The following is a 241,964-nucleotide window of genomic DNA, read 5'->3' as shown; positions in this document are numbered from 1 at the left end:
TTCCCATTGCACCTGTAGTGTGCTTGCAATGCTGGGGGGATAGGGAGGGGGAAATGTACTGACAGGCCCTGCTTTTATCTCCACCAACAGCTCAACAGCTGGAAACGTGATGCTACAATCTGCTTCTCCATTAGGAAGAAGGAATGAGGAGTTTTTAGTATTTGTGTTAGACTGGATTCATTGGATAGACTCTACAGCAGGGGTCGGCAACCTTTCAGAAGCAGCGTGCCTAATCTTCATTTATTCACTCTAATTTAAGGTTTCGCGTGCCAGTCATACATTTTAACATTTTTAGAAGGTCTCTCTCTCTAAGTCTATAGTATGTAACTAAACTATTGTCCCATGTAAAGTAAACAAGGTTTTAAAAATGTTTAAGAAGCGTCATTTAAAATTAAATTAAAATTAAGATCAGTTTAGCGCAGTGGTTCTTAACCTGGGGTGCAAGACGCCCTTTTGGGGGTGCGAGACATGAGACTTTTTTTAGAAGGTAAATCATCAAAAACACAATTTAATCACAGGCACATAAGTACAACTACTTTGTTTCATCAAAACCTATGTCTTTATTAGACATTTTTTAACAATTACTGTAATATACAAAGTTTTTAAGTTTTCAAGTTTCTAAGCTAATTGTAGTGTAATTTTTGATAAGGGGTGAGAGAACATATTTTGAGAACTCCAGACTGTCAGCGGGCTGAGCGGGGACAGGTGTAGTGTATTAAATTGCTCCCCCCATAGGGATGCGCTACTTATGGTGTACTACTTACGGGGCTGCCAGTCCAGGTGCTCGGAGTGGCATGGTAAGGGGACGGGGAACAGGGATGGTTGGATAGGCGTGGGAGTGCCGGGGGGCCGCTCAGGGGCGTGGGTAGGGGTCGGGGCAGTCACGGGCAGCCAGGAGACAAGGAGCGGGGGGTTGGATGGGTGGAGGATTCCGAGGCAGGCAGTCAGGGGCAGGGGGTCCCGGGAGGGGGTGGTCAGGGGACAAGCAGTGGCGGGGGGTTGGATGGGGGCAGGCTGTTTGGGGAGGCACAGCCTTCCCTTCCCTAGTGTACCGTATTAAATTCCTCCCCGTAGGAATGCGTCACTTACAGTGTACTACTTACGGCTGCCAGTCCTGGTGTTCTGCAAGTAGCAGGTTCCTACGGGAAGACATTTCACACACTGCACCGGCGGACGCAACCCCCGCCGGCGAGCTGAGCGGCTCAGCCCACCGCCGGCCTGGGGTTCCGCCCGCCAGCTCCGGCCAGCCGGGGCCCTGGCCGCCGGCCTGCGGTTCCATTCACCCAGGCCAGCAGCAGGCTGAGCAGGGGCAGCGGCCGGGACCCCGGCTGGCAGAAGCGTGCCAGTAAAATCAGCACAAGTGCAGCAGGTTGCCGACCCCTGCTCTAGAGCATGGTGACAGGCAGAAATGGTGACTCTCTTTTAAAAGTCATTGTAAGTTTGATCTTTAATTCCTCATCGCAGTGTTAGGCTTTTGGGGTCAGTTTAACAGAGGAGATTCAGGAAACATGCAAACAGTCATGTACATGTCAAAAGAAGACTTAGAAGGACTCCCCAGTTCTACTGTAGGGCCTCTCTGAGCTGTTTGGGAAGCTGAAAATAGCTGCAGTTGGACTGTTGTTTCTGCTTGCAAACTGAGGCAGATTGTAAAATACATTATAAACGGTATTAATACATTTCTAAATCCCCATTTCAAGTGCATTTGAATAAGCATTTCCTCCCAACCCTGCTACTGGACCCTCAGTGAAATGACAGGGTACTACTCTGCTCTGATTCACATTTGTGGGGTTGCAGAGGAGGAAAGTAATGACATTACAAAGCGGCTCTTGCTGGGGGAACAACTCATGAACATCCCATAGTCAGCATGATTGCTGTATGCAGGAGGGGAGGCTGCACAGAAAACCACAGGGACGAACTGTGTCCTCAGGCAGCTGTACAGGTGTTCACAGGGCACTGGATCCTTCGCGGGACTAGCATCATTTCAGAGGCCCCAGATTAGATCATGCTGTGCTGGAAAGTGGCAGGCTTTTCCAGGGTTATAATTCAATCTACCCCCTACCCTCCCAAAAAAGCCAGGATCCATAAACACACAGAAAGTCAGATCAGTTAGAATTCAACCAATTCAACCTTCGTAGATTGTAGTATAGTCCTTCCCCTACTTTAACCCCTCACTCCCCCTCCACAGAAGAAAACCCAAACAGGATTTTTCTAGCTTGGCTCATCCCATCAAACATGTCTGTACAGGGAGTAAGCAACACACTCTGAAGTGTTCGCGTGTGTAGATCAGTCAACAAATCTTCTGGAATGTGAGCAATGATGCTAGTTGGTAATGAAGGCTCTCCCTTAGAGGATCAAAGAGAAAGCAGTTTCTGAAAGACCCAGAAAATTTGGGCACAGGAGGTGAGATAGAACTCGGGGTTACAGATACTCAAAGTGACTGCCCTGCATTCCTGGGCACACACCTTAACAGACTGGTAAATCTACACAGCAACACACAGCTATTCACCCAATGATTTCAGCAATGAGAGGGAAGCGTCAGGGGAGAGGAACAAAGACCAGACACTGAGACACGTTAGATATTTCACAGATAAAGGTTTAAATTAACTCAGCTACAGGGATTTGAGCCATCCAGCAAGGGAGCAGCCCCTTGGCCATTCTGCCCCAGCCCTATTAAATAGAACCAGGCTGACACATTGGGGCGCAGTTACCTACACTGGACTTTCGGAGACACTGTGTTTGATTGCTGTAGCTGATCTCCAGCTAGGAGTAGGGCTGAGGTGCAGTGCCTTGAGGGAGCGGACAGGGAGGGACCTGCATTGGTCTGCCCTATTAAAGGCTCTGCCAAGAGTCTCATTCTGTCCTCGTCAATGTGACTATATGCACAGCTGAGAGCAGAGGGGTGTAAACAGAAGAGTGGGGGGAGTGGGAGAATGAGGTGACACTGCAGAGCTTCAGCTGACTCAACGGTGGGCTGGAGGAAGCAGCAGAGAAAAAAAACAAAACCTAGGCTAAGCGGAGAGCCCTGGCTGCTAGGGACATCACAGAATTGCTCCAGTGTAACAAGATGGAGCATGGATGGTGATGTAAGTTACACGCCCAGGACTACGAAGTGGAGGGCAGCGGGGAAAGAGGGTATAAGAAGGGGGATGTAGTGCTCCCCAGTCACATTAATTCACTCCTTTCTCTGGCCTCCTATGGTGAAAGCCCATCCCCATGAAAGCTCCTGGCAAGCCTCCCATTGTCTTCAGCAGGGACAGGATTTTACCCCTATTATGTAAATTATATTCATTTGCAAAAAGAAAAGGAGTACTTGTGGCACCTTAGAGACTAACCAATAAATTGGTTAGTCTCTAAGGTGCCACAAGTACTCCTTTTCTTTTTGCGAATACAGACTAATACGGCTGTTACTCTGAAACCTATATTCATTTGGACTCTCTTGACTCTACTTAGCACCATCACCTCCGACCAGCCCAACAACCAATTTGGAGGCTTCAGACATCCAGCTGTGTACTAGATGCCTAGAAATCAGCAATTCTGTGTCTCCAAGCTCTGGGGAATGGTGGTGGAATCATAGAATATCAGGGTTGGAAGAGACCTCAGGACGTCATCTAGTCCAACCCCCTGCTCAAAGCAGGACCAATCCCCAACCAAATCATCCCAGCCAGGCCTTTGTCAAGCCTGACCTTAAAAACTTCTAAGGAAGGAGATTCCACCACCTCCCTAGGTAACGCATTCCAGTGTTTCACCACCCTCCTAGTGAAAAAGTTTTTCCTAATATCCAACCTAAACCTCCCCCACTGCAACTTGAGACCATTACTCCTTGTTCTGTCATCTGCTACCGCTGAGAACAGTCTAGAGCCATCCTCTTTGGAACCCCCTTTCAGGTAGTCGAAAGCAGCTATCAAATCCCCCCTCATTCTTCTCTTCCGCAGACTAAACAATCCCAGTTCCCTCAGCCTCTCCTCATACGTCATGTGTTCCAGTCCCCTAATCATTTTTGTTGCCCTCCGCAGGACTCTTTTCAATTTTTCCACATCTTTCTTGTAGTGTGGGGCCCAAAACTGGACACAGTACTCCAGATGAGGCCTCGCCAATGTTGAATAGAGGGGAATGATCACGTCCCTCAATCTGCTGGCAATGCCCCTACATATACATCCCAAAATGCCATTGGCCTTCTTGGCAACAAGGGCACACTGTTGACTCATATCCAGCTTCTCGTCCACTGTAACCCCTAGGTCCTTTTCTGCAGAACTGCTGCCGAGCCATTCGGTCCCTAGTCTGTAACGGTGCATGGGGTTCTTCCGTCCTAAGTATAGGACTCTGCACTTGTCCTTGTTGAACCTCATCAGATTTCTTTTGGCCCAACCCTCTAATTTGTCTAGGGCCCTCTGTATCCTATCCCTACCCTCTAGCGTATCTACCTCTCCTCCCAGTTTAGTGTCATCTGCAAACTTGCTGAGGGTGCAATCCACACCATCCTCCAGATCATTCATGAAGATACTGAACAAAGCCAGCCCGAGGACCGACCCTTGAGGCACTCCACTTGATACTGGCTGCCAACTAGACATGGAGCCACTGATCGCTACCCGTTGAGCCTGACAATCTAGCCAACTTTCTATCCACCTTATAGTCCATTCATCCAGCCCATACTACTTTAACTTGCTGGCAAAAATACTGTGGGAGACTGTGTCAAAAGCTTTGCTAAAGTCAAGGAACAACACGTCCACCGCCTTCCCCTTATCCACAGAGCCAGTTATCTCGTCATAGAAGGCAATTAGATTAGTCAGGCATGACTTGCCCTTGGTGAATCAGGATTTTATTATGAGCAGAGAGATGCTGAAGAAAGAGAGGCAGAGAGACAGAGAGCACAGTTTGTTTCTGGTGTGATCCAGTGAAGAGAGAGCATCTGCTGGGGGTCTTTACACAGGCACTTGCTATCTCTGCCTTGGTGAACCCTAGGCGCATCCAGCGCAGTCATACATGAAAGAGGTACAGAGGCTCATGTAATAGGAGGGATATGCCAGCAAGTGACTCACATGAGCAGAGTCTGAGAAGTCCACAGCTCTCACCGCAACATTGTGCTGCCGCCGGGCCTCGATCATGTGCTCTATGTCACTGGCCAGGATGATTCTATCACCCTTGGAGTAGAGGTAGAGCTCGGGCCACCTCGAAGGCCCCTTCAGCAGGGCGTCATAATGGATCTCATGGAAGAAGCGAGTCACTGGATACATCAGGATCCGCAGCACCACCACCAGGATGGCGAAGACAAGCAGGAGGCAATACTTGAGCAGCACGTTAGTTGATTCCAAGACAACTGCCAAGGCACGCAGAGTCCCCGTCAAGTTTCTTCTGCCCGGGGAGCTATCAAAAATGGTGCCCACCACCTTAAGGTTGCTGAATTGCCCCTGTGTGTGGATAAGCTCTAGGATGTAGCGGTAAAGCATGACCCCGCCATTGCTGAACACGTGAAACAGCAGGGGTTTCTTTTCAATTTTATAGTCAAAGAGCAGCTCCAGGAGCTTTCTGGCTTGGGTCTGGAGGGACCTGATGCCAAAGCTGTCTGCGAAAAACACCATCTTCCATGGAGCTGTGTAGCGGATAACTGTGCACCCCTGGGAGGAACAGAGAGACACCCATCAAGGGCTGTATGTTACATAGAAAGGCAAGCTCCTTCAGGATCCTAATCTGCCACTGTGTTCATAGCACTTGCCCTATAGGAAAGAGCAATGGTCCCCTCTTCCTGAATCAGGAATTGGCCAGGGCTGGCTCACCATTAGTGTATCTTTAGTATAACATCATCCACAACATTGGTGAAGGAGAAGGAATTTCCTCCCGTCCCTGGCTGGAGATCATTTGGGCCCAGTAGCATCAGGACCCGGTAACACTTATCCCAGCCAAGATTCTCTGTAGAAGCCATTTTTATGGGTGGCCTTTTTTGAAGCTTGCTAACCTATAACTATTTGATCAGATGGGGTGGGGGTGCCACAGTAGATTCCACTTAATAGCCACCTTGATATTGACAACTTCTGGTTAATAGCAACATTTGGCCAGGAACCAATCGCGTTCCATTGACCTTAATGTTAATGGGATTTGGATATTGGTAATACCATGCTGATTATTAACAACATGTTTTAGAAGAAAGACCCCAACTGGAGGCAGGTTTGCAAGGTTGCAGCCAGGGAAGGAAGTGCTGGGACATACCTTCCCTCACTGCAGCCCTGCAAACCTGCCTCCAGCCAGCACTCACCCTGTCCTTGTGCTTCCTTCTAGGGCAGTGCCCTGAAAACCTACCTGTGTCCAGGGACAGCACAGGAGGTAAGGGGCTGTGGGCAGGGAAGGAGTGGGGGATGCAGCCCAGACACCAGAGCTGAACAGTACCTCTCCCTGCACCCAGGGAAGGAGGCACTAGGACATGCTGAACCCCAACCCACAGGGAACTCAAGGAGAGAGACCCTCCGTGCCCCATTCCCTGTAGAAAGCCCCCGCATCTGTGCTGCAGCCCCCTCTCTGCTGCTGCCCTGCCCACATGCAGGGAAGATCTGTCCCAGTGTTTCATTCCCTGGCTGCAACCCTGCAAAGTTGCTTTCCACTTATTACCAACTGACGGATAACGGCAGCTTTTGCTGGTAACTGAGGAACTGTTAATAAGCGGAACCATGTACCAAAGAGCTTAGGGCGCTTGGCTCCATAGCGAAGCCCCCACATTTAGATATATGCACCGTGTTACTCCGAGTATTCTCTTTACTAATGGCAGGTTTAATGGCGTCAGGCACCCGGGTGCTGAAGCAATGGGCCCCCGCAGAAGTTTCTATAGAAATGCTAGTTGTAGTAGCGCTCCATCTTTTACCTTAGCTCAGCAAAGGCATTTATTGGCATTTCTGCTTGAGAAATGCAGAGAAAAGGCATTAAAACAGCTATGTTCAGAGGAGACTGGGGAGAAGGGAGGAAGAAATCTTCACCTATTCTAATAGATTTAAAATCATCTGGGTTTTGCATTCATACTTCCTAGAGGAAGGAAGGTCCACCCACATCCCTATTAGAACCCTACACATCCCTTCACTTCCCCTGGATTTCCTACCCTCAAGGCTCTGCATCCTGCCCATCCTCCTTCTGGCCAAGGAGGACTTGCCAAGTGTCCCATGGCAGCATGTCAACAATCCTCAGTAGACCAGCAGGGGTGCCTGATGGCCGCTGGGCAATAAAAAGTACTGCATTATCCATCTTCTCCCACTGGCTGAGCATGCTGCCTCCACTGGGCTTCCCACCCACACAAAGCATGAGGCTGGCAGGGGAGCTGGGGTCTCCCACTTGGCATCGCAGAACACAAAGCCATGATAATTTATCAGGTGTACCCTCCCCCTTCAGTTTCTGAGTCCATAACCACCCTATGGCTTCAGCTTCATTTGTAAAGATTCAAAAAGTTCATTTAAGAGATCTTGGAATTAGGGAAATAAAAACCAATAATAATAAAAAAGCCAAGGTAACATAAATCACTCAAGTAATTGCAGCTAAGCACACCAGAAAACAAACCCTCCCAAAAGTCTCCCGCATCTCGTCAACCCTCCAACACCTTATGATTTGAAACTTTTACTCATTGTCTGAATAAATATAGCTGGGATAGTGGTTTCACTGAAACTATCTATCTGGAAAGCAGCATGCGGCAGGTGCAGTCTAGCTGGGGAGGTCAGCCCACAGAGGAAAATAAGTACATGACATAAAAACTACAACCCTCATATGGCACCACATGCAAATCAAATGTTCTGGTTTTGGGTGTTTGATGTAATAAAAAAATCCACAGAGAGCAAAAAATTAGTCAAAAACCCAATTTTCCATTAAAATGGCAATGGAAATTTTTCTCCCAGACACAGTTGTGTGGCTTAATCCTTGTAAAGTGCTAAATATTAATCATATAAGGGTCAGAAGGGCGTTCATTCTCCATGGCTCATTCCATCCTTAGAGTCTCTGTTAGGATTGCTTAAAAGGGAACTAGGTAGGACTAAATGAAACTGTGTATTTTAGAATGCAGACACCTACCTTTCTGGCAACGGGATTGAGACACCAAATGCATTTCATATAGGATACTGAGCAGTTGCGGAATGCTGTGGCCAGTTGCAACTGAGCAGTGAAATGCTGTTACCAATCCTGAGACATCCAGTCACAAGTCATTCTGTACTAGAACACACTTTAATATATGATCTCACGTCAGGTTAAACATTAACAGTTCAGAGGAGGGCACGTGAGGCAGTCATGCTGGGTAGTATTCCAAGTAGAACTTTGGCATCTATCTTTGCAACAAATTTGGAACCAAACCAAAGTCCATTCTCACATATTGCGAAAGAGATGAGAAATAATGGGCCTAGATTCCATTAGGTCCAAAAGCCATGCACTTGCCATCATTCCATAGACCAGCAAAGCAAGATATTTTAAAAGGGGACTGAAAATGAGACAGACGCTGTCAGAAACTTCCATTTCTAGGTCACTATACCAAATCCTGTCCAGGTTGGTAATGACTGAACATTGTTACCATCTGATGGCTGTTCCATAAATTGTGTGAAATGAGTTTAGGGGCATTAAATCAATCCCCGGTAGCCAGGCAACCTGATCACAAAAGCCATCAATAACCAGCACACTTGTTAGTCTCAGAAGAAAGGCCAGAGGCTGAATAAGCCATGGTTGAACTTGCCTTTGACCCTTAAAGTTGGCCCTGCCAGGTCTGTACAGATGTATGCAGCTTGTACTCACTGCCCATGTTATACATGTTCTGTGGATAAACGGAGGACAAAGATTTATACCGGTTTTCAAATCTTTAAGACTTCAGAAACTTTGAAAAAAGGCAAAAAATAATTCCTTTTAGGAAGCACTTCCTGCCTCTTCGTTGTACACATAACCAGGGTCTTAAAGACAGTGTGCAGAGAATGTCAACATGCTACTTGAACATGCAAGGGGCTTTCACACAAAAATAAGCCCAACACTTTCTTCTAGGGCTTCTCTGGAGTCGTAAGAAGGGGTAAGGTCTTTTCACCAGAGTGCAGGGGAGAAAATTCCTCAGGTAGCCTTGCTACAGCTTTATATTGGCATAGAAAGATGAATGATGCACTCACCTTCTGATGGTAGATGGTGCTGTATTTCGCCAGGTGTCTATCACGGCAGCCAGTCCACCCCAGCAGAATTACCACAGGCAGGTTATTTGTGTTTCCCCTCTCTGGACTAGTGTCTGAAATAAACCAGAAGATTTTTAAAAATGAAACTGCCCTTCAGTCCACTAGAGTCAGAGTGAAATTGCAACCAAACTAGTTAATAAGGATAGCGGGTTTAACCCACCCCCGAGCCTGTAGTGCAGCTATTGTGCTGATAGGCTACGGAAGGAATCCAGTTATCATTCAGCTATTATTGCCATATTATTTGTGGTACAATACAATCAAGACTGGGGCCCTATTGTACTGGGCACAGTACAAAAAATAAATGACAAATCTTGCCCCGAACAACTTCTAGTGTAAAGAAAGACAAAAGGCTACTGGGCCAAGGTAGGACACAAATAAGGGGGTAAAGATGCTAAAAACTAGAAGCTCACATTATAAATGTTTCTAAAATTCAGGGTTCAAAAAAATCCATTTACCAGTGGCAAATGGCAGGTTTTTCCATTACCGTATGTGGAGGGAAACAGGCTCACTGATTTTTGGACAAGTTTACATTTGCATTAAAAAAAGAAGTTTCCATCTCAGTTGGTTACTTAAGGCTTGTCTACACATGGAGTTAGCTTGATCCTTTGAAAGTGTGTTAAACTAAACAGGAACAGGAACAAGGAACAAAATAAGAGTGTTTACATGAGGAGTTAATCAGGAATAACTCTATGTGCACACAAGCCCCAAAGATATTAGTTTTGTCTTGTTTTTAAGCCACCCCAATAGAGCTCTCGGTCCTTTAAAGAGACATAAAAAGAGGTGGTCGTTGCTGCAAAGATTTTCCAACCTAGTATCAGATGCAGTGGAATGAGAGCGACAGACACCAGCTGGAGAAGGACCTGGGCTATGGCAATAAGCTTACAGGGTGACAGTCTGGCCCTGCTCAGTGTTGTTTCCATACACAGACCATTCTGCCACAAATAACTGTTTCTGATTAACACTCCCAGGCACAATGGAGGAAGAGATTTAAAGGAGTCGGGAGCCCTGTGTAAACCCAGCTCTCCCTGAAGCCACCAGGGAGCACAGCCCAGTATCCAAACAGGATTATTTTGCTAATAGGAATGTAAGATAGAAGGGTTAAGGGCAAATCCTGCAACAGCAACACCCCTGACGCTAAGCCCCCCGGGCTACTAGGGACAACACTGCACAGCCCCTAGGGACATCAAACACTCACACCCCTCCTCCCGGGGCATCAGACACCTGCCTCCCCTCACCTCTTCCTCCTGGGGCATCAGACCCCCCGCCCCTCACCTCACCCTGTCCCCCTCTCACCTCTTCCCCCCGGGGCATCAGACCCCCTCCACTTTGCCCTGTCCCCCCCACCTCTTCCCTCCAGGGCATCAGACACCCACCCCCCTCACCTCATCCTGTCCCCCCCCACCTCTTCCCTCCGGAGCATCAGACCCCCACCCCTCACCTCTTCCCCCCGCGGCATCAGAACCCCCCCACCTCACCCTGTCCCCTCCCCACCTCTTCCCTCCGGGGCATCAGACACCCCCTCCCTCCTCCCCCCGGGGCATCAGACACCCACCCCCCCGACCTCGCCCTGTCCCCCCCACCTCTTCCTCCTGGGGCATCAGACACCTGCCTCCCCTCACCTCTTCCCCCTGGGGCATCAGACACCTGCCCCCCCTCACCTCACCCTGTCCCCTCCCCACCTTTTCCCCCTGGGGCATCAGACACCTGCCCCCCCTCACCTCACCCTGTCCCCTCCCCACCTCTTACCTCCGGGGCATCAGACACCCCCTCCCTCCTCCCCCCAGGGCATCAGACACCCACCCCTCCGACCTCGCCCTGTCCCCCCCACCTCTTCCTCCTGGGGCATCAGACCCCCCCGCCCCTCACCTCACCCTGTCCCCCCCTCACCTCTTCCCCCCAGGGCATCAGACCCCCTCCACTTTGCCCTGTCCCCCCCACCTCTTCCCTCCAGGGCATCAGACACCCACCCCCCTCACCTCACCCTGTCCCCCCCCCACCTCTTCCCTCCAGGGCATCAGACACCCACCCCCCTCACCTCACCCTGTCCCCCCCCACCTCTTCCCCCCAGGGTATCAGACACCCCCCCCCACCTCACCCTGTCTCCCCCCACCTCTTCCCTCCAGGGCATCAGACACCCACCCCCCTCACCTCACCCTGTCCCCCCCCCACCTCTTCCCTCCAGGGCATCAGACACCCACCCCCCTCACCTCACCCTGTTCCCCCCCCACCTCTTCCCCCCAGGGTATCAGACACCCACCCCCCTCACCTCACCCTGTTCCCCCCCCACCTCTTCCCCCCAGGGTATCAGACACCCACCCCCCCCACCTCACCCTGTCCCCCCCCACCTCTTCCCTCCGGGGCATCAGACCCCCACCCCTCACCTCTTCCCCCCGCGGCATCAGAACCCCCCCACCTCACCCTGTCCCCTCCCCACCTCTTCCCTCCGGGGCATCAGACACCCACCCCCCCGACCTCACCCTGTCCCCCCCACCTCTTCCTCCCGGGGCATCAGACCCCCCCCACCTCTTCCTCCTGGGGCATCAGACACCTGCCCCCCCTCACCTCACCCTGTCCCCTCCCCACCTCTTCCCCCTGGGGCATCAGACACCCCCCCACACCTCGTCCTGTCCCCCCCACCTCTTCCCCCCGGGGCATCAGCACCCCCTCCCTTCTCCCCCCGGGGCATCAGACACCCACCCCCCCGACCTCGCCCTGTCCCCCCCACCTCTTCCTCCCGGGGCATCAGACACCCCCCCACCTCTTCCTCCTGGGGCATCAGACACCTGCCTCCCCTCACCTCACCCTGTCCCCTCCCCACCTCTTCCCCCCGGGGCATCAGCACCCCCTCCCTCCGGGGCATCAGACACCCACCCCCCCGACCTCGCCCTGTCCCCCCCACCTCTTCCTCCCGGGGCATCAGACACCCCCCCACCTCTTCCCCCTGGGGCATCAGACACCTGCCTCCCCTCACCTCACCCTGTCCCCTCCCCACCTCTTCCCTCCGGGACATCAGACACCCCCCCACACCTCGTCCTGTCCCCCCCACCTCTTCCCCCCGGGGCATCAGACACCCCCTCCCTCCTCCCCCCGGGGCATCAGACACCCACCCCCCCGACCTCGCCCTGTCCCCCCCACCTCTTCCTCCCGGGGCATCAGACACCTGCCTCCCCTCACCTCACCCTGTCCCCTCCCCACCTCTTCCCTCCGGGGCATCAGACACCCCCCCCCACCTCGCCCTGTCCCCCCCCCCACCTCACTCCTCCCCGCAGGGCCTCGGACACGCGCCGCCCCCCGCCTGCCGGACCCGCCGCGCCCGCGAGGACCCTGGGGACCCCGCCCCACGGCCAGCCCCGTACCCGGCCAGCCCCCCGGCGGCAGCTCGATGGTATAGTCCAGCTCCCTGGCCCCCATGCTCGGACGCGCTGAGGAGATCGCAGCCCCAAGCTCGGACCGAAGCGCCCGCCCCCCCATACCGGAAGTGACGGCCCTCTCCTGCGACGCCAGCCAATAGGAGCGCTCAAGGTCCACACCCTGCGACCTCACATCCTAGCAACGCGCCTCTCACGGGCATAGAGAACCCGCGCCCCTAGCAACCGCTCTCTCTCCAGCGCCCCGCCCACCGGATCGGAATGAGGCTCTCCATTGGTCGAAGGCTGGGTGAGGACGGCCTGTGGTTTGTTCGTCGGGGATGTCAATCAATCTGAAGAACTGGCAGGGAGGTGAGAGGGAGTCGCGTCCAATCGACACCCCCTCTATAGGGGGCACCAGAGGTGGGCGGCCAGGGGGCAGGCTGGGGGGGTGGTAGGCAGGAGGGAAGGGCTGGGGGTGGTAGGCGGGGGGTGCAGGCAGGGAGGGAAGGGCTGGGGGGGGATGCAGGCAGGGGGGAAGGGCGGGGGTGGAAGGTGGGGGGGTGCAGGGAGGGAAGGGCTGGGGGGTGGTGGGGTGCAGGCAGGAGGGAAGTGCTGGGGGGTGGTAGGCAGGGGGGGTGCAGGCGGGGGGAGAAGGGCTGGGGGTTGGTAGGCAGGGGGAAAGGGAGGGGTGGAAGGTGGGGGGTGCAGGGGTGCAGGCAGGGAGGGCAGGGCTGGGGGTGGTAGGCGGGGGAGAAGGGCTGGGGGTTGGTAGGCGGCGGGGTGCAGGCAGGGAGGGAAGGGCTGGGGGGTGGTAGGCAGGAGAGAAGGGCAGGGGTGCAGGCAGGGAGGGAAGGGCTGGGGTGGAAGGTGGGGGGGTGCAGGGAGGGAAGGGCTGGGGGGTAGTGGTGTGCAGGGAGGGCAGGGCTGGGGGTGGTAGGCGGGGGGGGAAGGGCTGGGGGTTGGTAGGTGGGGGGTACAGGCAGGGAGGGAAGGGCTGGGGGATGGTAGGCAGAGGGGAAGGGTGGGGGTGGGAGGGTGCAGGGAGGGAAGGGCTGGGGGGTGGTAGGCGGGGTGGGTCGGTGCAGGCAGATGCAGGGGCTGAGGGTTGGTAGGTAGGGGTGGGAGTGGCAGGATGGAATGGATGCAGGCCATGGGGGAGGGCAGCGGGGGTTGGTTGATACATAAGAATATAATATAAGAACGGCCATACTGGGTCAGACCCAGTGATCCATCTAGCCCAGTATCCTGTCTCCTTACGGTGGCCAATGCCCAATGCTTCAGAGGGAATGAACAGAACAGAGCAGTTATCAGGTGATCCATCCCCTGTCATCCACTGCCAGCTTCTGGCAGTCAGAGGCTTTGGGACACCCCGGGCATAGGGTTGCATCCCTGACTATCTTGGCTCATTACCATTGATGGACCTGTCCTCCATGAATTTATCTAATTCTTGTTTCAATCCAGTTACAGTTTTGGTCATCACAACATCCCCTGCAACGAGTTCCACAAGTTGACTGCGTTGTGTGAAGAAGTAATTCCTTTTGTGTGTTTTAGACCTGCTGCCTATTAATTTCATTGAGTGACCCCTGATTCTTGTGTTATGTTAAAGGGTACGTAACACGTCCTTATTCACTTTCCCAACACAAATCATGATTTTGTAGACCTCTATTGTAACTTCCCTTTGTTGTCTCTTTGCCAAGCTGAACAGTCCCTGTCTTTTTAATGTGTCCTGTATGGAGAATGCTCCATGCCCTTAATCATTTTGTTGCTCTTCTCTGCACCTTTTCCCTTTCTAATATATCTTTTTTTGAGATGAGGCAACTAGCACTGCACACAGTTTTCAAGGTGTGGGGGGGTACTGTGGCTGTATATAGTGTCATTATGATATTTACCGTCTTATGATCTATCCCTCTCCTAATGGTTTCTAGCATTCTGTTAGCTTTTTTGACTGCTGGTGCACATTGAGCAGATGTTTTCAGAGAACTATCCACAATGATTTCTTTCTTGAGTGATAACAGCTAATTTAGACCCCATCATTTTATAGGTATAGTTGGGATTATGTTTTCCAATGTGCATTACTTTGCTTTTATCAACATTGAATTTCATCTGCCTTTTTTGTTGTCCAGTCACTCAGTTTTGTGAAATCCCTCTATACCTCCTCGCAGTCTGCTTTGTATTTAACTTTCCTGAGTAATTTTATATTGTCTGCAAATTTTGCCAACTCACTGTTTACCCCTTTTTCCAGATCATTTATGAATATGTTGAACAGTACTGGTCCCATTACAGACCCCTGGGGGGCACCGCTGTTTACATCTCTCCATTCTGAAAACCGACCATTTATTCTTACCCATTGTTTCCTGTCTTTTAACCAGTTACAGACCCACAAGAGAACCTCCCCTTTTATCAAATAGCTGCTTAGTTTGCTTGCAAGCCTTTGGTGAGGGAGCTTGTCAAAGGCTTTCTGAAAGTCCAAGTACACTATATCCAGTGGATCACCCTTGTCCACATGTTTGTTGACCCTCTCAAATAATTCTAATAGATTGTTAAGGCATGATTTCCCTTCACAAAAGCAGTGTTGACTCTTCCGCAACAAATTGTGTTCATCTAAGTTTCTGATAATTCTATTCTTTACTATAGTTTCAATCAATCAGTTTGCCTGGTACTGAAGTTAGGCTTACTGGCCTGTAATTGCCAGGATCGCCTCTGAAGCCTTTTAAAACTCAGCATTACATTACCTACCTTTCAGTTATCTAGTACAGAGGCTGATTTAAATGATACGTTACAAAACACAGTTAATAGTTCTGCAATTTCATATTTGAGTTCCTTCAGAACTCTTGGGTGAATACCATCTGGTCCTGGTGACTTATCACTGTTAAATTTATCAATTTGTTCCAGAACCTCCTCTATTGACACCTCAATCTAGGACGGTTCCTCAGATTTGTCACCTAAAAAGAATGGGTCAGGTTTGGGAATCTCCCTGACATCCTCTGCAGTGAAAGCTGATGCAAATAATTCATTTAGCTTCTCTCCAATTACCTTGTTTTCCTTGAAAGCTCCTTTAGCACCTTGATTGTCCAATGATCCCCAGATTGGCAGTCTTCCTGCTTCTGATGTACTTAAAAATTGTTTGCTGTTAGTTTGCGAGCCTTTTGCTAGTTGCTCTTCAAATTCTTTTTTGGCCTGCCTAATTATACTTTGACACTTGACTTGCCAGAGTTAACGCTCCTTTTTATTTTCCTCAGTAGGATCTGACTTCTGATTTTTAAAGGATGCCCTTTTGCCTCTGCCTCTTTTACTCTGTTTAGCCATGCTGGTATATTTTTGATACTCTCACTACTTTTTTTTAATGTAGGTTATACATTTAATTTGAGCCTCTATTATGGTGGGGTGGGGTTTTTTTAAGTTTCGATGCAGCTTGCAAGCATTTTACTCTTGTGACTGTTGCTTTTCATTTCCATTTAACTAGCTTCCTCATTTTTATGTAGTACACTTTTCTGAAGTTGAATGCTACTGTGGTGGGCTTCTTTGGTATTTTCCCCCCACAAGGATGTTAAATTTAATTACATTATGGTCGCTATTACCAAGCAGTTCAGCTGTATTCATCTCCCAGATCCTGTGCTCCACTTAAGACTAACTCAGGAATTTCCTCTCCCCTTGTGGGTCCCAGAACTAGCTGCTCCAGAAGCAGTCATGAATGGTCTCTAGAAACTTCAACTGTGCATCCCACCCTGAGGTGACATGTACCCAGTCAATATGGGGATAGTTGAAATCCCCCATTATTAGTGAATTTTCTATTTTTATACCCTATCTAATCTCCCTGAGCATTTCACAATCACCATCACCATCCTGGTCAGTAATACATCCCTACTGCTATACTCTTATTATTCAAACATGGAATTTCTATTCATAGATAGGGGTGGGTAGGGGAAGGATGGAGTGGGGGAGGTGAGGATGGGTTGGGTAGGTGGGTGCAGGCAGATGCGGGGAGGACTGAGTCAATAGGAGTGGGTGGTAGGTGGGCAGGGTGGGGTTAGGTGAGGACGGGGTGGATGGATGGAGCTAGGGCTCGCTGGGTGGCAGCAAGGGAGGGTGGGATGAGGGCTGGGTTCATGGCAGACAGGGTGACAGAAGTCTGGCAACTCTGTCCATGCTTGGACTCCCAGGGCAGGGACATCCTCCCCACTGGGAAAGGAAGTGCTGCCAAACCATTCCAATAAGCTGGAGACCTGCTGGCTTAGTTTGCTATTGGCCTGGCTGTGTAGGAGTAAGGCAGAGAGATTCTTTTAGGACTGGAGGAGACACAGTGCTTCATGGAATAATGAGCATGGTGCAAGAGCCAGCCAATCACCCCCAGAAGACAACCACGGGTAAAGGAAATGACCAGGATCTCACACAGCCCCTTCCTCAAAGAGCTATTGGGAGCCATGGGGGAACTGAAGAGGGTGTAGGGGCATCACAGCTGGGGTGGGGTGAGCACTGGAGGAAATGGAGTTTCACAGAGCTGGCAAGGGGACTAGTATTAGATGGATTTGGGCATAGGCGCCAACTTTTCCAGGTGCCGGTGGGTGCTCGCCCCACCCCAACTCCACCCCTGCCCTGCCCCCATTCCAACCCCTTCCCCAAATTCCTGCCCCACCCCGCCTCTTCCCAGAGCATGCTGCGTTCCCCCTCCTCCCCCCTTCCTCCCAGCACTTGATGGCACTGCAAAACAGCTGTTTCGTGGCAAGCACTGGGAGCTAGGGGGAGAAGCGGGGACGCGGTGCGCTCAGGGGAGGAGGCGGAGCAGAGGTGAGCTGGGGTGGGGGGGCAGGGCGGGGAGCTCTGCACCCACCAATTTTTCCCCATGGGTGCTCCAGCCCCGGAGCACCCACGAAGTCAGCGGCTATGGATTTGGGCGCCAGCTGGGTTAGAGGGAGAATAGGTACCAGGTTTGGGGGCAAAAGGGTGCTGGGGGTGTCAGTGGGACCAAGGAGAGAGAATAGTAGGTGTCTGGAGGGAGCTGCTGGAGCAGGAGCAACGGTCAGAGCTTTAGGGAGGGGCCTGCTGGATCAGTGAGGATTGTGGGTTTGGTGGGGGGGCAGCAGAGTCTTCCCAAAAAGTGGAGGGGCAAAGGCCCCCCCCCAGCCCCACCCCATCTCTTCCCCCAAAAGCCCCACCCACAGCTAAGCCAGAGCAGAGCCAGGGACCCTCTACCTACCCAGGGTCAGGGGGTCCCAAGAGCAGACCCTGGCCTGTGTCCCCACCTCCTTGGCCTGCCGCCCAGGGCAGGTGGTGGGTCTGCGGCTCCCCATAGCTGCCTGCGTGGCTCTTGCTCCGACCCAGCTCCAGCCTGAGGGCAGGGCCTTGGAGCTGCGCCATGGTAAGAGCCGCCCAGACAGCTGTGGGGAGCCGCGGACCCTCCACCTGCCCTGGGCGGAGGGCCTGGGGAGTGGGGCCACGGGCCAGGGGCCACTCTTGGGCAGGCCCCGCTACCCCGGGCAGCTGGAGGATCCATGGCTCTCCACAGCTGCCTGGGCTACTGGGGCCAGGCTCCAGCTGCCGGCCTGGCCGGGGGGCAGAACCTCGGGGGGAAGAGATACGAGCAGGGGTGGGGACCATGACGAAAAGTGGATGGGCCAAGCAGGCTCTAACTTGTGCCAGGGGCTGGGCAAGGCTTGGAATCTGGTGGGTGCAAAGATATCTTAAAACCACCTTTTTCTTCCCATCTTCCAACTCGTCCAGGGCTGCACCTCCTAAACTTAAGGTGCCACTCACAGCTACCTAGTGAATAGCCAACAACAGTTCCTAAATCACCTGGGTTTTCCTTAGAGTCCTCCCAACAAAAGTACTGACTTGGTGTCCAATCCTCTAAGCTTATCTGATCTAGTGAGATGAGTGAGGCAGCTCATTGAGTAGCTGGACCAGACAATTTGGAGTGAGGAGACTTGGTTCTGTTCTGACTCTGCCACTAAGTTACTGTGTGAGCTTGGGGCAGGTCTTTCCCCCTCTCTGTGAATTTGTTTCTGTATCTGTAAAATGAGGATAATAAGAATACTTACCCCTATTTATAGGACATTTGGAGATCTTTGGATGAAGAGCACCATATAGGTGCATAATATTATTATAACAGTCAGTCTGGTACCATTATATCCTCAGTTAGTTGTATTGTGTGATCATTTTCAGACCAACTCTTCTCCCCAGCTGGATAATAGGAAAGCACCCTTTATTCCTCAAATCCTCCTGTCCAGAGGCTGGTGATGGTGTTTCTGAACAGTGAAGATTATTGCTGCTTCCTAATAAAAGCAGGATAAGAGCACACCATCAGCATCTCAAACATAAATATGGAAATGTTAATTTAGAATCAATTTTGGGATGCTTCAGACTGTTAAGTTCTTTTAACTAGATTTCTGTAGAGGACATAGGAGCTCTTTATGGGCCTGTAAATTTGATGCAAACGGTCTCTGTGAAATACTCATTCCCTCAACACACTAGTTCTTCTCTCAGTATCAGTCTTGAGCCTTGCACATAATGTTTCACAAATATTCTGTAAATCACTGGAAAAAGCTCATGAGACTGTGAAATATGACTTTCGACAAAGGGCTCCTAACAGGCCAGTCTCCCATCAGCACTAACATTTGTTATGGCTAATAACACTTCCAATCACAACTATTTTGGGAAAACTGATTTATTTTAAACCTTGTCCTCCCTCAAAGGAGATCCTGAATACACTCTGCCAAGGACACAGACTCCTACAAACCACAGACTGTTAATTCCCTAATGAAATCCCAACTCCTCTTAACCCAGCAGAATTGTTTCTTTATCCAACTTTCTAGGGTGATTGTTTTTTTTTGGTTTTTAATTTTTTTAATACACTTAACTACAGAGCATTTCACCTTTAGGTCATTGGTTTCAATCCAGTGCCTTTTGTGCAGTCAAGTTCCTAGTAGACAAGTGCTAGGCACTTTACTGATAGGAAATAGGCGTGGACCCAAACAGACCTAATAGATTTAAACTAAACTGAGAGAAGCCCTGAAATAAGTGTCCAGACAGGGGTTTGCATTGGTTTAACTAAATTGCTTTTAAATTACACCTTAAATTAAACCATTGCAGCTTTCTCACATAGACAAGGCCTCAATCTCAGCAGAGGGGCTAAGAACTGAAAGAGGCAAGGGCTGAACTCTCTGTCATCCACACAGATGAAGCGTGTTGACAGGGCTGTGTGGAGAGAAGCTTGCAGTATTTCTGCCTGTCTTATACCTCCTTTGGCTCCGATTCTACAAACACCCATGCACTTGCTTAACTTTAAGCCCCACATTGGGACTACTCACAAGTTTAAAGTTAAGCATGTGTGTTTACAAGATTGGGACCGATGTGATTAAACCATCTTTATCTTCCAGAGCTGTCAATCTGCACTTTTTACCAGAACTAATTACACCAGAAAATTTGTAAATTTTGGGGGGAAGGGGGAGACAGAGTGCCCAAATATGCCAAAGAAATTCGGCAAAATGGGGATCACTGTATTGAAGGTCAAAGTCAGTTGGGATTTTCTGTAGCTGCCCTATTCCTTGGATTATTATTTCATTTCTCCCCCCGAGTTTATTTAAAAATGTGCCGTTGAAAGCTCTCGGCACTTGAAGAAAAATTAAATAATACGACATGACCTAGGACAAAAAGGTTCAAAATGCAAAAGCTTCCCAAATCCACCCTTTCATCGTCAAGGTCCTGTGCATCTCTGCTCTTATTTCATCCTACTTACCTTCTGGCAGGGCCTGTCATGTGATCAAATATTCAAGCTAGCAAGAATCTGAGATTAAGAAAATTTGTAACGTTAAAGTGCTTTATTCATATCTGGGAGGGAGACGCTCTTGTGGCTCAATCAGGAGATCTGGATTCTAATCCCAGCTCTGCCCCAGATTTACTGTGTGGCCTTGGGTAAATCAGTTAATTTCTTTATGCCTCAGTTTCTCCAGATGTCAAATGAAGATAACAGGAATAAAGGAAGATAAGATTACATTAATCAATGTTTGTCAAGTGCTTTATGATCTTTAGCTGGAAAGCATTAGACAAGGAGAAAGTATAATTAGGGCTGGTGTTACTCATTTGTACAGCCTACATTTATCTTTAAGGGTTTCTATAACCTCTCTCTCTCCCCTGTAGGACAGTATTGATCATGACTTCCACAAAGGAGCAGGCAGCCATCAGCAGACTGATGGGGTTCTTGCAGGAATGGGACAATGCTAGCAAAGCTGCTCGTAGCCACATTCTGGGCAATTTCATTAAGGCAAATCAAGGAAAGACAGGACCAGAGTTGGAACTGGAATTCTCACAGGGAGCCAGCTTGTTTCTGACCCGCCTAACAGCATGGCTGAGGCTCACGTATCTACTTCTTCGGGATGCCAGAAGAGGTGGTGGGGCAATCGAGGGGAAGATTCTCTTCCAAATGTTCTCCCCCCCCCCCATATGATTTAAGGTAGCCCCTCTCTGTGGAAATACCTGAGTCCAGTTGTTCAGGAAGAAGAGCTTGGCCCATAAAAGCTGGAATCTGAGGGAAGTTCCAAACCAAGGGTATTATTGGGTTGTTCTGCAGGATTCCTCTTGTTTTCTCCTTCCCCTCTCACAGGTCCTATATCAGGACATCCCATCCTTCTAGTTGAGGACAAAATGTAAGCTCCCTGCCAAGCCCATCAATGCTGCAGGCAGGGAATCACTTCACACCCACTCTGGGGATGAGCATGCTGCCTCCTTAGTGGTTTGCAACCCAGCTAGCCTGGAAAATAAAGGCCTGTGCCATTTCTAGGCTGACCAGATAGCAAGTGTCAAAAATCGGGACAGGAGGTGGGGGGTAATAGGTGCTTGTGTGTGAAAAAGACCCAAAAATCGGGACATCTGGTCACCCTAGCCCTTTCCCAAAGACAGGTTCCCCAGGTGCAATGCCACACATTGCCACCAAGCTACCAGCCACACCAGATGCAGTGACCAGGTTTAATGTGAAAAATTGTCTCAGTATTTGCTCCTTAACATTGTCAAACAGCTACATGTATGGAATATACCTAGATCAGCAGCTAAAGTCCATTGGCATCTTTTTGTCAGCTGCAAGTAGGTGAGTATTTCTATGTCACTTCAACAAGAATTGTTTGGGCGGCTTTAGCATCCCAGAGTTGTGCCAGCCTAGGGTGAGGGGCCAGTCTTAATATTTTACTACAAGGATGGTCTGGGAAAGGTCAACAGTCCATGATCTGTGCTTTTAAGCACCCTGCTGTCAGCATGTACCCATAACTGGCCAAGCCTCTCCTACCTCCTCTGCAGGTCTCTGGATCCCCACAGTCAGTGAGCCTCCTTCATGCCTGGAGACTCCCACACACATTCTTAGTAGGCTGTGCAGTTGGACCTGTTTTGAATTGTGTCTCCTGGGCAGCAGAGCCCAGTTTCGGGAGATCAGATACCATGGTGATGAGCGCTCTGTAGAAATGGATAAATCAGTCAGGGGCAGGTGGGAGGTGCTGCATATGTTACTTCACACAAGGCTGGGCAAAGCCAGGACTCTTTGTGCTTCCCAAGAATACTGTAAATATTTTATGATGTTGCCTATGCTATGCAATTGCTCAGTGAGTCCCTCGTTTCCCAGGGGTGGTCTGATTGCTAACACACTAGTTAGGGATCCAGTGAGCACCCTGTGTATGGAGACCCAAGTTCTCTGTGCATGTAGGTCAGTATCCAAATGTGGACAATCAGAGGTAAATATCTCACCTGGTAGCCTATTGGGAGCACATCATACTGCCATGTGGGGCCTTCACATTTGGGTTCCAAGTCAAGCTTCTGGTAGCTGTCGTCTCCATCCGGGAGCTTAGACACAAACTGGAGGCAAGGAAGTAGGAAGAAGGTTCCCAGTAATATGGAGATCCGAGGAAGGAAGATTTTGTTCCAAGTGCTATATTTTTTGCTTTGTTCCCCTCATCTCTGTAGCCACAAGTATCTTATTGAATTTCTGGAGGTTGGAGGTGTGCTGACTCTCCTGGAACTACTAGGGCTGAACCAACTGAAGGAAGAGGACAAAAGGGAGTCAATAAAGCTACTCCAACTCGTAGCAAATGCTGGTAGGAAGTATAAGGAGCTCATTTGTGAAAGTTATGGTAAGTGCCATGCCATCCGCATTCTTTATCAAAGGAATGGGGTTACATCCATTTAGGCGAGTCTGTACTCTGACCTCTAAACATCAAGCGCTCCTTACAGAACTGAACCTGTTCCTTTCACTCTGAGAGTCCTAGTGATGGAATATTATTTTATTTTTTCTCTTGTTGAAAGGAGTTCAGAGTCTCAGCCGTTGCTGAGTGGTTACATTTCATCCCCCTTCTCATTTTTAAATGAGCATACTTTTTGTACAGTATTTTTCCTTTGATGTATTACAGCAGTCGTGCTGGTGGCAACTGCTGTGGCTACGGTTGCAAAAGAGTTTTCATTATAACCTGCTGTGTTCACCCACTGCTACCTCTCCAAACTTTCCCTCTTGGGGCTAAAATTTTCTATGATTGATATCTATTGAGAAATCAGGAATTTTTCTGAAAAGGAAAAGCAAGATCTCTTCAGATGTTTTTTAAGACTGGAAAAAAATAAATGCTTTTCCCATTGTAAAAGGGAACCCACCACTAAAATCAGTGACAGATGCTCAAGGTTTGGACAACTTCCTCAGCAGTGAGAGGAGTGGGATGGAATCAGTAAAGCGATACTCTCTATGCACCATTTACCTCAGGGGGCCAGATTCTTTATTGGTGTAAATGTATGTCATTCAATTGACTTCAGCAGCATTTTGCCCTTCTATACCAGCTGAGAATTTGGCCTATTATATTTTAAAATCCATGTAATAGCTACTGATACTCACAAAAATGAAGATTACTCCCCATCTCTACCTCTCCAGCAGCAGTGATTAAAATGGGACAGTGTTTTTGATTCTGGCTGGATTTCAATAAAATTTCCAAGTTTGTCTAACCTCAGATGTGTAACCACTTGGGCTTTCCAACTATGCAACTCAGTAAATCTTCTTATACACAGGTGTGCGATCAATAGCTGAGTTTTTGGCCAATTCCAAGTCTGAAGAGACTCAAGAACAAGTGCAAATTCTGTTGGACTCTTTAGGCCATGGCAATCCAAAGTATCAGAACCAGGTATACAAAGGCCTGATTGCTTTGCTGCCATGCACATCCCCCAAAGCCCAACAGCTCTCTCTGCAGACACTCAGGACTGTGCAGGTGAGCAGAACAGGATGTAATCAAACTTTAGCCCATTCTTTCGTTTTATCAGAACACTGTTTCATAATGAATCTATGATAAAGTTGGAGGCTAAAGGTGAGTGGAAATCCTGCTACAGTTCTTGCCTTATTAAGGAGCCCAGAGAAGAGCTTATTGCATCTACAAGCACACCCAGTATATACCTCAGCTGATGTGTCCTAGCATGTCTAAGGCTGCATACCCTGTGTGGATAAGCCAATCTGAAAGTTCCTTGTTGAGGTAGTACTAGATAAGAGAATTCTGAAGCAAGGATCCTTTTGCGCCCAGTTGCACGTCATCAGCACAGTGTGTGCTCTTCAAGTTCCCCAGCAGTTCCTGAGTCTGAGAACACACTGAAAAGGAATGAGGTGCACAGAGCTGTTTTCTGTCTGATTTGGATAATGAAATCATGAACAATTCTCCCCTTAGACTTTTCCCTCTCAGTAACACAGATGCTAAACTCCAAGGCTGTGTGTGAGCAAGTGCTGAGTGTATAAAGGCTGCTACTGTTTACATAGTCCCTGCTCCATCAGGATCTAATATGCTGCTTTTAAATAAATTGAGTATGAAAGATTTTATAATTCCCCTTCTCCTCCAGTCCGTTACTTATTGTGAAAGCCTTGTATGAAATATGACCTCAGCTGTAGGAGAGGATATGCCTCTAAAGACATGTCCTGCCCTTACTCTGGGGAACTTCAAAGGGAATCGTATACAGAATTAACTATAGGTTTCAGAGTAGCAGCCGTGTTAGTCTGTATTCGCAAAAAGAAAAGGCGTACTAGTGGCACCTTAGAGACTAACCAATTTGAGCATAAGCTTTTGTGAGCTACATCGTGCATCCAATGAAGTGAGCTGCAGCTCACGCTCAAATAAATTGGTTAGTCTCTAAAGGTGCCACTAGTACGCCTTTTTGTTTTAGAATGAACTATATGGCCTTTAGTGCTACTGTTTTCAATCCTGCACTTTGGGTGTGCTTTTGCTTTTTTTTTTTTTAATTGAGGGAATGGGGTTCTGGTCTTCTGACCCTTCTTAAATTCTCCCTGGCCTGGAAATATGCACTTACATAAAATGTTTTAGCTATATGTTAATTACCCAGATTAAGATAGAGCTAAGCTGTGAGGTAGGTAGCAGCTCTGATGCAGTCTGCTGCTCTTGAATTTAATTCTGACAGTCTCCCATTTGAAATTCAGTCCCTTGTCATCAAGGGGGGGGGGTTGCCACCACCCCCTCCCCACCCAAATCTGCAGGACCACAGATCCTTGACCTTTGAACATAAAATGTCTCTCTCACTCTCTCCTGTTACATACCACATATATATGTGAGACAGACCCTGTCAAAATCTCAAAGCTATTCTAATGCCTCAGTTAGCTGGAGATCAGTGAACCTCATGCTCAGGTTTGAGGAGTCCTGAGAGGAGGAAAGGATTTTATGGGGATTTTTAAAGAGTTTGTCTCCTTTTTCCCCCCCACACTTTGTATAACACTTGTCTTCTTTCACTGTAAGCTCTTGGGGCAGGGGACTTTTCTACCTCTTTGTCTAGCCCCAGAGCAGTGGGGCCCTGATCCTGATTGTGTCTCTGGGTACTGCCATATTACAAATATTAAATAATGGTAATTAATAGTTTGCTGCCCCAATAACTGCAGTCCTTAGTCTGAGAACCATAGGGCTAGACTGGGCAACCACCAGTACACTGGTGAGCACTTACATGAGGAGTCCTATTCAAGAATAAGTGCTCACTAACCTGAGTAATGGTTACAGAATCAGCCCCAAGAGGCCATTTCCTTGAGTCTCTCAGAGCACAGTGCTGTGTGCAGTTCTCTGTATCCTGAGGAACACATACATGTGAATATTTCAGTGGGCTGCAGAGGGGAGAGCTGTGAGGAATAACACCCTGCTTGTTCCTTTCCTTGTCAGGTGATCGTGGGAGCAGCCCATCCCAGCATTGTGGATGCTGTGTTGAGCGTGCTGAGCTCTATGCACTTGGAAGTTCAGTATGAAGGTAGGAACCACATCCCTTATGCTGTCTGCTGAGGAGGAAAGCAGACGTTTGAGTCATTTCTGGGAGGTGCTCAGTGAGCCTGTCAAGAGTCATTTCAAGGCAGCAGCCGCAGTGTCCCCAGAGCTCAGCTCAAGCTGAGTGTGAGAGCACTGGGCTGGGTGGATTTGCCTTTCGGCTGCTCACTGAGCTCTAAGGAATTTAACAGACCTGGCAACAGGTCCCGCCTTTGGAAAGGAAGACGGGCAAGTCACAAGGGCTGGAGGCAGGGTGCCTGTTACTGCACAGGCCAAGCAGCTGGGTGCAATACCGGGTCGCACCCCAGGCTACCCTCTGATGAGGGGTGGGTGGTTTGTAACCCAGCTGTGTGTTGTCAGCACGCCACCCCCCAGCTCCAGCCTCCTTGCCGGGCCCGGCGGGGGTGGGGTGGGGGTGTGTGTTGCTCATGCAAAGGCTGTGCGTGTCTCTGGCTTTTCCCATCCTACCAAGGAGGGCCGATGGCTCCCGTCACTGGTTTGCAGGAGCAGGGCTGGGGACGTGGGTCTCCACAGGCAGGTTAACGAGCTGTGTGGTGGCTGCAGGCTAGCAAAGCCAAGCCCTGGCGGCAAAGCTGGGGATGGCAAGGGCTGGGGACGGCAAGGGCTGGGGACAAAACCACCTGCTCTCTGCTACCCCTGGGCGGGCTGTACTGACCACAGGGGGTGGGGCAGGATCCCCTGCAGGCTCCAGGCAAAGGCCGATCTGGCCCCCGCAGCTCACCCAGGGCAGCTCAGCAGCCCTTTCACGGGCCCTTTCCTGCAGGCAAACAGGAGCGACCAGCAGCCTGAGCCCACCTGCTCCGCCCGAGGTTCAGAGTCCAGCACCTGCAGGGTCCCAGCCCGGGGGCATCTCCTGTGTGGCCCCGGGTAACGAGTATGTGGAGCTGTGCCCAGAGCAGCTATGGAGACCCCGGGAGCCACCACCCCTCCCAGAGCCGCATTCCAGGGGCTGCGGCGGCCGGGGCTCCCCTGTGCTCTCAGACCTACTTGGGATGCTCATTTGCATGCCCATAATGCATTGCGCACTGTGACCTGCATCCCGACTCCCTGGTCCATGGGCTGGGTTTCCTCCCAGAGACCCTAGTTCCGAGGAGCAACCTCGCAGTTTAATTGGGCCAGAGCAATAGGCTGTAGAAACAGGGATTTGATAGGTTCGGTCAGAGAGACTCCCTTGGGACTGTCACCTGATGTGCTGAAATTACCTCCAAGTCTGTTTTCCCTGCCAGCTTGGGACTCCAGAACCCTGCATTGTTAAGCCAGACATGCATACCTGCTGCAACACAGACCCCGGGTCTGGACCACGCCCCCAAAGCTGCAGACTCAGTGAAAACTGCTCAGCAGGTTACCTATCTCCAGCACCCAGTTTCCAATGGGATCCAAACCCCAAATAAATCAGTTTTACTCTGTATAAAGTTTATACAGGTTAAACTCATGAATTGTCCACCCTCTATGACACTGATAGAGATGCACAGCTGTTTGCTTCCCCCAGGTATTAAATCACTTACTCTGGGTTTACTAATAAACAAAAGCAATTTTATTAAATATAAAAAGTAGGATTTAAGTTGTTTCAAGTAATAACAGACAAAGTACATCACCAAGCAAAATAAAGCAAACACACACAAGTCTAAGCCGATTAAAAAACTGATTACAGGTAATCACTCACCCTCAGAGATGTTCCAATAAGCTTCTTTCACAGACAAGACTCCTTGTCTGTGCCCCATCCTTTCCCCTGCTACAGTCTTTGTTAGTTCCAGCCGACATCTTAGGTGATAAGCAGGGGCTCTCATGACTGGCCCCTGGCGTCCTGTTCCACCCCCTTTTATAGCTTTGGCACCAGGCGGGAATCTTCCTGGGTCCCCAACCCTCCTCCTAAATGGAAAAAGACCAGATTTAAGATGGATTCCAGTACCATGTGACAGGGTCACAAGTCCTGAGAGACCCAAGCCTCCATCCTTCCTGGGCTGGCCCACCATACACAGGCAGGTTTGCAAGTAAACAGAGCCATTGACAGGTCACCAATTCTGAAGCACCCTTAATGGCTTCCACTTAATATGTTTACATCAGTGATACATGTTCATATCTTACTCTCCTAACTCCAGACATAGAAATAATCTGTGCTGTGACGATGCTGCCTGTGGGAGCCTGCTGAGGTCACTCAGTCAGGGTGCACTGCAAACAGAACAGGGCAGACAAACCCCAGACACTAGTGGATATTCCAATACTTAGCTTTACCCAGCCAGCCCAAAACAGCTTCTACAGCACCTCCCTGGGTACTCAGACTTCCAAACACAGTTCCCTTAAAGTACCCAGCCTCAGGCCTCCATCCAGACACCATGTCAAACATATGGTGATAAATTCTGAAAATATCTTATTTCATCATATAAAAGAAAAGGTTCTCCTGACCCCAAAGGACCAAGTCCCAGATCCAGGTCAAATAACTTAGATCTTACCCCAAATACAGGCTTATAGTCTATTCTTATTAACTAAACTAAAACATATTAAAAAAAGAAAAGAGTGTTGGTTAAAAGATCAATATACATAGAGACTTGAATTCAATTCTTGAGGTTCAAATACCTAGCAGAGATGAGCTTGTAGTTGCCAAAGTCCTTTTGGCAGTAGTCCATAGGTTATAGCCCAATGTCCATATTCAGGGTGACTCTAGTCAGTGACTGGGGATCTCAATCCTTGTGGCTTAGGGTTTCCCCTTCTTGAAACCAAAAGCAGATCTGAGATGAAGAAGGATCCTATCCCAAGGTCTTTATACATTTCCAGCAGCCTTTTGGCCTGAAAACAATCAGCTTCACTTTCCTTCTCCCAAACATCATGGCAATTAGCACAAGGTAATTTATCCATTGAACAGTTCAGATACTGGTTACCCCAACCTTCAAAGAGACAACAATACTATTTTAGTCAAGTGTCTATGGCTATAGCTTTGATTCAAAGATCAAAAAAGGAATATTAACATTTAGGAAGACAAGACTTGTTTGCTGACATCACAAGACCTGAACAAACATCTTCCCTTCTCTCTCTAACAATGCAGACTTGCATTTCAAAGCGCTGTTCATTTACATCTCTTCCTAACCAGTCTCTAAAGTTCGGTCATGGGTCAGGTCAGTCTGTGAGTTAATTAACTCTTTCTGGCCCTGTCACCTTTCAATGAGATTATATTACACTAATAACATCACACATACAAACAAATAGTATGAACACACTCAGTAGAGTACAAGCTTTCTAATATCACCATACAAGGAGTATTTAGTGTAAAGCATATTCTAGTTATGTCATATTCATAAGCATATTTCTATAAAGCATATGGAGTGCAACATCACAAGGGGGTTTAGCCATCCATCAGTATAGTCACAGTGATGTAATAAAGTGATGGTCTTGCCCTGGCAGCACTTCTGCAGAGCGGAAGGTATGCTTTGGTTTCTCTTCAGATTGTATAAGTCTTTCACCTTTTACTAAAGATTTTATGGAAAGGAATATTTATGAGTTTTTACCCAATTTTTTGAGGCTTCAATTCAATGAAGCTACTTGATGTTGTGAAAAAAGCAGGAAAGGAATTAATTGTTTGTGTTACTGTGATGGGGTTAGGACTCACCACCACTGGCGCCTCCCGCTGGTTGCTCCGGGAATTAGCTCTGTCCAGTCATGGAGCACCTTTTTCACGTGGTGCCTTCCTTTTCCCTTGGCTGCTCTGGGGACCCTCATTGCTCCCTGCTCGGCAGCATCCTCTTCAGGACACTGCCTTTCAGCAGTGCCCACTGCTCCAGTCTCACCCCCTTCCAGGGGTTTGGTGTTATCAGCAGTCTACAATCTGCACCTGTTGTAGGGGCCAGCTGCAGCCTCTAAGTCTAGCCCCTTATCAGGCCACGCTCCTCTTCAGCCCAGTGTAGCACAAGGGGAAGGGGGGGGGCCCACCCACTACTCTGGGTCCTGACCCAGGGACCCTCTAGCAGCAGCCTCTCTCCCCTTGCCCTGCTATTGTCCCTGGGCTACTTCCCCTTCCGCCCTATGGGCCTGCCTAGCCCAGGCCAACAGCCTGCGGTTTTCCTTGGCTGGAGCTCCCCAGCACTGCTCTGTCCAAGGTGCTACCTTCCAGCAGAGGAGCCTATCCTCCTCCTTTGACCACCAGGGAGAGACTCCTTGCTCCCTTCCTGGGCAGCCTTTATATATGGCTGAGTCTGGCTCTGATTGGCTGTCTCTAATGCAGCCTCTGATTGGCCCCCACCTGCACCACCTCCCTGGCCTGCTGAAGCCCTATCTAGGATAGGAGTGGGGCAGCCACCCCACTACAGTTACATACAAAGAAATTTATGTTTTTATTTTAAAAATGTTCTTTATGAGCTTTTTTTTTTTTTGGAGAGGAAAATGTTACTTGCTTTTTATATTGAACAGATTCAACTGTGTAAAATACATTTAAAGTTCAGTATATTATTGAGGTTCTTTTTAAGCAACAGCTCATCTACTTGCCTAGTGGAGCAACTCTGTGAAGGCCCAGAGTTACTCCATTTCTCTTTTACTCCTGGGGGAATTCTGCACTACTGCGTGCATGCATAATTAATGAGCCCCACATGTTTTTAAACTTTTTGCTCAGAAAAAGCTTCTGCCAAAATGTTGCTGCAGTTCTGCCTTTTGCCCACCAGAGGGTGCTGTGGTGATCGAACAAAGCAGCAGCTCCCAGCCAGCTAAGAGAAAGCCAGACTTCTTCACAGCACCTGTCAGGCCAGGTCAGGAGACAGGGGCTATGGGGAGACAGACAGCATCTGTCTGGGGTGCTCGGGGAGTCAGATGGGCTTACAAGGGCTAGTGGGGGAAGACAGACTGGGACAGGGGCTGAATGGGAGTGGAGGCACAGGGTCACAGAGGGGAGGGAGGTGCAGGGCCACATGGTGATGGGGAGGGGGTGCAGAGCTACATAGGGACGGGGGTGGCTGGGTGGGGGCACAGACACATGGGGCAGGGGGAGGAGGCTCAGGGACACAGGAACAGAGGACTGGCCGGGTGGAGGCACAGACACACATGAAGACAGGGGGAGGGGAGACAGGGATACATAGCGAAAGGGGAGTGGCTGGGTGGGGGCACAGAGACACAGGGGGATAGGGGAAGGGGGTACAGAGCCACAAAGGGACAGGAGGAGAGGGGGCAGGGCCACATGGGGATGAGGGGAGTGGGTGTCTGAATGGGGGTGGAAGGACACATGTGGACAGGGGGTGCAAGGACACAGGATGGGGATATATGCAACTTCTAAAGAATTAGGTTTTTTCTTCCCCCATAGAAAAAACAATTGCACTTAAACTTTCAATGGCTTATGAAAACAAAGCATTTGACTCATAGCTTTTATGAATTATTTTATAGACATAAAATAAAAATGGTATCTACTTTTTCCACAAAAATTAGACTTATTCACAGAACAATTTAAAAAATTGCATGTAAACTCAGAAAAGCTTATTGCCACAGAAATTTTTAGTAAAATGCAAAAGATTTATTCCCTCTGAGGAGAAAAAAATCCTGAATATAAAAGTAGGATGACTTTTGGAGGGGAACTATGGGTTTTCACAAATCTTTTCATTTTTGAGCTCTGTGTTCTGTGCAGGCCAATCCTCATAAAGGAAGTTGAACAGAAATTGGCACGTCTTTCCACAGTCACTGAAATGCTCAAAGAAAGGCTTTTCAATGTGCAATGCATCATGGGTATGCAAATGATCTGGTGCTCCCAGAGCCCTGCTCCCAGACCAGCCCTGCTCCCAGACCAGACCTTCTGCTATGAGCTGAGCTGAGAAGTGCTGGTGGGGAGCTGCTTCTGGCCTCTCGGCAGCTGCCCTGGGGATGGTTGGCTCTGCTGCCCGGCTGTTGGAGGCATCAGAGCAGGTGGCTGCAAGCTGAGGGGGGCATTGAGTGTGGTGCCTGATCTTTACTACATTACTGGGTAAAGGTTTCATGGTTGCACTAATCCTGGAGCTTGATGACTCTCTGAGGTGCTCCGGAGTCCTGATTCTGCCCCCTGCAGATGGAGGGTCTGGGAGTTCCCAGCAGGAGCCATTGCATCCGCATGCCAGCACTTTCCAAATTTCCAACATTCCCAGACTGAAACTCCTGAAAGGTGTGTGGGGAAGCTGCTCCAGCAAAGGGGCTGCTCCTGCCCCTTCCACCTGGAGCCTGCAGTGGGCCAGCGCTGCTCGCAATGGTGCACATGTGTAAAGTTAATGTAACCCTCACATGTCCAGTGCCTCAGCACCCTCCCACTATGTCCCAGAGAGTTCCATGCAATACAGAGGTCCATGTCTTAATAGAAAGCCAGCCATGTTTTGGCTGGACTCTTTGCCATCCACATACATTTGCTGGCCAGCCCATGGGGTAATAATGTCACCTGGGATCTACGAGCCCTGGAGAACATGGTTCTGCTCTCAGATGCGCAGAGCATATCTTGGCCTCCTGTTCTGTTTCTGAGCAACTTCCAGAAGGGAACAGCGCAGAATCCAACCCTAGTCAAGGAAGTTTACTTTAAACAGGCAGAAGGAAAATGCAGCTCTTTCAGGAGCCAGCGTTCAAACCATTGTCTCTGATGTTTCACCTGCTGCTGGGATTGCTGTGCAGCCTTGTTAGAGCACCAAGGTGGCACTTTGGCCTCTTTCCTTGTCTCTAGCCATTCAGCTGATAAAGGATCTCATGGCCTATGACGTCCGGCCAGTGCTGCTGAAGGGTCTGGTTGAATTACTTATATCACCGGGGAAAGAGACTGCTAAAGTGAAAGGCAAAGCCCTGCAAGGTAAGCGGTCACAACAGGTTCCCTTCATGTCTGCTTGGAGGCTGCAGAATGCTGCAAAGTGGGTTGCTCTTTCTCTGCTTGCTCAGGTGATTCACCAGCCACTGATGGGCAACTTTGGTACTTTAGTCTCCTTGGGTGTGACCCAGGGGTTCACAAACTGGGGTCACGAGGTTATTACCTGGGGGGTCACAAGCTGTCAGCCTCCACCCCAAACCCCGGTTCACCTCCAGCATTTTTAACAGTGTTAAATATAAAAAAAGTGTTTTTAATTTATAAGCGGGGTGGCACTCAGCGGCTTGCTGTGTGAAAGGGGTCACCAGGACAAAAGTTTGAGAGCCCCTGGTGTAACCGGCCCTCGCTAATCCATCCCTGCGCTACCTTGGCAGAGGTCAGAGGCTGCAGCCAACCGCCTGGCTGATCTGAGATGGTGTTGGCTATTCAGAAGAGGAGATGCAGAAGTCTCTTCCTAGTGGGCATGGTACCCACTGCAGTGAGCCCTGAGTGCTCCTCTTGCAGCCTGGACCCCCTCTTCAGAGAGCAGTGCAATGGAAGGCGACGGCTGGGGGCGGGGGAACAACTGGCTGGTGCTGGGTCCTGCTGGGAGGCTGATGCCCACCGCCACAGGAAACATAGCAAGGGGCTAAGCGCCCACATCCCCTTCCTAGCAGGACCTAGAAACCATGTGTCCCTTAAGCTCTGCCTTGCAAGAGGCCAAAGTAGAAGGGAATCTCCCTCCTTTCTTCTCCCCACTTCATCAGGGCAGCTGAGCTCCATGGGTAGGTTGGTGCAGTCTCAAGAAGTGGGGTGTCCTTCCTGGGATTGCGGCCGCCCTCTCTTTTCCCTTCCCCTTTCCTGCAACAAGGTGAGAGGAGATGGCAGGCAGGGCCCCATGGCAGTGGAGGCTGGCACTGCACTCTCCATGCCTTCAGACCCCCTGCTCCCGTCCCCATTGCAGCTGTACAGCCGTACCTCCACACGGGCTGTCACTGTCAGAGCTTCCTTTGATGCAGGCTCCTGAGTCCTGTTTTCCAGTGACCCTCTGGCGAGTTGCAGAGTTCAGCTTTGTCTGTTTTGGGTAATGGGAACTGTCAGGCAACAGCAAACATCCAGCTTGTTGGAGCCCTCAGAGCAGGAATGGGAATATTGATGCTATTTGTGAACTGTGTGGATTTGTTCAGTTAATGCAGCCAAATTAATGGAGAGCAGGGGATGCGGCGCTGTCTTTCAGAGGAGATCTTAAACTCAGTTCCCTTCTGCATGTGGCCAGAGGAAATTAAAGATCCCAGGACACCTTTTCAAGACTCAGGGAAACCTTGGTTTCTGACCCACATCCTGTCTTGATGAAACAGACTGTAATGTCCCAGAATGTTTGAGTCACTGCATTAGCCTGGCACGGTCGCTGAGCAGTGAGAGCTCATTGTGAAGCCCTGAGCTACAGTACATCTGGAGGTAGATTCCCTGAGGGATGTTGCTCTAATCTCACAAATCCTCTTTTCTTCAGGTGCTACTGGTCTAATTCCCCAGGTTATTACTAAAGCTTTATGGCAGAAGTATGGCTCTAGCCGTAGTTTTCATCCTGTCTAATGTTCCCCCATTCAGACCCAGCCACACTCCATCTTCCTGAGCCCTTGTCGGTGTATATACAGCAAGCCGCTGCAGCAAAAGCCATCGGGTAAGAAAATTCAGAGCAAAATACAAAGGGAGATTTATACAGGATTTAGAGAAGCTGCTTCCTTTATGGAGAAAAGGCCAGTCGTTATTCTTCATAGGGAATCTTTAGCCCTCTGCTATTGCTCTCTGAGTATATCCCTGTGGCTCTGTAACTCCTCCATATAGACTTCGGGGGCTTTCATCCATTCACAAAAGTGCTCAGGAGCTTAGAGAGAAGCACTTCTGCTTGGGTGCCAAAATCCAGATCCTCCCCTGTTACTAACACCACCTGAAATTATTCAAAGCTTTTATTATAGGTGAAGAAATATAATATCAACCTTTACTCTGGCCATTAATACAGAGTCAGAATGTTCCCTCCGTTTCCAGGCCAGCATAGAGAGGGACAGTGTTAGCACCTTGCCACATAGCTGGACCAAACCATGCTACATAACAGTACAGAGCCTGTTGTATTCTCAAGGAAGCAGAGAGTCTCTTGTAGTGAAATGCGTCTACTTAACAATTTTACATCAACAGCAGAGTGCATGAAATCAAATTCAGTGTCTGACCCAGTGAATCCCTAAACTCTGGCTGTCTCCATGCTTCTCTATAGCTCACTTCCTGTTCGATATCTGCAAAGTCCACAAGATGGTCCTATGCCAAATTTCTCCCTTGAAGAGCAGAAGACGATGCAAAACACTGGCCATGTTGCTTTCTCCAGTGATGTGCTCAATAATAAAATAATATAATTTACTCTTCCACCCTGGATTCTATAGGGTAACGTGGTGGATTTGCTAGGATTTAATATGTAAATCAGGTGTTTTTATTGTCAATCGTTAAAAGAAATGTAGATCTCCTAACATAGATATCAAATTGTTCACATGTAACCATGGGCTTCCTCTTCAGTTTAAGAATAGCATGCATCCTTGTTCATTGGTGTTAGTCATTTGCGAGTGAACGTGGAAAGATGGAGGCATCACTTTGCACTTGGATCAGCACCACACCTAAGGCAACAGGACTAGAATCTGTCCCTCCAAATTGCTAGCTATGGCTCTTTCATTTCATTCCCAGAAAGCTCCTGTTGTTGTGGGATTCTTCTCTCATGCGAAAGAGCCTTGGAGCCTGACTGTGCTGATTTCCTTGCAGCATTCTAGCCAAGGACTCGACCAAACTGGCCGAAGAGATGATCCAGCTGAGAGTGGTGCATGGCCTTATGTGTGCTATGGGGAATGAGAATCATACCACCTGCCAGAGACAGGCCAGCATCGCTCTAGAGGTGAGTGTCTCTGTGTGGGGCAATGTGTATTTTAATGTGGATTCCTCCCCCTAAGCTCCTGAGCAGTGGGAGTTATTCAGATAAAGGGGGATCATTCACACTGGGGCAAAGCTGGAAAAAAAGGGCATTGATGATACAGCAACGTACCCACAGTTTCTGTGTCCCCTCTGCTGTTAGTGCTTGAGGACGAGCTTATCCCTTCCCAACCCCACTTCTCCTTCTGCTTAACAATCATGATTCCCAGACAAAAAACCTTCACTGAGGTGGAGTTAAGGGCAGTAAATAAATGAGAAGAAACTGTCATGGAATGGGTTGCAGTTTTGAATAATACAAAATCAGGAAATTCAACATAAAGGCCATGCTTCAAACCCAACCCAAAGCCTGCAACCTAGAGAAATCCAGCGTTAGGGTCCTCCATTCCAGCCCACAGGGTATGTCAGCTCTAAAAAGTGGTGCGATGGTTAACTATACCCCTGCTGATCACAGTAGCTGAAATACCCAGCTGCTCTAGCAATATGGTTGGGCTTGGGTGGAGTACCAACCCTTTCCCCATCTATTTAACCGTGGCCTCCAGCAGCGTTGGCGCTCAAGGCGAACAGCAGAATGGGGGCAATGGAAGGATAAATCCCAGGTGGGAAGGAGCACTGAACTGGAGCACTTTAACATCCTGTGAGGGTGCTGCTTTTCAATGGAGCCAGACACCATCCCCCATCCCTCCTTTTGCACTTATTGGGAGTGTTTTGTTGCAGTATTTTGTCCGGACGTTTCCCATTGTGGAGGAACATGTGAGGAAGGCAACAGGAGAGAGACTGTTCCAGCTTTTTATGGTAAATGGGCTTCTCTAACTGCCAGGGCTTGTTACTGGTATGGAACCTGGGTCCATTTTACAGGTATAATGGGGACTGGGTTTCATTCCTCTAAAACCGCAGTGCAGCTCCAGTTCCTGATCAGACTCCGGAAACCACTGGGGTCAGATCACAATGTCCTCAGTTAAATGAATTTATTTGGTTTAGGCCCAACACCCCCAAAGACTTCACTCCATGCAGTGAATATCAGTGTACACTTGCACTATCCACCTGTACGAATGAGGTAGAACAATTGGTGCAAATCAGAGCAGGGCCTGAGTTCTGAAGTCTGGGGCGAGCGGATGGTTCTTTTCCGACTTGGGGCCCGTCTTTAGTGTAAATGGAGTAACACTGAGGGACATGTCTGGACTCACATTTGCGTGGTGATGTTGGAAAAGTGGTGAGACATGCAGGGCTAGCAGTGTCCCAGAATGAGGAGATAGGCATGAGCCTCTGTCTGAATCTGAGCTCTCCTGCCTGGAGGTACTTCAGGACTGAACACCATGTAAAACAATGGAAGCCCCATCACATGGACCCTTTAAACCTGAGCAGGACAAAGCCATAGGAAATGTCCTGCAGCAACATTCCTGGGCCATGCTGGACTCAATGGGGCCTAATAAGACTTTCCCAGTTCCCTTTTAGGGGAAGCGTTAGATGGCAAACTCAGCTGGCATAAGGAGAGACAGCTGGTTCCGTTTACTTCAATAGGGCCGTGCCGACTTACCCCAGCTGGGTGTCTGGCTCTGTAAGTTTGATTGCACAGTGCTCAAAGCCCAGGCCCATCCTCAGGAGGGTATGGAGGGAAGAGAGTCTAGGACTGCTATGTACCTCTCATGCATGGCTGTTGAGCTTTGTCTTCCTTTGCTTGACCGAGTGCCAGGGGAGAGCGCGAACGCAGTCCCCCACTACCACAAATTATGCAGTCGAGTTTCCCGCATTTGGGGAAATCGCAGGGGTCAGCACACCCGCAGTGCAATGGATGAGCCTCGCCCTGGGAAAACCACCTTCGTGATCATGGTGTCTCCCCTACAGCACAGGTTACATCCTGATTAGTGGGCCTGCCCTGACACCCAACCACTCACCAGGGAATTAGCCCTTAAGCTGTTGTAATGTGGACAGCCTCTGCCTTGCAGCAGTGGAGAGCTAAGTTCCCTCTAAGCTGTGGCCACACAGAGGCATAGTGGGGAGAGGCGCCCCGGCCACAGAGCTGTCGTGGTTGGGGAGAGACACCGCTCCCCCAGGCCTGGGCTGCTGCAGCAAGAGGGCTAGGGGGAGTCCTCTCTCCCCACTGCAGCCCCGTGGCATCCCACACCCCAAACCCCTCATGCCTGGCCCCACCCCAGAGCTCGCACCCCCAGCCAGAGCCCTCACCCCCCTACAACTCCACCCTCTGCCCCAGCCCTGAGCCCCCTCCCACACTCCGAACCCCTCAGCCCCACCCCGACCACACATCACCTCCATATTGGTGCACATAACAAAATTCATTCCTCACATGGATGTAAAAATTAGAGGGAACACTGAGAGCAGGAGTCATTTACCAGGGAGTGCTAAGACTATCCAACACACGCTCCCAGTCCTTTCGCTAAGAACATTTTAAAGCTTGGTTTCTCTGCTCAGGAATCAGTCACAGCAACCAGCCTCCAGGCTATGCTCAGTGCAATGACGGGTGGAGACCGGCAAAAGAAAACTGTGCCAGGACTCCCACTGACTTGTCATTTCCAGGACTGTCCAGTTGAGGGGGCTTGTCAGGAACCTTCCTCCTTCTCTAGCTGGCCCTTCTCATGCCCTTGATGACTCCAAGTCCCTGTAAGCTGCTAACCTCCTTCCTTTTTTGCTGGTTCTCCTAGAGAGATGCCAAGACCTTGTACATGAACATGGATGCAGTACAGGTTGATATTCTGGCATCGAATAAAGTGAACATCCCAGGAAGTTTATCAAGCCCAGAAAGGATGCCGCACATGGAAGGTGTGTAGGGGTCATGAAAAGGCTGACTCAGAGACTCTGAGATACCAGGGCCCAATTCTTCTCTCGCGTACACAAGTGTAAATCAAGAGTCAGCCCTTCTAAGTCAGTGGGGATACCCTAGTGTAAGGGAGAGGAGAACAGAGCTTCAGATGGGTGTGGGGCAGCCCAGGGAGCAAGAGGCCAGAGCAGGGGATGAATCCCAGGTCTCCTGCAAGGAGCTGAGGTGCTGTTGTCCCACGTAAGCGTCTGGATGCTGGAGGGTTCCCCACACAAACCTGCCTAGCATTAACACCACGGCAGCCAGTGCTCCTTGGTACCACTGCCCCTCTGCGATTCATGGTTCTCCTTTGTTCTTTCAGGGGAAGGAAGCACAGAATGAAAACATCAAACAACAGAATGAGGTCAGCTCCTCTGCCCCGCCTCTGTTCCCTCTTCCATGCCCTCTGCCTCCCTCCCCCCACTGCTTCCTCCTGGGCCGTGCCCCTCTCTAGAGCCCTGCAAATCTGCAGGTATCTGCTTTACATCCGCAGACCATTTTTGCGGATAGCAGTGCGGATGCAGACACAAATTTTGTATCCACGCAGGGCTCTGATGGTAAGAGCTGGGCAGGCAGCTGTGAGGAACCGCACCACAGATCCTCCACCTGCCCTGGGCAGGGTAACTGGGGGACAGGGACACTAGGCCAGGGGCTGCTTGGGCCCCCCACCCAGAGCAGGTGGAGGGTCCGCCGCAGCTCCCAGCATGGCTCTCCCCAACCCGGCGGGGGCGGCTTGGAGATACAGCCTGAGCACAGTAAGAGCTGGGTGGGCAGCTGTGGGGAGCCGTGGAGGACCCTCCACCTGCCCTGGGCGTGGAGCCAAGCAGCCCCCTGCATGGAGCCAAGCAGCTCCCTGCCCAGTGTCCCTACCCCCCAGGACACCTGCCCAGGATCAGTGTCAAATTGTTTTCCAGTTTCTTTTGAAATGTATATCTTTTTTGCTGAGTTTAAGACAGTTGCCAGTTTTGAGAGATCCTTTTGTAGCTATTTGCAGTCTGCCTGGGACTTAACTATCTTGAGTAGTTTTGTATCATCTGCAAGTTTCGCCATCTCACTGTTTACCCCTTTTTCCAGATCATTTATGAATATGTTGAATGGGACTGGGCCCCTGGGGGACACCACTATTTATCTCTCTCCATTCTGAAAATGGACCATTTATTTCTACCCTTTGTTTCCAATCTTTTAGCCAGTTATCAATCCAGGAGAGAATCTTCCTTCTTATCCCGTGACAGCTTACTTTGCTTAAGAGCCTTTGGTGAGGGACTTTATCAAAGGCTTTCTGAAAATCTAAGTGCATTTCATCCACTGGATCCCCTTGTCCACATGCTTGTTGACCCCCTCAAAGAATTCTAGTAGATTGTTGAGGCATGATTTCCCTTTACAAAAACCATGTTGACTCTTCCCCAACAAATTATGTGCATCCATCTGTCTGACAATTTTGTCTTTTACTGTAGTTTCAAACAGTTTGCCCGGTACTGAAGTCAGGCTTACCAGCCTGTAATTGCCAGGATCACCTCTGAAGCCCTTTTTAAAAATTGGTGTCACATTAGCTATCCTCCTGTCATTGGGTACTGAAGCAGACTTAAATGATAGGTTACATTAGTAGTTCTGCAATTTCATATTTGAGTTCCTTCAGAACTCTTGGGTGAATACCATCTGGTCCTGGTGACTTATTACTGTTTAGTGTATCAATTTGTTCCAAAACCTCCTCTAAGGACACCTCAATCTGCGACAGTTCTTCAGATCTGTCACCTAAAAAGAATGGCTCAAGTTTGGAAATTTCCATCACATCCTCTGCCATGAAGACCCATGCAAAGAATTAATTTAGTTTCTCCGCAATGGCCTTATTGTCCTTGAGTGCTGCTTTAGCATCTCGATCAGCCAGTGGCCCCTTTGGTTGTTTAGCAGTGCCTGCTTCTGATGTACTTAAAGTTTTTGCTATAAAGTGGATTTGAGGCACTCTAGGCTGTTGCCACCTATTGCTTAGGAGATTCACTAGTCTGAAGACTTTTCCCCTGTTCCCCTTCCAAAAACCAAGAGACAAGATACTTTAATTGATTTTTTACTTAAATACAAACATTACAAACTTCAAAAGATTTTAATGACCAACCAGTCCCAAAAGCCAGTCTCTGCCATAAAGGCCAGTCTGCTCTGGGGGGGAAGGTCTTCAGAGAATTTCTTAAAGAACTGACAGTTGACAAGAAATTTTCTACAAGTCAGAAGTTAATAAATCCAGGAATATTTATCTACCAGCCAAAGTCTTAAAAAAATACTGACTTTATTTTATTCTTTTTACAATTAAGTTTAGTCCATTTCCTTTGTAAAGCAGCTAGAGTTGCAGGTTTTCACCATTTCACAATATATCTAGAAGCAAAAAAGTTTATGTACACTAGAATACACAAGTTTATCTAGTTACATCAGAGCAGATAATTCTGTCAGTAAATGAGGGGAAGAGGCATCTAATGACAGGAAGAACTACAAGTTTCCCCTCCGTCACTGCCAAGAGGGCATTTCTAGAACAATTACTGCCAAGTCCCAACATGGGGCCTGCATGGTCAAAGTCTGCTATTCTGACCTCTTGTCTTCAGGTAGGACTGACTTAAGTATACTTTATTGTATCACATTTAAAATAGGCAGAGTTAACATAGAAACCACTGACTTGATAGACACATACAGAGAAGAGAAAAAATGGTGTTTGTGAATCAGGTTTTGGTATATTTACTGAGGCCGCCTCTTACTCATCTGCTTGCTGGCCTGCTCCTCCAGCTGCATGGCAAGAGCCAGGGACTCCACGACATCTGCAATGAAGTTTGGGAGTTAGGTGGCAGATTGACTTGGACACATGGCGACTTCAGCATTTGAGATAGTTTCAATTTCACATTTGTTCACAAAACCCAGATACCAGTCTCTGGGCCCGGCGGTTGAAGGGGGGCAGGAAGAGCAAGGAGCTGAGCAGGTAGGAGGTGGGGAAGTAAGAATACAGCAGGAACTTGGGTGGTGGATGAGAGCCTTGAGTCCCTCACTCCTGTCCTATCCCTGCCTTCAAGGAAACGCACCCCTGTATTCACCCTCCCTCCCACACATACACACGCGATTGTAAATATGCCTTGTGTGGTATCGTTTGAAAACTAATAACTCACTGGTCAATGATATCGTGATGAAATGTACATCCCAACACTATGTGTAATGTTACGGGCACATGTTCAAACTCTCAGGCTCAATTAGGTAGAACTGGTCAAACAGGCCTGTCAAACAAAGGGGTGTATGTTTACCTCAGTTTGCATATAAGCAATAAACAGAGTCCTCAGACATTATGGGGGGGAGAGGGGGATATAAAGAAAAATCTGCATTTCAACATACACAGGTGAAAAGAAACAGCAGGAAGCCTCCTTCCTCCACCAGACTCCATGTCTCCTTGCTCTCAGCTGGCAAGAAATTTAAATAGGGGTCTCTCAGGAAAGTGTTGTTCAAAGGGTGACTGAACTATTAAAATAAGGGCAAAAATACTCTGCCTCTCTCTTTCACTTAAGATGACAAAAGAAACAGCTTATGGACTTCGGGAGCAGACCCTGGTCTGAGAGTTTGGTCAGCAAAGCACTGAAAACGTAGTAAGAACTTCACCTTGAACCAGGTTTAGAAAGCATTCTGTTTATTTTTCTTGTTACCGTTTCTAACTTTTGTCTTGTTACTTGTACTCGGTCTTTTTGCAGTTAAATAAACTTGTTTTGTTCTTTAATCAAAATTAATCTAGTGTAGTGACTCATTGAGGTAACGCCATTTAAGGTGGCAAGCTGTTGTGAATTGATCCCCGCAGAGGGCAATGGACCTAGTATATCTGCACTGTTAAGGAGAGGACTGTACAGTGCAAGACATTTCTGGCAGGAAATCTGGGACTAGGAGTGTGTTGGGATCACCCTGCAAATAGTAACCAAGGCTGGAGGAAGCCAGAGTGTGGCTGGTGTTTGTGACAGGCTGCTGGATCGGGGTGTGGCTTCACAGAGACACTCAGGGTGTGACCTGCAGGAGCCCAGGTGGGAGCTACAGCAGCAAGGCATTGTGAGGCACCCCAAGTTGCAGGGCAAGTGGTGACACAGCCCCTCACTGATCTGGATTGCACTGTGAAATGTCATACTCCCTCAGCTCCTGCTCTGGCTCCCTGCCTGGCCCGAGAAAGCTCCCTCACTCTGCTCCTGATCCCAGTCCATCAGCAGCTTCATCTCCCAGCTGCAATTGACATTACTTCCTCTACCTGTGCCACACAAAGCAGCCCCCAGAACGCCATGCCTCACTGGCCTCGCCAGGGTCTGGAGGAGGCTAGACTAAGGGCAGTTACTATCAGCTGCTGTAGGTCATCCTCTTCCAAATCATCAGCTCCACTTGCCGACTCACAGGATCCTGCCCTACATCACAGGGCTGCAGCTAGGATGTGGAGCCACTGAGGGGAGAATATTTATGTACAGAAACCACCTTGCTCCCCAAACATTTCTCTTCAAAGTCCCTCATGTTTTTAGCAGCTAGTATTCCCATGTGCTCCTGGACAGATTAATGCTTCCTGTCCTTTGGAAGAGTGCGGCCGCCCTGCAGAAGGCATTCAGGGTTTGGTGTAGCCCCAGTACTTCCAAATAGGGACCATTAAAGCCAACTTGATATCAAAGTGGGGGAAAAAGACAAGAGTATTCCAAATACTGTTTAGCCAGTCTGACATTCATCTGACCTGGGTATAAACACAGCTGAAATGTAAATAGTTCCTCAACATCATAGCGTGTCAACCAGCCAACCGTGAACATTCACATTATGCTGCCTGTGTCACTGTTGCTACTAGTGCATTCTGGGAAAAATCAAGGTAGCTGAGATGGCACCTAGCGAACACGTACAGAACAGTATCAGAAACATACAAGGCAATTCATTCTGCACAGGTCTGGGAAGAAGGGCCAGCAAGCTGGGTTATACATGCATAGTAGGGGGGAAGGGAGTCCCTACAGCAAGTGTTATGGCCTGGATTTTAAAAAAGGGAAAAAAAGGTGTGCACACCAGACCTGGGTGCTGGCAAGACATGATTCGCTGCAATGGCTACAAATATTGCCTTGTGGTAGATAGCCACAAGCCATGTTTACAACCTGCATGTCAGCAACTGTTACAACTTAGACTTAAGACCCAGTCTAAACTGATGTTCCTTCTCCTGGGAGTGACCAAAATAATTGGTATACATCAATGGAAGGCAGAGATCCCAAGCTTTCCAGGAGTATACAGCAAACATTCCTAAACCTTGAAACAGTCACTGGTCCCTCAGACAAGGGAAAACATATGATCATGTACTAGACAAGCTAGGATACTGTCAGCATCCTTGGCTAGGCTTTGCTGGGTACTGTAGCTCACTGAATTACGCTGTACCCTTGGAAAGGATTTTTCTGTACTAACTGGCTAGTGAGTGGAGGACGCCAGCCAGAATATTGCTTAGGAAAGAATAGGCAATAGGACATATCATTTGCTTAGACAAATCACCTCAGCTCTGTCCCCACCACAAGAGGCAATCGAAGAGGATGAGTTGCATCCAGAATGATCCCAGAATATTTTACAAGGGGCAGTGGCCTTTTCAGCCCGCACAGGAATTCCCACTAACAGGGCTTCGAAGGTATGCATTGACAGCAAGCTCTGAAGTAGTCCCAGCTTACCTCCCATGCTGATGAAATTTCTTGATCCTTCCTTTATGAAGCATCTGGCTCTGTTCACAAATGTCTCCAGATCATAGTCTGGTTGCTCTGTCATTTCCAACAGGTCATTGAGTTCAGTCATCTTCTAGATTTAGAAAAGTGACATTGATTAGGAACTGGCTTTGTGCAAGTTTGGAATGTTTTCATGGCACATACTATGCTTCTGTTAAGCAGATTGGATCGTCTGAAGACAGTCCATTGTCAATGCCAGCACCAACCATCTGAAGGATGTAACTGGTAGTGGCTAGGCATTACCACAAGCCAGTTTACCTTGAGAGGCTGGAAAAGAAAGAGCTAGAATAAGTCACTAATGAGCAAAAGGTGAACATTCTTTAACAGTTAATACCATGTGCATTCCAATCACAATTCCGAGAACACCCAATTAGTTTACTCAAATATGGCAAGTTGAGATCAATATGCAGAAGACAACTTGGGCTCACCTGAATCTTCAAACATACCTGTCTCATTTCTTTAAGTTCTTCTACAGCCTTCTCCTCCAGCTCACTAATCTGAGTCATGGCTTCACGGAAACTGGACATATGGGGAGACAACTCCTCTTCCTCCTCCTTGGAAAGCTAGTGTTCATGGGAAGAAACAAATCCCCGATAAGTACAGAGAAATTGTTCTTTGAGCCTCTCACAAAACTAAGTGATTGGGCAACATAATAGCAAATGAAATTTAATGTGGATAAATGTAAAGTAATGCACATTGGAAAAAGTAACCCCAACTAAACATACAATATGATGGGGGCTAATTTAGCTACAACTAGTCAGGAAAAAGATCTTGGCATCATCCGGTGATAGGTCTCTGAAGACGTCCACGCAGTGCGCAGCGGCACTCAAAAAAGCAAACAGGATGTTAGGAATCATTAAAAAAGGGATAGAGAATAAGACAGAGAATATCTTACTGCCCTTATATAATCCATGGTACGCCCACATCTTGAATACTGCATACAGATGTGGTCTCCTCATCTCAAAAAAGATATACTGGCATTAGAAAAGGTTCTGAGAAGAGCAACTAAAATGATTAGTGGTTAGGAACGGGTCTCATAAGGAGAGATTAAAGAGGCTAGGACTTTTCAGCTTGAAAAAGAGGAGACAAGGGGGGGGGATATGATCGAGGTCTATAAAATCATGAGTGGTGTGGAGAAAGTGAATAAGGAAAAGTTACTTACTTGTTCCCATAATATAAGAACTAGAGGCCACCAAATGAAATTAATGAGTAGCAGGTTTAAAACAAATAAGAGGAAGTTCTTCACACAGTACACAGTCAACCTGTGGAACTCCTTGCCTGAGGGGATTGTGAAGGCTAGGGCTATAACAGGGTTTAAAAGAGAACTAGATAAATCCATGGAGGTTAAGTCCATTAATGGATATTAGCCAGGAGGGTAAGGAATGGTGTCCCTAGCCTCTGTCAGTCAGAGGGTGGAGATGGATGGCAGGAGAGAGATCACTTGATCATTGTCGGTTAGGTTCACTCCCTCTGGGGCACCAGGCATTGGCCACTGTCAGTAGACAGGATACTGGGCTGGATGGACTTTGGTCTGACCCTGTATGGCCATTCTTATGTTCTCCAAATTCTGTTCCGAAAGCAGGTTACTCCTAGCTGCTTGGCTATGTTCACTGTCTGATGCTTAAAATAGTGGTGGTGAGGGATTATTATTATTACCCCTGCTTTAAATAGATATTGCAAATATAAATAATTCTGAAATGTAACCAATAATTTTAGACTTTGAAGTTTAGTATGAAAGATACTAGACTGCAAAATAGATTTTTGCCCATCCATTGAATTTTCTGCACATTGTTAATATAATAGCATCTTATCAGGAAAGTATACAGTAATGATAGATTTGCTTTTACACAATAACCAAGTTTAGCCATATATTAATGGAAAGGAGTACTTGCGACACCTTAGAGACTAAAAAAAGAAAGCTTATGCTCAAATAAATTTGTTAGTCTCTAAGGTGCCACAAGTCCTCCTGTTCTTTTTCCAGATACAGACTAACAAGGCTGCTACTCTGAAACCTGTCATATTAATGGGAAATTTAAAACCACAGGTGTATATTAAGCAAAATCAGTTTAGTAACTGTTAGACCTGGCTTGGCTAGTAGTCTTTAGAACATCTCTATAGTTGAAGTTCCCTATATGGGCAACTAGCATGCAGCTGATGAGTTTGTAATTTATAAAAACACTTTTTTCCTTTAGATGCCCAAGGATTTTTTTTTAATCTGTGCACTGATATTTTCTGGTGTTTTTGTTTGTGCGATGCCCGCATGATAAAGTTTGTTTTTAGTAACCTAGATGTATACACAGATGAACTTAATTTATTTATAGTGTAAGAGAGACCATTTCATTTACTACAATCTATGGTTTGTTTTTATATTTCCAATTTTTTAGCACAAATATACCCATTTAGATGCTTTTTCAATTTTGCATCAAGACAATAGTTTTTGCTTTAAAATGTGCATTACTAGCTTTTTGTAGCATAGTATGTACCTAGCATTGGTTATTTGGTCTCTGAAGTATATTTCATAACAAACCAAAGTGTGGGGAAACCATTAACTCTACAGTTTATCAACATACGTCATGCTGAAGACTTGACTCTTCTTCACTGGTGTCCAGTTCCTCATTCTCCGTTTCCATACAATTCTGCATCTCACCACTCCCGCCATTGTAAGGACTGAGCTCTTTCACTCTGGACAGGAGGAAGACTACATTATGACAAAGTCTGTTTTGCCCCAAACAGTTACTTGGTAAGGGTCACCTTGAATAGCTACTGCTACTTCCAGACTTCTCCAAGTCACTATTCAGTTCTGAGAGAGGTGCCATGTTGACAGCCCTGAATGTTATCTCACCACACAGCAGACACACAGGCAGCAAAAACCCTCCTAGGGTTGTTGGGAGGTTAAATTCCTTAACAACTGGGAGGTGCTTCTCCCAAGGTGCCTCATCAGTGTAGGTCTACCTGGCTTCTAGGACTTCTGTCTCATCAAGCCACTGTTTCTATCAGAGACAAACTGCCAAGTTGGTCGGCAACACTGAAAACTGTCAGTTGAGCTTTACCTGGAGACTAACTTCTCACAGGTCACCAAACTGACCTGTCATCACCACCTGGGACTTTAAGCAGTCATTGAGGTTAACTGACCTAAATGCTAAACATGTCCTTTATGAGCTGCTTCTAGACAGAGGCTGTGACTTGAATACTCAAGTACTAAATTAGCTGTAATCTACCTGGAACAGGGGATGGTCACTAAATCAACCCACCGGTTCTTTTTCCCAGAACGATGAATAATCTGAGCAAGGGACACCTGTGATCATTGGAACCATTTATTCCAATGTTATCGATCCGAGGCGGAAGTCTGAAAGGCATCATAACTCTGCTTCTCTCAGCTCCATGCAGTCAGTATCCAGATCTAGGTATTTCCTTGAAGAGCTTTAAAGCCACCTACGGCAGTTAAAACTGCCATGGTATATTTCATATACTGCACTCCCCTCCTCACCCCCGTATGCAATTGGGCACACAACGGGCACTAGATGGTTTATAGCGCAGTGACCTTTCTCCAGTGTTACACTTAGAAGTTGTTTGAATGGCGTTGGCATAAGGAAACTGTACTAAGGGCATGTCTACACTACAAACTTAAGTTGACATATAGCCACTGCAGTAATTACTGCAGTTTTTCAGGTCCACACTCCCCTCCTTCTGTCGGTGGTGTGCGTCCTCACTAGGCGTGCTTGCATTGACTTAAGAATGGGGGCGGGGGAGCGCGCGTGGGCAGGCACGGAGGGCTGAGAGCCCAGGCGGCAGCCGGGCTACAGCTGGAGCCCCCCACCCACTTCAGGGTGACAGCCTGAGCTATGAGCCCAGCATAGGGTTCACAGTAGGGAGCCTACCAGCCGTTCTTATCAATTTCATGGCTGCCTCAAGCTCAGAGCAGTCAGGGGGCTCACAGCTGAAGCTGTGAAATTGACAAGAAAGGCTGGTAGGCTCTCTGCTGTGAAATTGAGCCCAGCACCCGACTTACAGCTGAGGCGGTCACCTCAAGGTGGGGGAGTGGATACTCCAGCTGGGAGCCCAGCTGACAGCTGGCGGGGAGTGCAGCTGAGAGCTCAGTGCAGGGCTCAGTTTCATAGTAGGGAGCCTACCAGCCTTTCTTGTCAATTTTGTGGCTCCAGCTGTGAGCTCCTGCAGGAGAGCAGAGCAGAGCTGTGGAATTGACATGGGCTGTTGTAACCCAGTGTCTACACAGACACTGCATCTCCCTAACTACACTGATATAAGCACTACGCCTCTCGTGGAGGTAGAGTTATGATGTCAGTGTAGTTGGGCACTTCCATTGGCAGGAGCAAGGCTGTAGTGTTGACACCGATGTAATTAGGTCAATGTAAGGCAGCTTACAGTGACCTAACTCTGTAGTGTAGACCAGGCTCAAGTAAGGTCAGTATGAAAGAGTATTCCATCTCAGAGCAGCCATAGCGGTTATCCTCACCTCCCATCAGCAATATACGAAACATAGGAATTTAGAGACTGGGAAACGCAAGTATTATGATCAATGACCAGAAAGTGGATCATCAGATTTGGAAGCATGTAGGAACACGTATCCGGATTAGCAATAGTCACAATCTACCCAAAGAGATTATCCAAGACAAAAGAAAATTCTATTTAACACCTCAGTAGAAAATGATTGCAGCAGATCTACAGCTATGAACTAGAGACAGCTCCCTTCATTAGGGTTTGATAATTAATGGCCTTTCATGGGATACTAGGGAAAGCTGCAGAAAGGAAGACTGCAGAGGAATAGAAACCTGTGGAGAGTAGGTGCCTCAGCTTTAACATCAGGTATCAACCAAAAGTGACAAGTTCTGCGTCAGTAGGATTTCTCCCCCACCCCCAGATTCCAAGGCCTGAAGAGACCATTCTGATCTAGTCTGACCTCCTGTATAACACAAGCCAGAGAACTTCCCCCCAAATAATTCCTAGAGCAGTTTTGTTTTTGTTTTTTTAAAAAAGATCCAATTTTGATTTAAAATTAGTCAGTGATGGAGAAATCCACCACGACCCTTGGTAAACTGTTCCAATGGTTAATTAATTACTCTCACCAATAAAAAAAATGTAACCTTATTTTCAGTCTGAATGTGTCTAGCTTCAGCTTCCAGCCACTGGATCACGTTAGACCTTTCCATGAAAAATTGGAGAGCCCATTTTCCCCCATAGATATTTACAGTCAGTAATCAAGTAACCTTTTAACCTTCCTTTTGTTAAACTAAATAGGTTAAAATGATAGACTAAGGCATTTTTTTCTAATCCTTTGAGCTCCTTGAATCATTCTGAAGGCTCTTCTCTGAACTTCAGTTTATTGACATCCTTCTTAAATTGTGGGCATCAGAAACTGGACACAATATTCCAGCAGTGGTTGCACTAGTGCCAGATACAGAAGTAAAATAACCTCTGTTCTTATTTGAGATTCCTGTTTATGCTTCCCAACATCCCCTTAGCAATTTTGGCAGGTGTCACCTTGGGAGGTCAGGTTCAGCTGATTATCCATCATTACCTCCAAATCTTTTTCAGGATCACTGCTTCCCAGTAGAGAGTCACCCACATCCTGTAAATATGGCCTACATTCTTTGTTCCTAGATTTATGCATTAACATTTAGCCATATTAAAAATGCATATTGTTTGCTTGTGCCCAGTTAACTAAGCGATTCTAATCGTTCTGAATTAGTCAACTGTTCTCTTCATTATTTACCACTTCAATCCAATTTTTGGGTCATCTGCAAACTTTCAGCGATTTTTTTTCTTCTTCCAGGTCATTGATAAAAAATGTTAAATGGCATAGGGCCAAGAACAGGTGCCTGTTGGACCCTGCTGGAAACACACCTTAAAGACCATTCCCCATTTACAGATTACATTGGGATCCATCAGTTAGCCAGTTTTTAATCCATTTAATGTGTACCATGCTAATGTGTACTGTTCTGGTTTTTTAATCTTACTTGATACTGCATGACATTTAAACAGCCTTAGGGAAATCTAAGTATATTAGATCAACACTATTACCTTTATAATTAAATTTGTAATCTCAAAAAAATTAAGTGAGTTTGACAGGATCTATTTTCCATAAACCCATGTTGATTTGCATTAGTTATATTACTTGCCTTTAATTCTTTAAAAATAGGAGTCCCCTATTAGCCACCTCATTATCAGTCTGACAGGTCTATCGTTACCCAGGTCAACCCATTTATGCTTTTAAAAACTTGGCACAATATTAGCGTTCTTCCCGTTTTCTGGGACCGCCCCAAGACTTATTGAAAAAAGTCAGACCAGCAAGCTCCGGGGGAAAACAAAACACCCCCCCCCCCCCAAAAAAAAAAAAAAAAAACACACACACCAAGAACTTGTTGCAGGTTATTTGGACCCACTAATTTAAAAATGTCCAACTTTAGTAGCTTCTGTTTAACATAAGACTGGCCAAACTGGGTCAGATCAATGATCCATCTAGCCCACTATCCTGTCTTCTGACAGCAGCCAGTGCCAGATGCTTCAGAGGGAATCAACAGAACAGATCAGTTATCAAGTGATCCATCCCATCATCCAGTCCCAGCATCTGGCATTCAGAGGCTTAGGGACACCCAGAGCATGAGGTTGCATCCCTGACCATTTTGGCTAATAGCCACTGATGGACTTATCCTCCATGAACGTATCTAGTTTTTTTGGAACCCATACTTTTGGCTTTCACAACCTGCTATTAATTTTGTTGGGTGACCCTTGACGCTTGGCTTCCCCCCCCCCCCCTTTCACATAACACATTTTCCTATTCACTTTCTCCACACCATTTATGATTTCATAGTCCTCTATCACATCCTCCCCCTCAGTTGTCATCTCTTTTCTAAGCTAACCAGTCCCTTCATATGGAAGCTGTCCTAAACCCCTAATCATTTGTATTGCCCTTCTCTGTACCTTCTCCAATTCTAACATCTTTTTGAGATGGGATGCCCAGAACTGCATGCAATACTTGAGGCGTGGGCATACTATGGATTTATGTAGTGGTATTATGATATTTTTTCTCTCATTATTTATTCCTTTCCTAGTGGCTCCTAATAGGGCTGTCAATTAACCACAGTTAAGCGATTAACACAAAAATTAGATTTTAAAAGTCGTGATTATCGCAGTTTTAATCGCACTGTTAAATAGAATACCAATTTAAATTATAAATATGTTCTGATGTTTTTCTACATTTTCAAATATATTGATTTCAATTACAATACAGAATACAAAGTGTACAGTGCTCACTTTATGAGATTGAATGCAGCACTGTTACATTTCTCAGACTAGAGAGAAATAAGAATTCAACAAGTCACTGAAGAGGAAAGATAGTCCAGTGGCTAGGATTAGATTGTGACTACAAAGACCTGGGTTTAATTCTCTGCTCTGCAACAGACTTTCTGTGTGATCACAGACAAGTCAGTCTCTGTGCCTCATTCCTCCTGTCTGAAGTGGGAATACGACTACCTCAATGGGGCATTGTAAGGACAACCATGTTAAAGATTGTGAGGCACTCAGATACTATGGTAACGGGGGCCGTAAATATTTAAGTTAGTGTCAATCCTGCAGCATGAACAAATCTGTGGGATAGTATCTACTGTTTAAGAGTCAGTAGCATTCAGGACCTAAAAAGTACTTTGATCAGATGTGCCGTCAATCACCAGCTACTGATCTTCTACCAACTACATCTCCCAACCAAATTATACACTGCCTAATGCCTTAGCTAACAATTACAACTTAAAAAAAACCTCTGAACAGCCTGGCAAGTTAACACAGATTTATGGGCTACATGTCCCTTTAGCCAGCTTTGTAGGGAAAAGGGACCATATAGGAGATTTGGCATTATTTGCCAGAGTACCCCAACACAACTTGGCTGGTACATAAATTTAATGTAACTTGAAATTAGATATTCACTCTGCAGTTTGCCTTTGATGACTTGCAACAAGGAAACAGAGTTTGTGCCCTTTTGTTTCTTTACGACAAAGTATAAAGGGCCTGAAAGATTTGGGTTTTCCAAAAGAGTTTGCTTATTTTCTTACCAGGGAAATTCAGGTCTTGTCCAAACGGTTTTTCTCTTGAAAATAGCCTGAAGTGCTAGTTGGTACAACACTGGATACAAAGTGAAGCAATTTGTATCCAGGCAGCTTAAAATTAACACTCATTTTACTAATACCTGACAAACAGCTGGAAGAAAAACTATAGCCAAGCATGGCCTGGGCATTTCTGAGTTCTTCAAGGCTGACAGCAGGCCAGGGAAGGCAAGACTTCACGTTTCTGATTCTTTTAAGGTAAAAGCAGGCAGATTTTTTAAACCCCTCCACTCTCCCCTTTTGGCTTTTATACAACTACAAGAAGCAGAAGAGGGAACAAATCCTGTTTTCACTTCTCAGGTCATTTTTAAAGTGCAATCCTAACCTGAAAGGTAGGAAACCTATTAACCAAGGTTTCAATGCATTCTCCTTATTGGTAATTATGCCCTAGCCAGGAAGGCTCCAAGTTGGCTTTTAGAACCCATTTTAATTGAGCAGATTTGACCTGGAGTCAGAACAAACAGAAAACCAAGATGCTCTAAAGAGTGACCTAAGGCAGGCAACAAAAACATTTGCTCAGGAGTTAGCGAGTCATGATCCCCATTGCAATTGGAGAAATTCACAAGTGAGAAAGGCCATTACCTGTCAGCATATCTCAGGGTGTTTAAGGTGTACTCACACGAACTCATGCCTGGGGAAATCATTGCAATCTGAAAACAAATGGATGATAATAAGCATGAGTCAAGCTTTTGCTTACTGCTAAATGCTTTGCCTGACATCTCATCCAAACTGTTGAAAAGATGGATTAAGGCAAAGGCTCTCTAGAAAGTAAAAATATTCCGAGAATATTGCACAAAGTTTTGACAGCTACAGAAAGTCTTACAACTGGGAACTTGGTTTCTATTCCCAGCGCTGCCACTGGCTCACTTGGGCCATTGAAAGGGCACCGATACGTTCTAGAAGAGTAAAATGCTGTATCAGTCAGCGTTCAGTAGTAAATGCAAGTCTACTCAGCAATTTACTCTGGCCCTGATCTTAACAAAAAGAACAGGAGTACTTGTGGCACCTTAGAGACTAACAAATTTATTTGAGCATTGTTAGTCTCTAAGGTGCCACAAGTACTCCTGTTCTTTTTGCGAATACAGACTAACATGGCTGCTACTCTGAAACCTGATCTTAACAGTTATTCAGAATCATCACGGATTTGACTCAAGGAAGTTCATTGTAAAGCTATGGGATGGGGAGCAGATTTCACTGACTTTCTGGTTCATGTATTTATAAAGCAATATCTAAACCCTGAATGCACAGCCTTCCTGGCCCATCACCAGCCAAGAACCAGCTTTCTGATGCAAGGAAGGAAGGAAAACATCTTTTCACTCGTGAAATGATCCAATTTGACCTGGAATCACCAAGACAAATATGAAACCACACAGTCACCTAGGAAGTCACTTGTCAGAGTTAGCCTGCACTTTAAGTATTATGAACCTCAAAGCTGATAAATTGATAGAGAATTAGAACATGCATTTTAAGGTGCCCATAAAGCATTTACACTTACCATACAAGTCCTGGAGTTTGCCCCTATGAATGAGTCTCTCAGCACCTGGGTCAGCTTGCTTTCCCTGAAAGGTGTATGAGATTTGTTCTGACCTAGTGCTCGGATACATTCCTGGAGGGGCAAAATAGATCCCATTAATGTAATGTCTGCCATCTTGGTTGACAAGTCTCCACAGAATAGTTCCAGGAAAAAACAAACGGTTATCTACCTTTTGTAACTGTTGTTCTTAGAGATGCGTTGCTCATGTCATTTCCATTCTAGGTGCGCGTGTGCCCACGTGTGTGGCCATCAGAGATTTCTGCCTTAGCAGTCTCCATGGGGTTGGCTGTAGCGCCCTCGAGTGCCACGTTCATGCGTCTGTATATTAGGTACCGCCAGCCCTACACCCCCTCCATTCCTTCTTGCTGGCAACTCCAACAGAGGGGTAAGGAGGGCAGGTAATGGAAGGGACATGAACACCACATCTCGAAAAACAACAGTTACAAAAGGTAGGTAACCAGCTTTTCTCCGAGTGCTTGTTCATGTCAATTTCATTCTAGGTGACTCAAACAGTATCCCTGGAGGCGGGCTCAGTTCACGGTCGTGCAGTTTGCAACACTGCTCTGCCAAAGCCACCATCGTCTCAGGCTTGCTGGGTAAGCGCATAATGAGACGTGAACGTGTAGACAGACGACCAGGAAGCAGCCCTGCAGATATCCTGAATCGGCACCTGGGCTAGGAAGGCCGCCGCTGAAGCCTGCGTCCCAGTCGAGTGGGCAGTCACCATCACCGGTGGAGACACTTTTGCCAGCTCGTAGCAGTAGCGGATGCAGGCCATGATCCAGGATGTAATCCTCTGAGCAGACACTGGGCAACCTTTCATCCTGTCCACCACCACAACGAACACCTGTGTTGACTTGCGAAACTGCTTAGTCCTGTCGATGTAGAAGACAAGCGCCTCCTGACATCCAGGACAGGCAATTTGCACTCCTGTTCCGATTTATGAGGCTTTGGGAAGAAGACAGGTAAGTTGGCCAGTATGAAACTGTGACACTACCTTGGGCAGGAACACTGGGTGCAGCCGCAGCCGGACCTTGTCCTTGTAAAACACCATATAGGGCGGCTCCAAAGTAAGCGCCCTAATCTCAGAGACCCTACAGGCGGATGTTATCATGCCCAAGAAAGAAACTTTCCAGGAGAGGAGGAAAAGGGAGGACCCATGAGCCGTGACAGCACGAGGTTCAGGTCCCAGGGAGGGACGGGATCCCTGACATGCAGGTGGAGGCCTCCAGACCTTTAAAAAAAAAAACCAGGGGATTTGTAGGGAGAGGTTAAAGAGATTCCCTAGCTTGTGTTTTTTTTTTTTATATGTTAGATCACAATTCCAACAGAGGACAGCTTGTTTACTTACCAGATCAGTAGTCGGGGGGTCACCAGTGTCGGGGGGGGGGGGGGAAGAAGAGGGTCATCTCTATGCAGACAGCTGGCACAGCAGACCTCAAGTGAACTGCCCAATGACCACAAGTTCCACTAAGGGACAAAGGCACCCAGCCAGGTTTATTGTCGACAAAGCACAGTACTAGTATCCTGCAGACTCTACCAGACCAGTAATACATGTATGCCAATAACAATGGACCAGCTCAGTGAACGGCGGGACTTTCCGCTCCTCCTTAAAGCCAGACAAAGACAATCCTTCTGAGATACATCTTTACACCCCAATACAAACAAGTTAGTACGGCCCCTTTGACATAGTTACTGCTCCCCGACATTGCTAGTTATCACCTATCATCTTGTACATGTTGGTTCGATCAAAACATCTCCCTTACGGACTGTCATCCTGACCTTATCTTTTAGGAGGGGTCAGTGTGTTCTGGTTATCCTTGAGGAATGTTTTTGTACCATCCTTGATATTGGGATGTTCTGGTACCACTTAATGTCGGGATGTGTTTGCGTGAGTACTCTGACTAGCACTTCTTAGGAATGTGTATTTCTGCAATACCAGCCCTGTTTTTGCCAGATTGTGAGCACGTCCTGCCTTGTACCAGGCCTCTAATACAAGGGGTTACGTCTCAGGCTCTCTTCCTACTACACCAGGGAGGGGATGATGGAGGCCAGGGAGACCATGCGAAACTTCAACTTCCTGAGAGACTTGAGGCATCGCAGGTCCAGAATGGGTCTGAGGCCCCACTTTTGCTTTTGGGATTAGGAAGTAGCAGGAGTAGAATTCCTGTCCCTTCATGTCCCAAGGGACCTCCTCCACCACCCCCATATGCAGGAGGTTCTCATGAGCAACTATTTGTTCAAGAGGTCGAGAAGGGTCCCTGAAGGACGGCCAAGAATTGCAGGATATAGTCCTGAGATACTATCTCTACCTCCCAGTGGTCCAAGGTGACCTGGCTGAATGGTAGGGACGAAGATGGTTAAGAAAAGAACAAGGTGGATCCGGGGAGTTGACTGGGGCGTCGCTCTCAAGCGCACCTTCAAAATGAGTGCTTCTGGCCCCTGGGATGCTTTGGTGGGCTGGGCTGTGTGAGCGAGCAGGAAGAGGAAGGGCGGCAATGACTAAAGCTTGTGTCTCTATCCCTTCTCCTTGCAGACCCCTGTCAAGGCTGCCAAGGCCTTGGTGGCAGTGGCCGGAACTGCTTCCTCGACAATTGCAGCATATGCAGACCCAAGGAGTGAAGGTGGTCCAAGTGTCCTGTAGGCCATGCAACCATGAGTCAGTCTGTTCCACAAAGAGGCCATTCCCATCAAATGGGAGATCTTGAATTGAGGCCTGCATTTCTTGGGACAGGCCAGCGGTCTGAAGCCAGGAGCTGCGCCTCATCACCACCGCCAGTGCGGCCACCCTAGCCACCGAGTCAGCCGTGTCCCATGCCATTTGAAGGGAGCACCTTCCTGCCGCCATACCCTCTCCCCCCCTAGGGTGCCAAACTCCTGGGCCAAGACCTGGGGCAGGGACTCCTTGAACTTACAAAGGGAGTCCCATGAGTTAAAACTGTATCTGCCCAAAAGAGCCTGGTGGTTCACCACCTGGAACTGAAGACTAGCTGTTGAATCAATTTTCCTCGCAAAAAAGGAAGGAAGGACGGACTGCACACCGAGACCAAGGTACTAGAGGTAGAGTCCGGCCGGGAAGGCTCGGAAGCCGGGCAAAGAGCAGCCTCCATGAGGAGGGCCCTCAGATGGATGTCGTGCTCTTTCTTGGTCCTGGGCCTAAAGTTTTTGCAAATGCGACTTCCCCAAGCACTTCAGGCAGCTGCTCTGGGGGTCACTAACAGCCACAGACCTGCTGTAGTCCAAGCAGAAATCCCCGCTGGGACTCTAACTACACTTAACTACTTAACACAAACTACTATAAAAAAAAATTATTTGCAAGGCCCTAAGGCTCGAAGTCAAAAAAGACAAAAAACTGCTAGCCAAGGACAAGGTTCTGACTAACCACCACGAGCGATAAGAAGGAACTGAAGGGGTGTAGGGCCAACAGCGCCTAATATACCAATGCATGAGCGCAGCACTCAAGAGGGCACCACAGTCGACCCTATCGATACCTCTAAGGCAAAAATCTCTGACAGCCATGTACATAGGCGTGCGCACACCTAGAATGGAATCGGCATGAGCAAGCACTCGAAGAGCTAGTTAATAATGAGCTATTGTAGCAGCACCTAGAGGACTCAAGCAGGGTCAAGGCCTCATTCTGCTAAGTGCTATACAGACACAAAGGAAGATATGGCCCCTGCCTCAGAACTTTTAGTTATTTGACTCTTCAGGAACACCTTATGATTGTCTAACTGCTTAGACTTTTAAATAGACTTCTTGGGTAGAGCTTCAGAGAATTGTTATAGCAGTCTCTGGGCTGACAAGGTTTAAGCGATTGGACTCCTGACAAAAGGATTCTGAATGGAAATACATGCAGCATAACTTTCAATGTACAGAGTTGGGCTCCTCTGAGGATGGTCCATTTTTAAAAAATATAGACTAAAAAAAGCATCCTGTAAGGAACAGCCCTGCATTGCAAGAAGATGGATCAGATAATCCAACAGGTCATTTCCATCCAAACTTTGCTGATTAACATTGACGTTGCTCTGAGTTACTCTACCTTCAAAGCCAGAAGGCTCTTGTTTATTTCTGCCCCTTCCATGCGTGTCTGCCGATCAGCACTAGAAGTATCCGCACCTCTCTCATTTCCAGCTAAGTCTACCAAGGAAAATTTGCCATGTAGTTTCCCTCTTCTGCGTAGTATGATTTGGAAGCAGGCATGTGATCGTGAGGAGCTAGAGTTCGCAAAGGTCTGTCCAGATGTCCTGTAGCAGAGACATGGATGAAGTTTATTACAATTTTAGATGTCAAAGCATATTTCATGCCTAGCTCCCCCAGCACTATGCAAGAACATTCATAAGCTATTCACAAATGAAGTCACTAAAAAAGTCTAGGTTATCTGCTCGGTTTTATTAACAAAAACAAAAACCCACTGTTAGACATTAATCCAATTGAATTAAAAAAAATAATTCCATTATTTCCACAGCTTGATTTAATCAAGCCCTAATCCTTCTCTGCTATACTCCTTTGCAGACACTCCCATTATCTCTTCAAGAGACTCTGAAGCTGTAGATGGAGGCTGTCACTAGTACTAAGGAATATTTTTCCAGACTGCATGGAGAGAAATGCTTCAGAAAGCAGTTTTACCACCAACCCCAGCTAGCAACAGGAAATACATCAACCCCTGTACCTCAGAAGTCTGACCTTGAGGTTTTGTAGTTTGAGGGTTCACTGTCAGCAATTAGAGATGTCTCAGGGTACAGAATCAGCTTTCCTAGCTAGAATGCCTCTGACCGACTACTCAGATTCCTTACAGGTATTTAATGCCTAGAATGATACCTGCCCTCTCTTGAAGCCTTATAGCCCACATTCAGTTTCCCTACCATTTTTATCCTGGAATAGACCACACCTCATGCCATGTCATGTTTCCACTGTAAGATGAAACAGGTTCCTTATTTTGGTACAGTTTACCCATTGTTTAGTACCATTTACACTTGGGTACCAGACCCCTGCCACCTATCCAGTCAAGTCAGTCCAGCAATTAACTTCTCCCAAACTGCTGCCTGATGCACTGTAGATGCTCTGAAATCCTTAAAAGGATTAAGTATATGTTAATTATTAACCCCTGGAGGATTGACAGGTCCAGATTTGGTTTGCTACAGGGCAGCGATACATGTTTTCAGCAAGTATATGATGTGATCCTAAGAATCCCTCAATGCCAGCTGGCAAAGGGCTCTCTGTTCTGTCAGCAACTCCTATCAGGCCTGACAAACCCACTACACTTAACACACTGCTTTCATAGCATTTATCCAAGAAGTGTCTTGTGCAGTATCAGATGAAAGCCGATGACACACTGGTTGTCACTATTGTTGTGAAATGTATGCACTCACTCTATATGATAAATTGTGTGAGCCTACTGATACTATGCCATAAAGTCTGTAACTAAACAAAGGGAGAAACAAATTCTCTTCCAGACAGAAGGGAAGAAAAGTCTCTGTACAATGTAAATTAAGCATGGTAAAGCTGACATAAAGGAAGCCCCATTTGCGTGTAGAGTCAACAGGAAAAACAGGCTAATGGGGAGGGGATATGAACTCAACATAGCACTAGCATACCAGAGAACAAGCAACTGGGAAGAAGTCTTCTTTTGAAATGCACCCCCCAAATGACACATTTCAAAGATTTACTGGACTACTGAAGAAGGGAAAAGAACCCCTTTGTAGGACAAAGGAGGATTCATGAAAATCTGGACCCTGGTTATGACTGAAAACCCAGCAACTCTGTCAGACTGAATTCTGGAGAGGACTCTAGTTGATTAACGGTTACCTTTCCTATTCAATCAGTGTAGGCTTAGGATTGCATTTGATATTTTATTTGTAACCTGATCTTAATATTCTTACTCAACTACTCATTTGAATCTCTGTTCTTTATTAAATAAACTGATTCTTTTTTGTATTATAACTACATCTCAGCATTGTAGTATTAAGCAAAGTGTGAATCCTATATTAGATCAAACAACTGTTCCCTTTGGGAGACAGCAGACTTGGTAACTACTGTGTGTGGCCAGTGACAGGAGCCAGACACTACAGGCAGATGCTTCTGAGGTGCACCTAATAGCCTGCAAAGCAAAACAGGACTGGTAGAGTCCTGAGGAGAGCATGAATGGCTGAAAGGCTGGTTGTGTTCAAGAGCTGACACCCAGCTACCACAAGATAAACTCCCTCATGCCAGAGGTCGGAGGTAAAAAGGTGACATACAATCCTGGGCATGCCGAGGAAGTGTCACATATGGGTGTGGATGTTTAGTATGACGGCAGATGAGCTACCTTCATAACCCCACCCTCCCCTGATCTCCATTACCATCTACTGCCTGAAAAGTTCCCCTCCCACCTTTAGGGAGACAAAAACTCTTCATAACATATTACTGTAGGAAGTATTAGAGTTTGGAAAGGTTTAAAAAAAAAATAGTCAACATAAGTTGAATGTGCTTAGGGAGTTCTAGACTAAGAAAGGGTTAGGGTAGATCAATGCAGACATTCAGTGTGATACACAAGGCCTTCCCTAAACTAAATTTTGTATTGCACTTCCAGCCTCTTCAGAGTCATGACAAGACTGCTTGCTACTGAACACTTATAAGCTGGAGGAAAAACTTCTCTAGAAACTCAACTAGTTACGAGAGGGGAGCTTCACAGAGAAGCCATCACATGGTGTGGAATCAGCAGTGCGCAACCATGCTGCCACCACTGTTTTTCAACCGTGATATGGGAAGAGCCTTCAAGAGTTCGGATGTGTTACATGACCAGCAAATAGCATCAGACAGTCCTTGCCTCCCACTCAGAACCCTTTAGTGCACAGGTGCTGCACCACAGACATCCCGTGGTTCTGTTAACCAGACAGTTACCTTGATAGGTTTTGAATATTATGCATGAGCTAGCCATGTTTAAAACCTATTGCAAGACACCCATGTCCATGCTTTCCCATCTCTGGGATTTGGTCTACTGGCTGATTTTCTTTCTTTTCCTTAGAGTCAAGATGCTAAGGCATGTGCTTGTTATTGGGGGACAAAGTTCATTGCCCCTTATTTTAAGCCTGGTTATAGATACCCTATAGAGACTTGTAATAGGAAATAAAAGGCTGGAAAGCTTAAAAAAAACACATCACACACATTAAGGAAGCAGAAGCCCAGGGAGACAAACCTGCAGGCACTGCCCATTTCGATCATTCTGATCACATCATCTGCACAGCTGACTTGTCTTTCTTGGAGGCCAACTACTTGGACCTGCTGCTTTCCATCCTCAAGCACTCGGAGTTTTGCCTTCTTATTCAAGAGATCAAACACCTGTATTTGAGCAAGGAGATGGAGATGCACAAGTAAAGAACCACCCCCTACACCAGGGGTTCTCAAACTGGTGGTTGGGACCGCTCAGGGGGTCTTGAGGTTATTACATGGGGGGTCGTGAGCTGTCAACCTGCACCCCAAATCCCACTTTGCCTCCAGCATTTATAATGGTGTTAAATATATTTTAAAAAGTGTTTCTAATTTATAAGGGGGGGGGGGGAGAAGAGAAGAGTCCACACTCAGAGGCTTGCTATGTGAAAGGGGTCACCAGTAAAAAAGTTTGAGAGCCACTGCCCTACACCTATTTCACAGTTTCCTCATTTAAAGGAGAGGTACATAGCATGAATTATGCATATCCCAGACTTTCCAATTCAATACCAGAGGCACAAAGGGCCCATGTTCCAGCAAGGACATGCAGATAGCTAAATAAAATCGTACCATGTATCAAATGCATGGTCAAAAAACTCAGACTAAAATCAAGACACAAGATCTCACCTTTCCATTATATATTTCAAAGAATGTCACATAGACCTCCAGGTCTTGATTCCTGTACCTGGGTTGGCTTTGAAGGAGGAAGACATCTCGTGCTGATGGGGAAAAGAAAAAAAAAACTTGACCTAACCAGATTTTAGAACAACAATTTCAGCTGCCTCTGGGACTCTGCCCCTTCCAAAATTCTTCACAGCAAGGCAGTTATAGTATCTAGTAGCTGGAATGACAATTGCCCCAGCCAGATAGTAGTGGAGTTATCTGTACAAGAAGACTCCTTCAAATGAATCTGATTTCAGCTGTGTCCTCATTAGGACTGAAAAAAAGAAAGGGATTATGTGAGCTTCTACTTCTCAAGTTATCAGTGAGCAATGATTTTATTTTCTGGCTTGGTTAATACAGTCAAGTTTTAACTTTGCAGAACACTGCAATCCTCTGTAGCTTTGAATCACTTGTTAAACAAAAAAGCGTTAGTTGGGATTCCTAGACAAGGAAACTTTCAGGTACAGTTCAGCAAATAGAGGAAGATTCTAGTTTTGAAAGGGAGAGTTCAAAAGTAAATCCAACTCCTTCCACCACTCTCCCCCCGTCCTCCCCCCCCAAAAAAACTTTCCTTTAGGGCCAAGCTCTTATTACTAATTTGTTAGGAACCAGCAATACCCTACGCAACCAACCAACCAACCACTCTGCCTCAGAGAGTGTGTTTTGATCTTGATTAAATTATTTTTGCTCTAATAAAAATTACTGTTAATACCATTATATACAGAAGCTATATATTGGGTAATATCTATAGCTGGTGATTTACATAACTATTGCAACTAAATTTATCACTGCTTATTCGGAACATGATAATCAGGGTTTATAGGAATTCTTTAAATATTTATTCATAAAGAACTTTAAAATAAAGGCCTTATGGACTTCAATAACTTCTCATACATCTATATAGTAAAGTCTTTTACGAAGGAAAAATACTATATACAACTTGGATTAGAAAACTTGAAGAGTCAACTTACATGCAAAAGCATATATCCCCTTTGAGACATTCTGAGTTTTCCCAGAGAAGTCTCCTCCCATAGTCTACAAAAAAAAAGCCATTATAGAGGTTCAGTCCAAGCAAGTCAGGTTATCACTCAACTGTAGTTCTAACAATATTCTAGGAAAAAAGAGTCCACATGAACAGCCTGTGATCTCAATGGACTAACTAGACATGGTGCTATGCCATGTAATTCAGGATAAAAAGCTTGATGTAATTGTGTTAACTCATTCTGAATGTTTGGAACGAGTCAGTGTGACAACCACGTTTTTTCCAGCACCTAGGACAGTAGTTACCAAACTGTGGGTTGCGACTCCAAATTAGGGTTATCTTTCAAGTTCCCAAAAAAAGGACACTGTACAGGGGATGCCTGTGGCCTCACTCTCGAGGTGAGAGGCAATGTCGCTCCCTGTCATGGTGTCTGGAGCAAGCCTGGGATGCAGTGACAGCTGTCTGTCAGCACCTCCCTGCATCTCCCCCTTCCCAGGGCTGGAAGCCAGAGCCAGAGCGGGTAGGATCCAGCAGCTGTGGATGCAGCGGGAAAGATCATTCGGGACGCGGAGCCAGCTCTTTCTGAGCTGCAATGTCTACTGTGAAAAGATCCTGGATGTTTCTCCTTTTATTTGAAAAATCGGCCTGGACAAAAGATAGAGGATCAAAAAAGAGGAAATGTTGGGAAAACCCAGACATGGTAACCCCACTCCAAGTGCAGTCATGCCATCAGCACATGGGGTCATACCAATCCCTGATGTGTGGAGGACACTATTTGCTCTGCACCAAGTGACTTCACAAAATGTACAGTGTGTGTGAGGTCACACTGTGCAGAGGACACCATTTTGTAGAGCATGTATGTAGCGCACATATACGATGCGTGAGAGGTCACGCTGTGTGGAGGGCACCATTTTGCTCTACAAAATTGTGTCCTCCATGCTGTCTGGGGTCCCAGAAAGAAATAATTCATTAAAATGGGGTCATACCAGCAAGAAGTTTGGAAACCCCTGACCAGGGAGAAAGGGACCCTCTAGGTGCTATGAAATGTAAGGGGAAATCACATGAGTTCCAGCCAACTATTTATCTACAAGCGAGAATTTGGGATCTTAGCAAAGTAACCTGGCTTCCTCTGTTCAGAGAGCAAAAAAATTGCACTCCAAGATAGCAAAATTTTCCATGTGGCATTGAAAAGGCAGAATTCACTGTGTTTCCAAACCTGGCAGAATCTTATGTTAGTGTCACTGTGACTACTATCTTGCTCATCCGTCCACGATGCTTTCAGTTCCAACAAAACTAAGGTAGCTGCTAATGTTAATTGCTGTAACAGTTATCAACACTACATCCTCTGAAGCCTGGAACTGCAGTTATTTAATATAAACCATTAGCCTAACAAAATCCAGTATCTTAGTCTGCAAGGGCTCAACGTATAGTACAAGTCCTTCCACAAGCAGCCATTTTTTCTAGCACTAGTTCTGATCCTGGATCAGTGATCAAAAATGGAAAAAATGTAGTTTTCCTACCTATAATTTGTATCTAGGTCTCCTAGTAGAATCTACTTAGCTGAACATCACTACTGAGACAGACCTGCCCATTCCATGCTAATGGAAGTGGCCTAAGCGTTTTGCCTGTGAAATCAGACAGTGCTGCTGGACCGTAGCAGCAGCAAACTGATGACCAGGAAGTTTTTAGATGAAGCTAAATAAACCTGATATTTTATAGGTGTAAACATTTATGAGCCCATAGGATTCAATCAGTAAGGTATATAGGGAGTGGCCACAACCAGGGATCACCTCCATTATAGGAATAAAAAAAGTTGCAAAGAAAACAACTCCTTTTGCATGCCTGGGTAATACCAATGGGAAGTAACAAGCCACAAGACAATTCCTAGGCTACTTTTTGGACCTTTATCTCCCTTAGCATCAATCTTTTACATCAGGATTAGTCATTTGTCTAATCAACTGGCACTAACCAATCAGAGGTTTGAGTTAAAACACTTTGCTACATGACCTGGGGAAAATCATTACCAAAAACACACACAAGGCGGTGTTTTAGGCTACTCTGACAGGTGACCTGAAGGGAGAGAAATTCAGACTTAGTTCCAGTGATTGGAAAGCTACAGGGGAAGAAAACAGGTTCCAGTTACGGAAAGTCTAGTATTGAGTATCCTCTAGGCAAAAAAATGTCCACACTTGTAAGGTCTCCCCAGCCTAAAAGCTGGTGTGGTGGAGGCAGTGAACCAGGACCAGAGTGTGATACCACAGAACATCTGCAGAAAGTCTGAAGTGAAAGAGAAAAGCTTAAGATACCTAACTCACAGCAATGAAGATCTGCCCATTCCACAAGTAATATCCAGATCAGGGGGTATCCATGTGTCGCGTTATTGACTTGAACCGGGACTATATAGAACATGGTTGCAACCAAGGTCCTGTAGTGGCACCAAATCTTGTAATAAGGGGGTCAAATAAGGTGTCTAAGACAAGGTTATGGTTTGCTGGTTATGATTATGCTATCTGTATGCATGTATCATTTTTGTATTGAAAGTATTGGCTCTATATTGTCTGTATTTCAAACTTGTGCTATGCTTCTGGGTGACACCCCCAGACAAGTTGGTGTCAGCTCTAACTAGCCTGCTTGACGGCCCATTAAGGGCCCTCAGATATACGATTGGCCCATTGAGAGAAGGCAGACATGCCTTGTGACTCAGCAAGGTATGCAGGGACATGTCTATGGACAGAACTCTGAGGTTTTTCCAGGCCATGGGATGGACAGCTTGTCTTTGGAACAAAGACAGACCACATGGCATGAGACTATAAAAAGCTGCTGCAGCTCCTCCATCTTGTCTTCAATCCTGCTTCGTACCTATGGAGGGTCTTTGCTACACTGAAGCTTTGAACCAAGAACTGAAAGACCCCTCCCAGCTGGGGATGTTCTCCAGAGACTTGGTTTGAACCTGCCGTTTATTCCATCACTGCTACAAGCCTGAACCAAGAACTTGGCCATCACTGTATGTCATTGATTCCATTTAACCAACTCTCGTCTATCTTTTTCCTTTTATGAATAAACCTTTAGATTTTCGATTCTAAAGGATTGGCAACAGCGTGATTTGTGGGTAAGATCTGATTTGTATATTGACCTGAGTCTGGGGCTTGCTCCTCTGGGATCGAGAAAACCTCTCTTCTTATTAGGGTATTGGTTTTCATAACCATTTGTCCCCATAACGAGTGGCATTGGTGGTGATACTGGGAAACTGGAGTGTCTATGGGAATTGCTTGTGTGACTTGTGGTTAGCCAGTGGGGTAAAACCAAAGTCTTCCCTGTTTGGCTGGTTTGGTTTGCCTTGCCTTGGTGGGCCTAGAAACCCCAGCCTTGGGTTGTAACTGCCCTGCTTTAAGCAATTGGTCCTGAATTGGCACTCTCAGTTGGGTCCAGCCAGAACCAGCATCATTACACCATGTATGAGAAGAGGCTTATTTTTGTAAGTGTATTAAGTATTTCTGGAAGAGTTCAGAGAGCCTTTAAAGTGTACATCTTCAAAATATGATACAAACAATCCTTACACCTCTTGAGTGGGCTAGTACCCTATTTCACAAGCTGGGGAATGGAGGCAGAGAGATTGAGACTTGCCTGAGGTTAGTGACAGAGTCAGGATTACAAGTCAGCAGTGCCTGGTCCTGGTCTTCAACCACTAAACAACATTGCCAGAGTCAGCCTCATTACTTTCTCAGCAATATGAAAGGAAGCAGCTATTCGCTTGCTGAAGTTTTAATGGTTACTAACTCACCTCTTGGTAAGGTAAGTAAGTGAACTCTCTCCATTATCATTTCAAAGGACGATCAAAAACCAAGATCCAATTGCTGGATGAAAGGCTATTTACCTTAAATATCCAAAAGTGCTTTAATCAGTTTATCTAAACTGAGATATTGGAGGCCTTGAGAAGACAGCCAGCCACTTACATGTGTTTTGCCGCTGCCTGTTTGGCCGTATGCAAAACATGTAGCCTTTCCACCCTCAAAGATGGTCTGTACAAGAGGCCTTGCAGTGAACCTAGGAATTTAGAAGTATAAAAAGAATAAGGCACAAAGAAAGGAGGCACTCTCCTGACTAGCCCATACTTGGCTTCAGCCATCACTATACTTCTAGAATCTTCAAATAATTCCCAGGAATCCAACAAATGGAAGTGGATTCAGTAGTAAACATTAAGATCAGACAGAAACTAAGCTAAGGGCTCCTGTTAGATGTTTCACAGTCCACTGGTCTCTACCAAAACCAAATATGGTTAGCTGGATTGTAAAATATCAATCCCTTTAAACTAAGAATCTGAGGTAGTAACCCTTTATGTTTTCATTCCCACCATGTTAATCCTGTGCTGCTCAGGCCCACTATGTAAGATGATGCATTACCTATAAACCACTTCATTGGAAGCAGTTTCATCAAATGAAAAATCAAATCTAAATGCCTGGGTCTCGAGATATTTTGTTAGGTCCACTTTCAACTTTGGCTCATGCACCAGCAGGACACACTTGCTGGGAACTGTAATCACATCACATTCCTTCTTGTGAAGTTCTGTTGATGGAAAAAAAATATTTGTAACATGAATGAGTAAACGTCAAACTGGCATCGGAGTCCAGGCTAAATTTTGCCAATACATACATACATACACTTACCTTGCTTATTTAAAGGGCGCTTCCTTACACAAACACAGATCCTGCGCTCTTCTATCTTTAAGAGAAGGAGAGGTTACAGTGAGACTGAATACAGAGTATCACCATTCCCCCCAACCACACCTGTGGTGAATCAGTGTTGCAGGGGAGGCTGTAAGGGTACAAGGACCTGGTCTACACTACAGCATTGTCAGCGTACACAACACAGCCCTTCTCCTGCCAGCGTAAGTGCCCTACACCACCAACATAACTCCATCTCCACAAGGGGCGTAGGGCTTCTGTCAGCGTAGTTCAGGTGACGCAGCGTCCCTGTAAAAACTGCGTTACTTGCATTTATTGGCTGTCATTCTTGTCAATTTCATGGCTCCATACTCTGCAGCCAGGCTCCTGCCTGGTCTCTGCTCCAAGCTAGGCTGCCACCCAGGCTCCCCACAGGGAGCCCTCCTGCCACAGCTGGCTTCCTGGCTCCATTCCCTGCTGGGAATGGAGTAACCAACTGGACACTGGGTGCAGATCTCCCTGCTGGAAGCCCGGCTGCCCCCCACGGCTCCCTAACAGAAACAGGGTAGCCACAGCAGGCTCCAGGCATGGATCTCCCCGCCTGGAGCCTGGCTGCCCTCCTGAGGTTTCGGCCCCTGCTCCCTACCAGGAGCACAGCTGTGCCCAGCAGGGAGCTCCACATCCAGAGTCCTATTAGGTACCATGCCCCTGGCGGGGAGCCAAGAGGCCCGGTGTGGCTACCCCATTCCTTGCGTGGAGCCGTGGGGGGGAAAAGAGGAAAGGGGCAGCCTGGCAGGGAGCTGAGAGCCCTGAGAGCCATTGTCCCCTTAAGTCAGTGGAAGTGCTCCTAGTGAAGACGTACACCACTGACAGGAGGAGGATAGTGTGGATGTGAACCACCACAGTAATTACTGCCATGGCTGTATGTCGACCTAATGTAGGTCGACTTAAGTCTATAGGGTAGAAATGGCCAAGGTCACTAATGTCTCCTCCCCATCACTATTCTGTGAATACCACCAGAGTTTACTCTAATACTACTGATCAGAGCAGAGCCATTGCTGGCAGGTTATCTAAGACCATATCCTATTATTGCAGAAAGCTCACCCTGCTGCAAAGATCTATACATAGTGTGTTGGGCTAATGAGAGCCTGGTCCAAAACATATTAAAAATCCAAACAGACATGATAATTTGCAATGTTTGTAATCTGTGTGCCAAATTCAGCCCTCCAGTAGCTCCCCTGATTTGAGTGGGACACACTAAGGTTGTATTTGAATGTATACGAGGGATGCAGCACCACCATTCGCTTGGTTGAAGGGGAGACCGCCGAGATCCCGATCCGGAGCGGAGTTAAGCAGGGCTGTCCCCTCAGCCCCATCATCTTTAACATCGCCATGGAGCCATTGCTGCGAGCGATCTCCAATGGCACAGATGGCTTCAACCTCCACAGTGAGAGGGTGAGCATCCTGACTTACGTGGATGACCTGGTCCTGACCACGAACGACCCAGAGAACCTCCAACGTATGCTAGATGCCACCAGTCGAGCTGCCGATTGGATGGGGCTTCGCTTCAATGCAAAGAAGTGCACAACTCTCCACATCGACGGCAGCAAAAGGGACTCGGTGCAGACAACAGGGTTCCAGATCCAGGGCGAGCCCATCATCCCCCTTACAGAGGGGCAGGAGTACCAGCATCTTGGCACGCGGACAGGTTTCCGTGTCTGGCAGACACCTGAGGACACCATTCAGGAGATCTTGCAGGATGCCGCCAAGATTGACACCTCCCTGCTAGCACCGTGGCAGAAAATAAACGCCCTGAACACCTTCCTGATCCCCCGCATCTTGTTCGTCCTAAGGGGATCCGCCATGGCGAAGGTACCCCTCAACAAGGCAGACAAGATCGTCCGGCAGCTGGTGAAGAAGTGGTTGTTCCTTCCCCAGAGAGCCAGCAACGAGCTGGTCTATATCGCCTACAGGCATGGCAGTGCAAATGTCCCCCACATGGGTGACCTGTGTGACATCGCGGTGATCACCCACGCCTTCCGCCTCCTGACACGTCCCGACGCCATGGTAAGGAACATTGCCGCAAACGCCCTCCAGGACGTGACAAAGAAGCAGATCGGCAGAGCCCCCTCCAACCAAGACACCGCCAGCTTCCTGAGCGGTTCCCTGGATGGCGAATTCGGACGGGACGGGCACGACATTGCTTCACTGTGGTCCCGCGCTCGCAATGCCACGCATTGCCTGGGGAAGTGCATCGGCTGCCGCTGGGAGCAGTGCGAGGAGCACCAGGAGCTGGGAGTCCTGGTGCTGCAGATCAGATCCGACGACAACACCATCGTCACCCCGAGCGCCAGGGGCATGCTGGAGAGGACCCTGAAGGCAGCCATCCACTCACTGTACATGGAAACCCTGAAGCATAAGCCGGACCAGGGTAAAGCCTTCGAACTGACCAGCAAGTGGGACTCCAGCAACCACTTCCCCGCTGGGGGCGGCTTCACCCGTTTCACGACTGGCAGTTCATCCACCGTACCCGGCTCAACTGCGTCCCGCTCAATGGAGCCATCCACCACGGGAACCGAGATGAGCGTTGCAGGAAGTGCGGCTACTCCAAGGAGACCCTGTCCCACGTCCTGTGCAGCTGCAAGCCCCACTCCAGAGCCTGGCAGCTGCGTCACAACGCCATCCAGAACTGCCTGGTGAAAGCCATCGCACCACGCCTGGGGGAGGTCGCCGTGAACTGCGCCATCCCCGGTACTGACAGCCAGTTGTGACCCGACAAGGACCAGAAAAAGATCATCCTCGTCGACATCACGGTCTCCTTTGAGAACAGGACCCCTTCCGCAAAGCCCTAGCTCATAAGCTGGAAAAATATGCTCCCCCCCCCCAGCCAACACCCTGAGAGCGAAGGGCTATGAGGTGCAGATCGTCGGAGCCCTGGGCGCTTGGGACCCCTGCAACGAGCGCGTGCTGCGGACCTGTGGGATCGGTCGATGCTACGCATGGCTCATGCGGCGCCTCCGTCTCGGACACCATCTGATGGTCCAGGGACATCTACATCGAACACATCACCGGCCACCGACAGTACCAGGAGGTGTGAGCCGGTACGACATCATGCATCCACTATGGGAAAGGGACAGACTTTTTCCTTTGGACCATACGAACTGGAACCATAAACTCACTGAACATTAAATCTCACCAAATGAGGGTAAATCCATCCTCATCATCGTATCCACTCATACTCCACACCTGAACATAGCAATTATATGAACAACATACCCCTATATCTCAATGTCTGTACTTTGACCCATTAACCTTTAATCCCCAATCGGGGAGATTGCAGATTATGTATTTCTTACACCACCTGTTCCTAAACCAAATTTCGCACCCCTTGATAATCTGTACCTTATTCCCTGATAACCAGAAACTTCTATGCTTAAACCCTGTACCGTTTTCTTTTTACTTCAACATCATAATAAAATTATTAAGTCTGTAATCACCAGATTTGCATATTGCGAAGTTAACTTCACAGTGACCTCACTATATCTGAGCTCTTCACATTGCAGTCAATTTAGGCATCGCTGCAGTCCAGCTACAGGATCATTTTGTTGGGGAAAGACCACATTCTGCATATGTCACTGGCTGAGCTGAACCAGAAGAGGTATTTAAAGAATTTGTGGACTGGGCAAATCTCTATTCTGCAGCTTGGTGGCATTTACAAACATCATCGCTTAGTTTCAGCCTCCTCATGTTAGAGGCACTTGACCAACATGTCAAGAGTTTGGAACAGGGGTCAACAGCTAGCAAGTTGCATTTTACTTCTCTGGATTCAAGTTTTGTCATTGACAGATCAGAGTAATATTTTTCTGAGGCTAGGATGATACTTCAGTTATTCTGGCATTCAATGCCGTCTTAACTCCAGAAGCGGCAGTTTCCACCACCACCTTCACAGCTTGTTCTGCTGATCTGCTTTGAAGTTACTCCTAATATTTAACTTACAGTTTCCATGTTGCAGTGTGAGCTCAATACTAAGCCATGTCGTCGCACTGTTCCTGCTTATCCATGGTACACCAAGTTAAACTAGGCAAGTTCAAGTATTTCTGGTTAAGTCTTCGATAATGACTATCGAAGCACGAGTGTTCAATGAGCGGAAAAAAAAATCACAGGTGATATTGGTACGTTGCAGTCAATGATTCCAAATATTTACTTACTGGGTCATTCATAGATATTGGTTGGCAGTCTAAAGTAGCTCTGAATTCCTTGATCATCCGTGCAAACTCCCAGTTTGGACAGCTGCTATCGAATTCCTGCAGGGCAGTGACAGACGTTAGCTTTAGCAAACAGCCAAAAAAGGTGCTGCCTAGGAGTACAAAGGGCACTAGTCTGTGTGCAGCTAAAGAACTCAGTATATTGTTACTCTGTCCTCATGCTGCAAAGACATGTGAAAGACTCTGGAACTAGAAATAACCTGACTGAATGATTAGGATTTCTAATCTCATTTTGCTTGGAAGGGGGAATCTTCCTATGCAGCAGAAGGGACAGAGCTGAAGGAGTTTTCAGTACTCATTTTAACTGCTGATAAGCACACCTCCTCTCTACCCATCCATTGCCTTCTCCCACAAAAAAACACCCTGTATTTCTCCATTTGTACCCCAGTTTTCCTCTACATAGTACCAAATCTGTGTGCTGTGTCTGCGTTGTAGCACCTCAAACAAACTGGGAAGTTTACACTGACTGCCATACCGATGAATTTTAAGACTGTTGACAATGCAGAACAGTAAGAAGAGCATTAAGTTTTATGCATGGTAAATTCCTCCCCATGCATAGTGAGAAGAGAAGAATACTGCATTATGTCTGCACTCCCTGAGGCAGATTCACATGACGGGGAAGAGAAGAGAACATTCAATACCCTGCCATTTGTCAATGAGTTTCAGTATTCCAATTGTCACCACTTTGCTTTTCCATTGCTAGTGGCCAATCATTTTGTTCAATTATCCAAAAAGTGATGAAATCTGTTTCAGTAAAATACTGCAATACTTTCAAGAACATTGTGTTCAGTTCTGGGCTTCAGGAAAGATGTGGACAAATTGGAGAAAGTTCAGAGGAAAACAACAAAAATGATTAAAGGTCTAGAAAATATGACCTACGAGGAAAGACTAAACAAACCCAGTTTTGTCAGTGTGGAGAAAAGATGACTGAGGGGGAACAGGAGAAGTCTTCAACTACATAAAAGGTTGTTATAGAGGAGGAGGAATTGTTCTTCATGTCCACTGAGGAGAGGACAAGTAGTAATGGGCTTCAGCTGAAGCAAGGGAGTTAGACATTAGGGAAAGCTTCCTAACTGTAAGGGTAGTTAAGCAGTACAACAAAGTTACCAAGGGAGGTTGTGGAATCTCCCTCATTGGAGGTTTTTAAGAGCAGGTTAGACAAACACCTGTCAGAGATGGTCTAGATCAGTAGTTCTCAAACTTTAGCAACCCGAGGACCCCCATTTTTATTTAAACATTTTCAGGGACCTCCAAGCCCTGCCACTCAGCCTCAGGCCCCACCCCACCCCTTCCCCCAAGGCCCCACTCTCCACTCACCCCCTCCCTCCATCGCTCACTCTCCCGCACCCTCACTCACTTTCACCAGGCTGGGGCAGGGAGTTGGGGTGCAGGAAGGGGTGAGGGCTCCGTACAGGTGGCACTTACTGCAGGTGGCTCCCAAAAGTAACCAGCACACCTCTCTGGCAGTGGCTCCTAGGCAGGGGGGCCAGGGGATCTCTGTGTGCTGCCCTTGGCCGCAGGCACTGTCCCCGCAGCTCCCATTGGCCTCAGTTCCCAGCCAATGGGAGCTATGGAATCGGAGCTTGGGGCAAGGGCAGCATGCAAAGACCCCCTGGCCCCCTCATCCTCCCAGGGGCCGCAGGGATCTGCCGGCCACTTCCGGGAGCAACACGGAGGCAGGACGCATGCCTTAGCCCCGCTGGACTTTTAGCGCCTAAAATCTCCCAGTTTGCCTTCAGTAGCCCCCCCGGAGATAGAGCCTGATTCCAGGAGACTCCTGGCAAGACTGGGAGGATTGGCAACCCTAGTTGATCAGCGGGGCTGGCGGCCCTGGACATGATTCTGCTCCCTCCCCTGAGTGCATCCCATCCCCGCTCCTCCCCCCATCCTCCCAGTGCCTCCTGCACGCCAGGGAATAGCTGTTCCCCAGTGTGTAGGAGGCGCTGGGAGGGAGGGGGAGGACTTGATCAGCGGGGCCAGTGGACCCCCTGGAGTACTCTCTGGGACCCCCAGGGGTCCACAGACCCCCGTTTGAAAAACGCTGGTCTAGATAATACTTGGTCCTGTCTCAGTGCAGGGAGCTGGACTAGATGACCTATTAAGATCCCCCTCCAGTTCTACATTTCTATGATTCAGAAATGCCACCTGCAACTGAAAGAGCAAGTCTGGGGTTTAAAAGCCTTCAACTGCAGAAACAGCTACCCGGGAGACCCCTAAACAAATTCAGTCTGGAGAGAGCAGACAGGTTTTGTTTACATCCTTATGCATGACACTTTAAAACAAAATCCACAGTGAGTGTAAACTGAAACCAAACACTGGGCACGTTAGTCCAAAATGTGTTTTAGTTTGACCATTATAAACACACTATCCTATAGAATTTTTCTTATCCCAGTTTATTCTGCAGAACCAAGGGTTACTCCCTGATCAAATACTGCACCTGTGCCCGTTTTGTTCTGATCTCACTTATCTGGGCTCTCTTCTCTTCCCTCTTGCTTTTCATTTTCTCCATCTCTTTCACAATATTAGATTTCCTCCGAACTGGAAAAAGACAGACATTTATATCACTTTTATGTGAAGTTGTTACCACAAACAAGTTTCTTTTAGGCAGAATAATTTCTTTATCTACACCCTCCCCCTGCCCATACACATACAAAACCCTCTTCTGTACAAACTGGGATATCATGACCTAGAGTCTTGTCCTGGAGAGGGTGTTCCTTATTAGTTGTGTCCAGTGGTTGTGACAATCCAGGTACAAACACCACAAGGGTCTGAATCCCAAGGAGTTAGCAACTGAATCAACTGGTTTTGTATGCAAGGTTGTTAATAAATATATCAAGTAAGGTCTTATGAAACCTTGTAGTGTTCTGAACTTGATGGTCATTAGGAGATGTTTATACAGACTGTGGTTATGAATCTATGTACATAGAGTATTGCGCTCATACACTGTACTACAATTTCAAATACACTTCACAGCAGGCAGGGGCTCCTATTGAGCCAGGTGTTCACACAGAACCAAAACACAAGTGATGATCCATAATACAGCCCAGGAAGAGAGAAACAGAACCATTACAGTTAATGGGAAGAGACTGAGATGCCCCAGCTATCAAGCAGAAAGGGAATTCCCCACACTTTGAATAACCATAATCTGAGAGAAAGAAAAAGGCTGCAAACCCTGTTAAAAAGGGAAGGGGGTTGAGGACAAAGGCTTCAGAAACTGAGGGGCAGCCTCTACGCAGGAATCAGTCCATGAAACACTGGATCCCCTCTGCGACAGGGAGTATGGTGGGAAACTGTTCCGAGGCAATGGGTAACTATTAGCAAAGGGAATTTATCCGATATAGAAGTGTAAAGCCTGAAGTTGTATATATGTGTATTTTGTGTAACTCGTGTTTGCCTTTCCTTACTAGTTCATCTGTGATTTTTCTATTAAATGAACTTTATTTTTACCTCAAGGATGTCTCTGCTGTGCAATCTGCGTGGAGTGTGCATGCCAAAGTGAACTGATAACTGGGGGCTGTTCATACCTTTGGGGGGTGACAAGCAGAGAGGAAGTCAGGGTGCCTGGCAGTTACAGAACTTAGTAGACTTGGGACTGGACGGGCTGTTGGGAGTAACGAGGCTGGTGGAAGCCAGCGGAGAACTTTATGCTTGTGGGCTGGCTACTAGTGTCAGGGCTCCAAGCCATAGCAGCACAGCATTAAGGCACCTAAAGTTAAAAGGTAGGAGGTCACCTTATTGGTGTGGGCGATTCCCGCGCCCCCAACCACAAAAAAAAAAAAAAAAAATCACAGTGACCAGTGGTGTCTTCACAAAATATAGCTACCAGCTACTGAAGCTAGTTAGAAAGCCATTGTATTGCTATTCTGGGGTGGAGCCAGTCCTTCCAGGCAGATCTATTTGTATATCAGAACTGTACCATATTTCAATCTGAAGTCATCAGGATGTTTCCTTTTGCTGCTAAGCCACTTTCCAGGAAGTCATATTAAACCTATGAGCATATGGGGAAACAATCTTAACTGACGCTGCTTAGAGATGCAATGCTGGTCAATGAGCCAGCCAGCCCTCAGACAATAGTTCTTATTTACCTGGATTTGCTGAAGAGCTGCTTCTGATAGATGGATGTTCTTCTATAACTTCATGTACATTTGTCAGTGAGGATTCTGTAGCACAATGTGGCCTGGTAGTTCGGGCTCGGCCAGCTGTTGAAAGGAAGCAGGTCAATGGAACGGTATCTGTTAGACCTCAGAAATGAGGGAGAACAGCCTTCCGATTTATAGTGCCCCAAGACAAGAGTAGAGGGTGCGGAGGGAGAGGAGTCAGGCCATGAGCTGCCCTGCTCTCCAATTCTATGGCAGGTGAGGGAGATAGGGCTAATCCAGGAGATACAGCACTTGTATGGGATGCAGGCACCCAGTGGCCATTTCATAGTAATTTAGTATAAAAAACTGCCAATCCAATAAGAGTTCACAATCTGTAAGTGTTTCCTTTAATAGGCCAACATATAACAATGTATTAGGATAGTGCAGAATTCTGCACTAAGGTTGTACTATACACACCTTTAGCTTTATTCTCATTTGTGTGCACTATGGTACTGCCAATTATATGATCACATCTTTGCATGTATGTCATCAAGATAAAGTTACTTAAATACTTGACTATGGAACTGAAGATTACTGTAGTGAAGATATCTATGCACCGTACCTTAGCTTCTACATTTCCCATCTTTATTACTTACCTGTACAGCCTTAACATTGTATTCATACAGATTTTTGCACTGGATTTCTTAAAATCAAGGTTTGCCCAGTGTCCAAATTGCAGGTCAAGTATGTATTTCCACATAAGGTAGGTTATTTAAATGCATGAAGTGTGCAGGTTCTCTTGTTTTGTTTTTAAAGTGAGGCACAAGTGCTTCTCACCCCATACCAATCTCTCCTCTACCAGCAAGAGTTTTTAGAGATTTTGGCAGCATAACTCATGTAAAGGCTTAAATATGAGACACAAGATGGGTGAGGTAATATCTTTTAATGGACCAACTTCTGTTGGCAAAAGAGAGATTGCCTCACCCACCATCTCCTTTAAGCCTTAAAGTAATTTATGATGCTTGAGTAGCCTTAGAACCCGATCTTGCTCCCACTGAAGTAGATGGAGACTTTGCCATTTATTTCGATGAGAATAGGGTAGGACTTTTAGATTTTTTTCTTAAAAAGATTTTGGGAAGCTACAAAAAAGTGCTGGCTAGGGGAAAAAGTGCCTATCAAGCTTGACTCCTATTAGAAGTCTGAGATTTAAATGAAATCAAGTTTCAAGATCTATGCAGTGCCTTCAGCCTTGGCTACGTTTTTCAGTTTATGGATCTCATTGATAAAAGTCTGAAGATTAGGGCATTTGCCTACTTTAAGCAGTGTAACTTTAAAGCAAACTAGTTGAGAACTGTGCTTAAGAAAATGTTTTGCATCTGCATAACGATGCATGTCTAGCCTTAAAATTAGTTGTACATGCTGTTTCAGAGCCACAGATCCGTGCTATGCCCCAGCTTTTACATGGTCCCTTGGAGGAACCCCTTCAATGTACCAGGCCAGCAAGGGGTCCAACTCTTCCACAACTGAGCCTCTGGGCTCCAGCACTCGTTTCACACCATGAGCTCTGCCCAGCGAGTCTAACTGGGGAAGACTCCTGTTCAGAGACACTTTGCTCTTCAGGGATCAGTGCACCTCAGCATGTATTTGCAGTGACACCAGGCAGCCTTTTCAAAGCGGAGCAGGGTTTATTAGTCAACTGGAACACAGCGTTGCAAAGTCCTTCGGTTGCCATAGAGAAGCAAAGTGGAGACAGTCCATAGTGGCCAAGCCAGAGCTCCCATACTGGTTTCCTCTCTCTGGCTATGCCTACAGCACAAGCGCTGCAGTGGCACAGCTGCAGCTACACTGCTGTAGTGCAGGCACTTACTATGGTGCCTGGTGGGTTTTTTCCTGTGCTGCAGTAAATCCACCCCCCCGAAGAAGCAGTAACTAGGTTGACCAAAGAATTTTTCTGTTGACCTAGCTGCGTCTACAGTGGTCGTTAGGTTGACCAATACAGAGCACGGGGTGCAAAATTTCACAGCCCTGAGCAACGTAGTTAGTTTTAGATGTAGATCAGGCCTGTCTGTCCATCCCAGGTGAGCTCCTGGCCTTTCGAGAGATACAACTCTTACCCTAGCCTCCTGTCACCCCAGGACACTGCCTTCTTCCTACAGACTCATGCTGAGTTCACATGTTCTGCCTGCCAGAGTTTCCTGTGGCTAGTTATCAATTGTTCAGTTGTTGGGGTTCTCATTGTCCTTCTGGATCCTCCACTGATAGGGTTGTTTCAGCCAGACCTTTAACCACCCATTCATTTCACCCCAGACTGTTATGTGATACAATGCACCTCATGTTTCCTGCTCTACCCCAAGTGCTGATTTAACCTTTCAGTGTCTGTACATAGCAATGCAAAGCACACAGGGAAACTGAGGCACATATAGGACTCCAATTACTAGTTCCCACATTTGTCACACATGTGCAACAGGCAATTTAAAAAAAAAAAAAATCAACTTTGTTACACTTAAGACTACTTTTTCAAAGCCATAGCCCAAAGTCTGCATGGAACAGACTGAGTTTTAACAAACAACCTCTCTAAAGTTCAGGGCCCGTCATGAAAGCCAATATGCAACATGCAGCACACATGCTTTTGCTGTGTGAAGTGGCAAAATGAACAGTAGTAGCTACCAATAAAGCATTAAGTCTGCATTTCCAAAAGAACAAAGCAGGGCTCAAATACTTTCCTTACCCAATAGGTGTAAATACATACGACTGTACCAGTAATCAATACTGCTGCAGAATTTGAAGTACTTTAGCTACACTCAAGTACATCCATATCCCCAATTAATGGAATCTGTCAACGCAGTACAGCTCAGAGGCAATCCAGCTTTTTTTGTCCCCAAATATTGTCCCTATCTTAAGTTATCCTTGCTAAGTCTTTCAGATGAGATATAAAATGCACAATTAATAGCTTTTAGCAAGAGTAGGGCCATTACCCCTGCCATTCAAACCAAATTGCCATGTGGGTACAAATACACTTTGCACTTCCAAGAGAGCAGATACTTCACTTCCCATCCTAGCATTATGTATGCTATTGTGCACTGTTAAACAGATGTCAGATTCATCCTAAGACATGCATGTGGTGGATTAAGTGATTTATTTTTTCAACATCAGGAGAATTTCTGAAGTTATTTGAAATCCCTCTTAATTAGAAGCCCTATGTAAAATGCATGATCATGGACCTATTGTGGTCTCTTCTCTGTTTAAAAGGGGAAGAGATTTTGGTCAGTTCTTTCTGCTTTTACAGTTTGCACACCCATGAGATAAGCATATTGAAACACATAAGACATTCAGTTCAGTTTAATCACATTTTACTGAGCTTGTCTCCACTCACCAGGCACTGTTGAATGGTTTCTTGTTTGTGTAGAAGTGGAGGGATCCACCTCCATCTCATTATCTTGGAGGCTGCCCCGGGATTCTGTGATAACAGACATCCTGGTAGAACGGCTACGTAATACTTAGGAAATAAAGAATTCAAGGTCAGTATTGAGCACTGACAACAGCAGGCCAGTTTCTTCAAAAAAGATCAGTATGCTCATGAAAGTAAAGAACAATAAGGAAAGCAGCCTGGTTAAAGAGATACCATTCACAGCAGGCTCTCTGACCCTTTCGAGAAGTTTAGGGTGAGGCAGGGTGCTAGAAAGTCACCCGTTTGGTGAAGAGAGTGTTCTTAAAAAAATGCCACTAGTGGAAGATAAATAATTAACTCCAGATTTGCAGTTCCAATGGGTTCCTTTTCCTATTCCACTTTAATTAAAAAGAAAATTAGGATTCATTAATTTATGCTGAGGTTCCTGAACTACCATTCTTGAAAGGGACCAGAAGGCTCATCTTCATACTCCTGGTCACTGGATCAATCAATCTTGATGAAGGTGTTATAAATCCAGTGACTATTTGACAGGAATTTATCTGTCTCAGTCCACACATCACAAAATTAGCACCTCGGTTAAAGTCTCTGTGGAGACTTCCAAAGACAGCATACACATGGAGACAGCTTCTTTGTCATCACGGTCTCTCCATGTGAGGGTTGAGGAGGTATCATGCATCACCATGGCACCTAAGTACAGTTAGAGCTAGTGTGGAAACTTCCACCAATGCTAAATTCACTTAAAAGCTATGATTACAGCATCTGACTAATAAAAGCTGCACTATTTCAAGATTTACCATGCAAGCTGCAAGGGAATTAATGTCTTAGCAATCACACATTTAAATCTCTATTACTTTAAAATAGTTCTAGCTTCTTACCTGGAAATTCTTTTAGAGCTTTTATGCCAAGGCTATATCACCCATTCAAATAGTTTAAAATAGGCCTTTTTTGTGAAGAAAGCAAATCTTACGTGAAAAATTTAGAGTGCAATATAAAAATTGGATCTATTATCCCCTTTAACAATTGTAGGAATTTATCCAGAATAGAGCAATGAGTATTCTCATGTGAAGACAAGATTTCTATTGCACACCAAATGTTTATTAGAATAGTGGATAAACCCTGTGCACAGGAATTGTAATTGTGCCCATGAAGCTCAGTGCAGATCACACCAGAATTCTTTACCTGGTTGCTGCTGCTCGGGCGCAGAGACATTAGGGGTCACCGTTGCCACTTTAGGAACAAAAAAGAATTGTACTTCCATTATGCTTGGAGATGGAATTAAATGTTGTGTCCTTTGTGAAGTGTAACAATTTCCAAACCGGAGCTCACCAGAAACACTCTCAGTGTCTCCAGCACTCTGATCACTTCATTACGGAAAGAAATGGCATGCAGTATCGTGACACCACTGCTCCCTTATAGGACAGAATACCATAATTCAGAAGACTGGCAAGATTAGTTTAGGCAGAACCAATTTTTATAATTAACTTTTTTTCAAAGTTACCATTTATTTTAGCTTCCCTCAGGAGCTGATGCAGTAGTACACATTACACACTGATGGGGACTTTGCTTCCTTTTATGTGCTCAGCCGAAGAGGTTTGCAGGACCTGAAAGTGTTGAGCTTTCTAATCAGTTTAAGGCAGGGCTCAAAATAGGAGGATATTGGTCCCTGCTTCTGTAGCATAGATGTTTTGCAAAAGAGAACACACACTACTTTGCTTTCTTGCTGGATTCGGAGCTGGTCTTTCTTTATGCACTAAGACAGTGGTTCTCAACCTTTCCAGACTACTGTAACCCTTTCAGAAGTCGGATTTGTCTTACGTACACCCCAAGTTTCACCTCACTTAAAACACTACTTGCTTACAAAAATCAGACAAAAATACAAAAAAGTATCACAGCACACTATTGCTGAAAAATTGCTTGTTCTCATTTTTATCATATATATAAATCAAATGAAATATAAATATTGTATTTACATTTCAGCGTCTAGTATATAGAGGAATATAAATAAGTCAGTGTCTGTATGAAATTTTAGTTTGTACTGACTTCACAAGTGCTTTTTATGTAGCCTGTTGTAAAACTAGGCAAATATCTAGATGAGCGGATGTACCCCTGGAAGACCTCTAAGTACCTGGTTGAGAACCACTGCACTAAAACACTGGGACAATAGCCAGGCAACATGCACTGCAAATTTTCACTTATATTGTACGCATCAGAGTATCTCTAGGGAGGGCACTGCCCATCTGTCAGTAACTGGCTGGGTTAGGAGCACTTGATTGGTCAGCTAGCCATTCACTTCCAGGGAGTGACCAGCCTAGAGGCAATAACTCCTAGTACAATTTCCAGTCTACCCGTTTTATGGAGAGTTCCCTGGATTAGTGACAGTTTGGGATGCCTGGGTTCCTGTCAGATCTGCCACTCCCTGCAACAAGATTTGTATTGCCTTCTATCTCCAAGGTCACACAGAGAGCCAACAGAGAGAGCTCAGAAAGCCAGTAGCAGCTGGGGTGAAAGCCTCCTGTTCCAAAGCTTAGCACTCCTGTACTGGACAGGACAAATGGTAGCAAGCAGGAGGCTTGCTGCACTTTTGGAGGGAAGGAAGGAAGGCAGAGCCAACATGTCAGGGGGCAAGGAGAACATAGCTAGCATAGGACGCTAATTCGTAACTTAGAATTCTATGGAGAGCTAGTCACACTTGTGACCACTGTTCCCTCTAAGCTGTGCGCGTGCACACAGATCCTAAACCCCATGCACACGGCAAAACACACAAATTTGCACAGAAGAAATTTTTTGCACACACGGCCTGTCAAAAATTAGAGGGAACATTGCTTGTGACCATGTGCACTGAGGTGGCAAACTGTACACACTCTAGTAATCTTTCCTCCCCAAACTAACAAAAAGCCCCAAGAAATAAATTAGTCAACTAAAATCTGAAAGTTAAAGTTAGATATGGGATGGGAACTACACCGGACCCTCGCTAGAATGCGGGATTTGGGATCCATGTGTGGTACCGCGTTATAGCGGGGATTGTGTTAAAATGAATTGCAATTAAATTTGGGATCCATGGCTGCGACTGCATTATATGTGAATTCGTGCTATATAGACACTCGTTCTAGCGAGGGTCTTGTATATTTCCCAGCTAGCCCCATACCTTCCAGCCCAGGAAGAATAACCTCTTATGGACCCCACCTTCCCTTGCAACATGCCAATCCTCAACTAGCTTTGTTCAAAACATTTTATTCTGTTGACACAAGAACCATTGACCCTATTCCAGAGCCTCTCTACGCACTCACTTTCCATTGGATTATGGAATTTGCAAAGTAGAATTTACTAGTATTAGCTGTAGTAAGAACTCCCCTGAAGCCTGTAGAACTATACAACTTGGAAGAGGAAAAAACACTGTTGTGATAAAAGGCAAATTACAATCACCAGCTTGCCAGCTCATAGATGCACAAAAGCAGCCTGCTGGCAGTAGGCCTGTATTAGGGTACCCAAGGTAGGAACCCTCCAAGACACAGAAAAGCCTCAGAATGCCTTAGGACTAATGATTTAAAACTCAGATTTCAATAAGGAACCAGCATAAAGTACAATTGCTTAACTAGTACATTTTGTAGTGTTGTGTTGCCTAAATTAGATTAGTAAATCTCCAGCATAATTTATTTTTGTCTTATGACTATAGACAAGAATTAAGAGTCATTTTTACCTTCTCTTGGAGCAGGAATTTTTGAAAGCGTTGTTCTACGTTTTTGTTTCTGCAAAAAGTTAAAAAGCCACTGCAGTAAGTATCTGAAGCACCTACCATGCTCTTGGCATTATACAATTAAGATATGGTAACAAATACAAGGATGTGCCTGTTCTTTTATAGAAAGCAGTACAGGAAGCCCCAAAAAAATCCATATAGAACAAAACATGCATACCCAGAGACCTCAAAGTTTAAAATGGAAGGTAAGTGAAAGAATCAAAGCAGTTTTAAAAATAATCTGTACTTATTTATGTTCTGACATGCTGCGGTTTGAATTTTAGTACCATAACAAGAGTCTGAAGAGTTTAAGGATTACATACCTGTACAGTTACATTCTCCTGCAGAGGCAGGTTCTCTTTCACATCAGAAGCAGAAGGAATTTCTTCTAAAATCTCTGGATTTATTGTTATCACATCTTCAATCTCAATCTACAAAGGCAAAGACAAGATTTACATAGTAGACAATTTCTGTTCTAACTCCAATGTAAGACAAATAGCTTGACATAAACCTTAAATAAAGACAACCAAATATAAGCCATTCATTTGTTTGATGTGGAAAATTCGGGTTGCCTTGATTAGTAATGTATTTTAAATTCCACTTGAGCAGTCTAATCGGACTATAATAGAAATCTGCTAGTGAGACCATCTACCAGCGTCTGCCAACCACCACTCAGTTCCGCAGGAGCCATTGGGCACTTCTGAAAACACTAGCAAAGCACATTTGTCACCGTTTTAATCTCTTGTGGCTAATCTTAGTAAAGCTCTCAATCACTTCATGATTTCTGCTCTAGGAGAGCATTACGAGTTTACAATATAGTTGTGCTTGTTGAAATAATTATATTAAAAAGCTGCTCACACGGAGGTAAATGAAGCATTCAACATTTAAACCAAAACAATTAAATTCATCTGCATTTTCCCCATATTCACCCTCCTGCTATTTGCAAGTGGGAGTAAATAAGTGATTTCACCTCAACCGCCAAACTCCTGCTTTACCCTGTAGTGAAGTCATAATCCTTTATCTACAACATTCTGCAGCTCTGGAAAAAGTGTGATGTCACAAGTGTCTGTGGGGGAGGAGGGGGGTAGTGAGGAGTTGGGCTGTGAAGGAGAAAACTTAGGCACAAACTGAGTCTCTCCCCCTTATTTTTACTGTGTAAAGATAACCTTATAAAACACTGAGTTTGTATGCCACATAGTTGTATAATTATCACTTCATCCTCCACCGAAACTAAGCTGCCTTTGATATTGAAATAGTACCTATTCTGCACAAGTAAGTTAAGTTTATATATTAAATATTAACCTTTTAGAGGCTTTAAGTGAAAACAACTGTGTCATTTAATCCTCTGTAAAATGAGCAAATACACAATATTAACTGTTCTCATACAAAAGAGAAAGTATTCACCAGATTTTTAAAACAGATTTTGAGATATGTGATTGTCTCCAAGTATTATGGAAACCCAGGACAATCATCAAGTTTACTCACTTCTAAGAGAGACCTTGGTAAATGCCAGTCCCTCCAACTCACCTGGGCTCTGACAGTCATGGTTTCTTCCCATTACGATAGCAGATCACTTTGCAGGTTCTGCAAGTCAGAAAACCTAGACCCCCATGATACCTGTGCAACCTCATTGATCTTATGCTCATGGGTTTGCACTGGTAGAGTTCAAACTAATTTGCCTGCAAAACATCTATTAATGGTGATTATGCATGACATAGCATACCCAGCTTCAATGTCAGAGCGCCACCTCATCTTTCAAATCTTCCTCTACCTGCCGGTACATATTTAGAATTCTGACTAGCCTAGATCTGATAAGAGTTTCAAGTCTCAGACAATGCAATTAGTAGTTGGACTCTGGCCCAAACCTCACGGCTAATTCGCCATCTGTTGCAAAGACATCTGGGATCTCGTGAGCAAGCTCCTCAGTATAAACATCCACTAAGTTTCAGGAAAAGCAAAAGTTTCCCTGAGTGAGAATAAAATAAGCAGAACTAAAAAAAGGAATGTAGTAAATTGTGCAAGCTGGGAGGAGATTTACAAAATCAGATTCCAAAACAGGAAACAAGGAAAACCCTTTTCTACAGCCAATGGAGCGGGAAGATGTCCGGCAGAATATTAGAAATACCTCCAGCTCTTTCTCAGCTTGTCTGTCAAAGACAATGGAGATATTCTAAGTATGGTTTTAATGCATAAGTGGGTAGGGGATGTCCAAAGTATCCAGCTAATCTCACATTTTGCCATATGTTAGGAAATTCTTCCAGAAAATTCTTGAGAGATCATTAAAGGTGCTGAACGCCAATAGAGAGCTGCCAAGGTTGCGTAAGCCAGGCCTTTGTTAAGAGCATGACAGTACGACACTAATGAAGAAGTCATAACTCATCACTTATGAGTCGTAAAACAAATGTATGTATATAAATACACGTACATTTAGTTTTATTCTGAATCAACTATTCTTACTAGAAAAAAAAATAAAAAGACATTGCCCTCAGAGGCAGTGTGTGTCAGCAATACTATTCGCAAAAAGAAAAAAAGAGTACTTGTGGCACCTTAGAGACTAACCAATTTATTTGAGCATAAGCTTTTGTGAGCTACAGCTCACTTCATGTAGCTCACGAAAGCTTATGCTCAAATAAATTGGTTAGTCTCTAAGGTGCCACAAGTACTCCTTTTCTTTTTGCGAATACAGACTAACACGGCTGCTATTCTGAAACCTAGCAATACTATTGCAATTATTATTTGTGATTAGTTGGAATACAGTGGTCCAGTTTACAGAAATGAGCAATAAGGGGTTTTCACAGTTTTCCTACCCTCAAACTAAAGAGCCAAAGACAAATATGGCCCAAAATTAAGGATTTGTAAAAACAGACTTAGTTTTTGTAAGGCCAATAAAATCTTAATTTTCTTTGGAACGTAATGTAACAGATGAAGGTTTATCTGCAGCATTTCCAAACCAAATATTACAACTTTTATGCATTTGAATCTGAAGAGTTAGAACATACTACAAACAAAAAGTGAACTGCCCAAGCTGTTCTCCTTGTCCTAGGTGACAGAAATACTATTATATTTTTAACCCTCAGTTTAATGAGCCACGAAATTCTATGAAACACATGTAAGAAAACTGGCTTTAAGCCCAAAGGATCTTTATTTAAGAGAGTCATGGATTTCAGCCCCATGCTTTATAACTATGCAATTCAAAGATGCTGCTTTACTCCAGATAGAGTGAGCCTGGGGACACCTCTCACACTCACCTCTTTTCCTTTGGTTGATTCCCCTTCTGACCATTCTACCGAGACAGACAGCCTTTCAACATTTACAGTCTTTATAATTGCACTGTGAATTAAGCCTAAGGATTAAAGATAAATTCACATTTCATCAGGTCATTCAACACAACACAATTAACTTTTGCTGAAGAGAACAAGTCCTCATATTCATCTCTGTAATACCAATTCAAGATTGGAAGAATAGTTTTTCAGAGAGAAATTTGCCAGTATTCTGTATCCAAAGCTATGCGCCATTGTTAAAATCTGGGAATGGCCTTCATACTATAAATATTGGATAAACATTCAAGACACAAAAAAGCAATGAAGCTGTTAACTCTGCTGTCAGCCAGCAATTTCCTAAGAGTACCAACACCCTTGAGGACCCAGCTGCCCAAAGGAAATTAATGCCCCAGCAAAGGGACAATAATAGCTTAAAGACCACATCCCTGCCAGAAAAGGTGTTGTGCTATTTTTAGAGCCCGAACACTGAAAGACTTCTGGCTTACTTAGCTTATTTTGACAGCACTTAGTAGATGTTTTCCCATTTATATGGGGTTTTCCTACACGGCAACCAGGGGAAAGAATTTTTTTTTTTTAAAGTGGAAAAAACAGTCCCATAAAAAAGAAAAAACACACACAAAGATAGCCTGGGGGAGTTCAAGGGTCTGTTTAGGACCAGAAACCACTTTTTAAATAGCACTGAAGTCTGCTAAACATGTTTACAGCATCCTTTCATTTTCAATCTCCTTTGGAAAGGACAGAGTCTCATATATGCCTTGTGTCATTGGAAAGATTTCAGCAATAACGGAAAGGAAAAAAAGCCAAGTCTGTAAGAAGACCAGTCCCCTAGGGCATCACAAGCAGTAAGTCCAACAGAAGCAACCAAAGGCAAGAGAGAGAATATAAGAACAACCATACTGGGTCAGACCAATGATCCATGTAGCCCAGTATCTGGTCTTCCAATACTGGCCAGTATCAGATGCTTCAGAGGGAAAAAGCACACATTGGGGGAAGAGGGTGTGCACACATCCATAGTGAATATGACAGCCCCATTTGAGCATGGAGCTCTTACAGTTTCCCTGCATACCCAGTGATGACAAAATACAACATGGTTTTACAAAAGGTAGATCGTGCCAAACCAACCTGATCTCCTTCTTTGAGAAAGTAACAGATTTTTTTTAGACAAAGGAAACGCAGTGGATCTAATTTACCTAGATTTTAGTAAGGCGTTTGATACAGTGCCACATGGGGAATTATTAGTTAAATTGGATAAGATGGGCATCAATAGGAAAATTCAAAGGTGGATAGGGAATTGGTTAAAGGGGAGACTACAACGGGTCCTACTGAAAGGTGAACTGTCAAGCTGGAGGGAGGTTACCAGTGGAGTTCCTCAAGGATCAGTTTTGGGACCAATCTTATTTAATCTTTTTATTACTGACCTCGGCACAAAAAGTGGGAGTGTGCTAATAAAGTTTGCGGATGATACAAAGTTGGGAGGTATTGCTAATTTAGAGAAGGACAGGGATACCCTACAGGAGGATCTGCATGACCTTGTAAACTGGAGTAATAGGAATAGGATGAAATTTAATAGTGAGAAGTGTAAGGTCATGCATTTAGGGATTAATAACAAGAAATTTAGTTATACGCTAGGGACGCATCAATTAGAAGTAACGGAAGAGGAAAAGGACCTTGGAGTATTGGTTGACCATAGGATGACTATGAGCCGCCAATGTGATATGGCCGTGAAAAAAGCTAATGCGGTCTTGGGATGCATCAGGAGAGGTATTTCCAGTAGGGATAAGGAGGTTTTAGTACCATTATACAAGGCACTGGTGAGACCTCACCTGGAATACTGTGTGCAGTTCTGGTCTCCCATGTTTAAGAAGGATGAATTCAAACTGGAACAGGTACAGAGAAGGGCTACTAGGATGATCCGAGGAATGGAAAACTTGTCTTATGAAAGGAGACTCAGGGAGCTTGGCTTGTTTAGCCTAACTAAAAGAAGGTTGAGGGGAGATACGATTGCTCTCTATAAATATATCAGAGGGATAAATACCAGAGAGGGAGAGGAATTATTTAAACTCAGTACCAATGTGGACACAAGAACAAATGGATATAAACTGGCCACTAGGAAATTTAGATTAGAAATTAGACGAAGGTTTCTAACCATCAGAGGAGCGAAGTTTTGCAATAGCCTCCCGAGGGAAGCAGTGGAGGCAAAAGATCTATCTTGCTTTAAGATTAAACTCGATAAGTTTATGGAGGAGATGGTATGATGGGATAACATGGTTTTGGTAATTAAATATTCATGGTAAATAGGCCCAATGGGTTATTAGATGGGGTAAGATCTGAGTTACCCGGGAAAGAATTTTCTGTAGTATCTGGCTGATGAATCTTGCCCATATGCTCAGGGTTTAGCTGATCGCCATATTTGGGGTCGGGAAGGAATTTTCCTCCAGGGCAGATTGGAAGGCCCTGGAGGTTTTTCGCCTTCCTCTGTAGCATGGGGCACGGGTCACTTGCTGGAGGATTCTCTGCTCCTTGAAGTCTTTAAAGTACGATTTGAGGACTTCAATAGCACAGATATAGGTGTGAGGTGTTTTTTTTTTTTTAGGAGTGGTGGGTGAAATTCTGTGGCCTGCGTTGTGCAGGAGGTCAGACTAAATGATCATAATGGTCCCTTCTGACCTAAATATCTATGAATCTATGACAGGACAGGGGAGAAAGGGACTTGTCCCAGCTGCAACCCAGAGGTCCAGGGTGGATGGGGGCTCTCCTCCTGACCCCTCACCCCCAATAGAGAGGCTGCTTCCCAGAGGTGGGGAGTACTGAGGAATGGTAGAAGGAGAAACAGCGGAATAAAGACAATGGACTTCAAGAAGGCAGACTTTAGCAAACTCTGAGAACTAGTATGTAAGATCCCATGGGAAGCCAGTCTTAGGAGAAAAAAAGCTCAGGAGAGTTGGCAGTTTTAAATAGACATTATTAAGGACACAAAAACAAACTGTCTGAATGCATTGGAAAGACAGGAAGTATGATAGATTGGCCTCAATCTAACGATAGATTAGTGTTAATGGCCTCAAACGCAAAGAGTCAAAGGTAGAAGAAAGTAGTAAGGATGTAAATATCAGTTAAAAAAGTTAACCGGTTAAACGATTTAAATGATTTTGTTTAACTGGTTAACCATTAACTGTGGTAGCTGGGGGGAAAACAGTGGGGGCTGAGGCCAATCCAGCCAGGGCCAGGCTCCTCCCCCGGCTGAGACTGAGCCTGCGGGACCCCAGCAGAAGCAGCACAGCTGTGGCTGGGGCTGCTCCCTCTGACCCCACGTGGGGCCACCAGGGTTAACGGTTAACCAGTTAACCTTTTACATCCCTAGAAAGTAGATCAAATTACAAAGGATGAATATAAAACAAAACAAAAAGCACAAGCATGTAGGGACAAAGTTAGAAAAGACAGGGCACAAAATGAGATTAAACTAGCTAGGGACATACAGGGTGACAAGAAAACATTTTACAAATAAGCTAGAAGCAAGATACCAAGGCCAGAGTAGGCCCGTTACGCAATAAGGAGGGAAAGACAACAACAGAAAATGCAGCAATGACCAAATTATTAAATGTCTTTTTTGTTTCAGTCTTCACCAGAAAGATTAGCAGTGATCGTACGACTAACATAGTGAACATTAGTGTACATGGATTAGGAGCGAAGATTAAAATAGGTGAAGAACAAGTTAAGAATTAAGGTATGTCTACACTTAAAATGCTACAGCATAGACACTACCTATGGCAACGGGAGGATTCTCCTGGTGACATAGGTAATCCACCTCTCCCAGAGGCAGTAGCTACGGCAACAGAAGAATTCTTCAGTTGACCTAGCGCCATCTACAACAGGACTTTGGTTGGTGTAACTATGCTGCTCAGGGGTGTGGATTTTTCACACCTCATAGAGATGTAGTTACTCTGACCTAATTTTCTATTCTAGACCAGGCCTTACTTAGGCAAGTTAGATGTCTTCCAGTCAGCGAGCCCTGACAAAATACACCCTAGAATATTTTAAGGAACTGGCTGAAGAGATCCCTGAGCCATTAACAATTATCTTTGAGAATTTGTGGAGGAAGAGAGAGATCCCAAAGCTCTGGAAAAGGGCAAATATAGTACCCATCTATAAAAAGAGGACTTAGACCAGTCATCTTAACTTCAGTACCTGGAAAGAAAATGGAGCAAACAATGAATTTGTAAGCAGCTAGAAGATAAGGTAGTAAGTAACAGTCAGTACAGATTTGGCAAGAAAAAAATCAAGTCAAACCAACCTAATATCCTTCTTTAGGAGAGTAACAAGCCTTGTGGATAGGAAGAAGCAGTAGATGTGATATCTCTCAACTTTAGTACGGCTTTTGATACCGTCTCATAAGCAAACTGGGGAAACAGATCCCAGAGGAACCGAGGACAAGGCTGGAAAACCACACTCCTCGGTCGTTCTCTAGCGATCAGTGGTTCCCAGTCAGGCCCATGGAGCGGGGACCTGGCCTGGGGCTGGCTCGAGTGAAAACTGTCAGCGAGGACCTGGGGAGCAGCCCAGAGTGCAGCCCGTTACCGAGCTCGCAGAGGACACCCGGCGGGGCGGGGCTAAAAGGCCTTTGGGAGGCCAGGGTGAGAAGCCAGCAGCAGCAGCTGGGCAAGCGAGAGGGAGGGGCTGGAAGCCAAGAAGGCCGAAGGCAACGCCCCGCGCCCAGGGAGAAGGCCGAGGGCGCAACGACGGAACGGGACAGGCCCTGCCCGGGAAGGAGCAGCGGGGACAGGGATCCGGGGGAAGCGCAGACCACAAAGCAAACGGGAGGCAGCGATGTAACAGTGCTGCAAAGACCCACCCCGCCCCCGCCCGCTGAGCGGGCCCCTCCAGCCAGACCCTCGAGGAAGCGGGCGGTACGGAAGGCGGCGGGGGTCAATCCTGTCAGAGACCCCCCCCGTCACGCGCGCGCTCCCCCCGCACTCACCGTTGCTCCGCTGAATCTTAATAAGCCGGCCGGGCTGCAGGCGGCTGCAGACCACGGAGTCCATAGCGCCGGGGGGGGTGGACGGGGGGGGTCCTCGGGGCCGCTGGACCAAGGGGAGGCACGAAGGGGTCCGTGGGCCCAGCGGTACCGCGTCCAATCAGCAGCTGGGCATGGCGGGCCCCCCGCAACCGCCGCCGATTTAAACTCCGCGCGCCGGCGTGCCGCAGGGCCTACCGGGAAACGCGGCCTCGGAACCACAAGCCCCAGCATGCTGTGCGTGTGCAGGGAACTCCATCTCCCAGCATGCCGAGGGGGCGCCGGCGCGGCGCACCTATTGGGAACTACAACACCCAGCATGCCGCGGGGCCGTCTCTCAGAGCGCTGCGGGACCTCCACGCGCGGTGCACCCTGGGAGATGTAGTCCTTCTAGGGCGGCGCGGTCTAGCTGCCCAGCTACACGTGGTGCTGACACCCCGGCGGGGTTTCCCCCTCTGTCCGGGCCCCGGGCCTGCAGGCGAGGGGCAACCGGGGAGGGATGGGGAAATAAGGCCCTGACCCTGCCTGTAGGACCCAAATAATCAGGGATAATGGAAAAGCGGGGACAGTGATTCCCACTCCAGAGAACCCCTCCCCCACTCAGCATGTGCCCCCGTGAGTCACTGGCCACCCCACTTCCACCCCCAGCCTGGGCTCCTTGCTGTCTCCTGGAGCAGGGGGGTCACATTACAAACACCTTCGTGCATTTACAGTGAAAGCTGGAAAGCGGTGTCTTTCCCTGTGTCACATGCCAGCAGCTGTTTGGGTTCGGCCTGGCCAAGGGGAAGGTCGCCGGCAGGATGCCCTTGCAGCCGTCAGCCTCTGCACGGGGCTGAACTGCATCCCCACGTTGTGGGTGTGGTGTGGAACAGGGCCCCTGCACTTCAGGCATTTCGGGCTGTGAAATTAACTTCCAGAGTGCAGGAGGCATTTCAGAATGACGCTCCCAGCACTACTGTATGCCGTGTTATTGTGGCCCTGTTCGTCCCAGAATATTAGAGAGGCAAGGGGGTGAGGTCATATCTTTTGTTGGACCAACTTCTTCTGGTGAGAGAGACGAGTTTTTGAGCTTCTTTCCTCCAGCCAGGCGGTGTAGCAATCAGGCAGCCTACTATAAGCCAGCTGTGCACATGAGGTTGCCCAGAGACTGGCTCTGCTGCCGGCCTTGATTTCTGACACACTAGATTTCTCTCAGGACTGCCCATGTCTCCCTTTCACCCCTGCATCAGCTGTAGGAATCCTCCTGGTAAATAGCAAGGCTGCATACCTTTGTGGTTTGCCCAGCGCCCTTTTTGAACAAGACTCTGCTACGTCTCTTGTGAAGTGGCCCGAGGGTAATATCTTCCAACGTAAGGGCAGCCTGCAGGGGTGTACTGGCAATTACTAACCTCCGCCCTGCAGCCCCTCACCGACCCAACAGCCCCCTCTACCCCCCCAAAACCTCCACAGCCACTCACCCACCCCACAGCCAACACTCATCTAAGTACACCACAGCCACCCACCCAGCATTTTGACAGGAGTCCTATACAAGGGGAAGTAATTTAGAAAATGTCTTACCACCTGGAAGCGAACCCCAGGGTGGGAAGAGAAGATAGGAATGGCCTTCCAAAATGGTGGGAAAAGAAACATTGTATCATTGTTGGCATGGAGACTAGGATTGGGGACAGTAAGGCCTTGTGTTTTTTCTGGTTTCCTTTAGCACCTGTAACGCCACAGCCTGTGCAAAGAGGGAAGTTAGCACCTGCAGAGGCTGGAAAAAAAAGACAAGAGAGGAAATGTTCCAGGAACTAGTGACTACATTCCAACAGAGGGCCTTGAAGGCAGAAGTTTGGAGGGAAGGTTTCCTGGTGCAATCACAAAGCATCAAAGAAGAGTGCATGGCCTTGGAAAGGGACATGATGCAGACTCACACAGCACGGTTGGAGCACCTTTTGTGACAAAGGTCAAGCACTGCTCCTCAACCTTGCAATGTCCTGCAGACTATAGGGAACACACTAGACAGGGACAACCATTTCATTCAAACTTTACAACTCCTTCCAGAATAATCCACCTACCAGGATGTGGTGACCCGATGTCCCGATTTTATAGGGGCAGTCCTGATATTTGGGGCTTTGTCTTATATAGGTACCTATTATCCCCCACCCCCTGTCCTGATTTTTCACCCTTGCTATCTGGTCACCCTACTAATATGGAGAAGGAGAACCCCTTCAAACACATCACCTACAGGAGTTTCTGAGCCTTCAGTTTGGCCATGCCACAGTTCCACTGGCCTCAGGTTTGCACTGTGTTCTTAGTTTACTGATTTTTTAAATCAAGTAGTTATGTATTCCCTACGTTATTTGTTCATTCAATCAATTTTTTGGGGTAGAACTCAGCTGAAAAAGGTCATTGAGGTACAGCGCAACCCACAAATTATGTAACATCCACCTGTAGTATCAATTCCTAATAAAATCAGCACACAAACAAACACATTTCAGTCATTTCCTTGGCTACAGCATATTCGTTACCCACAACTATCCCCTGGGCACAGTGCATCCTTGACCCTGGTTCTTTGATCACTTGGGGCTAGATTCACAAAAGGACTTATGCACCAAATCGTCACCTTAGGCACCTAAATCCCAGAATCAGGCCCCACTGGGATTCCCAAAACCCCTACTCAGCTGCTGCTGAACTTTGTAGATGTCTAATTTAACTCGGCACCCCCAGTTTTGCAGGTAAAGTTCCTTAGGCCCCTATGTTGCTGCCTGTACACGAAGCAGCAGAGCCAACCATCCCCAGGGCAGCTGCCGAGAGGCCAGAAGCAGCTCCCGCCCAGCACTTCTCTGCACAGCTCACAGCAGAAGGGAGGGCTGGAGCGGGTCTGGGAGCAGGGCACAGACAGGCTTGTGGACTGGGACCTTGCTGAGATTCTCTTCCCTTCTCAGGTTGGGAGTACCAGCTCATCTGCAAACCCACAACGCTTTGTGCATTGAAAAGCCTTTCTTTGAGCATTTTGGTGTCCATTGAAAGATGTGCTAATTTCTGTTCAGCTACTCTTCAGGGGATTGGGCTGCACAAAACATGGAGCCCTAAAATGAAAAGATTTAGAAGAACCCCTACTTTCCCCCCAAAAGTCAGCTTACTCTGTGCACAAGTCCTTCCTCCCCTGGTAATCAGGGGTGCTGGTGAAACAATTTTTATAGTAAGGGGGGATGAGAACCATTGAATTGAATTGTAAACCCTGTATATAGTGGAAACCACTGCAATCCAGGGGGTGCTGCACTCCTAGTTCTCCTCCTGCTAGGCCAGGGGTGGCCACCCTGGGGCTCCAGAGCCACAGACGGCTCTTCAGAAGTTAGTATGCGGCTCCTTGTCTAGGCACCGACTCCGGGGCTGGAGCTACATGCACCAACTTTCCAATGGGCCATGGGGTGCTCACTGCTCCACCCCTGGCTCTGCCACAGGCCCTGCCCCCACTCCACCCCTTCCCGCCCCCTCCCCTGAGCCTGCCGTGCCCTCGCTCCTTGCCCCCCACCCCGGCAGAGCCTCCTGCAGACCACAAAACAGCTGATCTGGAGGGAGGGGGAGGTGCTGACCAGCAGGGCTGCCGGTGGGTGGGAGGCGCTGGGAGCGGGGCGGGGCGGTGGGGGAGCTGCTGATGTATTACTGTGGCTCTTTGGCAATGTACACTGGTAAATTCTGGCTCCTTTTCAGGCTCAGGTTGGCCACCCCTGTCCTATACTGTTAATGCTTCTACTCTAATTTCTGTTTATATTGGGGGGAGTTTTTCAGAGTGAATGAAGCTTTTGCCTTTTATTTAAGATTTCCATAGAGCTGAACCTTTATGAGTTTATATGTAATTTTTGGAAGCCTCATTTCAGTGAGGCAAATTATTGTAAAAAGTAGGTACAATGTTTATTTGATGACTATACAATAATTCATAACAGCCGTGAGTTAAATGGTTGGTTTTTATAAGCCATTGGAACAAATGTTTTTAATTTAACAAATTTGTTAGTTTTTTGGGGATGGGGATTTATGCAAATTCTAAAGAATTAGGGTTTTTTCCCATACAGAAAAGTGAATTTCACTTAAACTTCAAGCTTTTTGTCAGACATATTGTTTGAAAACTGGTTAGGTCAAAATGAGATTAAAGGTGGGATCAGACGGAAATGCAGCTATCTGACATCTGAGCGCTGCAATTTATGATTGAGAAATTCTTGGGAAACAGCTGTTGTGCTGACTTCACTTTGATGCACTTGAACTGCAGAGGTTGCCATGTCCACCAGAACAGCTCCTGTAACCAAGGACCCCAACATCCCCTGTCCCCCACATTCAGAAAAAAGCAGCTCTTTTCACACGCGGGGGCTATTTGCTCGTGTGGGTGTACAGATTATAGGAACATAAGAACGGCTATACTGGGTCAGACCAAAGGCCCATCTAGCCCAGTGTCCTGTCTTCCGACAGCAGCCAATGCCAGGTGCCACAGAGGGAATGAACAGAACAGGGAATCATCAAGTGATCCATCCCATCGCCCATTCCCAGCTTCTGGCAAACAAAGGCTAGGGACAGCATCCCTGCCCATCCTGGCTACTAGCCATTGATGGACCTATCCTCCATGAATTTATCTAGTTCTTGTTTGAACCCTGTTATAGTCTTGGCCTTCACAACATCCTCTGGCAAAGAGTTCCACAGGCTATTATTTACTTTATACTGTTTTTATGCTACAAAAATGCTTAATGTAAGAACAAGACTCACAGTGGCTTCTATGGTATCTTACTTGGGGGGATGGCGTTGGATTGTACTTTTTTGTATTTACAGCCTTTTGTCAGATTTTTCCCCTCACACATTGGTAGAAAGAAAATGTTTAAGTCTGTTGAGTCAAGAATCTTGTTTCTTTGTCATGACAAAAAACTGTCAAAATGCTTTTATAGTTAAATATATTTTAAAGGGCAAGTAGATAGCCAGGGGTTCTCAAACTTCATTGCACTATGACCCTCTTCTGACAAGAAAAATTATTATTCGACCCCAGGAGGGGGGACTGAAGACTGAGCACACCTAAGCCCCACCACCCAAAGCCCAAGCCCTATTACCCCAGGCGGGGGGCCAAAGCTGAAGTTCAAGGGCTGCAGCCCCAGGCAGGGGGCCTGTAACCTGAGCCCTGCCACCCAGGGCTGAAGCCCTCGGGCTTCAACTTCAGCCCCAGGCAGTGCGGCTCAGGCTTCAGCCCAGGACCCCTGCAAGTCTAATGACAGCCCTGGTGACCCCATTAAAACAGGGTTGTGACCCACATTGGGGTCCCGACCCACAGTTTGAGAACCACTGAGATAGACAAACGTCTATGTATTTAGCAGCCCAAATGGTAGTTGTAATGAGTACAGCCATTTATAAAAACCTGTATTGTTAGACATATTTTAGCAGCATTTTCTAGTATAAAATAACTAGAGATTCTCAAACGTCTTCAGAGTTTGGCATCACAGCTCAAGGGATTTAATAACCTGGACTTTACATATACAAAAGGGAACTCCTGGGGAGACAATTAGCAGTTTTCTCACAAATGTTCGAGGGCAAAAATGCCCATTAATGTCACTGAGCTGCTTTTTTACTGGGAATTAAATTTTACCTGGTGTAGTGAAGTGAAACAGCAAAAGGAAGGCGGTGTTTCTCCAGGCCATGAATATCACCTGGCTTTATACTTTCTACGAAACGAAGTAAAAACCTCTTAGTGCATAACGCAGCATGGGAATGCCAATTATTTATTGCCTGTGGTGCTTAGACAAGACAAAGAAAATCCCTCTCTGAATGCAGCTGGTATTTGGGGATTGGAGCTGCTGCTAGGGAAACTGCTACCTTTCCCCCACAAAAACTATCCACCCACTTTGGAACAGGCATAGCTTCACTACGAGCAGCTGAAAAGAAGCAAGAACTATGATCACCAGCTATGACAGGTCATGGCTGAGAGCGGAGTTCATGGAATAGTCAGAGGTGGTTGTAAATTGTAACACTGACCGAGAGGGCAATATCTACTCTACACTGAGCTGACGCTGCTTCATTCAGGCTTCAGAATACACTGCCTGGAGGAGTGGAATGTGCTATAACAGAAAACATTCTCTTCAGCCTCATTATTAGGGCACAGACCAAGTCTTCCTAGACCAACCTGCAGTCATAAAGAAATGGGGAAAACCCCACAGTAAGAGAGAAGGCACAGCTTCAGCGTGGGGTAAGTATAAACACAGATTGCTCTAAACAGCACTCACTGAGATTTTTCTGGTTTTGACTAAACACTAGGGAAGAGTGTGAACGCAGTCCCCACTACCACAAATTATGCAGTCGAGTTTCCCGCATTTGGGGAAATCGCAGGGGTCAGCACACCCGCAGTGCAATGGATGAGCCTCGCCCTGGGAAAACCACCTTCGTGATCATGAAAAGAAAAGGAGGACTTGTGGCACCTTACCACTGTAGCTCACGAAAGCTCACGCTCAAATAAATTGGTTAGTCTCTAAGGTGCCACAAGTCCTCCTGTTCTTTTTGCGGATACAGACTAACACGGCTGTCACTCTGAAACCTGTCTTCATGATCATAGTATCTCCACTACCAGGTAATTATGAGCTTTCAATGCCCAGCTGCCGCCCGCCCTCGCTCGTCCCATACTCTCAACCCATGGTGGGGCCTGCCGTGCCCTGACCGACGGCCCCGCCCACACCGGCCCCCACTGCCGCGAGCTGCCCGGACATGGCCGCAGGGTCCCACCCTTCTCCACACCCAGCCCCAGGTGCCAAATTTGGGCCCTGCTCGGCAGCCTGCTCCCACTCCCACAGTGCTCTGCTCGTACAGATATCTGCATACGTGCTCACGCAGCTCCGCCCCTCTGGTCAGGCCCCTCCTTCTGCCTGCCTGGGGCCGGGATGCACTCCCCTGGCCAGCCCCGGCTTTTCAGTGCCAAGAGCCCCGCAGCCAGCCTCACCCCCACCAGGTGTCCTGGCCGAAGTGACAAACTGAGAGAAACATGACAGAGGGCACTGAGAGAGGCGGCACTTCAGCAAGATTTAGCTAGTTTATTATAGGATTTAGCTAGTTTATTATAGGATTGGTGACGCACATTGTCTTCAGTTTGAGATCTGAGGTGCAATTGACCTGGCTGAGTGACCGGTCCCAGTGACCAGACTATTGTTATGGTATTTGGTGCAAGGGACCATCTGTCACAAAGGCAGGCTCATCTGGGTGGCAAGATAGATTCAGGGTTCCCAAGGGGGCTATCTGTGGCTCCATATTAAGGGTGTTCATCATGAGCTACTCCAGACATCTCGAGCCCTCTCATGGATCAGTAACTGGTTAGCAGATAGGAAACAAAGGGTAGGAATAAGTAGTCAGTTTTTACAATAGAAAGCGGTAAATAGAAGGCTTCCGAAGTATGAGACGAGACTACAGAGGTTAGGAGGGCTGGTCAGTTTAGACTGGAGATGACTAAGGAGGGATACGATACAGCACCGGTTCTCAACCGGGCGTCTGCCAAGAGAAACCTGGGCTTGACCCACCTCAGCGGGCCACCAAGCCTGCCTGCCTGGTTTGTGAGGGGGAAGAGGGGCACAACAAAAATTGCAGTCTCCCGGGAGCAGAGAGCTCTCCCCCGGCCATCAGGAAGGGTTGCCTCACAGCCACTGACCCCAAGAGCAGGCAGCAGCTAGCCAAAGAGACACGCCACCGCTCCGCCCCCCTACATGAGCATTTCAGGGAGCATGGCAAAATGAGAGGCAGAATGTTGGGGGGGGGAGCAGGTGACCCTGTGTGCCTCCCGCCGCTTCACCTCTGGTTGGGGATCCGCAGGGCTGTGTATTTATTTTTAGGGGCCCCCGGTAAATAAAAAGGTTGAGGACCACTGTGAAAGAGGTCTATAAAACCATGAATGATGTGGCTAAAGTGAAGAGCGAAGTGTTATTCACCCTTTTCCACAATACAGTAAAGGTGCGGGGGACCCACCTGACGAAATTAAGGTGCCGAACTCCCTGCCATGGTATGTTGTGAGGGCGAAAAGTAGCACTGGCTTCCACAGAGAATGAGATGAGTTCATAGAGACTAGGTCCATCAAGAGCTATTAGTGAAGTTGGTCAGTGATGCAATCCCATGCTTGAGGCAAGCCCTAAATCTCTGACTCCACAGAGACCAGGAGTGGAAGATGAGGGTGGATCACTCCAAATTTCCCGGTTCAGTACACTCCACTGGGCTAGATGGATCGTTGGTCTGACCCACTCTGGCCTTCTTACAGGAAATCATGGGGGTGAAAGAATTAATTGCTAATGAGCTCTGCTGCATAAGGTCATCTGGAATAACCAGATAGGCCAATGTAAATACCCTTTTTGTACCATTAAATATTAACACAGAAAGCATGGGGATTAGTTATTCTAATTGCTTCATTTGGGAATCATGCATGAAAAAAATGAAACTTGAAAATATATCTGACATTTATTTTCTACATTATGCAAGCCTTGTCTTAGCAAATTACTAATACCAAAAACATACAAAACCAAACAGCTAGATGAATACAGATCACAAAATAGCCCCCTGCTGGAAAAACATCTCACTAACACATCGAGTTCTAAACACTGTATATTGTAAACAATATTTTTTAAAGATCCAGGGTTTTTTTACAATATAAGCTTTAGCTATCAAGAGAATTTCAAGTAGGAAAATCAAAACACAAATCTGCTCTTTTCACAACAGGGAACAGCCTCACTGAAGCAAAATATCAAAAAATTGGGTAGAAACTCATAAATGTTCCTCTCCACAGAAATCTTTAGTAAAAACATTTTATTAGATTTAACTCATGTTTTAAAATCATCACACAAATTAAAGTTGGCTACTCAAGCCTTCTATGAAGCACTATGTCTACAGCCTTCTTGGTTTCTTGTTATAATTTTGCACAACTCTGTTAATGAACTTCTTGAATGCAATGCGTTCATCTTTGGTGGCTTCTCATGTGTCCAGTACTTCGACTTCTTTCAGAACACAAAATTCTATTCAATGATGAAACAGAACGCTCAACTGTAGCTGTTGTGACTGGGAGTAGCAAGAGATGAATTCCTACTTCTTGCAGCCCAGGAAACACAGCACAAAGATCAGGTCGAGCCACTAGCAATGATAAAAAAGAAGTTGAAGTCAAATCTTCATTCATTCGTCGTATGATATTCCACTCTGTGTTCAAATTCTCTATTCTGTCCTGAGCACACGGCAGTCCCATTGCTGGCAGTGCCTCATTCCACTCAACTGTCGGTGTTTTATAGGACAGGGATCTGTAAAAGCTACGTAGAGGTTGAGTAGAATCTAGAAGTCGCTGTTGTAGATTTTTAAGGATCAAGTCTGTGTACTTTTTCAGTTGTCTTAACAAACACTTCTTGTCCTCTTCACTTAAGGATTCAATATAAATGCCTTCATTAGTCAACTTCTGGACTGAAGTCTTTGTTTCTTCCTGTACTTTTTCAATGGATGGCTCTCTGATTGATCCAAATGTAGCTTCTATTGCTGGACAAAGATCTACTACTGTTGTAGCAGATGCCTGGATGGCCATTGTTTAATGACCCAAGTGGTTTCAACAGTAGACTTACAAGAGAGAGGATGGCAGTAGTCTTCTCTGAATGTAGTAGCAAAAGTAATCCACCAGCCTCACTACTTAGATCCATCCCATCTTGGTAGATACTTCCCAAAGCCAGTAATAATGGCTGGAGTAATTTTAAGACAACAGCCAAGGATCGCTCACAAGAAAGCCAGAGGGTTTTCCCAGGTTGGACTAATATGAACTTCAGTCCCAGTGTATCTTCTATATTTTCCAAGATATTCAGTCTTTTTGGACTCTTGCTGAAAAAAGAATATAATGAAGACATTAAATTTATAGATTTTTTAATGTCTTTTGAAGATTCTGCAGCTCGTACTAGCGCTATTTGAAGTAGATGGCCTCTGCAGTGTGTATAGGAGAGATTAGGGTTACACTTTTCTCTGAGCAAAGCTTGTACTCGACCATTATCTTCCAGAGAAGTTTGTAGCTCCATCAAATGCACAAGCAGCCATCTGTTTGGGGTCCAATTGACAAGCATTTAACTCTTCTAAGATGTGGGTTGTCACAGATGCAGCCGATGTGTCTTCTATAACTTGAACATCTAGAAATGCATCTACTGGCCTACCCCTGACACCAAGATAACGTACACAATGACTTAATACTTGATGCCCATTTGCATCAGTGCATTCATCAGCCATGTATGCAATTTTTTTGAATGTGGTGGGAGAGTTCTTCACTTTTTCGACTGTTGAGTCTTTCACTGTTGCACCACATGCTTCTAGCCAGTCAGTTGAGTTTCTTGCAGACAGACAGTGAGCACTTGCTGGTCTTGTTCAGAACCACTGTTCAGAACCAACAGGATGAACAAGTGACAATGCACTTAACATTGGCCTCCAGTTTGCAGTGTGTGGTATCTCTTGCTTAAATAGAAAGTATGATGCCACAGCCCTGTTTGTTCGCATGAACTGTGTTGTGTCTCCAGCATTCTTAACAGCCTCATTAAGTATTTCTAAAATTGGCTTTGAAAGGGGGCTTATGAGGCTTTCTGCATGTTGATGCAGTCCAGAGTCCTGGTGTTTTGCTGCCTTTTCACGTAGTTTGTCAGCACTGGCTTTGCTGATCGGTCTGACAAACCAAGCTCCTCCACTTTTACCAACTGTAGCATTGGGAAGCTTTCCTTCTTCGTAAGTTTTTTTGCAAGAGGTGCACCAGTAGCCATCTTTTGTAACTTCAATAAATGGGAACACTTTGACCGACAAACATCGGGAACTGCCTTTAGGTTTTGGAGACACTGTTTCTTCAGTAGTTAGCTGTATTTGTGCTTCGGGCTGACCGGATGTAGATACACCACTTGAACCTTCAGACGACATGTTGATATAGTCTTGGTTCTTGACGTGTTCTTCACCTTGGTTAGTTTTTGAGGCCTTTGAGTGAAAAAACTGTTGTATTGTTTTTTGTCTTTTCATTTTCACTTTGACCTGCAACATATAAAAGAGATATGAATAAATTAAATGTTTTGTTAGGTTAATGCAAATTTAATATAAGGATAATACAAAATACACCAAAACACATAACAGGTCTAGATTTCTAAAAAAATATATAAATTTTTTAAAACAATGTATTTAATTTAAATTGACTTTTGAAAAGTAAGCCATCATGAGATAAGAGGGAAGTCCACTCATGGATCAGTAACTGGTTAAAAGATGGGAAACAAAGGGTAGGAATAAATTATCAGTTTTCAGAATGGAGAGAGAGAAATAGTGGTATCCCTGAGGTGTCGGTACTGGGAGCATCAGTATTCAACATATTCATAAATGATCTGGAAAAATGGATAAATAGGGAGGTGGCAAAATTTGCAGATGATACAAAACTATTCAAGATAGTTAAGTCCCAGGCAGACTGCGAAGAGCTACAAAGGGATCTCACAAAACTGGGTGACTGGGCAACAAAATGGCAGATGAAATTCAATGTTGATAAATGGAAAGTAATGCACGTTGGAAAACATAATCTCAACTATACATACAAAATGATGGGGTCTAAATTAGCTGTTAACACTCAAGAAAGAGATCTTGGAGTCATTGTGGATGGTTCTCTGAAAATATCCACTCAATGTGCAGCGGCTGTCAACAAAGCAAACAGAATGTTGGGAATCATTAAGAAAGGGATAGATAATAAGACAGAAAATATCATACTGTCTTATACCAATAAAATAAAAACCAGCAGGATCTTATTAAAGGGGAAAAGGCAAAATGCCACATTTATTGTGAATACAGAAAGAAACATAGTAAGCAGTTAGTTATAGCTATAACATTCCGTTCAATTTCATATTTATTCACGCATTCATTCATACACACATACACACACACACACACAGGTTCTGCAAGGTTGTTATCATAGTTACCAGCCTTAGAGTTGCTCATGCCAAGCCAATGGCCAGGTGGCCTGGACATGAGGAAGGAGCAAGGCCTTGTCAGATGCACATCTGATGCTCCTGGAAGTTGGTTTGCAGAATCAGACCCCAAAGTTCTCACTTTCTAGAGTCCATTTTTATAGGAATATATTCCTATGCCAGTCTATGGGAATTGCTTCATCATGCTGTTGCTGAATCAATCAGCAGATGGCACATTCCTGACGGCTCCGTGCTGCCAGATGTTATCTTGTTCTTTGGTTCTCCCATCCTTGAGGCTGTTGGGTGGATTCCAGTCTGCCCTCCGGGGGTCCTCTGGTTGTTTCCACTTGACGCCTACTTCAGCCGATGGACACTAGACTCTTAGGCTGGCACCTTCCTGATCATTCAGTTATTATCCACACCAAGCATCCATCCACATACATCCTCTATCTCTATTTTAATCACAATTGTTAACAAAGCGAGATGAATACAACAAAAGGGCGGGGAATCTCTGGGTGCTGTTTCTGTTGTTACAGAGTATTGCTTTGAGTCTCTCTCTCTGTGAGTAGTTGTTGTTACAAAGAATTGCTTTGAGAACAGACTCTGTCTTAGAATGATAATGTTGAAGTAAAAAGAAAACGGTACAGAGTTTAAGCATAGACGTTTCTGGTTATCAGGGAATAAGGTACAGATTATCAAGGGGTGTGAAATTCGGTTTAGGAATGGATGGTGTAAGGAATACATAATCTGCAATCTCCCCAGTTGGGGGTAAAAGTTTAATGGGTCAAAGTACAGACATTGAGATATGGGGGTATGTTGTCCATATAATGGCTATGTTCAGGTGTGGAGTATAATGAGTGGATATGATGATGAGGATGCACAATTAGCAGCTTGCAAGTTTCACACAGAGAGGGAGAGAAACAGTACCAAAAACCAAGAGACCTCTTAATTAGTAATACCCTGGAATTTAAACAATGGGGAATCAAACTCATTTGTGATTTTAATACAGAACTTCTTTAATATGATCCAACAATTGCCTCTATATAAATCCATGGTACGTGCACTCCTTGAATACCGTGTACAGCTCTGGTCACCCCATCCCAAAAAAGACATATTGGAATTGGAAAAGGTACAGAGATGGGCAACTAAAATGATTAGGGGTATGAAACAGGAGGAGAGATTAAAATGACTGGGAATTTTCATCTTAGAAAAGAGACGACTAAGGGGGGATATGATAGAGGTCTATAAAATCTTGACTGGTGTGAAGAAAGTGAATAAGGAAATGTTATTTAATCCTTCACATAACACAAGAACTAGCAGTCACCCAATGAAATTAATAGGCAGCAGGTTTTAAAAAAACAAAAGGAAGTACTTCTTCACACAACATAAATCAACCCGTGGAACTCTTTGCCAGGAGATGCTGTGAAGACCAAAACTATAACAGGATTAAAAAAAGAACTAGATAAATTCCTGGAGCATAGGTCCATCAGTGGCTATTAGCCAGGATGGGGAGGGATGCAACACCATGCTCTGAGTGTCCCTGTTTGCCAGAAGCTGGGAATGGGCAACAGGGGATGGATCACTTGATGATTCCCTGTTCTGTTCATTCCCTCTGAAGCACCTGGCCTTGACCACTGTCGGAAGACAGGATACTGGGCAATATGGACCATTGGTCTGACCCAGTATGACCATTCTTATATAAAAATTAATTATAATAATAAAAATGTTTAGTACAGAAACTCCCCAACATAATGACCTCTCAGGATAGCAACGAGGTAAGATAACAACCTTGGCAAACAATGCATTTTAAAAATCTTGGCCTACTAGGAAACATGTATATAAGCTTCCATTCCCAGTCACAAATCTAGCATTCTGGAGCAAAGTCACTAAAATATAATCCAACAAATGTTTATTTAACGTGCCCCTCACTTTTCCCTCCACCGCACCCCACTCACCGGTGTTGTCCTTGGTCAGTGGAGACTCTGAGTTCAGAGGTGCTTTCACCTGAGTTCAGCTGCCAGGTGGGGGGCAAGAAGGCACCTTGCTTATTCCTCCAGCTGCTCACTGTTCGTTCTGGCCACTGTTGTTCATTGTTCTACCGTTCACTCCACCACTCTGTTGCCAATGGCCCTGCACCGTCACCTTCTGCTGCCACCGGCCACTGTGACCTCTGCACATTGGTCTCTTGAGGTTCCACAGGCTCTAAGTGATTTCAGCTGAGATCTCAGTGGGGGAACCTCACTGCTAGTGCAGGCTGGGCCGTCTCTTCCACAGAAACACTGTCCCCACCGCAGATCTGAGCACTTAGACCTGATTATCAGTGATTTCAGCTGTAGGGATCACTTAACAGAACAAAAGACTCTCTATGGAGCCTAATCAGCTCTGTCTTTAAACAGTGGAGAGGGGCAGGTCAAATCGTACTTGTGACTCAGGCAGCCAATCAAGCAAAACATCTGTCCCCACCCTCCCTCTTGATGCCCTCAGTCAGCACAGGCTACGTCCAGTTCTCCTGCCCTTTACTCCTACAATAAGAACAACAACATTTCATCTCCCCCCCCCCGCCCCCCGCATTCAAGTGATTTATAACCCAACCCCAGCCAAAATCTATCACTTGGGCAGCACAGCTCTGTTTGCTGGATACCTAGGTAGATTAGGTGTGAATGTAAATACAATCGGGTCCTGAAGCCTTTCCCCCCAGCCCCCAGCTCATCACTAGCTGTCAGGGAGAGCTCATTTTGACTTGCTTACAAATCATAATTTGATTAATTATTAGGTTGGCCAACATCACCGAAATGAATGCACTGACATCATCGTAAAAAACAACAGCTCTATAAGGAAGCTAGTCTATGTTCATACTTTTCAAATCTATTACACTTTTTCAGATACACATATTTTATCATACACTTTATATGCTTTTAAAGTGTGTATTAATGTTTCAATTTCAATTCAAATTTCCAAACAGTCACTACATTGGCATGTAACTAGTTCACAAAACTGGGGGGGGGGGTCTTGGGGAAATTCAGGGGGGTGTAGGGAAATCACTGCATGGAGGATGGAGCCCGGCCGAGAAGCAGAGAGCTATTGGCCCCCCGCTGTGTTAGGAGGGAGGCTAAAATCCGGAGCAAACACACAGCCGGGATCTCGGACATTTTTACACTGAGGGCATGGCTGCACTTGAAGATGTAGAGCGCTTTGAGTTAAACCAGCCTTCGGAGAGCGCAGTAGGGAACGTGCTGCAGTGTGTCCACACTGACAGCTGCAAGCGCACTGGCGTGGCCACATTTGCAGCACTTGCAGCAGCATTGGGAGTGGTGCATTATGGGCAGCTATCCCACAGAGCACCTCTTCCCATTCTGGCGCTGTGGCTTGTGGGAATGGGGCGGGAGGGTGCGGGATATTCTGGGTCCTGTCCCAACGCCCAGTGATGCATCGCTTCGCATCCCAGCAATCCCTGTGCTTCCGTCCACATTTGGAGCCATCTTTCAACGTTTTTTGTACTGCACGCTCTGTCTTCCCTTTCGGTCTGCGGGAATGGAGCCCAAAGTGCTGAGGAACATGCTGATGGGTCTCACCAGCACGTTACGTTTGGCAGTCGAGTTACTCCTTAAGATCCAAACTGACACCGAGGACTCCAACAATGATATGGACTTGGACTCGAGTAACACATACAACATGAAATTGCTTGTGGCATTCACGGACATGCTCACCACCGTGGAATGCCGCTTTTGGGCTCGGGAAACAAGCACAGAGTGGTGGGATCACATCATCATGCAAGTCTGGGATGACAAGCAGTGGCTGCACACCTTTCGAATGAGAAAAGCCACTTTAATGGGACTGTGTGAGGAGCTTGCCCCCATCCTGCAGCGCAAGGACACGAGATTGAGAGCTGCCCCGCTGGTGGAGAAGCAGGTGGCTATTGTGATCTGGAAGCTGGCAACTCCAGACAGCTACCGATCGGTCGTTAACCAGTTTGGAGTAGCAAAGTCGACCGTTGGAATCGTGTTGATGCAAGTTTGCAGGGCCATTAATCGCATCCTGCTCAGAAGAACCGTGACTCTAGGTAACGTGTAGGACACTGTGGATGGCTTTGCACAAATGGGTGTCCCTAACTGCGGAGGGGCAATAGATGGCACACATATTCCAATTCTGGCACCAGCCCACCTAGCCTCCGAGTATGTTAATCGGAAGGGCTATTTCTCTATGGTTCTCCAGGTGCTTGTGGATCACCGTGGGCGTTTCATTGACATTAACACAGGCTGGCCCGGAAAGGTGCACGAAGCATGCATCTTTTGGAACACTGGCCTGTTCAGGAAGCTGCAAGCTGGGACCTTTTACCCAGACCAGAAGATCACTGTAGGGGAAGTCGAAATGCCCATTCTGATCCTTGGAGACCTCGCTTACCCTTTAATGCTGTGGCTCATGGAACCCTACACAGGGAGCCTTGACAGCAGCAAGGAGCGGTTCAACAACAGGCTGAGCCAGTGCAGAATGACTGGAGTGTGCTTTTGGCCATTCAAAGGGCCGCTGGCGCTCTCTGTATGGGAAGCTGGACCTGGCTGATGACAACATCCCCACGGTTATATTCGCGTGCTGTACCCTCCATAACATTTGTGAAGGGAAGGGTGAAAGATTCACTCAGGCATGGAAATCGGAGGTTCAATCCCTGGAGGCTGAATTTGAACAGTCAGAGAGCAGGGCTATTAGAGGAGCCCAGTGCGGGGCTGCGAGGATTAGGGATGCCTTGAGGAGCAATTTGAGGCTGAAAGCCACCAGTAATGTCTGGTGCCCGGCACGGGAGTGAAGTGCAGTGGTTCCAATGTTAGTAGGAACCTGTGCTTGCTACACTGACTTGCAGGGCCTTTGCTGTCCTGGGCTACGGTATCTTTTACTTAATGCAATAATAAAGAATGTTTTCAAAGCCAAAAAAGCCATTTATTTAAAAGAAAATTCATTTATTGAAAAGAAACGCAACTGCTTGGGAAACAGAAAGGGTAAGGGGGTGGGGTGGGGAACGGTTCAATCACAGATTTGCGTATGTCCTGTTCTCATACTCAGCCTTCCTGTCTGGAGTGCTGTGCCATGAGTGCTGCACTTCAGGGTGGCTACACTGCATGGTGATGGGGGTTGAGCGCAGTGGGTCAGGGTCGTACTTTTCAGGGCTGGGTGGTGAAGCTACAGGTGTTGGAGGCAGCTGGTGGCGATAAGAACCTGGATGTTGGGGAAAGTGGGTTGGAGGTGACATGGGGGCACAAGGGAAAGAGTTTTGGGATAAGGGCTGCAGGGGAGGGCGGGTGCAGTAGCGCTCCGCCTGCATGGCTACGAGCCCCTGGATCGAGTCCGCTTGGGGCTCCATAATGCTTATCAGCCGCTCCGTGCTTTGGTGCCGGCACTCCGCATTCTGCTGGCGGAACCTCCTTTCACTCTCCTCCACTCCTGCGCTTTTTGATTTTCATTAAAGGACTGCTGCATTACTTCATGCAGCATGTCTTCTTTGCTTCTATGTGGTCTTTTCCTAATTCTTTGGAGTCTTTCGGCCAGTGATAACACGGACAGCTGAGATCTCAAGGTTGCACCTGTAAAGGCAAAATGCAACACTTAACAGAGGCAGCATTGTTCACACCAGAGAGAGCAATGATTCGCCCATACTTAAAGACAAGCACAGTCTACACAATAGCAGAATTTGGCTGTCCCAAAGTGAGCGCACATAACACACAGAAGCCCCAAAATGGAGAGTAAGCACAGGGTCAAGGGGGACTGATTCTTTCACTGCCGTACTGTCCTCTGCGTTTCTGTGCCTTGGGGAGTGCCAACAGCTGCAGGGGGCCCCTATACTGAACACTGTCCCCACATTTTCCACAGGAGTTTGTCCTGGAAGCGATCTCGCTGCTGAGGGTGACCTGGGAAGCAAGGGAGGGTCTTCTACTACAATGTGGCTTCTGCCCTGGCCCATATGCAGCTTGCCTGTGTGCAGCAATGGTCCCCCTGCCCCTCACGGCACAGGGGCGCAGACATGTTAGCCTGACTGGGGCAAGGAGCACAATAGCGCTCCCAAGGAACCTGCGCAAGAGCATTCCACAGCTTCAGGATGAGACCTTTGAAAAGATCACTGAGGCCGATTACCGCGATGTGAGAGAGCACCTCAACGCCCTATTCCGCATCTAGGCATGCATGCAGCCCTAACCTTCCTTGCCCCAAGAGCCCTCACTGAATAACTTCTTTCCCAAAATAAAAGCCGCTCACCAGGCACATCCTCTGGTGTTTGTCCTTCCCCAAGCACCAGCCGCTGTGACTGGCTACCTTCCTCCTGGCTTGAGAACAGCTCCTGGCTGCATGCACCTAGGGAGGTGTCTTCCTCCTCCTCAGCATCCTCGCTCCCGTTATCCTCCTCCTCCTTCTCCCTTGTTGAACTGGGCTCTGAAGTGCCCATGGTGGTCCTCGGAGTGGAGGTGGGGTCTCCCCCCAGTATTGCATCCAGCTCTTTGTACAAACGGCAGGTCACAAGGGCAGCACCGGAGTGGCTGTTTGCCTCATGGGCTTTGCGGTAGGCATTCCGCAGCTCCTTCGCTTTAGCCCTGCACTGCAGTGCGTCCCGGTCATGGCTCCTTTCCATCATGTCCCTTGATATCTGCCCAAAGGTATTGTAATTCCTACGGCTGCAGCGCTGCTGGGACTGGACAGCTTCCTCCCCCCAAACACTGATGAGGTCCAGCACCTCGCCATTGCTCCATACTGGGGCTCGTCTGGCGTGTGGAGGCATGGTCATCTGGAAGGATGCACTGAGAGCACTCCACGCCTGGCTGAGCAAACAGGAAGGGGATTTTCAAAATTCCCAGAGAATTTAAAGGGCAGGTCTGATGGTTGGTCACCTGAGGGCAGGGCAGTAGAGTTCAAAGCGATGACCAGAGTGGCTAGAGAAGGCATTGTGGGACACTTCTGGAGGCCAATCAGAGCGCCTTAACAGACCAGGGCGTCCACATTGGCGCTGCGGTGCTCCAGCCAGGGCACACCAAGCGTTATGCCTCTTGCGGAGGTGGAGTACCAGGAGCGCTCCAGCTGCGGAGTCCGAGCGCTCTACATGCCTTGCCAGCGTTGACACGTCGTGAGTTAGAGCGCACGGGATTGCTTTAATGCGCTCTAACTCGCAAGTGTAGCCATGCCTTGAGATTCTATCTGCCAGCCGGGGTGTGGCCCAGCCTTGTACCTGCTGCTTGGTCCGTCTTCTTGGGAGGAAAATGGCTTACATTACACCCCGAAATGTAGATGGCCACAAACCACATCCTCTCGAAATAAGTAGCGTTGCATAAAGTGTCTAGTGGAAATCAGCTGCATATATATTATAATTGTAGAATACTTGCATATGTTAAGGAAAGATCAGCGTCAGCAATCTAATACCGGTTCCTGTGGCAATCAGCGTAGCAAAAAAACACAAGGTACAGCGGTAAAATATGCAAAAGAGAAAGCAAACTGTACTGGCGAAGCAGCAATTGGCCCTTAATGTTAAGTTAAGCAGCAATGCATACATTAAGATAATCAAACAAACTTACCCTAAACTATGCCCGCATCTCAAGGCCTCAGTGGCTAGAGCACATCAAGCAGGCTAGCGGCAACAAGCCATATAAACCTGCTACAGGCAAGGGAGAGTGTGGTGTTGAGGATACATCCCGGAGAGTCTGCTCTCTGGCTGGTGGATCAATTCGCCTCCCTCTCTCCAAAAGCTGAGTACCCTGACTTTCTTCTAAGGATCTCTGACAAGTTCCTGGCCAGAGCTTGTGTACTACCTAGGCGTGAGTATCTGGGGAAAAATTGATGAGAGAGTCAATGATAAAAGAGCTCAAATAATTGATTGTCAGATTGATCATTTTAACTGGTTGATGATTTCCTGATTGCAGATATCTAAGTTAAGAACTTTTTTGATTGAAGTTTCTTCTTCTTTTGTATGTAAGAAAAATTAGTATAATCTTGCAAAAGTCTCATGGTGTGTAACTTGTAATCCTTATTCGCAACATTCTATCTCGCTTATGACCAATAAAACTTATATACCTTTTGACCCTATATCACTAGCTGTTTTTTTCTGCCTTATCCAATTTTGGACCCTTATTTTCATTGCTCTTCTAATTCTTTGTTTATTAAAATCTTGGCAAGTGGTAAAAAGGATCTCAGAGCGATAAAACAATTAGATTCTTAAAAAAGGGGCTAGAGTGTTCCTCATACCACCTGGAACGTCCTAGTGGAGAATAATGAGAAGGGCCTCTGCCCTTTTTCTTTTTTCTTTTCTCCAGTAAACTCCCGCACCTAGCACCATGAGGATGGCTCTTCGGGACCTCACATCCAGGAGCAACAACATCTCGCCAGCTCTTCAGGAGGAGGACGCCCAGAGAACCTCTCCCACTGCCCAGGACCTGGATGCTGATCGCTGCCCTGCTGCTCCTGAGAAAGCTGCTACCAGAGGAGCCCGCCCGACGACCCACAACCAGGATGCTGATCACTGCCCCTCTGCTCCACAGAGGGATGCTCCCGAAGGAACCACCTCCTCAACCCAGGACCCTGAAACTACTGATAACCCTGCGGCTCAGAGGAACGCCACTCCAAAGCGAACGCACTCCACAGCCCAGGATCTCGATGCCGCATGCTGTCCTTCCAGACAAAGAGACATCATGGCCAGCGAGTCCGCACCCCCCTCCCAGGTGCGACTTCACCTCCTCAAGCTTCTCTGCCAGACTGAGAGGAACCACCTGGCGAGTCTGCAGGCACAGCAGAGATCCGCCCCACAGAGGGTGAGGCAGGGGAAAATGACTGCATCTACCTCCAGGACCCGATCCCTACAGGCCTCCTCCTCTGCCCCTCCTCTGCCTCCCATGCCCCACTGAGGACCTCCCAGCCGGATACTGCCTGTAGGAGAACCAGGATCATCCCCAGCGCTTCCAGACACAACTGCATCCCCCCAAAGTCCAACACTGGTGCTTCCAGAACCCCACTCCCTCCTGGAAGATCCAGCACTGCCTCGGAGACACGGAGAGCTGCCCGCACCACCACACCAGGACCCCGGCCTCAAGATCCACCTGAACACCATTCCCCAGTCCGAGAGACAACAAGGCCACAGACCGTCCCCACAGCACCTGAACCTGCGGAGACAATGCAGCAGGAGGAGCGATGGCCGCGAGCCAGGGTCGCCACACCATGGCAATCCGTCTGGATGGAGGAGCTGGCAAAGGCTGACAACTTCAAGAACTTCGACACCCTGATGGACAGACTGACCACAGAACTGCCTTTAGAAATCACAACCAGAGGGAGGGAACCCCAGGAGGGCACACGGACCACTCGCAGATTCCCTGCGCTGAGCCGTAACAATACCGCCAGAGAAGGCAGGAGAGGGGATGCCAGCTGCCGCTACGATCCGGCGGCTGCATCCCATATTCAGAAACTATACAGGACAAACTGCTCAAAAGCCATGAGGGAGATCCTCGACGGGACCTCCTCCTACTGCGCCATCCAGACCGAGAGGCTCTACTCCTACTTCAAGGACGTGTTTGATCGCGAGGCCCAGACCGATGTGCGATGCCCAGAGTGCCTTCTACCGCTACCCTTGATCAACCTCACGGAGGACCTGGAGCGAGATTTTTCCCCGTGGGTGGTGCTGGCAAGGCTGACGAGGACCAAAAACACCATCCCTGGAAAAGATGGCATCCGCTACCACCTGCTGAAGAAGCGAGACCCCAGCTGCTTGGTGCTTGCTGCCATCTTCAACAAATGCAAGCTGTTACACCGCGCCCCCCGCTCCTGGAAAAAAATCCATGACGGTGCTCATCCACAAAAAAGGCGAACGAGATGACCCCAGCACCTGGAGGCCCATATCCCTCTGCTCCACCATCTACAAGCTGTATGCCAGCTGCCTCGCAGCAAGGATCACGGACTGGTCAGTGTGCAGGGGCCCCATCAGCTCAGCGCAGAAGGGCTTTATGTCCTGTGAGGGATGTTACGAGCACAACTTTCTTCTTCAGACAGCCATCCAGGAGGCCAGGAGGTCCAGGAGGCAGTGCGCCATAGCATGGCTCGACCTGATCAACGCCTTCAGGTCCATACCCCACCATCACATCTTCGCCACCCTGGGAGAGTTCGGGATGCCAGAAACCTTCATCCAGATCCTCCGGGACCTCTACAAGGACTGTACCACCACCATCTGCGCCATGGACGGAGAGACGGACGCCATCCCCATCCGCTGCGGCGTGAAACAGGGCTGCCCCCTCAGCTCCATCATCCTCAACCTGGCCATGGAACTGCTCATCCGAGCTGTCTCCAGCGGCTTGGCCAGCTTCAACCTGCATGGCAAGAGAATCGGCATCTTGGCCTATGCGGACGATCTGGCCCTGGTCGCTGACAGCTCGGAAAGCCTCCAGGGGATGCTCGACGTTGCCAACCGAGCCGCCGAGTGGATGGGCCTCCGCTTCAACCCCAAAAGTGCGCCTCCCTCCATGTCGAAGGTGGTGCCAGGGCTCTGGTCTGGGCGTCACAGTTCCTGATCCAGGGCAGGCCCATGACCTCCCTCGAAGAGGGAGAGGTATACCAACATCTGGGCACACCCACAGGAGTCTGCGTCCGACAGACCCCCGAAGACACCATTGTGGAGATCCTGCTGGATGCAGCCCAAACCGACTCCTCCCTGCTCGCCCCCTGGCAAAAGATCAATGCCCTCAATACCTTCCTGATCCCCCGCATCTCCTTTGTCCTCAGCGGATCGTCCGTAGCCAAGGTGCACCTGAACAAGGCTGATAGCACCATCAGGCAGCTGGTGCGGAAATGGCTCGACCTTCCCCAGAGGGCCAGTACCGACATCTTCTACATCTCCCACAGGCAGGGCGGTGCCAACGTGCCTCGGAGAGTGACCTGTGCAATGTGGCGGTGATCACTCACACTTTCCGCCTCCTGACATGCCCGGACCCGACAGTGAGGAGCATCGTGGAGGAAGCCATACGGGACGTGGTCAGGAAATGCACCAGCAGGGCCCCCCTCTGAGCAGGATATCGACACTTACCTCAGCGGCTTCCTGGAAGCTGAGTTCGGGAGAGAGGGGGGAGACCTGTCCTCTCTCTGGTCCCGCACCTGCAATGCCTCGAGACGTCTAGGAAAGAGGATCAGCTGCCGGTGGAAGTGGTGCGAGGAGCCCCAGGAGCTGGGAATACTGGTGCGGTGCATAAAGACCCTGGAGCACACTATTGTCACCCCGACCGCCAGAACACTGCTGGAAAGGACCCTGAAAGATGCCATCCGCTGCCACTACGCCGAGAACCTCAAGCGGAAGCCGAACAAGGGCAAGGTGTTTCACGTGTCCAGCAAGTGGGACGCCAGCAACCACTTCCTCTCTGGGGGCAGGTTCACTAGGTTCGCTGACTGGTGGTTCATCCACCGGGCCCGACTCAACTGCATTCCCCTCAATGGAGCCATCTGCCATGGCAACCGGGACAAGCGCTGCAGGAAGTGCGGCTACGCCAAAGAGACCCTGCCTCACGTCCTGTGTGGATGCAAGCACCACTCCGGAGTCTGGTGCCACCGCCATAATGCCATCCAGAACCGGCTGGTGAAAGCCATCCCGCCATCCCTGGGGAAGATCACCATCGACTCTGCAATCCCCGGGACAGACAGCCAACTGCGACCCGACATCATTGTGACCAACGCAGAAAAGAAAAAGGTCCTCATGGTAGACATCACGGTGCCATTTGAAAACAGGTCACCAGCCTTCCACGAGGCCCGAGCATGGAAGGTCTTGAAGTACACCCCGCTGGCCAACACCCTGAGAGCCCAGGGCTACAAGGTCCAGATCCATGCCCTGGTCGTGGGAGCCCTGAGCGCATGGGACCCCCACAATGAGCCGGTACTGAGAGCGTGCGGAGTCAGTCGACGCTACGCCCGGCTCATGAGACAGCTCATGGTGTCCGACACCATCAGGACACATCTACAGAGAACACATCACGGGACACCGCCAAGTCGAGTAACCGAGAACGCCGACCAGGGAAATAACCCACCTCCTCCCTTCCCTGACGAACCGAAGGACACACCCACCCATGTACTTATTGTCTACACCACTATTGACTTGAACTCTTAATACATTCCATGGGTGATGTACCTGAGTCCATTTAGCCACTGACACTTTTGTCAGATGCTACCAGTGTGGTGCTCTGCTCGTGTTCGGTGATGGTAACAGTCGGCTGCGTGTGTGTTCCCTTTGTGTGCTGCCCCAGCTCTGGGCAGATAGCTAACACAGCAGACCCGAGAGAACCCCCAAAAGCCACAGACTCTAGTAAGGTACGAAGGCACCTGAGCCGGGTTTATTGTCAAACGAAGCACAGTGATAGTTCCCTACAGACTCTACAGGGCATACTACGAATTTGTGCTCCCCGGCAATGGACTCAGCTCAGTCAGTGGCGCGACTTTCCACTGCCCCCTAGGCCACACAAAGACACCCCCCCAGGGATGCATTCTTATACACAGGTACAAACAAGTTACATAACGCTTCTGACGTATTAAGGTGCAACCCCTTTACGTAACTATGCACCACCCTTCTACGTAGTGAGGTGCCACCTCTCACCTTGTACATGTTGGTTTGAACAAAACAACTCTCTCCATCGTACTAGCCTTTTCCCCTGTCCTTGTTATCTATGTGGACGGTATAAGAATGTTCTTGTACCAATTGTATACAGTTCTGGTATCCAATACACTTTAGATCTATGTCTATGCAACCTCAGCCTTTTCCTTGCCAGCTTCTGTGAGCAGGGCCTGCCTCTGGCTCACAGCTTAACTTTGCTTTATGTTAGCAAAGTCTTGACCATTACTTTAGCTCAGGCCTTAGGTCTCATAACGGGCCTCTGATACCAAGGGTTTATGTTTCAGGGCCTCATCTTACTACAGCTTTAAAAACTCCCGCACCCCAAGCTGGATCTATGCTGGTTATGTGATATGTATGTACCTCGTGAACCTTGTAACTGATACTTGCAATCCCCCATAACCCAAGCCCGGCCCCAGATGTACAGTACCTTCCTTCTTAACTTGTGCAAATTTGATTTTAAACATTAATAAAATTTTAAAATCTGTTCTTATCAGTTTAATATCTGCTATGTCCTTTATTTGAGGACTGTATATTAAATTAATTTTTGAAACAGGGGGATGAAATAGGAGCTTGCTCTGTCCACCCCATGCATTGACCAGGTATTGCAGTGCCTCCAGGAATGGTGCATCTCCTTTTGGGGACAATGTTCTGGTTAGAAAAGCAGAAAGAGTTTAACTGTGATGATGCTTCTTTAAAGTAGATTTTTTGAAGTAGTTGAAAAGTCTTAAGTCTTTAGCGCTTTGGTTTCTTTATGACAAAATATTGTTACAATTTTTGGGAGTGTTTTGTGAGTCTATAGACATGAGGTTCTTTGTCTTGCTAGAGGATTATTTAAGAAGCTGGGATCCTTCTTTCTGCTGTGAGTCTTTTCACCAGTATGAGGGACAAATGCTTTCCAGACTGTGGGTCTGTTGGGGAGGTGGTTGGTTGGTTGGTTGGTCTTATTGTTGGGTTGGTTTTTTCGGGGGGGGGAGGGGAGGTAATATTTGAGGTCACATGTATATCAACAACTGCATGAGTTACATAGACTTCTCCCCACCCAGCCTATGTTCCATGTGTCTTGGTTTGTAAGCTCAAGACAAGGCACCAGGTGTCATGCTGCATCTGGCACACAGGGGTCCCAATCCTGATTTCCCCCCTCCCCAAACCTACTGTAATGTAAAGGCTAAATAATAATCCTTAACTTCTCAGTGTTGCCACCGTCACCACTGGAAAATCATGAGTCAGACTCCCCAAAATCCTAGACTGGGGAGGTAGGAGTTCCCTTTACAAAAGCTGTGTTCACCCTTTCCCCGTGCAGACCAGGCCTGAGGGTTGGTGCGTGCTGAACAGTTAAGTCAAATAAGCCAAAATAGCTCCGTCTGTCAGGGGTGTGTAAAAGGGAAACGCACTCCTGGGCAACACGGACGCGCCGACCTAACCCCCACCATAGCTAAGAGCATTCGGGGAGGCGGTGGGCTTAAAGCGACAGAAAGACCACCTCCACCATAGGGTTCTGCCAGCCTAGTCTCTGTAGCACAGACAGGGTTGCCACCAAGAGAAAGCACAGAGAGCAAAAGCCAAAGCACCCCAGGGCAGGGGGAGAGCCTGCAGGTTGGAGGAGGGGACCAGGTGAGACAGGTGTTTTCGACAGGCCATCCTCCTGTCAGAGAAGAAAGAGCCCAAGAAGAAAGAACGAACAAAAAGCTGCAAGCAGGGCAAGAAGCAGAACAGCCTCTTAGGGCAAAAGACACTGGTGCAAACCCCAAAGGCAGACCAGAGAGCAGACCAGCTCTAAAAACCCAACGCAGAACCAGAAAACAACAAAGAAGCCAGCAGCCTGACCCACCATTTGAAAAACAAAACCACTGAGCTATGCTCCAAGAAGCGAAAAAGAAACTAAAGCAGGTAACTAATTATCCTTGAGCAAAAGCAGAGGACATATCTAACCCTTTCTAAAACAACTAACAAAAAGAATAAGTTAAAAAAAGCCCCAAAGGAAACCGAAAAAGCAATAGAAAAAGCTCAAAATAGCATAGACACAAGCTTTTCTTCTTTTGACCGATTGCCAGGGGAGAGCGCGAACGCAGTCCCCCACTACCACAAATTATGCAGTCGAGTTTCCCGCATTTGGGGAAATCGCAGGGGTCAGCACACCCGCAGTGCAATGGATGAGCCTCGCCCTGGGAAAACCACCTTCGTGATCATGGTGTCTCCCCTGCCAGGTAAGTATGAGTTGCGCAGCCCCAGCCGCCGCCCGCCCTCGCTCGCCCCGCACTCTCAACCCACGGTGGGGCCCGCCGCGCCACGCCCGCCGGCCCCGCCCACGCCGGCCCCCACTGCCGCGACCTGCCCCCACGTGTCCCCGGGGCCCCCGCCGAGCCCCGCCGAGCCCCGCCTGCCAAATTCGGGCCCGGCTCGGCAGGCAGCTCCCGCTCCCACAAGGCTCTGCGCGCACACACATCTGCATACGGGCTGCCGCGGCTCCGCCCCTCCCCCTGCCCAGCCCCGGCTCGCCAGCGCTCCGAGCCCCGCCGCCGGCCCCACCCCCACCAGGCGCCCTGGCCCAAGCGCCGCCCGGTCCCGGCCGGGGCCTCTGCGGGGCCCGCTCCCCCGGCGCCCGCCTCACGGGCTGCAGCCAGCCCGGCTCGGAAGAGGCGGGGCCGACAGAGCTGCCCCGGCTTCAGGAGCGCTCCGGTGTCCGGCCTGCCCGAGAGCCGGAGCCGGTCCCGTCCCGGGGATCCCGGAGCCCCGCGAGCAGCTCGTGGGGCGGACCCGCTTCTGCCGGGGGACGAGGGACGCCGCCTCTCGCGGCTCTCCCCCCACCAGGAGTCGGAGCCGCCCCGAGCGGCCTCCCCGGCCTGCTCTCGCGCCCGTCCCCGTCCCTGCAGAAGGGCACGGGCGGCCTCCGCGCCAGAGCCGGGAAGGCCCCTCGGTCCCTCCCCGGGCCCGCCCAGGGAGGCTGAGCGCGCAGGCGGGCGGCGCGGGGGGAAGCTGGTCCCGGGTCTCGGGGGGCTGCAGCTCAGCGACCCCCGGGGCCCCGGGCAGCGACTCGGCAGCAGAGACGGAGCAAGCGGCGGCCCCCGGCCGGCCCACCCCGCCTGGCGAGAGACGCTCCAGGGCGATCCCGGCTCCTGCGGCCTCGCGAGGCGCGTGCTTGGCTCCGGGTTCGAGCCTCCGAACCCAGCGGGGGGCCACGTGCCCTCGGGCTTCCCCGCCCGGCTCCGGGATCCTCCGTGCGCCTGCGCGTCAGCGGGAGCGTCTGGGGAGACCAGCCGCTCCGGCCCCGGCCGCCGGCAGCGCCACCTGCGCCCGGCAGGGGCAGCCCCGAGAAAAGCCTCGTTTGAGCGGCGAGGCGGGCCGGCGAGTCTGATTTGCATACCCACAGTGCATTGCGCTCCGTGAAGCCAGTCCCTGCTGAAGGGGACGGTTCTGCTCGCAGCGTGCCCGGTTCCGATGATCAAGCTCGGGATAGAAGCGGGCTCAATTCACTTTCCTGTAAAAGCGAGCGGTGTGGCGGGCTGTGAGCGTAGTCACCCTGAGGTGAGGAGAGAACGCGGTTTCCCCGGCAGCGCCTCTGCGGGGTCCTTGTCATACTCTGGTTTCTCTTCAGATCGTATAAATCTTTCGCCTTTTACTAAAGATTTCCGTGGAGAGGAACATTTATGAGTTTCTACCCAATTTTTTGAGGCTTCATTTCGGTGAAGCTGCTTCTTCTTGTGAAAAACAGACAGGAGTGTTGTAGAGCGCTTGTTTAAACTAAGGCTTTGTTAAATGGTGGGGGGTTGTAATGTGTGAATGTTTCGTAGTTTTTAAGTTCCCGGTCGCACACTGAAGTCGTAGGAAGGTCTGTTGGTTTGTTAAGACTGCTGTTAGACACACCGTAATATTTTTGGGCTGCTCTGGCAAGTTCTATGTCTTTTCTCATTGCAGTTGGTGAATGTTCTAACACTTTTAAACTTTCAGGACCACTGCTGGGAAGTTAAGAGGTTTTTTTCTTTGCTAACCCTGCTGTTAGATACGCTGTACGATTTTTTTTAGCTCCTGCTTGCTTGCCCAGACAATGTTTATAAGGTGTTCTTTTATTAAACGTTTCTCTGACGTTTTTCATCAAGTGTTGTCTATTCTTTCCTGCGTCCCTTCATTTTCAGATTCAGGACATTAACCAGTCCCCAGTCGTGGTTCTTTTTATGCACACTGTCTACCTTGATCTGCAGATTTTCTATGTTTACATTTCATGATAACAAAGAGAGCACTCATAGTCGTGAGTATGGTTGTTCTAAATGATGCAAGCGACTTTTCTGGGTTACAACTACTGGTATTTTCCCACACTGTTTTCTATATTTGTGGTTGCCCCGGCAGCACCTCTGCAGAGTATCCTGGATACTCTGGTTTCTCTTCAGCTCTTATAAATCTTTCGCCTTTTACTAAAGATTTCCGTGGAGAGGAACATTTATGAGTTTCTACCCAATTTTTTGAGGCTTCATTTCGGTGAGGCTGTTCCCTATTGTTGTGTAAAAAGTAGAATTGTGGTTGGACTTTGCTACTTGAACGTCTCTTGATGGCTAAAGCTCCTTTTGTAAAAAGAAAACCAGCGCTTTAAAAAATAGTGTTTACAACATCTTTAGAGCTTGATGTGTTAGTGAGATGTTAGTGAGGCCCCAGCAGGGGCCTAGTGTGTGATCTGCATTCACCTAGCTGTTTGGTTTCATATGTTTTTGGTATGAGTGATTTCCTAAGACAAGGTTTGCATAATGTAGAAAATAAATTTCAGATATACAGTATTTTCAAGTTTAATTTTTTTCATGCATGATTTTATTCCCAAAGGAATTAGACTACCTCATCCCCGTGTCTTCTGTGTTAATATTTAATGGCACAAAAAGGGTATTCACATTGGCCTATCTGGGAGACAGGCCAGTCCTTGCCTGTTTCTTGGGAGTGTTTTGGAGAAATGTTGGTGGTGCCCAGAACCCGCCCCCCGCAACTCCACACCGCCCACCCCGACTAAGGCTCTGGGAGGGAGTTTGGGTGGGGGGAGGAGGTCTGGGGTGAAGGCCCTGGGCTGGGGATTAGGGTGCAGGGTGCAGGCTCTGGGATGGAATTTGGGTGCAGGCTCTGGACTGGAGGTGGGGGTGTAGGAGGGGGTGAGGGGCTGCAGGCTCTGGGAGGGAGTTTGGGGATAGGAGGGGGTGCAGGGGTGAGGGCTGTGGGGCTGAGGATGAGAGGTTTGGGGTGTGGGAGGGGGCTCAGGGCTGGGGCAGAGGATTAGGGTGCAGAGGATGAGGGCTCTGGCTGGGGTTGGGAATGAGGGGTTTGGGGCATTGCAGAGGCTCAGCACTAGGGCAGAAGGGCAGGGTAAGGGCAGCCTGCCCTGCCACAAGTGAATTGGGGGCACTCGGACCCTGTGGCAGCAGTTGATGCTGGGAGCCGGCACAGGAGAGTCAGGCTCCGGGGCCTGGGGAGGTGAGTGGGGGGCAGCAGGCGGGCCGGAGGAGAGACCGGGCCTCAAACATTGGTGGAGCCGGGCCCCCGAGCCCTGAATATTGCTGGAGCCCAGGCACCACGAGCGTATATCACTCGCCGCTCCTGGACGTGAGGTCCTTTGTCTTGCCAGAGGATTGTTTAAGAAGCTGGGATCCTTCTTGGTAGGATGGGGTAGCCTGATTTTGGCAATTAATTGATCTTTGACTGTTAGCGGTAGATACACCCGATGGCCTGTGATGGGATGTTAGATGGGGTGGGATCTGACTTACTGCAGAGAATTCTTTCCTGGGTGTCTGGCTGGTGAGTCTTGCCCACATGCTCAGGGTTTAGCTGATGGCCATATTTGGGGTCAGGAAGGAATTTTCCTCCAGGGCAGATTGGCAGAGTGTTATGCAGACAAAACTACACAGGATCCTTTCAGGGGACAAGACAAGATGTCACGTTTATTATCGTAACGCAATTTGATTTATGATCAATAACTAATACTTAATACCTACGTATACACACACACCCCAAATGTTCTGCAGCCTCTGTATAGTTACCGGTCCTGAACAGGGGCAGCGAGTTATATACGCTCGTGGTGCCCGGGCTCCAGCAATATTCAGGGCCCGGGGGCCCGGCTCCACCAATGTTTGGGGCCCGGTCTCTCCCCCGGCCCCGCCTGCTGCCGCCCGCTCACCTCCCCGGGCCCCGGAGCCTGCAGCTCCCGCTGACTCTCCTCTGCCGGCTCCCGGCATCAATTGCTGCCGCAGGGTCCTAGTGCCCCCAATTCACTTGTGGCAGGGCAAGCTGCCCTGGCACACAGGGGTCCCTATCCTGCTTTACCCCCCCCCCCCAACCTACTGTCCTGTAAAGGCTAAATAAGAATCCTTAACTTCTCAGTGTTGTCACCCTCACCATTGGAAAATCATGAGTCAGATGCCCCAAAATCACGAAATTGGCTTAAAAATCATGAGGATGCTTTTAAAAAAAAAAAATGGTAACGTGGGTCCTCTTTATTTCCCTTCCGGTTTCTGAACCAGGGAAGCTAGAAACTTACCTTTCCAGTGCAGCCAGAGCCCCAGAGAACAGGAGCCCCGGGTGCCCGGGGCTGGCAGACAGCGGGGCTCCTCACGGTTGTGTCTTCCACATTTCGATGTCACCAACCAAGTATCAAGTGTGAACTCCTCAGGCACTAGGTGAGCCTGCCTTTGTGACAGATGGTCCCTTGCACCAAAAACCATAACAATATTCTGGTCACTCGGACCGGTCACTCAGCCAGGTCAATTGCACCTCAGATCTCAAAGTGAAGACAACGTTCGTGGCCAATCCCATACTAAACTAGCTAAATCTTTACTAAGTAGGAAAAGAAAGAAGAAACTTATTTACCAGGTTAAAGCAGGGAAACATACACACAAAGGAGGTACAGTCTGAAGTTTCAAAAAGCAGTAGAAGCTGCTGTAACACGCAAGCCCTGTGTGTCCCTGAGGGCTAACCCTAGCCAGACAGCCGGGATCCCTTGCCGACGCTTAGAAGGCGTGCCCTCTCCCTGAAGTCCAAGCAGCATAGGGACAACAGTTTCTTCTTGACAGGGATTTTTATTCCATTCCCCCAGAGCTCAAACACTGAGGATGGAGTGGAGGTCAAGGATAATCTAGGCATGGCCCAATATCTAAACAAATACTTTGCCTCAGTCTTTAATAAGACTAAAGAGGATCTTAGGGATAATGGTAGCATGACAAATGGGAATGAGGATATGGAGGTAGACATTACCATATTTGAGGTAGAAGTGAAACTCAAACAGCTTAATGGGACTAAATCGGGGGGCCCAGATAATCTTCATCCAAGAATATTAAAGGAATTGGCACATGAAATTGCAAGCCCATTAGCAAGAATTTTTAATGGATCTGTAAGCTCAGGGGTTGTACCGTATGGTTGGAGAATTGCTAACATAGTTCCTATTTTTAAGAAAGGGAAAAAAAGTGATCCGGGTAATTATAGGCCTGTTAGTTTGACATCTGTAGTATGCAAGGTCTTGGAAAAAATTTTGAAGGAGAAGGTAGTTAAGGACATTGAAGTCAATGGTAAATGGGACAAAATACAACATGGTTTTACAAAAGGTAGATCGTGCCAAACCAACCTGATCTCCTTCTTTGAGAAAGTAACAGATTTTTTAGACAAAGGAAACGCAGTGGATCTAATTTACCTAGATTTCAGTAAGGCATTTGCTACCGTGCCACATGGGGAATTATTAGTTAAATTGGATAAGATGGGGATCAATGGGAACACTGAAAGGTGGATAAGGAACTGGTTAAAGGGGAGACTACAACGGGTCCTACTGAAAGGTGAACTGTCAGGCTGGAGGGAGGTTACCAGTGGAGTTCCTCAAGGATCGGTTTTGGGACCAATCTTATTTAATCTTTTTATTACTGACCTTGGCACAAAAAGTGGGAGTGTGCTAATAAAGTTTGCGGATGATACAAAGCTGGGAAGTACTGCCAATTTAGAGAAGGACAGGGATATCCTACAGGAGGATCTGGATGACCTTGTAAACGGGAGTAATAGTAATAGGATGAAATTTAATAGTGAGAAGTGTAAGGTCATGCATTTAGGGATTAATAACAAGAAATTGAGTTATAAGCTAGGACGCATCAATTAGAAGTAACGGAGGAGGAAAAGGACCTTGGAGTATTGGTTGACCATAGGATGACTATGAGCCGCCAATGTGATATGGCCGTGAAAAAAGCTAATGCAGTCTTGGGATGCATCAGGAGAGTATTTCCAGTAGGGATAAGGAGGTGTGAGTACCGTTATATAAGGCACTGGTGAGACCTCACCTGGAATACTGTGTGCAGTTCTGGTCTCCCATGTTTAAGAAGGATGAATTCAAACTGGAACAGGTACAGAGAAGGGCTATTAGGATGATCCGAGGAATGGAAAACTTGTCTTATGAAAGGAGACTCAAGGAGCTTGGCTTGTTTAGCGTAACTAAAAGAAAGTTGAGGGGAGATATGATTGCTCTCTATAAATATATCAGAGGGATAAATACCGGAGAGGGAGAGGAATTATTTAAGCTCAGTACCAATGTGGACACAAGAACAAATGGATATAAACTAGCCACCAGGAAATTTAGACTAGAAATTAGACGAAGGTTTCTAACCATCGGAGGAGTGAAGTTTTGGAATAGCCTTCCAAGGGAAGCTGTGGGGGGAAAAGACCTATCTGGCTTTAAGATTAAACTCGATAAGTTTATGGAGGAGATGGTATGATGGGATAACATGGTTTTGGTAATTAAATATTCATGGTAAATAGGCCCAATGGCCTGTGATGGGATATTAGATGGGGAGGGATCTGAGTTACCCAGGAAAGAATTTTCTGTAGTATCTGGCTGATGAATCTTGCCCCTATGCTCAGGGTTTAGCTGCTCGCCATATTTGGGGTCGGGAAGGAATTTTCCTCCAGGGCAGATTGGAAGAGGCCTAGTCTCCGTAGCACAGAGAGGATTGGCCACCAAGAGAAAGAACAGAGAGCAAAAGCCAAAGCACCCCAGGGCCGGGGGAGAGCCTGCACATTGGAGGAGGGGACCAGGTGAGAGAGGTGTTTTTGACAGGCCATCCTCCCATCAGAGACGGCCCAAGAAGGAGGAACAGGCAAAAAGCTGCAAGCGGGGCAAAAGGCAGAGCCACCAAGCAGCTCCCCTTAGGGCAAAAGAAGGCACTGGTCCAAGCCCCACAAAGGCAGAGTAGAGAGCAGATCCGATGTAAAAGCCCAGGAAAGAACAGAAAAACAACAAAGAAACCAGCAGCCTGAGCTCCAATTAACAGAGCAGTCAAAACAACATAGCGTTGTAAGGCAAAGTCTCAGTTTTCTTGTTGAACCAAACGCCAGCGTGAATCACAAACACGGCAAAAACTACTCACAAGCACTGAAAAAGAAAACAAGGTAGGTGGAGCCCCCTACAGAACCAAGCAATAACAAAGACGTAGAACAAAACTGACAACACACACAAAAAAACTCAGAATAATTCACAAAAGAAACAAAAAAATAACTCCAAACAACACACAAAGTTCTCTTTTTTTGACCGATTGCCAGGGGAGAGCGCGAACGCAGTCCCCCACTACCACAAATTATGCAGTCGAGTTTCCCGCATTTGGGGAAATCGCAGGGGTCAGCACACCCGCAGTGCAATGGATGAGCCTCGCCCTGGGAAAACCACCTTCGTGATCATGGTGTCTCCCCTGCCAGGTAAGTATGAGTTGCGCAGCCCCAGCCGCCGCCCGCCCTCGCTCGCCCCGCACTCTCAACCCACGGTGGGGCCCGCCGCGCCACGCCCGCCGGCCCCGCCCACGCCGGCCCCCACTGCCGCGACCTGCCCCCACGTGTCCCCGGGGCCCCAGCCTTCTCCCCGCCGAGCCCCGCCTGCCAAATTCGGGCCCGGCTCGGCAGGCAGCTCCCGCTCCCACAAGGCTCTGCGCGCACACACATCTGCATACGGGCTGCCGCGGCTCCGCCCCTCCCCCTGCCCAGCCCCGGCTCGCCAGCGCTCCGAGCCCCGCCGCCGGCCCCACCCCCACCAGGCGCCCTGGCCCAAGCGCCGCCCGGTCCCGGCCGGGGCCTCTGCGGGGCCCGCTCCCCCGGCGCCCGCCTCACGGGCTGCAGCCAGCCCGGCTCGGAAGAGGCGGGGCCGACAGAGCTGCCCCGGCTTCAGGAGCGCTCCGGTGTCCGGCCTGCCCGAGAGCCGGAGCCGGTCCCGTCCCGGGGATCCCGGAGCCCCGCGAGCAGCTCGTGGGGCGGACCCGCTTCTGCCGGGGGACGAGGGACGCCGCCTCTCGCGGCTCTCCCCCCACCAGGAGTCGGAGCCGCCCCGAGCGGCCTCCCCGGCCTGCTCTCGCGCCCGTCCCCGTCCCTGCAGAAGGGCACGGGCGGCCTCCGCGCCAGAGCCGGGAAGGCCCCTCGGTCCCTCCCCGGGCCCGCCCAGGGAGGCTGAGCGCGCAGGCGGGCGGCGCGGGGGGAAGCTGGTCCCGGGTCTCGGGGGGCTGCAGCTCAGCGACCCCCGGGGCCCCGGGCAGCGACTCGGCAGCAGAGACGGAGCAAGCGGCGGCCCCCGGCCGGCCCACCCCGCCTGGCGAGAGACGCTCCAGGGCGATCCCGGCTCCTGCGGCCTCGCGAGGCGCGTGCTTGGCTCCGGGTTCGAGCCTCCGAACCCAGCGGGGGGCCACGTGCCCTCGGGCTTCCCCGCCCGGCTCCGGGATCCTCCGTGCGCCTGCGCGTCAGCGGGAGCGTCTGGGGAGACCAGCCGCTCCGGCCCCGGCCGCCGGCAGCGCCACCTGCGCCCGGCAGGGGCAGCCCCGAGAAAAGCCTCGTTTGAGCGGCGAGGCGGGCCGGCGAGTCTGATTTGCATACCCACAGTGCATTGCGCTCCGTGAAGCCAGTCCCTGCTGAAGGGGACGGTTCTGCTCGCAGCGTGCCCGGTTCCGATGATCAAGCTCGGGATAGAAGCGGGCTCAATTCACTTTCCTGTAAAAGCGAGCGGTGTGGCGGGCTGTGAGCGTAGTCACCCTGAGGTGAGGAGAGAACGCGGTTTCCCCGGCAGCGCCTCTGCGGGGTCCTTGTCATACTCTGGTTTCTCTTCAGATCGTATAAATCTTTCGCCTTTTACTAAAGATTTCCGTGGAGAGGAACATTTATGAGTTTCTACCCAATTTTTTGAGGCTTCATTTCGGTGAAGCTGCTTCTTCTTGTAAAAAACAGACAGGAGTGTTGTAGAGCGCTTGTTTAAACTAAGGCTTTGTTAAATGGTGGGGGGTTGTAATGTGTGAATGTTTCGTAGTTTTTAAGTTCCCGGTCGCACATTAAGGATCTCGGGATGTCTGTTGGTTTGCTAAGACCGCTGTTAAACACAGCGTGATATTTTGGGGGGGTCTTTGCACAAAACAGACGAGGGTTTTGTTGGGAAATAGCCGTTGGAACTGCTGCTCTGGCAAGTTCTATGTCTTTTCTCATTGCAGTTGGTGAATGTGCTAACGCTTTTAAACTTTCAGGAGTACTGCTGGGAAGTTAAGAGATTTTTTTCTTTGCTAACACTGTTGTTAGATACGCTGTACGATTTTTTTTTGGCTCCTGCTTGCTTGCCCAGACAATGTTTGTAAGGCGTTCTTTTATTACACTTTTTTCTGGCGGTTCATCGAGTGTTGTCTATTCTTTCCTGCGTCCCTTCATTTTCAGATTAAGGATTCAGGACATTAACCAATCCCCAATCACAGTTCTTTTTATGCACACTCTCTACCTTGATCTGCAGATTTTGTATGTTAATATTTCATGATAAAAAAGAGAGCACTCTTGTGTATGGTTGTTCTCTGATGTAAAGCAGAGAATTCGCTTGCAACGAGTGGTATTTCCCCACACACACACACACACACGCACACACACACACGTTTTTTCTGTATTTGTGGTAATTCATTCATCACTTTAGGTTTTTAACTCCGATTTGCAGCTGAAAAGATGTAAAAGGGAAACAGTCCTATTAAAATAACTAATGTTTTTACTTTGTAGGTCCTAACTTCCTTTTGATTATTTTGCAGCAGATTTTCGTGCTTGAAGCCGGACGTGATGGGCGCCTTATTTTGATGTAAAGTTCCCTGATTCGGTCAGCGCTAACTCGGGTCACCCTGGCTGCAAAGCGAAGTGCCCTGATGGTGGTTTTAGAGCCCACTTACTGATACCCAGGTTTTTCTTTATATTGTCTAAATATTTTGCTTTTTACTAAACTTTTCTGTGGAAACAATATTTATAAATTTCTCCCCTTTTTTTCCCCCAAGCTTTGTTTTGCTAAACCTGTTCCTTGGTGTGTACGGTAAAAGACAAAAGGTATTAGAGCGGCTGTAACACGAGCTAAATCCTTTTGTTATAATTTCTATAATCGAAAGCGGTTGGGCTCCCCGTTAATTTTCTTACGGGGAAGTTAGAATGAACGTTGATGTGGTTTTTTCTTAGGGGGCTCTCTTTGCCTTCAGGCTGTAAGGAGTGTGTTTGAACAGACGAAGCACCCGGGTGCAATACCAGAATGGCCCCCAACGCGACCTTCCTCGGACGTGGGAGGGTTGCACGCGGAGGCGTATTGTCAGCGCTCCCCAGTTCCACCCCGGTCTCCACGGGCGGGTCAACGAGCTGTGCGGTGGCTGCAGGCTGGCGAAGCCCAGTCCCGGGGGGCGGCGGGGGCTGGGGACAAGCCGGCCGCTCTTTGCCGCCCCTGGGCGGGCTGCTCTAACCGTAGGGGGCGGGGCGCGATCCCCGTAGGGGGCGGGGCAGGCTCCGAGCAATGGCTGGTTGGCCCGACAGCTCGCCGGGGCGGCTCCGCGGCCCTTGCAGTTGCACCGGCCCTTTCCCGCGGGCACCCGGGAGTGGCCAGCGCCCCGAGCCCGCTTGCACCGCCCGAGGCGCAGAGCCCGGCACCCGCAGGCTCCGGGCCCGGGGGCGTCTCCTGCGTGGCCCCGGGTAACCAATGCGCGGGGCCGCGCCCGGAGCAGCTGCGGGGACCCCGGGAGCCGCCGCCCCACCCGGAGCCGCGTTCCAGGGGCTGCAGCCGCAGCTCGGAGGCTCGGGACCCCCTGCGCTCTCGGACCTACCCGGGACGCTACTTTGAATGCCCAGAATGCATTGCGCATCGTCACCTGCTCCCCGCCCCGCGTCCCTGGTCCTTGGGCTGGGTTTGCTCCCAGGGATCCTGGTTCCGACGGTAAAACTCGGGCTTTACGCCGGCCAGTGCAATGGGCCGTACAAGGGGAAGGATTTACGGGCCGTCCGTGTAGCGCCCGGGGGCTTTTATTGTGAAAAAAAAAAACAGAGCGTTGGTGATTCATTAATTGAAGTTGTGTTAATGCTTACATTGCTCAGAAATCTCTACTGGTTCTTTACATGTCACTTATCTCGAGAATTAGCAAAAATACCGTTTACAATGTATTTAGAGCTCAGTGTGCTAGTGAGATGTTTTTCCAGCAGGGGGCTATTTTGTGTTCCGAATTCATCTTGCTGTTTGGTTTCGTATGTTTTTAATACTAGTGATTTGCTGAGACTTTGCATACTGTAGAAAATAACTTTCAGATATATATTCAAATGTCATGCTTTTCATGCACGATTACATTTCCAAAGGAAGGAATTAGAATAACTAATCCCCATGCCCTATGCACATAATTTAACTCAATCCCCATGTTTTCTGTGTTAATATTTAATGGTACAACAAGGGTATTCATATTGGCCTCTCGGGTTATTCTAGACGACCTTATGCAGCAGAGCTCATTGGCAACTAATTCTTTCACTCCCATGATCTCCTGTAAGAAGGCCAGAGTGGGTCAGACCAAGGGTCCACCTAGCCCAGTGGAGTGTACAGAACAGAACAATTTGGAGTGATCCACCTTCATCTTCCACTCCTGGTCTCTGTGGAGTCAGAAGATTTAGGGCTTGCCTCAAGCATGGGATTGCATCACTGACCAACTTCACTAATAGCTCTTGACGGACCTAGTCTCTATGAACTCATCTCATTCTCTGTGGAAGCCAGTGCTACTTTTCGCCCTCACAACATACCATGGCAGGGAGTTCGGCACCTTAATTTTGTCAGGTGGGTCCCCCGCACCTTTACTGTATTGCGGGAAAGGGTGAATAACACTTCGCTCTTCACTTTAGCCACATCATTGATGGTTTTATAGACCTCTCTCACAGTGGTTCTCAACCTTCTTATTTACCAGGGGCCCTAAAAATAAATACACAGCCCTGCGGATCCCCAACCAGAGGTGAAGCGGGGACGGGGGCACACGGGGTCACCTGCTCCCCCCCCGCACCCCGCTAACGTAGGGGGGCGGAGCGGTGGCGTGTCTCCTTGGCTAGCTGCTGCCTGCTCGTGGGGTCAGGGGCTGGGAGGCACCCCTTCCTGATGGCCGGGGGAGAGCTCTCTGCTGCCGGGAGACTGCCGGGTTTTGTTGTGAGCCTCCTGCCCCCGGCAGCAAGCCAGGCAAACGGGCTCGGTGGCCCGCGGAGGTGGGCCAAGCCCAGGTTTCTCTTGGCGGCCGCCCGATTGAGAACCGGGGCTGTAGCCTATCCCTCCTTAGCCATCTCCAGTCTAAACTGACCAGCCCTCCTAACCTCTGCAGTCTCGTCGCAGCCTTTGGAAGCCTGCTATTTCTGCTGGGGAGAGAGAGAAGCGAAATGCAGCGTCCCTCTTCCCCCGGCAGCACGTGACGCAGCCGCCCGGCCGCCCGCCGGGGGGACCGGGCGGCCCTTCGGCCAGGGCGGCTGGTGGGGGTGGGGCCGGCCGCGGGGCTCTGAGCGCTGAAGTGCCGGGACCGGCCAGGGGGGGAGAGCGGGGCCCTGGCCGGCAGGGGGAGGGGCCCGATCGGAGGGGCGGAGCCGCGGCAGCCCGTATGCAGATGTGTGTGCGCGCAGAGCCTTGTGGGAGCGGGAGCTGCCTGCCGAGCCGGGCCCGAATTTGGCAGGCGGGGCTCGGCGGGGGCCCCGGGGACACGTGGGGGCAGGTCGCGGCAGTGGGGGCCGGCGTGGGCGGGGCCGGCGGGCGTGGCGCGGCGGGCCCCACCGTGGGTTGAGAGTGCGGGGCGAGCGAGGGCGGGCGGCGGCTGGGGCTGCGCAACTCATACTTACCTGGCAGGGGAGACACCATGATCACGAAGGTGGTTTTCCCAGGGCGAGGCTCATCCATTGCACTGCGGGTGTGCTGACCCCTGCGATTTCCCCAAATGCGGGAAACTCGACTGCATAATTTGTGGTAGTGGGGGACTGCGTTCGCGCTCTCCCCTGACATCTGGTCAAAGACAGAAACAGAAACAAAAAGCTGTGCTCCCGGCTGTGGAGCATGATGTCTGTTGTTTTTTTTCAAGTTCTCGCTGAGGTTGTGTTCTTAGATGTTACTGGGGGTTCTCTAGGAAGGCTGGGCTCCTGTGTCATGGCATAGCCCGAGGAGGTAGCTGCCTAGCTGCTTGTTTTCACGGCTTACGAGTGGCTCGCAAAACTCGAAAATTTTCGCTTACAACGCTCTGTGCTTTCTGCTGCTCTGTTAATCCGAAAACGAGAATTGAGAGGTAAGCTGTGCAGGGAACTATTCCTCAACTTGCACTCCATTCCTTAAGGGCCTTTCGGGGTGTTTCATTTGATTGCCAAGGTTTATGGTATCATTCATTAGTCATCTCTCCTAATGCAGGGATCCTACATTTCAGACCAAAGAGAGATTGCCCAAAAGAGCTAAGAAACAGAAATAAAGCTGAGCACTAGGCTTTACATTTACATAAGCATCCGGAATCTGCTGGGAAATAAGCACACCGCACGGTCAACCTGTGTGTTAGGGGGCTTATTCCTTCACCCACTTACTTACCTGGTCCTTCTCACATGAACAGAGAGCAACAATACCCAAAGTCTAAAGGTGCAAACAATTCGATGTTTATTGGGGTGAACTTCCAGCAAGCATGATTCCAGTTTCCTTCCTTAGTGTCCCCCTTCCCAGCTCTGACACCACAGAGCCTTACCTGTGTCCCTGTTCCCATTCCCCCCCTTAGCAAAACATGATTCCAATTTCCCCACCCCTTACTTCCTGATTGACTGCAGACTATATAGTAAAACTTGAGTTCTGCTTAGCTATACCTTAACCAATCATTTTACTAAAATTTATCTAACCAGTCCTGACATATTGTAACATGATTATTTAACCAATTATATCCCATCACCTTAATTAGTTTGCACCCAGCAAAATTCATTATACAGCAAAGAGAAACAATCACAGAACCAGACAGAGATTATGCAGACAAACAATAGGGAAATGGGGACTACAATTATAGAACAAACACAGAAATGAGGATTTCACATCCCAGCTATTGATAAGTGAGTTCTTGCCAGACAGGATGCTATCAAACTAAGTTTCCTTTTACATTTTCTAGGCTCTTCCCTTTCTCTGGAGGTGATAGATCAGATCACCTTTGTAACAGCCCCATGTTGCCTTATTTCAGTGTGACTGGTTTGGGATGTGAGGACGTGACAATTCTCTTCCCAGCTTATGGCTGCCTCTGCTGCTTAGACAGAGATCTTAGCGTAAGAACAGGGCCTCAGACTGTCACAGTAAGAGAAGCCTCTTACACCAGCAGACAGTGATTTTGATTCTTTCTGTTCTACCTCTATAACTAGCTAAGTGATAAGAATACACCTAAAGTCTTAGAGTACAGGCCTTTACAGACAGGCCTGAATAGGGACCAGGAGAGACAGGCATTTTTGACAGGCCGTCCTCCCATCAGAGGAGAAAGAGCCCACGAGAAAGGAACAGGCAAAAAGCTGCAAGCAGAGCAAGAGGCAGAGCAGTCAGGCAGCTCCCTTAGCCCTGGTCTACACTAAAACTTTAGGTCAAATTTAGCTGCATTAAATCGATGTAAACCTGCACCTGTCCACACGATGAAGCCCTTTATTTCGACTTAAAGGGCTCTTAAAATCGATTTCCTTACTCCACCCCAGACAAGTGGATTAGCGCTTAAATCGGCCTTGCCGGGTCGAATTTGGGGTACTGTGGACACAATTTGACGGTATTGGCCTCCGGGAGCTATCCCAGAGTGCTCCATTTTGACCGCTCTGGACAGCACTCTCAACTCAGATGCACTGGCCAGGTAGACAGGAAAAGAACCGCGAACTTTTGAATCTCATTTCCTGTTTGGCCAGTGTGGCAAGCTGCAGGTGACCATGCAGAGCTCATCAGCAGAGGTGACCATGATGGAGTCCCAGAATCGCAAAAGAGCTCCAGCATGGACCGAACGGGAGGTACGGGATCTGATCGCTGTATGGGGAGAGGAATCCGTGCTATCAGAACTCCGTTCCAGTTTTCGAAATGCCAAAGCCTTTGTCAAAATCTCCCAGGGCATGAAGGACAGAGGCCATAACAGGGACCCGAAGCAGTGCCACGTGAAACTGAAGGAGCTGAGGCAAGCCTACCAGAAAACCAGAGAGGCGAACGGCCGCTCCAGGTCAGAGCCCCAAACATGCCGCTTCTATGATGAGCTGCATGCCATTTTAGGGGGTTCAGCCATCACTACCCCCGCCGTGTTGTTTGACTCCTTCAATGGAGATGGAGGCAAGACGGAAGCAGGTTTTGGGGACGAAGAAGATGATGATGATGACGAGGTTGTAGATAGCTCACAGCAAGCAAGCGGAGAAACCGGTTTTCCCGACAGCCAGGAACTGTTTCTCACCCTGGACCTGGAGCCAGTACCCCCCGAGCCCACCCAAGGCTGCCTCCTGGACCCAGCAGGCGGAGAAGGGACCTCCGGTGAGTGTACCTTTTAAAATACTATACATGGTTTAAAAGCAAGCATGTGAAAGGATTACTTTGCCCTGGCATTCACGGCTCTCCTGGATGTACTCCCAAAGCCTTTGCAAAAGGTTTCTGGGGAGGGCAGACTTATTGCGTCCTTCATGGTAGGACACTTTACCACTCCAGGCCAGTAACACGTATTCGGGAATCATTGTACAACAAAGCATTGCAGTGTATGTTTGCTGGCGTTCAAACAACATCCGTTCTTTATCTCTCTGTTTTATCCTCAGGAGAGTGAGATATAATCCATGGTCACCTGGTTGAAATAGGGTGCTTTTCTTCAGGGGACACTCAGAGGAGCCCATTCCTGCTGGGCTGTTTGCATGCGGCTGAACAGAAATGTTCCCCGCTGTTAGCCACAGGGAGTGGGGAGGGTTGAGGGGGTAGCCACGCGGTTGGGGGAGGCAAAATGCGACCTTGTAACAAAAGCACATGTGCTATGTATGTAATGTTAACAGCAAGGTTTACCCTGAAAGAGTGTAGCCAGTGTTTTATACAATGTGTCTTTTTAAATACCGCTGTCCCTTTTTTTTCTCCACCAGCTGCATGTGTTTCAATGATCACAGGATCTTCTCCTTCCCAGAGGCTAGTGAAGATTAGAAAGAAAAAAAAACTCACTCGAGATGAAATGTTCTCCGAGCTCATGCTGTCCTCCCACACTGACAGAGCACAGACGAATGCGTGGAGGCAAATAATGTCAGAGTGCAGGAAAGCACAAAATGACCGGGAGGAGAGGTGGCAGGCTGAAGAGAGTAAGTGGCGGGCTGAAGAGAGTAGGTGGTGGGCTGAAGAGAGGGCTGAAGCTGAAAGGTGGCGGCAGCGTGATGAGAGGAGGTAGGATTCAATGCTGAGGCTGCTGGAGGATCAAACCAATATGCTCCAGTGTATGGTTGAGCTGCAGCAAAGGCAGCTGGAGCACAGACTGCCACTACAGCCCCTGTGTAACCAACCGCCCTCCTCCCCAAGTTCCATAGCCTCCACATCCAGACGCCCAAGAACGCGGTGGGGGGGGCCACCGGCCAACCAGCCACTCCGCCACAGAGGATTGCCCAAAAAACAGAAGGCTGGCATTCAATAAATTTTAAAGTTGTAAACTTTTAAAGTGCTGTGTGGCATTTTCCTTCCCTCCTCCACCACCCCTCCTGGGCTACCTTGGTAGTCATCCCCCTATTTGTGTGATGAATGAATAAAGAATGCATGAATGTGAAGCAACAATGACTTTATTGCCTCTGCAAGCGGTGATCGAAGGGAGGAGGGGAGGGTGGTTAGCTTACAGGGAAGTAGAGTGAACCAAGGGGCGGGGGGTTTCATCAAGGAGAAACAAACAGAACTTTCACACCGTAGCCTGGCCAGTCATGAAGCTGGTTTTCAAAGCTTCTCTGATGCGTACCGCGCCCTCCTGTGCTCTTCTAACCGCTCTGGTGTCTGGCTGCGCGTAACCAGCAGCCAGGCGATTTGCCTCAACCTCCCACCCTGCCATAAACGTCTCCCCCTTACTCTCACAGATATTGTGGAGCACACAGCAAGCAGTAATAACAGTGGGAATATTGGTTTCGCTGAGGTCTAACCGAGTCAGTAAACTGCGCCAGCGCGCCTTTAAACGTCCAAATGCACATTCTACCACCATTCTGCACTTGCTCAGCCTGCAGTTGAACAGCTCCTGACTACTGTCCAGGTTGCCTGTGTACGGCTTCATGAGCCATGGCATTAAGGGGTAGGCTGGGTCCCCAAGGATACATATAGGCATTTCAACATCCCCAACAGGTATTTTCTGGTCTGGGAATAAAGTCCCTTCTTGAAGCTTTTGAAACAGACCAGAGTTCCTGAAGATGCGAGAGTCATGTACCTTTCCCGGCCATCCCACGTTGATGTTGGTGAAACGTCCCTTGTGATCCACCAGAGCTTGCAGCACTATTGAAAAGTACCCCTTGCGGTTTATGTACTCGGCGGCTTGGTGCTCCGGTGCCAAGATAGGGATATGGGTTCCGTCTATGGCCCCACCACAGTTAGGGAATCCCATTGCAGCAAAGCCATCCACTATGACCTGCACATTTCCCAGGGTCACTACCCTTGATATCAGCAGATCTTTGATTGCGTGGGCTACTTGCATCACAGCAGCCCCAACAGTAGATTTGCCCACTCCAAATTGATTCCCAACTGACCGGTAGCTGTCTGGCGTTGCAAGCTTCCACAGGGCTATTTCCACTCGCTTCTCAACTGTGAGGGCTGCTCTCATCTTGGTATTCATGCGCTTCAGGGCAGGGGAAAGCAAGTCACAAAGTTCCATGAAAGTGCCCTTACGCATGTGAAAGTTTCGCAGCCACTGGGAATCATCCCAGACCTGCAACACTATGCAGTCCCACCAGTCTGTGCTTGTTTCCCGAGCCCAGAATCAGCGTTCCACAGCATGAACCTGCCCCATTAGCACCATGATGCATGCATTGGCAGGGCCCATGCTTTCAGAGAAATCTGTGTCCATGTCCTGATCACTCACATGACCGCGCTGACGTCGTTTCCTCGCCTGGTATCGCTTTGCCAGGTTCTGGTGCTGCATATACTGCTGGATAATGCGTGTGGTGTTTAATGTGCTCCTAATTGCCAAAGTGAGCTGAGCGGCCTCCATGCTTGCCTCGGTATGGCGTCCGCACAGAAAAAAGGCGTGGAACGATTGTCTGCCGTTGCTCTGATGGAGGGAGGGGCGACTGAGGACACGGCTTACAGGGTTGGCTTCAGGGAGCTAAAATCAACAAAGGGGGTGGCTTTACATCAAGGAGTATTTCAGGCAGGACTTCACAGAGGGTTCCAATAAGAAATGGTGCACCTCAGTTATTGTTCTTATGGGAACAAGGAGGTTAGCCTGGCCTCTGATTGATACATGGCTAGATTTACCTCACTGCACCTTCTCTGTGAGTGACTGCAGTGTGACCTAGAGAAATGAGTCCCCTAGATGGGGGAGGAGGCAAATGAGTACAAAACAAACCTGGTCTATTTGTTGTTTTGATCCACTTCATCTATCTTTTACATCTTTGGCTGGCAGCAGACAGTGCAGAAGGACTGCATGCCATCCACATCTCATGGCAGCTCGGCAGAAGACAGTACAATAGGACTGCTAGCAATCCATATTGCCTGCCTGCTCACCATAAAACGGTTCAATAGGACTGACTGCAAGACTAAAGAGAATGACCTGGTCAAATCACTCCAAATTTAGTCTCTGCGCCCATGTCTGCCCAGGCGCTCCCAGCCGACGCGGCCAGGGGCACCTTGGACATGACGATGAAGGCTACCAGTCATATTGTACTGTCTACTGCCACAAGACAATGGGTTGCTGCTACTGTGTAGCAATGCAGTACCCCGTCTGCCAGCACCCAGGAGACATACGGTGACGGTTACCTGAGCGGGCTCCATGCTTGCGGTGGTATGGCGTCCACACAGGTAACTCAGGAAAAAAGGCGCGAAACAATTGTCTGCCCTTGCTTTCACGGAGGGAGGGAGGGAAGGGGGGACTGACGATATGTACCCAGAACCACCCGCGACAATGTTTTAGCCCCATCAGGCATTGGGATCTCAACCCAGAATTCCAATGGGCAGCGGAGACTGCGGGAACTGTGGGATAGCTACCCACAGTGCAAGGCTCCGGAAGTCGACTCTAGCCTCAGTACTGTGGAAGCACTCCGCCGAGTTAATGCACTTAATGCAGTTAGAGCATTTTCTGTGGGGACACACACACTCGAATATATAAAACCGATTTCTAAAAAACCGACTTCTATAAATTCGACCTTATTCCGTAGTGTAGACATGCCCTTAGAACAAAAGGTTGCACTGGGGAATGGGAACAGGGAATGGGGGTGGGGAAATTGGAATCATGTTTTGCTAAGGGGGGGAATGGGAACAGGGACACAGGTAAGGCTCTGTGGTGTCAGAGCTGGGAAGGGGGACACTAAGGAAGGAAACTGGAATCATGCTTGCTGGAAGTTCACCCCAATAAACATCGAATTGTTTGCACCTTTAGACTTTGGGTATTGTTGCTCTCTGTTCATGTGAGAAGGACCAGGTAAGTAAGTGGGTGAAGGAATAAGCCCCCTAACACACAGGTTGACCGTGCGGTGTGCTTATTTCCCAGCAGATTCCGGATGCTTATGTAAATGTAAAGCCTAGTGCTCAGCTTTATTTCTGTTTCTTAGCTCTTTTGGGCAATCTCTCTTTGGTCTGAAATGTAGGATCCCTGCATTAGGAGAGATGACTAATGAATGATACCATAAACCTTGGCAATCAAATGAAACACCCCGAAAGGCCCTTAAGGAATGGAGTGCAAGTTGAGGAATAGTTCCCTGCACAGCTTACCTCTCAATTCTCGTTTTCGGATTAACAGAGCAGCAGAAAGCACAGAGCGTTGTAAGCGAAAATTTTCGAGTTTTGCGAGCCACTCGTAAGCCGTGAAAACAAGCAGCTAGGCAGCTACCTCCTCGGGCTATGCCATGACACAGGAGCCCAGCCTTCCTAGAGAACCCCCAGTAACATCTAAGAACACAACCTCAGCGAGAACTTGAAAAAAAACAACAGACATCATGCTCCACAGCCGGGAGCACAGCTTTTTGTTTCTGTTTCTGTCTTTGACCAGATGTCAGGGGAGAGCGCGAACGCAGTCCCCCACTACCACAAATTATGCAGTCGAGTTTCCCGCATTTGGGGAAATCGCAGGGGTCAGCACACCCGCAGTGCAATGGATGAGCCTCGCCCTGGGAAAACCACCTTCGTGATCATGGTGTCTCCCCTGCCAGGTAAGTATGAGTTGCGCAGCCCCAGCCGCCGCCCGCCCTCGCTCGCCCCGCACTCTCAACCCACGGTGGGGCCCGCCGCGCCACGCCCGCCGGCCCCGCCCACGCCGGCCCCCACTGCCGCGACCTGCCCCCACGTGTCCCCGGGGCCCCCGCCGAGCCCCGCCTGCCAAATTCGGGCCCGGCTCGGCAGGCAGCTCCCGCTCCCACAAGGCTCTGCGCGCACACACATCTGCATACGGGCTGCCGCGGCTCCGCCCCTCCGATCGGGCCCCTCCCCCTGCCGGCCAGGGCCCCGCTCTCCCCCCCTGGCCGGTCCCGGCACTTCAGCGCTCAGAGCCCCGCGGCCGGCCCCACCCCCACCAGCCGCCCTGGCCGAAGGGCCGCCCGGTCCCCCCGGCGGGCGGCCGGGCGGCTGCGTCACGTGCTGCCGGGGGAAGAGGGACGCTGCATTTCGCTTCTCTCTCTCCCCAGCAGAAATAGCAGGCTTCCAAAGGCTGCGACGAGACTGCAGAGGTTAGGAGGGCTGGTCAGTTTAGACTGGAGATGGCTAAGGAGGGATAGGCTACAGCCCCGGTTCTCAATCGGGCGGCCGCCAAGAGAAACCTGGGCTTGGCCCACCTCCGCGGGCCACCGAGCCCGTTTGCCTGGCTTGCTGCCGGGGGCAGGAGGCTCACAACAAAACCCGGCAGTCTCCCGGCAGCAGAGAGCTCTCCCCCGGCCATCAGGAAGGGGTGCCTCCCAGCCCCTGACCCCACGAGCAGGCAGCAGCTAGCCAAGGAGACACGCCACCGCTCCGCCCCCCTACGTTAGCGGGGTGCGGGGGGGGAGCAGGTGACCCCGTGTGCCCCCGTCCCCGCTTCACCTCTGGTTGGGGATCCGCAGGGCTGTGTATTTATTTTTAGGGCCCCTGGTAAATAAGAAGGTTGAGAACCACTGTGAGAGAGGTCTATAAAACCATCAATGATGTGGCTAAAGTGAAGAGCGAAGTGTTATTCACCCTTTCCCGCAATACAGTAAAGGTGCGGGGGACCCACCTGACAAAATTAAGGTGCCGAACTCCCTGCCATGGTATGTTGTGAGGGCGAAAAGTAGCACTGGCTTCCACAGAGAATGAGATGAGTTCATAGAGACTAGGTCCGTCAAGAGCTATTAGTGAAGTTGGTCAGTGATGCAATCCCATGCTTGAGGCAAGCCCTAAATCTTCTGACTCCACAGAGACCAGGAGTGGAAGATGAAGGTGGATCACTCCAAATTGTTCTGTTCTGTACACTCCACTGGGCTAGGTGGACCCTTGGTCTGACCCACTCTGGCCTTCTTACAGGAGATCATGGGAGTGAAAGAATTAGTTGCCAATGAGCTCTGCTGCATAAGGTCGTCTAGAATAACCCGAGAGGCCAATATGAATACCCTTGTTGTACCATTAAATATTAACACAGAAAACATGGGGATTGAGTTAAATTATGTGCATAGGGCATGGGGATTAGTTATTCTAATTCCTTCCTTTGGAAATGTAATCGTGCATGAAAAGCATGACATTTGAATATATATCTGAAAGTTATTTTCTACAGTATGCAAAGTCTCAGCAAATCACTAGTATTAAAAACATACGAAACCAAACAGCAAGATGAATTCGGAACACAAAATAGCCCCCTGCTGGAAAAACATCTCACTAGCACACTGAGCTCTAAATACATTGTAAACGGTATTTTTGCTAATTCTCGAGATAAGTGACATGTAAAGAACCAGTAGAGATTTCTGAGCAATGTAAGCATTAACACAACTTCAATTAATGAATCACCAACGCTCTGTTTTTTTTTTTCACAATAAAAGCCCCCGGGCGCTACACGGACGGCCCGTAAATCCTTCCCCTTGTACGGCCCATTGCACTGGCCGGCGTAAAGCCCGAGTTTTACCGTCGGAACCAGGATCCCTGGGAGCAAACCCAGCCCAAGGACCAGGGACGCGGGGCGGGGAGCAGGTGACGATGCGCAATGCATTCTGGGCATTCAAAGTAGCGTCCCGGGTAGGTCCGAGAGCGCAGGGGGTCCCGAGCCTCCGAGCTGCGGCTGCAGCCCCTGGAACGCGGCTCCGGGTGGGGCGGCGGCTCCCGGGGTCCCCGCAGCTGCTCCGGGCGCGGCCCCGCGCATTGGTTACCCGGGGCCACGCAGGAGACGCCCCCGGGCCCGGAGCCTGCGGGTGCCGGGCTCTGCGCCTCGGGCGGTGCAAGCGGGCTCGGGGCGCTGGCCACTCCCGGGTGCCCGCGGGAAAGGGCCGGTGCAACTGCAAGGGCCGCGGAGCCGCCCCGGCGAGCTGTCGGGCCAACCAGCCATTGCTCGGAGCCTGCCCCGCCCCCTACGGGGATCGCGCCCCGCCCCCTACGGTTAGAGCAGCCCGCCCAGGGGCGGCAAAGAGCGGCCGGCTTGTCCCCAGCCCCCGCCGCCCCCCGGGACTGGGCTTCGCCAGCCTGCAGCCACCGCACAGCTCGTTGACCCGCCCGTGGAGACCGGGGTGGAACTGGGGAGCGCTGACAATACGCCTCCGCGTGCAACCCTCCCACGTCCGAGGAAGGTCGCGTTGGGGGCCATTCTGGTATTGCACCCGGGTGCTTCGTCTGTTCAAACACACTCCTTACAGCCTGAAGGCAAAGAGAGCCCCCTAAGAAAAAACCACATCAACGTTCATTCTAACTTCCCCGTAAGAAAATTAACGGGGAGCCCAACCGCTTTCGATTATAGAAATTATAACAAAAGGATTTAGCTCGTGTTACAGCCGCTCTAATACCTTTTGTCTTTTACCGTACACACCAAGGAACAGGTTTAGCAAAACAAAGCTTGGGGGAAAAAAAGGGGAGAAATTTATAAATATTGTTTCCACAGAAAAGTTTAGTAAAAAGCAAAATATTTAGACAATATAAAGAAAAACCTGGGTATCAGTAAGTGGGCTCTAAAACCACCATCAGGGCACTTCGCTTTGCAGCCAGGGTGACCCGAGTTAGCGCTGACCGAATCAGGGAACTTTACATCAAAATAAGGCGCCCATCACGTCCGGCTTCAAGCACGAAAATCTGCTGCAAAATAATCAAAAGGAAGTTAGGACCTACAAAGTAAAAACATTAGTTATTTTAATAGGACTGTTTCCCTTTTACATCTTTTCAGCTGCAAATCGGAGTTAAAAACCTAAAGTGATGAATGAATTACCACAAATACAGAAAAAACGTGTGTGTGTGTGCGTGTGTGTGTGTGTGTGTGGGGAAATACCACTCGTTGCAAGCGAATTCTCTGCTTTACATCAGAGAACAACCATACACAAGAGTGCTCTCTTTTTTATCATGAAATATTAACATACAAAATCTGCAGATCAAGGTAGAGAGTGTGCATAAAAAGAACTGTGATTGGGGATTGGTTAATGTCCTGAATCCTTAATCTGAAAATGAAGGGACGCAGGAAAGAATAGACAACACTCGATGAACCGCCAGAAAAAAGTGTAATAAAAGAACGCCTTACAAACATTGTCTGGGCAAGCAAGCAGGAGCCAAAAAAAAATCGTACAGCGTATCTAACAACAGTGTTAGCAAAGAAAAAAATCTCTTAACTTCCCAGCAGTACTCCTGAAAGTTTAAAAGCGTTAGCACATTCACCAACTGCAATGAGAAAAGACATAGAACTTGCCAGAGCAGCAGTTCCAACGGCTATTTCCCAACAAAACCCTCGTCTGTTTTGTGCAAAGACCCCCCCAAAATATCACGCTGTGTTTAACAGCGGTCTTAGCAAACCAACAGACATCCCGAGATCCTTAATGTGCGACCGGGAACTTAAAAACTACGAAACATTCACACATTACAACCCCCCACCATTTAACAAAGCCTTAGTTTAAACAAGCGCTCTACAACACTCCTGTCTGTTTTTTACAAGAAGAAGCAGCTTCACCGAAATGAAGCCTCAAAAAATTGGGTAGAAACTCATAAATGTTCCTCTCCACGGAAATCTTTAGTAAAAGGCGAAAGATTTATACGATCTGAAGAGAAACCAGAGTATGACAAGGACCCCGCAGAGGCGCTGCCGGGGAAACCGCGTTCTCTCCTCACCTCAGGGTGACTACGCTCACAGCCCGCCACACCGCTCGCTTTTACAGGAAAGTGAATTGAGCCCGCTTCTATCCCGAGCTTGATCATCGGAACCGGGCACGCTGCGAGCAGAACCGTCCCCTTCAGCAGGGACTGGCTTCACGGAGCGCAATGCACTGTGGGTATGCAAATCAGACTCGCCGGCCCGCCTCGCCGCTCAAACGAGGCTTTTCTCGGGGCTGCCCCTGCCGGGCGCAGGTGGCGCTGCCGGCGGCCGGGGCCGGAGCGGCTGGTCTCCCCAGACGCTCCCGCTGACGCGCAGGCGCACGGAGGATCCCGGAGCCGGGCGGGGAAGCCCGAGGGCACGTGGCCCCCCGCTGGGTTCGGAGGCTCGAACCCGGAGCCAAGCACGCGCCTCGCGAGGCCGCAGGAGCCGGGATCGCCCTGGAGCGTCTCTCGCCAGGCGGGGTGGGCCGGCCGGGGGCCGCCGCTTGCTCCGTCTCTGCTGCCGAGTCGCTGCCCGGGGCCCCGGGGGTCGCTGAGCTGCAGCCCCCCGAGACCCGGGACCAGCTTCCCCCCGCGCCGCCCGCCTGCGCGCTCAGCCTCCCTGGGCGGGCCCGGGGAGGGACCGAGGGGCCTTCCCGGCTCTGGCGCGGAGGCCGCCCGTGCCCTTCTGCAGGGACGGGGACGGGCGCGAGAGCAGGCCGGGGAGGCCGCTCGGGGCGGCTCCGACTCCTGGTGGGGGGAGAGCCGCGAGAGGCGGCGTCCCTCGTCCCCCGGCAGAAGCGGGTCCGCCCCACGAGCTGCTCGCGGGGCTCCGGGATCCCCGGGACGGGACCGGCTCCGGCTCTCGGGCAGGCCGGACACCGGAGCGCTCCTGAAGCCGGGGCAGCTCTGTCGGCCCCGCCTCTTCCGAGCCGGGCTGGCTGCAGCCCGTGAGGCGGGCGCCGGGGGAGCGGGCCCCGCAGAGGCCCCGGCCGGGACCGGGCGGCGCTTGGGCCAGGGCGCCTGGTGGGGGTGGGGCCGGCGGCGGGGCTCGGAGCGCTGGCGAGCCGGGGCTGGGCAGGGGGAGGGGCGGAGCCGCGGCAGCCCGTATGCAGATGTGTGTGCGCGCAGAGCCTTGTGGGAGCGGGAGCTGCCTGCCGAGCCGGGCCCGAATTTGGCAGGCGGGGCTCGGCGGGGAGAAGGCTGGGGCCCCGGGGACACGTGGGGGCAGGTCGCGGCAGTGGGGGCCGGCGTGGGCGGGGCCGGCGGGCGTGGCGCGGCGGGCCCCACCGTGGGTTGAGAGTGCGGGGCGAGCGAGGGCGGGCGGCGGCTGGGGCTGCGCAACTCATACTTACCTGGCAGGGGAGACACCATGATCACGAAGGTGGTTTTCCCAGGGCGAGGCTCATCCATTGCACTGCGGGTGTGCTGACCCCTGCGATTTCCCCAAATGCGGGAAACTCGACTGCATAATTTGTGGTAGTGGGGGACTGCGTTCGCGCTCTCCCCTGGCAATCGGTCAAAAAAAGAGAACTTTGTGTGTTGTTTGGAGTTATTTTTTTGTTTCTTTTGTGAATTATTCTGAGTTTTTTTGTGTGTGTTGTCAGTTTTGTTCTACGTCTTTGTTATTGCTTGGTTCTGTAGGGGGCTCCACCTACCTTGTTTTCTTTTTCAGTGCTTGTGAGTAGTTTTTGCCGTGTTTGTGATTCACGCTGGCGTTTGGTTCAACAAGAAAACTGAGACTTTGCCTTACAACGCTATGTTGTTTTGACTGCTCTGTTAATTGGAGCTCAGGCTGCTGGTTTCTTTGTTGTTTTTCTGTTCTTTCCTGGGCTTTTACATCGGATCTGCTCTCTACTCTGCCTTTGTGGGGCTTGGACCAGTGCCTTCTTTTGCCCTAAGGGGAGCTGCTTGGTGGCTCTGCCTTTTGCCCCGCTTGCAGCTTTTTGCCTGTTCCTCCTTCTTGGGCCGTCTCTGATGGGAGGATGGCCTGTCAAAAACACCTCTCTCACCTGGTCCCCTCCTCCAATGTGCAGGCTCTCCCCCGGCCCTGGGGTGCTTTGGCTTTTGCTCTCTGTTCTTTCTCTTGGTGGCCAATCCTCTCTGTGCTACGGAGACTAGGCCTCTTCCAATCTGCCCTGGAGGAAAATTCCTTCCCGACCCCAAATATGGCGAGCAGCTAAACCCTGAGCATAGGGGCAAGATTCATCAGCCAGATACTACAGAAAATTCTTTCCTGGGTAACTCAGATCCCTCCCCATCTAATATCCCATCACAGGCCATTGGGCCTATTTACCATGAATATTTAATTACCAAAACCATGTTATCCCATCATACCATCTCCTCCATAAACTTATCGAGTTTAATCTTAAAGCCAGATAGGTCTTTTCCCCCCACAGCTTCCCTTGGAAGGCTATTCCAAAACTTCACTCCTCCGATGGTTAGAAACCTTCGTCTAATTTCTAGTCTAAATTTCCTGGTGGCTAGTTTATATCCATTTGTTCTTGTGTCCACATTGGTACTGAGCTTAAATAATTCCTCTCCCTCTCCGGTATTTATCCCTCTGATATATTTATAGAGAGCAATCATATCTCCCCTCAACTTTCTTTTAGTTACGCTAAACAAGCCAAGCTCCTTGAGTCTCCTTTCATAAGACAAGTTTTCCATTCCTCGGATCATCCTAATAGCCCTTCTCTGTACCTGTTCCAGTTTGAATTCATCCTTCTTAAACATGGGAGACCAGAACTGCACACAGTATTCCAGGTGAGGTCTCACCAGTGCCTTATATAACGGTACTCACACCTCCTTATCCCTACTGGAAATACTCTCCTGATGCATCCCAAGACTGCATTAGCTTTTTTCACGGCCATATCACATTGGCGGCTCATAGTCATCCTATGGTCAACCAATACTCCAAGGTCCTTTTCCTCCTCCGTTACTTCTAATTGATGCGTCCTAGCTTATAACTCAATTTCTTGTTATTAATCCCTAAATGCATGACCTTACACTTCTCACTATTAAATTTCATCCTATTACTATTACTCCCGTTTACAAGGTCATCCAGATCCTCCTGTAGGATATCCCTGTCCTTCTCTAAATTGGCAGTACTTCCCAGCTTTGTATCATCCGCAAACTTTATTAGCACACTCCCACTTTTTGTGCCAAGGTCAGTAATAAAAAGATTAAATAAGATTGGTCCCAAAACCGATCCTTGAGGAACTCCACTGGTAACCTCCCTCCAGCCTGACAGTTCACCTTTCAGTAGGACCCGTTGTAGTCTCCCCTTTAACCAGTTCCTTATCCACCTTTCAGTGTTCCCATTGATCCCCATCTTATCCAATTTAACTAATAATTCCCCATGTGGCACGGTAGCAAATGCCTTACTGAAATCTAGGTAAATTAGATCCACTGCGTTTCCTTTGTCTAAAAAATCTGTTACTTTCTCAAAGAAGGAGATCAGGTTGGTTTGGCACGATCTACCTTTTGTAAAACCATGTTGTATTTTGTCCCATTTACCATTGACTTCAATGTCCTTAACTACCTTCTCCTTCAAAATTTTTTCCAAGACCTTGCATACTACAGATGTCAAACTAACAGGCCTATAATTACCCGGATCACTTTTTTTCCCTTTCTTAAAAATAGGAACTATGTTAGCAATTCTCCAACCATACGGTACAACCCCTGAGCTTACAGATCCATTAAAAATTCTTGCTAATGGGCTTGCAATTTCATGTGCCAATTCCTTTAATATTCTTGGATGAAGATTATCTGGGCCCCCCGATTTAGTCCCATTAAGCTGTTTGAGTTTCACTTCTACCTCAAATATGGTAATGTCTACCTCCATATCCTCATTCCCATTTGTCATGCTACCATTATCCCTAAGATCCTCTTTAGTCTTATTAAAGACTGAGGCAAAGTATTTGTTTAGATATTGGGCCATGCCTAGATTATCCTTGACCTCCACTCCATCCTCAGTGTTTGAGCTCTGGGGGAATGGAATAAAAATCCCTGTCAAGAAGAAACTGTTGTCCCTATGCTGCTTGGACTTCAGGGAGAGGGCACGCCTTCTAAGCGTCGGCAAGGGATCCCGGCTGTCTGGCTAGGGTTAGCCCTCAGGGACACACAGGGCTTGCGTGTTACAGCAGCTTCTACTGCTTTTTGAAACTTCAGACTGTACCTCCTTTGTGTGTATGTTTCCCTGCTTTAACCTGGTAAATAAGTTTCTTCTTTCTTTTCCTACTTAGTAAAGATTTAGCTAGTTTAGTATGGGATTGGCCACGAACGTTGTCTTCACTTTGAGATCTGAGGTGCAATTGACCTGGCTGAGTGACCGGTCCGAGTGACCAGAATATTGTTATGGTTTTTGGTGCAAGGGACCATCTGTCACAAAGGCAGGCTCACCTAGTGCCTGAGGAGTTCACACTTGATACTTGGTTGGTGACATCGAAATGTGGAAGACACAACCGTGAGGAGCCCCGCTGTCTGCCAGCCCCGGGCACCCGGGGCTCCTGTTCTCTGGGGCTCTGGCTGCACTGGAAAGGTAAGTTTCTAGCTTCCCTGGTTCAGAAACCGGAAGGGAAATAAAGAGGACCCACGTTACCATTTTTTTTTTTTAAAAGCATCCTCATGATTTTTAAGCCAATTTCGTGATTTTGGGGCATCTGACTCATGATTTTCCAATGGTGAGGGTGACAACACTGAGAAGTTAAGGATTCTTATTTAGCCTTTACAGGACAGTAGGTTGGGGGGGGGGGGTAAAGCAGGATAGGGACCCCTGTGTGCCAGGGCAGCTTGCCCTGCCACAAGTGAATTGGGGGCACTAGGACCCTGCGGCAGCAATTGATGCCGGGAGCCGGCAGAGGAGAGTCAGCGGGAGCTGCAGGCTCCGGGGCCCGGGGAGGTGAGCGGGCGGCAGCAGGCGGGGCCGGGGGAGAGACCGGGCCCCAAACATTGGTGGAGCCGGGCCCCCGGGCCCTGAATATTGCTGGAGCCCGGGCACCACGAGCGTATATAACTCGCTGCCCCTGTTCAGGACCGGTAACTATACAGAGGCTGCAGAACATTTGGGGTGTGTGTGTATACGTAGGTATTAAGTATTAGTTATTGATCATAAATCAAATTGCGTTACGATAATAAACGTGACATCTTGTCTTGTCCCCTGAAAGGATCCTGTGTAGTTTTGTCTGCATAACACTCTGCCAATCTGCCCTGGAGGAAAATTCCTTCCTGACCCCAAATATGGCCATCAGCTAAACCCTGAGCATGTGGGCAAGACTCACCAGCCAGACACCCAGGAAAGAATTCTCTGCAGTAAGTCAGATCCCACCCCATCTAACATCCCATCACAGGCCATCGGGTGTATCTACCGCTAACAGTCAAAGATCAATTAATTGCCAAAATCAGGCTACCCCATCCTACCAAGAAGGATCCCAGCTTCTTAAACAATCCTCTGGCAAGACAAAGGACCTCACGTCCAGGAGCGGCGAGTGATATACGCTCGTGGTGCCTGGGCTCCAGCAATATTCAGGGCTCGGGGGCCCGGCTCCACCAATGTTTGAGGCCCGGTCTCTCCTCCGGCCCGCCTGCTGCCCCCCACTCACCTCCCCAGGCCCCGGAGCCTGACTCTCCTGTGCCGGCTCCCAGCATCAACTGCTGCCACAGGGTCCGAGTGCCCCCAATTCACTTGTGGCAGGGCAGGCTGCCCTTACCCTGCCCTTCTGCCCTAGTGCTGAGCCTCTGCAATGCCCCAAACCCCTCATTCCCAACCCCAGCCAGAGCCCTCATCCTCTGCACCCTAATCCTCTGCCCCAGCCCTGAGCCCCCTCCCACACCCCAAACCTCTCATCCTCAGCCCCACAGCCCTCACCCCTGCACCCCCTCCTATCCCCAAACTCCCTCCCAGAGCCTGCAGCCCCTCACCCCCTCCTACACCCCCACCTCCAGTCCAGAGCCTGCACCCAAATTCCATCCCAGAGCCTGCACCCTGCACCCTAATCCCCAGCCCAGGGCCTTCACCCCAGACCTCCTCCCCCCACCCAAACTCCCTCCCAGAGCCTTAGTCGGGGTGGGCGGTGTGGAGTTGCGGGGGGCGGGTTCTGGGCACCACCAACATTTCTCCAAAACACTCCCAAGAAACAGGCAAGGACTGGCCTGTCTCCCAGATAGGCCAATGTGAATACCCTTTTTGTGCCATTAAATATTAACACAGAAGACACGGGGATGAGGTAGTCTAATTCCTTTGGGAATAAAATCATGCATGAAAAAAATTAAACTTGAAAATACTGTATATCTGAAATTTATTTTCTACATTATGCAAACCTTGTCTTAGGAAATCACTCATACCAAAAACATATGAAACCAAACAGCTAGGTGAATGCAGATCACACACTAGGCCCCTGCTGGGGCCTCACTAACATCTCACTAACACATCAAGCTCTAAAGATGTTGTAAACACTATTTTTTAAAGCGCTGGTTTTCTTTTTACAAAAGGAGCTTTAGCCATCAAGAGACGTTCAAGTAGCAAAGTCCAACCACAATTCTACTTTTTACACAACAATAGGGAACAGCCTCACCGAAATGAAGCCTCAAAAAATTGGGTAGAAACTCATAAATGTTCCTCTCCACGGAAATCTTTAGTAAAAGGCGAAAGATTTATAAGAGCTGAAGAGAAACCAGAGTATCCAGGATACTCTGCAGAGGTGCTGCCGGGGCAACCACAAATATAGAAAACAGTGTGGGAAAATACCAGTAGTTGTAACCCAGAAAAGTCGCTTGCATCATTTAGAACAACCATACTCACGACTATGAGTGCTCTCTTTGTTATCATGAAATGTAAACATAGAAAATCTGCAGATCAAGGTAGACAGTGTGCATAAAAAGAACCACGACTGGGGACTGGTTAATGTCCTGAATCTGAAAATGAAGGGACGCAGGAAAGAATAGACAACACTTGATGAAAAACGTCAGAGAAACGTTTAATAAAAGAACACCTTATAAACATTGTCTGGGCAAGCAAGCAGGAGCTAAAAAAAATCGTACAGCGTATCTAACAGCAGGGTTAGCAAAGAAAAAAACCTCTTAACTTCCCAGCAGTGGTCCTGAAAGTTTAAAAGTGTTAGAACATTCACCAACTGCAATGAGAAAAGACATAGAACTTGCCAGAGCAGCCCAAAAATATTACGGTGTGTCTAACAGCAGTCTTAACAAACCAACAGACCTTCCTACGACTTCAGTGTGCGACCGGGAACTTAAAAACTACGAAACATTCACACATTACAACCCCCCACCATTTAACAAAGCCTTAGTTTAAACAAGCGCTCTACAACACTCCTGTCTGTTTTTCACAAGAAGAAGCAGCTTCACCGAAATGAAGCCTCAAAAAATTGGGTAGAAACTCATAAATGTTCCTCTCCACGGAAATCTTTAGTAAAAGGCGAAAGATTTATACGATCTGAAGAGAAACCAGAGTATGACAAGGACCCCGCAGAGGCGCTGCCGGGGAAACCGCGTTCTCTCCTCACCTCAGGGTGACTACGCTCACAGCCCGCCACACCGCTCGCTTTTACAGGAAAGTGAATTGAGCCCGCTTCTATCCCGAGCTTGATCATCGGAACCGGGCACGCTGCGAGCAGAACCGTCCCCTTCAGCAGGGACTGGCTTCACGGAGCGCAATGCACTGTGGGTATGCAAATCAGACTCGCCGGCCCGCCTCGCCGCTCAAACGAGGCTTTTCTCGGGGCTGCCCCTGCCGGGCGCAGGTGGCGCTGCCGGCGGCCGGGGCCGGAGCGGCTGGTCTCCCCAGACGCTCCCGCTGACGCGCAGGCGCACGGAGGATCCCGGAGCCGGGCGGGGAAGCCCGAGGGCACGTGGCCCCCCGCTGGGTTCGGAGGCTCGAACCCGGAGCCAAGCACGCGCCTCGCGAGGCCGCAGGAGCCGGGATCGCCCTGGAGCGTCTCTCGCCAGGCGGGGTGGGCCGGCCGGGGGCCGCCGCTTGCTCCGTCTCTGCTGCCGAGTCGCTGCCCGGGGCCCCGGGGGTCGCTGAGCTGCAGCCCCCCGAGACCCGGGACCAGCTTCCCCCCGCGCCGCCCGCCTGCGCGCTCAGCCTCCCTGGGCGGGCCCGGGGAGGGACCGAGGGGCCTTCCCGGCTCTGGCGCGGAGGCCGCCCGTGCCCTTCTGCAGGGACGGGGACGGGCGCGAGAGCAGGCCGGGGAGGCCGCTCGGGGCGGCTCCGACTCCTGGTGGGGGGAGAGCCGCGAGAGGCGGCGTCCCTCGTCCCCCGGCAGAAGCGGGTCCGCCCCACGAGCTGCTCGCGGGGCTCCGGGATCCCCGGGACGGGACCGGCTCCGGCTCTCGGGCAGGCCGGACACCGGAGCGCTCCTGAAGCCGGGGCAGCTCTGTCGGCCCCGCCTCTTCCGAGCCGGGCTGGCTGCAGCCCGTGAGGCGGGCGCCGGGGGAGCGGGCCCCGCAGAGGCCCCGGCCGGGACCGGGCGGCGCTTGGGCCAGGGCGCCTGGTGGGGGTGGGGCCGGCGGCGGGGCTCGGAGCGCTGGCGAGCCGGGGCTGGGCAGGGGGAGGGGCGGAGCCGCGGCAGCCCGTATGCAGATGTGTGTGCGCGCAGAGCCTTGTGGGAGCGGGAGCTGCCTGCCGAGCCGGGCCCGAATTTGGCAGGCGGGGCTCGGCGGGGCTCGGCGGGGGCCCCGGGGACACGTGGGGGCAGGTCGCGGCAGTGGGGGCCGGCGTGGGCGGGGCCGGCGGGCGTGGCGCGGCGGGCCCCACCGTGGGTTGAGAGTGCGGGGCGAGCGAGGGCGGGCGGCGGCTGGGGCTGCGCAACTCATACTTACCTGGCAGGGGAGACACCATGATCACGAAGGTGGTTTTCCCAGGGCGAGGCTCATCCATTGCACTGCGGGTGTGCTGACCCCTGCGATTTCCCCAAATGCGGGAAACTCGACTGCATAATTTGTGGTAGTGGGGGACTGCGTTCGCGCTCTCCCCTGGCAATCGGTCAAAAGAAGAAAAATTTTAGTGTGTGGTTTTCAGTTTTTTTTTTTTTTTGTAAGTTGTTCTGAATTTTTTTTTTTCGGTTTTTTTATATGTCTTCGTTATTGCTTGGTTTGGTAGGCAGCTTGCTTACCTTGTGTTCTTTTTTAGCGTTTGCAAGTAGTTCTCGGTGCTTTTGTAATTCCGACTGGTGTTTGATTGAACAAGAAAACTGAGATTCTGGCTTACAACACTATGCCCTGGTCTACACTAGGACTTTAGGTTGAATTTAGCAGTGTTAAATGAATGTAAACCTGCACCTGTCCACACGATGAAGCCCTTTATTTTGACTTAAAGGGCTCTTAAAATCAATTTCTTTACTCCACCCCTGACAAGTGGATTAGCGCTTACATCGGCCTTGCCGGATCGAATTTGGGGTACTGTGGACACAATTCGATGGTATTGGCCTCCGGGAGCTATCCCAGAGTGCTCCATTGTGACTGCTCTGGACAGCACTCTCAACTCAGATGCACGATTGTTTGCCGTTGTTCTGACGCAGGGAGGGGCGACTGAGGACACGGCTTACAGGGTTGGCTTACAGGGAGCTAAAATCAACAAAGGGGGTGGCTTTACATCAAGGAGTATTTCAGGCAGGACTTCACGGAGGGTTCCAATAAGAAATGGTGCACCTAAGTTATTGTTCTTATTGGAACAAGGAGGTTAGTCTGGCCTCTGATTGATACATGGCTAGATTTACTTTGCTGCACCTTCTTTGGGAGTGACTACAGTGTGACCTAGAGGAATGAGTCCTTTAGATGGGGGGTGGGTTTGCAAATGAGCACAAAACAGATCTGGTCTGTTCCTTGTTTTGATACACTCCATCTATCTTTTACATCTTTGGCTAGCAGCAGATAGTGCAGAAGGACTGCATGCCATCCACATCTCAGGGCTGCTCAGCAGAAGATGATGCAATAGGACTGCTAGCCATCCATATCGCCTGCCTGCTCACCATAAGATGGCTCAATAGGACTGACTGCAGGACTAAAAAGAATGACCTGATCAAGTCACTCCAAATTTAGTCCCTGTGCCCATGTCTGCCTAGGTCTTCTGATCAACCTCACATAGGCAACCAGGAGCACCTCAGACATGACAATGACAGCTACCATCCTATTGCATTGTCTGCTGCCACAAGGCAATAGGTTGCTGCTGCTGTGTAGCAATGCAGTACCACGTCTGCCAGCACCCAGGAGACATACGGTGATGGTGAGCTGAGCGGGCTCCATGCTTGCCGTGGTATGGCGTCTGCACAGGTAACTCAGGAAAAAAGGCGCGAAACGATTCTGTGCCCTTGCTTTCACGGAGGGAGGGAGGGAACGGGGGCCTGACGATATGTACCCAGAACCACCCGCGACAATGTTTTAGCCCCATCAGGCATTGGGATCTCAACCCAGAATTCCAATGGGCAGCGGAGACTGCGGGAACTGTGGGATAGCTACCCACAGTGCAACGCTCCGGAAGTCAACTCTAGCCTCGGTACTGTGGAAGCACTCCGCCGAGTTAATGCACTTAGAGCATTTTCTGTGGGGAAACACACGCTCGAATATATAAAACCGATTTCTAAAAAACCGACTTCTATAAATTCGACCTAATTTCGTAGTGTAGACATACCCTATGTGCTTTTGACTGCTCTGTTAATTGGAGCTCAGGCTGCTGACTTCTTTGTTGCTTTTCTGTCCTTTCCTGGACTTTTGGATTTGGTCTGCTCTCTACTTTACCTTTGTGGGGCTTGGACCAGTTCCTTATTTTGCCCTAAGGAGAGCTGGTTGGTTGATCTGCCTCTTGCCCTGCTTGCAGCTTTTTGCCTGTTCCTCATTCTTGGGCTCTTCCTGCTCTGACGGGAGGATGGTTTGTCAAAAACATCTGTCTCACCTGGTCCCCTCATCCAACGTGCAGGCTCACCCCCTGCCCTGGGTTGCTTTGGCTTTTTCTGTCCTTTCCTTTGGCGGCAACCCTGTCTGTGCTACCGAGACTAGGCTGGCACAACCCCATGGTGGAGGAGGCCCACCACTTCCCCGAATGCCCTTAGCTACGCTGGGGGTTAGGTCAGCGTAGCCATGTCGCCAAGGAGCGGGTTTCCCTTTTACACACCTCTGACGAACGGAGCTGTTTTGACTTAACTGTTCAGCACGCACCAACCCTCAGGCCTCGTCTGCACAGGGAACGTAAGTCGCACTGCTACATCTGTGCGGGCTGTGGACAGAAGAATTCTTCTGTTTACCTAGCTCCCGCCTTTTGGGGAGGCGGGTGGTCTATGCTAACAAGAAAAACCCTCTCCAGGAGCCTTCTCCAGGAACAGTGGCCTTCCGTTTCGGAAGATTTTGCTGATTAAAAAAAGAGAAATAGTTTAACTGCGTTTCTCTGTGACAAGGTTGACTTTTTATTGCTTCCCTTGTGTCTCCTTAGAGCAGTTGTCGTTGACATAGATTTCAGAAAAGAAAAACCCTCTCCAGGACCTCAGCAGGCCACCAAGCCTGCCTGGTTTGCGGACGGGGGGGAGGGTTACAACAAAAAATGGCAGTCTCCCGGCAGCAGAGAACTCTGCCCCTGCCATCAGGAAGGGGTGCCTCACAGCCACTGACCCCACGAGCAGGCAGCAGCTAGCCAAGGAGACACGCCACCGCTCTGCCCTGCCACATTAGCATTTCAGGGAGCATGGCAAAATGGAAGGCAGAACATGGGGGGGGGCAATCTCCCTGGACACTCAATAACAGACTTAAAAGTGGCCATTCTTCAACAAAAAAAACCTTAAAAAACAGACTTCAATGAGAACCTGCAGAACTGGAATTAATTTGCAAACTTGACACCATCAAATTAGGCCTGAATAAAGAATGGGAGTGGCTGGGTCACTACAAAAAATAATTTGTCCTTTGTTGATACTCATACCTTCTTGTCAACTGTTGGGAATGGGCCACATCCACCATGATTGAATCGGCCTCCTTAGCACTGACCCCTCCACTGGCTAAGTCAACTCCTATCTTTTCATGTGCTCTATATTTATACCTGCCTATTTTTTTCCCCACTCCATGCATCTGATGAAGTGGGTTCTAGCCCACAAAAGCTTATGCCCAAATAAATGTGAGAGTCTCTAAGGTGCCACAAGGACTCCTCGTTGTTTTTATTATCTTGTGTGAAATTTTAGTTTGTACTGACTTCTCTAGTGCTTTTTATGTAGCCTGTGCCTCGGGCGGTGCAGGTGGGCTCGGGGCTGGTCACTCCCGTTTACCTGCAGGAAAGGGCCGGTCCAAGAGCTGCTAAGCTGCCCTGGGTGAGCTGGGGGGAGATTGGTGAATTTGGGGGGTAGGGAATCCCTGCCTGTTGGCCAGGGGCTTCCCTTCCAGCTTCTGGGCGTTGGTCTCGCTGCTCAGGGCAACTGCGTGGCTCCTGTTCTGGGGCTGAGCTTTCCCTTCTCCTGCTCCCAGGCTGCAGCAGCTGCTCCCCTGTGAGCCCCTGGCACCCTGCCCAGAGTTCCCAGGCAAGCTCCAGCCAGCCCGCCCTTGTGAGGAAGTTTCACCCACCTTTGGACGCCTGCTGCCCCCAGTCTCCAAGAGGTTCACCTGGTGGTCCTCCAAGCAATGCTTGGGGGGATGCAGGGGAGCGAGAGCACCCAGGTGGGGGACAGACCCTTGGACACCCGACTGCCCTCCCAGTCCCCTCTCGCCACACACTGAGGGGACTTGGTGGTGTCAGAGTACAAACTGTGCAAGGCAGATGACTTGATTCACGGATACGAGTGTCTGCTTGTGCCTAGTGTAGCAACTCTGTGAAGGCCCAGAGTTACTCCATTTCTCTTTGCAGGTTAATTCGGGATATTCTGATCAGTGTGGCCAAGGTACCTGCGGAGGTGGTAGTAGATGCAATTCTAGTTAAAGGCTGATGTAAAGAAATGACTCGTCTTGCAGAGCAGTTGATAGAAACTTGCAGTCTGTCCTGGTCAGAGGAAACATGCATTTTACATGGCAATTTCCGAATATGATTTGTTTCTGCCCTCATAATGAGGCTGAAGAGAATGTTTTCTGTAAAAACACATTCCACTCCTCCAGGCAGTTACTTACTGGAAGGACAAAACAGTGTATTCTGAAGCCTGAATGAAGCAGTGTCAACTCAGTGTAGAGCAGATATTGCCCTCTCGGTCAGTGTTACAATTTACAACCACCTCTGACTATTCCATGAACTCCGCACTCAGCCATGACCTGTCATAGCTGGTGATCATAGTTCTTGCTTCTTTTCAGCTGCTCGTAGTGAAGCTATGCCTGTTCCAAAGTGGGTGGATAGTTTTTGTGGGGGAAAGGTAGCAGTTTCCCTAGCAGCAGCTCCAATCCCCAAATACCAGCTGCATTCAGAGAGGGATTTTCTTTGTCTTGTCTAAGCACCACAGGCAATAAATAATTGGCATTCCCATGCTGCGTTATGCACTAAGAGGCTGTTACTTCGTTTCGTAGAAAGTATAAAGCCAGGTGATATTCATGGCCTGGAGAAACACCGCCTTCTTTATGCTATTTCGCTTCACTACACCAAATAAAATTTAATTTCCAGTAAAAAAGCAGCTCAGTGACATTAATGGGCATTTTTGCCCTCGAACATTTGTGAGAAAACTGCTAATTGTCTCCCCAGGAGTTTCCTTTTGTATATGTAAAGTCCAGGTTATTAAATCCCTTGAGCTGTGATGCCAAACTCTGAAGATGTTTGAGAATCTTTAGTTATTTTATACTAGAAAATGCTGTTAAAATATGTCTAACAATACAGGTTATTATAAATGGCCGTACTCATTACAACTACCATTTGGGCTGCTAAATACATAGACGTTTGTCTATCTCAGCGGTTCTCAAACTGTGGGTCTGGACCACTGTTCCCTCTAAGCTGTGCGTGTGTGCGCACGCACACAGATCCTAAACCCCATGCACACGGCGAAACACTGCGCACACAAACATTTGCACAGAAAATTTTTTTTGCGCACACAGCCTGTCAAAAATTAGAGGGAACACTGGTCGAGACCCCAAAGTGGATCACAAGCCTGTTTTAATGGGGTCACCAGGGCTGTCGTTAGACTTGTGGGGGTCCAGGGCTGAAGCCTGAGCCCCACTGCCGCTCCTTTTCTGAGCTGAAGCTGGTCCACCATACAAGATATGACCATACAAGATATTACCTCCCCAACATGGTCTCTCTAATATCCCGGATTGCTGGGACTGGACCCGGCTACAACTGTACTGCATGCAAGAATCTGAAGTGTTATTGAAATCAGGTTACAAGAGGCTGAAGTGCCAGACTCCACCAGGGCTGGTGCTTTTTTTGCTGCTCAGCCCTTTCTTAGCTGCTTAGTGGTTTTATATATTCGAGTGTGTGTGTCCCCACAGAAAATGCTCTAAGTGCATTAAGTGCATTAACTCGGCGGAGTGCTTCCACAGTACCGAGGCTAGAGTCGACTTCCGGAGCGTTGCACTGTGGGTGGCTATCCCACAGTTCCCGCAGTCTCCGCTGCCCATTGGAATTCTGGGTTGAGATCCCAATGCCTGATGGGGCTAAAACATTGTCGTGGGTGGTTCTGGGTACATATCGTCAGGCCCCCGTTCCCTCTCTCCCTCCCTCCGTGAAAGCAAGGGCAGACAATCGTTTCGCGCCTTTTTTCCTGAGTTACCTGTGCAGACGCCATACCACGGCAAGCATGGAGCCCGCTCAGCTCACCATCACCGTATGTCTCCTGGGTGCTGGCAGACGTGGTACTGCATTGCTACACAGCAGCAGCAACCCATTGCCTTGTGGCAGCAGATGGTGCAATAGGATGGTAGCCGTCATCGTCATGTCCAAGGTGCTCCTGGTTGCCTATGTGAGGTCAATCAGGAATGCCTGAGCAGACATGGGCACAGGGACAAAATTTGGAGTGACTTGATCAGGTCATTCTCTTTAGTCTGGCAGTCAGTCCTATTGAGCCATCTTATGGTGAGCAGGCAGGCGATATGGATGGCTAGCAATCATAGAATATCAGGGTTGGAAGGGACCCCAGAAGGTCATCTAGTCCAACCCCCTGCTCAAAGCAGGACCAATTCCCAGTTAAATCATCCCAGCCAGGGCTTTGTCAAGCCTGACCTTAAAAACCTCTAAGGAAGGAGATTCTACCACTTCCCTAGGTAACGCATTCCAGTGTTTCACCACCCTCTTAGTGAAAAAGTTTTTCCTAATATCCAATCTAAACCTCCCCCATTGCAACTTGAGACCATTACTCCTCGTTCTGTCATCTGCTACCATTGAGAACAGTCTAGAGCCATCCTCTTTAGAACCCCCTTTCAGGTAGTTGAAAGCAGCTATCAAATCCCCCCTCATTCTTCTCTTCTGCAGACTAAACAATCCCAGCTCCCTCAGCCTCTCCTCATAAGTCCTATTGCATCATCTTCTGCCGGGCAGGCAAAAGATGAGGATGGCTAGCAGTCCTGAGATGTGGATGGCATGCAGTCCTTCTGCACTGTCTGCTGCCAGCCAAAGATGTAAAAGATAGATGGAGTGTATCAAAACAAGAAATAGACCAGATTTGTTTTGTACTCATTTGCAAACCCACCCCCCATCTAGGGGACTCATTCCTCTAGGTCACACTGCAAGTCACTCCCAGAGAAGGTGCAGCAAGGTAAATCTAGCCATGTATCAATCAGAGGCCAGACTAACCTCCTTGTTCCAATAAGAACAATAACTGAGGTGCACCATTTCTTATTGGAACCCTCCGTGAAGTCCTGCCTGAAATACTCCTTGATGTAAAGCCACCCCCTTTGTTGATTTTAGCTCCCTGTAAGCCAACCCTGTAAGCCGTGTCCTCAGTCGCCCCTCCCTCTGTCAGAGCAATGGCAAACAATCATGCATCTGAGTTGAGAGTGCTGTTCAGAGCAGTCACAATGGAGCACTCTGGGATAGCTCCCGGAGGCCAATACCGTCGAATTGTGTCCACAGTACCCCAAATTCGACCCGGCAAGGCCGATGTAAGCGCTAATCCACTTGTCAGGGGTGGAGTAAGGAAATCGATTTTAAGAGCCCTTTAAGTCAAAATAAAGGGCTTCATCGTGTGGACGGGTGCAGGTTTACAGCGATTTAATGCTGCTAAATTCGACCTAAAGTCCTAGTGTAGACCAGGGCTTAGTTTAGGTAACTAACCTACAGCTAGAATTGTTGAGGAAAGAGCATGTTTCCAAGCCTGGAGAGAATTTGAATGGGGTTGGAAGATCGCAGCTCCATTTCTCCCAATAAATACAGAACAATCAAAGGTTAGGAGCGTATATGGACACACTAAAGGCCAGATGCTTAATTCGTGATTTCTTTTGACATCAAAAGGATATGACATCAACTCCATATAAACTGAAACCAGGACATGCCTTTCAGGGCATAGAATTATAGAATATCAGGGTTGGAAGAGACCTCAGGAGGTCATCTAGTCCAACCCCCTGCTCAAAGCAGGACCAATCCCCAACTAAATCATCCCAGCCAGGACTTTATCAAGCCTGACCTTAAAAACTTCTAAGGAAGGAGATTCCACCACCTCCCTAGGTAACCCATTCCAGTGTTTCACGACCCTTCTAGTGAAAAAGTTTTTCCTAATATCCAACCTAAACCTCCCCCACTGCAACTTGAGACCATTACTCCTCGTTCTGTCATCTGGTACCACTGAGAACAGCCGAGCTCCATCCTCTTTGGAACCCCCTTTCAGGTAGTTGAAAGCAGCTATCAAATCCCCCCCCATTCTTCTCTTCCGTAGACTAAACAATCCCAGTTCCTTCAGCCTATTTCACTCTATTCTACAACCCAGGTCACACAGGCCTCTTAGCCACTTTCCTATGAGCTTCTCATGCGAAGTGCTAGATCAGAAAAGAGGGGGGATTACAAAGAACATTTCACCTTCAATTTGTTTAAAAGCAACACAGATCCTGCCAGACAGCGTGCCCCCACATGCTCACCCCTCACTCCCTGAGCCAGGGCCACACACCCCCTTGGCTGTTACTGCTGTTCGAGTCTGGGGCCCCCCAGCGAGGGTGTGAGACTTTTGCTCAGGGCAGGAGCGTGGCAGGCTATCAGCGGGCGTTCACCTGGCGGGTGCAGCGACGCCCCCGAGCAGGGGCTGTTCCTGGGGCACTTCGCAGGGTGGCTACCAAGGCCCGGGGGCAATGCCCGGGCATGGGGCTGTTCTCGCGGCCTAGCGGGCGCAGGGCCTGGCCCGGGGGCTGTTCCCAAGGCTGAGCTGGGGCTGGACGGGGAAGGGGCTGTTCCCAGGCCCTAGGGTCTGTCGAAGGGGCAGTTATCGGGGGGGGTCCCCGGAAGGAGCCGCGCCCCGCACCGTGGGCAAGGGGCAGCTCCAGCTCCCAGGGTCAGGCCCTAGCCCGGGGAGCTCGGCGGGTCCCTCCGCCCGGGCCTGGGCGGTCCGGGCCCAGGGGAGCGCGGCCCGCCCGGGGCCTAGAACGGGGGCGGGGGCAGTAACCGCGGCCAGCGCTTCCGCCCGCCCCGGAATCTACGTAGTCCCCGGGCCCGCGCGCCGACGTCACGCGCGCGGGTCGCCGAGGGATGTCGTCTACCAGCGGCACTCCCGGGCGCTGCGGTGTGACGTCCCCGTCTCGCGCGATCTCGGCCCCACAAACCGTCCCGTGAGCCTCTGCGGCCCCTCTTTGCAGCCGGCGCCGCTCGGGATGGGTGAGTAGGGCCGCGGCTCCGGGCCCGCCGCCATCCGCCGCCATCCGCCCGCGGGGCCGGCGGCGCGGGGCCGGGCGCGGCGCGAGGGGCCCGCGGGGCCTGCGCTCGTGGGCGGCCGCGGCCGCTGCGGGGCGGGAGGAGGCGGGATGCCGGGGTCCCGCGCGGCGCGGGCTGGGGCGGGCCCGCCGCCGCCGCCGCCTCCTGCCGGTGGGGTGGGCTGCGGCGCCAGAGCCCCCCCGCCTTCCTCCGGCTGTGGGGGCCTTGCGGGTCGGCAGCCTCCGGCGCCTCCCCCCCAGCCCAGCCGGCTGGGGGGCCCTGCGGCGGGCACGAGGCCTGCGCCCAGGTGGGTGTGAGCCCGTCGGGCGGGCGTTGTGGCGCGGGCTGGGGTGCCGGGCCCGTGATCGCAAAGGCCCCAGTCTGGGAGGGGACCGCTTCCTTTCGTGCCAGGCGCTGGCTTTGCTGAACGCTTCGGGGAGGGGGGGCTCCGAGTATCCGTGATGAAGCTTCTCTACTTGCTGCATTAGACCGAATGCACCATGTGGAAATCAACCTTGGAGAGCTGAGTACTCGGAGCGTTGCTGTTGTACAATTGGGTGGGCTCATCTGCCTCTCTGACCTGCTGCTCTTTGGTTTGACCCAGGTATCTCTAGGGACAACTGGCACAAGCGTCGCAAGACTGGGGGCAAAAGGAAGCCCTACCACAAGAAGAGGAAGTATGAGTTGGGGCGACCACCCGCCAACACCAAGGTGGGGGATTTGGACGTTGGGGATAACTGGATGTTGCTGCCCTGGCCAGCTTAGAAAATACTGTGTTAGTTTTTGGCTTCATACTGCAGTGATAAGGACTTGTGAAAATGCACTGCTTTATCAATCAGTACTCTAATTTCTGCCTGTGCTCTTCTGAGCAGTGGCATTTCCCTATTTCCCCCCCCCCCCCCCCTCTGGGATTTCAGCATTACATTAGTTCAGATTGTTACTGGGTTAGGAGGCAATTGGAGTGATGAGAACTTCACCTTAGGTGGGTACTATGGACCGTTTCGGTCGCAATTACTGCACCTGCCGATGCTAGGATCTGTCATAGTTACACTGACCATATTGCCTTTCAGCCTGAAACTCACTGTCTCCTCTCCCCTAGGATATTGTTAGCAGCTATGTTTTTGTTGTTGTTACAGATTGGCCCGCGCCGGATTCACACAGTGAGGGTTCGTGGTGGTAACAAGAAATATCGTGCTCTGCGCTTGGACGTTGGCAACTTCTCTTGGGGTTCTGAATGTAAGTAGAAAGATGAGAATGCGGGCCCCTCGCATCTAGAAAGCAACTCAGTCTTTTTCTCGCTGTGTCAGCCATCCGTGAAAACAACAAGGAGTCCGGTGGCACCCTAAAGACCAACAGATTTATTTGAGCATAAGCTTTCGTGGGTAAAAGCCCCACTTCTTCAGATGCATGGAGTGAAAATTACAGATGCAGACATATACTGACACATGAAGAGACTCACAAGACTTTCCACTCCATGCATATGAAGAAGTGGGGTTTTTACCCACGAAAGCTTATGCCCAAATAAATCTGTTCATCTTTAAGGTGCCACCAGACTCCTTGCTGTTTTTGTGGATACAGACTAACACAGCTACCCCCTGATACTAGCTATCCATGGTACTGCTGGACTGGAGGAATGATCCAAACAAACAGCTTGGATACTGATCTTCAGCAATGTGGTTGTCTGTACAGTGTTTGGTTCTGGAGCAGTGTGAATAATGATGATAACTTTGACCTTAGGTGGGCTTATTAGAAGGTTTGGAGGCCTTTGTAAAGCTCATAGTGATAGGAACGTCATAGTTACACTGAGTGCATTGCTCACAGAAGCTCTTGTTTCAGGAGGGGGGCAGCTGTCATGGAGTTTTCACATTAAAAACAAATGATGATTGTCAAATGATTGGTTTATATTTACAGCTTTCAGCAGAATGTGCTCCCTGTCTCCAAGTGTTTGTTATCTAAATAAAGCAGGACAAAACAGTTCAGGAGAATGGAGAGCGTGAGGGTCCTTGATGAGAATGGTTTGCTGGAACAGGTGGTTTTGAAGGAGAATGCCCTGCAAAAGGGTTGGAGGGTGGGAAGAGTTTTGAAAAGGAGTCGGGCATTCAAGTGAGAAGATGGGGATATGTAACCCTGCTACTGCCGTCATCAGTACTCTTGGAGGCAAGGAGTGTCTTTTGCTTGTGCCATGCTGAGACCAGTGGATTCCAATCCTGGCTGTTCTTTTGGATGCTTCTGTAATACAAATAATAAATAGTAAATCTGGTGCAGGTTAATGATGACTAAGAGGTGGCTTGTCTGACATGAGGTAGAGGGGAAATGGTCTCTCTCCAGTTAGTAGTGAAGTATTATGAAAATCACAATCCCTTGTTAGCAATCTCAGCAGGGAGGCCAAAAATTAATGGGCTGTGAAGACTGAGCTTCCTGCCCCCCTCTTTAGAGACAGTCCCTAACCAACAAGCATGAGCCAGCACTGCTGAGCAGTGGGGAAAGACTTAAAGACTTGAGTCCCCGGGGATGGCAACTGCTAAACTTATTAAAGCAAAACGACTACCATAAAATGGTGTTTTACCCCACTGTGGAGGGACCTGTGGTCTCTAGAGGCCTTTTGGGGTGGGAAACCCAGCTTGCTGCTCAGATTCCGTAGTAAAGTCTTGATCCTGCAAACAGAGTGTAGTGCTTGCTGCAGGGGGAGTCCCATTCACTTCCATGGGGTCGATTACCCATGGTAGGAAGGATTCACAGGATTGGGCCTTGACTCTCTGCACTTGTCTTTTATGCAACTTGTGTAGTAATAACTTTCAGATGAGAAGTTTGATTTCAACAAATGAGACCGGGGGAGGAGGAGGATGCACGGGACCATGCTGGAGTTTATCTAGTGCTTTATTTAGAGCGGGTGTAGCTTTCCATTTGCAGGTCTCTTTCCGGAACCCATATAGGCTGCACTGGGAGAGGAAAGGATATACCGAAAGCACTCCCCAAGTAGTTGAAGGATAAACTTCCAAAGAGGTGTGGGTTGAGCACTGAAGATGCTGTGTTGTCTGCTTTGATGATACATCCATTGTAAAAGCTTGTCTGGCTTGTGTGGGGTTTAATGAATTCCCTTGTTTTCCAAGGCTGCACCCGCAAGACCAGAATCATTGATGTGGTCTACAATGCTTCCAACAATGAGCTGGTGCGGACAAAGACCCTGGTGAAGAACTGCATTGTTCTCATTGACAGCACCCCATACCGACAGTGGTATGAAGCCCACTATGCCTTGCCCCTCGGACGCAAGAAGGGTGCTAAACTGGTACGTGCTGGGCTGAGAGATCTGTTCTTGATGCTGTGTGAATCATGCCAGTCTGCTTGCTGGGCAGGGATCGCAAAGTCTGCACTGTGTTCCTGCCTTGCTTAATACCAGTCACTGCTGTCAGTTCTGCCTCTTAGCAATTTTGAACAAAGTATTTCAGAATTGCATTCGGGACCAACTCTAACCATTTGAGATGTTCTCATTTGGAGCCACATGGCCGTTCCAAAGGGAATGCTGGCTCCTTAAAACCATTGTTCCACGGAGCCATCGCCATGGCTTTTACACTTGGCAGTGTTAGATTAGTAGAGGGATCTGCCCCTTAAAGCTTCCTTGGTCTTCTGATGATGATAACTTTGTCCAGTTCTGCTACTGAATGGAGAGCGATGACAACTTGTGACGCTGAAGAAGACTAGCGGGCAAGTTGGGGCCTCACTGCAGGGAGCAAGCTTCTGCTTCTAGAGCAGATTCCTACATGTTAGTCAGTTACGTAGGAATTTGGGTCCTGCCTGCAATGTGTTTTTGGGGCAGAAGTTTGGACTATTCAGTTTATTGTTGGATAGTTGGTGTAGGTTGGCCTGTTAACATTGTCTGGTTGTTTGGAGACACATTCAGATCATTACTCCAGTCTGTGTGGTTGCGGGAAGGGAGATTCAGTTGATTTTTGGGGAGGAGGGTAGTTCAGACTTCCTACGGTTTGTCCTTTTGGAAGAGTTTCCTATGCCTGTGTAGTGCACATCCCTTCTGGAGCCTGATCCCTGGCCCTGTAAACTAACAGCAAAGGCTGGTTGGTGTTGCAGCTGCATTCATGCCTCATATCTAAGGATTTTGGCTAGCAGAGGTTGCCTATTCTATGTGCGTGGACAATGACTAACAGCAGTCATTGCTGGACGATGGGGGACAATTGCTTTCCCAGAAACTCATTCACTGTCAGTAGCCTCCTCTCCTGCCTTGTGTTCTCCATACATGATCAGGCATGTTTTGGGCCAGGACTGTAACCAGGGTTATTGCACTGTAGTGTTCACCAAAGTGGTACTGGAAATACAAAGAGTTTCTGACATGACAATTGAGTATTGTGCTCTAAAATCATGCCTTTTCCTGCATAAACAATTTCTGCTCCTTTCCAGACATGGAAGGAATATAGAGATAATGCCACTGAGCAGAAAAAGGGAATTCAGTGGGAGGCTTCCAACAAAAAGGTGAACAGTTAAACCCAGCCTGTTCTCAGTCCTTTCTCTGGCTTTGTTTCAGACTCCTGAAGAGGAGGAAATCTTAAACAAGAAGCGTTCAAAGAAGATTCAGAAGAAATATGACGAGCGGAAGAAAAACGCCAAGATCAGCAGCATCCTGGAGGAGCAATTCCAGCAGGGAAAGCTGCTTGGTGAGTCCCCAGGGAGGGAGAACTCAGTGGACTATACAGGCACAAAGAAAAGGTGCCAGAGCAGAAACTATTCTTTTTAGTATTTCTAAAATCCTGTCTGGATTAGTCAGCCTGATAAAGCCATGCAGAGGTGCAGATAGAAAGTGACGGGGGAGTTCATCTGTTGTAACTAGGCTTGGCAGAATTTGATTTTTATAATTTCGACAGTTATCTGTGTTTGTTTTTAAGTATTTTTATCTATTTTAAATTTTTCACCGTTGCAGGAAATTATGGGGGTGTTAGCCAGTAGTAATTATTTAATGACCGTAGATGTTGAGATTCAAAAAGTTAAAGCTTTAGAACTATTAAAACACAAATTGTGAGCATCACATGTCAAAATCTGCCAAGTAAATATCTTTAAATCAAACTGTTAAGAAGTTCTAAAATAGCAGTATCTGTAAATGTTGGTAATGGTCGCTGGAAATGTTTGTTTCATCAGCTTGTGCTTGTGTGGTGAAATGGACATCTACCAATTTTAAAAAACCGACTCCTTCCAAGCCTAGTTGTAAAATGTTTTTAGTGGATATTAGCCACAGCTTTCCTTTCATGTGTCTGGATTCTGGAGGGTCCAGCAATTTTGGCCCCGGTGGGAAGGAAAAATTTCCCACATCTCAGCTGGCACATTTGTTCAGCTCCTGGAATTGCTCAGCCCTGGCTAGTGGTCATTCTCTATAGGCCTTTCTCTGGTAAGACTTGCCAGTGTTGTGAAAAGCCTAAGGCCAGGTCTGCGTTACAGACCTGTATCGTCTAACTGCGTTGCTCAGGGGTGTGAAAAATCGACACTGACCTAACTCCCGGGGTAGACAGTGCTAAGTCAATGGGAGAGGCTCTCCTGTTGGCTTAGTAGTGTCTTCAGAACTATGCTGCTGTAGCACTTTAATGAAGACAAGTCCTAAGGCTGCTTGTGCATCCTCTCTGCGGTGAGCAGCTTTCTTGGGCTTAACAAGTAACACCTTCCACCTATCTGCCGTTGTGCATGGGTGGCCTGCTATTCTGAAGTCTTCTGGTGATGAGAACACTGTCCAGTTCTGCTACTGAATTTGAGCGATGACCATTGGAAATCTGAAGAGGACTTCACTAGTGCGTACCTTTCCCCTCACTCTTGCATAGCCCCACAGCTGTGCCTGAGCAGGTCCTTTCAGGGAGATGCTCACTAACATATTGATTTGTTTGAAGACATGTTACTGGCCTTTATTTGACGAGGCCAAGAAAGGTTGACAGTAGAGGGCAAGAAAGAGTCCAGCTTGTTTGGATGGACACTGATGTGAGAGTCCATAGCAATGTAGCTCCCATTTCTTTTTCCCTGACCTAATGACTGACTTCTCATTGCAGCTTGCATCGCCTCCAGACCTGGACAGTGTGGCCGAGCAGACGGCTATATTCTGGAAGGCAAGGAACTAGAATTCTACCTGAGGAAGATCAAGGCCAGGAAAGGCAAATGAATGTACGATACACAACTAAAAGACCGAATAAAAACCCCAGAGTCTTGTTATAAAAGGGTAGTGTGCTTATTTGTGTGTGGAGAGAGGCAGGGCTTGTGAAGCTCCTTTCTCCTGCAGAGACTTGAAAGCAAAGGGGCTATAATCAGGAATTTCTGCGCTCTCCATGCTTTCAACCCTAGGAAAGCACTGAACCTGCAAGCCCTGTGCTAAGATGAGACCTAGCAGGAAATGTATAGGACTGACTTAATGGGGAAAACACAAGTGTGGAGGAAGGGGGGTTGTTAGTGGCTTGGTTTGTGCAGCAGCTCATAGTCTACACCACTGATGTGGGCCATTGGTGTAATTCTAGCTGTTCTAGATCTGTTAACTTCAATTGCTGATGTAAAGGGGTGTTTCTTATACACCGGTATGTTTACTGTAAATGGGGATTCCTAGACTGGAGCAGACTTGTGGTCTATCTAGTCTGTTGTCTCCTGTACTGGATTCATTACAGGAGGTGTTAATAACCTGTAATAAGCTGTTAATCCAATACGGCACCAATGGGGTCTTTTTACTGGGTGCTGGGAAAATCTCCATTTGGAAACCTTTCCCATTTTGGACAGTGGTTCCTATCTGTACATTGCTTTACATTTTGTACAGAGAGCTTTGGCTAATAGGGTGTACTTAAGAGAGACCTGCTGACTTGTTTTCCTTTCAGACATACGTTTGTGGAACAGTTTAGACACTGCGACATGAGAATCGATAGCCAGGCTATCTTTTTTTTTTCTCCCCCTCCTACCCCCCATCACTGTTATCTGGATACCGTAGCTTCTATTGTAGCAGGTACCGTGTGCTATTAACTCACGAATGTAACTTTTGAAATCTTACTAAACTATTTCAGTCAATATTCTGCAGCTGTGAGTGCTCTGTGTTGCTCCTCCAAATGCCACACACCCAGTACTTATTTTGAACTAGTACGTTTAACCCACATCTACCGTTTCCTGCTCGGTTGAGAAGTTACTCTACAATTTCAGTGGTTTCTGTTTCAAGTTAGCCATTGGTTAGAACAGGTGCTGCACTGCCAAGTGGCTGGTTGGTCTTTTCCTTGACCTCCTGAGTCTCATTGCAGTGCAAGATTAACTCCCTTCTAGCAGAAGGGCCAGGCTATTTCAGTGGTCTGTCTCTTTCGATGGTTGGGCACAAACTTCCCTTTCTCTTCACCTACCATCCAGTGGAGAGGAGGTTGCTGTTGATTGCACAGCTGAGGTGCCAGACCCTGAACACGGGTGAACAAAATTATTTTCCAATGTACAAATGGCTGTACTGGGTCAGGCCAATGGTTCATCTAGCCCAGTGTTCTGTCTTCTGACAGTGGCTGGTGCCAGATGCTTCAGAGGGAATGAACGGAACAGGGCATTTCAAGTGACCCTCCCGTCATCCAGTCCCATTTCAGGCAGTTGGAGGCTTAGGGACACCCAGAGCATAGGGTGGCATCCCTGACCTCATGGCTAGTAGCCATTGAGGGACCTATCCTCTGAGAACTTACTTAATTATTTTTTAAATCTGATTAGACTTTTGGCCTTCACAATATCCCCAGGCAATGAGTTCCACAAGGTTGACTGTGTTGTGTGAAGTACTGCTTTGTGTGTGCTGCCTGTACATTTCATTGGGTGACCCTTGGTTCTTGTGTTATGTGAAGAGGTAAATAACACACCCCTATTCATGAATGGCGTAGAGAAAGTGATTTTATAGACCTCTATCGTATCCTTCTTTAGCTGCCTCTTTTCTAAACTTAACAGGTCCGGCCTTTAATCTCTCCTTGTATGGAAACTGTTCCTACCCCACTTGTGTTGTCCTTCTCTGTACCTGTTTCAATTCTAATATATCTCTTCTGAGATGCAGTTATCAGAACTGCACAAAGTATCCAAGGCTTGGGCGTACCATGGATTTATATAATGGCATTATTGTATTTTCTGTTTTATCTGTCCCTTTCCTAGTGGTTCCTAACATAGTTAGCTTTTTCCACTGCCGCTGCACGTTGTGTGGATGTTTTCAGAGAAATATACAATATGACTTGTGGATATTCACATATGATCTCTTTCTTGAGTGGTAACAGCTAATTTAGGCCACACTGTTTTGATGTATATTTGGGATGTTTTCCAGTGTGCATTACTTTGCACTTACCACATTGAATTCCATCTGCCATTTTGTTATCCGGTCTCCAAGTTTAGCGAGACTGCTTTGTAATTTGCAGTCAGCTTTCGATGTAACTGTCTTGAGTAAATTTGTATTGTCTGCAAATTTTGCCACCTCGGAGTTCACCCCCTTTTTCAGATCACTTGTCAGTATGTTGAACAGCACTGGTCCCAGTACAGATCCTAGGCAGGCCCCCGTGTCACTTCTCCATTGTGAAAAAATGCACCCCTGCATATTGGTTTTCATTCCCTAATAAGGTCATTTCAGCTGAAGAAAAAAACATAATGTGACCCAAGATTCTCCTCTGCATCAAACTAAACAAGTCTTCTGCTTGAGTGTGCGTGTCTTAAGTCTCCTGTAGGTTATCAGGCTGGAAATGCAGCTCAGTGTTTGAATCTAAGAAAGGTGCAGACTTCTTTGATGGGTAACTAGAAGTCCCCCAACAAGTGTTTTGTGCTATGCAAGTCTGTTCCTTTCTCCTAGTTTCTTGGCTCTTGCTCTTGTTTCCTAGCAAGGTGACCACCACCTTGGTGGTGATATATTCCATCCACCAGGGAGCAGTGGCAAAGGCACACAACTGGTGTCAAATGTCTTTTATTTAGCCCATGTGCCAGATTTTACAGAATACAAGCTGCTGTTTCTTGGTTGTTTTTTGATGCCTTTAGCCCCTGCGACTAAAGAGAAGCTACTAAATCAGTGTAGCCCTGCTTGTCTTGTTTTCCTGCTTGCAGATAATCTGACATAGCTCTAAGATGTGCTCTGGCTTTATTCATCTCAAGGAGGTGTTCTGCCTTTATACCTCAGTGCGATACCAGACACAGCAGATCTTCATATAACTCCCCTGTGTTGGTTGTGCAGCTAGTTACTGTAATGTATGTACACAGATGGAATAACTGCATGTGAAAATGGCCGTATAAACCGTTGCTGGTATCACTTTCCTATATTTTACTCATAAACTGTAACAACACTCTTGGTCTTTGTACAAACCTCTGTTAGCACTGGGAGCACCCCATAGCATACAGCACTTACGTCCTTAATGTTTGCTAAACCCTGCAGGTCACGATTACAAATGTAGCTTGGCCATCCACAAAATGAAAGAAATACTGTTAATCAGGAGGGAGCAGACTGTCACAAGCATGGCCGAGCCGTTCTAACAGAGAGGATGCACAGATTGCTGGCAGTTCCCTCTGCAGGCTGTGAAGAGTGTCCTCAAATCCAGTCTGAAATAGTGGCAGAGAAGAGTTGAGTAACCAATCGAATACACTCAAGAAATTAGGGCTTGTCTACATGGGGAAATAGCCTGGAAAAGCTTTTGCCCTTTAAATTCACACCCCAGCTTGTTTTTCAGTGGCTTCCCTGTGTGGACAAGCCCTAGGTTACATTATTTTCCCTTTCAAATGTTGAATAGTTTCAAAAGCAGAGAACTACTAATTCCCTCTACTCAGATTTTTCTTGGGAATAGGTGCAAATATATACACCAGGCTTAAACCACGTATATTTTTAAACCAAAAATGTTTGTGTATGTGCTTAAGACCTTGCTTTTCAATGCGGTATAAAATTGGTGATTATACAACTTATTTCTCTAGCGTCCTTTCCGGTGCACAAGAACCAAATCCTGCCATGTGGAAGGAAAAGGGGTTCTGGCTTTAGAGCATGCGCAAAAGAAGTGGCTGTGCCTCCCGTAACCCCCAGCCGATGTCCTCCGTGCCCAGCCTACCACTGTCTGCTATAAGAAAAGGAGTACTTGTGGCACCTCAGAGACTAACCAATTTATTTGAGCATAAGCTTTCTAGCTCACGAAAGCTTATGCTCAGATAAATTGGTTAGTCGCTGAGGTGCCATAAGTACTCCTTTTCTTTTTGCGAATACAGACTAACACGGCTGTTACTCTGAAAACTGTCTGCTATGTGCGAGAATAAGAGGTGCAGATGGTTTTGGTGTGTCTAAACTCTGGTACTACAGCATGTCCTGCCATGTTTCCCTTAGCTGCAGCTGTCTAAGACTTGGCAGGCAATGGAGGATCAAGTTTACCAGTGAGGTAACTGGATGCCTCTCCTGTGAAGTTAGTGGGACAGGTGCCTGTCTACACCAGACCTGAATTTTGGCCTGGAGGTTTGCTATGCATTCTTCACTACATTGCATGAATCCCCTGCCCTCCACCAGAGAAACGCCAGAGGTGGTCTTACGGTAATAAAAGGCATCCTGGAAAAATGTCATTGCCAGTACCTCATCTCTTTTCTATATGAGTGCAAGTGGGTCAGAACGTTCATGGGATATTCCCTGTTGCACAGATGGGGAAACTGAGGCAGATATTTGTTTAAGATCACAGTAATTCAGTAGTGAAGTAGGAAATAGAATCCAGGTCTCTTGCTGACTGGGATTATGCATAATTCATGTGGCCACAATACTCCCACAGCAATTCACTTCATTCCTCTGCTTATTTCCCTGTCTGAAACATGCTGGAGAGGGCTCCACTCACATACAGCCCATTTGATTAGCTTACGAAAGCTTATGCTCAAATAAATTGGTTAGTCTCTAAGGTGCCACAAGTACTCCTTTTCTTTTTGTGAATACAGACTAACATGGCTGTTACGCTGAAATAAATTTGTTAGTTTCTAAGGTGCCACAAGTACTCCTTTTCTGTTTGACAGTTGTGGATAGTCAGCTGATCATGAACGCCCAGTGTGATGCTGTGGCCAAAAGAGCTAATGTAATCCTGAAATGTGTAAATGGGAATCTTGAATAGGAGCAGAGGTTCGTTATTTTCTCTATTTGGCACTGGTGCAGTCGCTGGGGGAATCCTGTGTCCAGTTCAGGGGCCCACAATTCAAGAATGATGCTGATAGATTGGAGGGGGTTCAGAGAAGAGACATGGGCATGCTTAAAGGGTTAGAAGACCTGCCTTCTAGCGATAGACCCAAAGAGTTCAATCTATTTAGCCTAACAGAGAAGGTTAAGCAGTGACTTTATTATAGCGTATCTCCATGGGGAACAAATATTAATGGGCTTTTCAATCTAGCAGAGAAAGGTCTATCATGGTCCAATGGCTGGAAGCTGAAGCTAGAAAAATTCAGACTGGAAATAAGGTGTACATATTTGACGGTGACAGTAATAAACCATTGGAACAATTTAGCAAGAGTTTGGGTAGATTCCCCATCACTAATGGCTGTTTCTCTAAAAGGTCTGGTAGAGGAATTATTTTGGGGGCAGTTCTCTGTCCTGTTATACAGGAGGTCAGACTAGATCAGGGGTTCTCAAACTTCACTGCATTGTGACCCCCTTCTGACAATACCCCATGAGCAGGGACCGAAGCCTGAGCCAAAGCCAAAACCCAAGCCCTGTCACCCAGGGCTGAAGTCCTTGGGCTTCAGCCCTGGGTCCCAGCAAGTCTATTGCCAGACCTTTTGACCCCATTACAATGGGGTTGCAACCTACTTTGGGGTCCTGACCCACAGTTCAAGAACTGCTGTGCTAGAGGATCACAATGGTCCCTTCTGGCCTTGCAATCTCTGAATTAATGTGAAGTCGGCACTTGATTAACTGGTCTCTTCATTTACTGAGATGGGAGGGTGTACAGGAGAGACAGTCCATCTCAGATCCAACATGTGGGCTGGTTTTATAGCCATTATATGAACAACATACCCTCATATCTCAATGTCTGTACTTTGACCCGTTAGCCTTTTACCCCCAATCGGGGATATTGCAATTTATGTATTCCTTATGCCACCTGATCCTAAACCAAACTTCGCACCCCTTGATAATCTGTACGTTATTCCCTGATAACCAGAAACTTTTACGCTTAAACTCTGTACCGTTTTTTTTATTTTAACATCATCTTAATAAAATTATTAAACATGTCCCCAAACTGGCTGGGGCTTGGAAATTTGGAATGAGACCAGGCTGGTGTTGCTACTGCAGCAGCAGCCTGTAGGGGGCACACTACCTATGCAGTTTCCAAAAGTCACACAATGTGTGTACCCTGTTGCAAACTGTAGGGGATGCTAGTTTATTAATAATGAAGCCTTGAAGTAGCCCTATACATTTACACAAAGCCTGGGAAATGAGACAGCGGCCCTGAAATGCTCTAAACTACGACAAACCAAATGGAAATATTTTACCTTGTTACCTTTAAATGTTCATAGCTTGTAAACGAATGAACCAGTTTTCTTCAAACTTGGCTTGTTTTTGTAGATTTCATTGAGACTTTACAAAATCCCATTTGAAGACTATGCCATATCACCTGTGTAGTGATATGTGGTTGTGGGGATGGGTATTCCATACTGTATTAATTGCATTTGTGATGCTATAAAAATAGCTCATTTTAAGCTGGGGGGGGGGGGGGGGGAGTTTTCATCCTGAACTTTGCATTTCCAAACTTTGAAGGCTTGGTTTCTCATCTGTGATCACTGTGTTATTTTCATGGAACTTGTTCTGATCACTGCGTCATCCCCTTACAAAAACATCAAATCGCTTAAACCAGTTTAAAAAGTTTTTTTAAAAATACAATGTAAGACGATCTGTGGGCTGTAATATTTGGGTCGTTAGGTTAGTGTGTGGGTGTGGGTGCTCATGCTAGATAGTCGTCCCTTCTGGCCGTAACCTCTCTGACCTAACAACTGCCTAGGCAGGTGTGAGGGAGCCACAATACGGGTCTGTCTCAGTCAAACGACGGCTCCAGCTGAAAGACTGAATAATTCAGACGAGAATCCCTCTTGCGTGTCTTATTTTAGCCCCACCACTCCCCATGTTCCACACATGTTCGATGTCCCTGCATTTGTGTTGTTGAAAACGATTGACATCAGCAATAAAGAATCACACGGCTGAGGCTGGGGAGAGGTTTATTTACCCTCACAGGAGGTGTCTCACAGCATTTTAAGTTTTCTGTATGAATATTTCTCCTGTGTCCCTCAGTTTGGTTCTTTGTCACCCACTGAATCCAACAGGGCCATGGCAACCGGAGGGGTGTGATGGGGAAATGGTGACGGGGCTTTCTGTAGAGCCCGATCTTCATTGAACCCTTTGCAGCATTTGAGCTGATCACTACAGTCTGGCTTCCGGCCCTATGGGCTTGCTCCAATGCCCACTGAACCAGGGGGAGTCTTTCCCTTTATTTCAATGGGTTTTGGATCAGGCCCTTAGCTGGTGGCGCTGTCACACGAGCTGCCAGGCCTAGAGGGCAGACACCAGGGGCACAGCTCGCACCGAGAGTGGAGTGACAAGGCACACTGAGCTCGCTGCCTCTAGGCAGCTGACTGGTCGATGTCGATGCTTTCGTTGGAGGGCTGCCTCACTTGGATCTGGGGGTTCTCCCTCTGCGGCCCCCGTGAGGCTTCCAGCTGGCTGGGTACCTTGAGGCGGGTGCCGGGTGTGGGGGGCTCGCTGGCCTCATCTTCCGTCTCTTCCTCATCGATGCGGCCCACCGATTCGGGGTCCTCGCTGTGGCGGGGGTTGGGAGAGGGGAAGCCGCCCTCGCCCCTCAGGCGCAAAAGGTGGTGGTGGGCCCGGTTGCTCCTCCCAAAATTCTTCAGGCTGACAGCGGGGGAGGCGGCCGCGGTCAGGAAGCGGTTGAGCAAGGGCGTGTGCATGCGGGGCAGGCTGGGTGAGGGCTCCACCGGCTGGCTCTGCTCTGGATCGTCGCTCATCCTGGGGAAGGAGTGTGGGATTAGGGCACAGGCTCTGAGTCAGAGCTGCTAGAAGGCAGGGGAAAGGTTCCTGTTGATCTGAAAGGCTTCAGATCGGCGTCAGAGTGCGCTCTGGGGACAAGCTGCTGGCTAAAGCACGCAACGTGCATGGGACAGGCTCCTGGGACAACAAGGCCCCACCCAGCACAGACCTTCAGCCAAGCTGCCCTGGACGCTCATGGGAGCTTTGCCTCAGCAAGGGGGCTGAAAGGACGCGTCCCTGACTAAAACGTGGCCAGTGCATCAGCGTTCCTGGCTTTAATATCTGAGCTTGGGTTTGGCAACTGGAGCGAGGGCCCCTCGCCTCCCAAGCCAAAGTTCCCGAACACAATTTAATGGGGTTAGTGTAAGAAAAATTGTTACTCAAAATAGCCCCATCTCCTTCACAGAGCTGCTTCTGTACAACCTGGAGCCAGAGCTGCTGCCTAAGAGATGGCTTTTACTCCTGTTAGCTCAACGCCGAGGGAGCTGGAGTCTCTTCTGGCTTGTGCATCATCAAGAGTGAGACACGCTCCAAGTGCAGAGCCATATGATTCTGCACCAAATTTGCTTGGTAAAGTAAGAGATGTTTTTCCCTGACTGCCAGCCCTGCAATCTCACTGCAGACTGGGTTCTTCCCAGGTCATGTACCTTAGTAAGTAATTCAGATTATTCAGGCCAGAGTCTTCCCTCACTTACCCTAGTGCACCCAATTGTCTTCATGTTCTGCCCTCAATTACCCCTGAAGACAACGGGGTTCACTTAGGTGTAACAAAGGGCAGAATTTGACCTGCAGATCTTTATAAATGGATGAGGCACAAGCTAGAACTCCCCACCCCACAGCTTGCCTCTTAGATTCCAGGACCAGTTTGTGACACAGGCAGTTATTAGAAAAATCACCTTCCTACTTGTAAACTGAGTAAATCTGATCTGGCGTGACTGAGAGGCAAGAAAGGGGAGCCCGTGCAGCCCTTTTTAGAGTGGCGTTTCAGGTCCAAACCGCCCTTTGGAGCAATCCCAGAGGCTCTTGGCCGTAGCTGCTGCTTCAGGAAAGCTGCTGTTCTCATTCCAAATGAGCCGGCTGACCTTACCGCATATCGAAGGTGGAGCCCAGGAAGGAGGGCTTCAAGGTCTCTGCGGCCGTGGCGATGGTATAAGGGGGCTGAGCTGTGGATTCATTCCAGTATTTGTCCTTCCCTGTTGGAGGCAGGTTCTGGTACATGTCATCCACGGAGAGCAGTGACACCTAAGGGCGGCAAAGGGCAGGCTCAGCTTCAAAAGGAGGAACAGAGCATGCCACAGGCAGGTTGGGTCTTTAAGGGGAGTGGGGCTCAGTCCTGCCTGTGGGGGATCCGCTGATCTGATGCTCTGGCATCAGGTGTTTCAATTCAGTTATCAGAGCCAGCTGAGGACGCATGGGCTGATTTCCAGAAAGGGCTGGGGGAGCTCTGCAGGGAAGAAGAGCTATAGGAGGGGGATGGTCCTCTGTGACTGGCCCTGAGGGAAGAGGGTAGCTGTGGCAGGTCTGGGAGTGGGCCAAACCCTAGGCAGGTGGCCCGGAGAGGGATAGGGAAGAAGGATCTGGCCTGGGGGAAAGACTCCAGGGAGGGAGCCCTGAGGATCAGCAGCTCAGGAAGAAGTTGGGCATCCCAGGAGGAAGCCGGGGGGGGTGGGGAGGGTGGAGGGAGGTCAGCACTCAGAGAGCAGGCAGAAGGGGAGTTCAGGAGGGGCAGAGACCTTCCATTTTACATGTTCTTTGGGACTATTGTCTAAGTCTGTTAGCAGTGCCCACGTGGGGGTGTTATGAGTGAAGGCGGGCCACGAGGGTGACCCTGACACACGTTTTATGCATCGAAGGCAAAACTCCCCCTCACTCCAGCGAGGACGTTGCCTGAGGGAGAGTCAGACCTGGAGGCTGCATGAGAGGAGGTACGCTAAGGGCTGCATTAAGGAGGCTGTGTTGGTGAGTATCTGAGTGTTTGTTGTGAGGACAGTGTGACTGTGTGCTGTGTGCTTGATTGGTTGTTTGAAAAGGGTGGGAACTGGGTGTGCTTTGTTCCAGGTGAGCCTTAAGTGGGCCTGACTGCATAAAAAGCCAGTCAGTTGCGAACCAGCTGAGCAGCGACCAAAAGGAGTTTGCCTGGGAGTTCGCCTGGGGAGAGCCCTTGCCGGATTCTCAGAGTAATTACTACAACTCCTGAGGAAGCTCGTAGAAGGAAGGTAATATGGATGGGGGGTGTTCAGCTGTTGTGACCTGCACTGGGTGTGCTATGTTTGTCTTTCTTCCACAGGACAGATGCGACTTTGTCTGTACAAAGTGCAAGCTGGTCTCCATACTGGAAGAGAAGGTTCAAGGTCTGGAGCAACAGGAATCGACCCTGCGTTGCATAAGAGAAACTGAAAATTTCCTAGACGGATGTCAGGATAGGCTTCTACGGGCACAAGATTCTGAAGATTGAGCAGGCTGCACATCGGGGACAGGAGGATGGTGAAGAAATTTGGCATCATGTGACCTCCAGAAGAAGAAAGGGGAGTGTCCATGTACCAGCAACGCAGATACAGGTGAGTAACCGTTTTCATGTTCTCTCCACAGGTACTAATGTGGAGAGTGGACCAGATGATACGTCTGAGGGAAGGGAGCAGAAGGAGACTCCGCCGATTGGAAGGCGTGGGATGCACTGTCCTAGGGTTGGGGGTTCCACGACCACCGCTCCCAAGAGAAGGAGGCGGGTGGTGGTGGTCGGGGACTCTCTCCTCAGGGGGACTGAGTCATCTATCTGCCGCCCCGACCAGGAAAACTGAGAAGTCTGCTGCTTGCCAGGAGCTAAGATTCGCGATGTGACGGAGAGACTGCCGAGATTCATCAAGCCCTCAGATCGCTACCCCTTTCTGCTTCTTCACGTGGGCACCAATGATACTGCCAAGAATGACCTTGAGCGGATAACTGCAGACTACGTGTCTCTGGGAAGAAGGATAAAGGAGTTTGAGGTGCAAGTGATGTTCTTGTCCATCCTCCCTGTGGAAGGAAAAGGCCTGGGTAGAGACCGTCGAATCGTGGAAGTCAACGAATGGCTACGCAGGTGGTGTCGGAGAGAAGGCTTTGGATTCTTTGAGCGTGGGATGGTGTTCCAAGAAGGAGTGCTAGGCAGAGACGGGCTCCACCTAACGAAGAGAGGGAAGAGCATCTTCGCAAGCAGGCTGGCAAACCTAGTGAGGAGGGCTTTAAACTAGGTTCACCGGGGGAAGGAGACCAAAGCCCTGAGGTAAGTGGGGAAGTGGGATACCGGGAGGAGGCATGAGCAGGAGCGTGTGAGAGGGAAGGGCTCCTGCCTCATACTGAGAAAGAGGGGCGATCAGCAGGTTACCTCAAGTGCCTATATACAAATGCACGAAGCCTGGGAAACAAGCAGGGAGAATTGGAAGTCCTGGCACAGTCAAGGAATTATGATGTGATTGGAATAACAGAGACTTGGTGGGATAACTCACATGACTGGAGTACAGTCATGGATGGATATAAACTGTTCAGGAAGGACAGAAAGGGCAGGAAAGGTGGGGGAGTTGCAATGTATGTAAGGGAGCAGTATGACTGCTCAGAGCTCAAGTATGAAACTGCAGAAAAACCTGAGAGTCTCTGGATTAAGTTTAGAAGTGTGAGAAACAAGGGTGATGTCGTGGTGGGAGTCTGCTATAGACCACCGGACCAGGGGGATGAGGTGGACGAGGCTTTCTTCTGGCAACTCGCAGAAGTTACTAGATCGCAGGCCCTGGTTCTCATGGGAGACTTCAATCACCCTGATATCTGCTGGGAGAGCAATACAGCGGTGCACAGACAATCCAGGAAGTTTTTGGAAAATGTAGGGGACAATTTCCTGGTGCAAGTGCTGGAGGAACCAACTAGGGGCAGAGCTCTTCTTGACCTGCTGCTCACAAACCGGGAAGAATTAGTAGGGGAAGCAAAAGTGGATGGGAACCTGGGAGGCAGTGACCATGAGATGGTCGAGTTCAGGATCCTGACACAGGGAAGAAAGGAGAGCAGCAGAATACGGACCCTGGACTTCAGAAAAGCAGACTTTGACTCCCCCAGGGAACTGATGGGCAGGATCCCCTGGGAGAATAACATGAGGGGGAAAGGAGTCCAGGAGAGCTGGCTGTATTTTAAAGAATCCTTATTGAGGTTACAGGGACAAACCATCCCAATGTGTAGAAAGAATAGTAAATATGGCAGGCGACCAGCTTGGCTTAACAGTGAAATCCTTGCTGCTCTTAAATACAAAAAAGAAGCTTACAAGAAGTGGAGGATTGGACAAATGACCAGGGATGAGTATAAAAATATTGCTCGGGCTTGCAGGAGTGAAATCAGGAAGGCCAAATCACACCTGGAGTTGCAGCTAGCAAGAGATGTTAAGAGTAACAAGAAGGGTTTCTTCAGGTATGTTAGCAACAAGAAGGTCAAGGAAAGTGTGGGCCCCTTACTGAATGAGGGAGGCAACCTAGTGACAGAGGATGTGGAAAAAGCTAATGTACTCAATGCTTTTTTTGCCTCTGTCTTCACGAACAAGGTCAGCTCCCAGACTACTGCACTGGGCAGCACAGCATGGGGAGAAGGTGACCAGCCCTCTGTGGAGAAAGAAGTGGTTCGGGACTATTTAGAAAAGCTGGACGAGCACAAGTCCATGGGGCCGGATGCGTTGCATCCGAGAGTGCTAAAGGAGTTGGCGGATGTGATTGCAGAGCCATTGGCCATTATCTTTGAAAACTCGTGGTGATTGGGGGAGGTCCCAGATGACTGGAGAGAGGCTAATGTAGTGCCCATCTTTAAAAAAGGGAAGAAGGAGGATCCTGGGAACTACAGGCCAGTCAGCCTCACCTCAGTCCCTGGAAAAATCATGGAGCAGGTCCTCAAGAAATCAATTCTGAAGCACTTAGAGGAGAGGAAAGTGGTCAGGAACAGTCAGCATGGATTCACCAAGGGCAAGTCATGCCTGACTAATCTAATTGCCTTCTATGATGAGATAACTGGCTCTGTGGATGAAGGGAAAGCAGTGGACGTGTTGTTCCTTGACTTTAGCAAAGCTTTTGACACGGTCTCCCACAGTATTCTTGCCAGCAAGTTAAAGAAGTATGGGCTGGATGAATGGACTATAAGGTGGATAGAAAGCTGGCTAGATTGTCAGGCTCAACGGGTAGTGATCAATGGATCCATGTCTAGTTGGCAGCCAGTATCAAGTGGAGTGCCCCAGGACTGGTTTTGTTCAATATCTTCATAAATGATCTGGAGGATGGTGTGGATTGCGCCCTCAGCAAGTTTGCAGATGACACTAAACTGGGAGGAGTGGTAGATACGCTGGAGGGTAGGGATAGGATACAGAGGGACCTAGACAAATCGGAGGATTGGGCCAAAAGAAATCTGATGAGGTTCAAGAAGGACAAGTGCAGAGTCCTGCACTTAGGATGGAAGAATCCAATGCACCGCTACAGACTAGGGACCCAATGGCTCGGCAGCAGTTCTGCAGAAAAGGACCTAGGGGTTACAGTGGACGAGAAGTTGGATATGAGTCAACAGTGTGCCCTTGTTGCCAAGAAGGCCAATGGCATTTTGGGATGTATAAGTAGGGGCATTGCCAGCAGATCGAGGGACGTAATCATTCCCCTCTATTTGACATTGGTGAGGCCTCATCTGGAGTAATGTGTCCAGTTTTGGGCCCCACACTACAAGAAGGATGTGGAAAAATTGGAAAGAGTCCAAGAGTCAACAAAAATGATAAGGGGGCTGGAGCACATGACTTATGAGGAGAGGCTGAGGGAACTGGGGATGTTTAGTCTTCAGAAGAGAAGAATGAGGGGGGATTTGATAGCTGCTTTCAACTACCTGAAAGTGGGTTCCAAAGAGGATGGATCTAGACTGTTCTCAGTGGTAGCAGATGACAGAACAAGGAGTAATGGTCTCAGGTTGCAGTGGGGGAGATTTAGGTTGGATATTAGGAAAACCTTTTTCACTATGAGGGTGGTGAAACACTGGAATGCGTTACCTAGGGAGGTGGTGGAATCTCCTTCCTTAGAAGTTTTTAAGGTCAGGCTTGACAAAGGCCTGGCTGGGATGATTTAGTTGGGGATTGGTCCTGCTTTGAGCAGGGGGTTGGACTAGATGACCTCCTGAGGTCCCTTCCAACCCTGATATTCTATGAGTCTATGATTCATCCTGTACCCTCTCCAGCCAAATGCAGTAGGTGCAGAACTGGGCACCGGGGAGAAGCATTCTGTGATGGAACAATCCTCCAGCTTCACACTTCCCTAGCTTTTCTCCTTTATTTGTTTCCATTTCTCCTGTGGATTTTTTATGCCTGGTGCATGGTGCCAGCCTAATTAATCCCAGAGGCTGATGTCTGCCACCCACCGTTAGCAGTGCTAGCTTCTCCCTGTCACACGGGCACCATCCCCTGGGGCTGAGCTTCACCCCTGTTCTGGAGAGACCCCGAAGTTGAAGTTCAGATACAGCCCATTCATTCTGGGTCTTCTCCACTGCAATGCCAATGAGGATCACTTGTGATGGTCAGTTTTGTGATGTGGACATCTGCCTGCTGAAAGCCCCAGTTCACTGGCTCTAGGAATGCCTATACAAGGGCTGGATTTTAATCTGTGACTTGGCGGCAAAAGGCTCCCTGTCCTGCCCCTAATCCTGGCCTGTAGCATCTCTGTGCAGCCCTGATTATTCCAATCTGATGGAACAGCCCCCGAGGCATTGAAGATATGCTACCGGCACACCTGTCTCTACACCATGTGCTCTTCGGAGGGATGGGACGCACCTGCAAGTTCCTGTCGATCAGCTTGTTAGTTTCAAAGTCGTCGTCGTCCTCTCCAAATGGGTTAATGATCTGTTCTGCTACCTGGAGAATGAGGCAGAACACCCCATGAGATACACGCACTCAGACACCAGGCTCAGGGTTCTCTGATGTTTGTGAAACACGCTGCACTGACAGCTGTTGCTATGATGGCCACTTCTTAGCTGAGTATCACGGGTGCATTAGGGACTGTGTAGTGTGTACGTACCCGGTCCCTTTCCCAAGGAGATCATAGTACAAATGTGGGTGACGATGTGGACTGTGCATTTGAACGCACACAGTGCAAGCCCAGCTGAAGGGCCAGTCTCGGAGCCATGTGCACTTGCTTTCTAATCTTTTCTCTTCTCTCATTTCGGCGGTGGATTTTCACTTAAAGGCTTTACCGAAAAGGAGCCTCTTAAGCAGGGCTTTGCAGCCCTGGAGGCCTCTGCTTGCCCGCAGAAGAGGTACAGATGGGAAGCGGTGCTGTAATCTTCCCTGATGCTGAGGCACATCTGCCCTGAGCTGGAGAGACCCCTTCTAGGGCAGAGAGTGGAGGTCAGTCCCAGTGGCCCATTTTGTCATTGCTAAAAGGGTCCACAAGAGGGGGCCAGTCAGAGAGAATTAATTTTTGTGTGGGACACTTGTCCCACTAGGTATTGGACCAAGATCCCAACTCATCTCTCACTGAGTCCATCCGATGGGAAAGACTCACTCACCTGGGATACATCCACACCAGTGACTGTGAGACACAAGCCCATGGGCGCCAGTTGGCAAAGGGTTCACAGCTCTGTGTCAGCACCTCCTAACAGGCCTGAAAAACTCGCTGCGCTTAACAAATTGCTTTTGTAGGATTTATCCCTAAACGATGGGGCCTTGTAAGGTCTCCAGCGAAAGCCAGGAGCATGCTGGTCATTCATTTCGCTGTGAAAGGCGTATATATTGATGCAATTTTAATCATTATGTCTATTTACTGAAAATCTGACCTAGTCCCTCTGGGAAATACTGCTGTAGATGAGAAACTACTTTAGACAAGGGTTTGAGCCATTAAAATTAAGTTTTGACTCTGCTAAGCCTGTTATCCTGCTGTTGTCCGTGTGACCATTCTGCTGCTAATATTCTTGCGCACGACTCATTTGGCTCTTTGGGCCTCGGCTCTTTGTCAATAAACGTATTTGTATTAGAAATAACTCGTAGCGCTGTGGTGCCAAGTGAAGTGCGACGCCTCGGCTGGATTCACCCAGGTGACGTGCGCACTGTTCTCTTTCCGGGACAGCGAACCTGGTGCCTAGGAGCGTCCAGGGGCAGGCGCTGCATGGAGTGCCATGAGGACTTGGGGGTGGCTCTGTGTACACCTAGCACTGGCCTGCACAGAAAGGGCGAGTCTGCAGAGACCCAGAAGTACGGGCTTGCGGGGCCAGAGGCTGTTGGTTTCAGGGAGCTGAACCACAGCAGAGACAGACAAAGCTGGTTCATGCTAAGGGCAGACAGTGGGTGCCCCTGGGGAGTGTCACAGTGACCTAGAGGTGAAAGGCTCCTCATCAATTCCCCTGACATCCCCCAGGACCCTACGTCACGTTCACAGAGGGGACAGGGGCTGCAGGGGAGTCTGACAACGGGGGGCAAGGTCAAATCTCCCACCAAGCTGGTGCCCGGCAGGGTCCTGCGCCAGGACCATGCTCACCTTCAGCCAGCCAGCATAGAAGAAGAACTGCAGGAGGGTGGTCAGAGGGACGTACAGATCCAGATCCCGGTCCTGATCCTGCTCTGGGTCCAGGGGCTCCAGAAACTGCCGCCCGATCACACAGAAGGCGAAGAAGGAATAGACAGCGATTGTGACTACCTGCAACAGAGGCTCTCCGTTAGCCAGAGCGGGGTGGGGAAGAGCCACTGGCTAGTCCCAATGCAAATGGAGAATCCCAAAGGGGGAACTACTGCTTTGAAAAATGAGACTAGATACAGTTTGACAGATGGAGATAGATGAGAGTAACACTGAGATCCCGGCACTGGTGAGCGTTAAAGAGTCTGGGGCACATTTCACAAGAGTAGCGTGCTGTGTAAATTGGTATCCTGGCCAAATTCCAACTTGGGTGATTCCATGCTGCCACTTTACACTCTTCCTACAGTTTCATTAGGAAACTGGATCCTTTTTCCCTCCCTGTTTGAACCCCTCCTTGTCCAATGTTGCCGTGTGCTGTTAAACAGCTGCTGCGCCCCACCCCAGAGGTGGATGCAGTATAGTGGTGGGTGAAGCGCCAAGTGCTTTGGGATGAAAAGCGATAGAGAAATTCAAGTTGTGTCTAGGAAGACAAGGATCTACCGCACCGTGGGTCAGGGCCCCATAAACTCTCTGAAGATGCTATATGTAGAAGGTAATCTCTACCCTGTAGAAGTAGCCTGAAGTGGCTTACATGTGAAGGGTGTTAGGGAAAGGAGCTGATTCCCTTGCTGTGATTGGGACGGAGGGTTCAGTTTCCGTGGGCCATGTGGTTCCCATCTCCTGATCCCATTGGAGGGTTGGAAATGGAGGGTGAGCTGAAGGCCGGGCACTCACTGACCTGTGTGTAAACCAGTGGGATGCTGATCCAGTCGTAATGGAACAGCATGCTGCATTTGGCACGGTACAGATTCAGTTCCTATGCAGAGAGGGGAAAGTGGGGGTTATCACCTGGGTGACAGCAGCCTTGGATAGGCTCCCCCCCACCAGCAGCTGACACTCCTCCTCCCCAGATCCCAGCAACAAGCCCCCTGTTTCACACCCCCCGCTCCATCCCTTGACCTTCCAGTCCCTGCAAACTTACATCTATGAGTAAGCGGAGGGCCACGTCGTCCCTGACCCGCCCATCTCGCCTCGCCTGGGCAGCCAGGTTGGTGAACCACACGCAGGGGATCCAGTACTTGTTAAAGTCCGAGTGAAGGCTCTCAAACTTCTTGCGCTCTTCCTGTGTCATGAAGCCTGTAGCGTGGGAGACAGCAGGAGGGCAGATATTCAGGGTCCATGAATCCAGCACTGGTGAAAGGGACCAGATTGTCTGGCCTGGCTGCAGCAGCCCTCAATCCTCAGAACAGATACGGCGTGGGCAGCAGCAGGGCAAGCTGCCCACACGCTGCCCCATCAATGTGCCCCATCTTGAGATGGGGGGTGCCCTCTCCAGGGGCAGGGAGATCAGTCTCCATGACCCGCTCAGTCCTTGATCTCTCTGCTGATGCTGCCAGCAAGGGAGTTGGTTGGGTGGGGTGCATTTTGTGATGGGCACCCCGTCTTAGGAACCGGATTGAGACCAAAGCTCATTTCACACAGACCACCAGGCAGCCACCAGCTGATAGCAACTCCCAGTGACTACCGACTTGGGCTGGATCTGAGCTCTGCCTCCCGCCCCCCCCCCCCCGAGCTGTCCAGCCCCCTTTCTGTGACTCAGCCAGCCATGGGAGCCCCTGGAACCAGTTCCATCCCTCTGCCTCAGTAACTGGTGATGAACTCAATGTGGTTTCACTGCTAACCTGGCCTCCTGGTTGCCCAGGAGGGAGTCGCTCCAGGGTCACAGATTCCAGAGGAAGGCTCCCATCCCTAGAGTCTACATTCAGTGGAGGGAGGAGGAGTCTCCAAGGCCCCACTGACCAAGGCATGGAGAGAAATGGGTCCCTCGGGATGGAAGGGGGACAGGAAATCATCCGGGCAAGAAAACACACCCTGCCAAGCTAGGCTTTCCCTGGATACTGGACCTTAACTCCAGCCCTTGCTGCTCCTTAGGCAGAGAGCTGCTGGCCGTAGCCTGGAAATTAACCAACACATCAGTGCTCTGCCCCAGCCCTGAGACGAGCTCACCTGCATCTACCAAATGGTCCATGGTTGGAAACCTCTTGAGCACCCTGGTGCTGACAGAGCGCAGGATGAGCACGGAGGACAAGTTGGCGTAACGGATGAGCGAGCGCCGCAGGATCCTCCCCTTTTCATCCTTCCCGTGGACGGTGCTGGAGATGACGCACATCAGCTGGTCAGGCAGCGGGATGCTGGTGTACTGGGCCCACCACCGGTTCACGATCAGTGTGACGTAAAAACCTGCCCAAGGAGATAGCCCACAGGGGCACGGTTACTAGCTGGGGAGACCCAGCAAGGAGAGAGGCAGGAGCAAGTGAGGTCATTAACTAGGGACGGTGTCTGGTGATTTGCGGGCTGGGCTGAGTGTGAGGGGCCGGCAGAGCTGCAGTGTGGGCCGTGGCTGTGTTGCCTTGTCTAGATGGGATGTGAGTGTGTGGGAGCTCACGTGTGCTAACGGACGTGTTTTAAAAGACAAGTGCAGACAAGGCTTATGGGGCCCCATTTCCAAAGGGATCTAGGCACCTAGAGAGACTGACAGGTGCTTCTGAAAATCCCAATTGGTCCCTCTCTAAATCCCTTTGAAAATCTGGCCCATTGCCTTCAACATCCACTAAAATGGTTGAGTGAAAACCTACCCTCCTCCACTGGCTTTAATGTGATCCATTCAGCATGTATGAGCCCTTCACACTAGAAGACTTCCCCGATGCATTAGGTGGAAGGTGTTAGCCCACCTGTTAACATCAGCCCTTTGAATCCAAATCTAAGCCAAGCCTGAGCAACAGCGGGGCGAAAACTCTCTTGGTTAAAGAATCACTATTCCCATCCATCATGTAAGAACCAAAAGTTCCACACCAAAGCCAGGGCAAAGCAGACCTCCCATAGCTCATATCCCCAACGCAGAAACAACGCTGGTGTTTTGGGGGCAGGGCAACGAATGCTTTCCACCCTTTCTACACACCATAAAGAAGAGACAGATTTTCCCCTCGGCCGGTAGGAGACCTGCCAGTTTCCGCCTGTGACAACTGTACCAGCATTCTGATCACTGGACCACCAACTGCATCGCTCTGGAGGAAATCTGAGGGGCAACGCTGGGCCTAACTGGGGATGGGCAGGAGATCATGACAAGGCTAATTAACCCATGAGCCCAGGAAGTAGAAAAGGCACAGGAAGGAAGAGCAGGGGGTAGACTAGAGCAGAGAGAAGCGACATGACTGACCCACCCACCTACCCACTTTCAGAGCCAGAGCCCTCTGCCTCTCAGAAACCTTCTGTCTCCCCCTCCATGGCTGTGGGCGCTAAGGATTGCATGCAGCTGTAAGTACAGAGCTGCACAAGTTTGTACGGTTGGTGGGGAGAACGCTGTAAATAACTTGCACAAGGTGTGTAACCAGAAGATGGTCTCCGAGAGGTTTGTGGCTAGAAAAGAGACAGAAGTGGGAAGACACCTCGTCACCATGTTTGTCTGGTTTCTGTGGGAGACGGATTTCTCTGTGGCAGGAGAGATAAAGAGTAGCTGAGCTGTTTGGAGGGACATTGTGCTTTTCCTTTGACTCATTTCCCCTGGCAATAGCGGAAGGATCAGGACTGACATCTGATAACCTACAGCTGGGCTTGAATGAACAGCTCCAGCATTTAGCCAGACTCTGGCTGAATTCGTTAGAGGAGATTTTGTAAAGAGCAGTGAAAAGACCAGAATCCCCGAGGGAACAGCTGGTAGATCCATCAGCTGAGGCCTTTCAGGGATGCTCAGACAGGGTGAAATTCACCCTGTTCGGTGGAGCCCACGCCTTGTGCCAGCCAGCTCTCTGAACGGGGTGAATTTCTAGCTCTTGTGAATATCAGGCCTGGGCACCGGGGGGCAGCCCGCGGGCAGGCAGCCACCCGAGCTCAGCAGGTTAGCTACTGCAGGAGCCACCTCTCAGAAAGGAGCAAAGAAGTTCCTCATTTCTCTGGCACATGGGAGGGGCAGGGTGCCACTAAATAATGCACCAGTCATCTGTCAGAGATAATCCCGTTCCCAAGGCACAGCAGGGTGGGGAGAGGTGTTCATGGGCACCACTGCATTCCCGCAAACCTTTCCCAGCATGGGAAGCTTTGGCTGGGTAAGGGCTTGTTTTATGCGGTAAATGTCTAATCATTAATCCCTCGCTCCGTTGTCCATGTCTCTCCACTCACGCTTGGTGCCCCCTCCCAACCCTCCCTTCTATCCGTGCCCTCTGCTCACACATACAACAGTTGCTCACGTTTTTGCAGGACTTCTCTTCCCCAGAGGATCCTAAATGTGCTGCACTTATCCACAGGGGCTGCTGAAATGCAGCTACCTCTGGGGCAGAACAGCAGTGCTACATAACAGCTTAGCAGAGGGAAGGAGAATTCTGCGGGGGAATAGAGAGGCCGAATGGACAATATTGGGAGGAAGTGTGGTCAAGTGGGAGGCAGGATGCCTGAGTTCTATCCCTGGGTCTGCCTCTGATATGCTGTGTGACTTCGGGCAAGTCATTTTCACCTGCTGGGGGCTCGGTTTGCTCATCTGTAATATAATGGGGATGATAGTGCTAACCCTCCTGTGGCAGGTGCTTTGAGATCCTGGGGTGAAAATAACTGTTGTCACCTTAATTGGAACTGGGCTAACTGCCCGTGTGTTTCTGGGGCCTGGAGCCAAAGAATCAGGGATCCCTTCCAAGATTCATGCCCTGGCCCATCTGATCCATTCACTCCAGCCTTAACTGGCCACTAAGAATGGAAAAAAAGGAGGGGGCACTTACCCAGGACAAAGGACATGGGGATGAGGTCCGTGGAGCGGTTGCAGTACTGAGCCACTTTCACATAGACACGCTTCTGCTCTTCAGTCAGCAGCCGCCTGCAGGGACACAAAGAGCTGGGATCAGGTGCTTAACCCGGTGTGCGTTATTGCCTGGAACCTCCAACTCCGCTCTGTGCTCATCTTCAGACTCCCCTTCCTCTCACTGGCCCGTCACAGGAGCACCAGCTCCTCCCTGCTCTCTCCCTCCCCAAGTGACCCCACCCCCCAGCCTGCGATGGATGGCTCGCTGTGGTATATTTCTTCAGGAGTTTCCACTCCAGCTGTCATGTGCCAAGCCAGGGATCTTTCACTGTTGGGGGCCTGCGGGATCTCTCCAGTGGCAGGTTTTCCCTGAGACTAGCATTTCCTGATGTTTTCCAGTCAAATGGACGGATACTCTAACGGCAGGCACTGTCCATCGGCAGAAACAGGGTTAATAAAAGAGAAGCAGCAACAGCAAGTGGCTAAAGGACACAGGTGTTTCCAGCAAGTCCACATGCGAGTGAAACAGACTGGCTGCTGCATGAGAAGGGAACAGCCTACTACTGCTACTGGCTCATGAAATCAGTCCTTTATCCCAGGAGGCAGAGGGCTGCCATAGCTCCTGGGTTCTGTCCCTGGAGTGTCAACATCCCATGTGGGGAAGCCGTTCCACAAACTCACCGGTAAGTGATGCTCAGCATTGTGTACAGCATGACAAAGACAATGAACTCCTTGTACAGCAGTTTGTAGATGCTCCCCTTCCACCTGAAGAGCAGCTTGGAGAAGCCTCCGAACTGGGCATTGGCCACCTTCAGCGTGTAGGAGACTGTCATGGCTGCCTGCCTCCGCCCCCTCCGGGCTGCAGTGGGGAGAGACGGCACTAGAGTGAGATTTCCCCTCCGCCTCCCTGGAGCTCCGCCTGCGAGTCTGAGGAAGCTCTGTGGTCTCAAGTGCCATGGCTGGAGGTCACAGACCGAGCCTGAGCCCGCTTCGGGCCACCAGGCTGGGATCCAGTGGCCAGCACGCATTTCCAGTGCAGGCCTCATAATAATCCATGGCCGCAGATGCCACACTCGTCAGCCAACTGCGAGCCCATGCTCCTTCAGCCACCAAGGGGCAGCCGTGCGCCTCGACGCACACCACCTGACACCTCCCATGCAGTGGGTGGGGCATGCGTAAGCCACGCTAGGCGTGCATGTCTTTGTCGCTCTCTAGTGGTTGTTCCACATAAGAGGATAAGAACCTACTACATCTACCATGTGATAGTTATTCTTTTAGCTCAGTTGGTAGGGGCTCATGCTGAGGGTCCGGTGTTCCATCCCTGGTGAGGACCCACCATGGTGCTGGTGGGGAAACCATACACGTGCACAAGCATACACACCCAGAGCAACAACTGTTAGTAGATGGCACCAGCTGATCGATACACAGGCGAGTGCATACACCCGTTGCTAGCAGACAGTGCCAGCTGAGCAGATGCTTCCCTTCATAATCTCAGTTTTATTAATACATATTGGTTCCAATTCAGACCAGGTGTGATCAGATAGAACTGGGCTGAGCTCAGTGGAGTTACAGCCACCCACCCCAGGTCTGGATTTGCACTATCCCATCTTACATGGCTATAATAGAGACCCCTAGGCTGCAGCGTGGCTTGTCACTCTCCCAGCTTAACATGTAAACCCACAGCTGCTGCAGGGCACGGTGTGAACCGAGCGGTTTGTAGGGAGGCTGGCGGGCAGAGAAGCCCTTTCTCTGGGGGGCTCTGCTCTGGGGAATACCCATGCTGTACGGTGCAGTTGGGTGAACACCTGCTCCTCAGGCAGGTCAAAAGTCAGCCCTTGCCTGGGACGGTGTAGCAGCTTCCAGAGAAGGGGATGCAGCCCAAACAAGGTGGTGACCCCTCCACCTTCCCACCCGGCTTCCCAGAGTCCCCCTTGAAAACCATTGAAGGGAAACAGTGCCGCTTCGGCTCAGACACTCGCGTGGAGAATACACACGCTTTGTTTCTGTTCAAAGAGCCGGTTCAGTGGCAACAGCTGATTCTCCCACACACTCCCCTACAAGACACTGCTAGTCCAGAACTCCTTCAAGGGGGACGCCCACAAATGAACGGACCCCCGCTCCTACCCATACCCATTGCTGCTCCCCTGGAGGGGAGAGCCTCCTACCTGCACCAGGAGTCCCTTTTTGTCCCACCAGCGTCCAGGCAGCGACAGAGCCTTTACGTTCTCCCTTTAAATACCTCCCCGTGGCTCATAAACCACATTCCTCAGGGTGATGGATTGGGGGTTAGCGCCAGGCAGAGAACAGGGAACTGACAGGGAGGGCCACACCAGCCATGCCTCTGCCGGCTGTCGAGCAGTGTCCTGAATTTAACTGAGCCCCTCTGGCGAGATATAGTCAGCACTCCGACTCGCAAGGCTCCCAGATCGTCCTGCTGTCCTCACGCAGGCCTGCCTGGCACATGGCCACTCACATCAAATGGGGATTGCCTGCTAACTCCCAGTGCAGCAGAGATTCAGGAGAGATCCATGCACGGCTGCATCCTGGGATTCCTGCTCAACCTCCCCAGTCGTGCTGGGCAGTGCTGCCAGGAGCAGGGGCCGCTGGGTAATTTCCACACATGAAGCACTGCATGGGATGGCGAAGGGAGGACCAGCTGAACCTAATGCAGAGGCAATGCTTGCAGCTTCCTTCCACACCGGAGAGAAACCGAGGCAGATGGCTCTGGTTACGGGGAGCCCAGGCCTGGAAAATGTCTGGTTTTGATTGCGTGTGGCAGGCCGTGGTGTGCAGAGAGTACAGGCTCAAGGCATTCCGAGCAGGGTCATGCAGAGAGCGATCAGGCCGCTGCTCTGTGCCACTGTGTCTCTTTGCTCCCATAAGAGTCAGCAGAATTTAAGATTTGGGTTTTTTTTAAATTAAAGTTTCTAGCCTTTCTTGTTGCAAAGAAACCTTGTGAAGGTGACCTGACACAGGCACCCCACCCTCACGCCCTCGAGTCTGCAAGGAGACAGAGACAATGGTTCTAAGGGAGTGAACGTGGGTTTATTCTGGAGCCTAATGACAACAGTGAACATTGGAACATTAACTCTTTCATTGCTGACTATTGTAGCAGAAGCATCCAGCTCCTCTTGGGCTGTGGTGGATTTTGGGGTTAGGAGCAGAGCTGGAGTAGGTGACCATCCCAGTTTCCCCCCTACTCTGAGCCGTGATTTCAGCAATGGTTTAAAATTGAGCCAGTGTAGCCTAAAGTGAGAATTTCAATTGATTTTGTTCAACTAGTACAAACCTCTGATTCCAGACCAACAGGTATGTTGTTTGTTTTTTGTATTAGCTCAGGGGGTCTCAAACGTCATTGCACCGCACCCCCCTCTGACAACAAAAATTACTACATGACCCTGGAAGGTGGGGTGTGGGGCTGGGGGACTGAAGCCTGAGCCCATCCTGGGCAGGGGGGTCAGAGCCAAAGCCCAAGCCCTACCACCCCAGGTCGTGGGGGTTGAGGGGGAGAGAGACCAAAGCCGCAACCCATGGGCTTCAGCCCCAGACAGGGGGTCTGTAACTCTGAGCCCTGCCACCAAGGGCTGAAGTGCTCGGGCTGGCCTTTGGCCCTGGGCAGTGGGGCTTATGTTTTGGCCTGAGCCCCAGCAAGTCTAATGTCAGCCCTGGTGCCCCCCCATTAAAATGGGGTCGTGACCCACTTTGGGGTCCCAACCCACAGTTTGAGAACCGCTGTATTAGTTTAATTCAAGTGGGAACAAGAATAAGCAAAAGCAAAATAAATCCCTCTTCTACTGAAGTAAGAGTGTCCACACATGGGCTTGCATTGGTTTAAAAATGAGATAAGCTAAAGCAGTGTAACGTTCCCCTGTCGACAAGGCCTTAGAGAGCGAACACACCCTAGCAGCATCCACTGCATTAGCTCTAAAGCACTAGGGCGTATTCTTTCTCAGTGTTGCCAAGTCTCCTGACAATTCTTGTTTTCCTTAAAGCACCAGTGCCTGGAGTCAAGGGGATCTGTGATGGTTTCAGCCTTCGTTCTTTAAGAAAAAGTAAGTTTCTAGCCCTCGTGGCTGAGGCGAAAGCTTCCAAATGTGACCTCTGCGCACTCTAAAGGCTCAACAAGCAAAAGGCAAATAAAACAAACCCCAGATCGATTATTTGTACATAATCTCATGATTTTTGGTGAGCCTGAGTCATGACTTTTGAACATTTGGGGTTGGCGACGCTGCTGAGCTCTCACCTCCCTTCACTTCGTTGAACACAGGAGAAAAACTCCAGCCAACCTCTCCACTTCTCTGCCCCGGCACAGCGGACGGGGGAACCCTGCAGGCACTGAATTCTTCTGCGCTGTCCTGGGGCAGCCTGGCCCTTTAAGAGCTGGACCGGGCTTGTGTGACCCATCTAATGAGCCCTGCCTGTCACACCTGGGATGGGGGGGTGAAGATTAATCAGCAGAACCAGCTGAGTCCGGAGGGGCTGGTTCCCTGATAAAGAACAGCAGGGAGGGTGATGCCCAGGGAGAATTGGGGGGGGGTGGGGGCAGTGAGTAGGTTCCCCATAGGGAGTCCTGAGTCTCCAGAAAGAGGCCGCAGGCTGGGACAGCCTGGATGACTCCCCCCACAATCTGCATAGGAAAGATGCGGAGTACAGACTTGATGGGGATTTTAAGAAACTCTGTTTTGGGAATGCATCCAATGAAGTGAGCTGTAGCTCATGAAAGCTTATGCTCAAATAAATTGGTTAGTCTCTAAGGTGCCACAAGTCCTCCTTTTCTTTTTGCGGATACAGACTAACACGGCTGCTACTCTGAAACCTGTTTTGGGAATGGTTTTGTTCTTTTAATAAACCCAGCCTGGGGGTCGGGGCAGTAGCAGAACCAGAGAAGAGTTTGTTGGGTAACTTGAGTGAGTGAGCCCTGAAAGTGGGGAAACCGAGGCAGGGTGCCAGCAGACTGACCTCAGCCCAGGAGGGAGTGCCCAGGAGGCAGCCGCTCTATTCACAGGCACCCAATCCGGCTTTGAGACTCTGAGCAGTTTGGCATCCCTCAAGCACATCTTTATTGAATTACTGAGTTGAGTGCCCTTTGGTGACCAAGTCTGTTCAAGGCTAAAAAGGAGCCAGTTTCTCACAGCGGGGTGGACTTGAACTAGCTCCCCTTGAGATTAAAAAGGAAAGCTGCAATGGAACGTAAAATAGTTTCCAGTCTCTCGAGTGAGGATACCACACGGCTCTGTCTCTGGGGGGGAAATAACTAAACACAAAGTAACGAAGCAAGCGTGGTGGAAGCATAACATAGCACGCTAGGATGACCAGCACCGCAGCTGCAGGCAGATACACAAAGAATGGCAGGCCAGCCCGGGAGCTTTCTGGGGTTTGCTTTCTAGCATGGCATGCGTGTCCCAGTAATGCTCTCACCTTCCTGCCTGGATGTGTCCTCCAGCTGCATTTCCGGCTGGAATCCTCAGGGATCGCCCTTGGGGTACTGACCTGCTCGTCAGTGCATGCTAATGAAGATATTGTGAAACATGTTAGATCCCATTAAAACCTGATGTGCAATTTCTTTGTTTAATTTACATATGCAGATTAAGTATATTTTTCTGCAGCCCCTCGGGGTCTTATATATTTAACTGGCATTGAGAAAACTAAATGCATTATCTTGTTAACCATTTTTTATTTCCGCAAGGCGGGGAAGAGGCGGAGCTGTCCACGTGCTATTGTTTAAAAGACTCTGCCTTTCCTCCAGCCCCTCTGGAAGGAAACTGTGTATTCCCTGAGCATCTCCACGGTGCTATGCACCCTCACTTCCAGACCCCGGTGGATATTGATCCCGCCTTGGTGTTGAGTCATAACTAGTTTGCTGCTGTGTGTTTTGGACTTACCCTGAAGTAAACCCCTGGAAGAAAGCATTGGTGGGATATAAATAAATACTCAAATCAAAACAAAGCACCAACATATGGGGCAGGGGCTCCTTGCCAAGCAGAGATTGCTGAGTGATATTCTTTGCAGGAAATGCGGCTTCCTCTAACGGAGATATCAACGCGTTCTGTCCCTCCCCTTCTTGGAGCTCTTTCTCATCTCACAGCCCTGCCTTACGTCTAGTGCTGGTACGTCTGGTAAGGCCAGCTATAGTCAGCATCCTGCACCCCTTTCTTCCCCCTATCCCCAGTCAGATCTTTGCACCCGCTGAAGCCGTGGTAGCTAGGGGAGGATCCAGCCTGAAGGTTATGGGAGATCCAGGCCATGCAGGAGCAGGTCACTTTGGGAGCTAGTCGGTTCCCAGGAGAGGGCTGCAGGTTCGGGGTGTGTCTGGTGAACCTGCTTGTCCTTCCGGCACTGAGGTTGAGTGACTGTTAATGAAACGTTCCCCGAAACTCCGCCGTTCCTTCCTGGGGCCAGTACGTCTCTCCATGGAGGGTTAACCCCAGCCTAGACTGCTCCTTTCCCTGGCGTCCAGGGAAGTCTCAGTTCCCAGAGCCTGGTGGCCTCGGAGAAAGGAAGGAATTAATTCCTTGCCGCCCACTGCTCCGTCCCCCACACAGCCCTCGCTCCCTCCCGTCTCCTTTCGTCCTCTGCCTCCTTGAGCCTTTGTGTGCCAGGATTCTTTGCACTGGCTGCAGCGACTCTTCCAAGGAGGAGCTGTGGCAGCTGGGGTGAAGGACCCTGGGGTTCAGGGGGACCCCAGTGCTGCCCGTAGGCCATACGAAGGCAGCAGGGGGTTGGGCTGTCTGGGCAGAAACTCCACGGGCAGAGGGCAGGGCCCAGGTGAGGGGCTGAGGTAGGAGTGGCAGCACTAGTGTAGCCTATGCTCCCTGCAGGGGTCAGTGGATGTATCCCTTGAGCTCTGCCTTGGCCCTGCCCCGGGTAGGGGATGATTTACAACCCCTCCGCTCCCTTCTCCTCTTTCCCACTGGAGCCCAGCTCAGAGGAGAGGGCTGTAAATAGCCCTTATTTACAGCCGGCCTGCTCTGGTGACAGCTTCCCTGTGCAAAGGGTGCACATCACCCACGGCAGGGTGGGGCAGGGCTGGGCAGCCCAGGAGAAGTCCGCAGCGGTGGGAGGGATACACCGACACTGCTGATGCTGTGTCCCTTGCGAGGCCGAACCCACTGGGAAAGCCTCGGCCTGGCTCTAGACGCTGCCCTGCACAGAGCGCCGTGGGCTGGCCCGAGTGGAAACAGGGATCCTCCACATACCCCCCCGGGAAAGGCGGCGGGATCCCAGCAGTGCCACGGCAGGGGCCGTGGCTGTTACAGCATCACGGGCCTCATAAAGATAAGCAGCGGAGTCGATCTCCAGGAAAAGTCGGCCTCGGGTTGAAGCTATTATGGCTGCTCATAAAACCATCCTTCAGCCTCAGCTGCTTTGCCTATGGCCTGTGGGGAGGGGTCCCCTTTGCTGGCTTGCCCAGGCTCCAGCAGCATGCCAGCTGGCTGCAGGCAGGGTCGGTTCATGGCTGTCCCGGCAGGCGAGGGCTGCACCCTGCGCCCACGCTCAGTGCCTGGGGCAGGGCGGGGGCTCTGGGCGTGCCTCTGGCTGGTTCCAGGGCAGCGGGAATCCCATCCCATTGAGTCCCCCACAGCTGGCGGGAAGGAAGAGACAGCAAGGAGGGGGTGGGCATGAGGCTGGGGTTCAAAGGAGGAAAACCAGGAGATCCTCATTACTCCAATAAGGATGAAATGCCCCTCACCAGCCGCCTGCCTCCCCCCATAGCCTGACACAGCTCTGCACCGGGGCCCCTGGGAGCATGAGCCAGAGAGGCCAGACAAGGGTTTGGGGACTGGGTGGTTGTGGCTGGATCTGGCCCTGGTCCGAGGCCAACACCCGTGTGGCCCAGCAGTAGGGCCGGCCAGCTGCAAAGCCTGCTTAGCTCAGCACTTCTCAGCTTCCTGCTGTGCTCTGCACGCTGAATGAAGCCTCCCAGCCCCGGGGACCAGGTCAGCTTTACCCCACAGGGCAGCTGGGGCACAGAGAGGAGCAGATGGGCCCACAGCCACCCAGACAGGAAGTGGCAGAAGAGGAATTAGAATGTGGCGTTCCTGGCTCCCACTCCTGTGCTCCAGCCACCAGCCCACACCCCTGCCACACTCAGGCCTAGGGAGCCCTGGAGCCACAGGACGAGGGGCCGATGTCAGTGACTCTTGCGGCAGCAGGGCGGGCGTGGTGACTGGCTGCCTCATAAACAACACACGCAGGGCCAGATCCTGAGCTCCTTAGCCCGAGCCAAGGGGAGAGGGGAGCTGGCCTGTTCTGCTTTGCGTCGTCCCAGTGTTGTACGTCCCTGCAGCAATAAATGACTCTCCTCCCAGATGTTAAAGGGCCAGGAGCTGGGAGCTCAGCTCTGCTGCTGCCCTCGTGCCCCAGGGCACTGGTCGTTGTTAGCGCTGTTGGGTTTGGGGTACCAGGAGCTGTGGCCGGTCCCCTCTCTGCCCTGCAGGGAAATGCAGGAACTCTAAAGAGGCACAGCCCATCTCTGGACAGCAAGGGCCGCGAGGACACCTCACCGTTGGGTCCCTCCTCTTCCCCCAGCGACCCTGCCCTGTCCCCAGCAGAGCAGCCTTGGATTTCCAGGGCCTGAGTCTCCTCCCACTCATGCTGGTTTTGCACCCGGGTCACCCCAGTGACTTTGATGGAGATAGTCCCGACCTGCACCCCGAAGGCAGGAGCAGAACCAGGCCAGGAGTGGGAGCACGGCAGAGGCCTGCTGGGGTCTAACTCAAGCCTGAGGGAGACCAAAACCTGACCTGAGCCTTTTTCAGACCCAACCTATGTCAGTACCACCACCTCGTTCTTGGGGCTTCCCGCTCCCCATGCCCATGACCCGTCTCCGGCTGCCTTCTGCCCGCGGGGTCGCGCTGACGGCTCTGTGCCCTGACGGCTCCGTGCCCCCTGCTCAGTGCACGCATGGTGGGGCAAGAGGTGCTGCGACTCCTCGACACGCTCCCTCCACTGCATGCCGGGGCCGGCAGGAGCGGGACATGCAGCCGCCGCGGTGCCGACCCCCTAGGCAGGAGGAGGGGAATCGCGCCGCGCCGGAGAGGGTCAGATAGTTTCCTGACCTGAACCCCTGTCGTTTTCCAGGGCATTCAGGGAGCAGCACGAAGCCCTGCTAAGGACGGCTGGCCCCTGACCGCCAGTTGTGGGCGGCCACGGGAGCCTATGATGGGGTGGTGAGACTCAGGTTCTGCATTTGGGACAGACAGTGTTATACACTCCTGCCTGGTGGGAGTGTGCGGGAAGACCGGACCGTGAGAGGCAAAGGGGGTTTGAGTGGTGGAGGGGGTGGGAATTCGGAAGGCAGCACGTCCCACTCTGCAATGAGCCAGCTGGAGTCATTTCCAGACATTTATACCTCATGTACAATTGCTCTCGCTCCAGTCCAATGGATCGACATGACAACGGTCGTTTGACTGACAAGATATCCATTCACTGCCTTCCAGCTGCATCCTGCGCTAGCTCCCATCCCCTCCCACCCCCGGGAGCGTGCTGGATGTCAGCAAGGGCAGGATACGGCCCCAGGTTCCCAGGACACGGCCCCAGGTTCCCAGGACACCTCAGTGGCCAAGCCTCAGTGCAGGTCAATGTTCTCGTACTCCTGGTGGTCGGAGTCCTCCAGCTCGATGGCAGGCACCAGGTTGTAATAATCCACCGCCTGGCTCATGTAGAGCTTCTCTCGGTCCACCGAGTCCTTCAGCACGTCCGTCACGCTCACCGTCTCCGCTTCCAGCTCGCTGCCCGCCAGTTCGTCTGCTGCTGCCGCCACTGGGGGGGCCCCCTCGGGGCCCGTCTCCTGGTCGAGGCTCCCATCGTTGACCAGCACCAAGGAATCGTCCAAGGCCCCCAGCTTGATTTCCACCTCTTCGTAGAGGTCCCGGTTGCTCCCCAGCAGGGCGGTGGAAGGCTTCAGCAGGATCTGGTTCCTCAGCAGCATGTTCTTCTCGCTCTCGGTGGGGGCAGTGGGCAGCTCACACTGGATGTAGTGGTGATGCTCTGCCAGCCCCTTGGCACCGTTCCTCTCCGCTGTGGCCAGGTGGCACTCCGGACTGCGGCTGAGGGCAGAGCCCGTCTTTCTCTTCTGCCTGCAAAAGCACCAGGCGACCAGGGCTAAAATGACCACCAGGGGCAGGCAGATGAAGAGGGCGGTCAAGCTGTGTGCCCGGCAGAGCTCCTTCTTACCGATGTCTCGGATGTCCATGCTGCGGTAACGCTCAGGGGTGCTGCACACCACGACAGAGCCCTGCATGTCCCCGCTGGGTGGCTCTCGGGGATACTTCTCCAGGTCACTGAACAAGGTGCAGGTGCAATCCCAGCTATTGTTGGAGAGGCCGAGCCTGGTGAGAGATGGCTTAAAGACACTGGAGGGAAGGGAGGCCAAGTCATTGAAGCCAAGGTTAACCTCTTGGATTTGGGTGGAAGCTCTCAGGAAGGATTTGGGCAGCTTGTGAAGCTTGTTGCCGTCCAAGCGAAGGACCCTCAATCGGGGGGCGTCTTCTAGGAAACTTTCTGGAAGCTTTTCCAACTGATTGTGATCTAAGTGCAAAATCTCCAGCATGACGGGCACCCCTGGTGCATTGACAATGTCCAATACGCCGCAATGCGAGAGGTATATCTCTCTCAGGCCTGTTACTCCACCAAAGAGGCTCCAGTCCAGGGAGCGAATTTCAGTCCCGGTGAAGTTCAAACAGCATGTCTGGAGGGCTGGAGCGGCCTGAAAATCAGAGAAGGCCACGACCGTACTGCAGTTGCAGGCTTCTTCCACAGTTCCTAGAGCAAGTTGCGCGGCCAGCAGCAGCCCAGCCCACAGTATGAAGGTCCACAGCTCGTGACCTAAAGCAAAGAGGAGAGGAAAATAGATTCGTGATTTCTTCTGAGTAAAAAGAGGTTTGTAACTAACTCACAACAGTTCTTGTACAACAAACACCAATTGCTGAGTAAGCCTGCAGTTCGATCCATTTAATGGATCAATTTAACGCTTGGAGAGCAGTTTCTCTCTTCAAAAACTTTTCAAACTTTATCTGTACAAGGTTCACTTCACCCAGGCCTGAAATGTAGCTGTCTCTGGGGGGGAACCCCGCAGCGTACAGTAATTCTGCAAAACAGCTTAACATAGGAAGTGAAAAAGAATCCTATCCTAACTGAAATACAGGGAAACAGCATGCAGGTACCCAGATGAGAACTTCACAAAGGCCGACCCTGCTGCTTTTATTAAACGTGCCATGGGATCTTTAACAACAATGAATGTTCAGAGCCTCCATTGTACGTGTCGTCGGAAAGATGGCACCCCCCCAGCAGCACACCGCCCCCTATTGGCAATGCATGTTTAACCACTATCATTACTTATAGGTAATTAGAGGGATATACTATTGGTCACATCTTCCAAACTGTGCCACCTTTAGCATCTCACATTAAAACACCCTGCAGCAGGGGAGAGGTAAGGGTTGGGGTGACCCCCTGTCCTTCTTTTGAGCCCTAAATATCTGTGACCCACTAGCATCTCCCAGTTGCATCTGGCATGAAAGGAGGGAAGAGGTGAGGGGGAACTGGCTGATTGGGAGGGACTTTCCTTTTTCAGCCACTAACTAAATTCACCCGGCCGCTCTAGCTCCTTCCCAAGAATGAAACCGCCTGCCCTCAGTACGCGGTGGCCATCTAGGACTTTCCTCTGTCTGAGCATGAGACCCAGGCTGATTCTGGCAGGCAGCTGATGTCAAGCTGCTAACGCAGTTTCTGAAGCAACCCAGCCCTGGCACAAACAAACATGGGCAGGAGCCCTGCCTCTCACCTGGTCAGATCCTGCTGCTCTGCAAAGAGTTACTTGCACCAGGTACTCAGCTCAGTGCCCAGGAGCACTGGGGAACACCCTGATTACACCCACTCCAGCGGAGAGCAGTTCCCCAGGCAACGGCTGGGCAAACGTGAGCTCCTGTACTGAAAAGGGGCATGTGTTGTTCAAACCAGAAAGGTGGCGTGTGGGAATCACCCTCCCTAGGGCACAGAGATTGACTGGATACCCATGACCCTGCAATACTTGGCCAATGAGTGATCCAGATTCTTAGGACCAGTGCCCTGGGGTCGTCGGCATCTACGCCGCACAGACAGGACCATGGACTCAAAGGGATCATCCACACACACAGTAAACTGCAGAAATATGCAGGCTGAGTTAGATCCTGATGGGAGTGAAACCTTTGGTTCGAGGAGTGTAGGATTTCAGACTCGATGCCCTCCATCATCCGCTCCAGCAGGTCCAGAGCCCCAGCTATCTGCCTGTTCCTCCTGTAGCAGCCACATACACTCCTTCCCCTGGCTGGGGCCATTCTTTCAGGGAACCAGCTGGTCTGAGACCCTTCCGTTCACACTGGTGGTTGGAGGCATCTCTCCAGGATACACAGCACAGCCACTTCTCTGAGGGTCAGCCAGCCAGGGCTTCCCCACGCAGCCTAGAGGGGCAAATCCTGCTCCCCTTCCTTTGGTGCAGAGGGCCTTCAATACAGTGGAATCAGTGTGATCCTGCTGCTTAGAGCCAGGAGCACGATATGGGGAACTGCATAAAGGGATCTGCACCCCAAGAGTATCATGGATTGGGGCTCCCTGCACCCCAGCACGCAGGAGTTAGGGCGTAGGGGCAGGGATCTGGAACAGGTGAGCTCTCCTCCGGAGGCGACGTCATGCTGTCTGCATGTGCAACACCAGAACCAGAGAAATTAACAAAGCCCGTATAACAAAAGGCCACCCAGAACTCCAATCTGACAGGTCTGACCCCAGTGACCCAGAGAAGAGCTCTGCGTAAGCTCGAAAGTGTGTCTTTCTCACCAGGCAGTTGGTCCCTTGAAAGATACAACCTCACCCCTCTTGAATCTCCAATATCCTGGGACCAACACCACTGCAGACGGGTCTGACCCTACCTTCTCTTCCACCCCAGGGCCTGTTAGGACCGTGTGTAGCTACCCCAGCTACCCCAGAATGCCCTGCTATGGACAAGCTGCCAACTCAGCGGGCATAACTTTGTACTGATGGGCCACAGCGGGGCAGCGGGGCGTGGGAGGGGTTGAAATCTAGATGCCAGGCATTATGTGGGACAGATCAATTCAGTGAAGCTTTCCTGGCATGACAAGCTATGCCAGTGTTGCTGCAGGGTAAGAAAAAGTCAGCCCCACAGGTCTCTGCCGGAGAGTGGGTTCGATCCACCCATGAGGCAGCTGTGGGCAGGGTTCGGAGTTATGCGTGCTCGGCTTGGTTCCCCCCGTCTGGAGTAATCGGCGACACCTAGTGGGTCCTCTGGTGCATTGCGATGGCTGTGGGGCTAGGGGGGCCCTGCCTGTTTCCCCATTTAAGGGTCAGATGTTTACTGACAGGAAGCATTCACGGGGCTTGGGTGACTCAGGGTTCCATCTCTAGCTCCAATCCTGCCCAGACACCAGCACCTGGGCATCGGGACCTGGTCAGCAGCTTGGGCAGAGCAGGTTGGTGGGTGTTAGTCCAGTGCCAGGAGCCTGAGCTCCCCCCTCGGGTCAGGGTCGAGGTTGGCTGGCAGAGGGGTGTGTGTGGAAAGCTCGACCTGTCGCTACCCATGTCCCGGGGAGAAGCAGGGGGTTCAGTTCCCTGGGCGGTTAGGCTGGGCCCCAGGGGAGCCCATGCCGAGGGAGGCGTCCGAATGCTTTACAATGCCCGAGATGCAGGAAAGGCTCAGGAGCTGAACCGCTGGAGGGCGAGGAGGGAGATCCTTGGGAATCAAAGCCCCAGGCAGCAGGACCTGTGGTGCATCCGCTCATTCTCCGGAGCCATCAGCCCAGCTGGGGCCAGGCTGCCAGTCCTAGTGCTGGAGACAAAGACCGGCCGCAGCTGCGGTGCTGACGGTAACACGAGCCCCAGGCCACGGACGCTGTTTCCTCTCTCCCAGCTCTCTCTCCGCCAGGCCACACCGGGATGGCCCTCAGCAGTGGGGTTACCAGAGACCCCACTGTGTCACCCCCAAATCCGTGACTCCCTAGGCTGGTGGGACGGTGATTCTACCTGGTGGTCCTGGCTCCACACCTGCCTCTCTCCCCCACCCTGCAGTCATTTCTCACCCCTTCTTTCTCTCCTTCCGCTCCCAGTGCTTCCCTTCTCCCTTTCCCCTCTCTCAGTTCCCATTCCCTCCCCTTGACTCTCTGCCATGATGCCTCCTTATGGCAAGGCTTGTATGCCCTTGTGCAGCCCCAAGGCACGACAGGCTGAGGGAATTTTGAGGGCACGTCCACACAGAACGTCTCTGATACAGGCACCGGCCTGTGTCTCCAGGCCCTCAGCAGAGGGGCTGCCCAGACAAGCTAGCGTTCAAATGAGGACCTGGGGATTTCCCCCAGGCTGCCCCACATGCTTGGGAGGAGCTCCCTGGAAACATCTGCAAACGGAACTCCTTGTCCTCCTTTAAATCCCTCCCAGCTCTCCGCTGCCATGATGCCTACGGACGACAGCTAAATCGCTGGTGTGCAGGGAGCCCTGCCTGTCACATTGGCCATTGTTTTCTGGGACTCCTTAGTTCACCTGTACCCCACCTGACATCTCGTCTTACATTGTAAGCTCTCTGGGGCAGGGGCCGTCCCTTTGCTCTGTCTGCACAGAGCCTAGCACCATGGGGGCCCAGTCCTAGGTCCTATGGTAATATACATAGGAATAATACTGTATGCTGGAGACATTACAGGGCCCCGGGCTCCGTTCCCTGCCATTGTGCGGGACAGGAAACTCCAGCACTTTGGCCCATGTTCCGGTTACAGTCCGTTGGTCTGAGCAGGGGTGGAACAATGAACAATCTCTGCTTATCAGCCCCGCCATCCCCAGAGGAACTCCTGCTCAGCCAGGCACTCCCTGGCCACTTCCTGGCCACTGCCCCTGACGTCGCTTTACCTCCCCGCCCTGCTCTCCTTAAAGGCCCAGGCCTGGTTTTTAACCAAGAGCCTCTTACGGCTTAAACCCTGAGCAGGCCTGTTCTGGAAGCCGGGGTGGCCAATGCTCGGTCTTTTGACGTGGGAAAACGGGGCTCAGGTCCCAGCTGTGGGAAGGACTCTTGGGAGGGGGGGCGGTGTCTCACGAGGGACCATGTATTGCTCAGCAACTTTCCCCTCTGCTAATTAAGAGGCACTGTGCATGGGGTGTGTGCGTTTGTTGTGTGCATGTGGATGGCTCAGGGGACCAGGATGGGATGCAGAGACCTTCACCTCCAACTCCAGTCCAGCCCGAGGCTGGGGGACATGGGACTTAGGCTGGGGGTTCCGGGGGTCTTTCACCACTCGGTGGCTTGTTCCAATCCAGCACAGGCCAATCGGCAATAATGCCCCCCGCCCCTCGCTGGTAGCCCCAGCAAAAGGCCAAGGAGAGCGACCGACGCTGTCACGGCTGGTGGGAGCCCACTTGCCAATGTCCTGGCTGTATCTGGCCATGGATACGCCCAGACCCCCGGGCTGCCTGCCAAGCACCTTTCACTGGCAGGAAATTCACCCTGAAAGCAGCCGTGGGGATGGGCTCCGAAGGGGACCATGAGCTGCCTTCCTGGTGTGCTTTCCCCGCCCTGTCCTGCCCCATAAGAGAACCAGGCACCATGGCCCAGTGCTGCTCTCGTCCCCTCTGGGCCGGACCCAGCAGGCTGTGATACAAATCTGTGAAACCTGAGGCTCTCCCAGGAAATGTGGGGCCCAGGGCAGCCTGTCAGCAGCTTTTCAAGGCGAGGAGCTTTCCCGGGACAGGAAGAGAGAGCCAGCGGCAACGCTGGAAGCCCTCTCAGCCACGTAGGCATGTCCCTTTCATTGCACTGGCTTCCTGTTTGCTAGGGCCAGGCCTGTCCCCTGGCAACGGCCCAGGGCCAAGCGCTTGATGACCTGAGTGGGGCGCCGTGCCAGCAGCAGACTGGTCACCCACGGACACTGCTCTCAGCGTGGAGCAAAAGCCCTCCCAGCCCCGATGGACGCCTATGGCCTTGATGGCCCAGCTCAGCCGACAGAGCTAAGCCTGGCCCCTGGGATGCCAACTGCGTACTGGCCCCGCCTGGAAACATTTGTCTTCTGTGACCGTCCCAAACATGAGCTCTGTGCGGCTGGGACCTGGCAATGGCAGAGATTGGTGCTGCAGCTTTCCAAGCAGTTACCGCTGACAAACTTCAGCCTTAACTCGTATCCCCCCATCTCCAACTTACTCCAGGCAGACCGCGTTTCACGGCAGCAGAAATGTTCCCCCCCATGAATCGCTCAGCCGGTGATAGAAAGCAGACCTCCTGAAGGAAGGCTTTAGAACGAACCGGATACTGCAGGGAAGTGGACGGGAGAAAGGTGCTTGTTACTGAGGGTCTAGTCAGACCATCTGGGCAGCCCTCACCCGATCTTCTGTGATGCTGAGTGGCAGCTTTCACCGAGCCCCCGCACCTAGGTCTGGTTCCTCTCTGAGCACTGCCCATGAGAAGCCTGGCACTGCAATCCCTGGCCCAGGGGGAACGGGCACAGAGTGGCACATACACCCAGCAGGGTCGTGGATGGCAGCAGCTACAAGTAGCTCGCTGACACAGCAGGAAAGAGTCCAGCAGCAACGGGGTATCCAGCTCATGGTGATCAGCACCACTCCCGCTCTGGTCACGTTCCCTTCTGTCTCTGCAGGCCCTGTACGTGGCTGTGTGCCACTGCTCCCCAGCGCAGCCAGCCAGCATGGCCGGAGCAGGGGGAGTGGAGCCGGCTCACGGTATCTTCCCCCCTGCCTCTGAAGCACCAAGTGGAACTCCCACCCACTGTGTGCAACCGCAGAACCGGACCACTGCGCAGCAGCAAGGAAACGCCCCCGTTCCCCTTGGCTGGTCACAGCACGCTGCGTGGCTGCTCCTCTCTCGTGTCCCGCGGGCCTGGGCTCTGAGCTGAGGAAAGCACTTTTGCACTTACTTTTCACTGCATCCCCTTCCACCCCACGCAGACCCCCCCATTGTTACAGGGGCTCTAGAGAATACATGGATCCTGGGTTTACACCCCCTACTCCTACATGGGTATACATGAAAAATCATGAAGGCTGTCACCCGGTTAGAGTCAGATTTCACAGACTCTGAGCAAGATTTTCAGCGGCGATTTGGCCAGGCGTTCAGAGCCGGCCTTAGGGAAAATGGTGCCCCTGGCTCCCAGGCTCCCCACCACATCACCTCTGGCCCCTGCTGCACCCCCCCACACACACTTTGTGGAGCCTCAAACCCCAGGCCTGCCCTATTTCTTGCCTCTTGACCACAGCACCCTGGGCAGTCGCCTACCCCTAAGGCCAGCCCTGCAGGGATTCCCAAACTTTTCGCCAGCTCAAAACCCACTGTAATTCATTATTTCCTCCCGAGGTCCAGCAGAGAGCATGGAGGGCGCCATTTTGTAGAGCAGAGTGGTCTCCGTGCATTGTGGTCTCCCATGGATGGTGCGTGTGAGGTCCCAAAATGGCATCCTCCACACACGAGGGGCCACCGCCACCCCATCTGCTGGTGGCACACTTTGGGAACCGCTGGACTTGGGCAGCCTAACTTGTAATTTCTTTTGAAGGGGCTAGTTTTTCAAAGGGGGGTGCTCAGCACTTCCTGAGAAATAGGCCCCTCTGAGGTGTTTCAGGTGGGGCCCCCAAAATCACTAGCCACTTTTGAAAATCTTGGCTTCTGACAGCTACATTCCTGGAGCCCAAAAGACCTACATCCCTTTTCAGCAAGGATGCATTTTGCAGGTCGCCAGTACCTTCCACCCAAGGGTCTCAAGGCCCTTTACAAACATTCCCCTGTGAGGTAGGAAATTAACAGCCTTTCCACCTCACAGAGACTTGCTCCAAGTTACAAAATGAGTCAGCAGCAGAAGTGGGAATGGCGCTTAATTCCGACGGAAAGAGGTGCTGGGGCATAAGCAATGTTTTAATTTTCATAACTGAGGTGGCGAGCCTGGAGGGGCCGGGGCTCTGAACTGCCAGGCCCGGAGGCTGCCGGGGCTCAGACCTGCCAGGCCGGGAGGGGCTGGGACCTGCCAGGCCCTGGCACAAATTAAACAGTGCTGATGATCAGGTACTATTTTTGTCCGTCTCTTCCCTCGCAGCAACACGCGCCCCCAGTAGGGTGGCCAGTCAGCAAGTGCGAAAAATCGGGGTGGGGGGTAATAGGCGCCTATATAAGGCAACGCCAGGAACATAGGGACATCTGGTCACCCTAGCCCCCCCCCCCCCCCGGGCTAGACTGGGGCACTGAAGTGGGGATTGACGCCGGGGGAAGAGCGCCCCCTATTGAGTTACCTGCCCCAACGCTGGGGCACCAAACTTGGGAGAACACAGGCGGTGCTCGGCTGGGGAAGGGCGCACGGACTCCGGCCCTGATGGCCCAGCGGGGAGAGGGGTCTCCGCGCCGGGCAGCTGGAGGGACCAGGTGGCCCCTGCCCTCGCCGTCCCTTGTGAATGGAGCCCAGGGGACGCGCAGGCCCCTGTTCCCGGAAAGCCGGGCAGCGGGACGGGCACTGGGGAAACCCAGCCAAACAGACCCGTGGGCGGCGGGACCCAGCCAAGCCCGAGCGCAGCCGCTCCCCGGCAGCCTGGCCTCGCTGCTCCGCCCGACCCGGAGCGGGCCAGGGCCGGGTCAGTCGCTCCGCGCCCGGGGGGTGCGTGGGAATGCGCCCGCGGAGCCCAAGGGGGCGCGGAGTGGACGGGCAGCCGGGGCGGGGGATTTGGGGCGGGGAGCGCCCGGGGCTGGAGGGAGGCGGACCCCGCTGCCGCCAGCTGGAAGTTGACCCCGGTCCCGGGACAGCGCCGCCGGCAACCCTCACTCACCTCCCGCGGCGGGTCCCATCCTCCCGCGGGGGCTCTCCGGGGAGCCGAGCGGCGGGGCCCCGTCTCAGGTGTCCATGCCGGGCTGCGCTCTGTGCGCTCTCGGGCCGGCCCTCCCGGGGTGTGGCCCGCCCGGCGCCCAGCAGCGGCTCCGCCTCGGCTTGGGCCGCCTGCGGAGCAGAGGCAGGTCACTCCCCGCCCTCCGGGATTTCCCAGTCCCCCGCCGCCCGATCCCCTGCCCCAGAGCTAGCCCCCTTCTCTCCAGCCTCCCACCTCCAGCCCCCTTCTCCGCAGTCCCCTTCTCTCCAGCCCCCCAGTATCCAGCCCCCACCCCCTTCTCCTTCCCAGTTCCCCGCTATCCAGCCCCCTTCTTCTCCCTAACCCTTCTCCCATCCAGCCGCCCCATATCCACCCCCTCGTTCCCCAGCACCCCCTTTTCAGCCGCCCCCCCCAGTGTGCAGTCTTCCTCTGGTTCCCCAGCCCCTCAATATCCAGCCTCCTCCCTTCTCCCCAGCCCCCACCTTTTTCAGTGTCCCCCCCCCCCATATCCTGCACTCTTCTTTCTTCCCAGCCCCCAGCATTGTCCTCTTCCAGCTCCCAACCTCCAGCCCCCGGAATTCCTCAACTCCAGCCTCTCCCGCTCCAGCCCCCAGGCCCCTGCTAGGCACCTGGCTGACGTTCCCCATCCCCTGTGGGTGGTGGGAAGCAGCTGCGTGTGTGTCTATTTCATCATCAGTGGAAACCCACCCAGAGCCGGGGGACACCAGCCCAGGCAATGTGCACAACCCCGTGACTGAGAGTGTGTGTAAACTACAGAGCCCTGGGGCCCTGCTGCCATCCCTGTGTACACCGGTGTTCCTGTGCAAAGGGCCGTAGCTAGGCACGATCGGGATGGAATTGACAGGGGAACACTTATGCTGGGGCTTTTGGGTGTGCAGTAGTGGCCGTGGGGGAGGGCCTGGCTGGGACCCCATCACTTGGGATAGACCAACTGGACAAAGCACTTGGAATTGCACTGTAGGGCCAGGAGGAGGTCTGAGGGGGTTTATCCATCTCTAGTTCCCTCCATTCCTGATTCTAGGAAATGCAGGGGGGTGGGATCTGACTGGCTGCTGATCCAAGGCGTGTCCTCCTTTCTGTGGCCTTTATCCTGCAAACACCCACTTGCTTACCTTGATGCACACGAGTATTTCTGTTGAGTTCAGTGGGACTAAGGTCTCGGTGGTTAGGTGCTGAGCGACTAGTTAGGCATCTAAATGCTTTTGAGGATCTGGGCCTAACTCCTGTGCGTAAACTTAACAGTGAATGTAAACGCTTGCAGGATTGGGGCCAAATAGATCAAAGATTCTCCCCTCCCATTGTGTCTATTGTGAATTTTCTTTTCCCTAGTACAACCAAAAGCCCAGGGGCACTTGGAACTGGAGAGGGAAAAGAGTCCCAGGCTGAGGAAACAAAGCTAAACAAAAAGGAAAATTATTAATACATAATACTAAGGCTTGGTAACTAACATCTTTGAAACACCAACCATGCTAAGGGATAAATCCTTGCTCCAGCTCTGCAGGGTGGGGAAGTCATAAAATGTTGATTCCCACCATGGAAGGCAGATCAAAATGACTGTACAGCTAGGTAAACTGAGGTTCAGGGAGAGGCAGGATGCCCCAGCGCCCTGAACCTTTCAACCATCCTTTAAACCTGTGCAAAGCTTGTGCATCAAACCAGTAGCGTTTGACACCCACTTTGCACATATGTAAGTGACTACGCAAGACTGGAGAGAATCAGCCCGCGGTTGACTAGCAGGGGAGTGTGTGTGTGATGGAACCCATATAATACTGGTGTGGGTCTGACTGTACTCACAGGCCTTGTCTGTACTTAAAAACACTGCTGCTGTCCCTACACCTTCAAAATCCTGCTAGTGTAGACACAGTTATACCAGCAAAAAGGAGCTTTTGTCGGTACGGCTCATGCCAGTTTGAAATCGGACAGAAGCAGGTTTTTGCCAGTATAACTGCATCTACAACAGGGCTTTTGCCGGCCCAGCTACATCATAAAAACAATCGTACCCCAACCAGCATTGCATGCCGGCAAAACTTTTAAGTGTAGACCTGGCCTAGCATGAGATCTGTGTCTGAGCATGCTCAGTGCAAACTAAATGTTTCCAGAAGCCTGGGGAGGCTTGGTGTGAGCAGAGTGCTCCTATGGCTAATAATAAATGTATTTGGCCTTTTCTCCAGCCACTCTGCCTATTAAGCATTCCAGAGATCACAGTACATGCCTGGAATAAACAGTGCCCTAATACGTGCTAAGAGGTTGTTATGGCTCATCATTTAAGACACAAGTAGGTAGGGGCCAATAGTTTAAAGGGTTTATTGATTTGCTTTTATCAGCTGACATAGGTGAGGTACCCCTGCAAGCTGTGATAGTAGTTAGGGCTTACACTGTTTTATTCGTCTTTTGAGCTTTTTACAATTAAAGGAATGGAACCAATTTTAAAAGGTGCAGTACCTGGAAATTTTGTTCTGTGTGTGCAGCACCTAACGCAGTGGGGCCCTGGTCCATGGCTCCCCCCTTACTCCTGTTACAAGTGACAGCTAAGCTCACCCTACCTGAAAGAGGTTAGAGGGGAGGAAAGACTTTCTCAGTTTTCCAGTGTGTTAGCTTTGTGCATTGGTCTAGTCAGTTTCACGGTTTCCTCTGCAGAGGCAGGTGGTTTGTCAGTTTCCGTGTCTTGTCTGTATGGTTCTTTCTCACAGCAGCCAGGGAGAGAAAAAACACGTTTTAAAAACAGGAAAATGTGGTTGTGAAGCCGCAGAAATAGGCAGGGAGACCCTGGGGCAGCTGCTGGTCTTGGAACGGCTTTTAACTCATGTTTGAAAAGTGACTAGATTTCATTGCTGTAAGAAGTCCGCTGGAGTGGACCCCGCCTGCCTTTCCAGTGTTACTTCTCTTCCCGTTGCCTGACTGACCCTGTGAGTGTGTCCGCGGCACGTCCCCGAGAGACACTGCCCACACATCCGGATCTGTCGCCTCCTGAGCTCAGGTGGGTCAGCAGCAAGAGCTGATGGCGGCAGATGAGCAACGGCCTTGTGAGCAGGCAGCTGGGCTCCGTGTGCAGCAGGCAGCAAACAAAACAAACTCCATAGCAACACAAGGCCGCGCGTTCTCCTGGCTGGGGATTTCAGGTGCGAAGCAGAGCGGGTGAGACAGAAACAGACAGTTCCCTTTTGGGTGTGATGCAGGGAACGAGTGTTTGAAGGTTACAGGAAGTGAGGGTGTAGAGAGGAAGGATGGTGCATTGGGTAGGGTGCTAGCCTGGGAAACCGGGTTTCAAGTCCCTGCTCTGCTACGGTCTCCCTGTGTGACCCAGGGCATGTCCCTTCGTCTCCGTTCTCCATCTGTACAATGGGCTCATAGCCCTGCCCTCCCTCCCAGGGCTGTTGCGAGGGTCAGAACAGTAGATTGTGAGGTCTCAGATACTCTGGAGAAGGGGACCAGACAAGGACTGCAGATGGATGGCTTTTGCTATGCAATACTCAGTGCTGGAAGCAGAGAGGCCTTCCTCACAGTCCTGCAAATGTGGTCTAGTGGTGAGAGTCTCGCTGGGACTCCAGACCCTGGGTATTCCTGGAGTTTAAGGCCAGAAGGGACCATTTGGATCATCCCGTCTGACCTCCTTGCCGGCACAGAGCTTAGAGCCTCTCCTAGCGATCCCTGTATCGAGTGCATGACATGTGGTTGAGCTATCATGGATCTTTTAGAATGATATCCGGGCCTTATTTAAAGAATTAAAATGACAGAGAATCCTCCCCATCCCTAGGTCAGCTGTTTGATGGCTAATTACCATCACTTAGAAATCAGGCCTTATTTCAAGTCTGAATTTGTCTAGCTTCAGCCTCCAGCCACTGGATCTCGTTCTGTCTTTTCCTGCTAGGTTAAAGAGCCCTTGGCTGACTCAGAAATCTCCTCCCCTCGGAGGTACTTGTAGGCCATGAGCAAGTCCCCTCTTAATTTTTTTTGGATAAACTCAATAGATTGACTTTCTTCAGGCCCTCATTGGAAGGCAGGTTTTCCAGACCTCAGATCATTCTTGTAGCTCTTTCCTGAACCCTTTCCAATTGGTTACCATCCTTTCTGAAGTGTGGACACCAGAGCTGGACGCAGCAGCCAGTAATGGCCTCGCTGATGCTGTATCCAGAGGTGATGCCCACCCCTCTACTCTACCTGATTGGCCATTCCCAGCTCTGTCACTGGGTGACCCAGGAGAAATCACACCCCAGCTTTAAAATGGGGATAGTGATCCAGCCCCAACTTTGTAAGGGATGCTGAGCTCCGGGAATGAGAAGCACTGCATGAGTCAGGGTACCACCCTCCTTCTGTAGTCTGCCTTCCCACCCAGGGGGGTTCCCGGTCTGCTTTCCCCAAGAGCTGTGCACTGGGTCAGGGGCACTCCCTCCTGAAAACTTCAGCCTTGGTCTGTAATGCCCCGTGTCCTCCCCAGGAAATCAGGTGGCTGGCGGGGGACTCAGCGGCTGAAACCACATCCTGACTCCCTGGTCGATGGCCCCTGACCACCATTCTGGTGCGGGATCCCGGACATGCCTTACCCACTCCCTTGCTCTCATGGACACTTTACATTTCTTGTTTTCTTGATCTCCCCTGACTCTAAAATAAAAGCTGGTCCCTGCCTCCTTTCAACCTGTGCCTTGGGATATTTAACTGCCCCCTGCATGGGCCCTGCTAGAAGCTGATGGGGGGAGTTGGATCTAATGGCTCATCTTTCTCTGTCTTGCTCCTCCTTTCTCCCTCCCCCCTGTTTCTGTTGCTGGCTTTGCTCCAGTCCAATGGTCTGGTGATGCTTGTGGCTCAGTCGAGGCCCCCCCTTCCCCATCTGTTAAGTCCCAGCTCTCCAGCCACAAGCTGATTGTAACACGGTGCTGCCCTAGCGCCCTGGGGGGCCGATGAACTGCAAGGGCCCTGCATGGGTTGGGGTGGACCGTGTCCAGCAGAGGGAGCTAATGGTCACTGACCCTGGGGCCAATGCACTGATGTGTGGAGACAAACTGGTGAAGCAAGAGCAAGGGTGGGTTATGAAATGGGGGACATTCTGACCAGGGCAGTGTCCAGGTCCAGCATACGACTCTGTGAACGCCCCTCCCAGGCCTAGGTGCTGGAACTAGGCGGCTGCTGCACCCCCTGGCTGCAAGTGGTTTCCGTCATATCCAGGGTCTACAGCTTAGTTCAATGGCTCTCAGCACCCCCACGATACAAATTGTTCCAGCCCCCTGCTCCCCAGGGCACCGCCCAGCTGGTTGTTGCTACATCTGAATAGACATGGCCTGCTGATGTATCCTGCACCCCCTCCACCTCACGCTGGGGCCTCATCCGCTCTCACAAGCTAAGCCGGCCTGGGCAGGGGCAGTCCTTGGATGGGAGATGACCAGGAGAATATTCAGGCTGCTGATGGGAAGAGGGTGGGTGACGCAATACGAGGCGCTGTCCCCCCTGAATCAATACAGACCTCGCTGCCCCAGTGTGATGCTAGGGGGTGGGAAACTAAACCCAGCCTTAACCTCCCAGCTGCTGGGGCACCTCCACACCAAGACAGGAGCAGGACTCTCTGGGAAAAGAGCTCTGTGGAGCTCGCAGGCTTGTCTCTCTCCCCACCAGAAGTTGGGCCAATTAAAGATAAGACCTCACCCACCTGGTTTCTTTCATTTCCTGGGACCAACCCAGCTACAGCAAGACTGCAAACATATATACACCCAGGCAGGTCAGTTTCCATCCAGCACAGGTAGCAATGTACACACAGAACAAAGCACACAAACACATACCTTGTCAGGCCCACACACACACAGAGCAAAGCACACACACGTACGTTGTCAGATCTATGTTCCTCCACCAGAGGGCAGTAGTACCCACAAATATAAAACATAAGCAAGCAGGTAGGACTCCATCCGGCAGCAGGTGTGATTCTTGTACCCAGGCACAGCCAGGGGAGGCCTGCACAAGCAGGTCTGATTCTTTCCAACAGAGGGCAATAATGCCATGCACACTATCTGGTTTAATTCCTCCCAGCCAGTGCCAGTAGCGAACGCACCCCTGCGGACGCAGGAGCAGATTCCTCCCCGCACCAGGCAGCGTTATGCCGATGTGTTGTCTCACGCATGCACTCACCTACATGGTGTTCTCCATATGATAACCCCTATAGCAATGGAGATTGCAGTTATGTGTTTTGACCAGCTCCCCTGCATTGCTCTGCCCACCATTCCATTTCCCCTAGGACTTACTCTAACACCCCAAGCCTCTGAGCAGCCTTAAAGAACCAAATGCCCTCACCCCAAGTCAGCCCACCAAAGAAATTATTCCTTCTTTCCTCCTAATGTGGAATTTTATAGTTACCCGACACTCAGGCCATGGGTCAAATCCAAATCCTTACTGCGAATCTGGGGGAAAGACCTTGCTCCGAAGGCATGGCGTGACCTCTGACCTTGGTGGGATTTGCGTGTGACCCTTCAAACACTCAGATGTCACCTCTCGGTTCTGTGTTCCAGGTTCACTTAAAACATCATCAGATCTTTACACCTTCTGCTCTTGAGCTGTATGGGGAGGTGAGTCCTAGTGATGGGAGCCCAGGCCTGGCACTGGCTCCCGCTTTGTCTTTGGGCAAATCACTTCATCGATTCATGCCTCATTTTCCCCTTCTGTAAAATGGAGACACTGATACTTACCTCATAGGCGGCTGTGGGGTTTAATTATGTCCCACTTGTTCAGTGCTGGGAAGATGGAAAGTGCTTTGCAGGTGCTAGGCCCTGTGCTGGTGCATGGATTTTATAGACCCTGGTCTATTGTTTTGTAGGACACCTCTGTCAGCCATGTTTTGTCAGGCGGAGTTTAACGCAGCCCCTGGTTTAGCTGAGCCTCCATCCAGTTTGATCAAAACCTCAGGAACTGAGCATTTGCATCAATAATAATACAAGCTCCATCCTCTGCTTTCATTAGCTTGGATCCCTCTGAGGAGGGGTGATTCAATCAGTGAGCATCTAATTAAAGTCTCTCTGGTCCCATCACCAGAGTATCCAAATGCCTCATAATTTCTAATGTGTTTATCCTACCGGCAGCGCTGTTATCCGCTTTGCACAGGTAGGGGACTTGGCCGAGGGAGCCTGTGGCTAGCAAGGACTTGAACCAAGATCGCTATAGTCATAGGCTACTGTTCTAGCTGCTGGGCCACCCTCCCTCGCAGCCTTAATGCACCTTGGCATGTAATCAGTGAAGGTGCTGAATGAGAGAGTTCACCAGAACCCAAGGGAAACCCCCGTCAGGAATGAAACTGCTGTCCACGGCGTGTCGTTGACACATGAGCACTGCCAGGTGCCCTGCAAGCTGTGCCACGCCCCCTGCTGGTGGGGTGGGTAACGACACGGCCCCTTAACTCCTGCTGATGGGACCGGATTGGATCAGTAGAAGGGGAGGCTGCAATGTAGCTTAAAAATGAATGAAAAATGGCTCTTAGGACAGAAAAAAAACCTATTGAATAAACTAGAGGCCAAATGTTTAAAGGCACCACGGATCTCAGGGCTGCTCCCCACTCCACAGAGCTTGCTGCCTGTCTCCTGGTCCAGCCAGTGCAGTCCTATCCCTATCCCCTATCTGGGATCAGTGCAGGGACAGCTCCATTGGCCTAGGGCTCCCAGCCAAGCTCTGGCCTCCTGCTCTCTGGAGTGGGCTCCTCACCCGAACCCCCCCTTGTAATTCAGCCAGGTGCCCAGGCCAAGGTGATCCATTGGCTAGTGACTGCAGCATCCCTCGTGGTGGAAAAGCAACAGGGTGCAGGTGGAGCGCATGCGAGAGGTTCTTTCCTGAGGCTGCTGGACACGGGCTGACCCCGTGGCGCTTTCTGAGTAGCCCATCTTGTGCTGCGTGGTGGCACCTCACAGCCTCTCTAAGTCCTAGTCTGGCCTCTTCAGTCAAGAACCGACCCACCCTAAATGAACCCAGCTCTAGCCTCAGCTGGCGTCTTTTAACTGGAGAGGCCACATTGCTTGGGGGGATGGAACTTCTCAGCCCTGGGGGGTGGCCCCAGACCTACTCTCCTATCCTAGCACTGTCCAGGGTGCCCCCAGGGGAATCGCATGCCAGGGGCCTAGTGAGAGTCACGTATCAACTCCAGCTTTAAACCCCCAAGGGCAGGAGTCCAGAGCCAATGGCAAAATGCTGACATCAGCCAGCATTATTGGGCCGTGCGGTCACAGATGCTGTTCTGGAGCCCGGTCCTGCTGCCATTGACGTAAAGGATTGGGCCCCAGGGTTGGACACCCACCTCTGGCTGAGGCTTGTGGTTTGCAGGGGTGACTGGGGTGTGTGAAATTCTGCCGTCCCCTGGGCTAAGAGACTGCTTCCCCAGCCGCGGCCGGGAGGAGAAGGGGAGCATCCTGATTGCAAGCCAGGATCAGCACCGGCTAGGGCTCCCTCTCATCCGGTCACTGCCAGAGGCTACGCAAGTGGGGCAAAGAGCAGAGCGAGGTGTTTCTGGGGTCCACGCACCCAGGAGGAAGGAGGCCTAGCCCCCCGGGTGGTCTCTGGAAGCTGTGTGTGACTAGGAGAAGGGGAGGCAAACCCAGAGCACAGCTGCTGGGCTCTGAGCAGCCGGTAGAGGGCACCCAAGACCTGTGACTCAGAACCCAGCCCAGTTGTGCCATGGCCAGGAAACAAACAGTGGGATGGTATCAGGGTCACCTCCGCCTGCCCAGTGGCCGATTGATGAGCAGAGCAGAGGGGTGTTGGGGGCTGCAGGCACCTGGCTGGCCGGCCTGTTTGGGGGGCGGTTCCTGGGCTGGGCAACCCAGGGAGATCCAGCGGCACCTTTTGCATTTCCCAAATGCTGCAATGAATTCTACATGCGAGGCTGGCTGGGCTCCCTCCTCCTGCCTCCTTCCTAGGCCTGCAGGGCTCTGACCTGAGCCCAGTGCCCTGCTGAGCTGCACCCCTGCCCCAGAGGGATCCCCATAAAAGGGAGAGGGAAACTCGGTCTCCACGGCCCATTCAGTCCTTGAACTCTCTGCTGGGGACACTGGCAATCAAGCTTCCAGCTTAGGTACTTATCCGTGTACCCCCATTACTGGGGCATCATACTGACAGCTGTTAACCCTCTCATGCCCCTGTGAGGCACGGCAGTGCTATCATTGCCAGGGAACAGATGGGGAACTGAGGCTAAACCCCAATGGAAGCTGGGCACCTAGTTACCTTGGAGGATCTGGGCTTAAGTGACTTGGCCAAGGTCACGCAGGGGGGCTGCAGCAGAGCAGGGATTTCAGCTCAGGTCTTCCAAGTCCTAGCTTAGTGCCCTAAGCACTAGACCATCCTCTCTGCTGCCCCTAGGTGCTGGCCTGTGACACCCCCGGACTCCCATCCCCCACAGGCCACTGCAGCAGCAACCTGAACATAAGGGTGAAAGGCTCCAGCCCCCTCACTGCCAAGCAAGCTCTACCAGGGCTCCTCCAGCACTGGGGCTCTGTTGTCTTGTCAAGTCAGCTCCTTGTGGAGAAGGTTCCACGGAGCTGGGGCCTCCATCGGAAAGCACAGGGTTGCCCCGTGACGCCTCCTGCCCCCTCCCGAGCCTGGAAACAGGGGCTGGGGGTGGTTACGGCTGGGTGGAGAGGGTTAGTTTCTGTGAAGTGGTGAAGGTCTCCTCGGCATCTGTTCTCACTGGGGGCGGGGCTCCCTTGTGTTTGTTGTGGTGGCGGCTGGTATGTTCGTTTCCTGTGTGATAGCTGGAAATGTGAGAGAAACAGAGCAAGGGGGAGAGACAGAGAGGAATCATTGCTTATGCTCAGTGCCTCATTTTCTCCATCTCTAAAATGGGCGTGAGGCTAAATGGGTGGGTCATGAGGCTAAATCCGTCTGTGCTTGCAAAGGGCCGAGCTCCTTGGATGCTGGAGCTAGGCAGAAGGTCATTCTAGTTCGTAGCTCTCTGCAGCCTCAAAGAGCACTTTACGCTTTAAGTTAATGAAGCTTTCCTGTCCCCTCTGGGAGGTGGGCGGGTACCACGTCCCTTAGTGGATAGGTGGGGAAACGGAGGCACAGAGCAGGGAAGAGACTTGCCCAGAATCACACAGCGAGTCAGGGGCAGAGCCTGGGAAAGACAAAGGAATTGGTTCTTCACATTTGCTTGCATTAAGGGCCATTGACACTTTCTCCGTTGCCTGGTGAGCTGTGAAGGCCACAACATTGGGTCCGTTTCTCTTTGAAGAGGATCCTTGAATGGAAACTTGGGGTGGTCCAGGAAGGCGAGGAGAACAGCTGGGGAGGGGAGAGGGGGGTGAAGTAAGTGATGCTCCCTTGAGAAGTCTTGTTTCTTTGAACCCTAGAAGAGAGATTCCTGGGACCCCATCAGCCCGCTCCCCATGCTGATACGTGATTGGGAATCCAATTAACCCCTTTGGTCTTCTCTACATCCTGCCCCCCCCTTTCCCGCACTCTGATTCCTTCTGAAGGGTAATTAATCTAGAAGCCAGCTGTGGCAATTAGAAGTCCTGCCAGGGTGCAAATTGCTGCCGCAATACTGGAAAACCAGCCTGCCTGGGAAAGGATTATCAGCAGCCCCTGAGAGCAGGGAGGGCAATAGGCTGATTCACTAGTGGAGGGCAGCATCTGCATACCATCGTCAGCTCAGTGCATGGGAAGAGTTGACACTTGGGACTCCAGCTTTGCTTGTGACAAAATCTTGGGACAGGCAGAGTAAGAACCCCACTGGAGATCTTGTACATCGGGAGCAACTCCCTGGCTGGAGAAGGAGGCGAGGAATCCTCTGCCAGCAGGACACCAATGCTCATGCCACCAAGAGATGTGTAATTCTGTTACTGAGCCATCAACACAGGATGGCAGCTAAGACTGGGGCCCGTCAGTAACTAGGGATCCACTGTGGAATGCTCAGGTTTCCCCTTGTGCCCTCCTGGGCGATGTCTGGCATTTCCCCCGAACTAGGCCTGCTGGCTGATATGATACAGACAGGGAGGGGGCCGGGGGTCTGGCGTGGATTGGCTGGCAGTGAGCCCTCTGAGACTCTTAGGAGATGCAGGCCGGGCCCTGTGTCACTGGGAAGAAAGGCAGGATTCTGACAGGATGTCGTTTGAGCTTTGTTGTCTTTCCTGGACATGCTCCTTGAACAGCTTCATGCCTCACTGTCTGGCAACACCAGCGTCATGCTAATATGGTCAGAGACAGAGTGGGAGCTCACCGTGGCAGGGGGTGGAGCTGATCTGAGTCTCCCAAGCACCATGTCAGTGGCTAGTAGTATATAAATGTTCTGTAGCATTGGATCAGGGTAACAGTATAATACACCATGATGATGAGATGAACAGGGACAGCCTGTGGACCTGACCCAGAGGAGCCAGGCAATTGCCTTGCCCGAGAGCCCTCTGCGCTGCCTGTCTCATAACAAACACCTGGGGGCTGGCGTCGAGCTCCCCACCAGACCCCCTTGCTGTGCTTCTGTACGTAATGCAAGTCTCTCGCCCGGCTTCATCCGCTCACCCTAAAACCCATACAGCCTTTCAGCTCCAATCAGATTAGTGTCTGACACATGCCTGCTGGGTGAGGGGCTCATATCCTGCCCTGGCAGGGGCAAGAGACTCCGTGACATTTTAGGGTTTATTTTGTTTTCCATCTCTGCCTGTGATTCTCTAGTAAAGCCTGGCTAGGCCTGTCCTCCTGACCCTCTCTGTCCATCTTACCAGCTGAGGCTTTCCCCAAGCCCTGCCTTGGCATCTCTTCAGACTTGGAGGACCAGGGATCGGGAAACCTAAATAGCTTTAACATGCCAGTGCCCTTCTCACTGATTCCTGCCCGAGCTCCGGCGCTGGTAGGCAGAGCCCACCAAGGGCCCACTCCTGCAGGGTGCTGAGCTCCCGCCGCTCAACTCTGAGCAGGGTAAGATGACACAATGGGAAGTGAAGTATGAATCAAGGCAGACGGTGACCCTAAGAGCCCATCATGGTGGTAACCAGCCACCCCTTCCTATAACCCGCCCTGCCCCTTCTACAAAAATGAATGAGGAGAGAAACTCCTTGCAGGAAGAGCCTGACTGGTCCCATCCCCCTGATTAAAGTGCTCTCCTGTCAGATAAGACATTGGCCCGGATCCCAGTCGTCAGGTGCCTAAATACGTTTGAGCATCTGGCCATTATCTTACCCGAATAGAGCCAAACACAACAGATTGCAGGAACGTTGCCGCAGTATTTGGGGCCATTGCTGCAGGATAGTGGAGTGATTTGGTTATAAAATACTTTGGGAAAGAAACCCCCATTTCTTGTTCATCTCCAAAACAGGCTGGGGACAAGGAGGGCTCTGCCGGGCTGTGCAGACCCCAACTCTTCCCTGCAACCAGCTGTGGCTGTTACACCAGGGGAAGCAAACACCTGGCAGCCGGAGTGTGGGCCCAAAGGACGAAAACAAACCCCAGGGACCGAATCCGCAGCCTTCTGTGGGCTGGTTTCTTTGACGAGGTTCAGCCGCTTCCAGGCCTGCCCTTGTGAACTGAATGTTCCTTCTTTGGGGTTCCAGGGAGGGGGGCAGGGCAGACGCAGCCCCCCCCCGGAGGTTACTCTGTTGAAGAGTTTCTTTACCCTGCGGGGGGACTGCCCCGCCCCGCGGGTTCTCGCAGCAATCGCACCAGCGGGAGCCCTGAGCCGGGGGTCTGACTTCAGCCCGAGGGGAAAAGAAACCGGGGGGCAGCACAGCCGACGGCCACTCAAACGCAGAGGGTAAAATCCCTCCCAGATCTAGCGGGCGCGCTGCGCTGCCGCTGTCCCGTTACTAATTCGCTCGGTCGGACTCTGATAGAAACGCGGCCCGAGGCGGGCCCGAGGCGAGCCCGCCGCTGCCCGCCGGCCCCGTCTGTGAGCGCCGCGGTCTCTTTAAGAGCTCGCCCCGCCCCCACCCGAGGGGCGGGGTTCCGGGGGTGACGTCGGGCCCCTGCGTGGATTAAAGGCTCTGGGGTTCCCTGGCTGCGCGGCTACAGTGTGTGAAAGTTCCAGGGCGGCTCGCCACGTGTGAGGGGCTGGAGGCGGATCGGCCGGCGCCCCCCATGGAGCTCGCCCGCTACGCGCAGCATCACCCCTTCCACTGCAGCCTCATGGGCTCGGATCCGTACAAGCCTGTCCCCGCTGCCGGGGCCGCCCAGCCCAAGCCGAGCCCAGCCCGAGCCGAGCCCCAGCAGCCGGCGGCGCCGCCGCAGCCCCGAGCGGCCGAGCCCACCCGGATGATCGCCGACCCGGTCAAGGGCAGGCTTTACTGCAAGGGACGTCTGCTGGGCAAGGTACCGCCTGTCCCGGGGGCGCTCGGCGCGCGCGGAGGGGGTCCCGCAGCGGCGGGGAGCGGCCTGCTGGGTCGGGGGCCCTGGGGCCGGGGCGGCGCCCCTGGGGGCAGAAGGCTCTTTCCCTGGCCTCTCCGTGCGAAGCTTTGGACCCCCCGAGGCCTGGCTGGGGCGCTGCTCTCCGATCCCGCCCCACTCCCCAGCCCCCGCGCAGGTAGGAGCTGCTCGTGGGCTGCCGGCCGATGGGGGTGGGCAGCCTGGCTCCGGTCTCTGCGTGCTCGGGGGGCGCAGCTCGCGCGCCTGTTCGGCCCTGCGGGGGGGTGATGCGGCTGTGAGCTGGTGAGTCACCCCTTTCTTCCCTCCCCCATCCCCGGCACTGGGCCGCGGGAGACTCGGCGTCTGTTCGGAAGTGCCCCGGGCTCTCCCCCGGCTCCGCTGAGAGCTTTAGGGACTTGCTCTGGGGTGCGATCCAGCAAATCTCCCCGGGGCCTGCCCTCTCCCCCCCGCCCCGGGGAGCCCCTGCGGGGCCCGGTTCTCCTGAGACAGCCTCCGGTTTCATTGCTCCGGCAGGAGCTGCCCCCGGAGCGGGTGTTTGGCTGCGGCACACCCAGCCTCCGCTGCCTGTGATCGCCCCAGTGGAGGGAGGCGACTCAATACTCTCCCCCTTGTGCCTCGATAACTCGTTATCCTTAGCGACACCCCCCCGCCCCCGAAAAGCGGCTTTCGCCCCGGACGGGGCAATCGGAGGCTTCTGGTGACCTGCTGCCTTCCGCAACCTCCTCTTAGCATCTCGGTTTCAAAGCCCTGCCAGTGACCTCCCAGCCGGAGGGAGGGGGAAGTACTGAACAGGGCCGAGTTCTTTGTTCACTCCGGGCCGGGGCCTCATGGTTGGCCCCCTTGGCTGCTGGGGCTGTAGGGCAGAGGCTGATCCCCCATGAAAGAGCCGCTCGCCTTCTCCTTACCCTTCAGAGCTTTGTTCCACCTAGGGCAAGGCGCAGGGCGCGATTCTGTGGCTGTGTGCCTTGCATCATGGCAGAAAAACCTGCCTGTACGGTTCTCTCTCCCCCCGTGGTCCAAAATCTTGGCCTGTTCTCACTTCCCTCCCATGTGCAGGACTTTCCAGTTGCTCTTGGGGAGAAGACTCAGTACTGGTGTGGTGGGAGGCCAGGCATGATACAGACTTTACAGGAACTGATTTTAGAAAGTGGCCTGACTCAGGGCTGTCACTCCAGATTTTAATAATGGGGCTTCTAGCATGACAGGAAACCAGATATTTTGGTTTTCTTCAAAGCCCATGTGTTCCAGGGAAACCTCCAGGAAGTCAAATGACAATTGTTCTATCCTGAGCAGGTGGAGCTGTGAATAAGTGAGTCACTGACATGTGTTGAATGCTCTGGTGACTTCCAAGAGCAGGGGGAGGAATGGAGAACGGTGACCCATGGGTAATGACTGCCTCTTCCTTTGCAGGGAGGATTTGCAAGATGCTATGAAATGACAGACGTCAACAGCAACAAAACCTATGCAGTGAAAGTTATTCCTCACAGCCGAGTGGCTAAACCACACCAACGGGAGAAGGTATGTGTGGAAGTGATGGCTGAGCGCTCAGCCCTGGGGGAGAGCAGAGAGATTTCAAGCTTGCCCGGAGCAAGGTCTTTGCATAGTGATGGGGCTGCTGGTTGATGGGCTCCTTCCTCGTTTTCAGATTATGAATGAGATCGAGCTGCACAGAGACCTGCATCACAAACACATTGTCAAGTTCTCGCATCACTTTGATGATTCGGAGAACATCTATATCTTCCTGGAACACTGCAGCAGGAAAGTAAGTGGTGGGCTCGCCCCATATGGCCCGTGGGCTGGTGTGGTGCTGTTGGGAGTGCTGGTGCATGGATTCGAGGTGTCAGTCGTGTTAAGGGGGGACCGTGCAGCAAACACACCCGATTTGTCTAGTGTAGACAAGGCCGTAGCTGTGTCTTCATTCAAGTCCCCGCGGGCCCCTCGTCACTCACCGCTTATGCACGGATGCAGATCTCGCTTTCTAACGGATGCTTGAATTCACACTCGGCTGCTTGTCAGATGTGCCCCTTTCATTTTCCAGTCCTTGCCTCATTGTGTGTCATTGGCTGGGTAACCGGGTTAGCTAAACGCCACGTGCTGGTCTTGCGTAACCACACTAACCCCGTGACTGGGCTTCTCTTGGTAGGGCTGTTCCTAGATCCTACCCGTTGCTTGGGCCGTTCTAGTCTGGCTCTCTTGCCAGCAGTTCACTCCCTTGTAAATACCAGTGGGGCTGACCCAAAATCCTTCAGTGACCCAAAGCTGCTAAGGTGGCATCTTTGGGCCTGCCTGGACCAATTCAGGCTTTCGCCAGCCAGTTACGCTGGCAGCTTCTCAGAACAGCCCCTGGGTAAAATGAGTGGCTCACGGCCATGGCTTCACCAGAAGTGGTATTTCGAGTCCTTTGGCCTGACCAAATATCCTGCTCCAGGAGCAGGCTGCACCTCTTAATCCTCGAGCCTGAGGCCGGAAGAAATCGCTGGGGTGATCTAGTCTGACTTCCGATATAACATGGGCCAGAGAACAAACCAGAGCCGCTCACACATGGGAATCGAACCCATGTTTTTCCTGGAACCAGAGCCAGCTCCCCTGGTCAGAGCGGGGCTTGCCAGATTAAGATCAGGGGTCTTCACGCTGCAAACCACCGCTTGCACTAGTGTCTCAGGCTTCTGATAAGGCACGTCCCTGACTAAGGAGGTTTTCGCTAACTGCTTTGCTTTTCCTCTTCCAGTCCCTGGCGCACATCTGGAAAGCCCGGCACACGCTGCTGGAGCCGGAGGTGCGGTATTACCTCAAACAGATCATATCAGCCTTGAAGTACCTCCATCTCAAAGGCATCCTTCACCGGGACCTCAAACTGGGTGTGTACCATGACCTGAGCGCCTGTTCGGGGGGCAGGGTGGGGAGCAGACCCCTGGGTAGCATCTGGTCCTGTGCTGGTGTCCTAATGCCTCCCTTCTGTTGTAGGCAATGTTTTTGTCAATGACAACATGGAGCTGAAAGTTGGAGACTTCGGCCTTGCTGCCCGGCGCGAGTCTATGGACCAGAAGAAAAAGTAAGACTCCTAACGTGCCAGGCTTTCCTGCTCGCCTGCACCCTGATACTTCATTCTTCCCCTCAGCCCCATACCCTGCCTGGGAAATCGCCCTCCCATCTCTTAGCTTGCTGTAATCAACTGCTGGCCCTGCCTGGCCGGGGGGAGGGGAATGCACAGGGAAGATGGTGCCTCCTTGTCCCGGCCCCACACTCAGGCGGTGAGGGCAGCTGTGTGGGGATCAGAGGCCGGAGGGAGCTTGGTGCTGGGTCAGTAGCGGGGGGAGAGGTGGTCTGTGGATGCAGGGGGAGGGATCGTGGGGGTTCTAATCTAGGGAAGGTGTTAAATGGATCCTGAAGGGATGGGGGCAGGGTGCTTGGTGCATTCCCTGGAGAATGAGGGTGATGGAGTCCTGGTGCTCTGAATGCAGAATGTACATGCTGGAGCCCAGGGCTCGCTTGTCTACCCCGTCAGCCAGGGAGCTGCATGGAGGAGGACTTGTGCTCTGGTTTGTTACTGCGCCGCTGACTCTGCTCTGCTCTCTCCCTATAGGACGATATGCGGCACCCCCAACTACCTCGCCCCTGAAGTGCTCCACCGGCAGGGCCACGGGCCGGAGTCAGACGTGTGGTCTCTGGGCTGTGTCGTGTAAGTTCCCAGCTCTTGTTGCAAAGCAGGGCAGGGCTGGTGGGAAAAGAGACTGCAAGAATGACACTGTCCTGGGCAGCTTCCTGGGAAATCAGCCAGATCCAGTCCCCAGCGCAGATGAGTGAGCTGGTCTCTGGTTTGCACGAGTACCAGTCAGATGCCACTAAAAGCAATGGGCCTTGCTGAGGGCCAAGTTTAGCTTGCAGAGATTTTATTACTGCTCCTGGACTGGAAGCAAAGCCCAGCTGGACTGATCCTGGGGCACCTGCAGGGCTGGCAGTTAAGGGGGGGAACCCCGCCGTGCTTGTAAATGGCTGGCGCTTGGTGTCATCCAGTGAGCCCATTGAGACAGACCCCTGGTGCTCTGGAGTCCCGTGTTGCTGCAGATGACACTGCTCTGCAGAGTGCTTTCAAAACAATGGAAAATGTCAGACACAAGGGGTGGTCACCAATCTATTAATATGGGCGGCTATCGCTCCCCACAGTGCGAATCGTAAACATTGCTTGTGTGGCTGTTTGCCCTGGTAAGCCACAGGCTTCCTGTTGATCTTTCCATTCACTCAGGCCTGGACAGATGGAGGCGGAAGGTGGGCTCGCACAGCGGTGAGCTCAGCCGCCGGGGGTGGGACTGGGGCAGAGTTTAGCTCCACCCCTGCTAAATATAGAAGTGGCTCAACCGACATTCCTGGTTCCCAAGGCTTCCTTATCTCGCGCTGTAAACGATTGCAGGGAGGCGCATTCCGGATGTGACTGCAGCCTCTTGCTACTTAGAGGATGGTGGTTGCTCAGAGGCTTGTTATAGGTGGCACTTGGAGCCGGGTGCAACCTCTCATCAGCGTGTGAATAACTTCCGTGCCTTGTAATTGCTGGGCTGGGGGTGAGTCAGGCCGGGGGTGAGTCAGGTGGATGGGGACGTGTGCCCAGCCCTCACTCCCATCACCTCTCTTTCCAGGTATACCTTGTTGTGCGGGAACCCTCCCTTTGAGACCTCGGACCTCAAGGAGACGTACAGGTGTATCAAGCAGGTGGAGTACACCCTCCCAGCCTTCCTCTCCACGCCAGCAAAGCAGCTGATCACGGGCATCTTGAAACGCAACCCGCGGGACCGCCTCACGCTGGAGGAGATCCTGGACCATGAATTCTTCACCAAAGTGAGTGGCTCTCCTGCAGGCAGCGAACGCCCCCCCACCCCTGGACCGGTCGGAGGAGAATGAAAGCAGGGTGGGCCTGGTCTCTGCTCGGGTGGCAAACCTCCCAGGGTGTATGTCTCAGTACACTGCGCTCCTCCCATGACCCAGTGCCCCTGCAGGCTGCAAAGGACACCAGACTGCTGGAGACCCCAACCTGCAAGTGGCTGCTCTCCCTGAGCCTGGCTTATTGGCCATTAACATCACTGGGTCTTTAGCCTTAGCGTGCCTCCTAAATACCCTTGTATACATTTGAGCTGCATCTGCACTCCGGGGCCATGTGGCTGTTACACGTGAGCGGAGGCTGCGTCTCAGGGAGGCCGATTCTCAAGTGTAGCCCTTTCAAGGCAGCTCCCAGGAAATGTGAGCCGCCACTGGCTGTCAGAGGAGAGAAAGTGGCCACTGCCAACAAACCAAGGGCAGCTGTTGTCTGTCTTGCTGTGTGATGTGTGGTCCGTGGAGGAAGGTGAACCAGACAATGACACGCTCGCTCTCTCCCCAGGGTTACACACCTGATAAGCTCCCCCCCAGCAGCTGTGTGATGATGCCAGAGCTGAGTCCCCCCAACCCGGCAAAGAGTCTGTTTGCAAAAGTCACCAAGACGCTGTTTGGGAAAAAGAAACCCAAAAGTAAGTTCTCTCCCTCTGTCTGTCTTGGCTTTCGTTGTTGGCCAGCAGGTAGCATGAAGCCACTTAAACCTGATGGAGGATGGCACGCCTGACCTCTAGAGCTCGGTCTGATCTTCCCCGGAAGCTTTTATTCTGATGCTCTGTTGCACAGAGCACCGCTCCAAGCAGGCGAGTCCTCATTGCCTAGGTTCTGCAGAATGTGCTTGGAGCTGAAATGCCATTCCAATCCCTCTCCCTTGGGATGGAAACGTTTCCTTGCAACTTAGCAAGTTCACCGGGTGCATGAGAACCAGGAAATGAAACTGACTGAAACTGCCCAGCCTGGTTTCGCTGGCCAAGCTGAGTGAAGTGCAAAACTGGAACAGAATCAGGGGGTGGGAGAATGTAAACAAGATCTCAAACTGCTTCTGCTCTCGGCTGGGGCCAGTGGAAGGACTCTAAATATCGATCCTCTGACCCACCAACTCTGCTGGCCTCCCTGACCATCTGCTGGGTCTGCCGACTAAACGTCTCCTTCTTCCTTCTAGTTAAGAAGGGCCCCTCTGAAGAGAGAGAGGACATCTCCAAGTTGGTTGTTGGCCTCATGAAGACCTCCATCTGCAGGCAGATGAGCTACAAAACTGTGGAAGGGAATGAGGTAAGATTGAAGGCTGGGAAAGGGGAGCCTTGCTGGCTCCTTGGGCGAGGATCCTCTTCCCTGAGTGTCGGTGTCCTGGCAGGGGAGCAGGGATGAGGTGGGGCTGCTCCTGGAACAGAGCCCCAGGTGGGACAGTGTCAATATGCACATCCTCTCTCCAGGTGATCCCCTTGACATGTCAGAGCGCCAGCTGCAGCCCCGTGGAGACGCTGGCAGAAGAGGGTTCGCGGAGGTCCGTCTCCAGGTCCATTAGGGGGACAGCAGCCAGCAGCTGTGAAGGTGAGTGAGGCGGAAGCCTGCTTCGAGCAGCTCCTGTATGTAGAGCTGTCCTGCCCTGAGATTCTAGAGTGTCTTGCAGCTCTGCCCCTGGCCTACCGGGTGGGAGTGGCAGGGAGGTCAAGGAGCTGCTGGTGAAGTGTTGCACTGGGCTGTGGGAGGGGCACTGGAAACCCTGTGAGATCCCCAGCTGCCCCACGGAGGTTGGTGCTGACATCACACTTCCCAGCAAGGAGAGGACCATGTCTAGAGACAACTTTGTGCCCAGCTGAGGGTGGGGGTTTGAATGACCAGTTACTGTAGACCCCAGATCTCTTCCTCCCATGCTTGTGACTCCCTGGTTCTGGCTGATGTGGTTTCCTGTTGTGAAGACGGGGGCCTAAACTTGAATCCCTCTATTCCCCAGTGACCTCAGAGCTGTGAATTCAAACAGAACAGTAGCTCTTCGTGGCAGCTCCACAAAATCCCTGCCCTTGCCTTGTGGGGAGGGAACATCGTCTTGTGTCTTGGAATCTTCTTTGGCTTCAGACACAGCATGCTCCTCGGCAGCAGCTGATCGGGCTACCTGTCTTGCAATTTCTGAGCTGATCAGCAGCTCTCTGCCTCCAGTATGGCTGACGGATCTTTCTTCCCCTGCAGTGTTTGAAGAGTGCATTACAGCCTCTGCAGTCACTGAATCTGCCATCAGACTCCTGAAGAGCTGCCTGTCCACCATGCCTCCAGGTAACACGGATTCTCAGGCTCTTGCCGGTTCTCAGAGCTGCATCACACACAGGGTTAGCAGGGGGATGGAGGGGGACAACACAGGAGGGCCAGGTGTAGTAGTTTCTCCTCGAGGCTGGTGTTGGCTTGGTCAGAAAAGACTTCCATGGTCCCGGAGTGTGAAACCTAAGGTGGGGAGCGGGGATGTGTCCCCATGGCTGCCCAGTGGCACTTATGGGACTCCAGCATCTGTAAGATGCTCTGAATGGAGACTGGTGCCTCCTGTAGGGAACTGGCTACTTCCAGTGGTATTGAATAGGCTTAGGGAGGAAGCTGGCTGGGGTGGGTAATGTGGCTGGAGCAGAGGGCTGGACCTCTGGAGACCTGGCTGGCTCCCAATCTGCCTGCTGGGGCCAGCAGAGGTGCAGGCCACCCGGTGCTTGCTAGCATCCTCCTTCATGAGGCACATCCTGGGTGTCACCCTGCTCACAATCCCTTTGTGCCCCAACCAGCTGAGCGGAACCCTGCCTCTCTGGCTTGCCACGAGCACTTTGCCTGGGTGAGCAAGTGGGTGGACTACTCCAACAAATACGGCTTTGGCTACCAGCTGTCCAACCACCGCATCGGGGTCCTCTTCAACGACGGGACGCACATGGCTCTGTCGGCCGATCGGAAGTAAGTGGAGGCCATGGGCCACCTGGATGTCTCTGCTCTGTGTGTGTGTGTGGGGGGGGGGGGCGAGTGGGGTCTCCTGGCTTTCTTCCTGCATTGGCCACTGGGCAGCTGCGGGGCACTTAGAACTCAAAGCAAGAAGGGGAGGAGAAGGTGCGGGGTTGGGGGGACCCTGTGAGGGCTTCCCTGCAGAACAGCAGCGTTCCCCCTCCCCAGGGGCTGGGCCGAGCAAAGACTAGCACGGCTACAGGCCAATGGGGACCGGGAGGCAGTAACTGTACACGCCGAAGGGGGTGAACTCCAAGGAGCATGTTCAGGTCCCAGGGGTACAAGCCCTGTTCCTAGACTCCAAGCCTTGGGCTGGGCAAGGGGAGCCAATGCCCTTCTCCCCAGGTCTAAGATCAGACTCTAACGAGGCTGCCAGCTCCTCTCCTCAGCAGGGCCCATGTCCTATGGTTACACCTCAGTCACAAGACGAGACCCTCAGACTATTGCTGGCTATGAGCAGGTTCTGCCGCTTACACTAGAACCCCCCATCCAGCTGAGGGTGACCTAGGCTCCCCACAGTCTGGAACCTGATGGTGGAGCCCATGCGCATTGCACTGCTGGCAGTGCAGGGACTCGCTGCGGGAGATGGAAGCTCACCTGGTCTCCTCCCCTTTCCAGGATGGTCCATTACAACCTGACAAACAGCAAACACTTCGCCTTTCCCATGTCGGCCATCCCAGAGCAGCTGCAGAGCCAGACGAGCGTCCTGCGGTACTTTGCCTCCTACATGGAGCAGCATCTCATGAAGGTGAGTGGCCTCCTGGCTGTCCAGAAGCCAATGCTGGGGGGTGGTCTCCTGGCAGAGCAAGCTCACTTGCTGAAGGGGGAGCCTGTGGCTCAGCAGGCGTGTGGCATAAATACCGGGGGGGACAGCCGGGCATGCTCCTCGGGGAATGCACTCTGGGGAGCTCAGCTGGTGGCTTGTGCCTGGCCCAGGCACTGTTTGAAGTCTCGCAGCAGTAGAAGCCTGTGAACCAGTGTGTGGCTGAGATGCTTGCTGGGTTTTGTCCTTGACCCAGCTTGCAGAGAGGCTGCTGCTCGGGCAGGAGTCGGTGGCTAATGTGGATTCTTCTCCTAGGGGGGAGACCTGCCCAGCATAGATGAGATTGAGCATCCTGCACTGCTGCTCTTGCAGTGGGTGAAAACTGACCAGGCCTTGTTGATGCTCTTCAGCAACGGAACGCTCCAGGTATGTGTGGGGCTCTGTGGATAGAGGGGGGAAGATGGCATCTGCCCAGCTTGCCAGTCCCTAGACCTCCGCGTAGGTTTCCCAAGGCTGGCTCTACAGAGCTAGCCCCCACCCCTCTGTAGATGGCTGCTTTCCTCACCTGCAGGGAGCAGCTGCTTTCAATGCTTCTCTACTTATCCCAGATAATCTGTTTCAGGGCTGGAGTTTTCACACCAGGGCTTAGGAATCAGTTCTAGTTACGGGGGATTTCTTAGTCTTCCCCCAGAGCTCTGGGGCTCCTAGGGGGAGACAACAGGGGCAGAGCAACATCCCCACTTGGTCTCTTGCTCAGCTAACCTCTTGATTGGAAACCTTTGCAAGGGGAAGGGGGCTCCTTAGCTGAGTAGCCAACCTGTGGCTTCCCAGCATGGGACCCTTAGCCACATGTGTCCCTCCCAGCTTTTGTTAGCCCTGAGGCTCCCCTTCTGCTTGGCCTAGCCATGGCACGGGGGCTGCTCTCCTGACTGTGGCCAAAGCTCCATCCCAGGTCGGGGAGAAGGGGCTGGCTGAGGTCCAGAGCATCAGCCTGGGAACTATGAGACACACCCAGCCCGAGGCTGGAGAAGTAACTCCTCTGTAACATGGCTCTCCTAGGTGAACTTTTACAACGATCACACCAAGGTGATCCTCAGCAAGCCAGACCATTCCTGTCTCCTGACCTACGTCACCAAGGACCGCAGCTCCTACACGTACAAGATGAGCAGCATCAGGGAGCTGGGCTGCTCTCCAGAGCTCCAGTTCCGGCTCAAGTACGTCCTCAAGCTCCTCCAGGAGAGGGCCGATGCCTAGGCTGGGGCCTTGGGAGAAGCCTCCTTGGATTCGAAAGCCTTCCCCTGTCATGTCAATGGAATGAGTGACAGCTCTGGCTGCCCACCAGAACTTTCCTACCCAGCTAAATATGACCGGGCTGAAGGAACTTAGAATAGGGCATCTGGATATTTTGACTTAGCAGCAGCTGGCCTCAGCATCCTTCATCTCCTGATGCCTGCCAGCTGTTGATACTGAAATCCTTGCCCTGGCGTTTGTCAGCTGACTGCTTCAATCCATGGAGGAGACGGGGAGGTGTGTGTGGGGTGAAGTTACACGTCAAGTTTACTCCTGTGTAATCTTTACACAGCTTAAGTCGTGCACATGGTTGGGTAGGGGAATCTCCAGGGGACAGCTGTTCCTTCTCCTCCCATGCTGAGCAAGCTGAGGAGAGAAGGAACAAACCCGATTTTTAAGGGGGAGAAAAATCTTTGTCCAGTGTCTAAATGCCTAAATGTTACAGCCCAATGCCTGTCCAGGTCAGTGTCCTGTCCTGGCCTTGGAGCTGGGGCAGGGAGGAGCTGAGAACCATGCTCCATCTGGGCTTGGTTAGAACCTCCCTGCTCCTGCCCTGTCTGGCCCACGTGAGGAAGGCTCCTAGTGAAACCTGCCCAGCCTGTGGGTGGCTGGGGTGAAGGAGACGCTGCTTTTAGCTCCTCTGGCAGCGCTGCTGACTTTACACTGAGCTGCTACCCCTAGGGACTCTCTTCTGCAGAGGGGGGAGTCCTCCATGTCACTCTGGCCCTGGGGGTGGGATCTTAGCTAACACGAGCATCTTGCCTAGAGGCCTGAGAGCTGGATGGGGGCCAGGGCCACTCAGCAGGGGTGGGAGAGCCTGCTGTGGGGCAGACCAGCCTAGGCACAGACACACCAGGAAATACTTTATTGAACTTGAAAATATCTCTGAGCTTAATGCTCAAGGTACAGCAGGAGCCCAATCGCTGTGTCAGGAGGGGGTGAGAATAAGGCTACCATCTCTGAGGGAGGAGGTATGGTGTTGCCAATGCCAAGAGCTCTAAGGCAGAGCCTTCGTGTCAGCCCAGGCTGGCCCCTATTCCGGCCATGGGTGGGGAACGGGAGAACTGCAGAATTGTTACACTAAGGAGGGGGCAGGGTCCCTCTCGTGCTGAGGCTTGGTGCGGGCACATCCCCTGCTTGTCTTGCAGCGTGCGCCAGGGAATGTAAATTGCCACGGTACAGACTCGAAATGCTTTAAAAAGGGACCCGATGAGCCCTCAGCCAGCTGGGACCTAAACAGGGTTGATTTTTTTTCTGGTTTCCAAATGCAGGTTTTTTGGCCTGATGAAATTATTTATGTATTTGTATTTATATTGAAGTATTTATTTCACCCCTTCTGTGGTCTCCTGTCTGTGCAGGGCCCTGTTTGCTCCGTGCCTTGCTCACTAATAAAAGTGTTCCTTTTATAAAACACATGGGCCTGCTGCCACCCCTCTCTGTACCTTCTTGGGGAGCTGGGCCCTTGCTGGGGCAGTGCCATGTCTCTCGCTGCAGCCCCTGGCTCAACGATAGTTGCCTGCCTGTATGGGCATTCCCTGTGCACTGGGGACATTAACCTGCCCTATGCAAATGACTCCATGTATCCTCCAGGACCTAGGGCTACGGCTCCTGGCTCTTGAGCAATTGACTCTACCTGGGAAGCAGCCCTCAGGCTGCCCCTCACAAAGATGGCTGCAGGGGTGTATTATTGCAGAGGGGCAGCACCCCAGTGCGCTGTTTAGCAGCTGATCTGTAGTGCTCCTACATCTGCATCATACTCGGCTTGTCTGAGTGCTGGGGGTCCTCAGAGCCTGGGGTAAGGTTAGTGCTCCCATGTCGGGGGGGGGGGTGGTGACTAAGGGGTGCTGGAGAGACAGCACCCTAAAATCAGGGCCATCCCAGTGCTTATTCTCAATGCTTTCTTACACACCCTGCCTTGCTCTCACCTGTGCGGGATGGATCGCTGCTCGTCTTCGACCCTGCCATCAACTCCATGCCGCAAGGGGCTGGCAGAGATGAGAAACTGGTTTTAGGCCCCTCTTGCTTTAATCGTGAACAAGTAAAGCTCAAATCCTGTCCCTCCAACCTGCTGGAGCAACATGAGTCCCTGGCTATCTGAAACGCTGCTCGGCTGCTGAACAAGGGGTCTGGCTGGTGGGACCTTAACGGTGCTAGTGTCCCCTACGCAGGTAAGGCCAGGTACAAAAGAGGGTTGGAGGGAGATCTGGTCAGGAGGCTTCTCAGCTATTGCCCACTGAGGAGCGGCCCGTAAAGCGCTCTCCAAAGCAGGGGCTGGGGAGGATTGTCTCGGATCTGGTCTGCTGGGTCAGAGGGTTGGATCCATGTTCTCTGCCCTTACGAGCTGCTTTGTTTTCAGAACACTCTCAATCCGCAGCAGCGAGATGAGCTGGATGACACGGGGCTGGTGTAGATGGGGCGAGGGGGGGCTGCCTCGTGAGCCAAAAGGGTGCTTGGTGCTTTGGCAGGGCAGCAGGTGCTGCTTGTCAGCCTGAGCTCTGCCTTGATGGAGGAGCTAGGCTGTGACACTGCTGAGAGCTCAACAGGCTGGTTTCTGCAGCTCTAGGGGGGAGCGGGAGGTCCAGCCAGCCCCCTCCATGACTCAAATAGGGCTGGTAGCACACAATGGGGCCCCTGGGACTGGGGTTGCCCTTTGTGAAAGCAGCTGGGAGAGGAGCTAAGAATGTGCAGTCCTTTAATCCTGTGCTGGGCTGCAGAGCAGAGAGACCCCGCTGAGCCTCCACTCCCAGGCCCTGAGCTCTGAACACGAGAGGCCTGAGAACAGCTGGCCTTGCATTAAATCCCTCAGCTGCTGGGCTTCCTCCCTAGGGTGTGGAACCTGACTGAAGGGCTGACTCCAGGAGGTGCTAGATGCTCCCCCCAGGGAAGTAAAAAGCCCCCCAAGGTGCAGTTTCCTTTGCCTGGTGCTTGCAGGGCAGCAAGCTTTGGGCAGCTGGCTAGTGAGGGGCTCCTCACCACTAAAATGTGAGCACCGGCCATTAGTTAACAGCTTCACCCCGCAAGGCAGGGAAGAACTAGCCCTATTGCGTGGATGGGGAGCTGGGGCGCTACCAGCTGAGAGCGGATCACCAACCATGTACATTCAAAAACCCTGAGATTGGCTTCACATCCCAAGATTTCAGATCTGAACCTGGCCTTCTGCCAGCTGAGCCGTGGACTCCCCTCAGCTCCTGTCTTGGAGCTTCTCTCCATGCTCTCGAGGGCCAGGACCTACCTCTGCCTTTTCGAATGGGAAGTGGCGATGCCCCCATAACCCTGTGCCTCCAGGAGATGGGGCTTTCAGAGAGCACTCAAAGGTGGGGCTGAGAACCCAGCTCCCTCTGGCCCTGCTCCCCAAGTACCAGCCCATCCTTCCTCCCCAGGCTCCAGCTTTCCAGTCATTTCTAGCAGCTGCCGTCAGCACCCCCAGAATTCTCCTTTTCTTAGCCACCTCTCGCCCTGTTCCTGTTGCATCCTTGCCGGAGCTGGCTCCTGCAGACCCCACTAGCACTGCTGGGGCGAGCTGCACCTGCCTCCTCCCGGGTGGGCGCCCGCACAGACTGTGCTGGCATTGTCAGCGTCCCAACAAAGGGGCTGTTCTGTGGGTGGGAGGCTGCTGGCTGTGACACAGCTACTCTCTGTCTGGGCCCCCCCGGGGGCACAGCGTGAGCCAGCGGGGGGCTAGTGCCAATGGGGGCAAGTGATGACAGAGCTGCAGGGCCCTGCCGTGGCCCTGACATGGCGAAGGAGGAGCCGGGCCCCTGTGCTCCGGCTGTGGGAGTTGGAGGCAGGGCTCCTGGCGAGCTCAGACCCGCGGGGTCCTGGAGCAAAGCTCCTCACCTCTCTGGTGCCCTGTGTCCTGCCGTGTCTCGCAGGGTGGCGGTCAATACCTTGCCACTCAAGCCCTTTGGAAGGCTCCCAAGGCCTGGGCTTGGGTGGGAGGGTGTTAACGTCTGCCTGTGAGCACCCTTCCCTCCAGGTTGTGCTGGTCCTTGGCCTGCCCTTAGGGGCTAGTCACCCTCTGGCCCAACGAACATGAGTTGGGACCACTGGCTCAGACCAGTCCCTTGTGGCTCATGGCAGGCTGGGGGAGGCTGGGTGGAGGTGGAGCAGCTGGAGGGCCTCCAATGCACCCCTGTCCTCAGGGCTCAGCAGTGGCCTCTCCTACCACGGGAGTAGCCAGAAAGCCGGGGCCGGGAGGGTTCCAGGGACTTGCTCAGAACAGCCAGAGCTCTGTGCTCAGAGGGGCCCGAGCTCACTCCCCTCCCTTGCTTTCCCAACAGGACAGGCCACGATTCAGGCCAGCAGGGGATGCAGGCGTTGTGGCTTCAATTCCCAGCTCTGTTACAGCCTCCCTGGGGAAAGTCCCTTAGGCCGAGATTGCCAGACGTCGAAACCTTGTAGGCAGGCTTAACAATCTGAGCTTTCCTCTCTGCAAAAGGGGCAGAACGCCCCCACGCCTCCCCTTTGCCTGCCCTGTCAGTGCACACGCTGAGCTCGCCCTCTGTGTCGTGCAGCGCCTGGCACAGTGGGGCCCCAAGCTCAGCTGGGGCCTTTAGCTGGTATGGCAGTCCCCATCACAACCCCCCGCCAGCGAGTGGGACCCGGGGAACAGCCCATTCTCTCCTGACCCAGGCCCCCACGGCGGCAAAGCACAAAGGCCAGGCTTCCCCGTGCTGCCGGCCAGCCCCACATCTGGTTAAGAAATTACTGGTTGGGAGTTAACACAAGCCCCGGAGGTCAGGGCGGGCTTCTCTTTATTTCTGGCTGGGTCTCTCCTGCCGTGCTGTCGGCGGTGGAGTGTGGCACTCGGATCCTGGCAGGAGCTGGCCCAGGCACTACTCGAAGTACAGCCCGTGCACCGTGGCCACAGCAAAGAGGGAGGCGTTGACGAAGGTGGCGGAGGCCATGCTGTCGTTCTCCGGGTCCCAGAGGCAACGGCTGGCCACCTGCAGGCTCTGCTGGCCCTGCTGGCCCAGGAAGACGTTACAGACCAGCTTGTAGCGGGGCGGGGTGAGGTCCTTTAGGCGGCTGCGGATGAGCTCAGACAGGCTCTGGGCCAGCTGCCCGCTCGTCACCGGGTTGTACTTGGCATCCCCCAGGTAACTGGTGAGGGTGGACTCCAGAGCCCGCTGGGCCCGGCAGGGGTCAAACTTACAGCCTTCGTCTGGCCGGCTCTTGTAGGTGTTCTCATACTGCGTCTCCCGGATGGGCTGGAAGAGGGGGAGCCCCGAGAAGCTCACCCGCCCGCTGTGCATCCAGGGGCCGATGGAGAGGCGCCTCCCTCCCATTGCCATGGAGACAGAGTTTCTTCGGCTGGTGAAGGGGGCATTGGCGATGCTCATGACGGAGCTCCTCCGCGAGTGCAGGGAGGGCGGCTTCCCCTCCTCTATGCTCTTCAGCCGCATCAGGGGCCTGGGTGGGTTGTCCACTGAGTGAGAGCTGCGGTGGGTGGACAGCAAGCCCGCCCTCAGGTGTGCAGCCTCCGGGTTCTCTGACACTACTGCCTGGTTGAACTGGGCCAGAGCCTCCTGGAACAGTGCTAGCGGCTTGCCTGCCATGCCCCCGGGGTGACACCTGGGTCTGGGCAAAGAGAAGAGCAGTGCCGGCAAGTTACTCCGCTTCCACCACCCACCCAGCTCGTGGCCTGCCTGGGCGCTGGCAGGCAGGACACCTGGGCTCAGCCTGGTCAGGGTTATGGCGACTAAAGCCTTCCCATAGCGGTGCTGGAAATGGCATTGTCCTGCTATGCTCAAGGAGCTTCCAACACCAAATGGGGACGGGGACCTGGTACTGACAACCATTGGAACAAGGGGCCATCTCCCTGGTGCAGCGAGACCTCGAGGCACGTTCCACAGCCCTGGATGCTCTTAGCAAAGTGTCTGGGACCATCAGCGAGCCTGAGCGAGCGGCTCCTGCTTCCAATCCGCATAGCGCAGGAACCCCAGCGCCGGAGCTGCCTCCTGCAAAGTGCCCTGGCCTCCGCTGAGTGAGTTCCCTGGGAATCGCTCTCCCATTGGGCTGCGGTGGCGCTCTGGGGATAACGCCCACAAAAGCCAGGAAGGTCTGAGTTAATTCACAGACACATCAGGCATCTTCCAACTCCTTCCTGCTGCTTCCTCACACTCCCCCTTTTGTGTCTAGCCAGACTCTGCCTGTCCCTAACCCTGCTCTGAACTCCCTCGCCCCTGTAGCTTTAGCTTGTTATCTCAAGGCTGTTTCTATTCTGGTTCACTAGTATTTACTCTGCCCCCAAGTCCCTGCATTCCATGGGGAGCCAAACGTCTCCGCAGAGACCCAGGCAAGAGGAGCCGGTGTGAGTGCTCCCAGCGGCTGGTCTGTTTGACAGGCCGCTCGGGGGGAGGATGGCCACGAGCCGATCCCCTTTCACTTTGCGAGATGTGTAAGGAGCAGCTGTGCCAAGGGCAGCAAAGACAAGGGCCTCCAAGAAAGGACAATTACTCAGTCAAAGGGATGTAAACAAGGCCGGGAGGATGGTCCTGTTGCATGTGACTAGAGCATTTTAAACGGAGCACCAGCTCCCTTGGCTTTGACATGAGATTTCCTATTTTGGTCTCCTCAGGCCCATCACCGTGGTATCTGGTGCCTTTGCGGCTGGGAACCTGTGAAATGGAAGCCGGAAAACTGGCTTGGATGGAACAAGCCCTGACCCAAAGTTCACTCTCCTTTACTGGGAGGGGTGAGGGAGTCTGGCTAACTTGCCCCTGGCGTTTCATGGTCACGGCTACTGCTGCACTTCCCAACTTGTGCCCAGAGTCAAGAAGCAGAAGTGCCAAGGAGGGAGGTTGACTTTCTGGGCTGTTTCCAGCCTCGCTGGATACAGGAAGTCTCTCACCCCTACGCCGGGTGTCAGGAGAGTCCCGGCCAGAGAGTCAGACTAAGGATCGGATCCTCTGGGGGCTGAGCTGGACCACACCTAAGAACTTCACTGAAATTCACCCATCACCCCCTTGCGAGTATGGGGTTGATGTTAACACGTCTCCCCCGGTTTTCAGTGCCATTCACTGTTACTGACATGGGATGTCGAGCAGAGATGGGCACGCTCGGGGTTTTTCCCCCTTTAAATGGACTAATAGGAAACAAATTCCAGCCAGAGACAGACAGGAGCCAGGATGGACGTGACCCCTCAGCACCTTCCTCTGGGTCAATGCACACACGTTCTCTAGTGCTTTGTCCAGCTGACCCATGCAAAGAGCCTCCTGGTTTCTGGGGGCACCACTGAGAGAATATGTGGCCACCAAAGAGCCCCTGCTTCATCTTGCCAAGGGGCAGGCGTCTCCCTGCTCTTTGAGTCAGTTGCAAATGCCCTGGGTATAATGGCAGAGAATCCAGCCTTGCAGTGCGCCTGGTTCTTGGAGAGTGTGAGCAGGTGAGTACACCACAGCAGGCCACGTCTACACTGGAGCTGGTGGTGCGATTCCCAGCCCCAGTCGGCATACTCGTGCCAGCTGTCCTAGAGCTATCCATGGGGTGTCAGTGGGTTTGTACTTGGGGCGGCTAGCCCCTCCCACGGCTCACCACTGCCCATCCTGCCGCAGCTTCCTACTGATCTTAGCCTGCTGGCTCTCACCGAGCTCGCATGAGCGCGTCTACTTGAGCTGGGTGTCACACCCCCAGAGCCGAGTGTGGATGTAGGCTGGGACCCAGCCTCTGCCAACACCTAGGCGGGATCTCCCAGTCCCCGATCCTCTGCCAGTGAATTCAGTGGGAGCTTTACCGTGGAATCCAACAGGTGCCAGCTCACATCCCTTGTGCATTGTGGGTGGGTGGGCGTTCACGGTCCCGCAAGGGTCCGTTGTATTATAAGCAATGCCATGGGAACAAATAGTCGCAGGGCACCTTGTTGCCTGCATCCCATCTGCACTGGGGTGTCTTCACGGAAACGAGGATCCCTGTGCATGCAGGAGAGTGACGGGGAAGCCAGGGCAATATTATTTCTGAGCTTCACTGTCATTTGCTTTTTCCATGCAATGACTAGAAAATAAACGAGCCTGCAATTAATAATTGATCCTTCCCTTGGAAACAGCCCAAATGCAGTGGGCTAGGGTGGGGCAAAAGGAATTTGTGGTGTCACTTCAGCAGGCAAGCCTCGGGCGCGATCTCACCTGGCAGTGCCACCCGCTCCGATGGGGGGCTGCGGGATTGCTGGCAGGGTCACCGCAACCCGGGTCTGGGAGTGGAGATATCCCAGGGAAGAGAGCAAATGCCCGTTATCTCGCCAGCACTTGCACTGGCTTGCTGTGTGCTCCCCTGGAGCTCCCTGCCTGCTGGCTTAATATCCCCCCCCCCCCCCCCCGGTAAATCATTGGCCTCTTTGATGTGACAGTTCAATGCAAGAGCCTTCAAAAGAGCGGGGGCAGGGCTGGGCAGGCTCAGGTCCGTGACTCTGTTGCCTGTACAAGTTCTCTGAAGCCCTGTTTTTTTTCTTCTTCTTTCCCTCTTCTGAATTTCATGGCGTTTTGAGTAGCAGGGTTTGCTTGCTAGAAGGCAAGGCCAGGCTGCCCTATCCCCTCCTCCGGCAGGGGCTGACGGGTCACCTACCCGGACCTCCAGCCCTGACTCCTGGGATCAGATCCCCGCAGGCACCCCCCTGCGCCCATGTGGCACCCCCGGGGCTAGACCTGACCCGCGGAGATCTAATGGCAGGATTGGGGCCTCGGTTGGGGGTGAGTTGAGGGTTTATTTGCAATTTTTTCTTTTTAAAGGGGCAGCAGCTCCCGGAGGGAGCCAATACCAGCCCTTGCCATGTGCCGGGGGTACCGCTGTCTTGTACCCCAACCCACGTCATGTGTCAGGGGATGGCAGCCAAGGAAGTCCCACCATCTCTTCCCAGCACTCTGGGGTGTTGTTACAGGCCCCCTCCTCACTCACCACTTGCCTTTGGTCCTGCCCCCGCCCCCCCATCAAGATGTTCCCTCACCTCTCTGCCATAGACATAAATATCCACTAGTGCTGGCATGTCCCTGGCCGCTCTCCTTGACCAGCCCTAGTGGAAGGCAGGAACCTGGGAGTCCCACTTCATCCCAGATGCCTCTTTCCTCCCTCGTTGCTTTGGCCAACAGTGTCAGAAGGGGCGAGTGGATACAAAGGCCTTGACTTCCAGACCCTTCTGGAAATTCGGCTTTAAAGGGGTCTCAAGCCAGGCACCCAAAACCAGGGCTCACTTTTGGTAGATCTTGTCCCTGGTCTCTAAGTCCCCTGTCCCCTACCCCTCTCGGGAATGGATCCTTGCCTCGACCCTGCTCCTAATCAGAGCCGTATTCCTCTCTTCATCACGTCCTGCCCTGGCTATCACAGCACCTTTCATCGCCTCCTCTATCTCCACTCTCTGCACTTCAGAGGCTTCGGGATGCCGCGGCCCCACTGATCTCTGGCTCTGAGGACCTGGACTCTCTCACCCCAGCCTCCGTCAGACTCCAATTCAGAATTGCCCGGCCTGGTTTGCAGAGCTTCCCAGGACTAGTGCCATGGACCCTCCCAGACATCACCCCACGCATCCTTCCTGCTTGATCACACTGCCCTTCGAATCTCCACGCTGCCTTGTCCTGCTGCCCCCCTGCCCTCCCTCACCGCATCCCCTGACCTTGTTCCTCTCCAATGCTGCATGCTCCTGGCCTCCTCCAACCTGCCTGGTCACATCCATCCATCTACCTGGTCACATCCATGCCACTGCTCCCACCCACTCAGTCCAGTCTCAGCCCCCTCCTCTCGTCCCACCAGTACGCTCCTGAACTGGAGCCATGGCCTTCGCCGCCAGACCTACCTTTCTCCCTCAGCTCCCGTGTGACTTTCCAGGAGGGGCCGGGACATTGTGTAGTAGGGACTCTGCCCAAAAATGAAAGGCATTGTGTTTATTTTGTAGTGAAACATTAGGTGTTGCTATGTGACACTGAAATCCTTTGGCCATCAGGCAGAATAGCTTTAACTCTTCGCTGCCCGGTCCCAGGAGCTCTCCTCTGCATTCTGCCGAACACACATGTTCTCTCTTTGGGGAGTTATTTAAGAAAGTGATAAACTCTGACACAAAATCTATAGCTGTCTAGCTACCTAATCTAGCTACTTAGCTCTCCCCCGTCCGTGTGGCATCGAGTGTGTAAACAAACTGCCCTGAACGCTGCATGTGTGACTGCATGTGTAAACGCTAAAAGAACCAACTCTTATGGCGTATGATTGTTTTGTGGCCTGTATCTAGGTAGCTGAATCCCGACCAGCATTTGAGAGGGAAGCTGTCACCTCCGCTTTGCCCTCTGATTTAGACTTTGTACAAACAAACTTTGTACAAAACCTAAAGGCCTGTAGAAATGTTTCTATTAGTTAAAAGAAAAATCCGAGCAGAGTAGTTATTTTTAACCGTATAACTGCTCTCAGAAGTGTTTGCAACCCAGCAGTGCCCTCCCAGAACCCTGACAGTAGTGACCAGGATTTCATTCTCTTTTATTGGCCAAAAAAAGAGACACGCAGAGTGACCAAACAGCAGAACTAGAGAAAAGCTCAATGGGTTTCTAAAATTCTTTCCTCTTTAATAATCTGAAGTGTTGTTTGTGACCCAGAGAAGGACACATATTACCGAGGTGTGCTTTTAAGCAAAGTGTGTCCCTTTAATTATGATTTATAATTTCTATCCCCCTAGCACATAGGGGCTCTTGTCACAGACCAGAACCCCACTGCGCTAGGTGCTGTTCACACTAGCCCAGAACACAAGTGGTTCCTCTTGAATAGCGGCAGCCTCAGTCAGGGCGTCTTACATTTCGCCACGTGGCCAATAGGCCCTTCACAGCCGCTGCGTGAGGGCAAATCCAGGACCATGCGGCAGGAGCTCCTGCCCCGGCACAGTTGATTCAGTCAAGCATTCTGCTTCCTGCAGTTGCAGAACAGACGAATACTCCATCCAGCCCGCTGTCCTGTCTTCAACACGGGTCAGAGCTGGACGGGTTGAAGGAAGACAGGGCCGTCTCTCATGCCATGATTCACCTTGCTGGTGATTATCTTCTGCCCTGAAGCATCAAGATTGATCGCCCTCATGCTTCCATCCTAGCTTGCATTGGTGATGATTTAGTTGTTCAATGCACTAAACTAGTGAGGAGAGGAGTGAATGGCCTTGCGGGTCTCTCTCTCTCGCCTCACTTATTTATAGGGCCCTGCTCACTGTAGCTGCCAGGAGGTTCAAGGTGGACTCTGCTCTCACCAGCCGTGGGTCACTTAATTCAGCCCTGAACCAAAGACTGGAGATGAGGGAGAGAGAGGGAAAAGGAACAAATCCAAATTTCAGGCAATCTGGGTTCCTATGGACACCCAAAGGGGGTACCCCCCATAATCATGTCCCTGTGTCTCGCTAGGGTGGCAGCAAGTTTCAAGGGTAAGATGAATGGGGTGGTTCACACCTACTTGGAGTGATTGTTTCAGGCTGTCTGCAGACTCAGGCAGGTGTCAGTTACAGTCAGGTCACATTGTCAAGCGTTTCTTTGCAGCTATGCGGGCGAGGAACATTGTTTTTTCTAATGAAGGCTGAGATTCTGATCTGGACACGAGGCACCAGGAGTTGGCACAAGCCTGTAGTGCCTTCGCCTTGGTCCAGCCCTGCTTTGGTGTCTGTTCGTGTGGACAGACTTCTGTGAACAGGAGAGTTCTGCACCCGGACTGGTCTGATCTCTTCCCTCCAAGTGTTCAACGGACCAGACCCCTGCTCCTGAGGGTCACACCCCGGGCACCGCTCGTTTCTGTGGACACAGGTCTGAGGGCGGGTGGCAGGGGCGGGGCAGGTTCACAGCTCATTGAGGCCCCAGCCAGCTCCTCCCAGCCGTTCCCACTTCCCATCAGCGTTGGCACTGCGCCACCTGGGTCGGTCATGTCCCCTGCAAAGGAGTGCTGCAACTAGGAGCCACTGGTGTGCTAGCCGCAGCCCAGGGCCTCTGCCAGCGTGCTGGGCATTTGCTGAAAGGGAGGGGGGAACAGCTGTGATCCCTGTGGGACACCCCATGAGAAGGCTGGTGAGGACGAGGGGTGGCTGCAATGCTCCTTTGCCGCGCCAGCCACCACCGGGACGCATCGCTGATGTGCCGAAGCAGCGTCAGGAGCCGGGGAGCTGCGTTGCTACAGGGGGTGGCCACAGCCCTCAGAGTGGTCCGAGGAAGCGCCCGGCAGCGTGGCCCCGTTTCCAGGGTCGGGCGTCCGGGGGCGTGCGCGATGTGGGCTTGGGTGCAGGACGGCAGCTGCGGTGCCTTTCGCGCTAGTGACTCGAGGCCGGGCATTGCAAGGCTGCTGTCTCTGCCGCGTGTGGGTCCTGGCTCCTTACAACTCATCCGTGAAATGGCACAAAGAGAACCTTGGTCCGAGCAGCCGTGCCACTGCCCTCCCTCCATCGTCCAGCTGGCTCGGAGGCCTGGCCGCAAGGCGACTGGCGTGCTGGCAAAGGTCACTGGCTGCAGGACTTGCCTCAGTGCCAGCTGCTCGGGGACAGAGCCCAGGCAGGGGAGGCTGGAGACAGATCTTTAGTGTTGAGCGCTGGCCCCTCTGCTGCAGCACTGCGGGCTATCGCTAGCCAAGAGGGGCACGGCGCCCATCCCCATGTCTGGTGGGTGTAGACTTCCTCTGGGCTTTCTAGGACTCCCAGGAGAACACCCCACCACTTCCCGCAAGCACCAGGATCTCCCCTGGAGGCCTGGCCCCCCTCCGAGCGCTGGCCCAGACAGCCCCATAGCAAAGGTG

The 241,964-nt window shown here is 50.7% G+C and overlaps 10 protein-coding genes, 1 long non-coding RNA gene and 23 other non-coding genes across 42 annotated transcripts; 18 read left to right on the top strand and 16 right to left on the bottom strand.

The window, feature by feature from the left end:
- Positions 1–933: 933 nt before the first annotated feature.
- On the bottom strand, positions 934–12,623 carry TMEM53 (transmembrane protein 53). 2 transcript variants are annotated; one of them, XM_074961891.1, is made up of 3 exons: positions 12,518–12,623; positions 9,102–9,214; positions 934–5,612 (listed from the first exon to the last, which is right to left on the bottom strand). In XM_074961891.1, exons 1-3 carry the CDS (start codon positions 12,570–12,572, stop codon positions 4,956–4,958), a joined length of 825 nt encoding a protein of 274 aa, XP_074817992.1. In that variant the 5' UTR covers positions 12,573–12,623; the 3' UTR covers positions 934–4,955. The 2 variants fall into 2 exon arrangements, with proteins under 2 accessions (XP_074817992.1, XP_074817993.1); XM_074961892.1 differs by lacking the exons at positions 9,102–9,214; positions 12,518–12,623 and adding an exon at positions 8,035–8,189.
- Positions 12,624–12,834: 211 nt separating this feature from the next.
- Positions 12,835–42,022, top strand: ARMH1 (armadillo like helical domain containing 1). Of its 3 annotated transcripts, none has more exons than XM_074961890.1 (14): positions 12,835–12,931; positions 13,973–14,118; positions 20,645–20,863; positions 21,519–21,587; positions 22,451–22,617; positions 23,534–23,730; positions 25,663–25,747; positions 32,429–32,551; positions 34,151–34,223; positions 35,345–35,474; positions 36,224–36,301; positions 38,167–38,284; positions 38,644–38,685; positions 39,508–42,022. In XM_074961890.1, the coding sequence occupies exons 3-13, from the start codon at positions 20,658–20,660 to the stop codon at positions 38,661–38,663; spliced, it is 1,266 nt and encodes a 421-aa protein (XP_074817991.1). In that variant the 5' UTR covers positions 12,835–12,931; positions 13,973–14,118; positions 20,645–20,657; the 3' UTR covers positions 38,664–38,685; positions 39,508–42,022. The 3 variants fall into 3 exon arrangements, with proteins under 3 accessions (XP_074817991.1, XP_074817989.1, XP_074817990.1); XM_074961888.1 differs by having other exon boundaries at positions 12,836–12,931; positions 41,852–42,004; XM_074961889.1 differs by lacking the exon at positions 12,835–12,931 and adding an exon at positions 13,701–13,822 and having other exon boundaries at positions 41,852–42,004.
- Positions 29,200–29,314, top strand: LOC141993062 (U5 spliceosomal RNA). Its single transcript, XR_012640756.1, has one exon. It is a non-coding gene; the product is annotated as a U5 spliceosomal RNA (small nuclear RNA).
- LOC141993063 (U5 spliceosomal RNA) lies at positions 31,184–31,301 on the bottom strand. The gene has a single exon (XR_012640757.1). It is a non-coding gene; the product is annotated as a U5 spliceosomal RNA (small nuclear RNA).
- LOC141993044 (U1 spliceosomal RNA) lies at positions 37,197–37,360 on the bottom strand. The gene has a single exon (XR_012640740.1). It is a non-coding gene; the product is annotated as a U1 spliceosomal RNA (small nuclear RNA).
- Positions 40,457–90,946, bottom strand: KIF2C (kinesin family member 2C). 3 transcript variants are annotated; one of them, XM_074961886.1, is made up of 21 exons: positions 90,923–90,946; positions 85,918–86,012; positions 82,993–83,100; positions 82,634–82,682; positions 78,901–79,023; positions 75,534–75,647; positions 73,886–73,986; positions 71,392–71,487; positions 67,187–67,241; positions 66,923–67,085; positions 66,476–66,566; positions 62,512–62,575; positions 61,505–61,596; positions 60,867–61,009; positions 57,732–57,936; positions 53,654–53,764; positions 52,741–52,808; positions 46,615–46,726; positions 44,491–44,607; positions 43,994–44,114; positions 40,457–41,119 (listed from the first exon to the last, which is right to left on the bottom strand). In XM_074961886.1, the coding sequence occupies exons 5-21, from the start codon at positions 78,998–79,000 to the stop codon at positions 41,040–41,042; spliced, it is 1,833 nt and encodes a 610-aa protein (XP_074817987.1). In that variant the 5' UTR covers positions 79,001–79,023; positions 82,634–82,682; positions 82,993–83,100; positions 85,918–86,012; positions 90,923–90,946; the 3' UTR covers positions 40,457–41,039. The 3 variants fall into 3 exon arrangements, with proteins under 3 accessions (XP_074817987.1, XP_074817986.1, XP_074817988.1); XM_074961885.1 differs by lacking the exon at positions 90,923–90,946 and having other exon boundaries at positions 43,994–44,117; XM_074961887.1 differs by lacking the exons at positions 82,634–82,682; positions 82,993–83,100; positions 85,918–86,012; positions 90,923–90,946 and adding an exon at positions 80,116–80,163 and having other exon boundaries at positions 43,994–44,117.
- A 3,762-nt stretch (positions 90,947–94,708) lies between these two features.
- On the top strand, positions 94,709–94,825 carry LOC141993064 (U5 spliceosomal RNA). The gene has a single exon (XR_012640758.1). It is a non-coding gene; the product is annotated as a U5 spliceosomal RNA (small nuclear RNA).
- Positions 94,826–97,219: 2,394 nt separating this feature from the next.
- Positions 97,220–97,375, bottom strand: LOC141993047 (U1 spliceosomal RNA). Its single transcript, XR_012640742.1, has one exon. It is a non-coding gene; the product is annotated as a U1 spliceosomal RNA (small nuclear RNA).
- An 8,509-nt stretch (positions 97,376–105,884) lies between these two features.
- LOC141992598 (uncharacterized) lies at positions 105,885–110,043 on the bottom strand. The gene is made up of 2 exons (XM_074961883.1): positions 109,111–110,043; positions 105,885–108,443 (listed from the first exon to the last, which is right to left on the bottom strand). The coding sequence occupies exons 1-2, from the start codon at positions 109,631–109,633 to the stop codon at positions 108,232–108,234; spliced, it is 735 nt and encodes a 244-aa protein (XP_074817984.1). The 5' UTR covers positions 109,634–110,043; the 3' UTR covers positions 105,885–108,231.
- Positions 110,044–115,912: 5,869 nt separating this feature from the next.
- Positions 115,913–116,101, top strand: LOC141993051 (U2 spliceosomal RNA). Its single transcript, XR_012640746.1, has one exon. It is a non-coding gene; the product is annotated as a U2 spliceosomal RNA (small nuclear RNA).
- A 1,415-nt stretch (positions 116,102–117,516) lies between these two features.
- Positions 117,517–117,680, bottom strand: LOC141993043 (U1 spliceosomal RNA). The gene has a single exon (XR_012640739.1). It is a non-coding gene; the product is annotated as a U1 spliceosomal RNA (small nuclear RNA).
- Positions 117,681–119,040: 1,360 nt separating this feature from the next.
- On the top strand, positions 119,041–119,156 carry LOC141993057 (U5 spliceosomal RNA). Its single transcript, XR_012640751.1, has one exon. It is a non-coding gene; the product is annotated as a U5 spliceosomal RNA (small nuclear RNA).
- A 674-nt stretch (positions 119,157–119,830) lies between these two features.
- LOC141993059 (U5 spliceosomal RNA) lies at positions 119,831–119,946 on the top strand. The gene has a single exon (XR_012640753.1). It is a non-coding gene; the product is annotated as a U5 spliceosomal RNA (small nuclear RNA).
- Positions 119,947–124,999: 5,053 nt separating this feature from the next.
- On the bottom strand, positions 125,000–125,163 carry LOC141993042 (U1 spliceosomal RNA). Its single transcript, XR_012640738.1, has one exon. It is a non-coding gene; the product is annotated as a U1 spliceosomal RNA (small nuclear RNA).
- A 915-nt stretch (positions 125,164–126,078) lies between these two features.
- On the top strand, positions 126,079–134,358 carry LOC141992597 (uncharacterized). Of its 3 annotated transcripts, none has more exons than XM_074961881.1 (6): positions 126,079–126,474; positions 127,495–127,636; positions 129,183–129,524; positions 130,840–130,995; positions 132,611–133,214; positions 133,802–134,358. In XM_074961881.1, the coding sequence occupies exons 5-6, from the start codon at positions 132,632–132,634 to the stop codon at positions 134,095–134,097; spliced, it is 879 nt and encodes a 292-aa protein (XP_074817982.1). In that variant the 5' UTR covers positions 126,079–126,474; positions 127,495–127,636; positions 129,183–129,524; positions 130,840–130,995; positions 132,611–132,631; the 3' UTR covers positions 134,098–134,358. The 3 variants fall into 3 exon arrangements, with proteins under 3 accessions (XP_074817982.1, XP_074817981.1, XP_074817983.1); XM_074961880.1 differs by having other exon boundaries at positions 127,492–127,636; XM_074961882.1 differs by having other exon boundaries at positions 126,082–127,636; positions 132,806–133,214.
- Positions 126,525–126,640, top strand: LOC141993056 (U5 spliceosomal RNA). The gene has a single exon (XR_012640750.1). It is a non-coding gene; the product is annotated as a U5 spliceosomal RNA (small nuclear RNA).
- LOC141993041 (U1 spliceosomal RNA) lies at positions 130,551–130,714 on the top strand. Its single transcript, XR_012640737.1, has one exon. It is a non-coding gene; the product is annotated as a U1 spliceosomal RNA (small nuclear RNA).
- Positions 134,359–137,881: 3,523 nt separating the features above from the next.
- Positions 137,882–138,045, bottom strand: LOC141993037 (U1 spliceosomal RNA). The gene has a single exon (XR_012640733.1). It is a non-coding gene; the product is annotated as a U1 spliceosomal RNA (small nuclear RNA).
- An 864-nt stretch (positions 138,046–138,909) lies between these two features.
- Positions 138,910–142,520, bottom strand: LOC141992993 (uncharacterized). The gene is made up of 3 exons (XR_012640718.1): positions 142,122–142,520; positions 140,960–141,104; positions 138,910–139,413 (listed from the first exon to the last, which is right to left on the bottom strand). It is a non-coding gene; the product is annotated as an uncharacterized LOC141992993 (long non-coding RNA).
- On the bottom strand, positions 141,956–142,071 carry LOC141993055 (U5 spliceosomal RNA). Its single transcript, XR_012640749.1, has one exon. It is a non-coding gene; the product is annotated as a U5 spliceosomal RNA (small nuclear RNA).
- A 912-nt stretch (positions 142,521–143,432) lies between the features above and the next one.
- On the top strand, positions 143,433–143,596 carry LOC141993083 (U1 spliceosomal RNA). The gene has a single exon (XR_012640778.1). It is a non-coding gene; the product is annotated as a U1 spliceosomal RNA (small nuclear RNA).
- A 5,053-nt stretch (positions 143,597–148,649) lies between these two features.
- On the bottom strand, positions 148,650–148,765 carry LOC141993058 (U5 spliceosomal RNA). The gene has a single exon (XR_012640752.1). It is a non-coding gene; the product is annotated as a U5 spliceosomal RNA (small nuclear RNA).
- A 674-nt stretch (positions 148,766–149,439) lies between these two features.
- Positions 149,440–149,555, bottom strand: LOC141993054 (U5 spliceosomal RNA). Its single transcript, XR_012640748.1, has one exon. It is a non-coding gene; the product is annotated as a U5 spliceosomal RNA (small nuclear RNA).
- A 1,360-nt stretch (positions 149,556–150,915) lies between these two features.
- LOC141993072 (U1 spliceosomal RNA) lies at positions 150,916–151,079 on the top strand. The gene has a single exon (XR_012640765.1). It is a non-coding gene; the product is annotated as a U1 spliceosomal RNA (small nuclear RNA).
- Positions 151,080–159,758: 8,679 nt separating this feature from the next.
- Positions 159,759–166,013, top strand: RPS8 (ribosomal protein S8). The gene is made up of 6 exons (XM_074961879.1): positions 159,759–159,777; positions 160,418–160,524; positions 160,950–161,049; positions 162,924–163,099; positions 164,348–164,477; positions 165,849–166,013. The coding sequence occupies exons 1-6, from the start codon at positions 159,774–159,776 to the stop codon at positions 165,956–165,958; spliced, it is 627 nt and encodes a 208-aa protein (XP_074817980.1). The 5' UTR covers positions 159,759–159,773; the 3' UTR covers positions 165,959–166,013.
- Positions 160,263–160,347, top strand: LOC141993078 (small nucleolar RNA SNORD55/SNORD39). Its single transcript, XR_012640772.1, has one exon. It is a non-coding gene; the product is annotated as a small nucleolar RNA SNORD55/SNORD39 (small nucleolar RNA).
- LOC141993081 (small nucleolar RNA SNORD46) lies at positions 160,768–160,873 on the top strand. Its single transcript, XR_012640775.1, has one exon. It is a non-coding gene; the product is annotated as a small nucleolar RNA SNORD46 (small nucleolar RNA).
- On the top strand, positions 163,435–163,507 carry LOC141993079 (small nucleolar RNA SNORD38). The gene has a single exon (XR_012640773.1). It is a non-coding gene; the product is annotated as a small nucleolar RNA SNORD38 (small nucleolar RNA).
- On the top strand, positions 165,517–165,587 carry LOC141993080 (small nucleolar RNA SNORD38). The gene has a single exon (XR_012640774.1). It is a non-coding gene; the product is annotated as a small nucleolar RNA SNORD38 (small nucleolar RNA).
- Positions 166,014–167,010: 997 nt separating the features above from the next.
- Positions 167,011–167,142, top strand: LOC141993036 (small nucleolar RNA SNORA35). The gene has a single exon (XR_012640732.1). It is a non-coding gene; the product is annotated as a small nucleolar RNA SNORA35 (small nucleolar RNA).
- A 6,231-nt stretch (positions 167,143–173,373) lies between these two features.
- On the bottom strand, positions 173,374–188,049 carry BEST4 (bestrophin 4). The gene is made up of 9 exons (XM_074961878.1): positions 187,898–188,049; positions 187,197–187,291; positions 184,438–184,671; positions 183,413–183,567; positions 183,170–183,247; positions 182,296–182,454; positions 180,597–180,677; positions 174,885–175,039; positions 173,374–173,776 (listed from the first exon to the last, which is right to left on the bottom strand). Exons 1-9 carry the CDS (start codon positions 188,047–188,049, stop codon positions 173,374–173,376), a joined length of 1,512 nt encoding a protein of 503 aa, XP_074817979.1.
- An 8,341-nt stretch (positions 188,050–196,390) lies between these two features.
- Positions 196,391–206,122, bottom strand: LOC141992594 (uncharacterized). The gene is made up of 2 exons (XM_074961877.1): positions 205,997–206,122; positions 196,391–198,043 (listed from the first exon to the last, which is right to left on the bottom strand). Exons 1-2 carry the CDS (start codon positions 206,013–206,015, stop codon positions 196,785–196,787), a joined length of 1,278 nt encoding a protein of 425 aa, XP_074817978.1. The 5' UTR covers positions 206,016–206,122; the 3' UTR covers positions 196,391–196,784.
- A 12,931-nt stretch (positions 206,123–219,053) lies between these two features.
- PLK3 (polo like kinase 3) lies at positions 219,054–230,488 on the top strand. 2 transcript variants are annotated; one of them, XM_074962333.1, is made up of 15 exons: positions 219,054–219,304; positions 220,769–220,876; positions 221,004–221,120; positions 222,087–222,216; positions 222,323–222,410; positions 222,942–223,037; positions 223,990–224,188; positions 224,727–224,853; positions 225,381–225,490; positions 225,652–225,769; positions 226,406–226,489; positions 226,981–227,143; positions 227,807–227,936; positions 228,267–228,377; positions 229,011–230,488. In XM_074962333.1, exons 1-15 carry the CDS (start codon positions 219,074–219,076, stop codon positions 229,203–229,205), a joined length of 2,007 nt encoding a protein of 668 aa, XP_074818434.1. In that variant the 5' UTR covers positions 219,054–219,073; the 3' UTR covers positions 229,206–230,488. The 2 variants fall into 2 exon arrangements, with proteins under 2 accessions (XP_074818434.1, XP_074818435.1); XM_074962334.1 differs by lacking the exon at positions 219,054–219,304 and adding an exon at positions 219,622–219,640.
- Positions 230,489–234,005: 3,517 nt separating this feature from the next.
- Positions 234,006–239,105, bottom strand: DYNLT4 (dynein light chain Tctex-type 4). The gene is made up of 2 exons (XM_074962332.1): positions 239,023–239,105; positions 234,006–234,821 (listed from the first exon to the last, which is right to left on the bottom strand). The coding sequence occupies exons 1-2, from the start codon at positions 239,103–239,105 to the stop codon at positions 234,077–234,079; spliced, it is 828 nt and encodes a 275-aa protein (XP_074818433.1). The 3' UTR covers positions 234,006–234,076.
- Between the last annotated feature and the right edge of the window lie 2,859 nt (positions 239,106–241,964).

This window comes from Natator depressus, chromosome 8, assembly GCF_965152275.1.
Source record: "Natator depressus isolate rNatDep1 chromosome 8, rNatDep2.hap1, whole genome shotgun sequence".
Classification (NCBI taxonomy): domain Eukaryota; kingdom Metazoa; phylum Chordata; order Testudines; family Cheloniidae; genus Natator; species Natator depressus.
This window is presented reverse-complemented; position numbering and strand designations above follow the sequence as displayed.

Coding starts and splice junctions, on each gene's coding strand:
- TMEM53 (XM_074961891.1), bottom strand. CDS start 12,572: ATGGGGGCCAGGGAGCTGGACTATACCATCGAGCTGCCGCCGGGGGGC. Junction 9,215..12,517: donor GCCGCCGGGGGGCTGGCCGG/GTACGGGGCTGG, acceptor GGTTTATTTCAG/ACACTAGTCCAGAGAGGGGA. Junction 5,613..9,101: donor GCACCATCTACCATCAGAAG/GTGAGTGCATCA, acceptor TGTTCCTCCCAG/GGGTGCACAGTTATCCGCTA.
- ARMH1 (XM_074961890.1), top strand. CDS start 20,658: ATGACTTCCACAAAGGAGCAGGCAGCCATCAGCAGACTGATGGGGTTC. Junction 32,552..34,150: donor GAAAGGCAAAGCCCTGCAAG/GTAAGCGGTCAC, acceptor TCCCCCATTCAG/ACCCAGCCACACTCCATCTT. Junction 38,285..38,643: donor AAGGATGCCGCACATGGAAG/GTGTGTAGGGGT, acceptor TTGTTCTTTCAG/GGGAAGGAAGCACAGAATGA.
- KIF2C (XM_074961885.1), bottom strand. CDS start 79,000: ATGTCTGTTATCACAGAATCCCGGGGCAGCCTCCAAGATAATGAGATG. Junction 67,086..67,186: donor GCGCCCTTTAAATAAGCAAG/GTAAGTGTATGT, acceptor TTCCATCAACAG/AACTTCACAAGAAGGAATGT. Junction 44,118..44,490: donor AACTTAAAGAAATGAGACAG/GTATGTTTGAAG, acceptor TTCTAAATCTAG/AAGATGACTGAACTCAATGA.
- LOC141992598 (XM_074961883.1), bottom strand. CDS start 109,633: ATGACCATGCCTCCACACGCCAGACGAGCCCCAGTATGGAGCAATGGC. Junction 108,444..109,110: donor AACACCAGAGGATGTGCCTG/GTGAGCGGCTTT, acceptor TTGCCTTTACAG/GTGCAACCTTGAGATCTCAG.
- LOC141992597 (XM_074961881.1), top strand. CDS start 132,632: ATGCAGAGCTCATCAGCAGAGGTGACCATGATGGAGTCCCAGAATCGC. Junction 133,215..133,801: donor AGGCGGAGAAGGGACCTCCG/GTGAGTGTACCT, acceptor TTTCTCCACCAG/CTGCATGTGTTTCAATGATC.
- RPS8 (XM_074961879.1), top strand. Junction 163,100..164,347: donor GCAAGAAGGGTGCTAAACTG/GTACGTGCTGGG, acceptor GCTTTGTTTCAG/ACTCCTGAAGAGGAGGAAAT. Junction 164,478..165,848: donor CCAGCAGGGAAAGCTGCTTG/GTGAGTCCCCAG, acceptor TTCTCATTGCAG/CTTGCATCGCCTCCAGACCT.
- BEST4 (XM_074961878.1), bottom strand. CDS start 188,049: ATGACAGTCTCCTACACGCTGAAGGTGGCCAATGCCCAGTTCGGAGGC. Junction 184,672..187,196: donor CCCCATGTCCTTTGTCCTGG/GTAAGTGCCCCC, acceptor CTCCTTGGGCAG/GTTTTTACGTCACACTGATC. Junction 173,777..174,884: donor GGCTCCACCTTCGATATGCG/GTAAGGTCAGCC, acceptor CTCCTTCCCCAG/GATGAGCGACGATCCAGAGC.
- PLK3 (XM_074962333.1), top strand. CDS start 219,074: ATGGAGCTCGCCCGCTACGCGCAGCATCACCCCTTCCACTGCAGCCTC. Junction 224,189..224,726: donor ACCATGAATTCTTCACCAAA/GTGAGTGGCTCT, acceptor CTCTCTCCCCAG/GGTTACACACCTGATAAGCT. Junction 225,491..225,651: donor AAACTGTGGAAGGGAATGAG/GTAAGATTGAAG, acceptor TCCTCTCTCCAG/GTGATCCCCTTGACATGTCA.
- DYNLT4 (XM_074962332.1), bottom strand. CDS start 239,105: ATGCCTTTCATTTTTGGGCAGAGTCCCTACTACACAATGTCCCGGCCC. Junction 234,822..239,022: donor ACGGGAGCTGAGGGAGAAAG/GTAGGTCTGGCG, acceptor CTCTTTGCCCAG/ACCCAGGTGTCACCCCGGGG.